This window comes from Orcinus orca, chromosome 1 (assembly GCF_937001465.1).
Source record: "Orcinus orca chromosome 1, mOrcOrc1.1, whole genome shotgun sequence".
Taxonomy (NCBI): Eukaryota; Metazoa; Chordata; class Mammalia; order Artiodactyla; family Delphinidae; genus Orcinus; species Orcinus orca.
The window spans coordinates 199,705,884-199,958,148 of record NC_064559.1 but is presented as its reverse complement, the minus strand read 5'-3'; the positions used below and the strand labels follow the sequence as shown (position 1 = coordinate 199,958,148).

Here is a 252,265-nt window from a genome sequence, read left to right as displayed (position 1 = left end):
GCGGCAGAGCCAGGATAGGAACTTGCAGGGGTGCGGTGGGAGGGTTGGGGGTGGACGGCAGGGGCAAAGCAGGTAAGAGCCGGGAAGGAATGTTGTCTCTTAACTGGCAGAAGACGAATCCCAAGTTCTAATCCCAGCCCCGCCTTTATGGAACCTTGGACAATTCACCCAGCCTGCCATTTGGAGCCCCATTTCCCTCATCTGTGAATGAAGTGATCTCTCTGCCCAGATGTAAGGATGACATGACATGAGACGATGTACAGAAAACACTAGCACAGTCTCTGGCACAGGCGAGCGCTCAAGAAATGAAACTCCCTCTTCTTAAAAAAAAAAAAATCCCACCCAGGCCCGGCTGACACGTGCTCCAAGGCTCCTGTCCCTGGCTCGGGGCCTGCAGTGTTGGGTCACGGCGCCTGGTTGGTGGGATGGGAGCCTCCGGGTGCCCAAGGGTTTAAAATAGCTGAAGTGGTCACAGCTGTTGGTGGATTCAGGGCCGGAGGTCTCAGCTATCACGGCTGCTCCCCTGGGGCCCGGAAGAGCCACGCGGCACCTCATTGTGCCTTTTGGGGAAGGCCAGCAAAGGGCAGGCTTAGCTTGGGTCAGTTCCGGCACCGACCTGCACCTCACACCCCCAACTCAGTCTGGCTCCCGCCAAGCAAGTGGCCGGAGAAGCTGGGCTGGGAGAAGCTCGTCTGAGCTGCCTCTCGCTGTGCCAGGCCTTGAGGGGACCGGGGAGATGACCCAGATAATTCACGGGCCTGCCTTGTGCTCAAGTTCACTGATGGCATCATACATGCAAGAATTTAAAAAGGAAGAAATACACAAGTAATACCTGATCATTTTCTTTTTTTTTGGCCTCTCCGCTTGGCTGGTGAGATCTTAGTTCCCCGACCAGGGATCGAACCTGTGCCCCCTGCAGTGGAAGGGCGAAGTCTTAACCACTGGACTGCCAGGGAACTCCTCTATCTGATCATTTTGGAAAAATAATTTTAAAAAAGGTCTCCCGTGACCCCAGGGCTAGAGATGAGCATTGTGAACGCTTTGGCATGTGATCTCACAGGGCCCACGCAGAAGCAGTCTGATGCTGCTGTGGGTGACTGCGCTGAGTCCTAGGCTGGGCCAAGAGCTGCTCTAAGGGCTTCACATCTCTTAGCTCATTTAATCCTCCCAATAACCCTAAGAGCTGGGAGCTATTATTATCCCCAATTTGCACAGAGACATCGACCAGCCTGGCGGTGAAGAGCATGCATGACCTTTGGACTTGGCAAACCTGAGGTCAAGTCCAGCTCAGCCCCTCAATAGCTTGGGGACCTCTCTGGGCCTCGGTTTCTACCTCTGTATGGGAGATACTAGCAATACCCAGCCCACAGGGTTGTAAGGAATAACCAGCGGATACACAGCAAAAGGCTTAGTGCATTAGGACTACAGACTCAAGTCCTAGGAGATGGAAATTATTTTCTATGCCTGTATATAGTTAACTTTTTGTAAAAATAGGCTTCTGACTGTACATGCTATTTGATATCACACTTTAAAGGCCTCTGCAATGTGTCACAAGCATACATTCATTCCCCTTCATGATGTCCAGAACTTCAGAGTCTGCAAATCAGAGCAAGGTTCTAATTAGCCGAGGAGACTCAGAGAGGGACAGGGATGGTGCAAGGTCCTCCAGCCAGATAGCAAATGAAGGAGCCCAGGGCACAGAGTGGACATTATTCAGTGAACCACTGTGTGCCAGGCTGTACTGGGTACCAGGTGGTCTGAGATGTGAAAACAGGCAGCCATAGTACAGCTGTGGCCTCGAGGGAGTGGGAGGGCAGGAACAGGCAGGTGCCCTGTGATCACCTTTAGGCCCCCCGCGAAGCCACCCAAGCAGATGGCTGTGTCTAAGATCCTCAAATACAGAAGCTCTGGAGGGGCTACTGAGCCAGGGCCCTGGGGGCCCAGAGGAGGGGAGGCAGGGCTACCATGCCAAATAAGGGGATGGAGCTGGGTGTCCAAGGTGAGACCAGGAGGGTGGGCTGGACATAGGGAGGGGAAGATGAAAGAGTGTTCCTGACAGAGGGAAGTCCACATGCAAGGCTTGATGAGTTCCATCTGGCCAGGGCCGGGGATGGGGAGAGTCTGGCCTGGCCATGGCCATGTCACACAATGCCTTATTTTATAGGTCATGAAGAGTACTTTTGGCTTTATCTTAAGGTCACAGGAAAGCCTAGGAAGGACCTTGAAACACGGCAATGACACGATGCGTGCTTTAGGCAAATCACTCTGGCTGCCATGTGGAGCTGAATTCGACAGGAATTTTGACAGGAGGCCAGAGTGGTAAGGTGATGGGTCCTGGGCCATCACCCCCAAGGCAGCTACTCTGTGCCCAGGGACCTCCTCTCCCCACAACTCTGCCCTCAAGAGCAGCTCCCCATACCCTGGGCCTTTCCTTGGTCCCACACATCCCCTTTTCCCCAGCAAAGCCCACTCTCTCAGCCCACTCCTTTGCAAGGGTTCCCTGGCCAGCCAGTGAAGGATGGGCTCTGGTATGGGGCATTAATTTTGCTCCTGTTCCTGCCCTTGGTCCGCCAGATAGTCCACTCAGGAGGAGGGCAGAGCTGGGGTGTTACATTGTTATATTTATGCAGTGACTGGAGCCAGGCGGTTATTCAGCCGCTAATACCATAGGTATTCAGAATGAGGGACGTGTGTCCTGCTCTATACTCACCCTTCAGATCCTTCCGGGGCTCTTGTCACCTACAGAAAGTTATTTTAAGGAACTGCTTCATGCCATTGTTCGGGTTGGCAATGCTGAAGTTTGCAGGGCAGGCCAGCAGGCTGGCCAGAATTTGGGAAGAGTTGATGCTGCAGTCTTGAGTCTGAAATTTGCCGGCCGGAAACTCAGGCAGGGTTTCTATGATGTATACTTGAGGCAGAATTTCTTCTTCTTCTGGAAACCTCAGTCTTTGCTCTTGAGACCCATCCACACTATGGGGGGGGGGGGGCGGTGACTTGCTTTACACAAAGTCCATTGATTTATTTTATTTTATGTTTTTGGCCATGCCAGGCGGCCTGTGGGATCTTAGTTCCCCAACCAGGGATTGAACCCAGGCCCTCAGCAGTGAAAGCTCTGTGTCCTAACCACTGGACCACCAGGGAATTCCCAAAGTCTATTAATTTAAATGTTAATAACATCTAAATAAAAAATACCTTCATAGGGCTTCCCTGGTGGCGCAGTGGTTGAGAGTCTGCCTGCCGATGAAGGGGACCCGGGTTCGTGCCCCGGTCCGGAAGGATCCCACATGCCGCGGAGCGGCTAGGCCCATGAGCCATGGCCCCTGAGCCTGCGCGTCCGGAGCCTGTGCTCCGCAACGGGAGAGGCCACAACAGTGAGAGGCCCGCGTACCACAAAAAAATAAAAACAAAAAACCCAAAACCTTCATAGCAACACCTAGTCTGGTGTCTGACTAAAACAACTGGGGAGCCAGAGCCAAGTCAATCTGACACTTAAAAGTAGCCTTCATGGTGCCAAAAAGTGGGCTAACGTTCTGATGCACGAGGTCATTATTTATGGAGCACTGACTTCTTACCAGGCATTCTTTTTTTTCTTATTCAGGTATATTTGATTTACAATGTTGTGTTAATTTCTGCTGCACAGCAAAGTGATTCAGTTATACATACATATACATTCTTTTAAAAATATCCTTTTCCATTATGGATTATCACAGGATACTGAACATAGTTCCCTGTGCTATACAGTAGGACCTTGCTGTTTACCCATTCCATATATAATTGTTTACATCTGCTAACCCCAACCTCCCACTCCATTCCTCCCACAACCCCTCCCCCTTGGCAACCACCAGTCTGTTCTCTATGTCTGTGAGTTTGTTTCCGTTTCATAGATAGGCTCATTTGTGTCATATTTGAGATTCCACATACAAGTGATATCATATGGTATTTGTCTTTCTCTTTCTGACTTACTTCACTTAGTATGATAATCTCTAGTTGCATCCACGTTGCCACAGATGGCATTATTTCATCCATTTTCATGGCTGAGTAATATTCCATTGTATATATGTACTATATCTTCTTTATCCACTCATCTGTCGGTGGACATTTAGGTTGTTTCCATGTCTTGGCTATTGTGAACAGTGCTGCTATGAACATAGGGGTGCATGTATCTTTTTGAATTATGGTTTTGTCTGAGTATATGCCCAGGAGTGGGATTGCTGGATCATATGGTAATTCTATTTTTAGTTTTCTGAGGACCCTCCATACTGTTTTCCATAGTGGCTACACCAACTTACATTCCCACCAGCAGTGCAAGAGGGTTCCCTTTTCTCCATACCCTCTCCAGCATTTGTTATTTGTAGACTTTTTAATGATGGCCGTTCTAACCGCGGTGAGGTGATACCTCATCGTAGCTTTGATTTGCATCTCTCTAATTATTAGTGATGTCGAGCATCTTTTTCATGTGCCTATGCTTGCCAGGCATTCTTGCTGCAACCCCAGAGGCACCCTCACTTTACATTCCAAAGGGTAAATTGACTTGCCCATCATCCTATCGTAGTCACTGAGATTCAAACCCAGCTCAGTGGGAGGACAGAACTTGGATTCTTAATCCCTCCACGTCCCTAAAGCAGAGCTATGAATGTGGACCTTGAATAAGATGTGATGGGTCAAACCTCTGAAGAGCTGCCATGGGGCCGGATTAAGCTGACCGGTCTGTGTAGACCTGTGCTGTCCAACATGGTAGGTAGTTGTTGCCACCTGGGGCTACTGAGCGCTTGAAATGTGGCTAGTCCAAATTTAGATGCACTGGAAGTGTAAAATACACAGATTTCAAAGACTTAGTGTGCAAAAAAATAAAAAAGGTAATTAAAAATATATTGACTACCTATTGAAATGATAATATTCTGGATGTATTGGGTTACATAAAAATATTATTCAAATTAATTTCACCTATTTCTTTTAATTAAAAAATTGTGGCTACTGGAAAATTGAAAACTACATGTGAAATTGTGCACTTGTGGCTTGTATTGTATTTCTATTGGCGGCGCTGGTCCAGACTCTTCTAAACTGTTAGGCAGGAACTGTGGCCACCTTGTTTGTGATCATCCCTCCTGGGTTGAGCCTTGGTGCCTGGGCATAGTACCTACATATTTGGTGGAGAGAGTGGAATTGCTCTGGAGTTCCCAGAGGGCAGTGAGGTCTGTGACAAGAAGATACAGAAAAGAAAATGTGGTGGAGGATGGAAGAGGTTAGTGGCCACAAGGTGGCGTCAGATCCCCATTTTAGAAACAGGGAGGAGGGAGGTTTTTCTCACCTGAGAAAAGGTACTAGCCAGCGTGAATCTGAAAGATTAAAGATGCCTCCTGTCTCTCTCCAGCCTCACTCAGCTCCTTCCTTTAGCTTTTGGAACCCTCATCCCCACAGGCATTTGGGGTCAGGGTTCAGGGACTCTGTGTGACGTCCAGTCCCTTAAAGTAGGTCCCCTCCCTGGACAGAGGGGCAACTGAGGCCCAGAGAAGGGGGAGTGAGGCCTGAAGAAGGGCAGTGACCTGCCCAAGCCTATTGGTAGCAGAGCCAGGTCCTTTGAGCCTCATCCTTTATGGCTGTCCTGTTGCCTTAATGCCTTGGTCCCTTGAGCCTGGGTTGTTGATTCACTCTAACAAGCTTAATAAATAATCACTGAGTATGTGCCAGGCACTGGGCTGGGCAGGAGAAGGTGTGTGATCTATAAGACATGTGTGTACACATACGCACATATACCCTTTTATAAGAATGCTTCTTAGGCATTTATAACTACCTGGACATAGGTGCTATAATTATTCTTGTTACACCCCACGAGATGGTTAAATTCTCCATCTCTAGAAGAAGTCCTCTTAGATTTAAACCCCAGCTCTGACACTTGCTAGCTTTTGAGACCTTGGACAAGCCATTTTACTTGAGTCTTGATTTTCTCATCTGTGTAATGGGGTAACAATGACCCCTACTTCCCAGGTTGTCATAAGATTAAATGAGATAGTACATATAAAGGGCCAGGCAGGTAGAAAGTGCTTGATTCACCTTGCCTGTGGTTTTAATAGTCATCAGTCAAGGCCTCTGCTGACCAGGGCTACAGCAAAGGCATCAGCTAAGTTCCATGGACAGAATGCACTGACAGCTTAGTGAGCGTTCCCCGGGAAGAAGATCCCGTGGCAGGAATTCAGTGCAAGTTGTTTATTTGAGAGGCAGTGCCAGGAAACACCAGTAAGGGAGCGAGGAATTACGGTGGTAAAGGTTAGGGAATAAAGCGATTTACCTTGGTGGGCAACTGCTGCTTGTAGAGCACTAACTCAGTTATCCCAGCAAGGGGCGAGGGAGCTGGGGTGTTCATCCTCCATCCTCCAACGGTATCATGGGTGGAGGGCTGCGCCTGGGTGGGGGCTGGGGTAATTCCCCAGCACTCCTGGTTTGTTGTCTGCTCAAAGAGAAAGCCTTCAGGCAGAGATACAGGTGCTGCTGGAAGTCTGGCTGGTATGCACAGCCTCTGCTTCAAGAGAGAAGGGAGAAGTTAATTCAAGTTGAGGAAAGAAGGGAAGGCTTCATGGAAGAGGTGGCCTTTGAACTCATCTTTGAAGGTTGGGTAGGAGTTTGACAAGCAGAGATGGGGGAAGGGTATTCCTGGCAGGAGGCAGAGCACAGCCAAGGAAAGGAAATGTGGAGGGGCAGGGTAAATTGTGGGGGGATATTTTGGGGGCAAAGCCAGGAAAACAGTCCAGGGATAAGCCATGGAGGCCTCAATTGCCAGGCCATTCTGGCTGGATTCTTTGGGCAGTAGGGAGGCATGGAAAGTAGAATCTCTCTCTGCTGCAGGTGAGGGTAGGTGGGAGGGACTTCTGAGAGGAGGTGGGAGGCTGTACTCCAAGTGACAAATGATGAGGGCTCAGATGGGACAGTGGAACTGACCTTAGGGGCAAACTGGAGGGCAGAGCACAGGCTCCGGACGTGCAGGCTCAGCAGCCATGGCTCATGGGCCCAGCTGCTCCGCGGCATGTGGGATCTTCGCGGACCGGGGCACGAACCCGTGTCCCCTGCATTGGCAGGCGGACTCTCAACCACTGCGCCACCAGGGAAGCCCTTGGAGCCCTTTCTTTCCCTCTGCCGGGTAGAAACCTCAGGTGAGCTCCTTTCTGAGTGGCTGTCAATGGCTGTGCCATATGCCCAGCTTCCAGCAGGGGGCACCAATGACACAAGGAACCCTCAGCCTCAGCGCTCAAAGAAGGAAGAAAGAAGGGGCTCGTTCCGTTAGTTAATTAGACGGATTCCATTCTTCAGGGGGAAGTTTGCGGTGACACAGCCAGGAGAACCCTGGAGGTGGGCAGCGTGGATTTGAATCCCAGTGCTGCTCTACCTTCCTGTGTCTTCACCTTTCCATGTTGCCACCTGTAAAATGCGGATGATTGAAAGTATCTTCTTCACATGATTGTTAAAACGATGAAAGGAGATAAAGCACATAAAGCCCCTGGTACATAGTAGGTGCTGCTGTTACTGGCGGGCAGGGTCTGGATACAGCATTGCCTATGAGGGTTGAAGCCAAGAGGCTGGCTGTCTGTAGAAGGTGACATGAGCAGTCCAGAGACCCTGGGCCTCGCCAGAGAGTGCCCAGTCCATCTGGACAGTCTGGCGACGCCTGCGAGGACCTCAAATCACTGGGAAAGTGGGAGCAGGTGACCTGATTTTAATTTCCACAGCTATTGTTACATGAGTGTCAACGTGAGTTTTTGGTGTCCTTGAGGGTGGCTTTTCTGAGTAGAAAAAAGTATTCGGACTCTCCTTTGGTTTTCAAAAATTGTTAATGTATGATGTTCAATTTATTATATTTATAAATTCAACAATCTCACTTTAGTCTTTGAGTTAGCTTAAAAATCTTCTTTTACGAATATAGCAACTTTTAAAATAATTTTAAGGGGGCATTGGATGAATGTTTTTTCTATAATCTTGGTTAATTAAACAGGCTTAAACATCTTAAACTACACTTCTAAATTTAATATATTCAGTTTCTTTTTAAAATACTTCACTTGCTTTAATGACAAAACTCTCTCAAGCACTTAAATAGATCTTAGAAATCTAATAATTACGTTTATAAATATGGTGAATTTAAATTCTTATAACTATTTTAATACTGTTGACAAATTTAGTAAGATTTTGACTTAAAAATCACAAGTCTAAATCAATCAATGATTTGTTTATGCATTTTAAATTAGAAACTTAAGGCTGATCTGTTATTCCCATAGAGCACATTCTTTTAAATATTACAAATACTTAAAATTCCAAACATGTGCCTGTTATTTTTTTTAACACAAACATGTAACTACTATATGTTTGATTCTCTTAAATTTTTTTTTTACTCAATTCTTTTCATGCTTAAGAGAGGTGGGCTCCCTGAGTCAAGGATTTTTCCACCTTAAGCAACTTTTGGGGTTGACTTCTCAAGCCATTTTGGGGTGATCACCTCCTCTAAGATTCCCTAACATCCACAGAAACCTCAGGCTTAGACTTAGGTTTTTGCCCATGACCTTGATGGGACTTGCGTCCCCCTTATCATCACTTGAAAAGGATCTCCCATCATCTAAAAAGGGAGTGGTTATGTAGCCTGGCTCTTGTGAGTTCAGGTTACATATTCCCCATTTCTCAAGTCAGATTTGAGGCTCAGTGTCTGGGTTTGGGTTTGGGTTCAACTGATGGATTTACTCCTTGATTTTATTCTGAGCTCAGTTCAAAGACGTCCTTTTGAGGCCACCCTGTTACAGGTGTCTGAATCACATCCACTGAATCTCTCTGCTTTTGCCTGGCTCCTCAGGACAATTCTAAGGTTTTTATAGCGATAATGAGTGTAATCTTAGAAGCCAGGATACAGCTGAAGAAATTGGAAGTGGGTGGGATCTTCCTCCTTATTCAGGTCCATCCCCCCCCCCATCATCCTGGCTAACGTAGACCCCGCCCCCATCACTCTCTATCACAAAAATCGCCCTAGCTTAGTTTCCTCAGATTGTTGCCAGCTGAAAATACCTTATGTAGGCAAAAAAACACAGGACACCCAGTTAAATCTGAATTTCAGATAAACAATGGATAATTATCCCAGGTTCCAAGTATTGCTTGGGACATGGAAAATGATATGTTGTTTACCCGAAATTCAAATTTAACTGGGTGTCCTGTAGTTTATCTGGCAGCCCTACTTATTTGTGTTGATAATTGCCTGTCCTCCACCCTCTCCCTGCGAGCCTGGAGGGGTCATTTCCTCTGTCTTGTTCACTGCTGTGCTCCTGGTCCCAGGACAGGATCCAACTCATGGTAGGTGCTGAATGAATGAATGAGTGAATGAATGCAGGAGCTGACAGAGGTATCATAACTGAGCAGAACCCTGCCATGTCCCCTGCCTCTTTTCTGTAGAAAAGCTTTAGCCTCCTAGGCCTTCCCTGAGGTCCAAAGAGCAAATGTAATCAGAGAAATGAAAAAACGCAGAAGCAAAGGAAAACAGCCAAGCAAGGCAAAATAATAGTTTAACCATAAAACAAAGCAAGGATCTTTAGTCCCTCCTTATGGGCTAAAGATAATATTCTGAGACACGTCCTTTGAGCTGTTTTGCAGATACTGAAACCCCCACCAGGTAGAAGAGGTTAATTGTATGCTGACCACTTAGACCCCAGACTGGCTGGAACTAGAAGGTTGATGACACTGACTCCCGATTATGTGACCACCAACCAATCAGAAGAATGTCCATGAGCTGACTGTGACCCTGCAACTCTCTCCCTCACCCTGTCTTTAAAACCCCTTCTCTGAAATCCACTGGGGAGTTCGGGTCTTTTGAGCATTAGCTACCTGTACTCCTTGCTTGGCACCTGCAATAAACACTGCCCTTTCCTTCACTGCAACCAGTGTCAGTAGATTGGCTTTACTGTGAATGGGCGAGGGAACCCAAGTTTGGTTTGGTAACAGTACCAGTTCAGGCTGGCCAGGTGGGGAGAGCCAGGACCAAGTGGGGGCGAGTGCTGCAGGGGGGCAGGTTTGACTTTTCCCAACAGGAGTTCCACACCTCAGGGTGTGACTGAAGGGCCATGACATTCCATCTGCTCCACCATCGCGAGGCTGGGAGATGGTACCTAGAGCAGGGCTGAGTGCATCCCACACCCTGAGGAGGAGCTCAGTCACCCTCTAGTCCCACTGTGGGTGTGGCCTCTGTGTGCCCAAGAGAGAAGACAGGAGTCACACATGTGGCCTGCAGGAGTGTCCTCTCTCCTGGGGCCAGGTGGGTGACCCTCCTGCCCTCACAAGCCATGGGATGTAAGGTGGAGCCCTGGGGCCCCCATGGGGCTGGGACGCATGGCTCCTGGCTGGGGTGGTCAGGCCTGGATTAAGAGGGGCCTGTGAGGGGTCGAAGCCTCGGCCTCTGCCCCCATTAACCAGACTCCACGTGCACAGATGAGCTGATGCTCACCCAGGCCAGCCCAGACGCACACGTGCGTGCATACACACACACACACACACACACACACTCACACACGATCTCTCTTCACTCCCACACCGAGGTCTCACACACGAGCTGCTGCTTCAGTCCCATGAACCCTGTAAGTAATAGCTCCCAGAAGCCTCCTGTGCCCCTCCCTGGGACCAGCACCCCTCTTGGAGGGCATGTCTCATCCTGAGCATCAAGGAGGGGTGGGGAGCCTGCCCCCTCCCTGGTAGTGAGCTCCTGGCGTTCAGGGACCTCTGATTCCTCTCTGTCCCCAGTGCCTGGCACAGGGCTTGGAAACACTGAGGAACCAGTTAATGAGGGTGAGATCAGAGACCTTGTCCCCATGTAGCAGCCGGATTAATGACTGCGCACCCACTTCATGCCAGGCGCCACGTTAAGCTCTTTACAGCTATGAACTCACCGAGTGTTCTCACTGCGGGGGGTGCTGCTCACCCTCACATCCCTGAGGAGGAAACTGAGGCACAGAGAGCTTAAGTGATGTCCGTGGTGAATTTACCTGAACCCTGTGAGCCTGCCAAACGGTGAAGGTTAAGAAATGCCACCACCCTTGTGTTTCAGGAAATGGTTTACTGTGCAGGGCCCCGCCTTGCCCGTATGACTTAGCTAAGACTCATGGACGCTCCCCCCGCTTCCCCGTGACAAGGCCAGACACAGACCCTCCAAACTCCTATTCTTTGCCCAATAAATGAACCGCTCGTTCTCACTGATCAATCAGAACAAAATGCTTGTTAACCAAACTTAAGCTTCTTTCGTTCATCCAGGCCCCTGAACTGTAGCCCCCTGGAGGCAGCCGACAGCCCCACTGCAGCCACCAGAACTGGGTAGGACGTTCTCTGATCTACCTTCCCAGCACCCACCCTTTCATCCCACTTTCCCACTCCTGATCCTTCTAGCTCTGTTTACTCCTCTCTGTAAAAGAAAACCTCTTTTTGCCCAGTTCTTGAGATGCTTGCAGAATTTACACTCAGAGCATTCTCCCTGGTGCCGTAGCTCCCTGCCACCCCTATCGCAACAGTGCCTTCCCTGCGAGCATCCTCTTGAATAAATTCTCTCCTTGCTCAGTCTGGATTTCTTGGGTTTTATTGGACATAACTTATCCAAGGTCACACAGCTAGCAAGTGGCAGAGTCAGGGCTCAGACGCAGGCCTTCTGTTCCAGAAGCTCTGCTAACATGCCTGTTGCGGCCCTCTACACCCTACACACCTCCACGACTGCACGCAAACGCAGGTGCAACACGCGTAAGAAAGGCGCATCTCCAGAAACGCAGGCTCGCACCTGTGCTCACGCCCCCACCACCAGTGCCCCCATCCTCAAGGCAAGACTCATCCTCACACAGGTATGCACGTCCCACCCCTCCCCCCCACGTGCACATGCGCACGCCCTCACTCGCTCTCCCAGCCTTCCAGGCACAGCAGGCTCACGGTCTTGGTGCCTGGAAAGGAAGCTGAGTCTGAAGAAAACCTTGTGGCCGGCTCTGACCATGACCCCACTCTCCCTTCATCCCTCCTCTACCTGCTGGGATCTCCTGATCCCCCCACTCCCGTGCTCTCCCAGGGTGTCAGACAGGCTGCAGAGGTCACTGGTCCCTCAGTGGGTTTCGATTCAGGCCCCTGGGGGGAGGGAGCCGGAGTGTGTGGTTAATGAGTGTGGGCTCCAGCCCCCAGGATCCAGCCGGCAGTGTGGAAAGAAGGCCGGCTAGAGCCGCATAGACTCAGGCATTGCTCCCTATCCCACCCCATCCAGAGAGCAGTAGGTTTGCGTCCGGGTTTGAATTTTTGCTCTGCTGCCTGCCAGCTGGGTGGCCTTGGACTAGTTATTTAACCTCTCTGAGCCTCAGTGTTTTCATCTGTTGCATGAGGACAATTAAAAAGACAAGCTACTGTTTATTGAGCACTTACTATGTGCCAGACATTGGGCCAACGACGTTAAATGGATTAATTCATTTAATCCTCCCAGCGACCTGCCAGTGTAGATTTTAGTTTGAATCACGTGAAATTGCCCTTTTTATAGGTCAAAAATAGTCAAGTGCTGACAAATTATTTAGTTTAGCCTCTTATCATCATCCCTGTGTTACAGATGAGGAAACAGACTCAGAGAGGCTGTGGCCTGCCCAATGTCACACAGCCATGAAGTAGCAGAGCTGGGATTTGGACCCAGGTCCCCCTGGCTCTCCTGCTACACTTTTAATCTCAATGCTGGGCCTTGGTGAGGACCAATCCAAACCATGTCAAGTGTTCAGCACAGCACCGGGCACACAGTACGTGCTCAATAAATGTACTCTTCCTTCCCTTGCTTGCCAGGGTGAGTTCTCTCAGAGCTAAAACCTTAACCCCCTACCAGGCTAGATGACTGACTCCCCCATTTCTCCCCCAGCCCCTCCCTCTGACCTGTCATCCATTCCAATGCTGGGGTGAAATCACACGCTGGCCTCGCCCCACACTTGACCCTCATCCTCCACCATCATCTAACTGGGTCCTGGCAAAGGCAAGCCACCCTCTTGCAGGGAGTCTTCCTGGATGGGCACCTCCCTGCCAGGTGCCCACCCCGCTTCTTCCTGGGCTCAGGTTCAACACCATGTTCAATTAGTTCTGCAAGTGCCCACGGAGGCCATGTGTCTGGAACACTCAGCAAGGGCCCTGGAGCCAGAGCACCCCCCGAGCTCCTCAGCTAATGTATGTGCCCAGCACTGGGATCAGTGTTTCCCGTGTTCCCTAATTTCACTCCTACAACAACCCTTTGCGTGGAGTGGGGGGGGGGGGTACTTTTATTCTTCCCATCTTGCAGATGGGAGACTGAGGCTCTGATAATTAAAGTGACTTGTAGTCTTGAGGTGAACCTGAGGATAGAGGAGGGCTGTGACCTCCGCCCAGGGAAATGAAGGGACACATCCTGGTGGACGTTTGGAGAGACCCTTGAGTGGCTAGACTGTCAACAGGGAGAGGTAGGGAGGTGAGAAAAGAGGGGAAGGGCAAGCTGGGCCGAGGATACCACGTGATCAAGGCTTGGACGTTTTAATGTTTTTTATTTTTAACAACTTAGCACCCTAAAGTTCCCTAATCCTAACATTTTACTGGTCTCAGGTCATATATTTCTTCCATTCTAAGCTTTTATTAACCCAGAAGTTTAGAAACTTGGAGGTTCTATCATTCAGGGGTCTCCAAACCCTGGGCCGTAGACAGCTACTGGTCCACGGCCTGTGGGAACTGGGCGGCACAGCAGGAGGTGAGCGGCCGCGGAGCCAGTGAAGCTTCCTCTGCTGCTCCCTATGGCTCCCCATCACTTGCATTACTGTCTGAACCATCCTCTCCTCCCCTGCTCCCGTCCGTGGAAAAATTGTCTTCCACAAACCGGTCCCTGGTGCCAAAAAGTTGGGGACCGTTGCTATAATTCACACATGCTGAGGAGCCTTTGTGTCTCAGATCCGGTAATTTGCAGATTCTATGATTAATTTCAGGAAGATGCTGGGCATGTGGGTGGGGAAGGCAGGGACATATCTGGTACATAAGCATCACTCCCCCCACCCCCTTGCACCCGCCTTCCTCAAGTGTCAACTTCCCCAGGGCTGGGTACAGAAAAGGAATCAGGAAATACTTACAGAATGATTGATGTTTGGGCAAGAAAGGACAGGGCTGGCTTGGGGGTGTGGATGGGGGCCGGGGATGGTTCTTGGCCAGGTACAGGGCTCGCGTTGGCACAGTTAGGAGGAAAGGGTCAAGTGCATTTGTTGGAAGCCCACGTAAAGTTGTGGATAAAAGGGTGAGCATCTGAGCCTGTATTTGAAATGGGAACTATGCCAACATTGGCATGCAATGGAGTCAGACTTGCAGTCCAGCCCCAAGGCTGCTGTGAGGCCAGGATAAACCAAAATGGGGGTTGGCCAATCTCTTTTGTATAGATGGCCAGATAGTAAATAATTTAGGCACTGTGGACCAAGACACAGTGTGTTCTTTTAGCACAGATATACTGTCATTGTGGAATAAGCACAATACTTTGCCATCTCATTAGATTAAAAAAATAATACACACTCCACCGCACCTTAAAAGTGCACCATTTGCCCATCAACGGATGAATGGATTAAAACATGTGACATGGGGCTTCCCTGGTGGCGCAGTGGTTGAGAATCTGCCTGCCAATGCAGGGAACACAGGTTCGAGCCCTCGTCTGGGAAGATCCCACATGCCGCGGAGCAACTAGGCCCGTGAGCCACAATTACTGAGCCTGCGCGTCTGGAGCCTGTGCTCCGCGACAAGAGAAGCCGCGATAGTGACAGGCCCGCGCACCGCGAAGAAGAGTGGCCCCTACTTGCCGCAACTAGAGAAAGCCCTTGCACAGAAACGAAGACCCAACACGGCCATAAATAAAATAAAAAAAAAAAAAAGAATGATCCATGCTTTAAAAAATAAAAATTAAAAAAAAAGTGTTTAAAAAATACAAAACAAAACATGTGACACATACATACAATGGAATATTATTCAGCCTTAAAAAGAAGGGGATTCTGACACATGCTACAACATGGATGGATCTTTTTTATTATTTTTTTTTAATAGCTCCTTATTGGAGTATAATTGCTTCACAGTACTGTGTTAGTTTCCATTGCACAACAAAGTGAATCAGCCACATGCATACACATGTCCCCATATCCCCTCCCTCTTGCATCTCCCTCCCACCCTCCCTATCCCACCCCTCTAGGTCATCGCAAAGCACTGAGCTGATCTCCCTGTGCTATGCAGCTGCTTCCCACTAGCTATCTGTTTTACATTCGGTAGTGTATATATGTCCATGTCACTCTCACTTTGCCCCAGCTTCCCCCTCCCCGCTCCGTGTCCTCAAGTCCATTCTCTATGTCTTTATTCCTGCCTTGCAACTAGGTTCATCAGTATCTTTTTTTTTTTTTTTAGATTCCATATATGTGTTAGCATACGGTATTTGTTTTTCTGACTTACTTCACTCTGTATGACAGACTCTAGGTCCATCCACCTCACTACAAATAACTCAATTTCATTTCTTTCTATGGCTGAGTAATATTCCATTGTATACATGTGCCACATCTTCTTTATCCATTCATCTGTCGATGGACACTTAGGTTGTTTCCATGTCCTGGCTATTGTAAATAGTGCTGCAATGAACATTGTGGTACATGAGTCTTTTTTTTTTTAACATCTTTATTGGAGTATAATGCTTTACAATGGTGACATGACTTTTTTTGAATTATGGTTTTCTCAGGGTATACGCCCAGTAGTGGGATTGCTGGGTCGTATGGTAGTTCTATTTTTAGTTTTTTAAGGAACCTCCATACTGTTCTCCATAGTAGCTGTATCAATTTACATTCCCACAAACAGTGCCAGAGGGTTCCCTTTTCACCACCCCCTTTCCAGCATTTATTGTTTCTAGATTTTTTGATAATGGCCATTCTGACCGATGTGAGGTGATACCTCATTGTAGTTTTGATTTGCATTTCTCTAATAATTAGTGATGTTGAGCAGCTTTTCATGTGCTTCTTGGCCATCTGTATGTCTTCTTTGGCGAAATGTCTATTTAGATCTTCGGCCCATTTTTTAATTGAATTGTTTGTTTTTTGATGTTGAGCTCCATGAGCTGTTTGTATATTTTGGAGATTGATCCTTTGTCCATTGTTTTATTTGAAAATATTTTCTCCCATTCTGAGGGTTGTCGTTTTGTCTTGTTTATGGTTTCCTTTGCTGTGCAAAAGCTTTGAAGTTTAATTAGGTCCCATTTGTTTATTTTTGTTTTTATTTCCATTACTCTAGGAGGTGGGTCAAAAAAGATCTTGCTGTGGTTTATGTCAAAGAGAGGTTTTCCTATGTTTTCCTCTAAGAGTTTTATAGTGTCTGGTCTTACATTTAGGTCTTTAATCCATTTGGAGTTTATTTTTGTGTATGGTGTTACATAGTGTTCTAATTTCATTCTTTTATATGCAGCTGTCCAGTTTTCCCAGCACCACTTATTGAAGAGGCTGTCTTTTCTCCATTGTATGTTCTTGCCTCCTTTGTCATAGATTAGTTGACCATATGTATGTGGGTTTATCTCTGGGCTTTCTATCCTGTACCATTGATCTATATTTCTGTTTTTGTGCCAGTACCATATTTTTTTTTTAAAACACTGTCTTCTCAACAGATGCCAGAAAATAATAAAATATTCAGGATAAGCTACTTCTGGAAGACAATGTGTGATTCTTACTTTTCAAAACTTAAACTGTGGATTAAATGCTTTTTTAGTTTTTTTGAATTTTATTTTATTTTTTTTATACAGCAGGTTCTTATTAGTCAGCAATTTTATACACATCAGTGTATACATGTCAATCCCAATTGCCCAATTCATCCCACCCCCACCCCCACCCCCCACCACTTTCCCCCCTTGGTGTCCATACGTTTGTTCTCTACATCTGTGTCTCAGTTTCATACTGTCTTGATTACTGTAGCTTTGTAGTATAATTTGAAGTTGGGGGGCCTGATTCCTCCAGCTCCGTTTTTCTTTCTCAAGATTGCTTTGGCTATTTGGGGTCTTTTGTGTTTCCATACGAACTGTAAAATTTTTTGTTCTAATTCTGTGAAGAATACCATTGGTAATTTGACAAGGATTGCTTTGACTCTGTAGATTGCTTTGTGTAGTATAGTCATTTTCACAATACTGATTCTTCCAATCCAAGAACATGGTATATTTCTCCATCTGTTTATGTCATCTTTGATTTCTTTCATCAGTGTTCTATAGTTTTCTGAGTACAAGTCTTTCGCCTCCTTAGGTAGGTTTATTCCTAGGTATTTTATTCTTTTTGTTGCGATGGTAAATGGGAGTGTTTCCTTAATTTCTATTTCTGACGTTTTGTCATCAGTGTATAGGAATGCCAGAGATTTCTGTGCATTAATTTTGTATCCTGCTACTTTACCAAATTCATTGATTAGCTCTAATAGTTTTCTGGTGGCATCTTTAGGATTCTCTATGTGTAGTATCATGTCATCTGCAAACAGTGACAGTTTTACTTCTTCTTTTCCAATTTGTATTCCTTTTATTTCTTTCTCTTCTCTGATTGCGGTGACTAGGACTTCCAAAACTATGTTGAATAAGAGTAGCGAGAGTGGACATCCTTGTCTTGTTCCTGATCTTAGAGGAAACGCTTGCAGTTTTTCACCATTGAGTATGATGTTTGCTGTGGGTTTGTCATGTATGGCCTTTATTATGTTGAGGTAGTGGACGGGTCTTGAGAACATTAAACTAAGTGAAAGAAACGAGTCACCAAAAGTACTTAGACAAATTCATAGAGACAGAAAGTAGAATGGTGGTCGCTGGGGGGCTGTGGGGAGGGGGCTGGGGAGTTATCGTTTAATGGGTGCAGAGTTTCAGTTCTGCAAGGTGAAGAGTTCTGGAGATGGATGGGGGTGATGGCTGCACAGCAATGTGAACTTACTTAACACCACTGAACTGTACACTGAACGATGGTACGATGGTAAATTTTATGTTTTGTGCATTTTACCACAATAAAAAAAGTGCAACATTCATTGTCCACTTTTCTTGTTTTGACACGATGGATGCGCACTGGTAACAAAAACATAAAAGGCTGCACTATGGTGATATGCATGCTGTCAGCTGGGCCACTAATTTGTTGAGCTCTGAGTAGCCAGGCAAAGTGATGAGAGGATGAGTCTGTGTCGTAACTACTCAACTCTGTATTGCAGGGTGAAAGTGCCGTATGTAACAAACGGGTGTGGTTGTGTCCAGTGAAACTTTACTTATGGACATGGAAACTGAGTTTCACTTAATTTTTTTTTTAAAATTAAGGTTTTATTTATTTATTATTTATTTATTTTTTTGGCCGCGTTGGGTCTTCGTTGCTGCTCACAGGCTTTCTCTAGTTGCGGCGAGCGGGGGCTACTCTTCCTTGTGGTGCGTGGGCTTCTCATTGTGGTAGCTTCTCTCGTTGTGGAGCAGAGGCTCTAGGTGCGTGGGCTTCAGTAGTTGTGGCACTTGGGCTCAATAGTTGTGGCTTGCAGGCTCTAGAGCACAGGCTCAGTAGTTGTGGCGCACGGGCTTAGTTGCTCTGCGGCATGTGGGATCTTCCTGGGCCAGGGCTCGAACCTGTGTCCCCTGCATTGGCCAGTGGATTCTTAACCACTGCGCCACCAGGGAAGTTGAGTTTATTTAATTTTCACGTGTCATGGAATATTCTTCTTTTGATCCCCTGCCCCTGCAACCAGTTAAAACCATTCTTAGCTCATGGGTTGAAGAAAAATAATCAGTGGGCCAGATTTGGCCTGTGAGCGGTAGTTTGCCAAGCCCTGGGAACATCAGACAAACCCAAACTAAGGAGCATCCTATGAACAAAATTGCCTGAATTTTTCAAAAATGCCAGTGTCATGAAGCAGAAAGAAAGTCTGAGAAACTGCTCCAGATTAATGGACACCAAAAACATATGATGACTGCACGTGATACATGACCTTGAGTTTTCTTTAGCTGAAATGGATGTTATTTTGACAGTTGGTGAAATCCCAATGAGATCCATGGGTTAGAGTGTTGTATCAATGCTAATTTCCTGATTTTGATAACTATTGTGGTTATGGAAGAGAATTCCATACTTACAGGAAATACATACTTAAGGATTTATGGTAAAAGGACATCATGCCTGCAACTTACTACTAAGTGGTTTGGGAAAATAAACAAATATTAATATATAAACTATAAACAAATATATAGTGTATAAATATATATAAACTATAAATAAATAGGAGAGAGAGAACACTAATGTAGTAAGATGTTACTATTTGGGGACTCTGGTTGATCTAGATGCAGGGCATTTGCAAATTCTTTGTTTTATTCTTGCAACTTTTCTGTAAATCTGAAATTATGTCAAAAAAAATTTTAGGACAAAGCAGAGGATTGAGCATTCTTTTCTATTTTATGTATCTACAGATAGCTATTGAGAAACTCCTTCCAAAAAAGATACCATTTATCGTTCTCACCAACAGTGAATGAAAGCGCCTTTTCCTCCCGTATCTATACTATTACCTAACCTTTTGAATCTTTTTTTTTTTTTTTTTTTTTGCGGTACGCGGGCCTCTCACTGTTGTGGCCTCTCCCATTGTGGAGCACAGGCTCCGGACGCGCAGGCTCAGCGGCCATGACTCACGGGCCCAGCCGCTCTGCGGCATGTGGGATCTTCCCGGACCGGGGCACGAACCCGGGTCCCCTGCATCGGCAGGCAGACTCTCAACCACTGCGCCACCAGGGAAGCCCCTGAAGCATTGTGATAAATTAAAAATATATCTCATTTGTTTTATTGGTCATTTCTTTTGTTATAGTTGAGACTGGGCACATTTTTCTTTGTGTACTGGCCATCTATATCTTTTTCTTTTGTGTAACTAGGAAGCGAAGGGGGCCTGGGACCCTGGGCCCTTTTAACATTTGGAGGAGGAGCAGAGGAGTGGAGGAGAGCTGAGACAGCGTGGTATTATTGTCGATGCCAAGGAAAGAAGGTGCTTCAAGAGGGAGGGAGGCCAACCTTGTCCAATGCTGCTGAGAGGGCCAGTAAGATGAGGACAGAGGGGTGACCAGTGGGTTTGGTGGCATGGGGGCAGTCTTAGTGGTGTGTTGGATGGGCGCCCAATTATAGTAGGTGGAGGGGAGAATGGGAGATGATGCTTTGAAGAGACAGAATGTACCAACTATTTCAAGAATGTTGCTATGAAGGGGAGCAGAGAAATGGGGTGGGAGCTGGAGGGGGAGGTGAGATCAAGGGAGGGTGACACTTTCTGTGTTTGCTTATGGGGATGATTCAGAAAAGAAAGAGAAACTGGTGATGCAGGAGACAGCAGAGATAACAGGAGGAATGAAGTGTTTCAAAAGAAGAGAGGGGGGACTTCCCTGGTGGCATAGTGGTTAGGATTCCGGGCTTTCACTGCCGTGGCCTGGGTTCAATCCCTGGTCAGGGAACTGATCCTGCAAGCTGTGTGGCATGGCCAAAAAGAAAAATAAGAGAGGGGACATTACCTGCTCAGGTGACCTCCCCCAGCCCCTGGTGTCAATTCCATCTAGACCCCAGTGACTACCAATTGCAGGCTCTCTCTTTTCACCTTAACTGCCCCTCCGAACTCCAGCTGCATCCATATACCTGCCTGCTCAGTATCTTTCCATGGATGGTCAATGGGCACTCCAGCCTACCCTGGCCAAAAAAGAACTTAACTATTCTGGGCCTCAGTTTTCCTCATCTGTAAATTGGGGATGATGACCAAATTCATAGGGTGTTTGCGAGGATTATATGAGAGAATCTATGTAGAGCAGCGTTCCCAATCAGGAGTGATTTTACCCCAGGGGATGATTAGGCAATGTCTGGAGACATTTTTGGTTGTCTAACTGAGTGTGTGCGTGTGCGTGTGCGTGTGCATGGGCGCTACGGGCATTTAGTGGGCACAGGCCAGGGATGTTGCTAAACATCCTACAGTGTTCAAGACAGCCCCATGACAAAGAATTATCTGGCCTCAAGCCCCTGATGTAAAGCGTGCCAGGCACAGAGGAAAAGCTCAACAAATGTTAGCTAATACTATTATTGCCCACCCCCAGGGGCACGTAATTATTTATTTATTTATTGCCTTGCAGCTTGCGGGACCTTTTGGTTCCCAGACCAGGGATGGAATCCAGCCCCAGCAGTGAAAGCGCTGAGTCCTAACCACTGGACCACCAGGGAATTCCCTGATTTATACTTTAAAAAATTAATTTTCACACTGAAACATGCACAATATTTCAGATATCTTCTAAATCTTGAAAGGTTATATTAGCATAGGCACAGCATTAATAATGATAACACTTTCTCCCACTTTGAAATACTAAAAATAGTTAAAATTAGAGTTCTAGGAAGCCCAGTAATTTTACCTTTTTGGTCTTTCCACTGGTGGCTGTCACCAGGTGACATAGGGAAATAGGGAAATCCAGAGCCACTCAATACACTTACTGAGCTTGCAAAATCAGGATGTCATCCATTTGTATTTCTTGTAAAATAAGAATGTATTTCTGTATAGTGACTAACTGGTTAATTTTACTTGTAGGCCAGGAAATAAAATGAATAAACAAAAATAAAATAAAAAAATAAAACTTCTGGTGACTTCCCTGGCCATCCAGTGGTTTAGACCGTGTGCTTCCACTGCAGGAGGCATGGGTTTGATCCCTGGTCGGGGAACTAAGATCCAAACTTCTGTCCAAACCAGCTCCTGCCACCTGCCCCCTGCCCCCACTTCTGCCATTTTTCCCATCCAAGAAAAATACCACCACCTACCCCAGGTAAAATATATAAGTATCCTTGATTCCTCTTTCCCCCTCATCCCCAAATCCAGTCCGTTATCAGCAAATCCTGTCAATTTCTCCCCAAAACATCCTGAATCCTTACCACCCTCACCTCCAGACATTCACCTGATTCCAAGTCCTCATCACTTCTCCCCTGGACTGACATGGGCGCCTCCTAACTGTGCTCCCTGCTTCCCCTCTGGCCCCACTTTTGTCAACTTCCCATACAGCAGCCAAAGTGATTTAAAAAAAAAAAGAATGCAACCAGATCATGTCCTTCTCCTGCTTCTGATGGTTTCCCCCCTCCCTCATATCTGAACTCTCCCTCCAGCTTACTGAGCCCTGCACGTTTGACCCCTCTTGTACTCTACACTCCCCTCATTGCCCACTTCTCTCTGGCCACACGGGCCTTCTTTTGGCGTCCTGAACATTGAGCTCATTCCTACTTAGAGACCTTGTACTACCTCACTGGTCCTCCTCTGGACTGTTTTTATCATTCAGATATCAGCACTTTCTTTTTTTTAAAACCATTAAAAAAAATTGAAGTATAGTTAATTTACAATGTCGTGTTAGTGTCATGTATACAGCAAGGTGATTCAGTTATACATACATACATACATACATACATATATATGTATATATGTATACATATATATTCTTTTTCAGATTATTTTCCATTATAGTTTATTACAAGATATTGAACATGGTTCCCTGTGCTATACAGTAGGTCCTTGTTATTTATCTATTCTATATATTGTAATGTGTATATGTTAATCCCAAACTCCTAATTTATCTCTCCCCCTACCCTGCTGTCCCCTTTGGTAACCATAAGTAGTTTGTTTTCTATGTCTGTGAGTCTATTTCTGTTTGTTTGGGTTTTTTGACCATGCTGCACAGCATGTGGGATCTTAGTCTCCCCACCAGGGATCAAATCCGTGCCCTCTGCAGTGGAAGCACGAAGTCCTAACCACTGGACCGCCAGGGAATTCCCAGTCTATTTCTGTTTTGTAAATAAGTTCATTTATATCATGTTTTTAAGATTCCACATATAAATGATATCATATGATATGTCTTTCTCTGTCTGACTTCACTTAATATGATAATCTCTAGGTCCATCCATATTGCTGCAAATGGCATTATTTCATTCTTTTTTATGGCTGAGTAGTACTCCATTGTGTATATATACCACATCTTCTTTATCCATTCATTTGTTGATGGAAGCAAACTTTTGTTGCTTCCATGTCTTGGCTATTGTAAATAGCTCAGCACCTTCTTGAGAGATCTTTCCTGACCATCCCAACTAGGGTAGCTCCATCATTTTCATCATATCACCGTATTTTTTTTTTTAACCAAAGCTTAAAAAAAAATTTTGTTTTTGGCCGTGCCGCGCAGTATGTAGGATCTTAGTTCCCGACCAGAGATCAAACCCGCGCCTCCTGCAGTGGAAGAGCAGAGTCTTAACCACTGGACCTCCAGGGAAGTCCCCATAACACCGTATTTTACTTTGCTACATAGTACTTATCACTGCCTGCTGTATGAGATATATATGTTTATTTGTACCTTATTGCCTGTCTCCTTCTCACTAGGTTATTCCATGAGAGCAGGGACCTTGTCTTGTTCACTATGCACCTCCAATGTCTTGAACAGTGCTTGGCATGCAGTAGTTGCTCAATGAATAATCGTTGAAATGATCTGAAATCACGAGGCTTGCCTGTTTGTGACTTTTATCTATTTTTTCTACTGAGTTATTATTTTTATCTATTTGTAACAGCTTTTTGCTTATTAAAGATATTAGCACTTTGTTTTTTTGATTTCTTGAAAGGCATTTGCTGGAACAAATGGTGTAAAATTTGACTATGGTAGCATGAGTGTGTAGCTCCTACCACTTGGATTAACTGCTCCAGCCTCAGAATATAAACAGTGAAAAAACACGAGTGGACACTCAGGGTTGGTCAACTCTTATGCAGCATTAAAGGGAGGGAACACTTCCCCTCCTTGGAATGTTGGGGAACTTGGACACCCAGATCCTTGCCCTGACTTAGCTAGTGGCATGAGCAGGTGGCTTTTTGGCATGCCTCTTTACCTGAGCTGAGTCACTTGCAAATTGGGGATAATGATACTTGTCCCCATCTCATCAGCTTGGGGTATTTTAAACTTTTCAGGTGGTAGGGTTTGGGGTTGGATCAACAGACCCACAAATATTTAGTGAGTTTGCGCTCTGTGCCAAGGCCCTGATGGAATAAGACATAGTTCTGCCTTCAAGGAGTTTGCAGTTCAGAGAGAGAGATAGACAAGTGTGCAAATCACTACAAGGGCGAGCAGAAATGATAAGTGTGTGCACAGTGCACAGACATCATACCCAAGAAGAAGTGGGTGACTGCTAAGAGGGAGGGCAAGGAAGGCCTCCCAAAGGAGAGGATAGGTGAATAGAGTTTCAAGGAATGAATGAGAGTTCCTCAGGCAGACAAGGGGGCAGAGCAGTCAGAGTAGAGGGAACTGCATGTGTAAAGGCTTGGAGGTATGCAACAACACGATGGATATGGAAAAGCTACAATTCTGTGGGATTCCTCCCTGGCTCCTACTTCCTACTTCTTTCCTTTCGCAACTTTGGTCTGAGCCAATGTGGTCTTGGGGGGGCAGGTGGACGATGTATGATTGCAGGAGTGCTAAGCCTCCCTGGGGAGGGTTGGGAAGCAGTCCTGCTAGGAGCTGCTGCGTTGGGGATCAGGTCTTTAGGGGGCTTGCTAAGTCTCCTTCCTCTCACCACCAGGAAAGAGGCAGCAGGAGGCTGCCCTGTGGCTCTCTGGCTTGGCCCAGCGGTCTTACCCATCATGATGGAGGATCCTTTCCAGGAGCAGACAAATCACAGGGCTGGGGGCTCTGGGAGAATTGGAAGATATTGGCTGAACTGACAGAGCTGGGCAGAACCTGAGCTGCCTTAGTCGTGGGAAGGCAAAATATTTCATCTTCTCTGGCACTTCTATCCTTGGTGTTCGGTGGCTGTTGGGAGTTACGTAGCTGAGGCTGAGATGTGTTTCAGCAGGAAAGCACACTGGGATCAATTAGCAATGTCTGCCATGAGAGCTGGAAGGGAGATAAGAGGCCTGTGTGCTATGTATGTTGCCATCTCTGACCCAGTCATATGCTCTCATTTTACAGATGGGGAGACTGAGGGGCAGAGAGTCGAAGTGTCTTATTTGTTGTTCTATCTCCAATCCCAGGACAGTACCTGTCACTCAACATTAGGAAAGATCTGTGGAATTGACTTGTATGAGACTAATAGCCCAGTTCTCCTGAGTTCCAGTTTCAGGTTCTCTCTGCTATAACTGGCCAAGTGGCTGTTTGCTGCACAAACTCTTGCATGTTTCCTGGGATATTTTCCATCAAGAACCAGCCTCCAGAGGAGGCTGGGGAATCAGAGTGGTGCTTCCTCTTGGCAGCTGTGGGATGACCAGGGCAGAGAGGCTGGGAACAGACTCAGGTACCAGGCTGCAGAAGAGCTGACTTTGTTCTTTGCAAAAAGATCAATTCAAAAATCTTAAATAACCCAGCAGAACAACAGAACTTCAAGTCTGAAAGCTCTCAACAGACTTTTAGTTCAATTCAGTTGGGAAAAAAACACAGACCTGGGTTTAAATCTCAGTTCCACAGTATGGAGGTTTCTTAAAAAACTAAAAATAGAATTACCATATGACCCAGCAATCCCACTACTGGGCATATACCCAGAGAAAACCATAATTCAAAAAGACACATGCACCCCAATGTTCATTGCAACACTATTTACAATAGCCAGGTCATGGAAGCAACCTAAATGCCCATTGACAGATGAAATGGATAAAGAAGGTGTGGTACATATATACAATGGAATATTACTCAGCCATGAAAAGGAACGAAAGTGGGTCATTTGTAGAGACGTGGATGGACCTAGAGACTGTCATACAGAGTGAAGCAAATCAGAAAGAGAAAAACAAATATCATATATATATATTTTTAAATAATAAATTTTTTTATTTACTTTTATTTTTGGCTGCATTGCTGCGCGCGGGCTTTCTTTAGTTGCAGCAAGCGGGGGCTGCTCTTCATTGTGGTGCACAGGCTTCTCGTTGTGGTTTCTTGTCTTGTTCAGAGCACGGGCTCTAGGCGTGTAGGCTCAGTAGTTTTTTGCACACGGGCTTAGCTGCTCTGCGGCATGTGGAATCTTCCTGGACCAGGGCTTGAACCTGTGTTCCCTGCATTGGCAGGCAGGTTCTTAACTACTGCACCATCAGGGATGTCCCCAAATATCGTATATTAACGCATATATGTGGAATCTAGAAAAATGGTGCAGATGAACCGGTTTGCAAGGCAGAAATAGAGACACAGATATAGATAACAAATGTATGGACACCAGGGGGGGAATGCGGGGTTGGGGGGAGGTGGTGGTGGTGGGATGACCTGGGAGATTGGCATTGACCTATATACACTAATGTGTATAAAACAGATAACCAATAAGAACCTGCTGTATAAAAATACTTTTTTTTTTCAGTTCTCTTTCCAGCTATGTGATCTTGGGCAAGTGACCTAATACCTCTGATTCCAACTAGTTTCCACATCTGTAAAACAAGGATAATATAATCTCCAGCTAAAAGGATTAAATGAAATACGCAAGCAAATTGTCAGCCCAGGGCTAGAGTTTACATTTTACAAAGTGAAGGCAAAAGCAAAGAAAAATGGGCAAATTCTGTTTCCAAAGACAGTAGTGTTGGTGTTTCTAGCAGATATTCGTATAAAATAGGCACATTTTACTGGTCTATTCTGCACTTTCTAGAATATTCCACCCCCTCACTTCTCCCACTAAGTCTTCAGCCACAGTCTTGTCTTTTTCACCTGTTCATTGTGGAATTCTGGGATGACCCCAAAGGCCTAGGTTCACTCAACACCTACTATGTGCCAGGGTCTGACCTAAGCACTAAGCCACTAGTTTAGTCTAGACGGGAACAGGTGACGACAGTCGGGTGACCAGAATTCCACAGAGTCCAGCTCTGCTGACCCTCGGTAAGTTACTTCCTGCTGGGCCTCAGTTTTCCCATCTGTGACACGGGGATGTCGGCCTGGACCAGAAGAACTGCCAGAGCCCTTCCTCTGGCCCTCCGTGGTGATGCTGGGGGGCCCGGGCTGGGGAGGGGTGAACCACGTGGCGTGAGCGGGGCGAGAAAGGCGCGCCCGGCCAAGCCCCGACCCATGACGGCCCGACCCGGCCCTGGAATGAGCCCGGAGCAAGGGTTTAGCGCCTTTCCGCCCAGGATTAGGGCGGGCGGCGAGCTCATTAGTGACTAAGCCCGGGTTCGCAGCTGGAGCCAGCGCCGGGGGCATCCCAGCTCGAGAGGACCAGAGGCGCGCGGAGGGTGGGGGTCGCTCCTCCAATCACAGGACTCGTCTCACCGCCCTCCAGATGCTGAAGAAACACCAGAGACCCCAAAAAGAGTCCCTCTTCGTCGGTAGTTTCAGGCATCCTTCGTCCCAGGCATCCTTCTGTTCCACGTCGACCTGGTGTGTTGGTGTGATCAAGGGCCCTGGGTTCAAATCCCACCTTTGCTGTTTGCTGGCTCTATGGCTTTGACAAATTAAGCTCTCCAAGCCCCCACTTTCCTTAAAGGACTGTAGCAAAACTCATTATTAATAATAACAACAATACTGAACACTTATCCTAATCTCGTCAATATGGACTCTGGAAGCTCCAGGTATGGTCTGTGGAGCTTGTTAGAAATACGGCGGCTGGACCTCCAGTCAGACCTGAGCCAGACCGCGTGTTAACAAGATCCCCACGAAACTCCTGCTCAGGCTGAAGTCTGGGGAGCACTGGAGTGCCAGGACCTGCCCGCAGACCCTGTGTGCCCCCTGCCAGCTGGGAAGGTTACTCTGGGCCGCAGTTTCCTTGTCTATAAAATGGGGATAATAATAGCGTGCTTTCCAGAGCTGTTGTGAGGATTAAACAACCTAAACATTCAAAAACTGAAAAGTGCCTGGGACAGACTAAAGACTCCATAAACGACAGCCAAGCACAAGGGGTTCCCACATCCCACCTTTGCTGCCTCTCCTACTGCAGGCTGCTGTCTGCTCTCCTTTCCCAGAAAGCAGCTCTGGCCCTCGCCCCACCCCTCTGGGCTGGGAATCCTGGTGTCCCTCTTTCCCTAAGGCCAAGCCCCCCAGCAGGGAAAGGACATAAGTCCTCCAGTTTTCTACCAGGGTTTGCTTGGGCCTTACCCACAGTAGGTCATTAATACCTGCTTGTGAGGCTTGTGAGGTCTGACCCTGCTATTATTTCTTTCTCTGTGTGTGTGTGAGAGTGTGTTTGTGTGTGTACAGGGGAGGTACTTAAAGGGAATTTAATGATAACCTTTATTAAACACTGTTTCTAATCCTTCCTAATACGCGCTTATTCATGTAGCGCTCAATAAACAGCTCTGTGAGTGAGCTAGGCACTCTTATTATCCCTTTCTTTTTTTTTTTTTTTTTTGCGGTACGCAGGCCTCTCACTGTTGTGGCCTCTTCTGTTGCGGAGCACAGGCTCCGGACGCGCAGGCTCAGCGGCCATGGCTCACGGGCCCAGCCGCTCCGCAGCATGTGGGATCTTCCCGGACCAGGGCACGAACCCGTGTCCCCTGCATCGGCAGGCGGACTCTCAACCACTGCGCCACCAGGGAAGCCCTTATTATCCCATTTTTATGATGAGGAAAATGAGGAGGCTCAGAGACAAAGTCATTGGTTCGAGTTCTCACAGCCGGTAGGTGGCTGACCTGGGATTCGGTTTTATCTTTCTGGCCCACTGTGTGACCCTGTTTCTTCTTTATTAAGTCTCTGGGGACAATGGTCAGTGAAAGAACTGGGGAGAAGGGAGTCTAACCTGGATCTGGCTTGAGGTGGGGGTTTAGAGGTTCTCCTTTGCTTGCGCCCTGGAGAAAGTGTCAGCCGTGGGCTGGATAGAAGGAGGGAGGGACTGAGACTCTGGGGGCCGTTTCTCTCCAACATCCAGGATGCACCTGGCATCTGGGCCAGGACCTGGGCCCCGCCCCTGTTTCTTCTGGCCCCTCCCAAGATTCTCCCTTAATCTGTACTGCTCTGGCCTTGCCAGGTGAGGCAAATGTAGGGGCGGTGCCTCGCTGAGGTGGGTGACAGATTTCCCAGGGCTGGGCCACTTGGGTGGAGAGGTGAAACCCCCGCGTAGGTCTGGATTTGAACCCTGGACTTTGGGATTTCAGGACTGAGCTCTCAACCTCCAGTTCTCCCAGGATTCCATGGAGGTCGGTGCTGTTACCTATTTCCCAAATGAGCAAACTGAGGCTCAGTGTCTGTATTAGTTTCCTATGGCTGCTGTAACACATTACCACAAGCTCAGTGGCTAAACAATACCAATTTATCTTCGTGGAGTTCTGGAGGTCAGAATTCCGACATGAGCCTCGCTAAATTCAAAATGTCGACAGAGCTGCCTTCCTTTCTGGAGGCCCTAAGGGGAGAGTCTGTTTACTTGCCTTGTCCAGCATCTCGAGGCCACCCACTGGCGTTGGCTCACAGCCTCCTTCCTCCAGCTTCAGAGTCAACGATGCTGTGTCTTTCTGACCCTTCTGTAGTCCCGTCTCCCTCTGATCACAGCCAGCAAAGGTTCTCCACATTTAAGGACTCGTGTGGTTAGATTGGGCCCACCTAGATAATCCAGGATAACCTCCTGATTGTCCTAATCTCAGAATCCTTCACTTTAATCACGTCTGCAAAGTAGCTTTCGCCATCTTCACAGGTTCTGGGGATTAGGATGTGGACATGTTTGAAGGGACGTTATTTTGCCTCTCACCGAGGGGTGACGTGAGCTCCCCAAAGTCACACATCCTGGAAGCAGCAGGGCCAGGACTTGAACCCAAACCCCAAATCCCAAATCCCAGTGACCTCTCTCACCGTGTTCTTCTGCCGCTCTGGTTCTAACTTCTATTGTCTGGGTGAAGTTTGTTTGAAGGTTTCAGGGAACTTCTAAATTAATAAATCATTTGAGAAACTAAGAGGTCTCAGTAGGTAATTGCTCAGTAGATAAGATTAGTTGAGGACAGAAATGGAAAGATGGGATGGAGGAGTGGGACTACCTAAGTGTCACCGCTGCCCATGGAAAGTTGATCTTTCTACCAAGGCTGCCTGAGAGACAGGAACTTGTTTGTGAGAGCTGCGGCTCCTTTCAGATGGAGCTGGGGAGACTGGCCTGGCTCTGGCCAGTGTCCTCTGCTGTGGGCTCTTAAGCTCTGCCTCCATGCTTATCCAGCAGCTTCTGGGGCTTCACCCTAGATTTGCATCTGGGGGTATAACCTTGAGGTCATTATTTAACAAAACTGTGGAGAGAAGTGGCAGTATGGATGGAGCTGGAGGAGCCGTGCCCCCCTTCCTGCTCTCCTACAATCTACCTTAATAACAAGTGGGGTTATGAGAACCTATAAAAGCAGTCACTGTGTTTATTGTGGGGATGTTATTGAAACTGTTTATAGTTGTTAGGATACTTTTCTGCAGCTACAAGTTGTAGAAAACCCAACTCAAACAATTTATTGGCGCATGGTACTGAAAAGCCAAAGGTAGGTTGACCTTCAGGTACAGCTTGATCCAGCAGCTCATACATGCTCAATACTGCCTCAATATTAGCTCCGTGCTCAGTCAGACTCTCCCCTTGTGTTCCTAAGATGGCTGAAGTCGTTTCTGTGACTCTGTGTTTCTAGATTCAAATGCAGTAGAAAAGAGAAAGCTACCTGGTGGCTCAAAAAATTTCTGGAAGGGGGTCTTGTTGGTCTTGATTGATCTGCCTTGGGTCATCTGTCCACCTCCCTATCAATAACTGTGGCCAGAAGAATGGGACATGCTAAGTGGCTTAAGTTAATTGACACTTGCCTCTGAAGCTGAGGCTGGGGTTAATTCCTCCCAAAGCATCAGGTTGGCAAATTCAGGGTCCCATTAGGAAGGGAGAATGGATCCTGGGGAGTCTATGGCATCACCCTCCTCGTCATCGTCATGTCCCCCTGGTAAAGACATACAGCTTTGTAATGTGTGACAATCTGAGCAATGGGCATATTTCTACCTATGGACACCATGATGTGTGTGTGTGTGTGTGTGTGTGTGTGTGTGTGTGTGTGTGTGTGTAGGGGTGTTCAAATGACAAAGAAGTTAGGGGGAAGAGGAATGAACATCAAATAGTATAAAGCTGGGGAGAAGTAGCACACAGAAATTAACGTCACAGCTTGTACTTAGTCTCAATCTCTCTGAGCCTTAGTTTCCCCATCTATAAAATGGGAATACCAACCCCAGCATGAAATCAAATGAGAGGAGGTTTGTAAAAGTTTGTGTGAATAGAAAGAGGTGGCCATCCAATCATTCAACAACCGTTTATTAAGCACCTACCATGTGCCAGGACCAATTCTGGGGCTCTAATGATGAGCAAGACAGACGTGATCCCTGACACAAGGGGCCCAGAGTTTCCCAAGTATAGAAGTTGTTGTTATTATTATTAAAAGATTCTAATGCCAGAGGGGCCTCCCCAGCCAGTCATGGGTGGGGAGTGACATTCCCAATGCCACACGTTGGTGGAGCTGGGACTTGAACCCCGAGCCTCCAGTTCTCTCTGCTGAGACTCATGGCCTCTCCCCTCCCCACGTGGTAGCCACCTCCTGGCTAATGAACCAGACTTCCTTCTGGTGCACTTAGGAGCCGTGTTTGATGTTGCTCTTCCTGGTTCCAGGAGCCAACAGGCCCTTCCCAAACTATTCCTGGTAACTGGGATGGAGAGTCAATCACAGCTTAGTGGTTCCACTTTCCCTGCCGGCAGCCCGGCACGGCTGCCCTGAGCAGGAGGCAGAGCACACGTGCCAGGTTATGATTTTGTGTCCTGGGATGAAGCCACCGGGAGGAGGTCAAGCCAGCCCTGTTCTGTGTGTGTGTATTTCTGGGTGCATACGTGCATTTGGGCATATGTGTTGCGCATGTGTGGCAGAGGAGGGTCTGCAAGTGTTGGGGAACGGCAGGGTCCTCTCCAGAGGAGACCTGGGGCTAGACTTGGTTCCACTCTCCCTCAGCTGGGTCACTAAGGCCAAGTCATGTTTTCTCAGTGGGCCTTAGTTTCCCTAACTGTAAAAGCAGGGGTCATCCCCACCTTAGTCCTTGTCTTCCTTATGAGATGTTTGTGAACAGCAAATGAGACCATGAGGACAAAACTGGACAGGGGAAAGGGAAGGATGCCTCAAGTAGGCAGAATGGCCTCATGGCTAGGGTGAGACTGCCTCTGTTCAAGTCCCAGCTCCCCTGCTTACTAGCCGCATGACCTTGACTTCACCTCTCTGGGCCTCAGTTTGCTCACCTGCAATATGGGGAGAGTATTAGAAGCAACCAAAGTTCATCAAATCTAAGACTCCCACCAATTGTCCAACACCAATATTTTATGGACCATAAATAAAGAAAAGAACCCACCAATTAAACTAGGACAGGATGCTCCCTTATCTCTCAGGTTTTATTTTATTTTTACCAAAAGAGCTCTTTCAGGCAATGTTCTTTATATTTGTCAGTCTTTACACACATTAAGAGGAAAATATAAGTGAAATGTATTAGTTAACATGTTCCTCAAACATCTTCCCATTCAGAATCCCACTTTTCTGAGTCATTTTTCAACTCAGACTTGCTGGGAACTATGTTTTCCCATGATTGTGTCCTCTGTGCTGGCAGGAGTGTGGAGGGAGGGGTGAGCAGCAACTCTTAAAAGGGAGCTTGTCCTGCAATGTATTTCCTTTCAACCCACTGACCGTCCTGCATTCGGGCCTAGACATGAGACCTCCCTGGCCCAAGGCAGGGGAGCTGGCCCTGGGGATCAGGGCAAAAGCAGCGAAACTGCCACACTGTATACAGCAAAGAGATTCAGAAGAAAACAGACAGACTGCACCCCTCCCCCATTCCCTTGAGAGGAGCTCAGAGGGCAGGGGATGAAGCCACAGAAGTTTGGGAATCTGAGAAGAGAGAGGACATAAGCCTGGAGCCCAGGAAACAGAGATGTGGGAGGGTTGCCCAGCAGCAGCCTGAGTTCTCCAACCTCAAGTGGGGTGTAGAGCATATGAAACTCCCAAGCAAGTTGTGCAGTGGCACTGTGGGGTCATGACAAGGTGACGTTGGGCCGAAGCAGCTGAGACTCCACAGCTGGAAACCAGAAAGGGATGTAGATTCCTCAGAACGGTCACTAGCCACATGGCATGATGTCCACCTCTGATTCTACCCAAATGCCAGATGGCCTGGCTCTGGTCAATGATATTGTGATGCTCTATTTCAGTTATTAACTGGAACTTAAATGCTACTGAGGAAAGAGGAAGGGGTGAGGGATGAGGAGGAAGAACCCTAAATTGATGGAACTCACCCTGATTTGCTCAAGGCAGATGAATCCTTAACTGAAATTAATCTGAAATGACTGAGGTTATCCATTGGCCTGTTCGGGTTTCCACCAGCAGGAAACATGGAGCTTGAGACATAAACTATGTTCAATTGCAGGAAAATAAAGTTGCATTTCTTTCGTACGTGAGTTTGTAGGCTGGGAGATCCACACCCTTTGCATATCAAATACATGTGCCCACACACATAGACGAGTATTCATGTATATATTGATATACGAGGAAAAAAGAATCGAATGTTAACATAGGTTCCCTTTTGATGGGGCTACCCTGCTTTGTATCATCTGGCATTTAGGTTTTGTAGTTGTATCAAAGGCCAGAAAAGCAGTGGCTTTCACAAGAGAGGAGAGGAACGGGCAGAACATACACAGTCTAGGAGTGATATGGGAGCCGACTGACATGTTGGGTCCCGGACTCTTTCTATTTTGTTGCTCTTTCTTCCTAAATACTTGGCTTCGACCTCATGATCTAATCTGGCTGCCCCTGGTCCCTGCATTACATTTATATTCCACCTACTGAGAAGGGAGAAAGGGGAAAGGGAGGGCAGGATTCTTTCTTTCTTTTGTTTTTTAAGGGCACAATCCAAAAGTTGCACTTATCACTTCCTATCACATGGCTTGGACCTATCTTTGTCACGTGGTCACACCAGCTGCAAGGGATGCTGGGAAACGGAGTCTTTAGCTGGGTGGCCGTGTGCTCAGCTACAGCTTTTACTGTTAAAGAAGGGGAGGGTGGATCTGGGGAGGGGCATCTAGCAGTCTGCCACATGGATGGTTTTCAGTATCCCTCTTTATATTTCCATACTTAGTGAAATCATCCTGCCCTGTATTATGGATTTCATTTTTCTGTGTTTTTTCCTTCCCTATTTGATGGGAGGCAGTGTGATGTAGAAGGAAGAATGAGGATCTGACCTGGGTTTAAATTCTGGATTTGCCATTTTCTAGCTGGGAAATGTAGGGCAAGTCATTTAAATTCTGTGTGGTTGGTGTTGCCTACATGCTTCCCTCACTGCCCCCACTAAAACAGAAGATCCTTGAAGAACACGTGCCCCAGCCCTGGGGAATATCGGTGGCTGACTGCTCTCGGACGAGTCCCTCTCCAGGAATTGCCCTTAACCAAAGGGAGCTGCCTCGCCCAAGGCCACGGCCCTTTCCATGGGCAGCCCATATCTAGTGATTCATCAATGTGGGGTACAAAGCCCCACCCCTCGGCTCGACGTAGGTCATCTCTCAGGGACATTGCAGCTCCAGAGCCTCCGGTAGGGTCGGTTGAGGCCCTGTTGTGAGTGCATCACAGCCCAGTTTCTCCCTTCACCCAAGCCAGCTTCCCACCCCCCTCCCTACTACAGGTGTTGATCCTGGGAGCACTTCTCAGTTAACCGTCTGCATGCAAATCTCCATCTCAGAGTTTGCTTCCCAGGGAACCCAACCTCAAATGCACTCTAAGCCAGTTGCCTCCATCTGTAAAAATGAAACAATATGGTTATGAGGATTAAATGTGATATTTTAAGTGAAACACCAAGCACGTAGCAGGTGCTCGGTAAATAATGATACTAATGAACGCTTAAGTAGATAGCACTGGGAACTCCCTGGTGGTCCTGTGGTTAGGACTCCACACTTCCACTGCAGGGGGCACTGGTTCGACCCCTGGTCGGGGAACTAAGATCCCACAAGCTGAGAGGCACGGCCAAAAAAAAAAAGTAGATATCACTAACTCTGCAAGACCCTGTTCTGTGCTCTTTGATGATGCATAATGTTGTTTACTCTTCACAACAAGCCTATGAGAGAAGTACTACTCTTGTCCCCATTTTACAGATGTGGAAACCGAGGCTTAGAGAGGTGAAGTAATGTGCTCCAGGCAACCAGCTTGTAAATATTCAGATGCAGTACAGATACCGAGCAACTGCTGGGTCAGGATTACGAGCCCAGAGCCGGGAGGATGGACTCTGTGACTCCAGGAAAGGAGTCTGGACCTTTGGAGCCTCTGCTGAGAACCTCCATCCAAGTCACCACACTGGCTCCTTTGAGGCTCCTGCGCGACCACAGATGGAAGTGCTTTGTAAACAGTCGTGCACCGGGCACCTCTGAGGTGTGGTCATCTCTCGTGGTTCTCTTTATAACGATGATGATAACACCCATTTGTGGTGTGCCGGCCCCGCTTGAAACACTTGGCAAGCACTATGTCATTTATCCTCACCAACCCCACGAGGCAGGTGGCTGCTACTGTCTGTGTTTTACCGATGAGGTGAGGAGGCTGGGGGAGGTTTAGTAAATTGCCTTAGGTCCCAGGGTGAGGAGATGGCTATGCGGGATGCAAACCCAGGGCGTGCTGAGTCTGGAGGTAAACCCTCACTCCAAGGCCATTAGCAGGATGAGGTCCTGAAGCGGCTGCCCAAACAGCCACTTCTTGGATTCTAGTTACTGACCCCAAATAGAAAAGGGATTAGTTTACCGGGGCTGGCCGGTCTCCCAGAGCAGGGCGTCCCGGCAGTTTCCAGGGCATGGGAGAGACACAGGTCCACTCTGGAGAAGCTTCTGTCCAGGCAGAGCCACTAGTCTGAGGAGGGAAGTCCTGGGGGAGCTGCTGGTGTGGCTGGAGAGACACAGGCCCTGCCTTGCAGGAGACCCCAATCTAATGAGGGAGGCTTAGCCCCGGCCCTTGCTCCCCACTTTGGGGAGCTTGGATACCAATAGAGGCCCCAGGAAGGAAGAAACAGCGGTGAGAAGGTCCTGAGGAAGGGGAGAAGCTGGAGCAGGGAGTTGGCCAGCGGCCAAGGCCAAGGCCAAGGCCAAGGCCAGTCTCTCCTGCCTCACCCCTTCCCCTGTCTGTTGGGGCCTCTGTAACAAGCCTGTGAGTAACTGTCCCGGGGCCAGGAAACCAGGCATGAGGACATGATGGGGCCTCATGAGGAAGCCACAGAGCCCCGTGTGGAGGACCTGGTGACTCAGGAGCTACCCTGCAGGGTGGTGCGTGGCCTGCCCGGGCCGTCCGCCCTCTCCCACTTGCTGTGTGGCCCGGACCACTCCTTGTCCTCTCTGGGCCTCAGTTTCTCCATCTGCCAATGGGAGGAATAGCCCTGGACAGCCTTTGTCCCTCCATGGCTCAGTCCCTTCAGGCCACAGACCCACAGGAGCCCTCAGTCTGGGAAATGTGGTCCTGAACCCCCTCCACCCCTGATTCCTGGCCTGGCCTGCTCCATTCCGCAGTCCTTCTCAGCCCCCAGTGCCCCCAGAAGAGCCCCTTCTAAGGAAGTCCTCACTGCCAAAGCCAAATGTCAGTCCTTGACCGCACGGCAGCTTTGATTTCATGACCTGCACGCTCCCTGGGTTGGGTAACGTGGCAGGTTCCTGGTTCCCCTCTGGCTGCCCCGACTGTCACCTCCTTTCCCCCGCCCTTGGCAGGGTGCAGGAGATGGGGACACTCAGCAAGGCTCAGCCGTCCCTCTGTGAGAGCAACTCCCAGGGCGTTCCCTCTGGGTGGGTGCCCAGTGCAACCCGACAGGATGCACGATTTCAGGCTCACTGCAATTCCCCGTGCTCTGTTGTGGACACGCTAAGTTCCCCACCATTAGCAATTAGTGAAACCTTTGCATCTCCTGCCCCCAGGAGGGTTCGTACCTGCAACCCAAAGCAGTATGCTTTACAGAGCCGGGATTGTGTGTTATCTTGCACATTTTTTTTTTTTTTTTTTTTTGTGGTACGAGGGCCTCTTACTGTTGTGGCCCCTCCCGTTGCGGAACACAGGCTCCGTATGCACAGGCTCAGCGGCCATGGCTCACAGGCCCAACCTCTCCGCGGCATGTGGGATCTTCCCAGACCGGGGCACGAACCTGTGTTCCCCTGCGTCGGCAGGCGGACTCCCAACCACTGCGCCACCAGGGAAGCCCACCTTGCACATTTTTGTATCCCAGTTCTGGGCTCCATGCCTGGTGTGTAGTAGGTGTTCAGTAAATATTTGTAGACTTGGCGGGTGACCGGATGGTGGAATAAATGCATGAAGCATCCTCACCTGTGCAATGGGGGTGGTCACAGTACTGACTTCTCAAGGTTGCTGGGAGCAGAAATGAGAAATGCCTGCGAGGGGCTTAGCACGGTGCCTGGCACACAGCAAGTGCCCAACGCACGCCACCTGTGACTATTATCATCTGGCTGCAATTTGGTAGAGCAAAGCGATGAGCGCTTGCACCTGTCACCCAGCTGGATTCCTTGGGGCCTCAATTCAGAGTCCCGCCCGTGGCCTTTTGGAGTGAGTCCAGGCCAGCATCTGATGGAGGAACTCAGAACCTCTGAGTCTCAGCCTCCAGCCACCCAGACCCCACTGTCATCGGCCAGTGCCCGTAGCAGTACCAGGGAGGGCCGCCAGGAGCCCTGCGGGAGAATCGCATCTGAAAGAACAGAGCTGAAGCAGGATATGGCACAGAAGGTGACTCCTGGGGTTGGAGCAGCCTTTGATCAGTCTCTGACTCTCTACGGAGCATCTGTTGTAAGGAGTGTGTGATGTGGGTCAGATGTGAGAGGCAGCTGCTTACATGGAGTGTGGAGTCAGACAGACTTAGGGTGCCTGTGGAGGAACCCCTTCATCCCACTGAGCCTGTTTCCTCAAGATGCAGGATGACTGTGGGGTCAAGTGAGCACGGAGCACAGCCTCATATGGTCCTGCTGCTGGGCGCAGTGTGCAGCGTTCAGAAAACAGAGCCTACCTTTTATACATAATTATAGGATATGGTCTTGACCCTTGGGGACGTCACATTCCAGCTGAGGACACAGCACTGGTAAGAAGCAAGCTGAGAGTCCATAGTTCCAGCCATGATGTGGGTCCCAAGTGATGGGCAAGTAGGGGGGAAGAGTTAAGACGGAAACTCACCTGGGTTACAGTGATCCAGGAGGGCTTTCTGGAGGAGGGGCTTCCTCAGCTGAGCCCAGGGGAGGAACAGGATGTGCACAGATGGCTAGGAGAATGGAGGGCATTCGGGCAGAGGAAGGAGGTACAGGGAAGTGTGGTGGTGGAGTGAAACCCATACACTGAATCTGGGTACGGTATTAGGGGTGGCAGTGAAGTGGCCTGAGGGCTACCAAGAACACTTTTGGGGTGTAACAAGAACAGGGTGGGAAGCAGGGCCCACAGTCTTCCGGTGGCAGGTGGAGGTTGCTGCGTGGGTCTGATTTAAGGAAGGCTTATCTCTTCTGTGCCCAGCAGTGTTGGGAGTTAGTTTTATCAGGTCAGGAGAGAAAGGAGGGGACTGCAGGATCAGTCTAGGCCTCTCAGCCTGACCCCCAGGGCCCTTTGTGACCTGGCTTCTCCCCATCTCTCCAACCCAAGCCTCCCCACCCGACACTCTCGCCAAGCTGAACCGTACCCTGCCCCTAAACATGCTTCTGGCCTTTGCTCCACTGACCTTCTGCCTGGAATGCTCTTTCCCTCACACCCACCTGTCAAACCCCTGCTACTTCCTTAAGACTTAAAAGTCACCTCCTCTGTGAAGCCTTCCTTGATCTGCCCAGGAGGAATGGACTTCTTTCTCCTCTGTGCCCCACAGCACCCCCTACCTTCAGCCGCCATAGCAAATGCATTTTGCTCTGACGATAACTGGCCATGTGACCTTGGGCTAGTTATTAAACATCTGCGTGCCTCAGTTTCCTCACTTGTAAAATAGGGGTAATATTAGTACCACTTCGAATGCGCTGACACCTGTGAAGCGTTTAGAACAGTGCCTGGCACTTTACTAGTAGGTGGTAAACGTTACCCATTATTAAAAGAATTACTGTCACCTCATAAGGCTGTTATGAGGACCAGGTGAGTTAACACACGTTACGTGCTTAGCACCGTGCTGGGCACATAGTGAGCCCTCAACAAATCAGACCCATCATCCCCATTGTCACTTCATTACCACCATCACTGTCATCGTCAGTTTGCCATCTGCCTCCCCCAGACTGTGAGGCGCGGCTGTGCCCTGGCTACTTTTGATCCCAGTGGCCAGCTCAGAAGCAGGAACACAACAGGTGCTCGGTAAGTGTTTCTTGGGAGAATGAAGAAGGCAGGGCCCCGGCCTGGGGCTGATGAGGAGGGGAAAGTTGTGAGTGAGGTTCTGGAGGGAGAGTCGTCAGGACCAGCCCTAATGGCGGGGGTCGCGCAGGGAGTGGGGTAGTATAGGGGAAAGTGCTAGGCGGGTATTGACATGGGAGGCTCATGTTAATACCCGCCAGCGCTGGGAGGCTCTGTCCTCTGCAGATCCATTCCCAAATCTTTGGATCCAGAGCTGCAGCCTCTGTTGGAGCAGAAGGGTATTAAGAAGGATTTGGGGAAAAGAGATTCCCTCCGAAGACAACTCGTCCTAAACTTCCAGTCTCAGGAACTGTCTCCAGTCTTGGACTCCGTCCTGAGCTGAAGCTGTTGATCCCATAGATATGTGGTGGCCCTGGGCATGGAGGTGCGTGCGGCTCCAGGACGGTCTTCTCAACAGCCAGCAATGCGGATAGGGAAGGGGTCCCTGGGATACAAGCTGAGGAGGTGGGAGAATTAGGGAGGGCTTCCTGGAAGAGGTGTTTGCAGTTGGGAAATAAATCCAGAGGAGGGATGGGTGGCACCAGTTGTCAGCAGCGTTGAAGAGGAGCGAGCCCTGGGTCCTCAGGCATTCAACCTGTTGACCTTTCGCTACCTCACTGCCGCTGCTCTGGTGCAGGCCTCCCCATCAGCCCCGCCTGGACCGCTGCAACTTCCTTCTTCCTATCCTGCCTCCGTAGAATCCACTCCCTGCCTGGCATCCTCCACTCAGAACCCTGCAGTGATTCCCACCTTATTCAGTCAAAGCCATGGAGGCCCTGGCATGACCCAACCCCCGCCTGTCACTTCCATCTTCTACCCTAACCCTTCCCTCCCTCACCTTCCAGTCACAGATGTCTCCTTGCAGTTTCCTAAACCCTCCAGGCTGTTTTCCACACCGGGGCCTTTGTTTTCCTGCTGCCTGGAACACTCTATTCCTGACAATGTCTGGGGCCTTCTCATCCCTGAGGTTTCAGCTTAAATGTTTCCTTGTCTCTGAAGCTGTCTCAGACTTCCTTATTTGATTCCTTCATAGAGCTAATCACAATCTGCAATTACCTTTACTGTCCTAAAATTTGTTTATTATCCCTTCTCTCCACTAGAATGTCAGCTCCACAAGGGCAGGGACTTGTCTCTCTCTTTCATTTTCACATCTCCAGAGCCTCAGGCAGTACCTGGCATCAAATAGGCCCTCATTAAATGACACAGAATCCATCCTGTGCTTTGAGAGAAGGAAGGTGGGGAAATCAAGGAAGGCTCCCTGGAGGAGGTGTTTAGAGCTGGGAAAAAAATGTAAGGCAGGGATAGGTGGTTGGCAGTGAGGACAGGGTAGAGATGCAAAGAGCTGGGTGGAGAAGGCCCAGGGGAACCATTTTGCCCTCTTTGGAATATTTTAACGAAAGCCCCACTTGAGGCCGGAAAACTTCTGTCTAGCTGTGACCTGGCTCCAGGAAGGCTGTCTTGTGAGGCTTTAGAGCCACGTACTCCCAATTCTGCAACCTAGTAGCTGTGTGGCCATGGGCAAGTCCCTTAACAGTAGTGGGCCTCAGTTACCTTGTCTTTTTAATGGGGATGGTGATAACAATGGCCAGCATTCACTGAGTCACAGCCCCAATGCTAAGTGCTTTACAAATGCAGCTAACTGGATCCTCACAGCCACCGCATGAGACAGGTGCTATTGAAACAGGGGCACCGAAGAATTCCACGCAGTAATGCTGGCGAAAGGCTAGGCTACATGTCTGGCCCCGGTGAGCACTCAGCTCTAAGAGTTGCCAGTGAAATTGATACTGTGGGCATTTATTTCCCTTGTGGAGGGAGCACAGGCTCTGGAACTCGCTGACTAGGACTGAGTCAGGCCCATCCTCAGCGTTCTGTACCTTGATGCCTGCCTGTGCGAGGGAATGTCTGCACTTCTCCAGATCTCTCTCTGGAGCCTGGTCTGGCCACTTGTCCCTCTGGCCTGCCCTGCTGGTACCCAGAGCAGTGCCGGAAGTCATGCAGCGCCACTTCCCTGTCCGTGAGCCCAGCCAGCTGCCTGCTGTGCGTCACATTTTTCTGCCAGTTAATTATAGCCATTACTGTCATCATGAAAAATGTATGTGATCTCGCAGGTCCAGGAAGCCCTGAGAGGCCCGGGGGGGCTGCTATCCATGGATAAAGCTTGGGAGGAGGCCCTTCCTTGCTAGCCTGCTCTGTCTTCCTCCGTTGCCTTTATCCTCTGAGGATAAAGATGATATCTCCCTCACTGGGCTGGTCCTCTGGACAAAAGATCTAAGAGAATGTTTTAAAACGCGTGACTGAGCTGGCAAGAAATTAGAAGCACTCCAAAGCAAAAAATAGATAAATAAGTTTTAAAAATTAAAAAATAATAAATAGAAAAGAATGTGTGCAGAAGTCAGGAGAGATATGTGAGCCCTGAACTGCAGCTCCCCCCAAAATTCTTGTAAACTAGAGCTTTGCTGGTTTTCAAATGAAGGCCAAGTTTCCATAGAGTAAAATCCGCCTTTTTTTAGTGTACAGTTCTCTGAGTTTTGACAAATGCATATAGTTGTGTACTCACCACCACAATCAAGATACAGAGTCATTTCACCTCCCCTCAAATTTCCCTGTGTCCCTCTAACCATTTTTCTCATCTACAGCCTCTGGCAAACACTGATCTCCTTTCTGTCCCTCTAGTTTTGCCTTTTCCAGGATGTCATATAAATGGAATCAAACACTAGGTCACCTTTTGTGTCTGGCTCTTTCTACTTAGCATAATGTATTCGAGATTCCTCGGTGTTGTGTATATCAGCAGCTTATGCCATTGTATGGCTGTACCACAGTTTGTTTAACCATTAACCTGTTGAAGGACATCTGGGTTGTTTGCAGCTTTTAGTGATTACGAATAAAGCTGTTGGAAACGTTTGTGTACAGGTTATGGTTTAACTGTAGGTTTTTATTTCACTTAAGTAAAGAGTTAGGGGTGAGATTGTTGAGGTGTATGGTAAATACATGCTTGACTTTATAAGGATCTGCCAAACTGTTTTCCAAAGTGGCTGTGCCGTTTTGCATCCCCTCCAGGGCCAGCAAGTGGACCTTTGCTTTTAACAGGTGTGCACGAGGCAGGAGACAAAACCCAAGAGCTGACCAGGTAGTGGGATCTGAGATCCCTCATAAAGTCAGAACCTCTGTAGACAACATCTTTAGTGAAAGGGTAAACTTGAAAAATACCTGTCTTCCAAAAGGAGATGGCAGGAAAAATGACTGGTCTTGGCTTTGACTCAGGATGGAAGGGGAAATAAACTACTTCCTGGATCAACCCTCAGGTGAGATCAGAGCCCAAATTCCTGCTTCTTGCTTAGTCTGGAAACTTCAAGCTGAGAATTTAAAGTAGTTCCTAGGGAGTAATGCTCTCAGGTGTCCAGCAAAAACAAACTGGAGGAAATCCTTTCTGGAGGAAAACGTGTCAATCAAAGCCTTATAAAATTTCCAGATAGAGTTCTAATGATCATGAGCTTACAATGAACAATTTTAAAAACACACAAAACCCAAGATTCCATGAGCAAGTTTTAATAGAAACAAGCAGCAGAATCAGACTGGCAAACACCTGAGCTCTAATATGAATTAGAGCATTCATACTGGGAAATAAGGGTGCTAAATAATTTAAACAAATAAAAGGAAGTATTGGGAGTATCACCATGGTACAAGAGACTATTAAGAATGATCAGGAACAGTTTCTTATATAATTAGACATATATTTACCATAGGAGTCCAATTCCACACTTAGGTATTTGCCAAAGAGAAATGAAAACATATGTCCTGGAAAAGATTTGTATATGAACGTTTATAACAGTTTATAATATTCAAAACATGGAAACAACACAAATGTCCATCAATACGTAGACGGAGAAACAAATTGTGGTCTATAATGGAATACTACTTAGCAATAAGAAGGAATGAACTATGGATACTTTCAACTACCTGAATTAATCTCAAAAACATTATGTGGAGAGAGAGGAGCTAGGTACAAAAGAGTATGCACTGTATGATTTGATTTATATGAACTCTTTGAACTGGCAGAAACTAATCTATAGTGACAGAAGGCAGATTAATGGTTGCTTGGGGCCAAGAGTGGAGAAGGGGATTGATGGCAAAAGGACACAAGGGGACTTTTTGGGATAATGAAAAGGCTCTATGCTTTGATCGTGGTGGTGGTTATACATAAGTGTACACATTTGTCAAAACTCATCAAACTGTATACTTATAAGTGATGCATTTATTGTATGCAAATTTAGACAATATAATTACATCTCAGTAAATTATACCTCAGTAAAGTTAATTTCAAAACTAAAATGCACTTATCAGGCAGTTTGAAAAAGACTTAGACTGAACTTCTTAGAGATGAAATACATAAAACTGAAATAGAAAAGACAATGGATAGGTTGAGTGTAGATTAAACACAGTTGGAAAGAGAATTAGTGAACTGACAGGTTGCTGAATGAAATCTCCAAACTGCAACAGAGAAAGACAAAGAGATGAAAATTGTGAAAGGGAGTTTAAGAGAATGACATGAAGAAGTCTAAAACGGATTCAGAATTCTAGATAGGGACAATAGGGAGAAGAAAGAGATACATTTTTCAAAGCGATAATGGCTGAGAATTTTCCAAAATTAATGAGAGACGAATCCTCAAATTCAGAAACTCAACCAGGAGCACGTCAAAGAAATACACATCTTGACAGTTATATTGAAATGTCAGAACACCAAGGATAAAGAGAAGGCCTTTAAAGCAGTTAGAAAAGTCAGATCACCTACAAAGGAATAACAATTCGGCTGATAACTCACTTTGTATCAGAGGCAGTAGAATGATACCTTCAAAGTGCTGAGAAAAATAGCTATTGGCCAGAACTGGATACTTAGTGAAATTATCTCTGAGAAGTGAGGGGGAGTTTCAGGCAGTTTCAGATCAAGAAAAGCTGAGAGTTTAGCTCCAAATGAGACACATTAGAGGAAATCATAAAGTACATCCTTTATGATGCAAAAGGAAAGAAAATAATTTTAGAAGAAAAGTCTAAACAGATGGAAACGTGAATAATAAACATGCCAAACATGTGAGTAAATCGAATGAAACAGCGAATCTGTGATTAGTGGTGATAATGTCTTTTTTGAGAGCTTAAAAAAATAGAGTAGAGTGAAAATACCAGACAACAGTAGCATGGGAAGCCAAGAGGGGTGATCAGGTTTAAAGCTTTCTAAGGCTGCTCTATGATTTTGGAGGAGAGCAAATATAGAGATTTTTTACATATGCTTTAGGGTGGAGGTCTGCAAAATATGACCCTTGGGCCAAATTAGGACCGGTGCCTGTTTTTACAAATAAAGTTTTATTGGCATACAGCTATGCCCACTCCTTTATGTGTTCTCTATGGCTGTTTTCATGAGTGGTTGCTACAGAAACAGCATGGCTAAAATATTTTATCACAATGCCTAAAATATTTACTATTGGGCACTTTGTAGAAAATGTTTGCCAACAACTGCTTTTAAGTTTTTAACTACTGAAAAAACAGAAATAGAGGATATAATATTTAAACAAACAGAGGGGGAGAAAAGCGTGAGGAGGAAACTAATCCCCCCCCCACCAGAAGTCCAAATGCTTCTAGCCACTGCCTGATTCTCTGCTTCCATTTCAGCAAAGCTCTGCAGAGGTGGCTGCATGAACAGTCTCCATACCTTGCCTCTCACGTCTTCCCCAAATCCTGCAATAAGGTACTTGTTCCCATGGCCCACTGTCCCGGCTCTGGTCAAGGGTACCAGCGACATCCACATTGCTGAGCCCAGTTGTCCAGAGTGTTCCATCTGGAGTCCCATGCGCGGAAGGGTCTCACATGCCCAGATGTGGGTTCTCTTCACTCTTGGGGCATTGGGCAGAACCTTGGGTGGCCAGAGGTCCCAAGTTAGTCACCTTCATCCTCGACAGCCTTGTCGGATTCCCTGGGGGTCACACAAATACTGGTGTTTTCTGTGTGTGTCGTAACTTGGAAAATGTTGGGAGGCTTGGTTAAGGTCCATCTTCAATCCCTTTCTTAGACTCGTCTGCAGCATTCCACAGCTCATCATGCCCCTTCTGGAGACACTTCCTCTTCTGGGACGTGCCCACTCCTCCTCGGTTTTCCTCCTACCTCCCTGGCTACTCCTTCCCAGCTCCTTTCCTCTCCCCAACCTCTAATCGTTGGAGGGTTCCCCGATGTGGTCCTTGGGCCTCGCCTCTCTTTCCTCTACACCCCCTAGGAGCTTTCACCCAGTCTCCTGGCTCAAAACTGCCGACAGCTCGCACATTCATATCTCCAACGTAGCCCTTGCCTCTGAACTCCAGCGGGATTGCCCAGTCCCCTCCTGCGGTTCACTTCTTGAGGGTCTAATTGGGACCTCAGTCTCAACACCTGCAAAACTGTCCTCCTGCTTTGCAGCCCTACAAACCTGTGCCTTCCCCAGATTCTCAGTCCCAGCTCCATGCTTTCGGTTACTTACACTTGGAGTCAAACTTGGAGTCATCTCTGGCTCCTCTCTTTCTTTCACACCCCACGTTTGATTCATCAGTGAACCCTGTCGGATCTGCCTCCAAAAAATAATTTCAATCTGACCACTTTTTCCCGCTCCACTGCCTGTTTCTGGTTGGGATTATTAACACCGTCTCCAGCTGCTCTCTCTGCTTCCACTCCGGCCTCCCTATAATCTGTGGTCAGAAAGGTATCCAGAGGGATTCTGTCTAAATTCTTCCAATAATTCCTCATCTCACTCAGATGAGTGGGACCTCTCCTTTGGCCTCAAGGTCAACACGATTCTACCTTCTACCTTTCTGACCTCATCTCCTAGTACCCTGGCCCATTCCCTCCACCCCCCTGGCCATGCTGGTCTCCCAGAAGGTCCTTGAATGTGCCAACCAAGCACCTGTATCAGGGCTTTGCACATCCTGTTCCCCTTCCTGGCACTCGGATTCCCCAGATACACCCATTGCTTGTTCCCTCACTTCCTTCAAGTTCGCGCTAGAGTGTTACTCTGCTAGAGAGGCTTCCCGGCCCCTGTATAAAGCAGCGAACTTGCCCTGATCTATGGTGTTGATCACCACATCTTTTCACTGTTGATGTTGGCTTTGATCACCCGGCTGACCAACTGGTTAGTTTTCTCCACTTGTTATGGGTAGAATGTGTACCCCACCCCGATTCCCATGTTGAAGTCCTCGGGACCCCAGGATGTGACCTTATCTAGAGATAGGGGCTTTACAGAGGTAATCAGGTTAGAACGTGGTCATTAGGGTAGGCCCTAATCCAATATGACTGGTGACCTAATAATAAATGGGACGGTTTGGAGACAGACACACATACAGGGAGAATACCATGTGAGCATGAAGACGGCCATTTGCAAGCCAGGGAAAGAAGCCTGGAAGAGCTCTCTTCCTCACAGCCCTCAGGAGCAACCAACCCTGCTGCTATCTTAATGGTGGCCTTCTAGCCTCCCAGACTTGAGGTAATAAATCTCCGCTGTTTGTGGTACTTTGTTAGCGTGGCCCTAGGAAATCAACACACTGCTGAAAAGTCGCTCTTTTCCCCATTGCCATCTTCTATGCATTGGAAGGAAGTCATTACGTGCAGCCCACACTTAAGCTCTACCTCCTTGAGGGGAGAGTATCTACATAAACTACTTGGAATTCTCATGCATGACTAAAACAATGCATGTTTTAGTCATTTGTTTATTGCCTGTTTCCCCCAACCAGACTCGGACTCTCCCGAGGCCATGGATGTCAGCTCTCTGGTTCACTGGCAAATCCTAGCACCTAGAACCCAGCACCTAGGCACGTAGTAGGCAGCTGAATATTTGGATGAACAAAATAATGAGACAGCAACGACAATAATTAGAAATGGACTATATTATCTAGTTTAAAGACATATACTGTCAGAATGGGTGAAAAAAGCACACCTTTGTACCAGAGAAAGTCCCAAGATACTAAATCACAGGAAGTTTGAAAAGTAAAGGAATAGAAAAAGACATACGAAAAGAGAAGCCAACCTGAAGGAAGCTGGCGTGGCGTTAGAAATTGTACATAAAATATTAGGGAACAATCATGTAATTGTGTTTATATATTGTATATGTATATATACTATCGACGAAAAAAATCAGTCCATCTAAGAAAGAAATGGAAAACTCTACCTGAGTCAAGTTGAGGAACAGTTCTTGGAAATCTCTTCTAATCTGCCCATTAGAGGTCAAAGCACTGTTATATGTGCCTTTGAGACAGAGGACTGTACATTAAATGATGTAGATAATTTGCACAATCCAGATCTACAGGTACAGAGAGGTAGGTCATGATGAGCCCTTACAAGATTAAGGAAGAATGTTGTCTTTTAAGGAGTTGTCCTGTTGGTGCTGGGAGAATGTTCTTTATGGTTGAGCATAAAGTATTTCTGCCGGTGGGGAGGTTTCATCAATGCATAATGCAGATATGCAATGCACAGCCCAGGGGAGAGAGGAGGCCAAGGGGCAGAGAAACATTTTTATGTTTAAATTTTCCTTGACTTGCCTTAGAATATGAATTTTTATTTCATATATATATAATGTATGTATACATTGTACATGCAATAATGCAATATATTATTAATTTATATAATTATATATATAAATCATATATAATTATATATGATTGATATATAATTATATATGATATATATAATTATATATGATTAATATATATAATTATATATTAATGTATAAATACAATATATAATTAATAAATATAATTGTATATAAATATAGAAAACATACATTATTAATAAATATAATAAAGCAGTTACCAGATAATGTTAAAACGTTCAATACATTGGAAAGCTAGAATACTTCTGAACTTGGATGGTTTAATAACATAAATTCAAAATATACAAAGCTGAGTTTCCTGAGTTTTCTTTATGCCTGTATATCCCAGACCAGGTACCAGAGAAGCCAGCAACCCAGAAACATCAGACAAAAACACAGACAAAAAAACCCCACTAAAGCCTGCTGTCTTTAGCCAAATGACCAGGAAAAGGTCAGCTGAACAAGACTGGAAGCTTCTAGACAATAACCGCCTATTTTGGCCAAACGGTGTAGGAAAGACTGTGACCCCAGGCTTACCTTGCCAGCGAAGGATGAGTAGGGGACATTGACTTCCATCTTTGTCAGGCAATAAGGAGGTGCCCCAACTGCTCCGCTGTGCTGGTGTCAGAGGAAACTGAGGAGCTGGGCTTTTCATTCTTACTGGGTATTAATGAGGTGCCTCCCCGATGCTGTGGTATTAGTGGAGACCACGCGAGGGGGCCTGGTCTCCCACCACCCTGAAGTAATGAGGGGCTCCTTCTCACTGACGTGGTGTCAGAGGAGGTCTAGAAGAGGGTCAGGACTTTCACTACCATCCAGGGTAATGAGGCCAACCCCCCACCCCCGTGGTAGCAGTAGAGACCACATAGGGAGCAGTAACAATTCACCCCTGACTCTCCCAGCCTACTGGGGAGCCTAAGATGCTATTCACACACAACAGTAATCAGGAGACCCTTCCCGGCAGTTGTCAATAGAAGCTAAACAGGGAAACTGCGCTCACACTTCCACCTGGCAGCAGTGAGGTGGCATCCCTGTTTCCTGACTAGAGCAGTGTCAGAGGGGCCCTGCTATAACGTAATGTTTAAATAAGATCCAGAGTTTCATAACATAACACCCAAAATGTCCAGGTTTCAGTAGGAAATTATTTGTTATACCAAGAACTAGGACGATCTCAACTTGAATGAGAAAAGACAATCACCATACACCAATGCTGAGATGAAAGGATGGAAAAAGATATAATATGCCAACAGTAATAAAAGAAGGCATAAGTGGCTGCATTAATAATGAGGTAACATAGATTTCAAAGCAAAGAAATTACCAGGGACAGAGAGAGACATTACATAATGATAAAAGAATCATTTCACTAAGAAGACATAGAAATCCTAAATGTGTATGCACCAATCAACAGAGCTACAAAATATATGAAGCAAAAACTGATAGAACTGAAAAGAGAATAGACAAATCCACAATTATAGTTGGGGACTTTAACTCTCTCAACAAGTGATAGAAAAACTAGACAGAAATCAGCAGTTATAGAAGAACTCAACTACACTATCAACCAACAGTATCTATTTTAACATGCATAGAACACCCCACCCAACAACAGCAGAATATACATTCTTTTCAAGGACCAATGGGCCATATGCCGAGACAGACCATATCCTGGGTCATAAAACAAATCTCAAAAAATGTAAACAAATTGAAAACTTACAGAGTGTGATCTCTGACCACAGGGAGATGTAAACAAAAATCAATAGCAGAAAGATAATAGGAAAATATCCAAAAGCTTGGAAATTAAATAATATACTTCTAAATGATACATGGGTCAAAGAGGAAGTCTCAGGGAAATAAAAAGTACATTAAACTGAAAATAGAAGTACATCATACCAAAATACATGGGACACAATGAAAGCAATGTGGAGAGGGAAATCTATAGCACTAAATGCTGACATTAAAAAAAAAGGGAGGGGCTTCCCTGGTGGCGCAGTGGTTGAGAGTCCGCCTGCCGATGCAGGGGACACGGGTTCGTGCCCCGGTCCGGGAGGATCCCACATGCCGCGGAGAGGCTGGGCCTGTGAGCCATGGCTGCTGAGCCTGCGCGTCTGGAGCCTGTGCTCCGCAACGGGAGAGGCCACAACAGTGAGAGGCCCGCGTACTGCAAAAAAAAAAAAAAAAAGGGAAAACATCTCATATTGATATTCTAAGCACCCTTTTTAAGAAACTAGTAAAAGAAGAGCAAAAAGAGACCCAAAGCAAGCAGAAGGAAGGAAAAAATAAAGATAAGAGCAAAATCAACGCAATTGAAAACAGAAGAACAATAGGGAAAAGCAATGAAACAAAAAGCTGGTTCTTTGAAAAGATCAAATAACAGAGTGGGGAGAGAGGCACAATTATCAACATCAGGAATGAAACCAGGAATATCAATACAGACTTGCAGACATCAAAATAATAATAGGGGAATACTACAAACAACTCCACACACATAAATTGGACAACTTAGATGAAATGGACCACTTTCTCGAAAAACACAAACAACCAAAATTCACCCAATATGAAATAGGTAATTTGAATAGCCCTGTATCTATTAAAGAAATTGAATTCACGATTTAGAAATTCCTGAAAAAGACATCTCCTGGCTCAGATGGTTTCACTGGAAAATCCTACCAAATATTTGAAGAATTAACACCAATTCTACACAATATTTTTCAGAAAACTGAAGAGGAGAGGTCCTTCCTCAATTCATTTTATGAAGCCAGTATTACTCGGATATCAAAATATAGGAAACTAAAGTCAGTTGAACTCTGAGAATTGGAAAAGTCTACTAGACTGGGAGATTTTGACACATCTCACTGACTGATAGAGCAGACAAAAAAATCAGTAGTCAATAGAAGATTTGACAAGCACAAATAACAACTCCATCCAATCAACATACACGTAACCAGGCATCAAGCATGGACAAATACTCATTCTTCTCAAGCACAGGGAACACATGTGAAAACTGACTATATGGGTACCAGCCACAAGGCAAGTCTCAACAGAATCAAAATAAATTGTATCATCCGGACCACATCCTCTGACTCTAATGCAATTAACTGAGAACTCAGTCAGGATAATAAGAAAATCCTATTTGTCTGAAAATTTTAAGAAGTCTTTTAGAGAACTTACTGATCAAAGACATGGATGGAAATTATGAACTGAGCAATAGTAAAAAAGACAACATATGGAAACTCAGGGACTCAGCTAAATTGGTTCTTAGAACAAAAACATAGTCTTAAACGTTTGGGGTAGAAAATAAGAAAGGCAAGAAATCAATGAATTAAGCACCCAGTTTGAGAAGTTAGAAAAATAAGACAGACCCAAAGAAAGGAAAGGTAAATGTAAAAGTGAGAGATGGTAAAAAAAAAAAAAAAAAAAAATGGGAGTTTTAAAATTCCAAAAGTTGGTTCTTTGGAAAGATTAATTAAACTGGTAAACTTCTGACGCGATTCATTGGGGGAAAAGAGAAAGGCATAAACAAAGGGACTTAATGAGGCAGGCACAGGAGAGGATGAAGCTGTACATAGAAAACCCAAAGAAACCCCCTTGGTGCCTGGAATGGGAAGATAGAGACCATCTTAGATCTACTGGCCTTTGAATGACCCCAAGAGGGGAGACACCCATGTCCTATGATCTTTCTGGGAGCCAAGCTTGTGGAGCCAACCTTCACACTCCTACATGCAAACACACAGGAGCCCAGGCCTCCAGAGAGGTGTCTGCTACCTCTCCAAAGAGAGTCTCCAGGGTCACAGTCCCTTCCTCTCATACCTCCTTCCTCACTCGCCTCGTCCTGGGAGGTAAAGGAACTCTCAGACTATCACGGGGCTGCACCAAGCTGCATTTCCAAGCTGCTGCACCATTTTACATCCCCACCAGCTACATACGAGGGCTCCAGTTTCTCCACATCCTCACCAGCGCTTGCCATAATCTGTTTTTTGGTAGTAGCCATCCTAATGGGTATGAGGTGACATCTCACTGTGGTTTTTTTTTGCGGTATGCGGGCCTCTCACTGTTGTGGCCTCTCCCGTTGTGGAGCACAGGCTCCAGACGCTCAGGCTCAGCGGCCATGGCTCACGGGCCCAGCCGCTCCACGGCATGTGAGATCTTCCCGGACTGGGGCACAAACCCGTGTCCCCTGCATCGGCAGGCGGACTCTCAACCACTGCGCCACTAGGGAAGCCCCTCACTGTGGTTTTGATTTGCATTTCTCTACTGACCAATAATGTTGAACATCTTTTCGTGTGCTATTGACCATTTGTGTCTCTTCTTTGGAGAACTCTCTACTCAAATCCTTTGTCCATTTTGTAATAGGGTTTTCTTTTTAATTTTGAGTTGTAAGAGCTCTTCATATAGTCTGAATATTAGACCTTTATCAGATATAAGATCTGCAAATATTTCCTCCCATTCTGTGGATTGTTTTTTCACTCTCTTGTCCTCTGAATCACAAAAGTTTAAAACTTTTTTTAAAAAATTAATTTATTTATCTTTGGCTGCATTGGGTCTTCCTTGCTGCGAGTGGGCTTTCTCTAGTTGTGGCGAGCAGGGGTTACTCTTTGTCGTGGTGTGCGGGCTTCTCATTGCAGTGGCTTCTCGTTGTGGAACACGGACTCTGGGCACGCAGGCTTCAGTAGTTGTGGCACAGGGGCTCAGTAGTTTTGGCTCGTGGGCTCTAGAGTTCAGGCTCAGTAGTTGTGGCACACGGGCTTAGTGGCTCCGCAGCATGTGGGATCTTCCCGGACCAGGGCTAGAACCCGTGTCCCCTGCATTGGTAGGCGGATTCTTAACCACTGCACCACCAGGGAAGTCCCACAAAAGTTTAAAACTTTGATGAAATCAAATTTATTTTTTCTTTAGTTGCTAAAACTAAATTTATTTATTTATTATTTTTAAAAATTTTATCTATTTTATTTATTTATTTTTGGCTGCGTCGGGTCTTCACTGCTGCGCGCGGAGTTTCTCTAGTTGCAGCAAACAGGGGCTACTCTTCATTGCGATGCGTGGGCTTCTCATTGCGGTGGCTTCTCTTGTTGCAGGGCATGGGTCTAGACATGTGGGCTTCAGTAGTTGTGTCTCAGGGGCCCTAGAGCGCAGGCTCAGTAGCTGTGGCACATGGGCTTAGTTGTTCCGCGGCATGTGGGATCTTCCCGGACCAGGGATTGAACCTGTGTCCCCTGCATTGGCAGGCGAGTCTTAACCACTGCATCACCAGGGAAGCCCCAAAACTAAATTTAAATGAAAAGAAAATATAGGTGAACAAATGTGAAAACTTAGATGAAATGGACAAATTTCTAGAGAAATATAACATCCACACAAGCAGCAGTGTGCTGGTAAATGCTTAACAGTTGGCTTCCCAAACCAACCAAACACATACACACACAAACAAAATCTGCTCATTTGTAGCGTTTACCAATTTCTGTGGTGTAAATTTTCCCACCACAGCCAGTTTCAAGCTACCAATATGGCATCACTGAGTGCAGAGGCAGCCACCAGCACACTGCTGAGTTCTCACACAAGAAATGGAAACCTGCCATGTCTTGCTGCAGATGAGCAAGACACCCTCCACCCTCCACTCTGGTAGCTGCTGATGTTGCCGCTAGCGAGGGATGATCTTGGCAGGGTCCCGCCAGAGAGGGGTGGCCCAGGAACTCACACGCACTCCTGGCCTGGCTGTCTTTCTGCGGACTGTGATTGAGCGATGGTCCTGTCTGAATCTTTGAACCTAACCAGGCATGTGTACACTCATGCATCACAGAATGTCCGTGACCAGCTCCTGGCAATTGCAGCTCAGAGAGGGCCAGCAACGTGTCCAAGGTCACACAGCAGCATATGGCAGAGTTCAGCTGGGAGTTAAGCCTCCCATCCCAGTCTTGGAACTGTGCAAATTTGAGTCTGGCCCATGAACCCTCTTCAGCTGGGTCCCTGGGCATCTCGTGCTGCCCTGTGCTGGCCTGGGGATGCCAATGGGATCATGCATACACCAAGGCCAGGTCTGGCTGTCCTCACTGCTTCTCCTCGGGAAGCCTAGGGAGCCCCGTGAGCAGGGCTACAACTGGGGGTGGGGGTCAGCAAGGCCAGCTTTGAGCCATGGGGAGAGCCCATCCCCCACAGGCCCAAGTCAGCAGGGTGAGGTTTCCAGGAGGTTCTGGACACTCCCCAGAGGAGGCGGGCATCCCCTGGGGCCCTTCCAGAGGCTGCGGGTACAATGGAGAAATAAAGCTTGGGCTTCAGAAGCGCTCAGAGCTGGGCGGGCAATCCAGTTCCCCATGTACGTGCTGTATGACCTTGGGCAAAGTGTCTCAACATCTTTGAACCTCTGTTTCCTCTAATAAAGATGTCCAGCTCAATGGCATGAGGTTCGAATGAGGTAATATTCAAGAGCTTTCTCTGGGCTGGCATACAGCAGGTGCTCAATAAACAGCAAGTCCCTCTCCTCCTGCAGCTATCTCAGCCGGGCCTTTCCCCTGCTCAGGGCATTCTGCCAGCTGACCGCGTAGTGGTGGGCAGAGCGGTGAGGTGACCCTCCAAGCCCCACGACCTCCATAGTGGCAAATTCCTACCACGGCCAGGACCTGAGTTGGCCTCCTTAGGGGATGCTCAGGGGCAAGGGTGCAGAGCCAGGAGGGGGGATCCAGTCCCAAGGTGATCCCTGAATACCCCAAATACAGGCAATCTTTCTGACACCTGAGTTGTCCCCCCAAGGACAGCTTGAGGTGTAGAGCTGCTCCACCTGGCCCCAGTGCAGGCTAGAGCCACGGCCAAGGGTCAGGGGACCAGTGGCAGGTCCAACCTCTGCTGCTGTTGTGCTGTGTGACCTTGGGCAAGTCATTGCCCTTCCTCTGGTCCTCACTGTTCCCTCCTATAAAAGGCAGGTATTGGGCCAACTCAGCCCTGGGGTCCCTCTGGCTCTGATTGTTGATTTCCAGCCTCCACCCAGCTGTGACTTTCAGAGAAGTGGCCTGGGCCAGGGCTGCACCCCAGCAGGCATTTTCCTTGGCTCATGCAGGAGCTGCGCCCAGGCTCCCTGGGCCAGACCAATAAACAGGGCTCGTAAATGTCTGGCAAGGCAGCAGGCCTCCCTCAGATAAAAAGTGTTTTCCAAGCAGAGTTGAGAAAGGCTGGCTCTGGGCAGCCCTGAGTCAGACTGTAACTGGGGCAGTGGTGCAGAGGGCATCCAGCTGCCCAGCCCTCCCAGCCCAAGGGTGTGCGGAACCAGCTCCCTTAGTCATCCACCCTGTCTGTGGCCTCTCGCCTTCCCTCCTTCCCTTTGGATATAAACTTGGACTCTAGTCCTGCCTTCCTGTGTGGCCTTGGGCCTGTCACTTCTCCTTCTGGGCCTCAGTTTCCCCATTTGTCAAACAGGGGGGCCAATCTCTGGCTGGCCTTGCTCCTGGATGGTGTTGAGACTTAAGGGAGACAGCGTGTGAAAGCCCTTTGCCAGAACTGAGCAAATGTGCTGCGTAAGAGTGACCCTCACGACAGAGCAGTTCCCTTCCAGGAAGAGACAGGAAGACAGTTTCCTGAGGGCTCCTCCGTCAGACTGGAGATTCCTCCAGGATAGTGTCTGTGCCTCCCTTGTTAGATCAGAAGTTTCAAAAAGAGAGAGAGAGGGGCGTTGCCTAACCCTTAACTCCTGTAAGGTAGGGGCTGTCTTTCCCCCATCAGACTAGGTGATCTGTGTCGTCAGGGGCTATACCTCCCCAGCAGATGGGAAGTTTCCCGAGGGTAGGGGCTGTCCTCTCCTCTCAGAGAGGAATCTCCTGAGGACGGGCAGTGTGTCTCTCCTCTCAGTCTGGGGGTTCTGCAGAGCGTGGGCTGTGCCTCCCCTTTCAGACTGGGGCCCCACTGTCCTCCTCTGTGTTTCTCCTTCCCAGCCAGGGCCCAGGACACCTGTGTTGTGGACTGCTGCTGGGTGCGGGGCTGGCCCTTGGGGACCAGCGCTGGACGTCAGGGAGAAAGGAGGCCACACGTGGACCGAGGGGAAGTGGAGAGGGAAGTGCGTATTAAAGCAAAGCAGCGGCTCGGAACGAGGCTGCCGGGCCACGATGGCACTGAGAGCTCAGGACAGAGGGCCAGGGTCGGGTTGGGTGATTCAGGCCTGCCCAGACTCAGTCCAACCCCACCTGGCCTCACCCGCTTATTTGGAGTGGGAGTGGGTCGCTGAGGCTGGGGGCACTGGGGTGCTGTTGGGGAGGAGATGAGAGAGGGGTAGCAGGTGGTGCAGACCTGGTCTAGTGTCACCGAGTCAGTGCTGGACAGCTCTCCGCGGATCAGAGCTACTCAGTCCTCTCCTTGTGCAGCTGTAAAGACCAAGGTCATACAGAGGGTGCCCATGCCACCCAGCCAGTCTGCAGGGTGTTGAGCCTGGAACCCAAGGCTCTGACTCCTGGCCCAGTGCCCCTTCCACTCTGCCTGCCTACTTCTTGGGGAGACTCAGCTTGTGCTCTTAGGGAGCCTCTCCTCCCATCTGAGGGTGGATAGAACCACCCCCCCCACCCGCCCCTGACAACCTCACTGTTAGCACTGAGTCCGGATAACCCAGAGACAAATCTGGGTGCTGTCTGGAAGACTTCCCAGCCCCTCTTACCCAGGACACTGAGCCTGATACTTTCCAGAATTTACCCCTGAGTAAAGGCACAAGCAGATACACACCTTGGAGGGACTCTGGGGTTGCAGCCGGGGAAGCTAGCTGTGAGCACAGAAACTCCTTGAACGTTCCTGCTTAATAGTTGCAGTGTGTGAGTTTTGAGTTCCGCTCTACTGTGCAGGGCTGGTGGTTTATCTTTTTCATGTTGATTTGTAGACGTTCCTTATGTATTCTGGACGCGAGTCCTTTGTCAGAGACACAGATTACGAGTATCTTCTCTTCTACGTGGAATATTAAGTCATCAGCTCATTCCAGGAGCATCAATAATGAACAGACTGGCAAGACATGGAAACAACCTAAATGTCCATCAACAGATGAATGGATAAAGAAGATGTGGTGCATATATACAATGGAATACTACTCAGCCATAAAAAAGAAAAAAATAATGCCATTTGCAGCAACATGGATGCAACTAGAGATTATCATACTAAGTGAAGTAAGTCAGAAAGAGAAAGACAAATACCATATGATATCACTTATATGTGGAATCTAAAATATGACACAAATGAACCTATCTATGAAACAGAAACAGGCTTACAGACATAGAGAACAGACATGCTCCAAGGGGGAGCATGTTGAGGGGTGGAGTGGGAGGCTGGGGTTAGCTGATGTAAGCTATTATATATAGAATGGATAAACAACAAGGTCCTACTGTATAGCACAGGGAACTCTATTCAATATCCTATGATAATGGAAAAGAATATATATATATGTATACCTAAATCACTTTGCTGTATAGCAGTAATTAACACAACAGTGTAAATCAACTATACTTCAATTAAAAAAAATAAGGAAAAAAAATAATGAATGGGCCAGACCCTGTTTGTGCTGGGTGCTGGGGTTCTGAGGTGCATGTGATGTGGTCCCTGCCCTCAAACGGAGCACATCTCTGGAGGAGAGACATTTAGAATGAGGAAGAAAGAAAGGCCAGTTTCTCTCACCAAGCTAACATGATTTTCTTTACAAAAGTTTTATCAAAACTTTCTTCAGAATCCAGGCAGGGTGAAAAGAAAGGTTTCCCCGTGTTTTCGGGGTCTTTAAATCCTGTGCACTGAGCGCTGCTTCTAGAAGCTTCCTTGACTCCACAAGCCCCATTGGCTGAACGTGTACTGAGCCCCTGACCTCTTGCCTGGTTTCTGCCCTGGTTTTGGGTGGCTTCACCAGGACGTGGTCGAATTCTTAACCCTGGAACCCGGTTCTTTGTGCTCAGGGGACGTGAGTCAAGCGGCCTGGGAGTGTCTGAAGCATGGGTGGGGTCAGGCCCGATGAATATTCTGCAAAGTTGGGTCCAGTTTAGGACTCCTCACCTGTCCTGGGGTCTGTGAGTACCATGTCAGGCCGAGCCAGACTCTACTCCCACCCTTGGGCTGCCAGCCCTGAAGGGGACTCGGGAGGCTGCGAGCAGGACGGAGGCAGAGGCCAACCCTTGGAGCAAAGGGGGCAGGACGAGGCTGGTCGGATGGGCCTGGCACGGAAGTGGAGCCCAGGCCACGGAGACGTCCACGGCCCTCCAGTGCACGGATGGTGGGGCCTTGGCGGGCTGGGGGCAGGGTGTCCGAAGTGTGACGGTAGGCAGAGGAGGGCAGAGAGGCCTGGGTTCCAGCCCGGGCCCTGTTCCTGGCCTGCCACGTGCCAACAGCCAACTCCCCTCTTATCTAAGAGGCCTCAGTTCTCTTATCTGTGAAGTGGCCTCCACGGCTCTGACGTTCTCTGAAGCGTGACTGAGAAGGAGGGACCGTGAACACGCTGGATCATGTTCCCTCCTTGGGGAGCCTGGAGGAAAGACAGAGAAGCAAGAGGCATCTCTGAATCAGCGAGGGAAAACCCAGTCCCGGCACAGGAGGCTCCAGCAATACCTCTGACTGGAAGGCTCCGAACCCCGCGCTGGACCAGGAGCCCGTGGAATTGGGGGCATCTCTTTCTGCTTGTTTGTAAGACCTGTGTTGTCAACTCTGCATCTGCCTGAGACTGTCCCAGGCCCCCAGAGCTCCGTGAGGGCACGGGCTGTGTCCCACCCCAGCACAGACGGCGGGGCAGCACTATGGGGGTGTGTGGTGCCCCTGTGAGCAGTCTCGAGCCCCTGAGCTATTGCCCCCGCACCCTCTGCCTCCCTGGGTCAGGAGGCAGGGGCAGGGGGACCAGGCAGACGACCACACTCGTGTCTATATGCCCCCTGCCCCCAGAAACTGTGGGTGCTGTGTCCTGAAGACTTGGGAATCCTGGGATCAGCTTATGAGGAATCACAGCCACTTTGGAGAGGGGAAGCAAGGACCTCGGGCCCCAGACGGCACGTGGGCAAGGTGAGGTTCATGAAAGGCAAGCCTGCGGACCCTCAGAGACCATCAAACCATCCCCTGCCCCCTGACACACGCAGATAGGAAAACCCAATCAGGGCTCTGACCGGTCTGAGGGTGTTTCCCCCTTCTCAGCCCAGCGTACCCCAGGACAGGGATGGATGCAGAGCACGTAAGAGCCATCAGCCTTGGGGGCCAGGGTGATGGCAGGAGCACGAGCTCAGAGTCACAACTGTCCTGAATGAGTTGTATGACTTTGGGAGGCATCTGCTCCTCTCTGAGCCATGCTCTGTTCACCTGTAACCGCCTTTCTGGGGTGCAAGGGACCACGGTGAGCTGTGGTGAGTGCTCAGAGCAGAGCCTCAGTGTGTGTCCTCCCTCCCCTCCTCCAGGGGGACCGGGCACTTTGGGGGAGCCTCAGGACATACTTTGCTGATGTCAGCAAAAGTGAGGGGTGTAGGGACAGCCACCCTGCCTCTTGTCTGCATGGGAGGCTAGGTTGGAGGGCAGGGGTTGGGGAGCTGGAGTTGCCACAGCCAGGGACCTGGCTCTTGGCGTTACCAATCAGCATTCTTGGCCTTCCCCAATCAATAGAAATTGATAAGAAGACAGACAAGAAATTCAGGCAAGGCTTTACTGGGGCTCCTGCTGCAGCAGGAGGGAGCGAGAACACTTGCTGGCTCACTGAGGAGGGGTGAGCTGGGGAGGGGTGTGTCCAGGGGTCAGGCCGGAGGGCTGGCTTAGGGGGTCTGCCCTCCCCTTTGGTGGTGGTGTGCGCGGTACCCTGCTTTTGCTCCCGGCTCTTCAGAAGTGGCAGTTGGGTGTTTGGTCTTTTTGTATCTTGCTGTCCATCATTTGCCCCAACTGCACATGCACGCAGTTATTTTAGTCCCTTATAGTTACTTTGTATTTTGTTGCTCAAGGAGACATTTGTCTGTGTGCCAGCACTGCAGCAAAGGGTCCCAGGTCCCGAGTTTGGGCAGTTGGTCCCAGAAAAGACAGTGGGAGGTGAGTGGGCAAGATGGATGTGGCGGGAGGTGTTGACAGCTTCTAGGGCGTTGGCCATCTGATAAGCCCTGTAGCTTCCTTGCCAAAGACTTCATGAGATTTATTTGTTTTCTTTGGAGCCAGGTAAGGTGCCAGGTGAGCTGGTTTCCAGCCTCGGCTTTGTGGCTGGCTGCTTTGTGATCCAGAGCCAGTCACCACCCATCTCTGGGCCTCAGTCTCCCTGCCCATGACCTTCCTGCCTGCTCCCTAGTGCTGCTGGATCCAGTTTATTTGGCTGAGTTGCCTGATGGCTCCCAGCCTCAGTTTCTTCATCTGCATAGTGGGGATAAACACAGCTACCACCTGGGAGATGTGAAGGGGGTTGTCCCCTCAGCACCCAGTCCAGGGACGCAGTAGGTGATCAGTACCTGTCCGAGTGCAGGGAGCAGGGGGCTTGGAGGAACAGACCCTGGGGGAGCGGGAAGCCGAGAGAGGATCTTGTGGGCTCTAGGACTCCCTCCTCCTCTCTCCTCAGTGTCTCCGTGCCTTTCATTCTCTCTTGGTTTCGGTCCCTCCCTCTGACTTTCAGCCTGTCTCTCTCCGTCTCGGTCTCTCTCTGCATCTCGCTCTGTCTCTGTCCCTGCTTTTCTCTGTATCTCTCCTCCTCACTCTCTCCCTTGTGTTCTCTGTTTTGGGCCTTCTTTGTCTCTGTCTCTGTTTTTCAGACTGTTTCCTTCTGTTTTTCTCCTTCCCTTTCCCATTCTCTCTCCTCTCTGGAGGCCCTCTGGCTTCATTGAACTGCTGGGCCAGGCTGGGGTGGGGAGAAGGCCGAAGCTCTGCTCTCAGGTGACACTGGGGTCCCTGAGGATGCTCAGTTCAGTGCCAGGGTCAAGGAGATAAAGGCCAGACAGCCCAAGAGCTCTGTTAAGGGATGGCTGGAACCTCTGCCTGGGGAACGTGGGGGCTTCTGACTGGCTATGGGATCTATGGGATGGGTGGCTGAGAACCCTTGTACCACTGTGAGTCTAGATATTTTCATTTAAGCCAGCTTCCTGATCCCCCAGAGCCAAAGGCCTGGCCATTCCCTGTCCCTCTGAAAGGTGACGTCTTGTCAGAGGGACGAGGAGAAGAATGTGGTTGAAGCAGGTGGTTTCCCAGGGCAGAGCCTGTGGGGGTTACTTAGAGAACAGAACACTTCTGGAAACCAGAACCATCTGGGAGGGCTTCCTGGAGGAGGTGGTCTATGAGGGACCAGGAGGGAACCTAATAGGCCCGGGAGCTCAGCCTGTGCTAGGTGCTTTATTTATTTATTTTTCAATATTTATTTATTTATTTGGCTGCACCGAGTCTTCGTTGCAGCACACAGGATCTTCAGTTGCGGCTCGCAGGATCTTTAGTTGCGGCATGTGAACTCTTGGTTGCAGCATGTGGGATCTAGTTCCCTGACCAGGGATCGAACCCGGGCCCCCTGCGTTGGGAGCTTGGAGTTTCACCCACTGGACCACCAGGGATGTCCACTGTGCTAGGTGCTTTAGAAACCTCCCTGGTTTCTTCTTCTGCCGGGTGGGGATAAGCACAGCCACCACCTGGAAGATGTCGAGGAGAGTGTGTTGTAAAACCCAGCACCTGGACCAGGTGTGTACATAACGAGTCCCTTTTTGCAGATGAGGCCAAAGCATCCCCAGAGGGGTCAAGTGGCTGCCCGTGGCCATGCGGCCAGCGAACGGTGGGCCAGGGCTGGACCCATGCTCTGTGCAGTGCTGGTACTGCCTCCCCAGCTGCTGATGCCCCTGTATCCGCAGCGCCCCTTCTTCCCTCCCTGGACGTGGAGTAAAGAGAATGGGTTGTGTGGCCTTGGATCAATTGCTGGCCCTCTCCGGGTGTATCACCTGGGACAAATCAGACCAGTGGCTTTCTGAGAGGGCCTGAGGAGTCCCAGGCCCCCGTACTAGGGCTGCAGGGCCTATTGGAGGGGGAAGGAGGTGAGCATGTGGGCTTTGAGCCCCTACCTTGCTTGGTCCCGAGGGTCTGCTCTTTAATCTGTTTTAACTGTGGCCTCCTGAACTTCCAGGTTCTCTGTAAAGCCTCCTATTTCCCTGAATTTCTAGGATCGTACGTACCCCCCACTCCTCTACCCCAGCCATCAGGGCCCCCCCTGCCCCCAGGCTAGCCCCCGACCCCGGAACTCAGGCCAGGCCAAGGCCAGCAGGGGCTGGATGGCCTGGGTCCCTGTCCTGGGAGGCTCCAGGGCTTGAAGGGCTGCCAGAGTTGGGTGGCCAGTGTCCAAAGGACCTTAATGGTGTGAGGTGTCTGGGAACTGGTATCTCTTGGGTCCTCCTGCCATCAGGCCTCTGTGCGGGGGTCTGGGATCGGGGCTGCTCTGGACCAGCAGACCAGACACAGGACAGTCTCGCCTTCCCAGGGCAGAAGCTGGGGGTGCATGTGACGTAACAGGAGAGGCTGAGGCCAGTGGCCCCTGCAGCCTATAACAACACAAGAGCTGCCCTGGCTTCATCCTCCTTGGAGGCAGCGGAACATGGTGATCAATACACAGTCTCTGAGTCCCATGGATGGGGCTGCAGCTCTGCCTCTGTCCTCATTAGCAGGACACCTTGGACGTGTTGCTTAAACTCCCTGAGACTAGACTTCCTTCTCTGCAAAGCAGAGGCAACAACAGCGCTTGTCTCCTAGGTTTGATGCAAGAAGAAAAGACGATGCCTGCAAAACACTTAGTTGGCACGTCGTAAGTGCTCAGTCAGCGCTGGCTCGCATTCTTACACTCCCTTCCCTCCGTGCATGCATCCCTGGTCCTCAGCACATCCCCTTATTGTGGCTCTTACAAAACGTCCTCGTGACAACGTGTTCATACGTCCACGTTCCCCATAAACCATGCTTTCCTATAAGGCAAATTGGGATCTGGTCTTTCTCATCTATTCTTGGCCCGGCCCATGGTAGATGCCCAAGAAATGTTTGTTGAGTAAATGGGTGATTGATTTTGGCAAGATGCTGAACCCTTCTGTACAGTGGTTTCTCCAGTGGGAGTCTTGGCTGATGGCGTCTCGTCAGTAACATAGCTGGTGAGAACAGCAGTTGGACAGGTCAGATGTAGATGGAGTGTCAGACGACTTGAGAATCCAAGTTTCTAGCTCTGAGGTTGATTCTCTCTTACTCCACATTGCCTCCACCTGGCTGTGTCTTTAGAGGCAAGTCACTCCCCTTCTCTGGACCTCTCAGTCTCTGTGTGTTCTGTGAGGCCCGCAGACCATGTTTTCTGGAAGGGCCTGCCTAGATGTGGAGTTCAGCATTAGGGGACGCCCCCTAACACATGGCTGTCCCCAAGCCCCTTTCCAGGAATGATTCTCCAGCTCTGGGTAAGCCGGTAGAAGGTGTTGAATCCAGGCTTATTCTCACAGTGGGATGTCGGTGGTTGCCAGGTTGGCTGACATTCAAAGGTATTGAATCTCTGCTTTCTCAGCACAAGGAAGAGCCAATATTAAAGAGGATACCCCCAAATTCTCTGCCACTCCCTATTTAATCAAACCTTTGTATTGTCGTGAGGATTAGATAAATAAATCCATGGAAGGGGCTTATCAAAGGTTTGGATAAAATAGGGAGTGGCAGAGAATTTGGGGGTATCCTCTTTGATATTGGCTCTTCCTTGTGCTGAGATGCTCATGAAGGAGAGTTGGAAGGATACAAAGCACATATTTCTATAGACAGTCCCTTCCCCAATCTACCTGTGAATCAAGCCAAACCCAGCCATAGCGATGTTGTGAATCACTTAGTTTAATATTCCACCCTTGCCCCATTTATTAAACTACACCCAGTGGTGGGGGCATTTCTCGCAGTTCCCAGGGCCTGGAAGAGCCAGGCTTCTATTTCTCAACTGGTTTAGTTTTGACTTCTGAGCACCATGATTCACAGAATTGATTGCATTTCCTTTTTTTCCTGGGCCACCAGGAAACTCACAGCTAAGTCTGCCAACCAGATAGGACGTCTCTCCCTGTCTTTTTCTTTCTTTCCCACTCTTTGACTTCATTTTCTCACTTAAAAAGATCAGTCACATCCTGGATGTATTTTGTAAGCTGTCTCAAATCCTTTCTGTTAGGATGTGGGCTATGAATCCATGAAAGAAGTGGAAGCGTTGAGTCTTCCTGTGGAGTGGATGCTGGAGGAAGAGACGTGGAAATGGGGAAGGGAGAGCAGGAAGGCTGCTGATGGGCAGAGGTTCATGGAAAAGCCCAGGTCAGGGAGCAACCCCCAGGAAGGGAAGGAGTGCAGCCCAGAGGAAAATGATCAAGACAGGGGCCAGGTACTGAGTGAAGGAGGCTCGTCAGGGGCCTGGTCTGGGAGCCTTGAATGCCAGGCTACGTTTCTAATTTTTTTTGGCCACACCGCGTGGCTTATGGGCTTTTAGTTCCCCGACCAGGTATCAAACCCAGGACCCTGTCAGTGAGACCACCAAGTCCTAACCACTGGACTGCCAGGGAATTCCTAAATTTCTATTTTTTGAGGATCCATTCTGCCCCAGGCACTTTACATATGTCCTTAATAATTTCTACATTATTCCAGGCTTTATGAATTAGGAGACTGAGCCTCAGAGAAGGTAAATCATTTGCCCAGGGTCCTGAAATCTAAGAAATGGCAGAGCCCAGGCTGGAACCCCAGACAGCAGCCCCCAGCTGTAGGCTTTGCCCACCTTCCTTTATCCTGGGACCATACGGAGCTGTGGAAGGCTTCTCAGGGGATGATGTCATCAGATGTAGGTTTCAAACAGATCACTGCTGCCTGCAGCGTGGAATTCAGTCAGTCTGGGGTCTGGGGGACCAGGAGGCAGCTCAGGTCTCTGCTGAGAGATGATGGTGGCTGGGACCAGGGTAGCAACGGGGATGAGGGTGGGGACAGAGAGGATGGGGTGGGGTCAAGAGAGATTTGGGAGGGAGAGCAGACGAGTCAGGTGGTGTGACTTTCGATGCTGGCGGTGGGGAAGGAGAAGATGTGCTGCGGAGGCAGCTGAGTCGGCCACCTGTGGAGATGGGGCTGATCTTACCTGACCACAGCCCCGCAGGCCTAGACCTTGCCCAGTCCAGTCCCCCCACGCGGCGGAGCCATAGATGTCCCAGAGCCGAGGAAGGAGTTGGTGATTCCTGAAGGTCCCTGGTGACCTGGGCTGGGATTTCGGGGCTCTGAGGGGACAGTGTGGATCCAGTTGGGTGACTCATGGCCCCCACCACTTCCTGCCTTTAGAGCCGCTAGCCCCAGGCGCTCTGGCCCTGCAGGAATTAGTGGGTATCCTGCCTTCTCACTATGGCTAAGTCAGAGTAACAGGGAGAGAGTAAAGGGACAAATTAAACAGTTAATCCCACTAGGGGATTGTAAGTAAAGAAAAAAGTATGGGAGACCCCTGTAAGTTAATGATCACTCAAGCAAACAGGTTTGCTTAGCCACAAAAGCAAGCAAGCTTGCTTAACAGTGAAACAATTCAACAGAAGCACGAGACATGCCCCCAAACAATAAAACAATGGTGGCATGAGTCCCACATCCTGCCCAGTGAGCTCAGTAAGTTAATGACCCCTAGGACGTGCTCTCTGCACACATAAAAATCAATCATTTACAGTCGTGGCTTGACCACATAGGGACAAGAAAACTCCCTGGCCCAACTTGGAGGAGGAGCTGATGATGGAAGCATGACATCTGCTCAAGAATGAGGAAGAAGGTGGTTATTTCCTCCTCCCCACTTTTCCTTTGATTATAAAACTGTAGCCCACTAACTTCTCGGGGCGTGGCACCCTCTTGCCCATTCGCTTGTCAGCTTCACAAGCGTCCTATTCTAATAAATTGCTTCTTATCTATCACTTTGCCTTTCGCTGAATTCTTTCTGCTCTGAGACATAAAGAACCGGGGCTTCTCAAAGCACCCCCAAAATGCCACCTAGTGGTTTCGAGAGCCCTCGGGGCCCTTCCTCCATCCACCTGGGGGTCCAGGATCCTGCTCTGGGTATCAGGGGCACAGAAGGGTGTTGGGGGTGACCTGGCAGGTCCCAGAGGGGTGTGTCCATATAAGAAACTGAGAGGACTCAACAGGTGGTGAGAACTCTGATTTCTAGAACAGCACCTATATACAGAAAGTGCCCAATAGATGTTTTTTCAATGAAGAAATGAAGGAAGGAAGGCGAACCTTGGATCCAGTGACGGCTATGTCATCTCAGGGATGTCATTGCTTTTCTCTGAGCCTTGGCTCACCCAACTGGAAAATGGAGGAGCTGGTCTGATGGTCTCCAGGAACCCTTCCAGCTTGAAGCTGAGGATTCTGGAAAGCAGAGGGAACTGTTCCCGCGGTGCTCAGGGGTGTGGGGCATGGAGATAGGCCACAGGGCAGGGTGTCTAGGAGCTAAGCTCTGCAGGTCCTCCCTCCCTCCCTCCCTCCACTGTTGTCCTAGGAAAGCTCAGGCACAGACTCTGTGTGTGTGTGTGTGTTGGGGGGGGCTCCCCCCGAGTGGAAGAGCCCACAGCTGGTGTCAGCTATCATGGGAACAGCTCAGAGCCCACTCTGACTGGTCACAAGGCCCGAGACAGGCAGGTTCCATGCCCCGATGGTGCCAAGGCTCACCTGGGCCCAGGTAGCTTATCGCCGTGGGTATCATATGACTTCCCCAACCAGAGTTATACCCTCCTTACCCAGCAATTCAGTGCTGGGGTCAGTGCTGGGGTCTCTAACTAAAGGCCCAAGGGTCAGGTCTGACTTACAAATGAGTTAGTTTTGCTTGAGCCATAGTGTTCTGCTTTTTAAGAAACACTGAATTTCAATACATTGGGCAAAGCAGGCTCTATTCCCTTTGCCACAGTCGCCACTTGTCCCTATTGTCTTGTACTTGGTAGCTTCACACATGTTATCTGCCTGACCCCGAAGGCATTTGGAAACTCTGAGCTCGATCAACAGCCCTGCTTTGTGGACAGGGAGACTGGAGCAGGGAGAATGGAATCCTAGATGACCTAGAGGTTGGAAGAGCCCTTGAGATCACAAAGGTCTCATTTTCAGATCTCTGTCCCAGTATCATTTCTTTGGAGACCTTCCCTGATCAAAGCAGCACCCCTATCCTCTCTGTCCCGTACCCTGCTCTGTTTGTCCGCATCACCTCCTGACATCCCCCTCTCTAGCCTCCCAGTTTATTCTCTGTCCCTCTTGCTACTCTGTGTGCCCCATGAGGGCAGGGACTTGGTTTCACTGTTGTATCCCTAGTGCCAGAATAATGCCGGCGCATGGTAGGTGCTCAAAAAAATTGTTGAAGAATGGGGAAAATGAGGCGCTAGGCATGGTAGCACCAGCCCCAGAACCCCTCCCTGCTACAGTTTCCCTGGGTGGTTCCAGGGACGTCCTGGAGTTGTGCTGGAGTCTCATGGTCACCCAGCAACCCCCAGGCCTCTGCCCCTGCACAGCGCTGTGTTTGGAGGCAAACCCAGCTGTGTCCTACCTGCCAGAAGGGAGAGGGGCCATGATGTCATCTGGCTCCCCCACCCCTCCTCCTCCCAGACCTGACGAATCATGCCTGGAATCCCAAGTACACATAGACCACAGCCTGGGTGTGCAGGAGGTACCTTTTGTGGGTTGTGGGCAGGGCAAGGGTCTGGGCAGGTCTTGGTGTCTTAAGTGTTCTCAGAACCAGAAGAAACTAGAGGAAGGGAGCAAATTGCAGAGGGTGGGCAGGGAGACTGGGAGCAGGAAACTCTTCTTATTTTTCTTCCAAGAGAGACTTTATTTTTTTCAAAGGTAAAAATATTTGCTTATAAAAACTGAGCACGAAGAAAAGGTAAAAAGGACATGCTCTTCTTCCTCCCAGGTAGAGGCCTCCACAGTACAAGCCCCTCTAGGGTCAGATGGCCTGGGCTCAAGTCCTGGCATGACCACTTTCCAGCTATGGATCTTGAGAGGGTCTTTACTTGTTGGTGCCTCGATTTCTTCTTGTAAAATGGGGATATTTGTGCTCCTCTCAGCCTCTCTGCCCACTCTCTGCTATTGCCTCCTCCTTTCCTCCAGCTCTGAGTACATTTCTTTTTAAGACACCACGATCTGCCCAGGCCCCTGCCCTGCCCACAACCCATAAAGGACACATCCTGCACACCCAGGCTGTGGTCCGTTTGAACTTGGGATTCCAGGCCTAATCAGTACCTGTCAACCAGTATTGTCGTGAGGATTAGATAAGTAGATCCATGGAAGGGGCTTAGAACTGTGCTTGGCACACAGTGAGGGCTATGGATGCGTTTGCTAGCATCTCATCATCACCTGTCATCGTCATCACCATCATCATCATCACCATTGGCCTCACCGTTATCATCATCGTCTTTGCAGACAGCTCTTTATGCACCAACCTGCCTTCCTCCCTCTTTCCAATATCTCCACCCACCCATCCACCCACCCACCCATCCACCCACCCACCCATCCATCCACCCATCCATCCATCCACCCATCCATCCACCCACCCATCCATCCATCCATCCACCCATCCATCCACCCACCCATCCATCCACCCACCCATCCATCCACCCACCCATCAATCCATCCACCCACCCATCCATCCATCCACCCATCCATCCATCCACCCATCCATCCATCCACCCACCCATCCACCCACCCACCCATCCATCCACCCACCCATCCATCCACCCACCCATCCATCCACCCATCCATCCACCCACCCATCCACCCACCCACCCATCCATCCACCCACCCATCCACCCACCCATCCATCCACCCACCCATCCATCCATCCACCCACCCATCCACGCACCCACCCATCCACTCACCCAACCATCCATCCACCCACCCATCCATCCATCCACCCATCCATCCACCCATCCATCCATCCACCCACCCATCCATCCACCCATCCATCCACCCACCCATCCACCCACCCACCCATCCATCCATCCACCCACCCATCCATCCATCCACCCATCCATCCATCCACCCATCCATCCACCCACCCACCCATCCACCCACCCACCCATCCATCCACCCACCCATCCATCCACCCATCCACCCACCCACCCATCCATCCACCCACCCATCCATCCACCCATCCATCCATCCACCCATCCATCCACCCACCCACCCATCCATCCACCCATCCATCCACCAACCCATCCATCCATCCACCCACCCATCCACGCACCCACCCATCCACTCACCCAACCATCCATCCACCCACCCATCCATCCATCCACCCATCCATCCACCCACCCATCCATCCATCCACCCATCCATCCATCCACCCACCCATCCATCCACCCACCCATCCATTCACCCACCCATCCATCCATCCACCCATCCATCCATCCACCCACCCACCCATCCATCCATCCACCCATCCATCCACCCACCCATCCATCCATCCACCCATCCATCCATCCTTCTCTAATGGGAATATCCCCACATGCTCTTCAGGAACCTGTTTTATACACTCCACATTACATTACAGATAAACAAAATGGCTCAGGTCCTGGTTAATGGGGAGGGGTGAGAGTGATGGAAACAAAATCATTGAGCATCCTTGAAGTGCTGTTTTGCTGGGTTCCGTATCCATGTGGCAAATCTAGACTCTGCCTCAGTGCTTTTGGGTGTAATGAACTTTGCAGATCAAGAACACTTGCAATCAGGTATGTTGGCAGTAAGAAGGATCATTCCAGGAAGATCTTCGAAATCAAAAGTAACCAAGTAAACGTCTATGCCATTTGTGTGTTTCCCATCTCCCTAATCAGTCTGGGCATTTCTGGAGGTGGGGACTCTGTCCCCTCATACAGACTCTTCCTGTAAAATGAGGAGACTAGTAATAGTTGCCAGGCTTTCTTCTAGTGAATACTAGGTGCCAGGCACTGTGCTAACCCTCCTACACATAGCTCATGTAATCTCCACATCAACCCAGTGGAACAGGTACTACGGCTACAACTGCCATCTTCTCCGTGGAGAAACGGAGCCATGGAGAGGTTGAAGAACTTGCCAAGATCATAGGTTCTAAGTGGCAGAGCCGGAACAGTCTGATTGCACCGTGCTTTTATGTGCGAACTGATCCCTTAATGTATGACATAAGATCTACAAGCCACTTAGCCAGCACAGAGCCCTCAGAAAATGCTGACATCGTTACCCTGTGGATTCAGGCACTGAGAGTCTGAGGATAGAGGGGAAGCTAGAGAAGGGGGACGGGGGCTGCTGGGGAGCTTGTCTTCTGTTGACAGCTGAGCCCTGCTCCACCAGGGGTCCCCGCTTCCCCATCCCCCAGAGACGCCTTGGGTGCCACCTCCCTCAGCCTCTTGGATTGACAGGCCCAAGTGAGGAGGGATGGGCATGGAGGTGGGGACCGGGCTCAGGCAGGCTAATCAGGTCATAGTGTGAAATAAAAGGGAGGAGGAAAGCACCGAAACTTCAGAACTCACGCTCCTTCCTGGAGACGAGGTGCCTAGGAGAGGAGCTAGGAAGGCAGGGCGCACGGAGACTTGGAGCCTGGGGGACAGGATGGCCCCACAGAGAGCTGTGCAGCTGTCCCTGAAGAAGCCTACCTACGCTGTGTGTGTGGTGGGAATCGAAACATACGTGGATGTTTACAGGTGAGAGCCGAAAGCACCCACCTGGCTGCTGGGCTGGAGGACCCGCGGCAAAGGGGTGGGCGCCTGGTGGACGAATGGGGCATATTGGAGGATGCTGACAAGAGGTTGTTTGGACAGCAGAGCAGAGGGACTAGGATACCAGGTCCATCTTGGGGCTCTGGCTCCTGGCACCAGGGTCAAGCCTTTGGCCTCAAGCCCCTGGATGAGTGTTCCAGCTCTGAGCCCTGGGGCCAGACTTTAGGGTCTGGGCTCTGCGTTCTGACATCCCAGTGGAACTTGTGTGGAGCATCAGAATGAGTTGTTGCTCAAGACGGGGGACAGGACTGGTCTCCCCTGATTTTGCCCTCAATTTCTTGCCAACCCATCTCTCTGAGGTGGGGAGGGGCAGTGTGTGTGGTGCAGCTCGTTCCTAGAAGGCCAGCCGGGGCGACTGGGATCAAGACGGAGTGGTTAGGGAATGATTCAATGTGTTAATGAAAGAAAAGAACTGGGATAAGCCTGGGGCTTATGTTTTGATGTGTTTTTTAATAAAGGAAAAGAACTTGGAACAAGCCTGGGGCTTGTGTTTGCCAGGAGGATGATGGCGGTTATGGCACTGATGGTACCTCTCAGGGCAGTGGAAGCATTAGCTTCCCCTGTTGGTCCCAATACTTCCTGGCCTGGCTTTACCCAGATGGAGGTCCAGGGACCTGGCCCAGTGTGAGTTTCCCCACCTGGCCATTGAGGAAGTTGGTCTTGGGGGTCTTTGGGGGTCTTTCCAACTCAACACACTCTCTATGAGCTCCATCTCTACTGGATCGGATGGGACCAGAGACCCTGCAGATGGGCAGGGGGCAGTCAAGGTGGGAGTCTCCCTCCTAGAGTAGGTGGGGGCTGAGGTCTGTTATAAGGTGGGATCTGAGCTGGGCCCAGCTTCACCTGGCCTCAGGGGAGCCTCTGCCCCAGAAGACCTCCCTGCCTCCCTCTCTGGGGCAGTGGCCTGGGGCTGGGGAGGGAGAGCCAGGAGCCCTGGGAGGCCAGACCTCGGCTCTAAGTCATGCTGGGGGCCCTGGCGTGGGGCTGGTTCTCTTGCATCTGGGTGGCTAACAGAGATCCCATTTTCCGCTGCCCTTTTATCATATGGTTGCCAGACTTGGCAAATGAAAATACAGGGCACCCAGTTAAGTTTACATTTCAGATTTTAAAAAATGCTTTTTTTTTTAGTATATTGCATGGAACATACTTTTTTTTTTTTTTTTAAGGCTGTTTAGCTGAAATTCACATTTAGCTAGGCATCCTGTACTTTATCTGGTAACTCCGCTTCAACATCAAAAGTAGGGAAGAGGTCTCTGGTGAGCCCCTATCTTCCCAATTCCAGACCCCTGTTCTCATCCCAGGGGATGGCTATTTCTGGAAGGTAATTTCAGAACCTCAGGCCCTACATGATAGGTTGTGCTGCTGACTGAGGACAGAAGCGTTTGACTGGGAGCCAGGAGACTTAGGTTCTGGTTCTGGCTCTGCCACTGACTTGCTGTCTGGCATGGGCCAAGCCACTGGCCCTCTCTGGGCCCTGGCAGGATGAACTGAGCCCCCGATTCAGTTTAGCGTGGCGGTAAAGCACCCACTCTGGACTTGGACAGACTCGGGGCCTCATCGTAGCTCCACTGGTGGCTGTGGGACCCCGGGCGAGCTGCTGCATTTCTCTGAGCCTGTTACCTCATCTGACAAATGGGGAAGCAACAGCACTGATGTTAATGGCTTAGGGGGAGGATGAGTGTGGGCACGCACGTGTAGGGCCCTGGCTCTGTGAGAGTGGGAAGTGCTTACCGCTCTGGCAGCTCTGTGGGTTCCCTTTCCTCCACTATTTGTTCTTCCCATCCTGTGTCAGAGGGTGGAAGGAGCAGAGGACAGATCAGCGGGTGTGTGGTGGGAACATGGGGCGATGCCATCTGTAAACTCCTTTGGGGTCACCAAGTGCTTTAGCATGCTCAAGTGGGGGCCATGGCCCAGCCGAGGGGAAGCTGCCTGGTTGTCTGTAGCTGCTGTGCTCTGGCCGACTCTGGGAGAGGGGGCTGCTCTGGGGTCCTGAGGGAGCACCGTGAGGGACCTGTACCCAAGAGCCCTTCAAGAAACGTCACCCCTGGATGGACCTAGAGTCTGTCATACAGAGTGAAGTAAGTCAGAAAGAGAAAAACAAATACCGTATGCTAACACATATATATGGAATCTAAGAAAAAAAAAAAAAAAGGTCATGAAGAACCTAGGGGTAAGACAGGAATAAAGACACAGACCTACTAGAGAATGGACTTGAGGATATGGGGGGGGGGGGAAGGGTGAGCTGGGACGAAGTGAGAGTGGCATGGACATATATACACTACCAAATGTAAAATAGATAGCTAGTGGGAAGCAGCCGCACAGGGAGATCAGCTCGGTGCTTTGTGACCACTTAGAGGGGTGGGATAGGGAGGGTGGGAGGGAGGGAAATGCAAGAAGGAGGGGATATGGGAACATATGTATATGTATAACTGATTCACTTTGTTATAAAGCAGAAACTAACACACCATTGTAAAGCAATTATACTCCAATAAAGATGTTAAAAAAAAAGAAACTTCACCCTGGACGTTGGTAGTGACTAGCGTCATAGCCACGGAGAATCTCTAAACTAGAAAACAGAAGTTTATTCTGCAGCAAGTTGGTTTAAAAGTAGACCTAAAGAAGAACTTCCAGCCACTGAGGTCTCTGATAGGTGGAGAAAGGTGATGTAGAATTGTCAAGACAGGTGGAGGAAGGGGGCCGTGTGTTGACAACCTGGGAATGTTTAAGAGGGGCCTGAAGCTCACTCCAGGGCCTTGGCTGTCTAGGATGAAGGGGCTGTACTTGATGATGAACTTGGGGCTCTCCCACCCCCAGTGCCAGGTGCCTGGCTCCAGCTGAGGCTGAGCAAGGGGCCTCTGTTTGGCCTTGCTTGTAGAAGGCAGAAGCCCCCCAGAAGAGGGTCACCTGTGCTGGTCACCTGAGCTGCCCAGACTCCCAACCTTCCAGAGCCAGTGGAGATGGGCGTGTGGGAGTCATGGGATGTGATTAATTCCCCCATGTGCTCTCTAGGCTGGTTATTTGGGGGTAATTGTGTGCCCCAGGGGGTCCCAGCCCAAGGAACCTTAGAAATCCCCTGACTCAGCATGCTCTGCAGATTCTACACCCTCACCCCAGCGGGCTAGCTCTCCACCGCGAACCCCTGGGTTTGGCCAGATGGCCCTGGCTGTCTCTGTCCTTTTCTTGGAGGTGGTCCCCAGAGGACTTATGCCAAAAAAGAGGGGGTGTGGCATGGGGAATCCATTAGCCGTCCAGCCTGGCGCTCCCTGGCTGCCCAGAGGCCAGAATCAGAGCCCCAGGCTGGAGATCACATGAACATTTACCCTTAGGGATGGAGGAGAAGGCTGGCTGGGTGGGGCCAGGGACGATCTCCTGGATTTTTTTCTAAGCCTCCCCCAGCCCTACACAAGCCTCAAAGCCAAATAGACTCTTAGATCCAAGATGACTGGAATTCCAGGAGCACAGGGAAGGGGGTCTCTGTAGGGCCTCTCAGATGAGCCAGAGAAAAGACCCAGACCACTTCTCTTTTCTGGGGTTCCCTGTATTTCAAAAACCCAAAATGCCAAAACAGAGTTGTAAAACTTGTGGTCTATATATTCTTTTTTTAAAAAAATTAATTTATTTAAAAATAAATAAATAAATTTATTTTATTTATTTATTTTTGGCTGTGTTGTGTCTTCGTTGCTGTGCGTGGGCTTTCTCTAGCTGAGGTGAGCAGGGGCTACTCTTCATTGCAGTGCGCGGGCTTCTCACTGCAGTGGCTTCCCTTGTTGTGGAGCACGGGCTCTAGGCTCATGGGCTTCAGTAGTTGTGGCACACAGGCTCAACAGTTGTGGCTCGCAGGCTCTAGAGCACAGGTTCAGTAGCTGTGGGGCATGGGCTTAGTTGCTCCGCGGCATGTGGGATCATCCCGGACCAGGGCTCGAACCTGTGTCCCCTGCATTGGCAGGCGGATTCTCAACCACTGCACCACCAGGGTAGTCCTGATCTATATATACTTGATGTTTACATTAAGTAAATTAATGCTTTTAACTTGCGAAGAAGTACAATGAAACATAATTGTGCTCCTCAGGGATAATTACAGGATTGAGGCCAACACTAATTCATGATGAGTGACAGGCTCTGAGAGCCGGGCTGGGACCTGGATTTAAAACCAGGTGAGGATCTCCTCTCCTACTCGTTCCGTCCTGTTGCTGTATCGCATTCCTTCATTGGAAGTGATGTTAATGTTTAGATTCGAGGGTTCTTGGAGATTATGAGGCCGGGGTCCCCTGTAAGGTCCACAGAGCCAGGAGAGCCAGGGAGTTACAGGATCTGGATGTGAAACGGGGCAGTGTGAGCTCTTGAAACGTAAAATACTGGCATCAGAGAGGGTACCAGAGGTCAGACGCCCCCTAAGTCTACAGTTGTGCCTGCCTCCCTGGTCCTCGTTGCTAACTCACTCCCATTTTGAGACCTGGGAATCCATTCAGACACTCTTCCCTCCCCTCTTCTGGCCCTATAGCCCCTTCCCTGTCCCCGCTTCTCCTTCCCATCATTTTGGTCTTGGAACCTCTCCTCATCCTTGACTGTCTCCTCTTCCCCCTACTGCTCCCATCACTTCCAACTCCACTTCTCTCTCCTCCCCCCAATCCCCGCCTTCCTCTCTTGGTGGTGGGCTTGGGGCCAGGCAGCGGACCCCAAGAGAAGACTTGAGATGCAGGGAATGGAGGGGTGATCGTTCACCCATGATGTAGATGCCTCCTTGACCCCCAAAATGCTTTCCCTGTGATGTGTTGTCCTCTCCTTTGCTATGTCCAGAGAAGCTTCCATTCCCTTTGCTGTGGCTTCTAAGCAGCCGTTCAGCTCTGCCAAGTGGTCCTGATGCTCAAAGACGTGTGGGAGGTGGGGCTGAGGCTGGAAGGAACTGGCAACTCCACACCCAGCCAAAGACATCAGCCACCTGGGGAGCCCAGGAGGGGGACCTCAGCTGTGGGCTGGGAGCAGTGGGGGCGATTCCGAATGCTGCCACCCAGGGGCGGGTGCCGAGGGAGCTGGGACCTGCCGGAACTTTTCAGGAGCCTGGCCTCGCAGCAGGTACAGACGTGAGTTGGGTCTCCAAATGCACCCTGGGCCCCAGAACAGAGAACCCAGTCACTCTGCATTTGAGACCAAGGCCACCCGAAGTCCTGCCAAGCACTTCTCCTGCACACCTTCCCTGCCACGTTTACGACCCTGCCTATACCCCCACATTTACGACCCTGCCTGTACCCCCACGTTTACGACCCTGCCTATACCCCCACCTGGGTCTCCATCGCTGTGCTGGGAGAGTGGGCGAAGGGAAGGCCAGAAATCCCTCAGGAGGATCCTGCAGAGGGTGTGGTCTGAGCCAGGCTGCCAGATGTAGTTAAAGGGTGGGCTGGGGCTTCCGGACCTGGACAAGAAGGAAGGCTGGGCTCTGTGCAGCCTGGGCCCCAGAGGAGGAAGCTCCATTGGGATGGGACCTCTGAGAGTCAGTTCGATGACTGCAGAGAACAAGATGGCTGGTAGCCAGTCGTAACCACCAGTTAGGGTCAGGCTGGTCCTTGCAGGCTGTGTGACTTTGGGCCAGTTACTTAGCCTCTCTGAGCCTGTTTCCTCCCATGCTAGATGAGGATAATATCACCAGTTAATTGTACCTGTGAATTTGGCCCCCATTTTACAGATGAGAATTGCATAATCCATGGAGCACAGCCATACAATTTCCCATCTTGCAGATGGGGAAACTGAGGCTGAGAGGGGAGAAGTGACTCATGATTCTGACTTTCCATTCAGGGCTCTTCTCTTAAGGATGTTCTGGCCCCCAGCTCCTGTTTGCCTCTGCTGGGAAGGCCCGGGGTGGAAAGCTGCCACCCCCCATCTCTAGCCCCCATCCTTGGGCAGGCAGGGGTCCACTGAAAGAAGGCCTGGCCAGCCCTGCCCTTCTTGCAGGCTCTCTGGGTGTGGCCTTAGCTGAGCAATGACAGGGCATAAGGCACCCATGATTCTTATCTCTGGGAAGGAAGGAAAGAGGGAGAGGACATAGCTACACCCTGTGCCATTCTACACTTAGGGGAAAATCCCTGCCTGTGATGTGGGGTCTGCCTGTGATGTGATGTCAGCCATTGCCCTCCCCAACCTCTGTCGGCCACAGCCAGCACCCAGGGAGGACCAAGGAGGAAGCCACACGGGGGCCTGAACTTTCTGTGACCTTTGCCCCGCTGTGGTCACTTGACAAATGTTACTGGTCACCTGCTCCTTATTCAGCTCTGTGCTGGGCTGAGGCACCTGGAGATGATATGACCCACCCCCGCCCCCGAGGGGCTCCCATCTTAGTCTGGGAGCTAAAAAACCTTCAGAATGTGGACGCTAACAATTGCATCGCTAACCGGGTTTGGGGTCAGTTCTGAGAGTGAAGGGAGATGGAAGAATCCTATTCCCCAGGGTCTGCCTGCTCCCCATGCCCCTTGTGACAGTAATGACAATGGTGACAGCACCATCTTCAGCTCACAGTGCTTGCTGTACTATCTCAATTAAATCTCACAACAAGCCTATGAAGTAGCGACTACTACGATCCCCATTTTGCAGACAAGGAAACTGAGACACAGAGATGTCAAGAGACTTGCCCAAAGTCACACAGCCAACAAATGGCAGAGCTGGGATTTGAACCCAGGTTTGCCTGATCGCAAATTCTATGAGCTCAACCCCAAGAGAGCCCATTATTGGGGAATTTTCTACGTTGTTCGGTTGGTGCAAGGGGTGGGTGAAGGCAAGGCAGAGGATGAGCTTTGGAGTCAGACCCTGAGTGGGGTCACATCTCAGCTCTCCATTGTCGCCCCGCATGTGACCTCCCTCTGGATTTCACATCATCTGTAAAATGGGGAGAAGAATAATAACTGCTCTGCTCAGCAAACAGGGGCCGTGGGGATGGAATCAGAATGGAGTAAAAGTACTTTGGGGCCCATGATGTCCCTGCCCTGGGTGGATGCCATGAGGGCAGGGCCAGGGGTGACTCATCTCTTCTTTCCTGGTGCCCAGCGTGGCACAGTAGGTGCTCAGGAAATGCATGTTGAGCAGAGCGGCCGACAGCACTAACAGGACTCCGTGTGCTCCCCGGAGCTGATGTTCTTTAGGGCTGGAGCCTGTGGGGGTCTGGCCAGCTCCGTGGGACTGTTGGCCACAGTGGTTCTCGGCTCCTGGCAGAAGCGACCACAGACCTGGTCGTACCCGAGAGGACTTGCCAGGTCCTGCTGGCTGGTCCCAGGGCATTTCTTGTGGCTTCGGTCCAGGGAACGTCAAGTCCGGGACACCTGGAGAGTGGCCCCTCTGGGGCTCTGGGCAGACAGGTGGCTGATCAAGTGTGAAGGGGGAGTCACAGGCTTGGCTGGCCTGGTCTGCTCAAGGGCTGCCCGCCAGCTTGCTCCTCAGCCTTTCCATCCAGTTCTGCATTATTCTCCCTTCTGCCCTCGCCTCTCCCCCGGCACAATGCCCTGGACAAGCCTCCAGGGCAACCTGGTCCTCTGCCGCCACCCCCATACCCACTCCCCTAGCTGGAGGCGGGGTCAGCCCCATCCTGCCCTCCCTGCCCAGACCCTAGGCTGGGCAGAGGGGTCCCCTGACCCATGAGATCATCCCTAGGGGCTGGTGGTATCCAAGCAGCAGGTAGGATGGACGGCAGGGGAGGGACTCCATGATTGCTGTGTTTCTCTTCTCCCTAGAGACCAGGTGGTCAACTTCCGAGTAGCTGAGGTAAGGTGTGGCCTGTGGAGCCCCAGTGGGAGGAAGCTTCTGGATACAGGTTGCAGCCAAGTAAAAGGAAAAGCTTTCTAATTACCTGAGCTGTCAAAGCACAGAGGGCTGTAAGGTAGTGAGCTGCCTGTTCAAGCACAGGGTTCTGCGACAGGCAAGGAGCTGGCCAGGATGGCCTCTGAGACCCCTCTCTGACCCGAGGCCTGTGAAGATACTCCACAGTCTCATTGTCTTAGGGCAGAAAGGGGCCAGAGGTCATGGCTGCCATCTTCCTGGTCTGCACTGACTTCACCCTGCAAAGTTCAGGTGCGTGGAGGGGGAAGAGGGCTCTCCTGCCTCAGTGCCCCACATCCTGCCGGCTCCCAAGGGATCACATTGAAGTGCTTGTGTTGCAAAGTTTCAACATTTTCCTTTTTCCTTCCTACGTCTTCCGTGACTATTTCCTTCCTCCGGTCCCCGCCGGGGACACGCTCAGGGCACACACACTCATTTTCAAGTCAGCGGGACAGCATAATATAGAAGACAAACCTGCCGCTCCTTCCATCCTTTACCAGGAAGGTTACTTAACCTCTCTGAGAAGATTTTTTCATCTGCTAAATGAGGACAGCAAGGGTTCCTGCGAGGGTTGTTGTGAAGGGTAGACGAGGCACCAAAAGCTGAGCATGGGGCTTCCCTGGTGGCGCAGTGGTTGAGAGTCTGCCTGCCGATGCAGGGGACGCGGGTTCGTGCCCCGGTCTGGGAAGATCCCACATGCTGCGGAGCGGCTGGGCCCGTGAGCCATGGCCGCTGAGCCTGCGCGTCCGGAGCCTGTGCTCCGCAGCGGGAGAGGACGCGACAGTGAGAGACCCGTGTACCACACACACACACAAAAAGACAGGGTGAGGGAGAGCATTTCGGGGTGTGTGATCAGCTCGTGCACATTCTTCTGATTGGTTGGTGGTGAGGTAATTGGGAGTCAACATCATCAACCTTCCAACCAGTCTGGGGTCTATGTGCTTGTGGGCAGCATACAGTTAACTTCTTCCACCTGGTGGGGGCTTCAGTATCTGCAAAAGAGCTCAAAGGACGTGGCTCACAATATTATCCATAGCCCTTGAGGAGGAACTAGAGATCCTTGACTTTGTTTAATGGCTAAACTATTATTATTTTGTCTTGCTTGGCTGTTTTCCATTGTTTCTGCATTTTCTCATTTTTCTGATTAAATTATTCTTTGGAACTTGGGGGAAGGCCTAGGAGGCTAAACTTACAAACAAGAGGCAGGCAGAAGACATGGTGGAGGGGGGTCTGTCCCGGGAAGGTCCATAGGTTCTTTTTTTTTTTTTTTTTTAGCGGGCTTCTCACTATTGTGGCCTCTCCCGTTGCGGAGCACAGGCTCCAGACGCTCAGGCTCAGCGGCCATGGCTCACGGGCCCAGCCGCTCCGCAGCATGTGGGATCTTCCCAGACCGGGGCACGAACCCGTGTCCCCTGCATCAGCAGGCGGACTCTCAACCACTGCGCCACCAGGGAAGCCCGGTCCATAGATTCTTGCTCGGGTACAGTTCCACGTTCCTGGGTTGCCTTGCCCTCAACCATAAAACAGGGGTTTCTTGTACCCCTTGCCCACACCAGACACCACGCTGGGTGCTGAGAAGACAGTAGTTTTAGTGAAAGTAAAATGGGAAAATTCCCCACGTTCTAGAGGGAGAAACAGGAGAGACAGGCAATAGAAAAACATGTCAAATAAACACGACATGTCAGGTGACAAGCGCCATGGGTTGAAATGAAGCTGGGTCATGGGGTTAGGGAGTGTGGGGTTCATGGTGTCACCCATGTCACACGGACTTAAATAGGGCAGTCAGGGAAGACCTCTGAGAAGGAAATGAGGCACGGAGGGCCCAGCGGAGGCTCGGGAGCTGAACATTGTGAACGAAGAGAACCCAAGTGCAAAGGGTCGAAGGCAGGAGGGAGCTTGGCAACTGGAGGGAGAACAGGAGCTGGGTTTGCAGGAGTGAGGAGGGCGTAGCCAACTCCGCGCAGACAGCAGAGCCCCCGGGGAAAGGCTGTGAACAGAAGGGATGCTGAATGACTTCTGTGTTAAGAGGATCCCTCTGCTGCTGTGCTGAGACCAGATCGTGGGCAGCAGGAGAAGAAGCAGGGGGACCAGCCTATTGTGAAAATCCACATGGAAAAAACTGGTGCCTGGACCAGGGCGTTAGGCGTGGAAGAGACGTGAATGTCAGCAGGTGATGCTGTAAAGGGGGAGCTGACAGGGTTCACTGGTGACTGGATGTGAGCTCGAGGGAAGGAGAGAAGGCCAGGATGAATCTGATGATGGGGCAACTGTGGCCTGACCCGGGCAGGTTTGGACGGGGCAGAAGTGGGGAGCTAAGAGTTTCGTTTTGGACACATTAAATGTAAAAAACCCGTTAGACACCCTAGAGAGATGTTCAAAAGACAGCTTTGAGTCTGGAGATGGAAAGTGGGGATTCTAAGTCTGGGAGGCTTAGGTTCCTATGGTAACTGACTAAACAATGGCAAAGGGCAGGTAAGGTGGGAAGATGCCTGCAAGTGCCTCTTGAGGACGGTGAGGCCAGGAGTGGGATGAGGACCTGTGGGTCCTGCCAGCAGCCTGCAGGGCTCAGGGGCCCCTCTCCACCCCAGCCTCATCTTTAAAACGAGAATAATAATTGCCTTATGGGGCCATGATGTGCGTCAGAGAGCCAGGTCCTGAGTGGGCCTTGGGCCTGTTGTAACTATGACCATCACCACCATTGTCAATGGGGGCCGTTGTTTGTGGGGACTGAGTGACCATGGCAGGGATCTGGAAGGGGTGTCTGGTTTCTCCAGGGGCTTTAATACTTGGGTGGTTTCTCAGGGATACAGGAAACGATGGAGGCAGGAGGATGTATCAAAGGACCCTTCTGGGCCTGGCATCTTTGCAGTCGGGTGGACGTTTGCAAATTGACTTGACCTTGGGTGGTGGCCTTGAGGCTGACGGCTCTGTCCTGGGGGACGGCAGTGGGTAGCTCTGACATGTAGTTCCCTCGTCCGACTTCCCCTCCAGGGTGTGTGTTCCACATGGCCAAACGCCTCATGGAACCCTGGGGCCCATCACAGGGCTGGGGCAGGGAGGCACACAGCTCAGGTTTATTCAGGGGTTGAAGAAGGACAAGCGCCCCCAGAGGCCCTGCTGACTTTGCTCCTGGTGCCCTGTGGCCCGAGTTTGCAGAGCATCCCCTCTGAGTCTACGGCCCAGGAAGGCTGGCCCCTACCTGCTGTGGCTGGAAGCAGCTGGTGACTTGAGAAGTAGCGTGGAGGCCCAGCAGATGGGTGCCCCCGGCTGGGGCCTGGCAGACTGAGGGCTTCCTGATCCCCCTTTCTGGAGCCCAGAGCTCTGGAGTATTGGGTGGATGTGGTATATCAGGTAGATGGGGAGAAATTTGCAGGGTATGGCCTCAGTCAAGTTCTGTACCACTGGGTGCAGATGGGCCTGAATCCCCCTGCAGACTAGGGGCAACTGAATCCATTCATTCATTTAACAAGTGTTTATGAGACTGACCACACACCAGACACTGTTATAGGTGCTGGGAGATAGCAATGAGCAAAGCAGACAAAACTCCCTGACCTTCTAGCAGGAGAGACGGACAATACCTAACAGTATGATTAAGAATCAGAGCAGACAGTGCCTTGTGACCACCTAGAGGGGTGGGAGGGAACGCAAGAGGGAGGGGTTGGGGGATATATGTATACATATAGCTGATTCACTTTGTTATACAGCAGAAACTAACACAACATTGTAAAGCAATTAACTCCAGTAAAGATGTTAAAAACAAACAAGCAAACAAACAAAAAAGAATCAGAGCAGAGTGGCAGGGATAAGGAGAGTGTGGGAGAAGGTGGGACAAGGTGTAGCATTAAATAGAGCGATGGGCGGGGCGTGCTCACTGAGAAGGTGACATTTAAGCAGAGCCCTGAAGAAGGTAAAGGAGTGAGCCTTGTGGATATCTGGGGGAAGAGCATTTTATGCAGAGGAAACGGCCAGTGCAAAGGCCCTGAGGCAGGACAGCCTGGCAGCTTCATGGAACATCAGGAAGGTCAGTGTGGCTTGAGCAGAGTGAGTGAGGACTGAGCCTAGTGGGGTGGAGGAAGTTCCCGGGGGGTGGCAGAGGGCAAATCGGGAGGGGCTTTTTATGCCATTGTGAGGACTTCGCTGTGTGTGATGAGAACCGTTGCTTTTGAGCATAAGAACAACGTGATCTGTTCTGAGTGGGGAACAGGCTGGAGCGGGCACAGGCGGGCTTACGAAGCTGCCCAGCACTCTAGGTGGGTGCAGGGGTGGCAGTGGAGGAGGTGAGAGGTGGTCTCAAACGGATTTCTTGTTGGGTTAGAGAATTTGGAAGCATAAAAGCAGGAAGCTTTGGGGGAGGTGGGGGACTGAGGATGTCCAGAGGTTTTCAGTCTCTGCTCTCTGGAGCCTCAGGGGCCACGGTGGGGGTGCAAGGGTTAAACACCGTGGCTCAGCACCACCCCCGGCTCCCTTTTGTCCTTCTTCTGTCTGGGGTTCCACGCGAGGTCCACTGAAAGGGCTCTGCCACTAAAACAGAGCTCAACAGCCACTGCTCTGCTCCAAGCCCTTCATGTTGCAGAGGGGGAGACTGAGGCCCGGGGACGACGTGCCCAGGGTGGGTCATGTGGAAATCAGTGGAGAGCTGGGATGGAGCCCTGGGGCCCAACCAGGTTGGTCTCCCGGCCAGTGGGCCCCTCACCCCCCGCCGCTCCCCACTCCAGCTGTTAGGGGGTGCCGTTGCATAGCCGGGTAGCCCCAGCCCACTACCCCACTGGTCTCTCTCCTGAGCCCCCGGATGCTCTCCTCTCTCCTTTCTATCAGCGATGTGCCCAAGGGCGCTGAGACCTTCAGTGTCTCTGGGAGCTCCGGGGTGGAGGTCTTCACGGTCTACAACACAGCACGGGTGACAGAGCCCACAGGTAAGGCCTACTGGCCCCTGAATGCCGGCGTGGACGTGATCATATCTGTGGACACAGCCAGTAAGGCTTTAAACGATCTCGAGGTAAGAGGCTACTTCCCCACAGAAGGTAAGAGCCCCCCACAAAGCATACCCCGTTCACACATCACCCCCACTCAACCAAACCCCACAAAGCTTTGCCACCCACATCCACGCGGCACATCCTGATACAACCCAACAGACACCCAAAGATGCAAACCCACCCCAATGCCCCAACGTCACACGCACACATACACGAGTACTCCCGTAACAGCACAGCCTTCCTGCTCACCCCCTCAAATTCACAAACACCCGCTTTAACACAGCTCCGCACAGACCCCAAGCAAGCCCCCCACTCCTGTGCAGACAGGAGTTCTCGGCAGCACCCACACACACACGCATGCACGTGGACACAGGTACGTACCAGGGTGTGTGTCTCCCACCTAAGGAAGCAGGAAGCCTTCTCTTTCACAGAGGATACCCTTCTTACTCACCCTCAGGCACCCACCACATACACAGTGACCCCTGATTCATTGATTCAGCCTTTTCTCCAATGACACCAAAAAGGTGGGGACTGTGCAGCTGTTGAGAGTAGGGGCCCTGGAGCTCAAATCCTACCTCTGAGCCCCATCTACTGGGGTCATCCTGGGGGCTCACTGAGATGGCCTGGGTGGCGCCCTGGCCATGGGTTGAGGGCATGGGGAAAGCTCTGTGAGCTTGGGCTGCTACTATGGGGTGGGGGTGGGGGGTGGTCATTGTTCCCATTTTACAGATGAAGAAACAGAGGCTTAGAGAAGTTGAATAACTTGCCTGTCCCTAGTGACAGCTGTCCCTTCCCTCATTCTTTCTCTCTGACATCCCCATGGGTTCCTGAGGGTCCAGCTGCTCCCTCTGGGATCCTCCTGCACCCCATCTGGCCCTCCTTGCCCCTCAGCCCAGCCCTGGGAGCTGAGGAGGCATCCACAGCCTCTCCAGCTGGAGAACGGGGCTCTGGATCCAGGCCGGGAGCCCGTGGGCCTTGGGCCTTCAGCAGCAGGGAGTAGCTGGGACCCCCATGCCTCCCCTACCTCTAAGCAGGGCCGCCGGAGTGTCCCCTAACTCCCCCTGTCACAGCCATTTCTGAAGGGGTGGCCGTGCTGGCTTAGGGCTGACCATGTCCCCACAGGTGCAAGTGTCCTACTTCGGGCTGCAGAAGGCTGCCCTGGGCCACAGTGTACTCTACCTCACTGGCGCCGGTAAGTCCCACCTCCCTGGCTCTCGGTACATCCACCCCTCCATGCTGACTGCTTGAGGGTCTTAGGGGAGCCCCCAAGTGCAAGGCCCATGGACATCTTCCTGCCCCATCGAGGAGCTTGGCTTCTTCAGAGGTGGTTCATCCACTCTAGAGCCTCAGGGGTGGAGTCCCGGCCATACTTAGGGCCATAAGAATCTGGAAACTGCACTGCCCATGGGTCACCAGCTAGACCAACAATAGGCCTCCTTCATCCAGAGTCTGCCTATCACACTCACTGGAACTTCAAGACATCACTAAACCATGGAGAGCCACACGCTACCTTGGGCCAGACTCCGGCAGCTGGCCCTGAGAACTGCAGAACCAGCACCTAGAACCTCAGGCCTGATCCCGACCTCCAGAGTCAGGGCCCCCAAGAGCTAGCAATTCAGCCCACATAGAAGAGTCAAAAATTCAAGAGCCAGAGCCTTGGGTCCCTCCAACACCCAGAACCACACGGGGCTGCCACAAGGGCCTCTCAGGTGTTGGGTGTGGTCCCCAGAACAGGGCTTCCTGGTTCCCAAGGGCTTGTGGAGGGGCTGAAGCTTGCCCCCACCTGGATGTTATGGTGCGAGGGTGGGCCTGGGGAGCCCTGTTGTCCCTCTGCATCTCTTTGCAGACATCTCCCTCGACGTCGACATGGGCCGCACGGGCAAGGTGAAGAGGAGCCACGGTGACAAGGTGGGACTCTCCTGGTTACCCCAAGATGGCAGAGTTGACAGGCAAACCTGGGGGTGGTCCTGGGGTGGAGTGGGCTCTTCCTCCAGAAGGGTGATGGATTCCTAGGGTCTGTGGTATCCAACAGTATAGGGAAGCCATCTGAGGACTCCCAAATCAGCATGAACGGGCCTTAACTTACACTGTGTGATCAACATGCTGTGTGACTCCTGGAAAACAGCTTACCCTCTCTGGGTCTCTCTTGTGCCACCTTAGAACTGGGATTAGTTCTTTTTCTTGAGGCCTTTTCTATTTCCTGGGCTGTATTTGGGCCCCCAAGCATGGTAGGTGACTTGTCAAGTGACTGACAGATCCTGAAGAGTGAGGACGAAGATGGGGTGGGCTCAAGGCATTATCCCACCGGATGTATCTGAAAGCCATCCTGGGAGGGTAGAAGATATGATTTGCAGGGAAAGACCCCACAGAGGAAGCCTGAATCATATAGAAGACTTTGTGGACAAGATGGGGTAGGGCTGCCACGGATGGCTGTGCAGAGTGTTCACTGCACAAGGTTGCTTGGGCAAGGTGGCAGGTGGGGCCTATGATATAAATCATGTCTTGGGCCCCAGTACAGAGAAGCATCTACCCAGAGGGGTGAACAAGAGTGCCATATAAGTTAGCAGTGGTCCTGTGAGGTCCCCCAGACCCAAGTTTGAATCCCATCTATGTGACTTGGGGTTCACACCCCAGAGCCTCTTTTCCCTCTTCTGTGAAATGGGGAAGATAAGCCCTGCCTTGCAGAGTCTGGTGGGGATGAAGTAGAAGCACGTCAGGAAGGGGACTTCCCCGGTGGTCCAGTGGGTAAGACTCTGCACTCCCGATGCAGGGGGCCTGGGGTTCCAACCCTGGTCGGGGGACTAGATCCCACATGCATGCCACAACTAAGAGTCCGCATGCCGCAAATAAGAAGCATGTATGCTGCAACTAAAGATCCCACATGCCGCAACAAAGATCCTGTGTGCCGCAACTAAGACCCAGCACAGCCAAAATAAATAAGCAAATAAATTAAAAGAAAAAAAGAGAAGCACATCAGGAAGAGCTTTGATCACAGAGGCAGGGTTCCAGCCATCTTCCCCACCTCTCTGCTCAGACTATCTTGCAGGGCCTGCAGGATCTCAAGTGAAAGTCAGAGAAAACTGTGGGACAGGCCCCAGGAGAGGACTGGCATGGGGAGAGTCTCCCAGGAATTCTCCAGCCCCATCAAGGTCAGGGCGAGGCAGTCTTAGTCTGCTGGCAGGACCAAAGCTCAGCAGACTGGCAAAGGCCATTTCTGGGTTTGGCGCCATCTCCCTTCCTCTTCCAGTCTGATGGCTGGGAGGAGCTGTTGTTCAAGTTGTTCACTGCACAAGCGTGGAGTGGCTCTGGGTGTAGGGACCTGGAACTCCATTCCCCAAATCTATGATCCCTCTATAAATCTTTAAGCAAACCCAGAATACAAAAGTCTCCAAGTTAACAAAGCAGACAGCTCTAGCCATGTCCAGAACCCCTTCTCAGAGACCCCTGGGTCCCACTGATCCTAAGGCCTCTTGCTTTGCCACAGAAAACCTGGCGCTGGGGCCCTGAGGGCTATGGGGCTGTCCTGCTGGTGAACTGTGACCGGGATAGTTTCAGGTCCGGGGAGATCGACCTCACCAGCACCCAGCTGACATCACTGGATGGTGAGCAACAGAAGGGGTGTATGGCGTTGTCCAGGGTGATGGTGTGGGATGGAGCAAGATCGTCTCATGGGCACCCCTCTCTCCAGACCTGCAGGACATGGCCCCAATGGTGCTGAGCTGCGATGGCCCTGATGAGCTCTTTGACAGCCACAAGCTGGTCTTGAACATGCCGTTTTCTGATTCCAGGAGAATGGCGGTCTTCTGCGCTAGGGGTGAGTGGCCTGGAGGGATCTCTTCCCTTCCTGCTCCATCTTCTGCTTCCCAAACCATTCTTCCCTTATCCACCTCTCTCCCTCCTTCCATCATCATTTTGTGACTCTCACTACCACTTACAAACAGCCACTCCATCAGGACACGACATATCGCCCAAGAAAGAGGTTCCCAAACTAGACCCATTTTACAGAGGGGAAAACTGAGGCTCAGACATGTGAATTCACTGCCCTAAGGTCACACAACCAGTTGGGGATGGAGCAAGCATTCAAAGCCAGTCTCTTGGGCACCAAAGCCCCTCTTTCCACTACCCTTGCCCTTTCTCCTGAGCCCATCCTTCCTCTGGTCGGTTAGCATGGAATGAGTTCTTGATGTAAAACAGCAGTGTCCAGGCTGGGTGGGGTGGAGGCAGGGACTAGCACAGCTGAGGCCCAGGCTTGCCTTCAGAATCCAGTTGTTCTGACAGTTTATTAATCAAAGTCTGTGGATTAAAAAAACAAACAAACAAACAAAAAACCTGGCAGAAACACTAATCCTTAACCCTGAGGTGCCCTTACTCATTTTCATAAATCACAAGAGACCTCTCCTGCCCCTTCCTTCTTCCTCTTCATCCTCCTCTGTTCAAACTGACTCAGAACTTGTCCCAGCTAAATGAGCCTGGCAGGGACCAGAATGTTCCAATGGTAGAAGGTTACCCAGGAGTCCAGCTTGGAAACACTTACTGTGATACCAGAACATAAGCAAAGTCTCCGTAAGTGAGCTGACAACGTTTCATGCTGTAAGAGCGTGCCAGGGTGGCGCTTCCCAGACAACCCTCAGGGGAAGGGAAAAGGCTATGGGCCAGAACTACTATGTGCCAGGCGATTTTTTTTTAAAATTTGAGATGAAATTCACATAACATAAAATTAACCATTTTATTTTGTTTACTTTATTTTTTATAAATTTATTTATTTTTGGCTGCATTGGGTCTTTGTTGAGGGGCGTGGGCTTTCTCTAGTTGCGGCGAGCGGGGGCTACTCTTTGTTGTGGTGAGCGGGCTTCTCACTGCAGTGGTTTCTCTTGTTGCAGAGCACGGGCTCTAGGCGCGTGGGCTTCAGTATTTGTGGCACGTGGGCTCAGTAGTTGTGGCGCACAGGCTCTAGAGCACGGGCTCAGTAGCTGTGGTGCACAGGCTTAGTTGCTCCACGGCATGTGGGATCTTCCCAGACCAGGGCCCAAACCTGTGTCCCCTGCATTGGCAGGCGGATTCTTAACCTCTGCACCACCAGGGGAGTCCCCAAATTAACCATTTTTAAAGTGAACAATTCAGGGACATTGAGTACATTCTCAATGTTGGGTAACTACCACAGAATTTCTAGCTCTAAGACATTTTCATCACCCCCAAATAAAGGCCTGTACTTATTAGCAGTCACTCCCCATCCCCCAACCCCCAGCCCTAGGCGACAGCTAATCTGTTTTCTGTCCCTGTGGATGTACCGATTCTGCGCATCTCGTACAAATGGAATGATACGATATGAGGCCTTTTGTGTCGGGCTTCTTTCACTTAGTATAATGTCAAGGTTCATCTGTGCTGTCGCATGTATCAATACTTCATTCCTTTTTATGGATGAATAACATGCCAGCATAGGGACATACTACATTTTGTTTATCCATTCATCCGTTGATTTAGGACATTTAGGTTGTTTTCATCTTTTGTGCCAGCTGCTTTTACCTCCTTATCTAGTTTAAAGCTTACGCTGACCTCATGAGAAATGTAATATTAGCCCATTTTACAGATGAGGAACTGAGGCTCAGAGAGGTTGAGTCATTGAGCTGAGGTCACACAGCTTGCACATGGCAGAGCTGGAGGAGTCCAAGTAGATCTAACACAAAGGTGGTTCTGCCTCTACATTCCTGGCCTTGGGTTTCCTGTCCTCGCATCCTCGCAGCCCCACACCCCTGTCCCAGCACTGGGCCCCCAGTGCTGACTCTGGTTCCCCCTAGGTGGGAATTCTCTCTCAGACTACAAGCAGGTGCTGGGGCCCCAGCAGCTGTACTACGATGTGGAGCGGCATCCGGGGGAACGGAAGATCAGCTTCTACGTGGAGGGGCTCACCTTTCCCGACGCTGATTTCTTGGGGCTGGTCTCTCTCAGCGTCAGCCTGGTGGACACCAAGGTGTGTATGGCGCTGGGGGCCGTGATAGGGGATGAGGGGCTTCAGGGACCAGCGTAGAGGCTCCGGGACTGGGAGGCTGGGGGCTGCGGCGTCTTGAAGCCTGATGGGGCTCCCTGCAGGGCCCACTGAGTCCTCATTTTCCCCCCAGACCCTGCCTGAGGTGCCCTACTTCACAGACACCGTGACCTTCCGCATGGCCCCCTGGATCATGACCCCCAACACCCAGTGCCCCCTGGAGGTGTATGTGTGCAGGTGAGGCCTCGTCCCTCCTGCAGCTCTCCCACCGTCTCTGGACTCATAGAGATAGGAACAGAATACCGTACCAGGCTTGGCCCTGCACTCATACTGGGCAGATTCATTGCAGGCACCCACGGACACAAGCTGGGAACAGGATAGCAGCAGGCTGGCTTGGGCCTGTCAGCCCCACCTGCTCTGAGCAGCTAAGGCCCTGGCTGAGGTCAATGACTCAAGTCCAGCACACCTGCCCTACCGTGTCCTGCAGGTAGCAGCCCCAGAACATCTAGGATTTATTCCAGGCAGTGGGGCCAGGCCCCGTTCAGACTGCTGGCAGCTGCAGGAGACCGAGCCTTGCTCAGATGTGGGTGTACTCCTGGGCCTGCAGAGAACTCGGGACCCAAACTCCAAGCTCCTCTGTGAGCCCTGGCCCAACCCGGGTCCCTGGTCCTTCTGCCATCTCTCAGAATCCTTGTCAGGCCCCTTGATGGGCAGGTGAGCCTGGATTGGCAAGGCTACTCCGGGCCTCTGCATCAGAGGTCGGACCACTGGAAAGGGCCATAGATGACTTGGAACATAAGTCAAAAGGCCAGGAAGGGTGTGGCCAAACAGGTTTGCTCTGCTGAGCTGGGCCCAGGTGTTCAGAAGGGCACTCTTTCTTTCTGTTTGCTCACTAACACCACCCTGACTCCTTTGTTTAGGCCAGTTGTGAGAAACAGGAGGAGATGGGGCTACCTGCCCCCTCACTACCACCTTAACCAGTGAGATTCAGTCCCCAGTCACCTTCTCCAGGACTTATGGTGCCCTGCCTTCGGGCTCCACAGCCCCGGGCCTGTCCCTCCCCTTGCACCTGTCACCTGATGTGATCTGGGGACATTATTTGTCTCTGTCATTAGCCCATGAATCTCTCTAGTGCAGAGACTGGGTTCGAACCCCTGTGCCCAGGGTCCACACGGGGCCTAGCACAGACCGCACCAAGGCCACCCCATCTATCCCCTGCCCCCCGGCCCTGAGGCCAAGGCCACAGTCAGCAGTCATTATTTCGCTCCCTTCTCCCTGTGTTTTGCAGTGTCTTAGACTCCCATGGCTCAAATGAGAAGTTTCTGAAAGACATATCTGACCTGGCGTTGAAAGCCAACTGCAAGCTGATCGTCTGCCCTTGGACTGAGAATCGGAATGACCGCTGGATCCAGGTGGGTGCGGGAGCGATCCCGGGAGAGGAGGGCAGCCCGGGAGGCCTGAACCCCGTCCTTTACACTGGCTTTGGGAAAGCTGGCCTGCGCAGGCTCCTACTGGCCTCTGTTTCCCTAGAGAAGCCAGGCCGGCCTGGGTGCCAGGACTTAGGGTGGGGGGCATGCAGTCTGGGGGAACGCCCCCCCCTCCCCGCCACTGCCTGCGTCGCCCCAGTGTCTCCCGCTTCCCTCCAAGTGCTCTGGTCCCAGGCAGAGTCCTCCTCTGGCTGCGGTCCTGAGAGCCCTCACTCCACCTCTGTTCCCTGGCCCCTGCACCCTCCAGGTCTTGGGGAAGATCCACTGTCCTGCCCTGCCCCGCCCCGGGCCTGCAGGGATTAACCCATTCTTAATACTATACTGAGGCAGTCCCTGTGGTCTTTTTCTCTCCCCTCCCAGGACGAGATGGAGTTTGGCTACATCGAGGCGCCTCACAAATCCTTCCCAGTGGTCTTTGACTCCCCCCGAGACAGAGGCCTGAAGTATTTCCCTTATAAGAGGATCCTGGTATGCGGCAAAGGGCAGAGTGGGGAAACCGTGGGTGGCTCCTCCTATAGGATTCTCCAGTCATTCTTGCCTGGTCCTAGTCCTTTAGGGGCTACAAAAGGACACAGGTGGTGGGTTCTGGCAAATGGGGAGTTAGTGGGAGGTTTGGGAGGAATATGTAAATGAAATGCAAATCTCATGCAAATCACCCCTGTTCTGGGAGGAACAGGCCAGCAAAGTCCTCCTTGGGGTCCTTCCTTTCCCCCAAGGGGGAGTGAACAAAGGAGTCAGCTCTGGGGAAACCAAACTGCCTTTTGAGGGCAACACACCCTTAGTGAGCCCTCATGGCTCTTGCTTTTGTGAGCCAGGTCCTCTCTTCAGGTAACGAATGTTTTCTGAACGCCTACTGTGTGCCAGGCACAATGCTGCTTCTACATGTCGCCCTTCGCTGGAGGGCGACAGGAGCCACTCCAGCAGCCATGTCCTGAGTTCCAGGCCCTCCCTCCTAGCTTTACACAGTTGCTCATTTAATCCACGTGGATTCCTATGGATAAGTATGGATATCGATACTCCTGTGGATATTATTATTCCCTCTTTACTGAGGCTCAGAGAGGTTAAGCAACTTACCCAAGGCCACACAGCTAGTTAGCAGTGGCACCAAAACCAGAGGGGCTGCCTCCACGGCCCCTGAACTTTACCGCTAGGCTAACCTGCCTTTTGAGGTGGGTCCGGGTCCCAGAACTCATGTCTCTGCCTGTTTACTGGCCCCTGTCCCCCACCTCCAGGACAATGCCAGGGTCTGGTGGGGGGTATGATGGGGAAGGTCCAGGAACTCATGGGCACACAGAGCAGGGACATTTACCCCAGACTGGAGGGATCAGGGAAGAGTCCCTGGGGAGGTGACAGTGAGCTCTGTGGGGTGAGTCTGCATCAACAAAGGGCCTGACCCCAAGCCCTGGGCTTGACCTGGCCAGCGCCTTTTCCACTGTTCTCTGCTCTGTCTTTATCATTTCCTTCCTTCTACTTTCTTTAGGTTTAATTTGCTGTTCTTTTCCTAGCTGGAAACGGAAGCTAAGATTTTTCAACCCTTTCTCTTCTTAATATATGTGTTTAGAGCTGCGGCAATTCCCTAGAAGTGCAGCCTTACCGGCATCCCCTCAAGTTTTAACGTGCTGTGTGGTTTCTACCTTTCACTTCAAAATACTGTGTAACCTCCCCTTTGATTTCTTCTTTGACCCGTGGGTTCTTTAGAAGCATGTTGCCTCCTTTCCAAACAGTCAGGGATTTTCTAGTTATTGTTCTGTTATTGGCTTCGGCTTTAACAGCACAAGGCTCAGGGCACCGGGAGGATGTGTGAAAAGTGAATAGTGGTTGTTTTTCAGGGAGTGGGATTCCCCCAGGAGCACCCCTCGCTCCCCTGCCCCAAGAGCTGTCTCTTCCTTTTCTAACTGATGGTTAGAGCTCTCGATGGTTTTCCCCTAGGGTCCCGACTTTGGATATGTCATCCGGGAAACGCAGTTCGCTGGTGTTTCTGGCCTCGACTCCTTCGGCAACCTGGACATCAGCCCTCCAGTCACAGTGGGGGGCAAGGAGTACCCGCTGGGCCGAATCCTCATTGGTAGCAGCTTCCCCAAGTGAGAAACCAGGGCAGGAGGGTGGTGGAGGTCACGGGAGGGCCCGGGGGACCCAAGGCAGCAGCCACTCTCCAACACCCCCTGCCTCCACCGCGAACACAATTCTCCAGTCTGCAAAGTGGTCTTAAGTTCCTGCATGGAATCCTGGAATAGAGTCCTAGGATCACAGGTCACAGGAAAGATCACAGAATCTTAGGAAAAAACAAACTATTGGCCCACGGTCTTTTGCCCTGCCTAGTATTTTATGAGCATAATTCGTCACGAACATTAAATATACATGTATCAGGAGGCTTCATATAAAAAGCCAGATTTCTGACTTCTTTTGAAACATCAGAAGAGCGGGGAGGTCACGTGTCATCCAGGGCAGAAGCAGGAGTTGGATCCGTTGACCTCTCCAGTGAGGAAATCGAAATAGCTGTTGTCCTGGCAACAGCTAGAAAGGGTGCAGCCGTCACCACAAGGCTGCAGGTCAGGATACCAGGGTGACAGAGGTAACTTGACAGGTCCTACCCTGGACAGCTGTCATCTAGGAGGAAACAAGGTATTTAGGGTTTAGGGCTCAGACAGATGACAGCATCTGCTAAATCTCCCTGGTGGGTCCCCACCCAGCCTGTGGGCAGTCGAAGAATGGGGTGTGTAGCACAGGGATCCTAGTGCGATCCCCTGCTTCCTGCCTAAAGATTAAGCCCACCCCAGGCCCTGGAGGTTGCCTTCCGGTTTGTGTGGGGTTGACATGGAGCCCAGGCGTGCCCCAGCTTGCGTCCCCAAGCCCTGGCTATCTGGTCTTGGGCCCAGAGCAGCCAGGCAGTCCTGGGAAGTTTACCCAGGCTCATGTGGTGACCTTGGTGGCCTCATGGCTCTGGATCAGGTGAGATGAGGCTTCCTGGCACCAACCCCAGGCATGAAGCCGGGTGCCCAGGCTGGGTACCCGGGGCTGAGGTTGGCCAGGACAAGAGGAGTGCACTCACCTTGCTGCTGACTCATGTGCAGAACTACTCTGGGGCTGGATCCTGCCCACAGCTCTGGGGGCAGAAGGGCCTTGGGACCGCTGGGCAGTCATTCTGTGCTTCCAGGAGGGATCTGGGAGGAACGAGCACAGACTTTGATGTCTAACGGATTTGGGTTCGAGTCCTGCCTCTGCCACTTATTGGCCACATGATTTGGGGTACATCATCTAACTAGTGCCGACCACAGGGCCTGGAACATAGTAGGTGCTTGATTAATTCATTTAGAAATATTTATTGCATGCCTACCATGTGCCAGGCACTGATGAAGGTACTAGGGATACATCAGGTGACAAAGATACATTATTAAATGGGCAAATTATTTTATACGTCATCCCTCAGTGTCCTCCTCAGTGAAATGGGCTTATAAAAAAATCCCTGTCCTAGCTATATAATAGCCGTTACTGGGGATAAAGGATTCACATTAACCAACTTCCGAATGCTTGGGTATTATTTAGCTGGACCCCTGGCAGTGGATGTGCCTTGAAGTAGGTTGGAACTCAATGGATAAAAGTTATTGATCACCTACATGCCATGAACATGGTGCTTTACCCAGGTTACCTCCATTAATTCTTACAACAGCCCTATGAGGTTGAGATGACTATTATCCCCATTTTACAGATGAGGAAGTTGAGGCTTAGATAAATGAAGTGAATGCACTAATTCATGCATTCATTTATCAATTCAATAACTATTTATTGAGACTTCCTGTATGCCAGGTTTGGGGCCCCGTGCTGGGGATAAAAGAAATGTTCTGGAAAATCCCAGGCTCAGAGCAAGGACCCCGGATGGGAACGTGTGGGGGGTCTCTAGCAGAGCTGGGCCTCACTCCATCGGCTATTGTGTTGAAAACCAGGAACAAAGCTCTTGGTAGACAGATGGAACCCTGAGGCTCAGGGAGGGGCAGCTACTGCCTAGGACCACACAGCAAGTTAGGGGAATAGACAGAATTCAGATCTCCTCCTTGGACCCCAAATTAAAATTTAACATCCAGGCTGCTGTCCTGTGTTCCTGTCTTGGCTTCTGACCTTAGCAGTGAACAAAACAACCTACATACATCCTAGCAGAGAGAAACAGACAATAAGCAAACATAATAAATAAGTAAATCATCTAGTATGTTAGGTAAAAGAAGTGTTGGTGAGAGGCTGACATTTCCCTGAAGGAGATGAGACAGTTAAAGATGTGGCTAATTGGGAGGAAGATGTGCAAGGGAGTAGAAACAACTAGTGCAAAGGCTCTGACGCAGGAGTGTGCTGGAGACATTAGAGGAACAGCAAGGAGGCCAGTGGGTCAGGAGCAGAGGGAACGAGGGGGTGTGGGGGGATGAGGTCAGAGAGCTTGGTCCGGCAGAGTTCAGATCATGACATGGACCTGTCATTTTTACGTACATAATAGGGTTATCATGGGGATTAAATAAGACACCCAGTGTGAGGAGCCTCAGGCAGGCACACAGCAGGTGCTCAGCAAATGCCCCCTCTGTTCTCTACTATCTTGGGTTCTCCAAGCTCTGCTCCCCGCATTTAAAACGATCTTGGAACAATTCTGCCTCCTGGTGGCAGCTTTGATGTGACTCAGAGACCAGGTCTGATGCTTCTCAAGGCTGGAGTCATCTGGTCCATTCCCCTGCCTCCAGGCAGAGGGCTGCAGAGTCCCAAGGAGGGACTTAAAATAACAGAAACTAAAATATTAAATATTAAAATATTATATTAAAATAAACAGAAATACAAGAAAAATATTTTCCACATTCCCACCCCCTGAATCAAATCAGTGTTGCCTTGTGTCACTGCTTGTTGGGTCTCCCTTCTAGTTTTGTTGTTATATAGACTGTGGACTCTTACACAGCTGTTCAAAAGCCTTAATATCATTCACAAATATTTTTGAGCAGCTCTTCTATAAGAGGTGCTGGGGATACAGCAGTGAACCTAGAGAAAAATCCCAGCCCTCCTGGAGCTTACATTCTAGTGGGCTGCCAGGCAATAAACAAGATATCAAGTATGCCAGATAGTACCAAATGCTGTAGAGAAGAATAAAGCTGGGAAAGGAGTTGAGGGGTGGTTGTTATTTCCAAAGTCCACATAGAGAAAGAGGTGACATTTGAGTTAAACCTGAAGAAAGTGAGGGACATGGGGAGTGGGCAACAATTCCCACACTTTGGGTAACACTGGGCTAAGCAGGATGTGGGGTGGCTTGCCAGCTCCCAGTCATGTTTTGAACAAAAAGTTTGGTGCCTTGGGTAAAGAGTCAACCTCTCTGAGTCCCAGGAATTGAGATGAGGGTCTTCAGTTCCCTTTGGCGGATGGAGGGCTCTCATTTGACTCTCTTCTGCAAGAAGGGGTGGCAGGACCTTTCTGACCTTGGGGAGGATGCTTTAAGGTGAGGGAGGGACAGACTCTCTTGGGCGATACTCAGGATGGACAGCGAGTTCCTGGGAGCACCTGGGCGCTGGGGCCAGGAAGCAGGGACCAAAGAAGATCCATTCAGAGGGTTGACAGGGCAGGGAGGGGCTCAGGAAGTGCCTGCAGGGAACCAGCACACAACACGCACGAGGTGACCCTGCTCTTTCCCTCCCTGGCCAGGTCTGGTGGGCGGCGAATGGCCAAGGTGGTGCGCGACTTCCTGAAGGCCCAGCAGGTGCAGGCGCCCGTGGAGCTCTACTCTGACTGGCTCTGGGTGGGCCACGTGGACGAGTTCCTGAGCTTCGTGCCCACCTCCGACCAAAAGGTACATCCCCTCTCCTCCTGCCTGAGCTACCTCTGCCCCTCCCTATCCTGATGGGTCAGGATAGGGCAAAGGCACCTGAAACTAGCTCACCACCTCGGTCCATAGAGAGCTTGGAGTCAGGGTACCCTCTGGGCCAGGTGGTGTTAATCGGGGGGGCTTCCTGGAGGAGGTCAGAGCCCAGAAGGGAACTCGTTCGCTCACTTCTCATACACTCATTCTCACACTTACTGGGTGTTTGTTCTGATCCAGACCTCTCAGTCAAGACCCAGGACTGACACTGGTAATAATTGGAAACATTTACTGAGCACCTGTGAGATGTATGTGTTTTAATGCATTTAATCCTCTAGCAACCCCATGAGGTGGGTACTATTATCATTTCCCCCATTTTATAAATAAGGAAAACGAGGCTCAGAAGGGCAATTAACTAGTAGGGTAAAATTCAGACCAAGACGGTGGGCTCTGGACCAGCAACGTTAACCACTCAGCACCTTGCAGAGGCGATCAGGGAGGGTACAGCACGCAGGGAGCACGCAGCCTGGGAGGGGAGGCCTCCTAGTGACCAGTGGTTGAGTTCCCTGGTGTACAAAGTGGGGAAGGGCTTCCAGGAAAAGAGAAGGTTATGGACAAAGGCCTGCAGGTGTGAACCCGCTTGGAGGATTCGGGCAGGTGCAGACAGTCCTTTGTGGCTGGTGGGAGGGATTGAGGGGGGTTGCCATGTGCAGTCTGGCCTCTGAACTCAGGCCCCTCCTGAGTTTGGGGTTTCCTGCATGGGGGGAGAACCTGTCCACTGAGCTGCTCTCCCATCCTCTGTGCCAGGGCTTCCGGCTGCTCCTGGCCAGCCCCAGCGCTTGCCTCAACCTGTTCCAAGAGAAGAAGGAGGAGGGCTACGGGGAGGCGGCCCAGTTTGACGGTGAGTGCCAGTGAGCCCATCACCCTGCCAGACCGTGCCCTCTCGTTGCCAGCCCTGGGCACCATTGATGCCTGACATGGCTGTGCTCTGCTTACAGCCATTTGTCTGCCAGCTCTCAGCTCAGAGTCCATCACTGATTTTCCCAACACCTTCATATGGGAGCAAAGGATGAGGACTCTCCCTTTCTTGGGCCAGGGATGGAAGCCTGGGTGGCCTCCTCCATACACTGGGTTGTTCCTGGCCACACCCCAGGGGAAGAAAGGAACAGGAAGCCATGAGCCTTCCCACGTGCCTGTCCGTACATACACTTTCATGCTCTTGCCCAATCAGATCGTTCACCCCCTTCTCCTTATCCCTTTTCATGGAGGAGAAAACTGAGGCTCAGAGAGGGGAAGCGGCTTGCCCAGGGCTAAGAAGCAGGAAGCAGCAGGGCCAGGGGCTCAAGAGAGGGAGGGGTGAGAAGCCAGGAGGGTGGTCGGGGCCCCTCTGTGGACCTTCCTTGGGGAATCGACAGACCCTCCAAGGGCCTGGTTGGCCCCCTTGAGCACCTCCCCCTTCCCCACCGGGGATCGCGGTGTTCTCACCTGCGGAATGGCGCATTGGAAGGGATGTGGCATAGCCTTCAGCAAAGATAGACCTGGATTCAGATCCTGGTCTTGCCACTTGCTGGCTATGAGATCAAAGATGTGTTCTGAACCTCTCAGTGCCTCCATTTCCTCTTCTCTGAATGCAGGGTGGTAACTAACCTGACCTAGCATTGTTTTAGAGATCAATAATAAACATAATAGGAGGCCCAGAGCATAGTGGGTGTTCAATAACGGTAGCTCTTCTGTTATTATTAGGCTCTGAGCTCAGGCGTCCCTTCCCAAGGAGTTTATAATCCATCACCAGGACTTACTTGCAGCCAGAGCTTGGTCCCATCAGGGTTTCCAGTCTCTGGCTTTCTCAGTCCTTGCTTCAGACCCTGGCGCTGAGGTGGGAGAAAAATCCTGGCCCGGATTTTCAAGCCCAGGCTTGAGGTGGCCCCAGGCAGTATTCCCTGAGCCGGCTGTGGTCTTCTTTCTCTTGCAGGGTTAAATTACCAGGTGAAGAGAAGCATTAATGAGATACTGGAAGACAGAATTCTCAGGAGTGACAACCTGTATGCACAGGTGAGGGGGGTGGAGGGTGAAGCAGCCCCAGGAACTGCCGGGGTGGGGGCGAGGGGTTCAGCCCTGGGCCTCTGACTCTCCTGGGGGCTGCTGAGACCTGTGGGCTGGGTAGGGCCCCTGCTCTTGGGAAACCCACAGTCTGATGGAAGAGACACAGCCGTGCCAGTCCAGTGGGAGACATCTTGCCCCCATTCTGGGGAAATGATGGGTTTCAGCGGAAGTAGAATTGAGTTCCCCAAGAAGTCTGGGGAGATGGGAGAGATGTGGTGGGGAAATGGGGCCCTGTAGGGGCGAGGGCTGGGGTGTGTGAGAATCAGGGTGACCTGGTGAGGAGATGGGGTGGAAGGAGGTCCCAGGAAGGGGCAGAGCTAATGCCTGCCACGTGCCTGGTGTAGGCCTGGCATGGAGTCCTACTCAGTAGACGGGAGGAGGCCCCATGCTTCTCCCCAGTGGTGCCCGACGCTTTTCTCCTAAACAGCTGAGCTGGGCAGAAGCATAAGCCCGGCTCTGGTTGGGACAGTGTGTGGTGACGGCAAGCACTTTTGCAACCAGAAGCTGCCTGGATCCAAACCCCAGGTCCACTACTTCCTAGCTCTGTGCCCTTGGGCAGGTCACTTGAGCCTCAGTTTCCCCATCTGCGGTAGCAATGGCACAAAGCTGTTATGAGGATCAAACAAGCTAAAGGGTGCACAGGGCCCGACACGTAGCAGGTGCTCAGAAACGTTGGATACTTCCTGGCTCCCTGGGTACCTGTGCCCCTCCTCCCACCCTCAGAGATGCATTGACTGGAACCGGGAGGTGCTGAAGCAGGAACTGGGCCTGACTGAGCGGGACATCATGGACATCCCCCAGCTCTTTTACCTGAAGGACTCCCAAGCAGAAGCCTTCTTCCCCAACATGGTGAGAGCGTGGAGGGAGGACGGGTCATTTCCATCCTTGGTGCCTGGCGGGGTCCTGCTGGGCGGTCAGTTGGGGGTCCAGAGGAGAAACCGTCCCTATCCAGGGGCAGACTGGCAAGGAGGCTGGGACGGGCCCTGCGGACCTCGCCAGTGTTTGCTTTTTGGGGCAGATATAGAAAATCTCCATCGGTAGTTCCCAACCAGGGTGATTTCTCCTCCCCCCACCCCCGCCCCGGGTACTTTGATTGCCACACGAGGAGGGTGCTACTGGCATCTAGTGGGTGGAGGCCACGGATGCTGTTAAACATCCTACAGTGCACAGGGCAGCCCCACAACTAAGGCCTTTCCCCCCCTCAAAATGGAAAACGGAAGCGTGGTTTGGTTCCAATGTTTCAAGCTTTCGCTTCTGGGTCTCAGCTGCCTGTTCTGCTCCCCGGGCTGGCACCCCACTGTCTGCTCCCCAGAGGGTCCTGAGTTGGGCAGGGGTGGCAGGTGGCAGCTGCCACCCTGGCTGTCGTTAACTCAGGCACCTGACAAGCAGATGAGCAGGTGTGATCTCACCAATGCGGCCCCTGGGAGGGGTCTGAGCGAGGCTATTGGCACAGCCCTGCCCATAGCGCCCAGTAACCCCTTGGGAAAGGATGTCGGGGCATTGGCAGCAGTGAGGGGTGGTTCCCTAGGATGGGAGACCCTCCCTCTTCAGCCTGGGGCCTTTACTCGAATCCCTGTCATTGGACCAGCCAGTGAATCCTGGGGTCCTGACTGGAGGCCAGTGTGTAGGGTCTGGCTTCCCCACCAGGGTCGCATTCACTCCTGACCCCTCGCTGTGAGGCCCCTGCAGAGACCTCGCAGGCAGGGCTTCACAACCTTGGTTCTACCGATATTTGGGGCTAAAGAGTCTTTTGCTCTGGGGGTTGTCCTGTGTATCGTAGGATGGTTGCAAAATGCCCTGGAGGCAAGATCGCCCTGGTTGAGAACCACTGCTCTAGGGTAGTGCGGTCAGAACTTTCTCAGGTGATGGAAATGTTCTACATCTGTGCAATATGACGTGGCTGCCGCCACATGTGGCTTCAAATGTGGCCAGTGTGACTGAGGAACGGAAGTTTTACTTTCATTTTAACGTCAGCAGCCACATGTGGTGGATGGCTACCGTATCAGACAGTGAAGCTCTAAGGGGTGACCTGCCTCTGGTTCTGACTGAGCGTGGGGGAAGGCCCATGACCGTGGTCAGCCCTGGGCTGTGGCCTTGCCCTCCCCTACTGGGAGCCCCTCCCCAGCACACAGCCCTCCATGGGAATCTCCTAGCTTCAGACCAGGCCCAGCTAGAGGATCCCAGCATGTTCTCACTGGAGAGCCCTTAGGGAACACTCAGTTAACCCTCATTTGTCAGAAGGGGAAAGAGGCCCTCGGAGGAGAGTGGTTGACTTGCCTGAGGTCTCCAGCGAGCAAATGGACCGACCTCCAGTCTCCTGAGTCCTCGTCTAGGAGGAGGCAAAGCCAGGCCGGCAATGGTCCTGAATACCGCTCTCTGTTCCTCTCCCTGCCCTTTGTCCCTCTGTGTGCCCCCACTCCCACCATGTTCTGGCCCATTAGTGGGAAACCAAGCAGGTCAGGGCCAAGGCCACGTGACTGACCCCCACAGGACCCTCCAGCTCCATGTTGGTCCCAGCCGTGGACGGCCCTGCGGGGCAGACTTGAGGGTGAGGGGCTGGGGTGTGGAGAGTGTAAGGGCAGCCCACCCAACACTGAGATGACCCAGTGAGTCAGAGTGTCCCCTCTGAACACCAAGGACAGCTCCTCTGGCCATCCACTGGGCCAGAAGTTACCTCTAAGAAGCCTCCATACCCTGCACTGGGCAGACTTCCCTTCCGTGGTGTTAGGGCCCCCTGCCAGGTCCCCCAGCCAGGGAAGCAGAAGTGTCATTGGAGATAAACCCAGGTGCCCCCAAGGACTCCCAGCCCCTTGCCCCAACTCCTTAGCACCCCAGGCAGCCACAGTGCTACACCCTGGCAGAGTAGAAAGAGCACGAGTTTTGGCATGAGTCAGACCTGAGTCAAATTTCAGTCTCCCTGTTCTCTGGCTGTGTGGCCTTAATTATATTACTTAACAGGTCCAAGCTATGGCCTCGGAGGGAGGCTGTGAGGTTTACGGATGCGATATCTGGCACGTAGAATATGCTCAATAAACGGTAACAATTATCAGGGCTTCCAGGAACGGTTGAGCTTGGTGTGTACTGCACAAATAAATGCACCACACCTGTGACATTCACACCGTGGACCTTGTAGATGGATACATTTGCTGTACAAGTTTTTGGCAGATAACGGTAAAATCTTGTTCTAACAAAGTCATTATAATTTACTTTTCTGATAGGTGGAGGAAAGTGTTGGAGGAAGGGGTGACTTTTATTTATATGAAGTTACCATGTATGTTACTGGCAGCCCTGCCTGTTATTAATCCTCTCTTCCAACTACGGATCTATGTCTTTTCTGCTTCCATAGACCTTAGTTCTTGAGCGAGTGCCAGCCTTAGTGGCCCGGAGATGCTGGCAAAGATGGCACAGGCCCTGGGGATGGGTCCGCCAGAGCCAGCACCCAGAAGGGGCCGCAGGTGTAGAGCATCCCCAGCTAACCAGGTCTCTTTCTTGCCTTGTCTCTTCTACAGGTGAACATGGTGGTCTTAGGCAAGTACCTGGGCATCCCCAAACCCTACGGGCCCATAATCAACGGCTGCTGCTGCCTGGAGGAGAAGGTGCGGTTCCTTTTGGAGCCTCTGGGCCTCTGCTGTACCTTCATCGATGACTACTTGTCCTACCACGAGCTGTGTGGCGAGATCCACTGTGGCACCAACGTGCGCCGGAAGCCGTTTCCCTTCAAGTGGTGGCACGTGGTGCCCTGAGCCTGCTCCCCACACGCCATCCTCTCTCCCCACCTGCCAGGGAATTCCGCCAGGATAAGGAACCTCCACCTGGCCTCCATCCTCTTGGGGGAGCCTTGGACGCTTCCCCCTGTGTGCCCGCAAGTGTGCTGGTCACCGTGGGTACCAGGATACAGGGATGGACACCGCACATCCTCACCTCTGGCGTGGCCTACAGGGCCTGGGGCCTGGGGTGAGAGCCCTGGGTCTAGGCCACCGGTGGCTCTTGTAAGACCAGGAAGGGGGATTTGGGCCCCCTTTTTCCTTTTCTGGCTATCTTCTCCTTCAGGGGGCCCCCAGGCTGTGATCTCCTAGCACTCCTCAGCCATATTTATGTAGGCGAATAAGGGCAGGAAAACTCAGCATCTGATGGCCTGTTCCTTTTTTTTTTTAAACATCTTTATTAGAGTATAATTGCTTTACTGTTTTAAGAAGAAAAAGCAACAACTCCCCTTTAATACCTGACTCCCTCCTCAGAAGGGTGCCTGTTACCTGTTTGGAAAGCCTTTAATTACGCATGCTGGCTGCTTCCGGCTCACAAACGCTGAGAGGCCAAGGTGAGGCCCGAGGAGGGTGCACGGAGGAAGGCTGGGCAGGAGGCGAGGAGGCCAGGACAGCAGAGGAGCTGAGGCACGGGGATAAAACCTGGGACCTGGCCTCTGTGCCCTAGGCCTCCCAGGCTTTAAGTTTTGGACTCTGGATGTGATGGGGTCTGGCTGTTCCAGATGCAGCAAGGAGAGGGGGCTTAGAGGTTAGAAGCGGGTGGGGGGTCATTAGGTTATCTTTGAGGGTGGGGTTTAATTTCCTTTAATAGTCTTTCATTATTCCCCTTCGTTCTGCCGGCAGTGGGAGGGAAGGCTCGCCCAGTCTCTCTCAGCAACTCAGAGACCCTGCATGTAGCTTGGGTTTCACCTGTGAGTAAAGCCCTGTGGCAGGCCTGTGTCCCCTCCCACAGAAGGCAAGGCAGAGCTGCCACGGGAATTTAATAGCCTGGGCCCAGGTGAGGTCACCGGGACGTGCACAGGCAAGCTGGCTTGGCCGGTGCAGGGCGAGAGGTGGCCCCTGCCCCAGACAAGCGTGGGCAGGAGGGAACCGGCCGGCCTTCCTCTCCCACAGCCTCTGGGCCTCTACCTTCTGGGTTTTCTCCCTGGCTCTCGGTGAGATTTAGATTGAACCATCTGCCCTTAAACTCTTTTAGCTGTGGAACACTTAGCCATCAGAGGCTACCACGGAGACCCAGCATGTGAAACAGATGAAAACGGAACTGCTCTGGTTTAAGGTGGCGGGGGTGGTGTACGAGGATCCTCCCCTTCCCGAAGGTTCTGGGGAACCCCGTGTGCAAGCCCCTGGTCTAGCCTGTGCACTTTCTGCTCATAACCATGATGCCCCTTAGACTGAGCCAAGAGGAGAAGGGATCTCTTCGGCCGCCAAGGGTGTGCAGCTGGGGTTCCCCAGGGAAGGCGCTGCGGGTGGGAGGGGAGTGGCATTGAGTGCGGGGAGCTCTGGAATTGCCGCTGGGCTGTTTGGGGGGCGGTTTGCTGATGTTCCCTCCGAGAATGTTCCAGGTGACTGGTCACCTCCTTTCTGATTAATAAAAATGTCAACATGCATTTCTTCAAATGGCTGCCTCCTTAGCTTCTGTTCGTTGGGCCGTGGGGAGGAGGGGAGGGAAGCGGGGGGAGAGGTGCTCTCAGTGCCACCCACAATGCTACCAGCTCCCTGGCTCAACTTTCACTGGCCATGGGCAGCTCCTACCCAGCTGGGAGAGCCCCCAGGGCCAGTGCCAGGCAGGCAGGCGGACGCAGCAGGATGGCTGGCACACGCCCATTGCCGTGAGGCTGCCTGCCCTGCTGAGATGGCTATGGGGGAGGGTTGGTCCTATCTCTTCATCCCTCTCCCTTCCCTGGTCTATCTCCTCCATCTCTCAGAGGGCAGGCAGGCTGGGCCCTATTGGCAGAGTGGGAGAGTCCCCAGCAGGACTGGTGCCCAGGGCCAATATAATGCCCTTGAATTCCTGCCTCTAAAGCTACTAAGCTACCCAGCCTCAGTGGTCTGATTTCAGGGACCCGAAATTATCACCCCTCTCATCCTACACACTTGGTGCTGCCTCAGATGGCTCCCCTGACACTCACTCACTCACTCATTCATTTTATTTTAGATTTGTTGTGGACTAAGAGGCAAAAAGTTGCTGCCCATCAGTCATGGACACTTTAGTCTGAATGAACCACCAATCTCTTTCTAAAAGCTGGCATGTAGTAACTGGAGAGAAGTGAAAGCATGAGTCTACTTCCAAAGGGAGATCCAGGGCTCTGAGCTGGAGGCTATCCTGTCGCCATCACAGTGGGCCAGTGCCCAGAGAAATGCCCCTGCTTCTGTATCTGTTCCCCAGCTGTGCCCACAAACAGGCTATGGAGCCTGCCTGAGGCTTCCTCCTGAACTCTGACTCTTACCTACAGCTGAGTCAGCCCCCGAGCCGTTTTACAGCCAAAAAAGTGAAGCGGTCCCTGGACCCAGCAGCCCAGCAGCTCTCCTTGAGAAGAACATCGTTACCAGAACCTGGGATATAGGGGTACCAGTCTTAGAGTCTTGCTGAGATCCTTGAATTGGTGTGAATGCGCTAGCCGGGGACTCTGGGGGAGCAGATATTGGTCCTCACCCTGCCTCAGATTGTCAGCGTCACCGGGGAGGAGGGAGGAAACCTCTATTCAGCACCTTCTGAGCCTTGCTGGACAGGGTGTGTCCCACCATTATCTCTGCCAGGGCTGGTGAGTAGCCACATTTTCTACGGATGCGGACACCAAGGCTGCAAGAGAGGGGACGTAACCCCCAAGGCCACACAGCCAGTGCCTGGTGGCGCCTGGGTCCAGACCTGAGACTCCTCTCCCCAGAGCCCTCGCGCTTTCTGTTTCAGGGGGCCGAATGCCCCTCTGGGCTCAGTTTCCCCACCTAACAAGTGAGCCTTCCTACTCTGACATTCTAAGCTCCTGGCCAGAGAGGGCTTTCACCCTTATCACTAACTCCTTCCAGAGGCTTTAGGCATCTAACAATAATAACAATAACAACAACAACCATAATAAAAGAATACTGAGCTCCACACTAGAGCTCTACCCACGTTTTCCCCTTTAACCCTCATAACAACCATTTTTCAGATGCCAAAAGTGAGGCACAGAGCAATTAAGTGACTTGCCCCTGGTCACCCAGTCAGGATGTAATTGAGGCAGGGCTGAAATTCAGTCCTGCCTGCAAAATCCATGCTCTTAAGAAAAAAGTTGGTGTTCCTCAAAGTGCCTCAAAATGCTATAGGGGTGCTTGTAAAAAAAAAAAAAAAAAAAAAGACTCCAGACACCAGGCTGCTTATCAAATTGGAGGCCAGGCCTGGGAATCTGCATTTTCATCAGTTCCTCCATCAGGATAGAGAAACTCCCCACTAAAGCAATGATCTCTGAAAATGCAGAAAAAGGGGTGAAGAGGCTGAGTGTGGAAAGCAAGGAAGGTCCCCTGATCCATACCCTGCACCTCTGCACACCCCCCAGGGTCCTGGTGCCTCGGCGAGGTACTTACTTGCTCCCCTTAAAGTCAGAAATTAACTCTCTCTGCGCCTGGGCAGGAGCAACAGGTTCATATGCAAATATTGGGTTTCTTCCAGCCAATCCTGAGCTCTTGGCTCCGGGAAGGGGCTGGGCTTCCAGGACTGGAGCCAATGAATTAGCATCTTGGGCTGGAAGGGAAAGGCCAAGGGCTTTTATTTATTTATTTATTAACATTTTTATTGGAGTATAATTGCTTTACAATGGTGTGTTAGTTTCCGCTTTATAACAAAGGCTTTTAAACCACATGCCAGGGGTTTTGTGGCCCAAGCCCAGCCCAAGGCTAGCCTGTCTCTGCAGAGGATCGTGCGAGTGTCTCTGGAGCATCCCACCAGTGCCGTGTGTGTGGCTGGCGTGGAGACCCTCGTGGACATTTATGGGTAAGAGCCAGAAGCCTGGGGGTTTGCAGGCCCCCGGTGCTGACCTCTTGGGCTCTCCCTGCGAGCTGTGTGGGGCTTCCTCAAGGCTCAGGCCTGACTTGGCTGCCCTCTCCTGAGCCTTGGCCTTGGCACAGCTGTCAATCATGGAAGCTTGGGTCCTCGTCTTTCTCAGCCAGGCTTCTTAAAGAACCCCCGCTAGCGGGTGTTAAGTGTGGGAGACTGAATGGGGGTAGAGAGGCTTCTACTCACTAGATGCTGGTAGCACACACCGACTTATGACAACCAAAAACATCTCCGGACGTTGCCAAGTGTGCCCTGGAGGGAACATCACAGCCTGCTGAGAACCAGTGTCTCAGACTAAGACTTTAAAAATTGGAGTGAACTTAGAAGCAGAGATGGGGTTGGTCCCAGGGCATTAGATGACAGGGGGTGAGGAGCTGGTCATGGGAGGGAACCAAGTCTGGAGCAAGCCCTCCAAGCTAGTAGGAGGAGCTAAAGCCCAGTTGAGGGTGGGTGGGCAGTGAGGAGTGGGAAGGGGATTCAGCTGATCCTGAAACAGGTGGCAGCCACAGAGGGGTGATGAGGGAGGAGGTGTGCCTGTGCCGGCTGGCACCGCCACCTCCTCCAGGGCTGTGTGCCCACGGCTGCCTCATGCTCTGGCTTCCTCATGCCCATGGGGCAGACGTGTCTCTAGTTTGACCTGCCCCAGGAAGCCCGGGGGGCTGGTTCCTTCCCTGCAGACCTTCCTAGAGGATGGAGGAAGGATTTGGGCCATGAGAGGCAAAGGCAGCAGTATCTCGGGGTGTTGTGGATAGATGGGCCACTTTGGGGTTTGCAAAGGAGCTGTGGGTGGGACAGTCACAGGGTGGGGGGTGGAGCATCTGGCACCCTCACACGGGGGACCCTCGGGCCTCCAATGACCAGACCACATTGGGGATGGGGGAGAGCTCCTAGTTTGTTCTTTCACACATTCATCAAGTATTTCAAGTATTTGGGGGGGGTCTATTGCGTGCCAGGCATGGGGACACAATGGTGAGCAAGCAGGCGTGGTCCCTGCCCTCTGAGAACCCTGTCCTGCAGTTCTAGCAGAGGCTGGACCGCCTTGCAGGGGTGCTGTGGAAAGGATTCCTGTCTTGCAAGGGGAACGGGACTGGACTAATTCTAAAGTCCCTTCCGGCTCGGAGATACAGTGATTTAGGAATCCTTGGTGCTCAGACTGTGGGCCAACAAGAGAGAGGGCACTGGGCGTGGTGGCTCAGTCCTGGCTCTGCGATCTAGCAGCTGTCTGACCTTGGGAAAGTCACTTAGTCTCTCAAGTCGCTCTTTCTTTGTCTATAGAATGAAGGTCATCATAATATCAGCAATGATACTTAGAGGCTGCTCCATGCCAGTCACTGCCCTAAAGGCCTAACATATGTTAACTGAGGCCCACAGCCATTCTGTGAGATGGGTACTGTCTTCATCCCCATTGCAGAGATGAGGAAAGTGAGGCACAGAGAGGCTAAGTCACTTGCCCCATGTCACACAACCAGTGAGGAGAGGCAGAGCCAGGATGCAGCCCGAGCACTTTGGCCTTCACTTCAAAGGGCTGTTGGGACGATTGAATGAGATTGTGCGTGTAGTGCACGTAGGCGATGGCTGGCACGTGAACATTCGATTATGGTAACTGCTACCATTATAACCACCATCATCATCATTTTAAGTATCCTTCCTGGGTCTCTAGACAGCCTCAAGCATCCCCAAACCTGCCATCCGCAAGATGGCTGGGGAACAAACTCTGAGCCGTACTGGGAGAAGGCGGAAATGGGAAAAGAGAAATTAACACAGGCTGAGCAGTCAGGGCAGGCTTCCTGGAGAAAGGGCACCAACCAGAGCCTTGCAGGATGAGCAAGACCATTGGGGCTCTCTGATCACTAGTGGATTAAACCCTGTCTTCCTTCCTTCCACTGAGCTGGAGATGGCCCAGACTTGGTGAGGGTGTTTTGCTCTCCTGAATACAGATTCTTTTTTTATTGCGGTACACGGGCCTCTCACTGTTGTGGCCTCTCCCGTTGCGGAGCACAGGCTCCGGACGTGCAGGCTCAGCGGCCATGGCTCACGGGCCCAGCCGCTCCGCGGCATGTGGGATCTTCCCGGACCGGGGCACGAACCCGTGTCCCCTGCATCGGCAGGCGGACTCTCAACCACTGCGCCACCAGGGAAGCCCCTGAATAGGGATTCTTAGGGAGGAGGGTAAGGAAGGGTAATACACAGGTGTGCTGAGCCACGCATCGGATGTGCAGCCAGGGTTGAGAACCGCTGCCCTAGCTGGAAGGGCAGACAGCTCACCCCTTGCTCAGCAGAGGTGGTCTAATAGAAGGAAAAGGCTTGGGGCACTGGGGGCCAGGAACCCAGAGTTTTGGCCCTAGCTCTTTCACCCTTTGCTATGTCATCTTGAGTAATTTTCTGCTCCTTCCTGGGCCTCAGTTTCCCCATAGGTACTCTGAGGAGGTTGGCGTAGAAGAGCGGATTTCAAGCTCTGCTCATGGAGGCCTCTGAGCCTCCTCCCTGGTTTGACAAGGCATCTCCCCTTCTGTCTCTACCAGATTTTGTTTGCTGTAAAGCTCCAACCTGCCTGTGCAGAGAGCTGGGCTCTGGGAGGTGGACGCATCTTTAACTCTCTTAACTACTTGAACTTTGTAAAAAGTGTTTGTGTGACTGCCATTTTCCGGGGGCAGGAAGACGTGGAATTAAGGAGGGGCAGTGACTTCCTGAACTGTGTTCTGTTGGTGAGGCCAGTGCAGCCGGGGATCTGGGAGCCTCACTGAAGAGGGAGGGGCAGCTGGTACCCAGAGCCTGAGCTGTTGGGGCCTTGGTCTCCTCGGCTCCTATGGGCCAATTTGCTGGGGACCTTGGTGGTCAGCTTGTCAACTTTCCTGTTTTCAGCCACAAAGACCTTTGCTGTCAATTTCGTGGCTCTGAAATGTCTGATTTTGTTTTCCCAGAGGTGGAGGCCCTGAGCCCTTGAAGGGAGAGAGTGGGTTTCAGTTTGCAAGGGAGTGGGGACAGAACTGGCTGTGAGTCCTGGCTCTGTCACTCACCAGCTGTGTGACTTTGAGCAAGTCACCTGTCATCTCTGGGCCTCAGTTTTCTTATCTGTAAAGTGGGGGAAATAGTACTGACGTCCTATGACTAGGAGAGCCGTCTTCATCACCCTTGTCGCCACCATCATCCTCACCATTGAAGGGGTGGCACGACTCTAAAGGAAGACCTGACCTGTCTTGATTCCCAGGAGGGCGTGAGCTAGCATTGAGTCACTCCCACACTCCCGGGGGACCAGGGTGCACTGTTTCTGAGACAGTCCATCTTTAGCCATGGTCCTCAGACTTCACTGGGCATCAGTGTGGTTTAAAATGCAGGTTCCTGAGCTCTGACTGCAGAACTTATGGTTCTGGAATCTGCATTTTCAACAGCTAGATCTGAAGTTGACCGCTGTGAGGGTGACCAGCTGTCCCAGTTTGCCCAAGACTTTCTAGGTTTTGGCATGGAATGTCCTGCACCCCAGGAAATGCCTCAGTCCCTGGCAAACCAGAACTGTTGGTCATCCCATCATGTTTTCCCCACTGTGCACCAGCTCCTAGGCTGGCTGTACTACTGGATCAGTTGGGCCCTTGGGCTGGCTAGAAGGGCTCAGGGCTGGGGAGGGTCTTGGACTGTCCTACTCATTGGGAGAGGACGAGGTCCCCAGCCACAAGTGCCTCTAGGACTGGGCTGGGGACGCTGTCTAGAGCAGCATGCCGCACTTGGGGTGACCTGGCTGGAGGAAGAACTTCATGCTCGTGAGCCTCTGGCCGCTTTCCCTGTCCTCCAGGAAATGGGGAATCCAGATCCTCCTGTACCTGATGCAGCCTCTCCGCCTAGAAACCTCCCCTTTGATCTTCCTAGCACACGGCTGCAGGATTGAACATGAGTACGAGACTGGGAGTCTAGGGCCCTGTCTTCTAGTCTCTCCTCTTCTGGGCCTCAGTTTCCCCAGCAGTGAAGTGAGGGCATGGGTTCAGGTGCCTCCAAATTTTACTCATCCCCAGTGTTTACTCACACTCCTTTTGTCTTCTCATCACCCCACTTTATAGATGTAGACACTGAGGCACAGGGAGGCCAAGTCACTTCTTCAAGGTCACACAGCTAGTGAGTGGTGGGGCTGGGATTTGAACCCAGGCTTCCTGCCCCCAGAGTCCACAGGCTTAGCCACCTCGTCATGGTTCCACGGTGTTGCCTCTCCTAATCAGGAACCATCGCTGGCTTCCCATGACATAGGGGTGAAATGAAAATGAGCTCGTTGCAGCCTGAGTTTGCACTTGACCTCCTAAGGCTCTGCAGTGGAAACCCCTTCCCCTTAGATGTGTCTCCTCCTTGTCCTCGGCTTACCTGCCTTCCTCCGGGAAGCCTTCCCCAGACACCCCAGTACACCCTTTCAAGCTGCTCCCATCCACCCATTTCCTGTGCCCTAATTTACCCTAGTAACCCCTTCCCCAGTCCTGGGCCGGTGGTTTTCCAAAAGACTTGCCCATCTATTATCGTGCCTGAGCCTCCCAATGGCCTGTGAGGAGGGCCCAGTAGGTGTCATTACCCCACTTTACAGGTGAGGTAACAGGGCCCGGGGAGGCTAGGTGATCTGTTCAAGGTCGCCTGGCTCATGGGCCACCCAGCCCAGGCTAGAACCTGACTCTTGACCTTGGTCCTGGCTCTACAAAGCTCTCAGCTTCTTTGGGTCCCTCCTGGGCAGGGGCACTTCTATCTCCATCAGGGATCCCCTGGTGCCTCATACAAGCCCCAGGCCAGGGAGGTGCAGGGGAGCTGGGCTGAGATACCCCAAACCAGAGGCTGGGGCCTGGGAACTGGGTGGGCTTCTTACCAGGAGGACCACCCAAGGCACTCCGCTCTAGCTTGTGTTTGGGGGGAGGATGCTGGGGGCCCTTCGTACCCAGGTCTATCTCCATGAGGCTCTGTCTCTCTGTCTCTCCATATCTTTTCATGTCCCTTTGTCGCTGTCTCTGTGTCCCCATGTCTCTCTATCTAGATTCTCACACACCCAGGGCACAATAGGACAGAGCCCTGGAAATGACAGCTTCGGGAGTAGGGTTGCCAGATAAAATCCAGGATGCCTCGTTAAATTTGAAATCCAGATGAACAATGAATACTTTTTTAGTGCAAGTATGTCCCAGATATTTCATGGGACATACTTATACTAAAACAATTGTTTGTTGTTTATCTGAAATTCAAGTCCGACTGGGTGTTCCGTATTTTATTAAATCTGGCAGCCCTGCTTGGAAGGAGACACAGGTGTGTCAGCCCCTCCCACGTGGTGAGGATACCTGGCAGGGCCAAGCCCTGGAGTGGGACCCGCCTGGTGGAGTACAGTTAGGCTTCATGTATTTCTCTTTTTTTAAAGGAAAGGCGTGTCGAGAAGTGTCAGACTCACGCTGGCAGAGGAGTGAAGAGGGTGCTTTGGAGGAGGTCTGCTTTCTTCCCCGTGGAGGCAGGGAAGGGAAAGGGCCTGGGTAGTGGTTGTGGCCAGCTGTGCAAGCTTGGGGAAGCCTCTTGCCCCTCCTGAGTCTCAGTTTCCCCATGTTAAGTGGGAGTAATGATCCCCTCCTCCTGGGACTGTGCTGAGGATTGGATGAGCTGATATTCAGAACGTCTCAGGCAAGCCTGCCACGGTCAGTGTTCAGGGGATGGGAGCCCTGGGGGTTATGATTACTGTTGTTATTACTCTTGGGTAAGAATGTGGACTCAGGAGCCAGAGGCCTGGGTTTGGACCCCAGTCCTGCCACTAACTAGCTCCATGACCTTGGACAGTTTACTTTAACCTCAGTTTCCCACCTGTAAAATGGGAGACAATAATATTCGCTACCTCCTGGGGTTTTTGAGTGGATTACATGACATAAGGCACATAAAGAAAGTCAAATAGGGCTGGCACCTAGCAAGGGCTCAACCAAAGTCAGCTACTGTTATCTCCCAGCTGGATGTGTGTGCTGCTTCCTCCAGGAAGCCTTCCGGTTCCTCTGGCCCACAGTGGTCTCTCCCTACATGGGATCCCACTGACCCCTGACCCCATCACCCTGAATCCCATCTGGCTGCCCTGGGCAGTGCTGTCCGCAGCTCCCTAGCCAGACTGAAGGCTCGGGGGCAGTGGGTGTATCTTCTTCAGCCCAGCAGTGCCAGCACGCACAGTAGGCACCCCACAGACAATCAGAGGATGAAGAGACTGATTTCAAACAGGACTCCCAGACTAGCTGGAGTGGGGAAATGAGGTCCCAGGCCCACAGAACAGCATGGAATTTTTAACCCTACAATTAATGCCTGGAGAACTCACAAGGGAAATGTTAACGAGCACAGAACCTTAGAATGTGAGAATGTTTATCTGTGTGTGAGGTCCAGGCTTGACTTCCAGGAGCTTGCTGTGAGAAGCTGAGAGGCCTGGGGTAGTCAGGGAAGGCTTCCTGGAAGCAAGGGTTTGAGCCAGGGCTCAAGCATCTGAACAAGAGCTGCCCTCTAGCACTTCCCGTGGCTCCCTGTTCTTCCCAGGTCAGTACCTGAGGGAACAGAGATGTTTGAGGTCTACGGAACCCCCGGTGTGGACATCTCCATCTCTCCCGGAGTGGAGGGGGACCGGGAACATGCAGACACCGGGCGGTGGTGCTTTGATGCGGCGTTGCAGATCATCGTGGTCATGAACTCTCCCAGCAACGACCTCAACGACAGTCACGTAAGCAGGTCCCTTGGTCTGAGGGAGGGATGGGGAGGCAGTGATCTCACTCCACAAGGGCCCAGGGCCCTCTCTTTATCCAGAGTGCAGGGTAGCACAGTGGGTAAGTGCCTGGCCCTGGAGCCAGCCAGCTCTGCAACTTACAAACACAAACTGTGAGTCTGCTGGTGAGTCACGTCACCGCTCTGGGCCTCAGTTCCCCCAACTGTAAAATGGGGATAATCAGAGCACCTTCCTCCTAGTGTTGAACAGGAGCCAGGCTTTGCTCCTTCTCTTGCTTCCCAGGACCCCTTGTGAAGGGAGGAGTTGTCCTAGTTCTTCTGTGTCGGGCCTCAGTTTCCCCATCTGTAGGCTGAGGGTTGACTTGTGGTCTCTGATACTCTGAATGAGGGAGAGAAAGCAGAGATGGGGGAGGGAAGCCATTGCCTGGGGAGACCCCTTTCCCCAGGGGCCTCAGCTTCCCCTAACCCACTCCCTTCCTGACCCCCATTCACTTGTCAGAGGCCGCATGCCTCCCCTTCCTCTCCTCTCTCTGCCCATTAAGTTTGAGTTTAACAAGACCCAGCTGGAGGCAGTGTTCTGGCCCCAGGGCAGGGGGGGATTTAAAAAGTGGGAGAAGTCGGGTGTCCCTCGACACAGGGCACAGGGGACGCCCCCTAAAGGGGTGATGGGAACCAGGCCTTGTCGTGTGGGTGGCAGTTCCCCACTCCATGTCGGGAGCGATACTTTGGGAAACTGGCCCTTTAAGGAGCACTGACCATGCGCCCAGCCTGGGGCAGCCGTGACCTCCCCTGGCCCCGACAGCAGCCCTGAGAGGCAGGGTCTGATCCCCATTTCACAGGTGGGGCCACCAAGGTTCAGAGTAACTGTCCTGGAGCCACATAGCCGATCAGTGGGAAGGCTAGAATTCAGGTGTCAGAGCTGCTCGACACCCAGGGACAGGCTCCCTCCATCACCCCCACATCTTTACCATCCATGTGTCTAAATTATCCTATCCAGGGAGTTCCGTGAGGCAGGTGGGGCAGAATGAACCCATTTTACAGACAAGGAAACAGACCAAGAAGGGGCATGGCTTACCTGAAGTCACATGATTAGTAAGTAGCAGAGTTGGTGAGAGTCAGGACAGAGGACCCCGGGGCAGGGCAAGAGGACCAGCCGTCCTGTGAGGGGCCGCTCCTGGTTGCCCTGCACTGAGCCAGAGGCTGTGTGGATACCTCCCCAGTCTGAGCTCCCTGGCACCGAGGGCCGCAGGGACTGAGGAGGGCCATCAGAGTGTCCCCTACTTCCCCTCCCCCCCCTTTGCCCGGGATCCAGGTAATTTTATGCCTGAGGTGAGCATCATGGCTGGGGCTTGACACATAGGGGTCAGTAACTGCAGGATTTAGGGGCTCCCAGGACAGAGGGGTGAGGGGTCTCTATAAAATCCTGAACCTTCTGGCCGAGTTGAGAACATCAGAGCCAAAAAGGGAAGGTCCACGTGGAGGGCGGTGGGTCAAAGGGGTTTGATACATCAGCCTGGAATTGCTTTATCATCATCACCATCTTCGGCCTCCCCTTTGACAGTTGTTGGGTGTGTGCTGTGAGCACCGTGTCAAGAATGTCACGTGCTTTCCTTTTTTAATCCTCATAGCCTATAATCTATGGAACTAGTATTATCCCCATTCTACAGCTGAGCAAATTGAGGCCCAGACAGGACAGTAACTTTTCCCAGGATATTCTCACATGGTGGATGCAGAATCTGAGCCCAGGACACCTGACTCCAGAGCTCTGCACTGACTCTTACATCACAGCCCCTGCCCTCTAATAACAGTAGCTGGTATTTCTTGGGTGTTTCCTATAAGGTTAGTCTTTTACATGGATCATTTCAAATCTGCACTACAATCCTCTGAGGTAGGGACCTATATAAAGCCCATTTTGCAGATGAGGAGACTGAGGTAGCTCAGAAAGGTGAAGGGCCTTGGCCAAGGTCACAGAACCCAGAGGTGCTGGGCTCAAGTCTAGGCCTGTCTGAATCCCAGAGTGAAGAGAGTGTCCCTAAAGCCTGCCCAGTCCAAACTCCTCATTTTAGGAATGGCAAAACTGAGATCAGAAACAGGAGCCCCAGCTCCTGTTCTTTGGAGCAGGGGCTTGCCAAAAGCACACAGTAGTCATTGGCAGCACCGGGACACACGTCTCCATGGAATCCCTCACAAATTGTTCCCATTTTACAGATAGGCCAACTGAGGCATGGAAAAATAAATGGCACAGAGAAGGCTAAAGGAAGAGCTGGGTTGGTAAACTCAACTTTAGTGCACAGAGTTTCCTGGGAACTCCTCCCCTCCTTGCCAGATCCCCCAAGACCTGTGTTTTGGGGCAGGGCTCTTGGCTTCAGCCAACTTGACCTTGGGGCCCATCTCTCTACAGGTTCAGATTTCCTACCATTCCGGCCAAGAGCCTCTGGCCTATGCGGTGCTCTACCTCACCTGTGTGGGTAAGTCCAGGGCCTCAGCCAATGGCAGTGTGAAATTGGTGCAGGGTTAAATATAGACCAACGGAAAAAATGGAGAACCAGAACCCAGACCCATGCTCATGTGGTTATCATGTGACACTCAATGAACCTGGAGCCCTACTCCACACCATACTCAAAAATAAATTCCAGATGGGTTAAAAATCTCAAGGTGAAAGTCAGAATTTTAAAGCTTTTAGAAGAGAATATCTTTTCAACTTCAAAGCAGTCAGAAGTTTTCTTTAACAAGGCAAAACAAAAGCACAGGACTTTCGGGGCAAGATTGATAACTTAGACTGTATTAAAATTGAAAACTTCTGTACAGTGGAGGACAAGTACAAAGCCAGACTATGGAGAAGAGCTTTGCAGTGCATATAGCTGACGCAGTGCTTCTAGGTAACGGAGAATGCCGAATGCCGATCGATAAGAAAGAAAACCAAACAATAGAAACAGCAACAACAATAACAACAGAAAAGAAAACCCCAGCAAATCACAGATGAGAAAAGCCCCAATGATCAGAGCTCAGATGAAAGGATACTTACCTTAGAAGATACTTATCTGCGAAGGATGTGCAACTGGAAACTCCTTCTACCGGGGGTGGGGTTTGCGTTGGTACAAGCACTTGGAGAACAAGAAAGTTAGCAAGAAAGTTGAAAGTGCTTTGTCTGCAGGAGGCGTTTTTAGAAGCAGAACTGCTGAGTTGCAGGGAAGGTACATTTAAATTGTGATAGATATTGCCAAATGGCTCTTCGAAAAGACCGTACCACGTTATACACCTGCCCACAGCCGGGAGTGTGGGAGTGCCTTGCCAACACTGTACGTTATCAACCTTTTCCGTTTTTGGCCACTCTGAGAGGTCGCTGTCTCATTGTTGCTTTAATTTGCCTCCCTTTAGTTAGGACTGAGGTTGGGGACCACCCCACCTCCTCTCCCTGAACACACACCCACCCTTGTTCTTTGGAAAATACGCATACAGCAAAGTACATATGTATGTATGTGTGCGTGAGAGTATGGGTGTGAATACACACACATTAAGGAATAGTTACAAAGCAAACACCTGAGCAACCATTACCCAGGTTAAGAAATAGAACAGGGAACGTGGTCAATACCCCAAAGTGCCCCCCGCCACCGAGCCCCTCTCTGATCAAAGCTCCCTCCTTCCCTTAGAGGTCACCACTATCTTGTGGTAAGTATTTCCTTGCTTTTCTTTATGATTTTATCATCTGAATAGGCACACCCAAATAATACAGTCTAGTTTTGCCTATCTTTGAATTCTCCCTGGGTGGAATCTTATTGTACGCGTCCTTTGGAGTTGGGCTTGTTTTGCCCCATGTTAGCTTTGTGAGTTTCATGCACTTATTGCATGGTGGGTGGGTGCCTTTTCACATGTTTAAAAATCATTTCAAATCTCTCTCTCTCTCTCCCTTGAAGGTTTCATTTGTATTGTAAAATCTCCTCCGCTTTCTAGGGAGAAAGGTTAAGACAGTGGGATGGAGGCTGGGATTTAGGGAAAAGCTGAGGCTCACAGAAGCCACATAGCCTATAGGTGCCAGAGCCTAGATTCACATCCATGACTACCTAACACCAAAGTCCAGGCTCACTGCCCCATCCCAAGGAGACGAGGCAGCTTCATACAGACCAAGAATGTCCAGGGCAACCCAGGCGCAGTGCAGGGTGTGCCCCAGACAGCGAGGGCTGTAGAGATGCAGGAGAGGGAGAGTTCAGGGAAGGCTTCCTGGAGGGGGCAGCATTTGACCTGGGTCTTTGCTCTGGCCCTGCGTCCTCCCCAAGGCCTCTTTCCCCAGCCCAGGGAGGGAGGCTCCAGATGCTCCCACCTCTGGGCAGTGTCTCCTTGGAAATGACTTCCATTTGCCAGATGGGCCAAGACCGAGGTTAAAATGTGGAGGCCATAGGCCTGTGCTGGGCCCCTGAAAGCACTGTCGTGACTTACCTTCTGCCCTCTCCTTGCAGATATCACCCTGGATTGTGACCTGAACTGTGAAGGCAGACGGGATAGGGGCTTTGTGGACAAGGTAGGCTATCTCTGGGCCCAGAAAGGGGCATGGAGTTTGGAGCTGCTCTAGGCTGGGTTAAGAGGAGGGAGACCATTATAGGTATCCCCCTGCCTCCCAGCTGATGTCAAGGCCAGTGGAGCCAGATAGGAACCAGGCATGGCTGGGGATCTTCTGGGAGAAAAATCATCACCAAGAGTTTTCAAGCACACATGTGCCCAGCCCTGGGCTAGGCCTTCCTTTCTGGGGAAAAGTCCTTCTGGATTTTCAATCTAGGTTGGGGGTTGGCAAACTTTTTCTGAAAGAGCAAGATAGTAAATATTTTAGGCTTTGCGAGTCATCCTGTCTCTCTTGCAATTACTTGATTCTGCCATTGTAGGATGAAAGAGATAGTACAGAAACAAATGGATGTGACAGTGTTCCAATAAAACTTTATTTAAAAAAACAAGTAGTGGGCCAGATTTGGCCCACGGGCAGTAGTGTGCTGACCCCCTAATCTAGGTGAAAAGAGAAATCTACCAAGGCTGAAACTGTAAAAGAACTTTGGGCTGAATTGTGGTGGCACTTAATGCATTGGGAGTTCAGCGGAGAAGGGCAAGGTGGGCTTTGGGAGCAAGAAAGACTTCCCTTGAAGTCCCCGTGCGCTGGGCTCCAAAGCGATGCAAGGCGGAGGGCATTTCAGGTGGAGGGAACAGCAGAAGCTAAGGCCTGGAGAAAGGAATGGATCTTATCAGGAAGTTGCCTATTGGAAAGAGGATGTTGGCTGGAGACATAACACAGGCAGCCATGAGAGACAGCTGTGTCGTTTGAACTTGATGGTGTGTGCAGTAGGGAGCTATTGCCGTTTCTTGAGCAGGAGTGGACCTATCATCACAGGGCAGGGTGAAGAGGAAGGGATGGGTTAGGAGGCTGGTCAGGAGGTTGCTGAGGAGGGAGGCACAGGTGTGGTCTGAGCCCCCGTCATCAGCTGTGCTTTGCCATTGGCAGCGGCAGTGGGTCTGGGGATCTAGCGGGTATGGAGCCATCCTGCTGGTGAACTGTGACAGGGACAATCTGAGCTGTGATGACCAGGACAACTGTGACCGGCACGTGCGCTGCCTGGAAGGCGAGGGGGGCACCGGGGCAGCCTGTGTCCCTGGGTTCCCAGGGTCAACGCTCAGCTACCCTGCAGGGATTCTGACCCCCACAGGCAGCTCTGAAGGCAGAGCTCAGGGCCAGAGTTTCAGCTCCCGTACACACCTTGATACTCCTTAAAACCTGCCTCAGGCTGGCAGCTGCCTCTCCCCATCCTCAGTGCCAGCGGGCACTCGCATGCTGGGGCAGAGCTCTGGAAAGGAGCTGACTCACCTTTCTCTCCCTCCAGGGGAGTAGAGGATGCTAACATTATTTGAGCACCCGTCATGTGCCAGACTCTTTACCCAAATTCTTGTTTAACCATCGAAGCAGAAGGGCAACATCGCCCCAATTTAGAGACAAGGACGTTGAGGCTCAGAGGTCAGGAGATCCCCAAAGTCACTCAGCCAGCCTGTGGCAGGTCCAAGCCTTCCGATTCCAACCCGAAATCCGGCCTCTTCCTCCTCCCTGGCATCGCGGGTCTGGGTTTCAGAGATGCCCCATGTTTTTTTTTTTTTTTTGCGGTACGCGGGCCTCTCACTGTTGTGGCCTCTCCCGCCGCGGAGCACAGGCTCCAGACGCACAGGCTCAGCGGCCATGGCTCACGGGCCCAGCCGCTCCGCGGCATGTGGGATCGTCCCGGACTGGGGCATGAACCCGCGTCCCCCGCATCAGCAGGCGGACTCTCAACCACTGCGCCACCAGGGAAGCCCCGCCCCACGTTTAAGTCCATCCTGAACCACATGCACAGCCCCGTGAAGGGTGCTGCAGCAGCATCCTTGGTGTGGGCCAGGGGCTTCACACATGAGATGCCCATGCTAGTCTAAAAGTTGGCATGATTGTTTTGGAGACAGGAAGGCTGAGGCTTTGGGGCAGGGAGGGGCTGGCCCAGGGCAGCAGCGAGCGATTCTGAGACTGAGACAGGGGACTTCACCTTCGTGCCGCCCAGGTGGGCTTCTTACCACACATGCTTCTCCTGCACACCTGTCGTGTGCCAGGCACCGGGCTGGCCGCTCTATACTTCCTGGTTCTCTGGGCAGATGAGGAAGCCGAGGCTCAGAGAGGGTAGGAAGTAGCTCACCATGTCACATGCTTGCAACCATCTTCATGGTTTGCTCCTGATGGCTCCCAGTGCTTCCACAGGCTGGGCAGAGCTGGGGCTCAGAGACCCAGGTCTCGGCACCCTCTGCCCTGGGGAGGGCACGGGCAGGAGTCGGAGGGGCTGGGGTGTCGGAGGCGCCCTGAATTGCCGCCCTGTGTCTGGCTCCCCAGACCTGGAAGACATGTCTGTCATGGTCCTGTGGACCCAAGGTCCCATTGCCCTTTTCGACGACCACACACTTGTCCTCCACACCTCCAGCTGTGACGCCAAGTGGGCACGGGTCTTCCATGCTTGTGGTGAGTTCATGCCCATCCTGCCCTGCCAGGGGGGGGGCCTCAGTTTCCCCACCTGGGGTGAGAGAGCAGGCTCTGCTTTGGCTCCTGGGCTGCCTTGGGGGTCAGAGGAAGAAGAATCAGCTGAGCGAGCTCCAGAGCCGGCCGGCTGGCATCCCTGGCACAGCCGTGCCTCAGGTGGCTTTACCGGATGACTGAATTTTTAAAATATGTTCTAAGCACGTTTAGAAGTTTTTATTATCACAACTTTCAAACATCCACAAAAGTAGAGAGAACGGTGTAATGAACCCCCATGTGCCACCCACTCAGATTCAGCAGTGATCACTATTTTGCCTCTCTTACTCCATCTATCCTTTTCGGTTTGCTGAAGTATTTTAAAGCCAGTCCCAGACACCCTGGCTGTTTGCCTCTACAATAATTCAGTCTGTATCTCCCCGCCCCACCCAAAGAAAAAACACCCAAACTATTGCTTTACATAGCCACAATTCCATTATCACAAATAAAAGTATATAACGTAAAAATTTTTTACATTTTAAAAATACAAATGTATACAAGTAATAATATGGTCATTTAAAAAATATAGAAGTATGTAAAATAAAAAATGAGAGTTTGCTATCCTTACCTCAAAACCTGACCCTTAACATGTGTTCACTGTGGACAATCTGGTGTGTGTTCTTCCCGACTCTTCTCTGTGTGCACTGGATGAGCATGGTGTGTGTGTGTGCGTGCTGTGTGGGCGCGTGCGTGTGTGTGTGTGCGTGCCGTGTGGGCGCGTGCGTGCGTGTGTGTGCGTGCCGCGTGGGTGCGTGCGTGTGTGTGCCGCGTGGGTGCGTGCGTGTGTGTGTGCGTGCTGCGTGGGCGCGTGCGTGTGTGTGTGCGTGCCGCGTGGGCGCGTGCGTGTGTGTGTGTGTACATACTCTGCTTTCCAGATGGTTCCTCTCATTGAGTTATACATCCTACACAGCTCCCTGTGTATTTATTTAGCTCTGCTTCCCTCTCCTCCACAGCTGCATCGTGTTCCAAATCACGGAGGTGCTGTAAATTATCTGGTCCCCTGAAGGCACCGTTTTTGCAGTGTTCTGATTTTACAACAATCTAGGTTCCTGGCGGGCAGGGACCTTGCTCACAGCCACATCCTGAGTCCAGAACTATGCCTCCTAGGTGCATAGTAGGCGCTCAGTAAATATTTATTCAATGAATGAATAATTAACCAGTGAACACCCTTGTACATGTATTTTTTAGGAAAGATACCTAGCCATGGAATTGCTGGTTAGGGGTAAACATTACCTTCTTCTTTTTTTTTTAAATAAATTTATTTACTTACTTTTGACTGTGTTGGGTCTTCGTTGCTGTGCACGGGCTTTCTCTAGTTGTGGTGAGCAGGGGATACTCTTCGTTGCGGTGCATGGGCTTCTCATTGTGGTGGCTTCTCTTGTTGCGGAGCAGAGGCTCTAGGCACGCGGGCTTCAGTAGTTGTGGCACGTGGGCTCAGTAGTTGTGGCTCATGGGCTCTAGAGCGCAGGCTCAGTAGTTGTGGTGCACGGGCTTCGTTGCTCCGCGGCATGTGGGATCTTCCCGGACCAGGGCTTGAACCCGTGTACCCTGCATTGGCAGGCGGATTCTTAACCACTGCACCACCAGGGAAGTCCCAACATTACCTTCTTAGATGCCACCAAATTGCCCTCCGAAAGATCTGAGCACTGATCTTAGAAAGGAATGCCCTCCCTTGCCCCCACCCAGGCCTGCCCATGCCAGGTATTAAGCATCTTTCTCTCCTTTGCCAGTGGGAGGTGAGAGGCATGAGCTGTTGTCTGGCTTACATTTTGTTGGTGAGGCTGCACAGCCCTTCCTGCTCCCCAGGCCCGCTCGGGAGCCATGGCCACCCCTCCTGTCCCCTCCCAGGTCCCGAGGACTCATGAGAGGCTTACAGGCACGTGCTGGGCCAGAACAAGGTGTCGTACCAGGTGCCCCGCTTCCCCGGGGATGAGGAGTGCTTCTTCGTAGAGGGCCTCTCCTTCCCTGACGCTGGCGTGAAAGATCCCGACCACCCCGCTGGTGCCTCTCTAGAAACTAAGGAGCAAGCGGCTTGCTCAGGTCCACGGTGGTCCTCGAGCCATCCAGGCTCTGGACCCTGAGGCCAGTTTCTTTTCCCTCTGGTCTTCCCCTGCAGGATTTCTCCGAATCCCCCATCTTCACTGACACCGTGGTGTTCTGTGTGGCGCCCTGGATTATGACGCCCAGCGCCCTGCCGCCCCTGGAGGTGTACGTGTGCCGGTGAGTCCGGGGGGTGCTGGGTGTTCTTCTGACCCTGGTGGCCCCTCTCTCCACCCCCAGGACCGGCTCTGTCCTGAGCCACTCTCCCTGGGCTTGTCTGCAGTGTGAGGAACGACACGTGTTCTGTGGATGCAGTGGTGGAGCTGGCCAGGAGAGCCGGCTGCGAGCTGACCATCTGCCCACAGGCCGAGACCCCCAACGACCGCTGGATCCAGGTACCACGGCCGCCGGGCAGCACCTCACCCGACACTGGCCTGGAGGGAGAGGCTGGCCTATCCCAACGCGGGTGCTGCTGGGAATATCCAGGAGGAACGGGGCTGTGCTCGTCCTCCCCAGGGCACTGCTCTTTCTAATTCTAGGCCTAGAGCTCTCCCCTTCTCTCCAGAACCTTCTGGAGGCTCAAGCACACTGACATTGAACTTGACATCCATTCACCCATAGGATCCGGCATAGGCACTGGGCTGAGCCTGAAGGGGATGGCAGAGGTGCAGGGCGCACGCTCCTTGTCCTCAACAACCTGGACCAGTGGTTCTCCATGGAAGGTGGTTTTGTCCCCCCAGGGGACATTTGGCGGCATCTGGAGACATTTGGTTGTTACACTGAGAGAGGTGGTGCCATTGGCTTCCAGTGCGTAGAGACCAAGGGTGCCGCTAAACAGCCTGCAATGCACAGGACGGCCTCCACGAGAAAAAATTATCTGGTCCCAAGTGTCAAGAGTGCCGAGGCTAGAAGCCCTGATGTAGAGAATGACTGCGACAGAAATCCCCACCCAGCAGTCTGAGATGGAGCAGGGGTGCTGGCAAAGTGCCAGCAGGGTTTGGAGGCGCGTGGCATCACCTCTGTCTGGGGGATCAGTGAAGATTGCCTGGAGGGGGCATCTGAGCTGGACCAGACTTGGCGAGTGGATAAGGATTTGTGTCGTTTATCGAGCACTCACTGCTGGCCGTGTGTAGCATCATTTCATCTTCCTGACAATGCCCTGTCAATAAAGAAGGAGCTCTCAGGGGAGTAAATGCCTAGGGCCACAGATCTGGTGAGGGCTGTGCTGAGACTCAATGGACGGCGTTCCTGGCAGAAGACTGGTATGTGCAAAGGACCAGAGGTGGGAGGCATGAGAAAAGATGTCACCTATTCTCTTTGGCCAGGGCCCAGTTTCTTTGAAGGGCAAGAGTTGAGGTAGGAGGCCTTGAATGCCAAGCTAAGAAGCTTTCATTTCAACTGGAGGTTCATCCAATGAGGTGGTTCAGAGCAGGACTCTGGAGCCGGGCAGGCTGGGTTTGAATCCTGGCTATGCTGCTGGCTAGCTGTGTGCCCTTGGACAAATAACTAGATCTCTCTGTTCCTCACTTTCCTCATGGGTGATATGGGGTAATCATGGCCCCTCCACATAGGCATGTCATGAGGACTGATGGAGTTAATATTTGTAAAGAGCTTAGGGCAGGGCTGGGCCCATAATCGTGAACTTCTTGTGTTGGATACATAGTTCATCAGTGATGGGTTATCTTCGCCTCCGGAACCAGAGGGCTCAGGATTGACCTGGATGTGTTTACGTGTTTGAAAAGGAAGCCTGGGGCTTCCCTTGAGGTCCAGTGGTTAGGACTCCGAGCTTCCACTGCAGAGGGCATGGGTTTGATCCCTTGTCGGGGAACTAAGATCCCGCATGCCACATGCAGCGTGGCAAAAAAAAAGAAAAGGAGGCAGATCTGTACCTCCTCAGGGCCCCTCAGCCCTGTCCAGCCGTCAATCCCTCAGGACCACGTGCAGAGGCCAGATGTGCTGGCTGGTGCCCAGCAGCCTGTTTGTCCATCGCAGGCCACCCAAACCCGTCTCTGTATCCACTCTGCCCTGACCCAGCACAGGGACAACCCCAAGGCCGTGTTCTCGTTCATTCCTGACCTGTCTTGCTGTGTGACCCTAGGCAAGAGGACCCCCTCTCTGAGCCTCCAGCCCCTCCTCCAGCTAGCAGACATCATGACCCCTACGCCCCAAGGGCAAAGCAGGCCTGCGGCACAGAACTCCCGTGAACAGTCTTCCCCAAGGTGCTGAGTGCCAGGCAAGCAGGGGAAGCTGCTGACCGTCCACAGCTGGCAACCTCATGTTTGCAGGATGGGATGGAGCTGGGCTACATTCAGGCACCGCACAAGACCTTCCCAGTAGTCTTTGACTCCCCCGGGAATGGAGAATTGCAGGACTTCCCTTACAAAAGAATCCTGGTGAGTGGTCAAGGCCACAGCCTAGGCCTGAGGGCTGACAGACATTACCCCAAGGGCCAGACTGGGAACTATGTTCTTTAGGGACAGGAGTAGAGTTGCCAGATAAAATAGGAGATGCCCAGTTAAAGCTGAATTTCTGCTACACAGTGAGTAACTTTTAGTATAAGTATATCCCATACATTGCATGGGATATACTTATACTAAAAATATATTTGTTGTTTATCTAATATTCAAATTGAACTGGGCATCCTGTATCTTTTTTTTTTTTTTTTTTTTTTTTTGCAGTACGCGGGCCTCTCACTGTTGTGGCCACTCCTATTGCAGAGCACAGGCTCCGGACACACAGGCTCAGCGGCCATGGCTCACGGGCCCAACCGCTCCGCGGCATGTGGGATCTTCCCGGACTGGGGCACGAACCCGTGTTCCCTGCATCGGCAGGCGGACTCTCAACCACTGCGCCACCAGGGAAGCCCAGCATCCTGTATCTTTTTACTAAATCTGGCAGCCCGAGAAGGGGAGGGGAGGCAGGACAGTGCAGCTGTTAAGAGCATAGGCTTTGGAGTCAGTCAGCCTGGCTCTGTCACTCACATGCTGTGTGACCTTGCATAAATAATTTCCCCTCTCTGAGCCTCAGTTTCCTCATCAGTAAAAATATGTTAGCCCTGGCCTCAAAGGTGTTTGTGAGGCTTCTCCATGCCTACATGAAGAAAACATACAACATAGTTTGCTCGTATGATTATTGGTAATAAAGAGGATGTCTTCAAATGAACTTATCTATGAAACAGAAACAGATGCACAGACATAGAGAACAGACTTGTGGTTGCCAAAGAGGAGGGGGAGTGGGGGAGGGAAGGACTGGGAGTTTGGGCTTAACCAATGCAAACTGTTACATACAGGATGGATAAACAACAAGGTGCTACTGTCTAGCACAGGAAACTATATTTAATATCCTGTGATAAACCATAATGGAAAAGAATATGAAAAAGAAGAGATATATGTCTAATTGAGTCATTCTGTTGTACAGCAGAAATTAACACAACATTGTAAATCAACTAAACTTCAATAAAATTAAAAAAAAAAAGTGTCTTAATCTACCTCTCCTGAGAAAAGAGGGGAGATTCCCTCGTGCCAAAGAGAACGGAAGACTTCTCCAGCACCTTATTGGATCACAAAGGTGGGAGGAGCTCTCCCCTGGCCCTCGATATTGTCTAAATTCCTTCTAAGAGATGGCCCTGGGAAGTTCTCCCCTTTTCCAGAGTTGAAAAACTGAGTCTCAGTTGAAAAACTGAGACCAGCCTCTTTGTCCCCAAAGTAGGCCACTCTAGAGCAGCCAGATACCTGCCTTGGATTGGACTTGGCAGGAAGGCCGTGCAGAGGGTAAAGGGGGAAGCCGTGGCCTCAGGCTCAGTGTCTAATGGGGAGTGTTGGAGCAGCCAGGGCCCTCTCTGCTGTTTTCCCATCACCATGGGGAATAACGTTCTCTAATATGGCAGCAGGGCCAGTCAGTGGGCTGTGTGTGTCCCAACCTTGGCAGGCGTGAATAAAATACCGCTAGGTCAGATCTCCATCTTTGACTCAGTACTTCCATCTGAAGAATGGGTGGTCACTCCCACTCTAAGGAGCTCAAAGCCCAACAGGTAGGTTCAAGCTCTTCCTGGTGAGCCTCCCCACTCCCAGCCTGACTCAACTTCCCCTACCAGGGTCCAGATTTTGGCTACGTGACTCGGGAACCACGAGACATCTCTGTGAGTGGCCTGGATTCCTTTGGGAACCTGGAGGTCAGCCCCCCAGTGGTGGCCAATGGGAAAGAATACCCCCTGGGGAGGATCCTCTTTGGTGGCAACCTGCCTGGGTGAGAGAGGTGTTCTTGGGGTGGAGACTGAGGGTGGGTTGGTGATGGTGGCTGGGGGAGGGGCCATTCTACTCCTGGAAGAGAACCAGAAAAAATCAGTGATGAAATTGTAGACCTGGATGTGGTGGGGTGGGAGCAGAAGACGGTTCTCCAGACACTGTCCACACTTACCTCGGGGAGTCTGAGAAGACTGGAGCAAGCAGAGACGTAAGAGATCATTCAGTCCAACCCTTTCATTTCGTAAGTGGGCCCAGAGAAGGTGAGTGACCTAGGAAAAGTCACACAGGCTGCAAAGTTATGACTAGACTTAGGTCTTCTGATTCAGAAAATAAATAGATGTTGACATCAATTAATAGTTATAGATGAAAAAGTTTTAAGTCTCAGCAGTCCCAGGAGAAATTACATTTAAATCAATGCTTGTTCACACTATGATGTAAATGACTAATATCAGACCTTGTCCTGAGAGCAAAAGGGAGGTATAGGACATGAAAATTGAGACAGCAGTGACACAAAGAGAGAGTGTAACTGATTATGTCTTGTTCAATATGTGACACAGGGATACTGATGAAAAAGAAAAGGAATTATATGATAATGGTTATTTGCTATGGAATAGACCCAAACTGAGCCAACCAAATTCAGCAAAGCAGTTAGAACAGACTTGTGATCAAACAACAGGTGAAACAAGAAGCTTTGAAGGGGACTACCTGCCCTCAAACACATGATCTCACAGAAAGAGGAAGTTGGGGCCATGCCATTAGATACTTTTTCAGAAGGCAAGAGAAGAATGGGGTTTAAATTCATGAACATAATATGCCGGGGCTATGAGAAAAGATCACCCTCTCCCCTCACTATATGCAGGAAGGCGAGGCTGCAGCAAGAGAGATGTAAGTTAAACTCTACAAAGCACTGCCCAGCCGGTGATTGAATATGGGGGTGAAATCAGTCTCTTAGAGAATGTGAGGATGGGGTCTGAGGGTGGTTCTGAGGATTTGCCTGGATGGGTCACTGACCTGGTGTGATTGACCTGTCCTGTGTCTGCCTCATCAAGAACTCACCTGGAGTGTAATTTATTATATAAATATATATATTTTTAATATATATATATTTATTTATTTTAACATCTTTATTGGAGTATAACTGCTTTACAATGGTGTGTTAGTTTCTGCTATACAACAAACTGAATCAGCTATATGTATACATATATCCCCATATCTCCTCCCTCTTGCGTCTCCCTCCCACTCTCACTATCCCACCCCTCTAGGTGGTCACAAAGCACCGAGCTGATCTCCCTGTGCTATGCGGCTGCTTCCCACTAGCTATCTGTTTTACATTTTATAGTATATATAAGTCCATGCCTATTTATTTTTTATTTTTGGCTGCATTGGGTCTTCGTTGCGGCACGCGGGATCTTCGTTGCTGGGCACGGGCTTCTCTCTAGCTGTGGCTCGCGTGCTCAGGAGTCTCAGCGTGCAGGCTTAGTTGCCCCACGGCATGTGGGATCTTAGTTACCCCACCAGGGATCGGACCCGTGTCCCCTGCATTGGAAGGTGGATTCTAAACCACTGGACCACCAGGGAAGCCCCGAGTGCAATTTAAATATATATTTATTGTCTTCCCTGATTACAAAAGCAATGCATTTTTTGGGCAGATGTTGCAGAAATCTTGAACTCTTGTCATTCCATTTCTGCATACGTGTATATTTTTAGTTAACTTTTGTTTTTTAACCCCTTGGGCCCCAGGTCAAGAGGCCGCAGGGTCACCCAGGTGGTTTGGGGCTTCCTTCACGCGCAGAAGGTGCAGACCACTGTGGAGCTCTTTGTGGACTGGTTGGCCGCGGGCCATGTGGGTGAGTTTCTGAGCTTTGTCCCTGCCCCCGATGGGAAGGTAAGGACTCGGGAGACAGCTCTGGGTTAGGGGATGAGCTCCAAGGAGCCATGCTGAGGCCGGGGAGCTCAATGGAATCTGCTCTCTCCACACACGGCTTCCGGACGCTCCTGGCCAGCCCTAGCGCCTGCTTCAAGCTCTTCCAGGAAAAGCAGAAACAGGGTCATGCCACGGCCCTCCTGTTCCAAGGGGTTATTGGTGGGTACCAGTGCTGTGTCCCTCATCACAGCTTTCCCACCCTCGTCACCTAAATTAAGACACGTCGTGGCTTGAAGGAGGAAGGGCACATGTTAAAACAGGGCTGTCCCCCCAGTGTGAGATCCCTTGCTCCACCAGATATCACTGTCCATGGCTGGGGCAGAGCTGGCAGGGAGCTCTGTGATGGATGATGGGCTTGGGGTGGGTGTGGACAGAGTGGAGACGTGGCCAGCTTTGTGGGCACGTGACCAGGGCAGTCATACAGGGCCCTCTGCTCAGAAGGGTCCAGCACTTGGGATTTGATGCTCTGCCCTTCAGTGTCTTGAAAATCTTAGTAACTTGTGTTTGTGAGCAAAATCTGATTGGTCAATGGAGCATCTTTTGGGGGCTTGGAGCCTGGGCTCATGAACAGTCCCACCCTGGACCACACCTCTCTCTGAGAGAAAAGCTTCCATAGAACTTAGAAGCTCCCAAGTATAACTTCCCACGTCCCCTTACCACCCCTCACTACCATCACCCCAAAGCCCCAGCTATAAAGTGAAAGAAATACAATTTCCCCGAAACCCATCCCTCCCACAAGGACCATGCATAGACTCCTTTGAGCTCAGATGAAACCTGGAAAAATCCTCAAATCCAAATCTCATGTACCAGGCAGGGAGAAAGCGATCTGCATCTTTCTTAGAAGTACCGCTTTACAGGGAGCACTGTCCTGAGCAGGGCAGTGAGGGAATTCACAGCTGTCAGACCACACATAGCCACCGTGTGGCACTGGAGAGCTGATACCCAGGGTGGTGGCCGTGGAGGCCCAGCACATCTCAGGGGTCACCTACTGTGTACCAGCCCCCAGGCTGTGTGGTCCACGCAGGTTACCCCATTTGACCTCAGGAGAGCCTGTGAGGCTTACTGTCACTCTGCTTCACACGTCAGAATATGAGGCTCAGAGAGGGGAAGGCGCTGGCCCAGAGGCCTCAGCAAGAATGCAGTGGAGCTGGGTCTGGATTCCAACTAGGGTGCGGGGGATGTCAAGCCTGGGGCGGGGGGGGGGGTGGCCAGCAAGCCCTCTCCTTTCCCTTGGTCAAGGCTTCACCCCTTCATGAGCACTGGGCTTGGGTTTGAATCACAAGCACCCCCATTTCCTAGCTGCAAGACCTGAGGCAAGTGTTTTTACCTCTCTGAGCCTCAGTTTCCTCATCTGTAAAGTGGGGATGATGATGCGTACCTTGTAGCGTTGCCATGAGGCCTGAATGAAGTGCTGAGCGTAGAGCGCTGGACTCAGGGCCTGCACAGGGTAAGAGCTTCATAACTGGCAGCCGTGAGGATTGTGAGCCATTGGCTCTGACCTCCCCTGTCATGCCCGTCTCCACGGGCACCCCATCAAGGCTACAGGAAAGCTGGGCCTGGGGGAGCCCCTTTGCCATGCAGTCACCTCTAGGAGGTCAGGGACAGGGTCCAATGGTGTCCGTCAGGGCTGGCACTGGTGGCAGGTGGGCGACCCAGCTCCCTGCCCCACCACTAGCCAAAAAAGAGCGATCATCACCCAGTGCCCCGGTGGGAGTGGGGGAGGCTGTACATTTCCAATAAAAGGTGTCGCCACTTCCGAAGTGCTCAGATGAGGGTCTAAAGTTCATGGCACTGCAGCCACCTACCCCTGCCGTCCTCACACGCCCAGACTCGCACAGTGGCCAAGCGGAAAGGCCGGGGAGCTGCTGACTCAGCAAGACCGGTACCTGCGAACTTGGCCTCTGCCTGGCTGCTTCCCAGAGCAGGTGGCCCTCCCTGCTGGCATTGTTCTCGCCCTGCCCTTCGTGTCTCTCTCTCCTTCACAGGCAATCAGCAGATCAACGCCATCTCCATCGACCAGGTCCTCTCCAATGAAAACCTCATCAGCTACAATAAGTTTGTCCAGGTACAGGGCCGTGGGCTGTGAGTGGGAGCTGGGCGTGGCTGGGGACCGGGATGGGGACGGGGGTCTGAAGCTCGCAGTTCATGAAAGCTCAGGCTGGAGCAGGCCCAGATGAGGGCCCCTAAACCCTGACTTTGACCTGAGAGAAAGGAGGGGGTAAGCAGGCGCATGTGAGGAGGACAAACATTCCAGGCAGAGGGCACAGCACAGACGAGACCCTGAGGTAGAACAGAGGGGCCTGGGGTGTTTAAGGACAAGCCAGGAGGCCCATGTGGAGTGCGGGGAGACAGGTCCCACAAGGCCTTGTAGGGCATCACTAGGGCTTTGGCTGTGACTCCGAGTGAGATGGGAGGCCACTGGGGAATTTGAGCAGAGGACTTATGCCTTGAAATGATCTCTCTGCTGCTGTGTTGAGAATATATCTTCTATTACGGCGAGGGGTGGGGAGTGGTGACAGTAGGTCCCAGCAGGAAACATATGGCACTCGGAAGCGGATAACTGTAGAAAAGTTTAACAAAGAGAATATTTACAAAGACATAGGGAGGATTTGAGGAAATCAACAAAGGCCTGTCGCATATCCCCAGGGTAGAAAGAGGGGAGCCATCACCACCCCTGGGCCTGGAGGAATTAGGCAAGGAAGATGTTACTGGAACCTGGAGGGGTCACTACAAGAAGAGGCTACCAGACGGCAGCTGGGACTTCACAGCCAACCCACAGTGACCTGACAGGGAGGGAGCTGGGGGAACAAAGACCCCAACTGCACTCTCCTACCAGCCCCCGCACCTTCTGCCAGTGCCCCCATTGGCTGAACCCAGCCGGAAGCCTGTGGGTAGGGGAGCCCCTGATTCCCAAGGGGCAGCCTCCCAGGGCACAGAGCAGATAAGATGGGTGACAGTGGGTCCAGTAGAGCAAACAGAATATCCAGCCCAGGGCCTTCCAAGAAGCAAGTGCCAAGATGGGGGTTAAAAATGCAAGGATTTTATTAGGGGCAATGCTGCAGGAGGGAAGGGGGGGCTGGAGGAGGCTGGGCGAGCTGGCCCTGCGGGAAGGAGAGGGAAGGAAGGGTGGATGCATCCTTTACTGCCACACAGTCAAGTTAGGCTCGGCCAACCTGCGGGATTCTGCAAGCCCATCAGCCGTCAGAGGGTCCCGGCTCCCAGAAACTGTCTGCCTTAGTATCCTTGCGGAGCTCAGCCATTGGCTGTTAGCAGCTGGTGGGAGGTGTGGCCTCGGGCGGGCGCCAGCACAGGAAGGATTTCAGAGCTGGATCTGGGCAGCTGGGCCCTCGGTCAATTCCACTCCCGTGGCTGGAGGTCTTCGAGGAGCGTTGTCATGGCCGCCACATGAAGCAAGACCAGAAGAAGCCAGGAGGCCAGTGAGGAGGCCGCTGCCGGCAGCCAGGCGGGCGGGGAGGCCTCTCCCCCGGGTGGAAGGGGTAGAGGTAGTGGGGAGGGGTCCGATCGGGGGTATATTTTGGAAGTAGAGCCCACGGGACTGGCTGATGATGGATGCTGAGTGAGAGGAAAGGAGGCATCGAGGATGACCTCAGGGATTTTGACCTGAGCAATGGGTCCATTCACAGAGTGGAAGAACGGGGTGGGGGCATGGGTGGAAATGAAGAGGTTGTCTTTGGACCCGTCACATCTGACGTGCCCGTTAGACACCCAAGTAAAGATGCAAAGTGCTGGTTATGTTTGCACGTCTGAGCTCAGCAAAGAGGCTGGGCTCTATAAAGCGGTTGGGAGATAGAAATTTAGGAGTTGTCAGTGTCTGGTGTTTTAAACCATAAGACTGAAGGAGAGGGACTTCCCTGGAGGTGCAGTGGTTAAGAATCCGCCTTCCAGTGCAGGGGACTCAGGTTCGATCCCTGGTCGGGGAATTAAGATCCCACATGCTGAGGGGCAGCTAAGCCCATGCGCCACACCTAGAGAGAAGCCCGCACACCACAACGAAAGATCCCGCATGCCGAAATTAAGACCCAACGCAGCCAAAAAAAAAAAGACTGAAGGAGATCCCCTAATGAGTGAAGGATCTAGAGAAGGGAGAGGGTCAAGGATGGAACACTCTCACTTGAGCCTGGCTAATGGGATAGAACTATGAGGGGTGGGACACGGGGCAGGTATATGTTGATGAAGGGGCACAAAGAGAATGTTTGTGTGGAGAGTTGATCTCTGGGCATCCTGCCCGTCCTTAACCAGACATGACCCCTGGGGTTCCCTCCAATACGGGCAAGGTCTCCTACCTCTTCCTTCCTCCTCTCCTAGAGCTGCGTCGACTGGAACTGGGAGGTGCTGAAGCGGGAGCTGGGCCTGACCGATGGTGACATCATTGACATCCCCCAGCTCTTCAGGATGGAGAGGAGAAAGGCGGTGGCCTTCTTCCCTGACTTGGTGAGACCACCACCCGTGACCTAAGGTTTCATCAAATTAAGCTCTGAGCCTCTGCTCCCCAGTGGACAAGACGATTGGTCGCCGCCATGTTTGGGACTGTGGTGGCTGGTAGCGGCGGCAGGGAGAATCAGAGGTCCCATGGTGCCCCGCAGAAGGACTTCTTCCGGGCTGATTGTCATGGTCACTATGAAATGCTCCTTGGCCAAGCCCTTGGTCAGGGGCCATCAGGGAAGGGCTCTTCTCTCCTCCCAGGGACCCAGTTGATATTTGTGGAGTGAATGAAAGATTGCATGAGGCTGTGCATGTGAAGCATGTCGTATCCACTGGGACCTCAGGTGCCCATTCTGCCCCCTTTCTCCCAGTAAACAGCTATTCACCATCCTCCACATATTTAGGGTACCCTGTGTGAGACACACAGATGATTAAGGCTGCTCCCTGCTCCCAAGGAGCTGCCGGTCGAATCTGTTCAGGGGAAAACTCTCTTCACCTCTCTGAGGATGTGTCCCAACAATCTACTTTGTATAATAAAGTGATGTGGCAGTTCAGAGATGGGACAAAGCACTTCCGGCCCAAGAGGTAGGACTGGAGATCCAAGAGGGCTTCATGGAAGAAGTGGCCTTTGACTGAGCCCTGAGGGCTTTGCCTCTGAAACTTGAACTTGCATCTGGAACACCTGGACCACTGGGCCCTCACCCCAGGGGTTCTGATCCAGCAGGGGCCTGAGACACTGCTGCCTTTCTAACAAGCAAGCACCCAGGTGACGCTTACTGCTCTCTGAGGACCACACTTTGAGATCGCTGCTGTCAATCACTCGGCTTCCTCCTTCTTCTTTCCCCTACCCTTTCAAACCCTCTACACCTGCGTCCCCCAGAGGAACTAGACTCGCCCATCATCAGAGGCTTGCAGGGAGCCTGTCCACACCACCATTGCTTTATCCCTCCTTCTTTCCTTCCCCTTTCTGGCTTTTTGCCCACTTTGATTCCCCCACTTGTAAAGCCTCTCATCACTCCTTTTCCTTCCTGCATCTCTAAGGAGGCCTTGCAATTATGTCTGTGCCCCCAAGAAGCTTGTGCACTGGTCCAGATTCTTGTGTTTGCAGGAGGACCACCCAAGCCAGCTTCAGCCAGAGCAGAAGATTCAGTATAAGGACACCAGGAAAGCCAGGGGCAGCTGTGGGGGACATCAGGAGCGCGTGGAACCATTTCTTGTCTCTGCGTCTACATCATTCATCCCTCTCCTTCCCTGCTTCTCCTCCTCCATTTCTTGGCTTCCTTTGCTTCTCTATCCCTGGGGATGAATATTAATATGGCCACATATAAGTATAGACACAGGCAGAGATTGACTCAACTCTCCCACCATATCAACTTCAAACACCCGAGGAGGGAATCTGATTGATCCAGCTGGGGTCATACGTCTACCCTGGTCCAATTGGCTACAGCGTAGGAGTTTGGGATTCTGTAGCACAGACATGGCAGCCACCATGACCCACCAATATGGAGGGCAGTCACCAGAGAAATAAGTTGTCATTGTGAACCCTGCAGACGTGCCCGTGGCAATGCACAGCTGGCCAGATTTCTTAGCAGCCCAAGTTCTTCTCCCACTGCCTGGAGAGGCGAGTAGCTATTTGCAAGCCTGCCTCAAAGACAAACCCAGGTCCTGCCGGGTATAGTGAGGGTGCTGGGGTGGGAGCTGATGATGAAGTGCCGCCCCTGACTTGGGCTCCCCCTTTGTTGTAGGTGAACATGCTAGTGCTGGGGAAGCACCTGGGCATCCCCAAGCCCTTCGGACCCATCATCAACGGCTGCTGCTGCCTGGGGGAGAAGGTGCGGTCCCTGCTGGAACCGCTGGGCCTCCAGTGCACCTTCATTGACGACTTCACCCTATACCACAAGCTGCACGGGGAGGTGCACTGCGGCACCATCGTGCGCCGGCAGACCTTCTCCTTCAGGTGGTGGAACATGGTGCCCTGAGCCCATCCCCCCACCATCCTTTACCCCTGGGGTGGGATGTCGGCCTGGGTGATGGAGACTGAGACAGGCCCCTGAACAATAAGTGTCAAGAGACTCCAGGTTTCCAGATGGAACAGCCTCTTGGAAGCCTTTTCCTTAGACGTGTTCACGCCTCGCCTGCAACCCATTTGGTTTTCAGCCTTGATTCCCCTTGGCCTCCCAACAAGAAGGACCTCATTTCTTGTGGCATCTCATGCGGACTCCTCCAAACATCCCCCTCCCCCCTCCCCCAGACCCTCTGTATGGGGCCTAACTCACTTTGGGGTCTAGAAACATCCATGCATCTCCTCTGCCCTCTTGGCCTGTGTGTCCTAACAGAGGAGGGACCCACAATCCTGCTTTGGTCTGATTGCCTCTGGAGCTACAGGGGAACTAACGTCCTAAGGTCACAGGACAGAGATTCAGCCCATAGCCTCACCCACAGGAAAGGAGCAGATGCGGGACCAGCATTCCAACTCCCAGGCTCCTGACCAGGTGTTGAACGCCGCCCCCGCCCAGCGCCCAGCAGGAGCTTTAACAGAGTAGGTGCCTCTAGACGCATGTTGAAGCAATGGGAGTCACCCCTTACTTAGCCTTAGAAACATCTCATCGTCTGATGTTCAGAAACCTGACTTGGTTCTAAGACCTCCTGGAATTTCTTGGAGATGAAAATATCTGGGGAATTCCCGGAGATTGGCAAGACTGGGTGCAAGGGTGAAAAATGTCCTTCATAATACATGGGGTGCGTCAGTGGCCCTGGGTCCTCTCTGCAGGAGGGGAGAGCCCTGGTAAAATCAGTCCTAGGCTTTCTGTTGACTCCTGGTCAATATTTCCATATCTTGCTCCACCTCGGGAGAGGGGGCCCTGGTGGGCCGGACCAACCGAGACGGCTCACAAGGGGGCAACTCTGGGAATGAAGCGCTCTGAGCGCAGGGGATTGGGGGGAGGGGTTGGGTGGTTTTCTCCAGATGTGTGTCAGTTACATGTGTGTTGTGCGGGTCCAGCTGTGTTTCCATCCCTGGCTAATAAAGCTACAGAAACACAAATGGTTTGAGTCTAATTTGGGCCCTTCTTTGGGCTTAGAACACAACAGCAAGAACAGAGAAGTTCTTTTGCGGCTGAAGTATTTACTTGCCTGGCCCCCAGGAAGGTGAGGCTGAGAAGCCCAAATTTTGGTAAGACTGTGAGGTCGCTGCATCTTGGCCACAGGATGAGTTAGGGCCACCGTGGACAGGTGCAATGATACGGATGCATAAATGCAAGCCCAGGGGTCAAAGGTCAGGCTGCCAGGACCAAGTGCGCATGGCGGGGTGAGGGTCTGGGCTGTGGCCGGAAGGTTGCATCATGAGTGTGACAGTGAGGGAAGCCAGCGTATGTGGAGCGTGGAGAGGCCTGCCGTGTGCCCTCAGCGACATCCTCCTTCCTGCCCATGGGGAGGCCATGAGCACCCCATGAAGGCCCCGGCGGGCTTGCTCTAGAGCCCCAGGAAATCGCTCTCTTTGCTTGTCCCTTCCAAGCCCTGCATTCTCTCCGGAGACGCAAAACCCATAAAAACTCAAGCTGGCCCTAGGGCTGGGTTTTGCCAGGCAAAAATCTCTAACCTCAGGAGTTTACATCTAGGGAGGTAGCAAGAAAAGAAACACAAATAGCTGAGTGCCATTAAGTGGAGGAAGTGAGGGCCAGGGAATAAAGGGGATAGGGACTTGCTTCAGCAGGATAACTGTCACCTCTCAACGGAGGTGACATTTGAGCTGAGACTGGAGGATGACACCGAGCTGCGGGTAAGCAGGGGAGCAAGCTTCTGGGCACTGGGAACTGCTGTGCAAAGGCCTGGAAGTAGGGGAGCACAGGCAGCACAGGCAGGACCAAAAGCCCTGGATGGGGGTGTGTGGAGGGAGTAGACGAGGAGGGGGCCTGTTTTCCTGTAGCCCTACTATGCCCATCTTGAAGCATGTTGTCCCTCTCCACTCCCCCTCTCCAGGGGCTCACTCAGGGGTGGGCAGAAGAGGGTAGAGCATGCCCGGGCACTCTGCCCGCCCAACAGAGTTCCTGGACAAAGCAATATGGCACAGTGAAAAGGCCACGTGCCTCGGAGTCAGATGACCCGACACTGAACCGATGCTTCTCAGCTGTGCACCTAACCTCTCTGAGTCTCAGTTTCCTCCTCTGTAAAATGGGCATGATAATTGTGCCTGCCTCACAGAGCTTGAGTGGGGTTTAAGTGAGGTGCCTAGTAGCACAGTGCCTGGCACGTAGTAAGTGCTTGATAAAAGATCACTGTTGTTATATAACACCCCCTGGACCATCCCCAAATGATGGCTCTGCATATATACTCCTGATTTCTGCATTCAAACAGGGGACAAAGACCCTTTGAGACCCAGAGGTCAGATTTGGGAGGAAGGGAAGGGAAGGGAAGGCTGTCCTGGCAACTCTCAGGTCATATCCTGCTGGGCTCAGTTGCATGAGGTTGACCCAGGAGAAGGCTCCTGCCCAGAGAGGAGTGAGAGCCTGTCTTTCTTGTAGAGATTTACAACTTGGGCGGCACTGGTCCCGCCTGACTCATGCTTTATTCAGAATTAGGAATAAGTAACTGCAGGAGGTTGCCCAACCCTGTGGACTCTTGCCCCTTCCCCGGCAGCCCCGGAGGGCGGGAGTGTCAGGTGGGACTGCTGGGGCTCCAGGGTAGGGTGGCCGGAAAGGAATTCTGGACGACTGGACCGAGTCAATGGAACTGTCATTTCCTGTAGGGTCAATGTCATCCACATCTCCTACAACGGAATGATGGTGAGTGTGAGCTGTGTGCTGGGCGTGTACCAGAGACACTTCACACACATCATCTCATTTGCTCTTCATGACAGGCTAATAGGTAGTTGCAATTATTAGCCTCACTATATAGACAAGGAAACCGAGGCACAGAGAAATGAAGGAAACTGCCCGGGTCACAGAGCTATGAAGTGGGGGAGGCAGGTCTGAGCCTGGACAGGTGACCTCCATAGCCTGGGTTCTCAACCAGCCACTCCAGTGGTTCTCAAATTAGAATCACCTGGAAGGCTCTTAAAAACTAGCAGGAAAAAAAAAGAAAGAAAAGGGAATTCCCTGGCGATCCAGTGGTTAGGGCTCCGCGCTTTCACTGCCGAGATCCTGGAGTTCAATCCCTACCCGGGGAACTAAGATCCCACAGGCGTGGCCAAAAAACAAAACAAAACAAAACAAAAACCCCACCTCAAAAAAAATGAAAACCTAGCAGAGTCCTCCTCCCCCTTGGAGATCCTGTCTGGACGTTGGGATGTTGTAAAAAGCTGCCCGGTGATTGTGCCTTGTGGCCAGCGTGGAGTAACAGCGACCCCTGCCATATTGTCCTCCTAAGCATCTCTGCCCTGCCCCTGCCCCGGTACCCCTCCCCCAGTCTGGAATCAGCAGTTTTAGGGGGTCGTGGTTCCCCTTTTGTGGCAGCCACTCAGGCTGTGGTGGCACCTTCAACAACCAGACAGTTCCTGCTACAGTCAAATTTTCTTGCTGGGCCAGAGGTTCTTAAACAGAGTGCACACAAGATTTCCTGGAAGAGTCATTAAAAATACAGATTCCTGGGCCCCCAACCCCTCCAGCCAGGCCTCCCAAGGCCAAATCCCTGGGCCTGGGCAACTGTATATTGTAAAGCTTCCCAGACAGTTCTGATGCACACCTGGGTTGAAACCCCAACTCTTTCCTATTCATCGTGGCAAAAACTCCTGGATACAAAGTGAACATTTATCAAGAGGGTGTCTTTGAACACATTCTGGTATATTTCACACCTTGGACTGTTACACTGTCATTTAACAAGAACCAGTAGGAAGTATCCCAACTGACTTGGAGAAATTTCCACAAAGTATCGAGTAAGAAAGGCAAGACACAGAATAGTTTGTGCATTATGACGTCAGCGTGGTCACTGTGACCTCAGAGCCATGCCCCACCCCACCCCCATGTGTGTATGTGTGTGTGTGTATCGATTGATGATTATACGATCATGGAAAAAAACATGGACCGGTCCACCCCAGATGTTAGCATGGGTGTGGCACGGAGCAGGAAGAAGCCAAACAGACAGGCAATGGCTTAAAAAAAAAAAAAAAACCTTAAAAGTAGGGTGCGTTTTGGCCACACATGTGATTTACTTATTTTAATTACATTGGTGTGTATATGTATAAAAGCTTTTTATAAAAAAATAAAAATGAGCTGTGTTTTGGGCCAAAGACCGTGGCAACCCTCGGAAATCAAAGTCCAGGTCGAAGTCCTGGAGAGAGTATAAAGGACAAGATAGCCCTTGTCACAGTACAGACCACAGGGAGCCTTTTCCTCCATGGAGGCCGCAGTGACCCAGCACCAAGTGATACTCGGATAAAGGAAGGAAATAAATGGGACATGGGGCTGGGAGCCACAGGGGATCTACCTTCAACAAGAGGTCAGGGAGGCCTTCTGAGAAGGTGGCATCTCAGACTGGGCTGGAAGGCTGGGAAGGAGCCAGGTGGAGAGAGGAGACCGTGCCAAAGCCCTGAGTGGGGCCTGGCCTGACAAGTTCTAAAACCTGGCCAAAGGCCTTTAGCGGGGGAGCGTAGGGAATGAGGAGAGTGGCATGGATGATGGTAGAAGAGAAGGCAGGTCCCCGTCTCTGGGGTCTGGTAGGCCACAGTGATGAGCTTGGCTGTCACTCTGATGCAGTGGGGACCCCTCTAAACAGGGTCTACGTTGTTTTAAAGATTGCTCTAGACATGGAACAGTTTAGTGTGAGATTTGGGGGTAAGGAATGGGATGGGAGCAAAGACACAGGTCAGAGGGCTGCACGTTAGTTCAGCCAGAGAAGTGACCCTGTTCAACTCTCCATTTGTGTGAAAACAGGAAGCAGCAGTCTTGCTGATGGACAGGAGGTGGGAATGGGGAGAGGCAGGGTCAGCTGCCAGGTTTCCAGACTTATTATTGATTTTTTATGAAGTAGATCAAGGGTACAAAAAAGTTTTTATGATGTTTCTGAATGATTTAAAGGGTAATTAGGAAGTGAAAAGGCTGTGTACTCAGCACTGATTTCCTTAAGAAAGAGAACATTCCAAACCCCTCCGCCGTCCTGTGGGTGAGCCTTCGCATGCCTCTCCCACACCCAGGGGTCTCGCTAATCTGAATTTTGTGTTTATCATGGCTTTGCTTCTCTCTATAATTTTACCACCCATCTCAGTATCTCTGATCGACCTTCTCTTGCATGTTGCCTGCTTTTAGAACTTACGTGCATAGAGCGATATTTGTTGTGTTATCCTGTGACTTGCTTTTTTTCACTCACCTCTGTGTTGGTGAGATTCACTCATGTTGCTGCCCACCATCATCCGTTCCTTTTCACTGCTGTGTAGTATTCCGTTTTGTGAATGAGATTCATTTATACCTCTTTCTGTCACAGTGTCTCGGGTTCTTCCTACACTTGCTGTAACAATGTGGCTCTCACCGTTCTTGGAGACGTTTCCTGGTGTACACATTCATGAGTCTCTCTAGAACACATTCCTAGAAGGTGTTTAGCTTTATTAACTGGGAGAATGGTGATGCTGTGGAGGAAAAAGGGATAGGAGCCGTTTGGGAGGAAGTAAGCATTCAGGGAGGCCAGCTGCTCTAACAAATAGACTATAAAATGTGTAATGGCTCAGACACTGCCTGTGTTTATCTCCTGCTCAGGCCAACAGTCTAAGGTGGTTCAGGTCTGAATGGTAAGTACGCGTGTTGGGGTGGAGTGGGGGAGCTCTGCTCCACACCGTCCCTCAGGGACCCAGGCTGATGGAGGTTCTGTTGGCTTCACTCTGGGCATTGACCTTGAGCCCCCAGAAAAGAGAAGAGAGAGGGTGGAGAAAGCACACCAGTATCTGAACCACCTCAGGCTGGAAGGGCCCCACATCACTTCCGTTTACAGTCCAACCGGGAGAACTCAGTGGCCACGTGTGGATGCAGGGGACTCTGGGAAATGTAGTCGTTGGCTGGGCAGCCACCTCCAGAGTCGGGTCCACGTTATAGACGATGGGGAAGGAATTCCTCGTTGACCCCTAGCCACCCTGAACCCAGAGGGGAAGGAATTCCTCGTTGACCGCTAGCCACCCCGAACCCAGAGGGGAAGGAATTCCTCGTTGACCCCTAGCCACCCTGAGCCCAGAGGAGAAGGACACTGGGCCAGGAGAAAAACCCCGTTCATGGCAAGAAGCTTGCCCGGGCTCATCCTTCAGTTTTCGGCCCAAGTCTCATTTCTATTCACTTCGTGTCCTACCCTTAGGGATGCAGAGCCAGGCTTCTTCTCACAGTGGTGGCCAGATGGCACAGGCCCACCCCTGTAGGTTCCTCTCTGATCCCTCACCCCATCCCAGGCCCATTCATGTTGTGGTTCTGGGTCTCGCTCGCTGAGCAAGAGACACTGTAAGCAGGGTTTCCTGGAGAGAGATTAATGAGTCAAGGGTTTCTGCAAGGGAAGCTGACAAAGGGCCTCAGGAAGGGCCTGGGGACTGATGAAAGCGTGTTGGGAAGTGTTTCTTTCTGCCTTTTCTGCTTCCCTATTTGTGGCCATGGAGCAATTGGTGTGCCAACACAGAAGTAGGTTGAGATTTATCTGCGAAACTGTCCCTGCCATTGCTCATGAGGAAGAGCTCTGCAGATAGGAAGGAAACAGGAGTGGACTCTCAAACATATTTTCATTTAATCCAGTGAATATTTGTTGAGCACATACTATGTACCCAGGCAATAAGTGACAGTGACTGTAGCACAGTTCAGAGCCTGGGCTCCGGGGCCGGGCTGCCAGGGTGTGCATCCTAGCTTTGCCACCACCAGCTGTGTGACCTCGGGCTGATTGCTTAACCTCTCTGAACTTTACTTTGCTCATTGGTAGAATGGGGATAGTGACAGTACCCATCTCAGGGCGGTGTTGTGAGCAGTGTGACAGATCCGGGTAGGTGATTGGCATAGGGCCTGGCACTCAGCGAACTGCAGCTAAGTGACAGGGAGAAAGTAACTTGAAGTAACTTACCCAAGTAAGCTAAAAAGACAGGTATGTTTGGCTCCAAAGCCTCGTTTTTTCTGCACTGCCACCTAAGGAGTCTCTTGCCTGCTTTTTTCCTTTTTTTAAAATTTTCTTTTTTTATTGGAGTATAGTTGTTTTACAATGTTCTGTTAGTTTCTGCTGTACAACGAAGTGAATCAGCTATGTGTGTACATATATCCCCTCCCTCTTGGACCTCCCTCCCACTCCCCCGCCCATGCCACCCATCTAGGTCACCACAGAGCACTGAGCTGAGTTCCTTGTGCTATACAACAAATTCCCACTAGCTATCTATTTTACACATGGTAGTGCATATATGTCAATCCTAATCTCCCAATCCGTCCTACCCTCTTCTTACCCCCGCCGTGTCCACATGTCCATTCCCTACGTCTGCGTCTCTCTTCCTGCCCTGAAAATAGGTTCATTTCTACCATTTTTCTAGATTCCACATATATGCATTAAGATACGATATTTGTTTTTCTCTTTCTGACTTACTTCACTCTGTACGACAGTCTCTAGGTCCATCCACGTCTCTACAAATGATCCTATTTCGTTCCTTTTTATGGCTGAGTAATATTCCACTGTATATATGTACCACATCTTCTTTATCCATTCATATGTCGATTGATGACATTTGGATTGTTTCCACATCTTGGCTATTGTAAATAGTGCTGCAATGAAGATTCGGGTACATGTGTCTTTTTGAATTATGGTTTTCTCAGGGTATATGCCCAGTAGTGGGATTGCTGGGTCATATGGTAGTTTTATTTTTAGTTTTTTAATAAACGTCCATACTGCTCTCCATAGTGGCTGTATAAATTTACATTCCCACCAACAATCTTGCCTGCTTTTTTCTGATGATAAATAGTTTTTTAAGATAAGCCGGACAAGGACTTTCCCGGTGGTCCAGTGGTAAAGAATCCGCCTTCCAATGCAGGGGACACGGGTTCGATCCCTGGTCAGGGAACTAAGATCCCACATGCCGCAGGGCAACAAAGTCCGCACGTTGCAGCTACTGAGATCGCGCTCCTCAGCGAGAGAGCACGCGTGCCGCGTACTACAGAGCCCATGCGCTCTGGAGCCTGTGCACCACAACCAGAGAGAGAAAACCCACGTGCCACAACTAGAGAGAAGCCCGCGCACTGCAGTGAAAGATCCTGCGTGCCCCAGTGAAGATCCCGAGTGCGGCAGCTAAGACCCCATGCAGCCAAAAAAAAAAAAAAGAGAAGCCGGACACATAAGAAGTCAGGTGACAGCAAAGCCTTCATTAAGACCACAAGTGTAAGCACTTGCTGCCCACTGGGGGTGGGCAGTGGTGTCTCCCGTTTGCCCACTGCGATGTGTCAGTGGCCACTCCCTTACGATCTGAAGCTGAAACAAACATTGGGCACGTTTTCATGAGGCTCAGGGTGGGAGAGGCGCTGGACTCTATTCCCCCAAGTCCGTCCCATCAGTTCTGGGCACCTGTCCTGGGTCTCCTGGTTGGGTAGCAAGGATTTGGGATGGTTGCTGACAGGATGTCAGGGCGCAGGAGTCCCCCTTGGAGTTCCTAGAAAGGAACGCATGCTTGGAAAGCCGAGGGTGAGCGCTGTCGGTGTGGGTGCTCATCTGACGTGTGTGTCATGAACCAGTGGATGCAAACGAAGCGCGATTGATAACTCCCTGAAGCAGAGCTTCTTTGAAGGGTTTAAGGCCAGCAGTAAAGTTAGTTCCATAGTTTCTTTTTTGAACCTGTCTTGGGTCTTTAAATGAGTCTCAGCATCTTGAGAAACAGCATCTCAGTGTTAATTATAACAATTGGAACATCTTAATTACCTTAATCGCAGAAATTATAGCTGTCCTGGGCAGTTTCCAGGGCTCGGGCGAGCAGGGACCTGAGCAGGGCTAGGCAGGGAATCATTCAGAAAGGAGTTTTCATGTGAGTAACATTACCGAAGAGGCTCCTGGACAGCTCAGTCATTATACTTACTTATTCTCTCTTTTTTTTTTTTTTTTTTTTGCAGTATGTGGGCCTCTCACTGTTGTGGCCTCTCCCGTTGCGGAGCACAGGCTCCGGACGCGCAGGCTCAGCGGCCATGGCTCACAGGCTTAGCTGCTCTGCGGCACGTGGGATCTTCCCGGACTGGGGCACGAACCCATGTCCCCTGCATCAGCAGGCGGATTCTCAACCACTGCGCCACCAAGGAAGCCCCTTCTTCTCTATTTTAAATTTTTTATTTCCTTGACACATTTCTCAAGGGACTCCAGGCCACTTATAATAAGGAAATATTCAACAAGCAGGTGACTAAAAAGTAGAGAAACATAAAGACATCAAAGCAGGAAAAATCTCGGACCTAAAGGCCACGGGAAAGGACAAACATATCTATGACCATGAGGATCGAACTAGCACCTGCGGTTAAGCTCAGAGTTAGGATCTGAGCTTCCCAGCAGCCCATGCAAGAAGGGAACCAGAGTTAGGCATCTGATTCTCAGTACTGGAAGGAAGGCAACATGCCAAATGATTCCTGCCACACACAGACCTTTGTAAAAGGGTGTGGAGGAGTCAGGGTCCTCGACGACCTTGTAGCAGCAAAAACCTGATGAGAGACCGCCTGGGGCAGGGCCTCTGCTTACTCATCTGTAGAATGTGAGGACTGCTTGCTTTTTGGGTTCTCTGAGGACTAGGCCAGCCCCTGGCAGGCCGTAAGCACCCAACCAAAATTCATTTCTTTACTTTCTATTCCCACTCACTCCCCACAGGATTAGTGCCTTACTATAGTTATTGGTTCCTTATTATCTAGCTATTTAATCCTCATGCCTACTTTATATGGGCACAAGTATCCCTATTATGTGTCCAGCTCAGTGGTAGATTCTGGAGATATAGCAGTGAATGAGCAGATGTGGACCCTGCCTTTAGGGAGCTCACAGATCAGCAAAGAAGCCAGGCAAACAGACAATGGCAACCTGGCAGGGTAAGTACGATTATAAGGACATAATAATACTTATTATTATAAGTATTATTTTTATTTATTAATTAATACTTATTATTATAAGGGCATAATAATACTTACGCTGGCAGGGTAAGTACGATTATAAGGGCATAATAATAATAATCGGCATATAATAATAATAACTATAATGGCTTCCATTTTTTAGCACTTAATCTGAGCTGAGTACTATACATGACAAGAACAGCATGAGAAAGGAAACCTATAGACACAGCAATGAACCCAGAAACAAAAATATTCTAAGTAAAACGCTTAGCAAACTGCATTCGAAAGGATACAATATCAGATTATACAACACGAGGTTAAATTAAATGGATCCCAGGAATGCAAGCTTCATCTTAGAAAATCAGTTCAATAGATTAACAGGTCAAAGAAAAAAAATTACAGAATTTTCTCCATAAATCAGAAAATAACAGTTGATAAAACTTCCATTTATGATTTTAAAATAAAAAACTAAGAATAGGGCTTCCCTGGTGGCGCAGTGGTTGGGAGTCCGCCTGCCGATGCAGGGGACACGGGATCGTGCCCCGGTCCGGGAAGATCCCACGTGCCACGGAGCGGCTGGGCCCGTGAGCCATGGCCGCTGAGGCTGTGCGTCCGGAGCCTGTGCTCCGCAACGGGAGAGGCCACAGCAGTGAGAGGCCCGCGTACCGCAAAAACAAAACAACAACAACAACCAAAAACTAAGAATAGAAAGGAACCTCTTTAACCTGATAAAGAATATCTATCATGGTGGATCTCAAAGGGCATCAGCATTGCCAAGGAACTTGTCCAAAATGAAAACCCTCAGGGTTCACCAAGACCTACTGAATCTGAAACTCTGGGGTTTGGGGTAGGGGAGTAGTCTATTTCAATAAGCTCTCCAGGTAACGCTAGTGCTGGTAGAGTTTGACAACCAAGAAACCCCATCAAAAACTATACTTAATGATGGAATATTGAAAGCATTCCTTCTAGGATCAGAATAAGACAAGAGTGTCCACTATCATCACTTTTATTCAGCACTGAACAAAGAAAGTTCATGTAGTAGGTAAGGCAAGAAAAAGAAATAAAAGTTTTAAGGATCAGAAAAGAATGATTATATATGTAGAAATCCAAAAGAATCTACAAGCTACAAGAATCAATAAGAGGGTTTTGCAAGGCTATCATTATAAAACCAATACAAAAGTCAATTGTATTTCTATATACCAACAGCAAATAGAAAAAAATTTTAAATTTAAATATATCACTTATAATAGCAATAAAAAAGAAAAACAAAATAAAACACCAAAGAGCAAATCTAACAAAAGATGTGTAAAACCTTTATGGAGTATACTATACAACTGTACTGAAAAACATTAGAGAAGATCTAAATTCATGGAGAGAGTTACCATATTTATAAATTCAAAGCTTAATATTGAAAAAAATGCCAATTCTCCCCAAGATCTGTAAATTAATGCAAACCCAATTAGAATAGCTACAGTGTATGTGTGTATAGAACTTATAAGCTGATTATAAAATGTATATAGAAGTATTAAGAACCAAGAATAGCTAAGTCACTCCTGAAGATGACAAGGTGTGAAAACTTGCTCTACCAGGTGTTGACTTATTATAAAGCCATAGTAAATCAAACAATGTAGAATTTATGCAGAGATAGACAGACCATTTACACAGAACAGAGGGCCAGACATTTTATTATTGCATGGGAGAAGTTTTTTATAAACCCTATATACTGATCTGTCACCACTTACATGTATTACAGGTATATTTTCTCCCAGGCTGTGGCTTTTCTTTTTACTCTCTTAATCTGTCTTTTAGTCAATAGCAGTTCTTCACTTTAGTGTAACTAAGTTTATCCTTCCTTTCCTTTATCATTTTGTTCTTTGTGGACCAGTATCTAGGATGTATAAACCACTCCTACCATTCAATAAAAAACAGAAAAAGAAAAAGGGAAACAAACTGCTAGAAAAATACGATAAAACTATGAAGAGGCCTTTCACAAAACAAAAAACACATATTTCCAATAAACAGATGAAAAAGATATTCAACCTCATTAATAATCAGGAAACCATGAAGGAAAGCCATAGTGGTATAAGAGTACATGCTCACCAGATGGGCAAAAATAAATAAATACATAAAGTAAAACTGTTAGTGAGGATACAGAACAACAGAACCCTCGTATATAAATTGCTGATGGGGATAAAACTGGTACAACCACTTTGAAAAATAGTTACTACCCCGCACGTTAAAAATGCCCTCACCCTACGCCAGAAACTTGACTCCCTAGGTATATACCTAGAGAAACTCTTGCACTGGTACCTGAAGAGACATGAATATTCATAGCAGCATTTGTCAAATTATCCCCGAACTGGAAACAATGCCCATCTCCAGTAGGATGGATAACTCAATTGTTGTATAGTCATATGGTGGAATATTAGAGAGCAATGAAGATGAACCATTTACGGCTCACGCATCAACATGGATGCATCTCACAAACAACACGTTAAGGGAAGGAAGCAAGTCACAGAGGAATAAAGTGTGCTTCCATTTATGTAAAGACCAAAAGCAGGCAAAACTAAACAATAAAGTAAAAACCATAAAGAAAAGCAACAGACTGATGATGGCAAAAGTTCGCATCATTGTTTGCTCTGCAACTGGGGGGAAGGAGTGAGGGAGGTGTCCTCAAACAGTTTCAAAGGTGCTGAAGGCTTTCTATTCCTCAACCCGGGTGGTGTTTCCACGGTGTTCACTTTGTTGTTATTCCTTAAAATGATTGCATGTTACAGGCTCCTCCAAATGCACGATACATTGTGCAGTTTGAAGAAGTGCACACGGATATAAAGGCAACCACGGAAAGCGTGCATGAGTGGCTCAAGTTCATCAACACGGCTCACACTGGCCGGAACAAGAGCAGACCCCGCCTCCAGTGGCAGATGACGGATTTGCCAACCCTCGGGAAGGGCTTCTGGGGGTGGGAGGCAAGCAGGCCAGCTGCTCCAAAGCTCAGGGAATAGGAGGGCGTCCACAGACGGGTGACCAGACTACCATGTCATCACTGAGCCCCCTTTCCCCGGAAGAGTCCCTGAGCGTGTGTGTGTAGAGGGCAGCTGTGTCATTAAAGCCCTGACCATCTCCGGGTCGGGGCGGGTGTGGGGAGTGGGGGTGGGGAGAGAGGAAGAAAGGGTCCCTGGAGATGGAGATCGTCAAGCAGAATCCCCAGGGGTCTGTGAACCCATCAAACTGTGGGCAAAATATTCCATATGCATTTTTCAGGGGAAATGTGTCCCCAGCTGTGCCCTGCTCCTTGAAGGGCTGAGGACACGGCTCCTGTAACAGATGCTGTCGGTGGCCCCCTACCCCGTCCCTCTTCAGTTCATGGAGGTCCAGCCCTCGAGTGCCAGCACCTGCACTCTGCTTGAGGTTTTCTCTGGCCACCAGAGCCCACCCATCAAAGTGCAGGGAACTAACGCCCCCCAGGAGCAGCCCTTAACCAACGACTGATGGGACTGGGTGTATTAATACCCTGGCCCCGCTGCTCCTGGGAGGGCTCGCTCTGGAGCCTGAGCTCCGCACCACTTCCCAGGGCTCCCCGGTGGGTTAAGCGCCAGTCGCCCGCAGGTGGTGACCATCTCACTAATATGCCTTCACTGATTCTTCCCTCCCTGTCTCACTTTCCCACTCCCTCCCAGTGTATCCGGCGCCTCCCAAATAAACGACTTACACTCAGATCCTTGTCTTAGAGTCTCCCCTGGGGTAACCCAAACTAAGAAGCCCCAAGAAGATGAAGAACGCTCACAGGGAGTCAGGAAGAGAGACTCCCATCTTGGTTCTGCACCCACTTGACCATGACCCTAGGCCAGTTACAGCTCTTCCCCAAGCCTCACTTTCCCCATCCGCAAGGGAAGGAAAGCTAAGGGCATCTCTATTGCTTCCTTTAAATGCTCAAAAGGGTAAGTGACCATATGCGTTAAGAACACCCATCCTATTTTCAAAATGACAAAATTGTGATGATGGAGAACAGATAGCTGTTGCCAGGGGTTTGGAAAGGTTGAGGGGTAGGTGGGTGGGTGTGACTATAAAGAGATAGCACCAAGGGATATCTTTGCAGTGAAGGAATAGTCTGTATCTTGACTGTGGTGATAGCTAGAGTAATCTACACGTGTCATAAAATGACGTTAAATACACACACGTGCTCATGTCAATTTCCTGGTTTTGACGTTGTGACTATCAAGATGTGACTATTGGGGCAAACTTGTTTAAGGGTAAATGAATGGGGCTTCTCTGTACTATCTTTGCAACTTCCTGTGAATCTTCTATTTCAAAATAAAAAGTTTAAAAAAGTAGAAAAAAAAAAAAATGGAGAACACCTGTCTTAAATACTGGATGGTATCACATACATGTGGAATCCAAACAACAGAAAAAAGTCCATTGCATAGAAATGGAAAATAGAATGGTGGTTGCCAGAGATTGGGGGAGTGGAAAATAGGATGATTTAGGTCAAAAGGTACAAATTTTCAGTTATAAGAAGAATAAGTTCTGAGGATCTAATATACAGCATGGTGACTATAGTCAATAATACAGTATTGCATAGTTAAAAGTTTCTGAGAGTCGATTGTAGGCGTTCTTACCACATACACACACACAAGAGTTAACAAACGTTAACTGTGTTGGGTGACGGATGTGTTAATTATCTTGATCTTGGTAATCATTCTACAATGTATATGCATATCACATCCTCATGTTGTGCACTTTAAATGTATACAATTATATTTGTCAATTACTGCTCAACAAAGCTGTTTTAAAAGATACGGAGAAAAAAGGAACAGCTGTCCTAAACTATGTGTTCTGTGATGGTTAATTTTACGTGTCAACTTGACTAGGCCATGACACCCAGATATCTGGCCAAACTTCAGTCCAGATGTTGCTGTGCAGGTATTTTTAGATGAGATTAACATTTAAATCAGTGGACTTTCAAGTAAAGCAGATCGCCCTCCATAATGTGGGTGGGCCCCATCTAATCAGTTGAAGGCCTTAGGAGAAAAAAGACTGACATCCTCCAAGGAAGGGGGAATTCTTCTAGCGGACTGCCTTCAAACTCAACCCACAACATCAGCTCTTCCCTGGGGTTCTCTCCTGCCTGCCCTGCAGATTTGGGGCTCACCAGCCTCCACAATCATGCGAGCTGATTCCTTAAAATCTCTCTCTCTCTCTCATGTGCACACAGTGTATATATATATATATATTTTTTTTTTTTTTTGAGAGAGAGAATCTCCTATTGGTTCTGTCTCTTTGACTTTTGTTTCATGTCCCTTGAAGGCAAGGACCCTTCTATCTTCTGTGTCCCTAATAACTAACACAACACCAGGCACAGAGGTGTGCTCAGCAGATGTCTGTGAATGAATCTAAGTCAGCAGACCAGTGTGTCTGGGGTCTTTTAATTTCCCTCCTAATTGGCCAGTAAAGCCTTGTGGTTAAGGCTTTGCCATTGCTCGATCTGGGTCTAGGTCCTGATTTCTTTTACCACTAGTGTGTGATCTTTCAAGTCCTTCAACCTCTCTGAGCCTCAGTTTACTTGCCTACACAACGAGGGTGATAACCCCTTCCTCCTGGGGTTGATATGAGGATCACGTGAGTTGGTGTGTGTCAAGGACTTCACCTGACGCCTGCCTGGAGCCCGGGACCTGCTAGTTGATGCTATTGGTTGGAAGCACAGGACTGGAACATTCTCTGCACAAAGGCAGTTAAGAAGACGTATATTGGGATACCATACTTGAAAGCAGGATATCCCAGAAAAATCGAGGCTTTTTCCCTGGATTCCTTAAGACTTGGGAAGGGGACTTGGCACATAGTGAATGCCTAGTAATTGCATGAAAGGATGGTGCACAGGTAGTATAATGCAGCCACTGGAGGCCCTGCTCAGTGAAAAACAGGACGAGAGCCCTAAACGTGAGGACAGTGGCAGCCCCAGGTCTCATCATCCTGCATCATGGCTTCTGAGCCCTGGACTTTATAGGACAAAGAGGCATGTTAATGTTATACTCACAGGGCCCTTGAGTGGCAGCTGAAGATGTCCCGGCAGCCCTCCTTAGTAAGAGGGATGCACAGTGAGGTCTGGAGCACCCAGGATGAAGAGAGCTAGAGAAGGCAGCCACCAGACAGGCATGCGCTACCTAGACCTCGGCAACACCATTCTCCAGCCCTGCCTGTCAGCCTCCCAGCTGGGTGTAAATCCACTGAGCAAACAAATCCCGGAAAAGATCGTCACCCAAGCCTGGCTGAGAGGAATGTGAGGCATCAGTGTTATTTTAAACCAGCGCCTGGTTCAAGTCTGTATGGCAGGGCTTCCCTGGTGGCGCAGTGGTTAGGAGTCTGCCTGCCAATGCAGGGGACACGGGTTCAGATCCCTGGTCAGGGAAGATCTCACATGCCGCGGAGCAACTAAGCCTGTGCTCCACAATTACTGAGCCTGCACTCTAGGGCCCCCGAGCCACAACTACTGAGCCCCCGTGCTGAAACTGCTGAAACCCGCGTGCCTAGAGCCCGTGCTCCACAACAAGAGAAGCCACCGCAACGAGAAGCCCGTGCACCGTAAAGAAGAGTAGCCCCCGCTCGCCGCAACTAGAGAAAACCCACGTGCAGCAACGAAGACCCTTGACCCAGTCAAGAATACATAAATAAAAATAAATAAATTTATATTAAAAAAAGTTTGTATGGCAGTGTTATTTTAACGTAGCTCCAGGTTCAAACTTCTAGTTGCTGCTGGAGAGATGCAATCATAGTCTAATCAGAAAAAACAAAGCGATGAATTTGTGAGGTGATGAATTGCCTGCAGGGCTCCGGCTCCTGGCTCTGGTCCTTTCCCTTCCTAATATCCTTCCTGAACAAAATTGCTCTAAAACAACGAGAACATGGGTGGCAGATTGGATGGCAAACATCTGGAACATTTTTCAGTCTCATTAAGAACTAAACACAAAATACCACAATTAAAATAGCAGAAATGAAAACAAAAACAAAAGTTGCTGGGAAGGCCAGGATGAAGTGAACAGTTGCATGAATTGCTTATATAGATGTGATTTTATATAATCCTTTGGAGAGCAGTTTCGCATATTAGGAATTCTACATCCAGGAAAATAAACAAGGAAGTAACCCTGTTCAGAGACAAATGTTTATTTGGAATTCATAATAACAGAAAATGAGAATAACGCTTGGTCAAAATGTGAAAGCATTTGGGAATGGGCAGGAAAATTGTGGTACCTCCATTTGATGCGTTATATGAAACTTGCAAGGTCTTTACGGTAATATGATAAATACCTTTTTGTTAGGTGAAAAAGCCTGGCTACGAAAGGAAGTGACCTGTGAAATGGCAAAATGCCAAATGGGTAAGTGGGAGTGGTTGTAGCAATCACTGCCTATGGGAATGGTTTAAATTGGGCACGATTTGCTTTGAATACATCTCTTAAATGTATGAAAAAAGAGGGAAAAATCAGATTTATATGTACAAGATAGAAAGTTGCCTGAGACCTACAAAGTGAAAAAGGTTGAGCAACAGTAGGTTTGGCATAATCTCATCATCTGTAATGCTCTAGAAGAAATTCTAGAAGGATCCACACTTAATTGGTAACAGAAGTTACCAGTGGGGAGTGAAATGAGGGGGTGTGGAGGAGTTTCTCTTTCTATTTAAAAAATATTACCTTTGGTATAAGAACTGGAAATGTTAAAAAACAAATAAATTAAGCTATATAAGAACAGAAAAGGATCCATAAGATATGAAATTAAAAATTCTATATATGAAAAAAATGGAAGGAAATAAAATTATTTGCTAGAAGTGACTGATGGAATCAGGGAATATTTTTATATGTTTCCTCCAACTAGCCTTCCCCCCACCCCCAAACTTGTTATTATCAGCCACTTGTAGTAAGAAAGGGGAAAATTCCCATGAACTTTTTAAACGGAGACTATGGAACTCGGTAATCCTGCCATGTGAAATACGGTAGGGCATCTTGGGGGTATCCGTCAGCAGGATACAGAGCTCCAACCCTGGAGGCATTCTGAGTTTCTTCCAGCAGTTACAGAGAGAACGTTGACTATGGGGGTAGGGGAAGTGTCCATTTTAAACTCTCAAATAATGACCTGGTTGCTTTCCCCAAAGATGAGAAGAACTGATCCTTTGAATGAGTCCCTGCCAAGGTGGGGAAGCCTCCTCCCCACAAAGAGGGAAGCAGATCGGGCGCTTCTTCTCCACCATCCAGACCAGATACTTGATGGCTGCCAGCACCCAGCAAGCCCCTCTTACACATCTGCTGCATGCCCCTTACATCAAACCGTCCAGTGCTGAAGGAAAAATGGCTCAAGCACTGAGCCTGCCTGGGTCCAAATCCCTGTTCAAATCCCTGGCAGTGCCAGACAAGTGCTTCAGCTCTGCATTATCCAGCTGGATGTAATGTAAATAACTATAAACCAGAAAGGAAGAGAATGAAAGAACATGGAATTCAACGAGGCAGCAAAGCAATTAGTTGAAAAAAATTAGCCTCAGTCCCACAGAGGGTTCCAGACTCAAAGCAAAGGAAAGAATTACCTTGAAGGTATAACTTGAAACTGGATAAAGTGTCACCCCCCTAAATGACATGGACTTGGAGTCCCCTGTTGTCATAGTGACTAAAAACCATGGGCTCTGTGGTTCTTCTATGGCAAGGAGAGAATCATTTTATGTCTCATGGCCCTGCCCCCAAAACACATCTGGTTGATATTTTCTTGAGATAGTAAAGCTGTTCCTATATTTTACAGGAGGCCAGCGGGGGAGTCAGGACTTTCATGACTACCCAGTGGCAATGAGGTTACCCATTTACACACACAGTGCTAGTGGAGACCGTATGGAGAGTAATAACAAGGTATCCTTATGCCTTCCAGCCAGGATGGTATCAGCTGAGGTCAGAATTCCCACCATCATCCTCCACTACAAGAGATATACTTAAGTGTACTGTAGATAAATCAAAATGAAATCCGCAAAAATATTCAGGTAACCCTCAAGAAGGCAGGAAAAAGAAAACAGAAACAAACAAATAATAAAATGACAAATTTAAGCTCTAATATATCAATAATTACATTAAATATAAATTGTCTAAATGCACCAATAAAAAGACAGAGATTAGCAGAATGAATTTTAAAACTATATGCTGTCTACAAAAAACTTACTTCAAACGTAAAGAAATAAGTAGGTTTAAAGTGAAAGAATGGAAAAAGATATACTATGCAAATACTAACCAAAAGAAAGCAGGAATAGCTTTATTAATATCAGATAATGTAGACTTCAGAGCAAAATATTTACAGGAGACTGAGAGGGACATAAGATAATGCTAAAAGTTTCAGTCCACCACAAGGCATAGCAATCCTAAACGTGTATGCACCAAACGAAAGAGCTGCAAAAGGTGTGAAGAGCTGATAGAACTGAAAGGAAAAACAGACAAATTCACAATAATAATTGGAGACTTCAACCCTCCTCTCTCAACAATGGAGAGAACAACTAGATGACAAGGATATAGAAGACCTAAAAGAACTCCATAACTAACAGAATTGAGCTGACATTCATAGAACACTCTACCCAAGAACTTCAGGATAAACATTCTTTCCAAGTACCTACAGAACTTACACCAAATAGATCATATCCTGGGTCATAAAGCAACCTCAACACATTTAAAAGAATTGAAATCATACAGAGTGTGTTCTCTGACACAGTGGAATCAAACTAGAAATCAATGACAGAGAAATAACAGGAAACTCCACTTGGAAACTAAACAATGAACTTCCAAACAATCAATAGGTCAAGGAGAAAATCTCAAGGGAAATTTAAAAATACACTGAGCTGAGTGAAAATGAAAAGACAACATATCAAAATAGGTGATGCTCAGCAGAGTTGAGAGTGAAATTTATAGTACTAAACGCTTACACTAGAAAAGAGGGAAAATCACAAGTCAATACTCTAAGCTCCCTTCTCGAGTAACTAGATGCAGAATAGCAAAAGACACTCAAACAAGCAGAAGGAAGGAAATAAGATAAAAACAGAAATTAATGAAATTGAAAACAAAAGTAATAGAGAAAATCAATGAAAAAATCTGGTTATTTGAAAAGATCAATAAAATTGTCGAACATCTAGCAAGAATTGACAAATTAAAAAAGAGAAAAGATACAAATTACCAATATCAGGAATGTAATAGAGATATCGATACAGGCCCCGAAGACAACCAAAGTATGATAAGAGGATACTACAAACCATTCTACACACATACATTTGACAACTTAGACGAAATGGACAAATTTCTTGAAAAGCACAAATGAATACAGCTTACCCAATATGAAACAGAAAATTTGAATATCCCTACACCTATTAAGGAAGTTGAATTCATAATTTTAAAACTCCCCAAAAAGAAACATCTTGGCCCAAATGGTTCGCTGGAGAATTCTACTAAACCTATAAAGATGAAATAGCACCAATTCTACATAGTCTCTTCCAGAAAAATAGAAGAGGTGGGAATATTTCCCAACTCATTTAAAGAGGCAAGTATTACCCTGATACCAAAACCAGACAAAAAACAATACAAAAGAATCCCAAACTACAGACCAATATCACTTGTAAATATAGACATAAATTCTTAACAAAATATTAGCAAATAGAATTCAGCAATATATAAAAAGAATTACATATTATGACCAAGTGAGGTTTATTTCAAGGATGCAAGGCTGTTATAACATTCGAGACTGTTGGTACAGGCAGCCTCATGTGCACAGTCTTTAGGCTCCCCCTAGACCACGTAAGAAGAGGCCCTGGGCCTGGAATACGTCCTTACTAAGAGATAATGAGCGCACAGAGCCTGTGCCAGGCTTGTCACCTTGCTCAGGGATATTTTCCCTATTTTAGGCTCAATGAGCGTTCTGTTAAAACATGTGCCCAACGGCTCTGAGGCGCACCCTCAGCTTTCAGTATTTCAGACTCCTTGAGGGAGGGGGAGGTGTTCTTCTCCTGAGGCACAAGAGGGGTGCACTCAGGCCAGTTGCCCTGCCATGGCTGCCGGGGGCACCTGCTAACCATGAGGGACCGATGAACACTATCGCAGCTGATCCCGCTCTCCCTTCTCTATGTGAGCAAAAGCATTTCCATCCAGTGCTTGACTGGGTTGTGTTTCCATGGCAACTTTGATACCAAGGTGCAGTGGGCAGAAGTGTTTGGACTTCTCTTCCTGGTACCTGGCATTGTGATGCTCTTGCTATCCTCCAAGTGGTTGGAGTCTTCCCCCAGCATTGGTTGTTGGTGTCTGGTGTCCTGTTCGACAAAAAATAGTGTAACCCACCATTTTAATAGGCTAAAGAAGAAAAATCATATCAATGGATGAAGAAAGAGCATTTGAAAAATCCAATAGTCATTCATGATTAAAACTCTTTGCAAATTAGGAATAGAGAGGAACTTCCTCACCTGATGAAGGGCATATACGAAAAATCTACAGTTAACAACATACCTAATGGTGAAAGCCTGAACACTTGCCTCACAAGACTGAGAATGAAACAAGATGACCGTTCTTGCCACTGTTATTCAACTTAGTACTGAAAGTTCTAGCAAGAGTGATAAACCAAGAAAAGAAATAAAAGACATACAAATGAGGAAGGAAGAAATAAAACTGCCTCTATTTGCAGAAGACATGATTATTTACATAGAAAATCCCAAGGAATCTACTGAAAAACTCTTAGAACTAATAAATGAGTTTAGCAAAGTCATGGGATACAAGATTAATACCTAAAAATCAATTGAATTTTGATATACTAGCAATGAACAGGTGGACAAAATTAAGACTACAATACCATTTACAATCGTTCCCCGAAAATGAAATACTTAGGTGTAAATGTACAAGACTTGTATGCTAAAAGCTACAAAAGGCTGATGAAAGAAGATCTAAATAAATGGAGAGCCATACCATGTTCATGGATTGGAAAACTCAACATAGTAAAATGTCAATCCTCCCCAAACTGATATAGAAATTTAATGCAATTACTATCCGAATCCCAGAAAGATTTTTTTTGTAGATATTGGTAAGATTACTCTAAAACTATATGAAATTATGAAGGAACTATAATAGCTAAAACATTTTTGAAAAAGAAGAATAAATTGAGAGCAATTAGTCTACCCAATTTCAAGATACAGCTTTAGCAGTCAAAACTGTGTTTGGTTGGTGGATAGACACATAGACCAAATAAATGAAATAGAGGACACAGAAACAACCCACACAAGTATGGCCAACTGATTCTCTGACAAAGTTGCAAAAGCAATTCAATGGAGGAAGGATAGTCTTTTCAACAAATTGTGATGGAGCAAGGCTGTATCTTAAAATAAATGGTGTTTTCTATTTAATAAAATACAATATTTCTTGTACACCTACTCTGAGCCAGACACTATTCTAAGCACTAAGGGTATAGCAATGAACAAAGGAAAGTTCCTGCTTTTGTGGTGCTGACATTCTCATGGTCATTTTCCCCAGGAGAAATCCTGGATGCTAGAAAAGGAAAGTGGGCACCTGGGGTCAAAGATAGGGTAGGAGCCAGCTCCAGAAAAGGAATGCAGGGGCATTGACCTTCCTCTTGCTAGGTCCCCTTCCCCTTCTCAAAGATGGCATAGTGGAAGGTCACAGGCTTTCAATGCAGACAGAACTGTAGTCCACCTCCCGTCTCTGCCCCTGAAGTAATGCTCACTGTCAATGACTAACAGGTCTTCCCTTTATCACGTTGTTGTGGGGTTCACATGAGTGGGTGCAAAAAAACAGTGCAGGGCAGGGCCTGGCACATCTTAGAGTCAGATGTTGCTCTTGTGTGCCCAAATCCTTCCAGAGCCTGGATGGGTTATATGAAGGAGAGCAGGGAGAGGTGCTGGGGGCGGGGCAGGGCTGTGGGAACAGAAAGAGAACAAAGTGCAGACACAGGGCTCTTAGATGAACACCTTAGTAAGAAGAGGAGACTTGCCAATTTTGGCCAGTCTGGATGATCTAGATACACTCCCAATTTTCTACTTGAAGTTATGGAGAGACTGGGGTTCTTTGTGCTCAAAGGGACTTCAGAGCTCATTGGCCAAGGGACCTGACCAGGAGGCAGCTGCACATTGCATGGAGTGGGACAAGGGGTAAAGTTCAATCCAAAGGTCACTGTGCAACCGTGGGCAAGTTACCTAACCCCTGCAAGACTCAGTTTCCTCATCTGGAAAATGGGGAGAGTATAATTCAGACAAATTTTGCTGTGAGGATTAGAGATGATGCATGTCAGCAGCCTGGCACAGGTAAGGGCCACACCAGAAAGCAGAGCAAGTTAGACAAACCTGGGTTTGAAACCCACTTAGAAGCCATGTGGCCTTGAGCACGGTGCTTCACACCTCTGCAGAAATGAGACTATAAGCCCGCCCACTGGTTTATGGTGAGAGTTAGAAGTAATACAGCCCAGGGACTTCCTGATGGTGCAGTGGTTAAGACTCCATGCTCCCAATGCAGGGGCACTGGGTTTGATCCCTGATCAGGGAACTAGATCCCACATGCACGCCACAACTAAAAGTTCACATGCCACAACTAAGGAGCCCACATGCCACAACTAAGGAGCCCACATGCCACAACTAAGGCCTGGTGCAGGCACTTCCCTGGTGGCACAGTGGTTAAGAATCTTCCTGCCAGGGGGAAGGGTGAGCTGTGACAGGGCGAGAGAGAGGCATGGACATATATACACTAACAAACGTAAGGTAGATAGCCAGTGGGAAGCAGCCGCATAGCACAGGGGGATCAGCTCGGTGCTTTGTGACCGCCTGGAGGGGTGGGATAGGGAGGGAGACGCAAGAGGGAAGAGATATGGGAACATATGTATATGTATAACTGATTCACTTTGTTATAAAGCAGAAACTAACACACCATTGTAAAGCAATTATACCTCAATAAAGATGTTAAAAAAAAAACAATGAAAAAAAAAAAAGAATCTTCCTGCCAATGCAGGGGACACAGGTTCAATCCCTGGTCCAGGAAGATCCCACATGCCGCGAAGCAACTAAGCCCGTGCACCACAACTACTGAGCCCGCATGCCACAACTACTGAAGCCTGCGTGCCTAGAGCCCATGCTCCACAAGAGAAGCCGACACAATGAGAAGCCTGCGCACTGCAATGAAGAGTAGCCCCCTCTCACCGCAACTAGAGAAAGCCCGCATGCAGCAATGAAGACCCAATGCAGCCATAAATAAATAAATTTATTTAAAAAAAATAGTATACAAATGTATGCAATAAAAACGGTTTAAAAAAAAAAGACCTGGTGCAACCACATAAATAAGTAAATAAATATTAAAAAAGAAAGAAAGAAAGAAAAAATACAGCCCAAGGACCTGCTGGCAAGTGTGGCGCATGGTGGGTGTCTAATAGATGGGAGTCTCTGTTATCACCTTAGTCCTTGTAAATCTGTTTTAGACAAAGCCTAATTAGCCTCTAAGAGAGCTCCAGGGACTTGAGAGGCATTGGATGAATATTTGTTGGGTGAAGAGCTAAATAAATGAATCTGAGCTGTATCTATGAATGAAGAACACTCAAGGAATGGCCCGGCCATCTCCTCCAAGCACAACTTTGCAGCATACTCAGTCCTGCAGCCTCTGGGAACGATCCCTGATGCCAGTTCCTTTGCCCAGAATGATGTCATCACATTCACCTGGAGGAGGACAGCCAGGCTGGTCACTGGGGCATCAGTTCAGGTGCCCAGTGACCTGGCCCCAAACGCCCAGAGAGCATCAGGCAACCCTCAGCACAACCTGGTTTCCTCCTGGCGAGCAGCTGGGCTGGTGTTTTTGCCTTTCAGCAGAAAGAGAGGGCCCCTTCCTCTGGGGTTTCTGGCCTGGATTCTGAGCCAGATACCCTCATGTGCAAAAGGATTTGCTTCCCAAACCCCAAAGCCCCCTTCAGGCTCTGAAAGGGTAATGTCTTCTGTGAGGGTAACGGCCAGGCCAGGGCCAGGCCAGGTTCTCAGGGATCCTCACAGGAAACTGCCCTCAGGGGTCCCACCGTGGGTCAAGTGCTGGGCTGGGTGCTGGGTGCTGGAGAACACCATGGTCTTCAGCCACAAGGGTTTAGTGAGCACCTACTACAAGTCAGGAGCTGTTCTAGGCACTGAGGGTGCAGCTGAAACTGGCAAAGGCCCTGCTCTCATGCCTAGTTGGGGCACAGACATTTAAACACACACACACACACACACACACACACACATACACACACACACACACACAATGACAAGTTGTGGCAAATTTCAGGAAAAGAACCAAATGCTCTGCAAGAGAATAAAGAGAGACAAAGGTAAAGCCACAAAGTCCCTGCCAATAACCACAGACACGGGCACAACGAATGCATCACAGAGTGGTTTATGATACAGAAGATCTGTAAACAGCCTTCACGTCCAGCAGTGCTATGGACTGAATTGTGTCTCCTCAACCTCAGTTCATGTTTTGAAGCCTTGGTGGTCTCACTATAATGTGGGCATTGTGATAGGACCCACTTCATGGGGACGTTGGTATGAAGCAGGATTGGAACTCAGGCCTGTCTAATCCCACAGCCCGCCTCTTAATTAATGAGGCAAATGCCTTGTTTCAAAGCCGGAGAAAACAAAAAACACACACGCAATCTCCAACCCCCAAGACACATGCTGTTCACTCCAGATCCCTGTGCACGCCTCCTCTGGGTGTTCCCTCTGGGACTTGTCCCTCCAACCCCTCACCCATCACCCGACAAGCAGGCAGAGCCTAGCACCAGTGGCCCACACCCACGGCTCTGTGGCTGAGTGAGCGTTCCCATGTGTGCAGGGAACTCTGGCTTCAAGCTCTGCCACATACTAGCTATGGTGCCTTGGGCCCATCACCTTTCTTCTCTGTGCCTCTGTTTTCCCTTCTGTAAAATGGGTAGTAATAACAAGCCCATATAGACCTTGTACTGCCGTAAGAAGTAGATGTGTTAAAGTCTGAAAAGCCCGTGTCACGTGGACGGGCAGCTGATACATCTCATACCCCCAAGAGCAGGATGCCTCTGGTTCAAATCCTGGCTCTACCACTTTCTAGCTGTGTAACCTCTCTGTGCCTCAGTTTCTTCTTCTGGAAATTGGGGATAATAATTGTACTGACCTCAGAGAGATGCTGAGAGAATGAACTGAGGGAATTATAATAGTACCTACCTCACAGGCTTGCCTTAGTGAGTTATTCCACAAGACGGTCAGAGAAAGGTGCCCGGCACACAGAAAATACAGAAGGGTGGGATGTCACATGGGTGACCCAGCCTGGGGAGACCTGGCCCAAGCCAGATCAGTCTTTGAATGTGTAGCCCGGTCTGTGACCTTGTGCCTAAAATCTTCCAGCCTCCCCACTTTTCTTGCCTTCTCCTCTCTGATACCCTGTTTGGCACAGTGAAGCAAGGTTGGATGAATCCAGGAGTTCACGGTCCCAGGCAGGGATGGGGCAGTGGGCATGAGGCCTCAGAATTGCACCCCTACCCCCTGATCCCTCGGCTCTTCCCAGGAAACTAACGATCCAGGCTGCCACTGATTCTGGCATCAACACCAAACAGGGTCCCGGTCTCAGGGGGGAAGCTCCAGGGCAGAGGAGGGGCTGAGAAGACATGCCGGGGACCTGAGTGGGGAGGGGCTGGGCCACAAACCACAGGTGCTGACTCATGGCCTCCGCTGGGCACTGGGCACTGTGAACGAACCAGCCCTGGGGCTTTCTACAGCCGGAGGGACGAGCTGGCCAGATGATGGCCCAGGGGACAGTGATCCAGTGGCCCCAGAGCAGCCCACCTATGCCTTGTGTGTGCTGGGCACTGAGACTCAGCTGGATGTCTACGGGTGAGCAGGGGACATTCTGAGGTTGGGGGGCAGGTCTGGTGATGCTGGAAGAGCAGGTTCTGCTGACACAAAACATGTGTTTGCCTCAAGCTTCAGGCTCCAGCCTCTGCAGCCACCGGCAGGGGAGAAGCTAGAGAGCTAAGACCTGAGTGGCCCTGGGATGTGTGTGGACTCAAGGCAGTGAGTTCATTGCCATGAACAAGTGGGTTTTCCCCAGGGTCTCACCACAAATGCATTATTATAGGGCAAACAGGACCATATCCTTTCACCATTGAGGCAATGGGAGCTCAGAGAGGGTCTGTGACTTACCTAAGGTCACACAGCAAGTGTGCCCTGGAAGCAAGGCTGGACCCTGGACTTCACAGCCGAGACCTGGATCCCCCTGCAGTTTGTTGCCCTACACCTCTCGGCCAAGCCTCCCTCCGTGGGTGGGTAATAGCGTGGGTGTGATGAGACAGGCTGTGGCATGGAGAGGCCAAGGAGGAGACCAGGCCCTGCTATTGGCTAGCTGGGCTGCCTTGGGCAACTGAGCCTCAGTTTCCTCATCTGTGAAATGGGGATTATACCCACTTCGTAGGGTGCTTGTAGGGATTAAATGTGAAAATCATAAAAATGTTTGTTAAGTACTTAGCACAGTGCTGGGCCCACCCCTGGTAGTTGTTCATTCATTCATCCATTAATTCATTCATTCAACAAATATCGATTGAATACCTATTATGTCCAAGCCCTGTGCCAGGCTCTGGCTAAACAAGATGGTCTAGAAACGCTCTTGGTGGGCGTGGTTGGGGTCATTGCTGTTGTCAGTAATAGTAGTGGCAGCCCCTGGCTTCCTCCATCTGAACAGATGCTCCAGGCTGAGCATCTGTGGTCCTAGAATGGTGCCCACAGGAGTGTCTGGCACATTTCCTTGGAAGTGTCGCTCGCTCCTAGCCCCCAGCCAGCAGTAGGAGAACAGCAGAGACTGAGAGGGTGAGGAGTAGAGGAAGAAGAGGCTGACGGTCATTGGAGGCCACCCGACTCCCAGGAGACAGCCCTTCCATTAGTGAGGCATTGAACCCTGTATTCAAGCGCCCTTGTGATGTGTGGTTTCTCACACAATAATGGCTGATACTCACATCACACTTGGTACACACAGCTCATTCAGCCCCCTTAGGAGGTAGGCAGTGCTGTAATTCCCATTTTGCAGAAGGGAAAGCTGAGGCTCTGAGAAGTTGAGTAACCCACTGAAGCCACACAGCTAGTTAGTAAGGGAGCCAGGATCGAAACCCAGGCAGCCTGGCTCTGGGACCCTCCTCTCTGCCGCTCCATCCCTGGACCAGCCCTTCCTGTCACTTCTTGCCTGCCCTTCACAGCAGCTCCCTGCCAGCACCACGTCCTAAGCAGCCACCACCCTCGCTCGGCCTGAATTTCCTTCCAAAAGCACAGATGGGCTTGGCAACGCCCCCCCCCCCACCGCAGCACTGTCTCCTTGACCCCCTCCCAGCACAAGCTTCCGTACCTTTGCTCAAGCTGTGTCCCTGCAGCTGGGCTCAGAGGTCCCAGGGCTTAGAAAGACAAGGTTGTAGAGGAACAGACCACAGGCTATGGGTGCCTTTCCAGAGCTGCTCTGACAAGCTCTGCTTACGATTTTCATTCTGAGTTTGGAAGGTACTTTGTCTGCAATGGGAAATACACTGATTATATTCAAACAAAATTCCGCTGACCTGAGATGAATACTGAAACCTGTCGAGGGCTTTCTGTGATGCTTGCAGCTGGAGTCAGGGAGGGATCATGACTCCAGCTACCACGTGCCAGGCCCTTCTGTTCCTGGTTTCTAATCCTCACAGAAGTTCTGCAAGGTAAACAATATCGGCATGCCCATTTTAGAGAGGAGTAAACTGAGGCCTCAAGAGGTGAAAACACCTGCCCAAGGTCACCCAAATTAAAGGTGTCCAAGCCAGGAGATTTGAACCCAGGACATTCTGACCCCCAAACTCCCCCTGCTTCCCCAGCACACGCTGCCTCCCAGTGCTGTGGGTCTGGCCTTGCTAGGCACTGCTGCCTGGCTGGTAGAGCTTCCAGAGCTTCCAGAGGGCTTGAGAGATCCAGAAAGGGTGGGGGGTGGGTTTCAGGAGGTGGCAACCACGGAGGACCGTGGGCATTCTGGAGCTGCAATCGCTGGGGTACTCCTTTTCCTCTGGCGCCTCCTTCTCAACAGGAAACCACTCAGTGTGACAGTGGGGAGAAGGGCAAGATTGTTAGTGTCTCTGAGCCTCAGTTTACTCATCTGTAAAATGGGGAAATTAACACCCACCCTGCTGAGTTGCAGTGAGGATTAAATTATACAATGCCTGCCGAGAGTCTGGCAGAGTGGTCCCCCTTTTCCGTAAGGATTGCATGTGTTGTTGTACGTGACAGTGTTGCAGACGCTGCTGCCCATCTGGGGGTCGTTGTAAGGAAATGTTAGATGCAGGAGCTGAAGGAATGATGTCGTTTGTCTGGGGCTCAAGTTCTTGGTGCTCCCTCTATGGAGGCTATTGGAAGTGACTAGAAGATTCAGCTCTGGGTTATCTTATAATAGCACACACGGGTCCCCCAGCCCCCAACACAGTAAAAACCCTTGTGTGTTTATGAAAGTCCCTTGTTTAGGACCTGAGAGGGTCTGGAAAACATCCTAAATCAAATCCCAGTGGTGCCACTTCCCAGCAGGGCCTCACCTCTCTGAGCCTTGGCTTCCCATCTGGCAGAGAGGATGAGATGGCTGTAGAGCCCCAGCAGCTGGCAGACCCATCTGTCCACGCCCTCCTCTCGGTTCTGGAGAGGAAGCCATGCCAGGCGGAGCGAGCCGAGGGGAACCGCCCCGCAGGCAGGTCCTGCGTCCCGCTTTGTCCCCCACTGTCTCTGTCTCCAAGTCTCTGTCTCCCCCTTGTTCTTTGAGCCGCTTGCTCGTTCTCCTGTTGTAACAGACACATGGCGTGTCCCTCTCCCATCCCCATCCTCCTGCCACGGCACCTGGGCGGCTGGGGACGCCTGGCTTCCCACCCCGGCTTTGTGAGCCTAAAGGCAAACAGCTGCTCATGGAGCAGAGACGGAGCCTCCGGGCTTTGGCAGAGAAACCAGGGCGAGGAAGGTGTAGGGTCAACTGAGGCACTTGAGCAGAGGGGCACTGGTTCTGCTGTACCATCCCTTGGACGTGAACTGTTCTCCAGCAAGGGCCACGCATTCCTTATTATTACTGTTACCATCATGTCCCTTCATTTCTGATATCATTACCTAGCTACTGAAGAGGGGCGAGCACCACACATGGGCCCTTCAATCTGTACAACATCGTAGAAAGCATCATCGGAGTAAACATTATTCCCATTTTACAGAGAAAGAAACTGAGACCAGAGAGGGTCAGTGTCTAGGCCAAGGTCACACAGCCTGTCAGAAGTGGCCCTAGCCCATCGCCACTCTCCAGCCCTTTGAGGCTGCCTGCTGTTCCCCGGCTGGCCTGGGAGAGGTTTCCCATGGGCAGCTGAGCCCCTGCATCCCTGCTAGTCTGCAGGCAAGTGTCTGATCACAAAGAGCCCCAGCCGGCTGCAGACACCACATCCACAGGCACGTGCCGTAGCCAGCTGGTGTAGACAGACTGGCCCCTGGGCTATTCGATGTGGTGGCAGGCATAGTTTGTATACTTCGTCCACATTGACCCTGGCTGTCTCCCCGACCCAGACAGTCAGTGCCTCCCAGGGACGACGACCCAGCCATCCTGCTACCCGGCCACTATTGTGCTGGGAGCAGTTGGGGGCAGGTAGGAAAGCCAGTGCCTGCACCAGGGAGCTCACAGGGACACCTGCTGTTAGAGTTTAGCAGAAGTGGAATGGTGTCTTTGTCAAGGACTGATCCTGTATTGGTTATCTATCACCATGTAACAAGTTGCCCCAAAACGTGCTGGCTCAAAACAATAGCGTTTATGATCTCACAGTTTCTGTGGGTCAGGATCCAGCGTGGCTTAGTTGGGCCCTCTGCCCTGGGGCTCAAAGGCTGCAATGAAGGTGTCAGCGGGACTAAAGTCACATTGAGGCTTGACCAGGGCAGCCCTGCGTCCAAGCTCAGTCATGTGGCTCTTGCAGAATTGTGCTCCTCGTGGGCTTGTGGACTGAGGGCCTCAGTTCCCTTCACGTGGCTGGCAGGAAGCCTCCCCCAGTTCCCTGCCATGTGGGCCTCTCCATAGCTCACAGCATGGCAGCTGGCTTCATCAAGGTGAGCGAAGGTGATAGAGAGAGAGAGAGAGAGAGAGGAGAGAGAGAGGGGAGAGAGAGAGAGAGAGAGGAGAGAGAGAGGAGAGAGAGAGAGAGAGAGAGAGGAGAGAGAGAGAGAGAGGAGAGAGAGAGAGAGAGAGAGAGAGAGAGAGAAAGAAAGGAAAAGAGGTGGGGGAAGAGGTCTTTTGTAACAGCCCATCACTTTTGCCATTTTCCGTTGGTTGAAAGGAAGTCTCTGGGGAGACTTCCTACACTCAAGGGGAGGGAGTTACACAAGGGCATGAACACCAGAGGTGGGGATTATTGGAGACATCTCAGAAGCCTGCCTGCCACGTACTTTTCCCGTATTTCCCTAATTCTGTATAAGGGATACCTACAGCTTTTGATATGGCGACAAAGAACTTTATTACAAAAAAATGAAAAGTGTAATCATAAAATCCACGTCTTGTGACATTGTGGAGTGAGGGCGGCCTCTCTCAGTTGTTTCCACTATGGTTTGAATCTGCTCCAATTTACCAGCCCTTCTGTCTGTGAGGATTTCACTGTCTGTGGGTCATTCGCTGTCACAGAAAGGGCTGCTCTGAACATCCTTGAACGTGTCTCCTGGTGTACGTGTGCAAAAGATTCTCCAAGAGTGGAATTGCTGGGTTTGGGGTGGGCTAATGTTTGACTTTACAAGATAACAGCAAGTTCTTTTACAAAGTGCTTAACTTGACACTCCCACGAGCGGTGTGTTAAAGTTGCCGTTGAACCATATAGTCTACGATGTTGTTTTTTTTTTTTTTTTTTTTTTTTTTTTTTGCGCGGGCCTCTCACTGTTGTGGCCTCTCCCATTGCGGAGCACAGGCTCCAGACGCGCAGGCCCAGCGGCCATGGCTCACGGGCCCAGCCGCTCCGCGGCATGTGGGATCTTCCCGGACCGGGGCACGAACCCGTGTCCCCTGCATCGGCAGGCGGACTCTCAACCACTGCGCCACCAGGGGAGCCCTACGATGTTGTTTTTTACCAATCAAATGGGTGGAAAACCCTGTCTCAAGGCTTTAATATTTCATTTCCTTACTTATTAGTGAGGTGGAGCTCCTCTTTAAATGTTTATCATCCACTTGGGTTTCAATTTCTGTGAAGGTCTGTTTGCATCTTTTGCCCTGGGCTTTTTTTCCTACTGAGTTGTTTGTCTTTTTCATGTGGAGTAGCCTGAGCTCTTTAAATATCACGGTGCTAAGGCTTTGTAGGTTTTATGCTGTGAATATCTTCTTCTCAGATTATGATTGCTTTTTCACTGTATAGGGTCTTTGGATGAACAGAAGTTATTTATTTTCATCTAGTTGAATTTATCAATCTTTTCTTTCTTGTTTATGGATTTTGTGTCTTATTTAATTACGGGCATTAAGATGTCTCCAACAACTGTTGAACGATACAAATGTTCATTCATGATAAAAAGTCTCAGTAAACTAAGCATAGAGGAGATCTTCTTCAACTTGATAAAGAACATCTACAAGGGCTTCCCTGGTGGCGCAGTGGTTGAGAGTCCGCCTGCCGATGCAGGGGACACGGGTTCGTGCCCCGGTCCGGGAGGATCCCACATGCCGCGGAGCGGCTGGGCCCGTGAGCCATGGCCGCTGAGCCTGCGCGTCCGGAGCCTGTGCTCCGCAACGGGAGAGGCCACAGCAGTGAGAGGCCCGTGTACCACAAAAAAAAAAAAAAAAAAAAAAAAGAATATCTACAAAAGACTTACAGCTCACATCACACTTAATGGTGAGAAGCTTGAAATTTTCCACTAAAGTCAAGAACAGGGCAAATGTGTTCCCTCTCCCCACTGTTTTTCAACACAATATGGAAAGTCCTAGCTAATGGTTAAGACTAGAAAAGGAAATAAAAGGGATACCTACTGAGAAGAAATAAACTTTTTTTGTTCACCTATGACATGATGATCTATGTAGAAAAACTCAAAGAACTGACAAAAAAACTTCTGGAACTAATAAGCAACTATAGCAATGTTGCAGGACACAGTCAATTGCTTTCCTGTATACCAACAATGAACAAATGGAATTTGAAATTAAAAACACAATGCCATTTACATTTGACCCCTCCCAAATTAAATACTTAAGTATAAATCTAACAAAATATGTATAAAGTCTGTACAAGAAAAACTTCAAAACTCTGATGAAAGATATTAAAGAAGAAGTAAAAAAATGGAGAGCTATTTCATGTTCATGGGTAGGAAAACTCAATATTGTCAGTTCTTCCCAACTTGACCTGTAGATTCAGGGCAATCCCAATCAAAATCCCATCAAGTTATTTTGTGGATATCAACAAACTGATTCTAAAGTTTATATGGAGACACAAAACAAAGAAAACAAAACAAAACAAAACAAAAACCCCAGAATAGCCAACAGAATATTGAAGAAGAACAAAGTTGGAGGACCGACACTACCTGACTTCAAGACTTACTGTAAAGTAAATCAACTATACCCGAATAAAAATTATTTTTAGAAAAAGACTTAACTGTAAAGCTACAGTAATCAAGACAATGTGGTATTAGCAAAGGAATAGACAAATGAAACATGGAATAGAATAGAGACCAGAAACCGTGCATAGATATAGCCAACTCATCTTTAGATGCGGCACAGAGGATTTTTATGGCAGTGAAACTACTTGATATGGTACTATAATGGTGGATATATGTCATTACACGTTTGTCCAAATCCACAGAATGTAAAACACCAAGAGGGAACCCTAGTGTAGACTGTGGACTTTGGGTGATAATTATGTGTCAATGTAGGGTCATCAATTCTAATGAATGTACCACTCTGGGGGAAGAGGTTGATAATAGGGGAGGCTATACAGCAGTTGGGGCAGGAGATATATGGAAATCTCTGTAACTTCCTCTCAATTTTGCTGTGAACCTAAAACTTCTCTAGAAAATGAGCTATTTTTTTAAAAAAAAGATGCAAAATTCTGTCTTTCTTAAGTCTTTAGTATATGATGTGAGGATGGGATCAATTTAATTATTTATTCAATGTATTCATTTTCCATATGGATAAGCAATTGTCCCAGCACCATTTATTACACAATCTTCACTTTCTCCAGTTATCTGCAAGACCACCTCTGTCATAGATCAAGGAGAATCTCTCTTAAGTTGCATCTGTCATTTTCTTTACCTAAGCCATTACAATGCAATCCATGACTTCACAGTAAGTCATACATGGTAGAGCAAGTCCCTCACCTTTTGCTTCTTTTTCTTACAAGGTACTTTGACTATCTTAGCCCCTTGGTTTTCCAAGTAAACCTTGGAATCAACTTGTCAAGTTCAAGTAAAACCCTGGAATTTCTCTGACCATATGAATCTATTTGGAGAGAATTCATACCATGATGATATTAAGCCTTCCTAACCATGTTCATGGTATTTCTTTCTTCTAATTTGGGTCTTCTCTAATGGATTTCAATAAGGTTTGATCATTTTTCTCCATAAAAGCCTTACACATCTTTTGTTAGGTTTATCCTAGGTACTTTACAGTATTTCTTCCTAATGTAAATTATATGCTAATAGTGTGGTTTTTGCCTAAAAATTAATTTTGTCTGATATTAATATATCCATCCCAGCTCTCTCCTGACTAATATTGGCTTAATGTATCTTTTTTCCTTTTTTTTTTAAAACTTCATCTTTCCTGGATCCTTGTATTTTAGGTTCACCTCTTATAAATAGCATGGAGCTGGATTTTATTTCTTTATCTAGTCCCAAACTCTCTTTTAACTAGTAACATTATTTATATTTATTTTGATCATTTGTATATTTGAGTTTGCTTTTACCATTTGCTTTTTAGTTTTTGGTTGTCTATTTTTTTCTATGTTGCCTTTTTCTCTGTAATCACCGTTTTGAATGGAATTATCCATTCTTTTAAAAAATTATTGCATTTTCTCCATGTATAGAAATTTATAAACTCCATTTCTTTTCTTTTGGTGAATACTTTTACATTTCTAGAATTCAACACTATCTTAATTCTCTCTTCGGTTGAAGACCTCATACCACTTTAACTCTCATTACCTCTCCCAGTTTACATTCTGCTCTTTTTTTTAATCTCACAATTTTGATATTTTTATAAACTTTTTTTATACAGACAATATTTTTTAGATTTACCAAAATATTTACCATGTTATTTGTTCACCATTTTTATTGAATCCAGATGATTCTGACATTAGGTATCTTCTTAAAGAATGTCTTTAGGAGTTGCTTTAGTGAAAGTGTGTTGGTTTTAAAACATCAGTTTTTCTTCATCTGAAAATGTTTTTATTAAAATATAATTTTTTATGTACACAAGTCTACGTTAATAGTTATGTTTTCAAGATACTTTGAAGATATTATTCAACTCTCTTCTGGATTTCATTACTGCTGTTGTGAAGTCTACTTTCAATCTATTGATAATTATTATTCTTTTATAGGTGACCTGACTTTTCTTCTTTCTGGATACCTTTAAGATCTGTTTGTCTTTGGTATTCTTTTTTTTTTTTTTTTATGCGGTACACGGGCCTCTCACTGCTGTGGCCTCTCCCATTGCGGAGCACAGTCTCCGGACGCGCAGGCTCAGCGGGCATGGCTCATGGGCCTAGCCGCTCCGCGGCATGTGGGATCCTCCCGGACCGGGGCACGAACCCGTGACCGCTGCATCAACAGGCAGACTCTCAACCACTGCGCCACCAGGGAAGCCCCATGTCTTTGGTATTCTTAACCACAGTGAGATGTGTGTGTGTCTGTGTGTGTGTCTGTGTGTGTGTATGTGTGTGTATCTGTGTGTGTGTCTGTGCGTCTGTGTGTGTATGTGTGTGTGTCTGTGTCTGTGTGTCTGTGTGTGTATGTGTGTGTATGTGTGTGTCTGTGTGTGTGTATGTGTGTGTCTGTGTGTGTGTCTGTGTGTGTATGTGTGTGTGTGTGTGTGTGTATGTGTGTGTGTATGTGTGAGTGTATGCAGAGAAGGGAATTCTTGGCAAGTTCCCTTACTTTTCACATCTCAGCAATGCTTTGAAAAGTATATTCTAGGGCTTCCCTGGTGGCACAGTGGTTGAGAATCTGCCTGCCAATGCAGGGGACACAGGTTCGAGCCCTGGTCTGGGAGGATCCCACATGCCGCGGAGCAACTAGGCCCGTGAGCCACACCTACTGAGTCTGCGCGTCTGGAGCCTGTGCTCCCCAACGAGAGGCCACGATAGTGAGAGGCCCGCGCACCGCAATGAAGAGTGGCCCCCGCTTGTCGCAACTAGAGAAAGCCCTCGCACAGAAACGAAGACCCAACACAGCCAAAAATAAATAAATAAATAAATACAAAAGTATATTCTAACCATGATCCAGTTGTTTTGTAGGGAAGGTCCTTCAGAGTCCTGTTTGTACTGTTCGTGCGATTCTTCGTATATGCACAACACTGTGTGTGCGTGTCTGTGTAATATAAACCTCGGGTACACACGTCACTCTATGCATACATCTGTGTGTGTGTGTCTTTTCCTAGTTCAAGCGTAACCTCTCCAGGTCAGGGGATTTTCTTTCTGTTTCTCACTACCTCCTGACAACCTACCAGTACTTACTCCCAGGGTCAGGGTCAGTCTGGCTGCCTTCTGGTGTCCACACTGGTGGGGAAAGGAAGAACAGTGGGGAGAGCAGTAGTGGGCCAGGCACTGCCTCACCGTGTCCCCCTGTCCTCCCCATCTGTCTCTTCCACAGCTCTGCCCCCAAGGACTGCACATCCCTTAGCATCAATGCTTCCCCAGGAGTGGTCGTAGATGTTGCCCACCACCCTCCAGCCAAGAAGAATCTCACAGGTTCCTCCAAGTGGCCCCTGGACCCTGGGCTGGAGGTGAGCCTGAAGATGAGAGCTGCCAGCGATAGCACAGGTGACCGGAAGGTGAGTGTGGCAGCCGTGGGCTGGGATGTGTAGGAGGAGGTCAGCAGGTCATAACAGGTCAGCCACTCAGTCGACCCAGAGCCCCAGCCCTCTGCAGGCTCTGGGGAGAATCAGTTCTTTGTCTCTCCCAGCTTCTGGTGGCAGCTGGTATTCCTAGACTTGTGGCCACATCGCTCCAATCTCTGCCTCCGTGGTCCATTACCTCCTCCTCAACCTGTCAAATCTCCCTCTGCCTCACTCTTATAAGGACACTTGTCATTGGATTTAAGACCTGTCTGGATAATACAGGATGATCTCATTTCAAGATCCTTGATTACATCTGCAAAGATCTTTTTTTCCAAATAGGGTCACATTCACAGGATCCAGGGATTAGGTCGTGGACGTATCTTTTGGGGAATCACCATTCAACCCGCTGTAGCCGCATTGACTATAGATGGACTCAACAGGACCCTCCAGGATTCCCACAGGGATCTGGGACAACAGCCACTTGTTCCCAGCAGGACAGGCCAAGCAGGATACTTCCTGGGGCAGAGTTGTTGCCTGCTGTAAGAATACAGACCTTGGGCATCAAAGCCGGTCAGCAAGGGTGCAATCAGAGAAAGCTTCCTGGGAGAAGTGGCAAGCTGATGGATGGTATCAATGACCTGCTTAAGAGAGGAAAAGAGAAGCGAGAGCTCTACACAGGGGATGTGGCCTGTGTGCACATTCTGGATAAGAGAGGGTGAGATGTGTGTTGGAGAAGCTGAGGAAGAGCTGTATGGAAAGAAAGGAAGGTAGGAGGGAAGGTGAGGGAGAGAGGGAGCCAGTATTAGAGAGTTTGGCATCAGAGACCTCATTCTCTTAGGACAACAGGAAGCCAATGAAAACCTTTCATCCAGGAGTAACAAGACCACATATGTATGTTAGAAAGACCCACTGGCTGCAGTGTAGTGAGTCAGTTACATCTAGGCAGCAGACTGGGGGCAGGGCAACCAGTCAGGAGGCTGATGCCGTGGTACAGATGCAAGGTGACAGTGGTTGTGACACTTGCCTGGATTCCCACTATCTGCAGGAGAGGTCGAGACACCTCAGTGCGACCCTCAGGAGCTCCCCTTCTTCTGGTGGCAGCTCTTTGGTTTTGCTTTGGGGAACTCCCCTCCGTCATCTTGCTTAGAAGTGTGGTTCCTGACACTCTGCCCTCCTCTGGCCAGGCGGGGCCAATCAGATGGGTTCTTCCTGGATTTTTAACCTTGGGCAGTGGGAGTTGGTGTTGCCACTCTCCCTCCAATGCCTCTTCCACCACATCCCCATCTGCTGAACTCCTGACACCATACAGGCAGAGGAAGCCGCTGCCTCCCTGGTCTCCCAAAGGACCCTCTTCTGTACATCATAGTCACCTGAGTGTTTTGCTCCCCTTCCGCTCCCACCAGCTGGGGTGTTCCTAACAGGCTGGGAGCCTGATCCTTGTCTCCTCAGCACCCTGCTCTGAGCTGGCACATAGCAGGCCAGTTAGTGTTTGTTGAATGACTAAGGGAAATCATTAGTGGTTGGCTTCTGTCCTATAGGTTCAGATTTCATACTATGGACCCGAGACCACTCCAGTTGAAGTCCTGCTCTACATCACCGGGGTCGGTAAGTGATGCCAGGGACCTTGGAGCACCACCCCTCTCCCTCCACACACACACCCATGCAAGGCATCTCTCCAGGAGAAACTACACCCTGAAGCTTACTTTAGACTGAGCAGAGAAAAGGATAATTTCTAGCCAGTCATGCATCTGGTAGTTCATAAGTATTCCTTCCCCAGTCAGTGAACCCAGAATAGAGCTGGGGAGAGAGGGCGTTTGCAGGAAGTTTCAATTACATCTCAATATTTGATTTCTCAGCTTAGGAAGTGGTACGTGGATTTTCAACATACGAGTCTCTATACCTTTTTGAAACCTCAAATATTTATGAGAAAAAGTAGATGATGAGACTTTTTTGTTGTTGTTGTTGTTGTTTTTTGCGGTACGCGGGCCTCTCACTGTTGTGGCCTCTCCCGTTGCGGAGCACAGGCTCCGGACGTGCAGGCTCAGCGGCCATGGCTCACGGGCCCAGCCGCTCCGCGGCCTGTGGGATCTTCCCAGACCGGGGCATGAACCCGTGTCCCCTGCATCGGCAGGCGGACTCTCAACCACTGTGCCACCAGGGAAGCCCGTTGAGACTGTTTTATGCAATAATATAGACCAGTGTTCCCCAAATTCCATTATTTACATCCCATCTTCACCATTTTTGCCACATCAGTGATCTGCTTGTACTCGTATTTATTTAATATTCTTCTTTAAATAAAGTACATTTTTAACTTGACCTCGTCTGGGACAATAGTATCATAATATTATTATTACTATTTAAACATACATTAAATATATGAACAGCATGTGAAAGCTCCAGGTTTCTTTTCATTAATGAATTTCATTCATTTATTTCATTAATACACATTTTCATAGTAATTATTATTATTGTTGTTGTTATTATTATATAGCACTTACTCTATGCCAGGCAGGGTGCCAAGACTTTACATTTAAACCTTACAACAATCCAATGAAATTGGCACTATTATTACCACATTTTACAGATGAAGAAACTGAGGTACAAGAGGTAAAGGGACTTGCCCAAGATTACACAGCTGTTTAGCAAAGGAGCCAGGAAGTTCTGGCCACCAAGCGCTATGCTCTATGGCCCAACATCGATACATGGCTAGGGATATGTTTAAAATGTCATCTAGGTCAATCTCATTGTGTGAGCTCACGGGGTCGCTACACAATGTCATTGGAATGACCGTAGAGTCATGCGCTCTGATGAGAGGGGAAGGATTCAGAAGCGAACATATGCTTTCCCAGCCATGCCGTTTGGACAGAGCAGGGTATGTTGGGGCTGTGGCTTGTCCCCAGTGCAGTCACGGTACACAGAACGAAGAGCCAGGTGGGGTTGGAATAACCACTGTGTCCCCTACCCCAAAGTCACTGGGGCTGGAGTTGGGGCCAGAGGCCTTTGAGAGCCTGGCAAGGTGTCCGTGCAGGGGCTTCGTACCATACATCCATTGGGGTGGCCGGGAGCTCTTTCTGAGACCCCTGGGGATGGCCAGACATGCAGGGTCTGGTTGGCATCACAGCTGTGGCAGGTCCTCCATGAGAGGAGAATGTGTGTGGTTAGAAGCCCCGGCTCTGCTGTCAGAATTGCAGCCAGACTTCTTCTTGGGAGACATGGGGGTGTCTTAGAACCTGTGTCTCCTCTGAACCAGTGAGAAAGAAGCCTTTGTGCAGATAGGTCTCCTGGGGAAAGGAGTGTCCATCTGGGACCAGACTGAGTGCTCCCACCTTGCACCCTCACTATCCCTCTCCTCTTTCTCCCCGGGATTTCAGAAATCTCCTTGAGCGCGGACTTCACTCGCACTGGCAAAATGAAGTCCACCGGAGGCAGGAAGGACCAGGTATGGCTCGACCTTGTCCGGCGCCCCAAATGCTCCCGTAACTCCACTGGCTTCTCCTAGCGCGCCCCCTGGTGGTGATGAGGTGAACAGCTGCCTGTCTCATGTATCCTTGTTAATAGTAAACGAAACAAATTTAAGAAGAACAGGAAAAAAAAGAAAATTAAAATCACGAATACCATTACCGTTTTGGTTTACATAGGTCCCATCTATTCTACAAAACTAGATTTTCATGATTGTGGGTTCAGAGAATGTGTTGTCCCACAAACTGGAAACTAGACTCACCCAGTTCATGCACAGCAGAGAGAAAATTTGCAGGCAGGTCTCAACTCTGGCTCAAAAATTCCCTATACTATGGGGAATTCCATGGCGGTCCAATGGTTAGGACTCCACACTTTCACTGCAGGGGGCACGGGTTCGATTCCTGGTCGGGGAAATACGATCCCGCAAGCGCAAAGCGCAGCCAAAAAAAAAAAAATCCCCTATACTAGACTTTAGCTACTGGTGGGAGAGGTTCACATGAGGTGAATAATAAAGAAAAGATGCAGGGGATAGAGGAGGGAAGGAGCCAGGTGGGGAGAGGGAATGTATGTTGCAGAAATATAGGGTGATGTCGTACGCAGGTGATGAATCGTCTTAACTGGGGTCCATGGATAAACCTCAGGGTGTCCCTGAAACCCCAAAGCTGCCTGCACATTTTTGTGCTGGTGTGCACTGTATTTTATTTATTTATTATTTTGGCCACACTGTGTGCCTTGCCGGATAGTATTTCCCCAACCAGGGATCGAACCCGTGCCCCCTGCAGTGAAAGCACCGAGTCCTAACTGGACCGCCAGGGAATTCTCCATATGCTGGTGTGCACTTTAAGATGATATGACCTGTCAAAAATTAATATCCCTTTGTGGGGTCAGTCAAAAATGGGGGGAAGAATTACAGCTCTGGGAGTGGAATTCATCCTTGGGTCCCTCCCAAAACACAGTCATTCCCCAGGGGAGAATGCTCTCCTACAAACAGAAGACGTCATCACTATTAGATTCCTGCTGGGAGGGGCTGCTCAATTTGCTTTCATCTTTGGGCAGACAGTAACCAACTGCTAGGAATAGTGCCCACACTTTGGTGAAGGAGTAATTAAGAGTTCTCAGAAGAGGAGCTATTTAGATTTGAGTCTAGACACAAATATTTAGCTCAGTTTGGTTTGCTAATCCAACACTTTTTAAAAGCTGTTGAAATCAATTTTACTGTCTTGGACTCCTTTTTTTAAGTGGATGAGTGGAATTTGTTTATGACTTTCGGGGCAGGCAAAAATCCACTCTTGGGACCAAAACATTACCTGATGTGGGAACAAAATGTGTAAATCACAAAAGGCTATCGAGGTGCTAGGGCAAGGTGGCTGGGCTTTCCCAGGAGTTGGAGGGACATACACAGGTTCCTAAGTGTGCCCCATCTCTGCTGGGTGTCCACAGAGGACCTGGACCTGGGGCCCTCATGGGCAGGGCGCCATCCTGCCAGTGAACTGTGACAGAGACAATCCCAAATCTTCCACTGTGGACTGCAAGGATGACCAGCTTGACAGCCAAGGTAAAGACCCCCCAAGAACCAATGGGAATAGAGCATTGCCTTTTTGTGAAGCCTTTTGTCCTGAGCCTTGTAACAGCCCTCGGAAACCAGGGTTATTGGAAGCATGTTCTTTTTAGCATGCCTGTTATGCAGGTGAAGGAATGGACAGGGGTCCTGAGAGGGCAAGTAACCTGCCCAAGGTCACACAGCAGCCAGGAAAGAGCTGGGAGCAACGCTCAGTCTCCCAATGCCTCCTCCAGGGCCCAATTTCCATCCCCAGCCCGTTAACCAACCCAAACTTCTGCTCTTGGGTCAAACCTGGGGCCCAAAATAATTCAAAATGAAAGCCTGACTAGAGCCCCAAATTCATGCCAGAGCAGCCCTGAGCCCCTGCCATAGGCTGGGCGCTGCTCGGACCAGTTCAGAATTCTTAACTCATTTGATCCTTCAGCTCAAGTTTCAGAAGTATGTATGGTCCTCACCCCCACTTTACAGATGGAAAAACTGAGGTATGGGGAAGTGAAGCAATTTGCTCTGGGTCACACAGCTAGTAAGTCACAGGCTCAGGATTTGAACCCAGGCATCCCAACACCAGGGCAGGTTTAGGGGCACAAGTTGGGCGCAGGGTCCCTGCTGGCATACCTCTGAGGCATGGCCAGGGTGGAAGACCTGCACTGGAGGAGGGCGCCGAGGGGGGCAGGATTATTTGGCCAGGGCAGCAGCTGCCGCCTTCCTGGGGAGTTGCTAGAATGGCCTAGAAATGGATGCATTTTGAAGTTGCATGGAGTTGGCCTGGCCTGATGCCAGGGAGCAGCCTCTACACGCTGCCTGGCACACAGTAATAACCAACCAGCCCGGGCGCTATAATATGCACTTTACACATATGACTGCACCCTTCCCTCCATGTGGGCTCTGCGCTCAGCCCTGTGTATTTACAAGGAAGCAGAGGGACGGAGAGCTGAAATACCTCCCCAAGCCCACAGAGATCCAGGGTTCAAACCCCACCCACTCCAGTGCCCTTGACCACGTGACTCTTGTCCAGCCTCTGACTCTCGTCCATCTTCAATCTCCCCAAGCCTTTGCCGGCCACTATTCAGGTTGGCTCACTTCCCACGCAGGCCCCGGGGAGAAACCTTTCCACTCATTCACCCCACAAATAAGTATTGAGCACCTGCCTTGTGCTAGGCATTGTTCTAGATGCTTCTCGGAGCTGGGAACAGAGCAACAAACAAGATAAATGTGATTTCTGCTTTGGCCAGCTTACATCCTAAGTTCATCCTAGTGGGAGAGGACCAAAACCTTGAATTCCTTTAATTCTAAAATGAAAAATATTGTTTAAATACTGGAAAGAGCATAAGGAAAATAAAGCAGGTGACGTGATGAGGGTGGTCTTGGGTGGGGGGGCGTAGTCTCAGGGGCCTGCGTCTCAGGCCATGCCCTTCTCATTCCAGACCTGAAGGACATGTCCTTGGTGACCCTGAGCACGAAGACCCCCAGGGACTTCAGCAAGCACCAGCTGGTGCTCCATGTGGCCAAGTCTGAGATGGATAAAGTCAGGTGTTTCGAGCCAATGGTGAGTCGCCCTTGGCCGTCACCTTGGTGTTCCCTTCCCATCCCAGCCAATGGGACTCAGCCCCTTCACACACACTTCAGTGAATAATTCCCGAGCACCTACCCTGTGCCAGGTTCTAAGAACTGAGGATGCAGCAGTAAGCACGATGGACATCTCTGCCCACTGCCTTGTAGAAAGGGCACAGACAAAATGCAGCAAACAAGATGATGTCTGGTGCTGGGTGAGCACGAGAAGGAAATGACCTCCCTCCCAAGGACTGTTGTAGCTGTTCTTTGTGTGTCTGTCTCTGTCACACACACACACACACACAGAGGACTGTTGTTTACAGAGGTTTTTGAATCCAAGCTGACTGCACATCATAACTGTAATATGTAATAATTTGTTCTCCAACAACCTGGTGATCAGAGACATCAGTAACTTCTCAGCGGCTTGTGAGCACCTGCCACTGAGTGTCGGGCTCGGTTCTAGGCAAAGAACAAAACAAAGTCTCTGCCCTCATGTCACTTTCATCTCAGCGGGTTGAGAGCAATGATATGTAAAATCATTAAGTAAAGTGTCTAGTGCCTCAGACGGCATTAAATGCTACACAGAAGGATGCAACAGTGAAGAGGAAGAGAACGAGGGGTGTGGGGAAGGGGGGCCGGGGAAGGCTTCCCCCAGAAGGTATCATTGAGCAGACAGAGGTGTGGGAACACCCAGGGGAACGGCACTCCTGGCAGAGGGAACCACAGGTGCAAGGGCCCTGAGGTGAGATGTGCCCATGGGTTTGAGGAATGTAGGGAGGCTGGCTCCGCTGGAGTGCATAACGCAAGGGTTAAGTGGGGGCGATGAGGGTGGAGAAGAAAGGCCAGAGGGGAAGGGGCTGGGTCAGGGAGGCAGGAAATGACTGTGGCTTCTAGTCTGCGGGAGGTGGGGGGCCATCTGAGGGCTGTGCAGAGGCGCAACTTGATCTGACTTCCATTCAAACCTCAGCGATTAGACTGACATTGGTTTGGCCACAAACCAACTCCTTGCCTCTATGGAGGTATCACCTCCTCCAGGAAGACCTCCTGACCTCCCAGAACTTACTACTATCTGTAATTTTGACTGTCTTTGCTCCTCCCTACTTACCCAGGAGATTGTGCACTCCCTGGGGACCAGGACAGTGACTGTCACCCTGGTCTTTCCAGGTGTCAGCTGAGAGCAGGTGATAGGGAGTGAATGGATGGATGAATGAATGAATGAACTATAATGTATATTGGACTTTCTGCAAAGTTGTGAATGACTCAGGCACCCTCATCGCTCCATTCCTGGACCTCCATCGGGAGGGCGAGGGTGGGACCTTTAGTTCCTTCCTCCTAAGGGGAGGCTCCTGCCAGATCCCGCTGTGAGGGATCCTTAGGGGTGAGATGCCACGGCCTTGGGAAGGCATCACACACCAAGAAGACAAGGTCTCAGGAGTAGGGACGCAGACCTGAGCCTCCCCTGCTCTCTCCCAGCAGACAAACAGCCCTCCAGGTACGGCATGATCCTGGGGCCACGGCACCCCTCTCACCCTCTGGAGCTCCAGGGTGGCCATCACAGCACAGACTTCTATGTGGAGGGCCTGGCTTCCCCAGACGCCAGCTTCCCAGGGCTCGTTTCCCTCAATGTCTCCCTGCTGCACATAATAACTGTAATATGTAATAATTTTTCCCCTCAGAGGGCAGCCTGTGAGCCTTCTGCACCAGAAACCCCTGGGCACTCATTTAAAATGCACGTTCTGGGCCAGCCTCTGAACTGCTGGGTGTCGACTCTGGGGACGGGACGGGGCCCAGCTGTGTTTTCACAAGTTGCCGGGGGAGGCTCCTGCAGTCTGAGAGCCCCTGCTAACCATGCGGGGTCACAGGGGGGCCTTCCCCTCTCCTCTTCCTATTGCTTTGGGGCAGAAGGGGTGAGAATGTAACCCCATGGTCAGGACGCAGGCTGGAAGCCAGCAAGGCCTGGGTTCGAATCCAGATGGCGTGACCTTGAGCTCTGACCTCCTCATTCTGTCTCCTCCTCGGTGGAAGGCTGCCCACTAGCTCCCCTCCTGGGTTGTTACCAGAGTTTAGCGAGCTATGCTTGCTAGGAGCAGAGACACAGGGTGAGCTGCGGTCTCTGTCCAGGCTCCAGGTGCCTTGGAGCACCCACTGTGCCCCTCCCCTCCTCCATCCAGCCCTGAGGTCCTGCTCCATCCCTAGAGACACCCCAGGGGGTCCAGCTTGCCCCCTCAAGGCCAGCCAAGGCCACTGGCTGCTGAATCAAGGGCACTAAGGAGGTTGTTTTTTCTGTTCTTTTTAGGTTATTTGCAAATGAGGATTTCCTGAAGTCAGTGGCTGCTCTGGCCAAGAAAGCCAGGTGCAGGCTGAGGGTCTGTGCCAAGGAGGAGAGCACGAATGACCGGTGGATGCAGGTGCGTGGCCCGGGCACACAGGAGGCGCATCCCTGAGGGTCAAGGGACACAGGAACCTGGGCTCCTAGGGCTCGGCCGAGCACCTGGCTGGTCACCCTTCCTCGGACAGGCGGGGAGTTAGGAGCCTCTGAGGGTCCTCACAGACGGAGGGCTCAGGCAAGTGACTCCACTGACATCTACTGTGGACACGTCATGCCTGCCGTGGTCACCAAGATGACCACCTTCCTGCTTGAAAACTCTCAGACAACTTCAGGAAATTGAGGAAATGCTGCAAAGCTCAGGGGGCTGGAGCTCAACCATTCCCCCTAGCAGCCTCCCTCCAAGCCAGCCTTCCCGGGCTCGGCCACCAGGCCAGGCCACACCCCTGCTCCAGCACTTTCCATGGCTCCCATCTCCTCCTTCTCAGCTTGCCTCTCAATCTGGCTGTCCCACACCGGCCACACTGGATCACCATTCCGTCTCTGTGCCAGGCTCCCCCTCCACCCCGTCGTGCCATGAGCCCCCTGAGGGCAGAGAGGGAATCTCATTCAGCTCAGCACCGAGAACCTGGCATTGGGTGGTGCTAGTGGGCAGTTGGCGGGCTGACCGAGCCTCCGTGCCTCTCCTTCCATGCTGCCCGCCCTGCTCCCACCCCATCCCATAGCCCTGTTCCTTCTCTCCAGCCGCCCTCCCCATTCCCACCCCCACGTCCAAATCAGTCCCGTCCAATCCCAGCTCGAATCCCCTCCGTAAATGTCCTCAATCCTTCCAGCGGGAATTCATTTCTCTTTCTTCTAAACCTCCAAATAATACCCTCTCTTCCTTTCTCATCCTTCCATCTGTGTTAAACCAGGTTGAACCAGAAGAAATGGCTGATATGCCACCATTTTTTACCTCCAAGAATGGCAATTTCGGATGGTTCAGCTAATAGTGATGTGTCCAAGATCACGCCTGCCTGCTAAAATACAGGCAGGATGTGTACCCCATTCATTTCTGCACCCTCCCCGTCTCTGCCCCATGGGCTCAGCTGGGGCCTCACCTGCCCTCCTTTGGGGCGGAGCTACTGCTGCCCTCCAGCCTCAGCTCAGCAATGCTCTTTCTCTCTTTTTTTTTTTTTGCGGTACGGGGGCCTCTCACTGTTGTGGCCTCTCCTGTTGCAGAGCACAGGCTCCGGACGCGCAGGCTCAGCGGCCATGGCTCACGGGCCCAGCTGCTCCGCGGCACATGGGATCTTCCCGGACCGGGGCACGAACCCGTGTCCCCTGCATCGGCAGGTGGACTCTCAACCACTGCGCCACCAGGAAAGCCCTCTTTCTCTTTTTTAAAAATTAATTTTGACTGGAGTATAGTTGCTTTACAATGTTGTGTTAGTTTCTGCTGTACAGCAAAGTGAATCAGTTACACATATACATATGTCTTCTCTTTCTTAGATTCCCTTCCCTTTTAGGTCAACCACAGAGCATTGAGTAGAGTTCCCTGTGCTATAAAGTAGGTTCTTTTTAAGAACTCTCCTCTGACCCGTCCCAACTGAATCAGGAGTCCCTCCTCCGTGTTCCCGAAGACCCCTCACCTCCCTCCCATCACCTCCTAGCACCGGGTGGTGAGTGCCCAGCTCCTGGATCCCCCCCTTGAGGACAGGCTCGTACACCATGGGTCCCTGGCATCTGGCCGGACACTTACCAGGAGCGAGAGTGAAGGGCACGCCATTGATTCCACTACACGTTGGTTCAAATACAGGACAGTAAGCTTCGCTTTCCCGGAGCCCCTCCTTTGGAGTTGAATGTCCCACGTGCGTTTGCCCTTGACGGCAAGGGGGAGCGTGTGGATGGTTCCACACCCCCATCCCTGCGCTGGGGGTTGAGACCCAGGCAGCGCACGTAACAGCCTCCCCTGCACTCTCTCTTCACAGGATGAGATGGAGATCGGCTACATCCAAGCCACACACAAAACGCTGCCCGTGGTCTTTGCCTCCCCAAGGAACAGAGGCCTGAAGGATTTCCCCATCAAATGCATGCTGGTACGTACTAGGCGGGGATGGGCACCAGCGCTGAAACCCTTGCCTTGAGGCCTCCTTCCTCATTTTCTGTCTCCCACCCCCGCCTGCTGGTGAGCATCCTGCAGGTGTGCGTCCTGCCCAAGCAGCCACCACACAGGTGGCCGGGGCGTCCTGCCCAAGCAGCCACCACACAGGTGGCCGGGGCGTCCTGCCCAAGCAGCCACCACACAGGTGGCCGGGGCGTCCTGCCCAAGCAGCCACCACACAGGTGGCTGCGGGGCATTTTTGTGATGTGATGAGATCTGGCTCTTCCCTTCCCAGAGCCCTTTCTGGCCATGAGCTCACTTTTCCTCAGGAAAACCCTGCCGAGGACATAAGTCCTCTCCACAGATGCTCTTGGGACTTCCCTGGCGGTCCAGTGGATTAGACTTCACGCTTCCACTGCAGGGGGCACGGATTCGATCCCTGGTCGGAGAGCTAAGATCCCACATAGGGCCAGGACCAGAACCTTCCCCAGTGTCCAGCTGGAGGCTCTGTCTTTTGGGTGGGAGGCTGGTCTTTGGGGGGCTCCCTCTGGGACATGGGGGTGTTCAGGATCAGAGTGGTCACTTCCTCGGTGTGACTTCATCAGCCAAGGTCTCTACGTGTGTTTGGGGGGTGGGGCGAGGGTGACATATTAGTGAGTCATGCTTGACTAACCTGGCAGTTTCGGGCAAACTCAGCAAAGAACAATAATAATAATAGTAATAATAATGGTTACATTTATTGAGCACGTGTTCTGTGGCATTCAAAGGGCTAAATTCTTACATGAGCTGACTCATTTAATCTAACAACCTCTAAGGTAGATGCTATCACTAGACCCTTTTTTTTTTTTTTTTTTTTTGCGGTACGCGGGCCTCTCACTGTTGTGGCTTCTCCCGTTGCGGAGAACAGGCTCCGGACGCGCAGGCTCAGCGGCCATGGCTCACGGGCCCAGCCGCTCCGCGGCACGTGGGATCTTCCCGGACCGGGGCACGAACCCGTGTCCCCTGCATCGGCAGGCGGACTCTCAACCACTGCGCCACCAGGGAAGTCCTAGACCCATTTTATAGATGAAGAAACTGAGGCTCAGAGAGGTGAAGCAGTTTTCCTGAAGTCTCACAAAAAGAGAGTGAAGCTAGAATTCAAACTGGGCCATGAGCACCCTGCTCCCTGCTTTCCCAGTAAGACCCCAGGTCTGCGATCTGAGCCTGGACAGCCCCCTAACCTCAGGCACCAGGGAAAACAAAGGAAAGAGTGCGGGATGCAAGGTTTGCTGTGGTGAATGGCTTTCCAAGGAGCACCCTGTGCCCCAAGGGGAAAGGAAGCAGCCCTGCCCACGCAGGAGGCTTTGAAAAGAAACTTGAGTTTAACTCGCTTGTTCTCCTGTGCTGAGTGGTGACAATGAGGGGATTTAGTTGGGGTCACTGGTGTCTCTCTGCCACAGAATCAGGTTAATCCTGTTTCAGGAGCAGCAGGATGAATTTGCCAGCTGTGCTGAGACTTTGGCCCTTCTCCCTGATTTCAGTCCTATTGTGTTCCGTGGCCATGTCTCCAAGAGTGAGGAAGGCTAGGCTCTCTGACGTCACAAGCCAGCTGCCAGGCAGACAGACAGACACCGCAGCACAGGTGTCCTCACCCAACCCACAGACAGCCTCGGAAGAGGGGGGCTGCGACGGTCTCTTAGCCACTCTCGTCTGGGGTATTCAAATGACTCAGGAAAAGAATTGGGATCAAAGTCAAACTCCTCGAAAAGGGAACCCTCTTGCACTGCTGGTGGGAATGTAAATTGATACAGCCACTATGGAGAACAGTATGGAGGTTCCTTAAAAAACTACAACTAGAACTACCATACGACCCAGCAATCCCACTACTGGGCATATACCCTGAGAAAACCATAATTCAAAAAGAGTCATGTACCACAATGTTCATTGCAGCTCTATTTACAATAGCCAGGACATGGAAGCAACCTAAGTGTCCATCGACAGATGAATGGATAAAGAAGATGTGGCACATATATACAATGGAATATTACTCAGCCATAAAAAGGAACGAAATTGAGTTATTTGTAGTGAGGTGGATGGACCTAGAGTCTGTCATACAGAGTGAAGTAAGTCAGAAAGGGAAAAACAAATACCGCATGCTAACGCATATATATGGAATCTAAAAAACAAAAAAAAAGGTTCTGAAGAACCTAGGGGCAGGACAGGAATAAAGACGCAGACATAGAGAATGGACTTGAGGATATGGGGAGGGGGAAGGGTAAGCTGGGACGAAGTGAGAGAGTGGCATGGACATATATACACTACCAAATGTAAAATAGATAGCTAGTGGGACGCAGCCGCATAGCACAGGGAGATCAGCTCGGTGCTTTGTGACCACTTAGATGGGTGGGATAGGGAGGGTGGGAGGGAGGGAGACGCAAGAGGGAGGAGATTTGGGGATATATGTATATGTATAGCTGGTTCACTTTGTTATAAAGCAGAAACTAACACACCATTGTAAAGCAATTACACTCCAATAAAGATGTTAAAAAAAAAATTCAAACTCCTCACCAGGCAACGGCCCCATCTGCTTCTCCAACCCCATCATGGGCCACTTTCCCTGTCCCTCACCTGGCTCCAGCCCCACTGGCCTCCTTCCTGTTCTTCAAATGTACCCAACTTGTGCTTGCCCCAGGGCCTTTTCATATGCTGTTCCCGCTTCCTGGTTAGCTTCCCGGTTCACATGTCTGGCTGCTTCTCCACCTTCAGGTCTCAGCTTCAATGCCCTCCTTAGTGAGGCCATCCTGGTACTGAAGGACACATCCACGCCCCTGGCATTCTCCACTGTAGCACTGCTGGTTCCTTCTGTTATAAATCACCAGACTGTTTACTTTCCATCCTCTGTCTCCCCGCTAGACTGGAAGCACCACAAGGGCACGCCTGGGCCGTAGTGCCCATCACTGTACACCAGGCACTTGGCATGCAGCTTACACGTGGTGGGTGTTCTCCCACAAGACAACATCAGTACATTTTAAACCGGTCAGTGGAACACCAGTAGCACTTGCCATAAGTAGAAGCATTGAACCTTGAAGTTAAACAGAATGAAAACAAAAGAGTGCTGTTAAATCCAGCTCCACACAAATGACTGCAAAAACTCCGAACCAGGTTTCACCCTCCGCTTGTTAAGACGGGAGGTTAGCGGGTGTTAAGGATGGATTTGCATCACCCGCTCTGGGACTTTCATCTTTGATGAACCAGAAAGACTGGAGGAGAACTTGGCCACATTCTAAGCCTGTGCTGGAATCTGTAGCGAGTAGCACATGTGAGCATCTCCTGAACATCTTGTTCTGGGTTGGGGGGCCCTTCTCCAGACCATGGATACCGCTTCATTCGCCTGCAGAAATCCAAGCCTGCAGCCTAGGTAGCTTTCTTCTCATGGCGACAGCCAGGGCAGTGACTTGGATGAATTTGCTATTCATTCATCAAATGTTCTTTGAGCACATACTCTGTGCCCAGCCCTGTTCTAGGCACTTGGAATCTATTGGTGAGCAATGCCAAGGCCCCTGCCCTCATGGAGCTGACATTCTAGCCCAGAGAGATTGACAAGGAACAATATGTTTAATGAAGAAATACATTATATGTTGGGAGGTGAAATCAAGTACTACAGAAAAAGAAAGAGCAGAATCAAGGGGCTCACAGGTGCCAGAGTGGTGGGGGGACTGGATTGCAATTTTAAATAAAATGGTCAGGGGAGGCCTCTTTGAGAAGCTGACACTGGAGCAAAAACAGGAAAGAGGTGAAGAAGTTGACTCTGTAGATATCTTGGTGAAGAGTGTTCTGGGCGGTGGAACAGCCAGTGCAAAGGCCCTGAGGCAGGGCATGCCTGGCATGTTCACAGAATAGCGAGGAGGCCTGAAGGGGTGGAGCTGAGTGAGCAAGAGGCAAAGTGGTAGGAGAGGCAGAGAGGTGACGGGGATGAGGTGTAGTGGGGAGACGGATCCTGTGAGCTTCTTGGCCATCGTAAAGCCATTTGTTTAGAATCTGAGAAACTGGGGAATCATTGCAGAGTCTTAAACAGAGGATGATTATGACCTGATTGATGTTATTAAAGAGAACCTCTGGCTGCCCACTGAGAATGGACGGCAGTGGGGCAAGGGTGGGAGCAGGGAGAGTGGGGATGAAGCTGGTGCTGTAACTGGAAAGATGATGGGGCTGCAGACCAGGGGAGCAGGGGAGGGGGTGAGAAACAGCCAGATTTGGGACATGTTTTGAGGACAGAGCCAATGGGATTTCCTGATGCTGTGAGGGAGAGACAAGCCTAGATGACTTCAGGTTTTGACCCTTGTGAGTGGCAGGTGTCATCCCTTGAGATGGGAGGACTGAGGGAGGAACAGGGAACAAGGAGCTGGGAAGTGGGGATCAGCAGTTCTGCTTGGGGCAAATGTGAGATATTTAGTCAACACCCAAGTCAGACATTGTACCACATGTACGGCGTTTGGGAGGGAAATACAGACTGAGATATAAACGTGGGCGTGGTCAGCACATGGATGGTATTTCATGAGACTGGGTGAGATCGTCAAAGGAGGGAGTGAATCAAGGACCAGGTCTGGGGCCCCCAGTGCACAGGAGGCTGAGAGGGAGCAATGGCCGAAGGGAAGGGCAGAAAGTGTGGGAGGGACATGGGGGAGACCAGCTGACTCGGATGCTGCTAATGGACAAGGAAGCCTGGGCACTGCCCTTGGGTTTAGCTGTGTGACCACGAAGACCTCGAGGGAGCAGTGTTGACGGCCCAGCCGGGGAGGAAGTCAGGTTGGCATGGGTTTTAGAGAGAAAGGGACGATTTGGAAATGATGGTTTTTAGACTTAAGCTATCACAGACCTCCTTGAGACTAGTCATCTTCCCAGAAAAATGCACCCAAGCTCACTATTTGGAATCTCTTTTCAGGGAGTCTGTGGCCCCCATGAAGCCCCAGGGTACAGACGGTCGATTTGTAGGAAGCCGAGTTATAGGTGCAGTAAGTAGACCGAATGATGGCTCCTCAAATGTGGCCTAATCCCCAGAAGCAGATGCTGTCTTACATGGCAACAGGGGCTTTGCAGATGTGATTAAGTTAGGGATCTTGAGATGGGGATTCTCAGGACCTGGGTGGGCTCTATGTAATCACAGCGCTCCTTGTGAGAGGGAGGAAGGTGGGTTGCGGTGGGAAAATGCATGTGATGACAGCAACAGAGGTTGGAGTGATGCGCATTGAAGAGATGGAAGAAGAGGCGACCAGCCAACGTGGCCACTAGGAGCTGAAAAAGGAAAGAAGATGGATTCTCTGCCGGAGCCTCGAAGGGAAGCAACGCGCCACCCGTTGATTTTAGCCCAGCGACACTGATTCCACACTTCGGACCTCAGAACCGTGAGACATACACGTGTGTTGTTGGAAGCCACGAATCGGGTTACAGCAGCAGCTGGAAACTAATACGGGGATGAGAGGTGTGTCACCTGCCCGGTCTTCTCATGAAGATGGAGATGTAATAAAAAAACAAAGAAGGTATCCCAGGGTCCTGAATCCCTTCCCTGAAGGAGAACCTTGACCCCTTCGCCAAGTCCCAGTCCCGAAGAGACTTCCTTGTTAATCCCCACCTTTGTTGGCTCCCCCACCCCCATCTCCCCATAACACTCCTTTAACCCCGCGTTGGCAGCAAGGAAAGCCAGGAGACGCACCAGGACCTGCAGGATTTCCTCAGTGCCCAGCAGGTGCAGGCCCCTGTGAAACTCTACTCCGACTGGCTGGCTGTGGGCCACGTGGATGAGTTCCTGAGCTTCGTTCCAGTGCACAAGAAGGTGCAGTCCAGGGGGCCCCCTGGAGGAAGCCACATGCCTTCTTCTTGGGTTTCCAAACACAGCTCTGCCTCTGCCTGGGGGTGACTGACCTTACCTTCCTGACTCTGTTTTTCCCTCACCCCCAGGAGGGGGCATGTAAGAGGCGGCCTGCCCAGGTCCAAACCCACACTCCCCATACCCTCAGCAGAGCCTTCCTCCTTAGGAGACCCAGGGGCAAAGCTGACCTCTGACCCCAGGGTTTCTGCCTCCAGGGCTTCTGGCTGCTCCTGGCCAGCCCCAGGTCCTGCTACAAACTGTTCCAGGAGCGAATGAAGGAAGGCCATGGGGAGGCTCTGCTGTTCCGAGGGGTCAAGAGTAAGATGGCTGTGCCTGTTCTTTTACCTGGGAAACTTCCTCTGCCTTCACATGGTCTCCTATCGCCAGACGGAATCATTCAGGCAACAGACGTCTGAGTAGCCACTGAGCACCAGGCTTTGTGCTAAGTGCTGGGGATGCTGTATGAACAGGGCAGAATAGCTCCCTGCCCTCAGGACCCAGAGTCCAGGGCAAAGTGAGTCAAGGAAACAACTAAACACAGGGGCATTGAGGGGTGTCTGAGAGGAGCTCAAGGAAGGCTTCCTGGAGGAGGCGAAGATCAAGCATGAGCGTGAGAGATGAGCAGGAGTTGGCCAGGCAAACGGGGCAGTGGGATGGAAGGAAGAGAGATATTCCAGACAGAAGGAACAGCAAAGGCACAGAGGCAGGAGGACGCAAGATGTGTTTGAGGACCTGAAAAAAGTTCAGTCTGGGTGGAGCACAGAATGAAATATTTTTTTCAGTGAAATCCACAGACACTGGTCAGAGTCAGAGGTTGAAGTCACCACGGCTGAGAGTTTTCACCTAATATCTGTATATGTCCTGTAGCATCAGGCAATGGTCAGACCTCTGTTTGCCCCTCCAGAAACGGGATCCCTTTGGAGATAAGAGAATTTAAGGGAGCGAAGTTAAAACTCTTAATGAGAACTTACCCTGATAGATTATTTTATTAAAGTCATCTGCCTCCCAGATGCTCATAATAAACCTATGTTTTAGGAATCATTGCTGCCCCCATTTTATAGATGGGAAAACTGAGCCCTGACGGGACCTGCTGGGAAGAGGAAAATGGACCTCTGAATTCATCTGCTTTTTTTCTTTTCTTTTTCTCCATGATAGACAAAACCCAGCAGAAAATAAAGGACATTCTGTCAAACGAGAAACTGAGAGAACATAATTCATACGTGGAGGTACTAGCCTGGCTGCCCAGGAGATGCCATATCCCGGGCAGACCCGACACTCCCACCCCCACCTCCAGCCCCCTTCCCTGTGGTTAGAGGCCCAAGGCAGAGCCTTCCACGGGCTCAGTGATGAACAGCCCTGGGATTTGGGTCAATGTGTGTGTGAGAGAGAGAAAGAGAGAGAGGAGACCTCGGTCACCACTACAGGAATACACACAAGGTGATGCACGGAGGAGAGAGAATTGGCAAAGCTGGAGCTGGAGAAAGATGGGGGAAACTCTCAGAAACAGAGGGACAGAGGCAGGAGAGAGGCCAAGCGTTGGAGTGACTGGAAAGGCAGGGACACAGAAGCAGAAAAGAGAGGCAGAGGGACTGAGCAGAGGGAGGGAAGGTGGGAGGAAAAGGAGGTGCCCATCACCGCCTTCCTGACCCTGTCCGTGGTCCTTCCCCGGGCCGGGCCTCAGCCCCACCTGCCCCTCCCCCACGGCAGTCCGCGCCCCGTCCCGTGGAGCCCCGCCCCGCCCACCGCCGTCCCCTCCTCCCTCCCCCCAGAAATGCATCGACTGGAACAGGAGCTGGGCGTGACGGAAGGGGACATCGTGGACATCCCCCAGCTCTTCAAGCTCCAGAAAGGCTTCAAAGGGACCCTCAAGGTGGAAGCCTTTTTCCCAAACATGGTGAGGAAGTGACCTTCTGAGTAGCCTTAAGTCAGAGAGGCCAGCTGGGCACTGGGTCCAGGAGGCTTGGTTGGCTCCTCACCCGTTGGGGTTTGCACAGCCCTATCCGCCTTTCAGAGGCTTTAGGCAACCACCTGGGGGTCAAAGACTATCATCGCCCCCACTTTACAGATGATGCCCAGGGAGACCAGGTCCCTGGCAAGAGGTGGGATTCAGAGCTGGGATTCAGAGCCTGGGGTCTGGCTGAACTGCGCCCTGTGGACTTTCGGTGGTGGGTGAGGTAGGAATGGGGCAGGTTCTGGGGGGCGGAGACAAGCAACAAGGAAGATGCTCTCAGGTCGAATTAAGTACCATGAAGGGAATAAAGGTGGGGCACCTTTTCAGACTGGTCCAGGAAGGCCTCTCTGAGGAGGTTAGGCTGGCACTGCCTGGGCTAAGTGGGATTCACCTGTCTGAAGGGTGAACTTGAGGGAGATCCACTTTTGTCGAGAACTTTTAACTGACCCCAGCACCATCTTGAAGTCACCTGGTATATATTTCCCGTCCCTCTGCCCTCTTGCTGTGTCTCTTCCAAGAATACCCAAAGGCCAGGCAGAAACCTCACCCAATTCTACTGGGGTCCTTCAGCCCCCTCTCCTGCTGCAGCTGCGGATTACAGTTCAGGGAAGAGCCTGTAGTCCCTGGCACAGTGGTCTTCAAACTGGGTTCTCCAGGGCCCTGGGGTTCCAAGGTAGGACCTCAAATGCAGTGGTTTAGATTTTGTCTGTTTCATGCACTGAAGTGCTGCAGAAGATTTTGTTTAGAATAAACGTTCCTTGGCTAAAATGAGACAGGAGGGGGCACCCTCCTCTTAACCCCTGGAATAAAATTGGCCCCAAGCATTTCATGTTTTCTCCAGTTTAGCCCAGCCAGGCAAGAAAGCTGATGCTGACAGATGGGGGATGAGGCATCTCAGATGAAGTAATCAGCTATGCGGAGGGCCGACTTCGTACCTCCACTGTGCGCGGCTCCAGAGGGAGCTGGAGCCTGAGCCATGACTCTCCCAGGAGCCCCGTGATGGGCGGTGGGGGCGTGGGCCTGGGCATGGAACAGGCGGAGAAATGAGGAGTGCCAGGCACTTGGCATGGGCTACATCTGAGCGGTGAGATGCCCCTTCAGTGACTCGTAAGCCCTGGAGACTGACTCCGTGCTTACTACGAGCTGGCACAGACTCTGCATACAGGTTCTTATCCAATTGTCATAGCAATGGAAGTGTGTTTGGGTTCTTTTTGCTGATGGGGCTCAGAGAGGCGAAGTGACTTGCCTAAGGCCACACAGCTATATAATAGTAGTGCTGGGATTCAAATCCATGTTGGCCTGGAGCCCAAATCCTCATCCTTTCACCTCACCAGGCCACCTCCCAATATAACGGAGGAAACACAGTCACTTACATAAGGTATAACATATGGAAGGTGCCCCAAAATAGGTAGTCACTTATTCACCAGATCATATCAACAGATATTTATTAAGTGCCTACTCTGTGCCAGGCACTGTGCTGGGAGCTATGGAAACACAGAGGAGGATGACTGACTCACTGGCAGCTTCACGGAGGCGGTGGTACTTGAGCTTGGAGATAAGAGAATTTAAGGGAGCGAAGTTAAAACTCTTAATGAGAACTTACCCTGATAGATTATTTTATTAAAGTCATCTGCCTCCCAGATGCTCATAATAAACCTATGTTTTAGGAATCATTGCTGCCCCCATTTTATAGATGGGAAAACTGAGCCCTGACGGGACCTGCTGGGAAGAGGAAAATGGACCTCTGAATTCATCTGCTTTTTTTCTTCTCTTTTTCTCCATGATAGACAAAACCCAGCAGAAAATAAAGGACATTCTGTCAAACGAGAAACTGGGCCTTGAGTAATCGAGTTTGCCACAGGGTGGCAGTGGGGAAGGAGAGAGCAGTGTTAAGAATGTGGACCGCGGAGCCCGACAGATTTGAGTATAAGTCCTAGACTCGCTGGGTGGCCTTAAGTAGCTCACGTTACCGGCCTGGGCCTCAGTTTGCTCATCTGTGAAGTGGGGCTGTTATTCCCAAAGGTCAGAAGAGGAAGGGGGCGCTCAGATGGTGCCGCAGGCTGCACGCTGCTGCCCCTGACCTGGGCTCCCGCTTCTTTGCAGGTGAACATGCTGGTGCTGGGGAAGCACCTGGGTACCCCAAGCCCTTCGGGCCCATCATCAACGGCTGCTGTTGCCTGGAGGAGAAGGTGCGGTCCCTGCTGGAGCCTCTGGGCCTCCATTGCACCTTCATCGATGACTTCTACACCTACCACGTTCAGCAGGGGAATGTGCACTGCGGCACCAATGTGCGCCGGCAGCCCTTCTCCTTCAAGTGGTGGTGCATGGTGCCCTGAGCCCATTCTGACCCCCCGCCCCGTCCCCGGAAGATCCTGGCCAGATCTGGTCAGGCTCTGGTCCCCTGCAGTGAGGCACAGCAAGAGCTCTTGGGGACATTTTGGCTCCCGGGGAGGGATGGAGGATCACCCTCTGGGCAGTGGCTTGATTCCTTCCCCTGTGCCCCAGCCCCTGAAATCCTCACCGAGGACCCCAACATGGTCATGGCATTGAAAACTCACTTCTGCTGTGAGAAGCTGCAATGACGTTTTTTTTGTTTTTTTGTTTTTTTTTTTTGCAGTACGCGGGCCTCTCACTGCTGTGGCCTCTCCCGTTGCGGAGCACAGGCTCCGGACACGCACGCCCAGCGGCCATGGCTCACAGGCCCAGCCACTCCGCGGCATGTGGGATCCTCCCAGACCGGGGCACGAACCCGCGTCCCCTGCATCGGCAGGCGGACTCTCAACCACTGTGCCACCAGGGAAGCCCCTGCAATGACGTTTTACAGTCACTTTGTATGTGAGGTCAAGCTAATGCTCCTGGCACTCGTTCATTTATTCATTCACTCACTGTCATGGTCGAATTGAATATTACAAACTTGAAGGTTCGACCGGGATACATTGAAGGCCAACATTCCTGCGTATGTCTTTCTTTCCCGGGCATACATTGGGTCTATAAAATTTTCTATGATCTGAGCCTAGTTGATTCTAATCTTCCCAAGGAGCCTCTGAGGGAGACTGAGGGGGGAGGAGGAGGAGGGCTGAGCCCCCCCAGGGGTGCAGCACATCCCCAGAGCTGCACTGAAGTCAGTTTCCAAACAGCCAGCCAGGTGAACTGCCTGAGGTGTACAGATGCTCATTTGATTATTTGCTTTAATGTGTGTGTATGTTAACTGCACTCCTCTGTATTTCATGATTAAAAAAATAAAGTTATAAAAAGTTGACTGGATCACAGGGACACTCGGCAGGAAAGAGCAGCAGAGATGAAGTCGTGGCAGCCTCAGGCTTCGGATACCACAGAGCGATATTTATCAGGTTCGAGGGCAAAGGTGCAGCCTGATTCCTGGTCACATTGTCCTTTGGAAAAAAGGCAACAGACATGGAATGCAAGAACCCAAGGGGGACAGGAGAACTGACTGTCGTTTCAAACACGCAAACGTTTCAGACATCAGCAAATTCTCATTGTCTCTCCCATTTGTCATTTCCGTTCCACCAGCTAGAAAGCCCTGCAAAGCAGAGTCTTGTCCCTCTTGTTTTCTGCTGTGCCACACTCCGTCTAGCTGGACGTGGTGCAGAATAGGAGCCATGGGTTTCGTGGAGTGAGGTTGTTAGTCCCCCCTGTGTCCTTTTCATACGTTTTCTTTTATGGCCCTGACATTAGGACTTAAGATTCCCCTGAAGAAAATAAAACTTGGTGACTTGAGGTCTTGATGATTGAGGCCAGATTTTGGCTCCACAGAGCCTGAGATGCTCAGAAAACACCCAGAGATGCTGTTTTCAGGTGGGTCGTGGAGAACATGATGGTGGAAAAAGATGGTCATCCGGAGTGTCTGCCCTCACACAGACTAAGGAGAAAGGGATCCATAAACCCGGTCACCATGTGCTTCTTTCTCTGAAGAGAATCAGCTCCCCCCACCCCCACCCCGCTTGGAATTTGCGGAGGCAGAAGATGCACAAGTGTTTCTTGTGGACAGAAGGGGGCCGTGCACAAGGGGAAGCTGGTGTGAGGTTGTCCCCAGACCTGACCAACAGGGCAGCCTGGAGCAGTGAATGAGCTCAGTAGACAAAAGCGGAAGCCCTTGCCAGATTCCTGGAGCTGCAGAAGGCTGGAGAGATGAGCTGACGGCTAAAGCGGCCCTTGCATCCGCTAAGTGCAAGCGAGCCTCCTCCAACCGCTCATGGGGGATGTGGGGCATCAGTTAAGGAGCCAGGGGAGCCTGAGTGAGAGAAAGCACCAGTTTAAGTCCTGCCAGCCCTGTAGAGCATCTTGTGATGGCGCTCAGGAGCAAGAACTTTCCTGCTCCTCCCTCCCTCCCTCACACCCATCTCCCCTCCCTTCTCCTGCAATCACGTTAGTTTTCTGCAGCTGCTCTAACAAATTACCACAAACTCGGTGGCTTAAAACAACAGAAATTTATCCTCTCACAGTTCTAGAGGCCAGAAGTCCAGAACCAGTTTCACCGGGCTGAAATCAAGATGTCCGCAAGGCCGGATCCCTTCCGGAGCCCTAGGGGAGAATCCATCCTTTGCCTCTTCCAGCTTCCGGTGGCTGTCGGCATGCCTTGGCGGGTGGCTGCATCGCTCCAGTCTCTGCCTGTGTGGTCGTTGCCTTCTCCTTCTGTGTATGTCACTCCCTCTGCTTCTCTTATAAAGACACTGGTGATGGCATTTACGGCCCACCCAGATAATCCAGGATAATCTTAGCTCAAAAATTCTTAGTCACATCTGCAATCTTAGTCACAACTGCAAGGACTCTTTCTATAAGAGATAACACAGGTTCCAGGGATTAGGGCCTTGATATCTTTCGGGGGCTATTATTCAACCTACTACCGGTTAGGAACCACCACTTGCCAGCTGGACAGATAGAAGGGGAAGAAAGAAGCCAAGCCTCCCCTTTCCAGAGTTCTAAGTTTTGCAGCTGCATTAAATCCTAACGGGAAATACTTAACTTTTTAAAAATTGAGATATAATTGACATATACGTTGTGTAAGTTTAAGGTGTACAAACGTGTTGATTTGATACATTTATATATTGCAATACGATGACCACTGTAGTGTTAGCTGATACCTCTATCCCATCACATAATTATCACCTTTTGGGGGGGGATAGATTTAATTTCATAAAAGCAAATTAAGGGGTTTTCTTTTGTGTGGGATTCAACTTTCAAACCTCTGAATTGAGATTGTTTGGTGACTGTTTTATGTCTGGTTCCCAGAAACAGATTCTGCCCACAGGAGGTTTCTGGGCCAGGGGTGGGGTGGGGGGAATGGTGGGAGGGTGCTCTTAGGAACCATAGGTGGGAGGGAGTCTGGGGGGCAGTGGGAGACGATGAACTGGGATGTAGTGACCACAAAGGTTTGGGGAAGTCCCCTGGCATGCTCTGGGGCTGGGCCCTCGGAGTTGTCCTGAATTAAGACAAGCAGCCTGCCCTTCGTCTCCCCACATTGGATGGAGCTGCCCCCAAGGAGGGACTGTAACCTTGGGAATCGGCAGTAGACAATTCCAGGAAAGGGACTTGCTGTGAGCAGCCAGAAGCCAACACTCATAGCAGCTGGGGAATTAATGCCTCCGCCCTGAAGAGGGGGTCAGGTGGCATACCATAATGTCCACCAGTGACCCAAAGTGACCATGGGAGTTGATTATCTCAGGAAATGTCACTGAGGAGCTGAGGGAGGACTTCCTACACTGAATCAGCATGTGAGGAAACATGGGAATCCATGTAAAAGTTGCCTTATGGTTACAAACCCCTCGCTTCATTGGAGAGACCTGGGGAAGCCCACTGGGTTATCTTTTGCGGGGACTGGGGGTCATTTAGTCATTTGGGCCACAAAAACTTATTGAGTACCTACTACGTCCAGGACTCTTGTGGATGCTGGAGAATCAGTGGTGAACAGGAATCCCCCTAGAGGGGGTGCAGGACCTGCTCTAGATCCCTCCAAGCCCCTCTTATGCCCTGAGGGTTCTCCATGCACCAGGCCGAGGGTGTCCCTCCCCACTATACTCAGAGCCCCGCACAAAGCAGGGCTGCCCAAAGGCGGGAGAGACAGAACTCCCATACTCTTCTGCTCCAGAACCCTGAGCCCAGCCCTCTCGACCCCTCCCAAGTCAGGCCATCCCTTTCCTCCAGCGGGGCTCTGGCTGGCTTGTGTGGCAGCAGATGGGTGGATGGGTGCGGGTGAGCCATTTGGGGTGAGAGCATACACACGATGGGCTCCCCCTACCAGAGGGGCAGGTAGGGTCTTCCTGGCCACCCCCTGCCTCCAAGAGCCCCCCAAAAAGCCACTCCTGCAGTTATGCTGCCTGCTTAAAGCCTCCAAGGAGGGCTAGTTTTCTTTTTAATCTCGAATTCACCAAGCCTGACTCACCGGCAGCCTTCACACGGTACCCGACTTATGTCCCCCAGGCAGTTACACACAGGTTACTCATCACAGCATCGTATGCCAGGGCAAAAGACTGAACACAAACGCTTATATATGATTGTACAGCCTTCCTCAGAATACTACACAGCCGTAAAAAAGGCTCAGGATGCTTTTTACCTACTGATACGAAGAACTTCTCTCTGAGTTATAAATACAATGAAGTGAACTAAGCGAGGTACGGAGTACTGTGCAGCATGTATATTACCGTTTATGTAAATGTCAGAAAGGGGGAGGAGATAGGTTCGTGTTGGCCTGGCGACGCATAACATTTATTTGGAAAGACTTAGAAGAACCTGACGCCTCTGGCTGCCTGCACGTAAGGGAACTGAGTGGGTGAGAGACAGGAGGAGGGAAACTGTTGCTAAGCCCCTTTTGAACTTGGACCCATGAATGTCATAGCTATTCACGAATAACTATAAGCCACACTTAAAACATAAAATGAACAGTTTTAAAGTTAGCTGGTAAGCCTCGTGGGCTGGAACAGGTGTTCTCATTTCTTTGCTCAGTGAACTCAGCAGAGATGGGGAGCAGCTGGTGACGCGCTCAGCGGGGCTCTTTCATCCATTCATTCCACCAATACCTGCCCGGCCCCTGCTGGGAGCTGGTGACACAGCTATGGTCAAGGATCCCCCTAATCACCTGGGGGGGGGGCAGCTTCCTGGACCACACCCCAGGAATTTGCAACTTTAAGAAGTCCCCAGGGCTTCCCTGGTGGCGCAGTGGTTGAGAGTCCACCTGCCGATGCAGGGGACACGGGTTCGTGCCCCGGTCTGGGAAGATCCCACATGCCACGGAGCGGCTGGGCCCGTGAGCCATGACCGCTGAGCCTGCGCGTCCGGAGTCTGTGCTCACAGCAGAAGAGGCCACAACAGTGAGAGGCCCGCGTACCGCAAAAAAAAAAAAAAAAAAAAGAAGCCCCCATCCCCGGATCATTTTTGCAACCACCAGAGTGCTGAGAACCACTGGTCCAGCACTTTGTGCCTTACCTCATCAATTTCCAAGAAACACACACCTTAGAATCCAGGCCCCAGAGCCTAGAGGTGCTGCCACGTGCCCCCCTCCTGACCACTGCCCCATGCACCCCCCTACAGATATTTGCTCCTAACAGCTTCCAGCTGAGTTAAGCCTCCAGCGCCATGGCCAGGTTGACCAGTCCCAGGCACTAGCTTCCCAGAGCCCCTCTTGCTCCCAGCTGGAGGCTGGAGACGTAGGCAGCCAGCCTCAGCCTCCGAGGGTCTGCAGGCAGTAGGTGCTTCATAAATTCGTGATGCGCGGACTCTGACCCCAGCTGCCCCTCGGCACCTCCCTTCTTCCCAGCAAACCTGCATGGAGAAAATCAGTTACACTTGGGTAGCTGCTTAACAAGGGGGCGGGCTGGAGAGGCCCTGAGCCCATAAGAGGGCAGGGCGATGGGGGAGCCCTGGGGTCATCTGAGGCGACTGTGTGAGGGCTGCTGAGCAGGTCTGGGGGTGGTCAGCTTGGAGGGCCGTGCCATGTCCTTCCAGAGCACTGTCCATCTGTCCTTGGACAGCCCTGCCCATGCCATTTGTGTGCAGGGCATGGAAATCTACTTGGATGTCAATGGGTGAGGAGCTGGGGGCGGGGCCGGGCTGGTGCCTCGTTGCCCTCCTGAGGCTGCCCTTGGGTTATGCGGGAGTTGGGGGTTACCGCCATTCTCCGTATATTACCCTGTTGTCCTGCCTCATCTCAGGGAGCCTAGTTTGGGTCTTTAAGGGCCCCCCAGTCCTGCTTCTGCCCCTCATGGGTTGTGGGGCCGTTGAAGCAAGAGCCTTGCCCCTTCTTGGTCCCCTTACGTGTGAAATGGGGGTGAGGTTGGCTCCCAGCGCAGCCGTGAGGATTGAGTGAGGGAGGCTCGCGTGAGCTGGAGCTTCGGTGGGGAGGTGACTCACGAGTCCATGTCTTCCCCAGGTCACGGCACAGACCTCCGAATGTTTTTCCCCTGTAGGGATCCCTTGTGGCTGAGACAAGTGGCTCTCCCCACCTTGGAAGTCAGGAGTTTATAAATAAGATGTATTGATAGCTTGGTAACTTCTAGAGTGTCAGTGGGAGGATGGGGTCTGGGCTGGAGCTTGTCGGAGGGGGGACATGGGGGTCCTTGGAGCAGGGCATGGTACGAGTAAGGCTGAAGTTGTGTTAGGACCCCAAAACTGCCCTGACCATAAGTTAGGGTGTCTCAGCACCTGAGAGGCTGGGGGGGGCACTCCCCTCCACACCAGCTGCACTCTAGGCCGAGAAGGTGAGGCTCTTGTGCCCCAACTTCTATCTCCTTGCCGGGCTACCTAGGTGTGCCCCGCAGCAGTGCGAGTCCTTCACCGTCGATAGCTCTCCGGGAGTCGTGGTCCAAATCTACGACACAGACCCAGTAAAGATCGGGGAGGAGGCTGCCATGAACTGGTGGCCCCTGTCACATCCCACGAACGTGCTGGTGGGGATGACATCCCCCAGCTCTGCCAACGACAAGGGCAAGGTAGGTCCTGGGGGGAAGATGAGGGGGACTCCCCCAGGAGATGGAGCTAACACGACCCCTGGGGTCTCCCTTCTAACAGCTGACGTTTCCTGAGCTCTGAGTCTATGAGAAATTCAGTGCCAAATGTTTTGCACATCTGACCTTAGTGCTTGCAGCAAACCTGTGAGGTGGGCACTCCGTGACCCCATTTTACAGACGAAGAAACTGAGGCACTGAGTGAGGGAAGTGCTCTGCCCAAGCCAGTAATCAGCTGAACAGGGTTTCAAGCTCAAGCATGTCTGTCTCCTCCGTATGTGCTTCTGACCAGGACACCAGCTTCCAAATTAGCTGCTTTTGAAGTCTGGCTTAAAAGATTTCAGCAGCAGAACTCAAATGGGCTTTTTGGCTAAGACTGATCTCCCAGCCTCTTGATGAACCTCAAGAGCTGCGCTGAGTTCAACGCTGAGCACTAGGTGTCATGAGTTGAATTTCCAGAGGCTGGCATTACCTCCTTTTACATAACAAGGAAACAGAGCTAGAGAGACCCCTGTAAACCTAAATAGCATAACTACCGTGGGACAGGTCCGGGATCTAAGCCCAAGTCCGTGCCCTTTCCCCTGGGCAGGCTGTCACCCTAACAGAGCCCCTGTGAGGGAGAGGTGCCCTTCCACCTCATAAAACAGGCTCATCAGAGTCTGAATGGTTAGTGGTGGTTCTGAGTGATTAGAACCACTTGATGCCCAGGCCACACCCTCTGCCAATCAAATCAACCTCTGGGGCTTCACAGCTCCCAGGTGACTCCAATGTGAAGCTGAGGGTGAGAACAGCTGAGGAAGCACTTTCAGGACCAGGGGACTCGTGTTGGCAGAACTTTCTGGAGGGTAGTTAGCAGAGGACTAAGCAGGGCTGACTGAGGGCAGCACACCCCTCTCTACACTGTGCGCAGGGCAGGCAACTCCCTAACAGGCAGGTGGTACACTTAGGTAAGACTGAGCATCTCACAGATAAGGGTGGAGGCTGTGATGTGGCCCAGCTGAGCCTAGAGGAGCTGAGACGTGTTCTCTGCCCAGGGCTCAGCCTCCAGCACCATTGACAGTGAGATGCTTACTCCTGGCCCCAGCTAATGGCTAGTTCCGTGGTTCGTGGTGAAGGCCTGTGGTCAAGGCCAGTGGCTGAAAGGCAGGTCTTTGTCTGAAGACTCCTCTGGAAGCAGAGCTTGGTGTGGGGCACAGGAAAGACTGTCCCGCCCCCAGTGTCCTGCTTCCTTCTGGGCAGCTTAACCCATTGGAGGCCCCACATCCTCATGACCCATCTCATGGGGCAACAGGTGGGGTCCCAGGAGGGGCAGGTAGAGTGGGGAGGATGTATCGTGTGACTTAAAGCTTGACCTCTAGAGCTGGACAGCCAAGACTGTAAATTCTATGCCACCCCTTTTTCTGGCTGAATGATTTAGTCCCTCGATCTCTCTGCCCTTGCGGGTAGAGCCCACCTGGATGGGTTGTTGTGAGGCCTCGGTGTGGAAGGGCCTGGAGGGTCACATCTTGTTATACACGGGGGTTATTACAGTACGGTGACTGTACTGGCTCACAGCAAGGCACCGGAAGCTCAGAAACTAACTCAAGACCAAGGTCAAACGGCCAGACACAGGTACATGGCTCAGGGTCCTGCTCTGGCCCCCCCGCCCTCTAATGCTCCCATGGGTGCTGGGTGCTGTCTCCACAGGTTTCGGTCTCCTATTACCAGCACAATGAGGATGTCCCCATGGCCACAGCTGTGCTCTACCTCACGAGCATTGGTGAGTGTCCTCCCAGCCCTGGAGAGGAGGGGTGGGCTTTGCAGAGGCCAGAGGAGCTGAAGGGGGCTCTCCTTGTAACGAGATGCCTCCCGTGGGTCACAGATAGGTTCACATAGTACCCGTTCCCATGGTCCCTCAAAGCTCACTGCTGACCTCATTCTCTGACCAGAACAGAGGCCATTGGCACCCCATGTGTTCACGTCATCCACCTACCTGTGTCGGGTCCTACATTCCGCTTCCTCTGTTGCAATGGATGATGTGTCTGGTCCCAAGTTAATCTTAACCATACCAGACTCTTTCCCCTCTCATTCAATAACATTCCTTCAGCAGTTCTTACTGATGTAGGAAGCCACTACCCCTCCTGCCCTCCTCTTTAGATTGTTCCAGAACAAACTATATCTATTCCCTTAATAGGAACAAGTTATCATGCCTATTCTCTCTTTTTTTTTTTTTTGCGGTATGCGGGCCTCTCACTGTTGCGGCCTCTCCTGCTGCGGAGCACAGGCTCCGGACACGCAGGCCCAGCGGCCATGGCTCACGGGTCCAGCCGCTCCGCGGCATGTGGGGTCTTCCCGGACCGGGGCACCAACCCGTGTTCCCTGCATCGGCAGGCAGACTCTCAACCACTGCACCACCAGGGAAGCCCTATGCCTATTATCTTAAGGAACCAGCTATAATGTCTGTTCTTAGACCTGATTCTATGTTGTCTTCAAACTCCACTCCCCCACCTCTCTGCAACCTTAGTTTTTCCTCACTTTCCCTTGTACCTGCTCAGACCAGACCCCTACCACCAATGCTGTCCTCATCGAACCCCTGAACACCTTCTACTGCACTCAGTTCAGTGGTCTATGCTCTTCCTCTTCCTGGACCTGTCCTCAGTGTTCACGACACTGGTGGTCCTTTCTTGAGCCATTTAGGGACCCTGCACTCGGCTTTGCGCCTCTGCAGCTGGCCTTTCCTTCTCAGATCCCTGTGCTGGATCCTTTGGCCACACCCCCCGACCCCGCCTGTCAGTGCAGTGCTGCCGGGCTCAGGCAGCCGGTCACGTGGCTCTGCACACAGCCCACAGGTGACTCGCAAAACTCTCTAGCCCAGCATCACCCATAAACTTGGGGGGTCTACTCACCAACATAGCTTCCTGAGTGTCTGACCAATGTCTCAAACCTTGTTTTGTAATAACAGGTAACATTTGTTGAATACTTTGAGTGATAGGCAGTTTTCCTATATGTCAAACCAGATCAAATTACCCTAGGAGAGTGTTTCAGAGAAAGCGATATGCAATTTTCAGATCAACATTTCTCCTTTTAATTTTATTTATCTATTTTTTTGGCCCTACCCTGCTGGCATGTGGGATCTTAGTTCCCTGACCAGGGATCAAACCGGCGCCCCTGCATGGGAAGTGTGGAGTCTGAACCAAACTTAATACACCCCAAATTGAACTGATTCCCTCTACCCCCAAGTGCCTCTTTCCTAGTAGTCTCCCACATCGTGCTACAAGCTCCATCCTTCCAGCTGGTCAGGCCCAAGCCCTTGGTGTCGCCCTTACTTTTCTCTTAGCCCGTGTTGATCATGAATCTTGTCGGTGTTGCCTTAAGTCTAGCTCGAATCCAGCCACCAGCCACTCCCAAAGCTCTCAGCCTGCTCCGAGGCATGGTCATCTCTGCCTGGGTCACTGACAGGTCCCTAGTGCGGTTCCCTCCTCCATCCTTGATCCTCTACAGGTCCAGTCTCAATTCGGCCCCCAGAGAGGCACCTCTCTAAAAGGCTATCAGATAACGTCTCTCCCAATCAAAGCCTCCTACCGCTTGCCCACCCTCAGATTAAAGCTGGCATCACCGTTACCTACACAACCTACCTCAGCTGGCCCCTACGCTACCTCTAACCCACGGCCTCTTTCTCTTCTTTTGTTCATCTTGTTCTAGGCACACTGGCCTCTCTGACCCTTGAAGTTCCCACCATGCACTTCCTATTCTAATTGCTTTTACCCCAGATACTAATACGGGTCACTCTCTTGCCTCCTGCAGGTCTCTGTTCACACTTAGAAGACTTTTCTGATCCAAAACTGAGACACCCCCTCCACCCCCTTGTTCCCTGCGGCATTTTACCATTGGACATAATATGTATTTTACTTATTTCTTCACCCCTTGCCACTGGCGCGTGTGTGCATGGGTATGCACACATACATCCTAAGATCAAAGGAGACAGGGCCTGTCCTGTGCGCTGCTGTATCCCCAGGACCTAGAACAGTACCTGCTTGGTGACGGGCTTCCTTGAGCATCCGTGCCAGGTGCTGAGTGGGCAGCAGTAAACGAGGTCTGTGCCCTTGGCCCTGACATTCCAGTTGAGAAGTAGCACGCTGAATGTCAAGAGTTATGAACAAAAATACGACCGGGGTGAAGCCACGTGGTGGTCAGCAGGGTGGGGAGTGGTGGAAGGTGGGATGTAAAGACCCAGAAGGAGCCTCTGTGGTGATGCTTGGGCAGAAGCCTAGATCCTCCAGCTCTAAAGGGGCTGGAATCGCCGTGTATTGAGCCCTGGCTGTGTCCTAGGGGGCCAAGAGCTCTCGCAGAGGCTGGGGAGGAGGGCCTTCCACGTAGGAATCACCTGGAAGAAGCCAAGAGGCACAAGTGGCCTCATGACCACAGTGGACTTGTTTTGTGGCCTCCCAGGAGGTTGGGGGAGATACAGGAGTACCTGGGCCTCTCCAGGCTTGCTCACGAGACACTGTCTGCCTCTGAGGAAATTTCTTCCAAGCCGGCAGCATGTCCCAAAGGCTGGAGGACCCTGATACCAGCCTTAGGCAGCCCTCAGGAATTACCTACAGCTCCAAGGCTGCATCCAGCTGGTCTAGACGGTTGAGGCCTCTCCCTCCTGTTGCAGAGCTCTCCCTGGACGTGGATGTCTACCGCAGTGGGCACTTCGAGACCAATGACAAGCAGGCTAAGGTGAGGCTGCCGGGGATGGGAAGCAGGCCAGGCGCCCAGGAGCCAGATCTGGCCTACAGACTCCATTTGGCCTTCATAGTGTCAAGTGGCTACAATACAAATCAGCCCTGATGACATCAATTTCTAGCTCTTTCAAAATATTAGAACGTCTGGTGGCACTAGTCTCCCATCTTAGCCTGGTCGTGTAACCAACAAGGCCGGAGGGTCAGCTGCCCGCTTCAGATGGGACATGTCTCCTCCAGTTTGCCCCAGACCCCTCCTCCCCGACACTGAGCAAAGGTAGGAAACTGGTAACCCACATCTAGATCTCCGCCTTCCTCTCAGCCCGCTTACCTGATGTTACTGTCCTGTCCCTGTAGGTACTTGAGTGGGCAAACTCTGATCTAGAGGTCCCTGTCGCCCTGGAGAAAGGCTTGACTCTGCCCCTATGTGGAGTAGCATCTGCAAAGCCAAGGACTTAACCTGGCTTCTGCCTGAACCAACATTCCTGTCTTCTTTACAGAAAAACTGGGTCTGGGGCCCCAAGGGCTGGGGTGCTATCCTTCTTGTGAACTGCAGCCCTGCTGACGCTCACCAGCTCGTGGACAGGAAGAGCAAGGTGTTCTCTACAGAGGGTGAGAACTGGCCGCTGACCAAGGACCATCACCCACTTTCCTCCCTGGGCTCTGCCTCCCCTGGGGCTTCACTGCTCCACCCCTCAGCAAACCCAGATTCCAGGCTGATGTCCCTGCTCTGGGACCATCAAGTCTCTTTTCAATGGCTTGAAAGCGTGTAACTGGGCAGAAAGGGGCCCCTTGGCAAGAACATGGGCTCTGATGTCAGGTAACAAACAGTTACTTCCTGGCCATGAACTTGAGTATGTTAACTTCCCTGGTCTTGTTTTGCCATCTGTAAAATGGGGATGATAAAACGGACATCACAGGTGGTTGAGAAGACTAAATGAAGACACACAAGGGGTAGGTGAGACCCTTCCTAAAAACCCCCTTGTAGCCTGGGGCAGGACCCTGAGTGTCCTAGCCAAAGCCCTCTTGGATCTGGTCCTGACTTGTGGTCTGGACGTAGATTCCAGGTCCCAGCAGTAGAATGGGATTTCCTGGTTCACACCAAGGCTGGGGGGGAACGCACGCTGAACTGACCATGCCAGGCCCTGTTCCAGGTGTTTGTGGGGAGCATCTACCCCTTACAACTGATGGGGTAGATGCCACCCTCACTCAGAGTGGGCCCCAGCCGTGGCAAGTTGCCTGTAGCCATATGTGCAGCAAGTAGCAGAGACAATGATGCAGGCCTAGGCCAGAGCGGGAGGCACAGGGTCCTCAGTGCTCCAGGATACAAGCCCCTCCACCACGACCCTACTGCTCCCTCCATCCCTGGAGTGCTGGCCCCCAGAAGCCCCTGAATCTTTGCCTTGTCTTTTGCTCAGAAACAAAGAATCTGTCCCAGATGATACTGAGAGTTCAGGGACCCAGCTGCATTTTAAAGAAATGCCGGGTGGTTCTCCACACCTCCAAGGAAGAGTCGGAGAAGGCAAGAGTCTACCGGCCACAAAGTGAGTGTTTCTCCACATGCCAGGGCCAGTTGTGGCCACACCTGCTCCCAGCAGGGTCCCCGTCAGAAGCCAGCTGGGGACCGAGAGCAACAGGTCAGGGTCTATTACAGCCGGACTTGTGTCCCTGGGATCTCTGGCTGCCACCTTCACCATGGAGTAAGTCTATACACGTGGGTGAGTCATTGTACCTCCAAGCCACTTTCCCCAGTGGGGGTGATGATCGTGCCTCTCCTACAGGACTTTCATAGCTGGATGAAGAGAGGTGGGCATTAGATGAAATGGTGGCTATAGCCTTGTATAGATTAATGTCTTCTCCCGAGTATTCCTGCCAGGCGAATCCATCTGTTTCTTAACCGAGACTTGGCTGTATTAGGTTTTGAGAATTCAGAGGCTGGGAGGCCAGAGTGGCAGCTATGCTAGCACATCCAGCCCAGGTACCACACAGCCCAGGTACCGTGTGGCAGGCAGGTGGCATGTCCCTGTTCTACAGATGAAAGCGGGGAGGGCTGCTGGCTTAAACAGTGGATGTGCCCAACTCCAGCAAAATACCCTTCAACAGACAAGTGTTTGGATTTCCCTAAACGGGTTCAGTATTCAGTGCCTCTCAATTAAGATTTAACTCTTTGCTACTTTCTTTAAAAGCCAAGTCTAGCTTCAGCTGGGCGACTGGGGAGCATGTGGTTTGCGGTGGGCCACCTCTGTGTCCAGCGTGGGGGAGCGTGCCGCAGCTCCCTCCTTGCCCACGTTCGGGGGCCTCAGCTCCGAGGCAGCTGTTCCCTCTCTTCTGCAGACCTAAGTCACAGCTGGATTGGAAGTGACCTGGGACTAGCAGAAAAGGCAGCCCAGGTTGTATGTGGTCCTTTGACATGTGGGCTAGAAATGAGCCTTAGAAACTGTGGCTCTAGGCCTGGTTCAGGCCATGAGGGCTGTTCTGGTCCTATGAAGCCCACTATGTCCAGGCAGCTCTGAGGTGGGCTGGGCTGGCTGGGCCTTGGACCCTGCTCAGGAGGCCAGGGATGTGTGTACCCGCCCAAGATGCCATACTTCAGGCTACCTACCTGCCTTTTGAAGTATTCAAAAATTTAGGGCAGGGCAACACAGCACACTGTGTTAACATATCCTCCAGGTGAAGCTGAGTTGAGCTGAAGTTGGAGAGCCATAGTCTAAAAGATGGAGCAAAGGAATTTAAGAAATTTCTGGAGAAATTGAAAGCCAGAGCATAAGGTTCGAGGAAAAAAAGGAAAACACTTGCATGAAAGCAGTGATCAACTATGACCAGTGCTGTTGAGTGACTAAGATGCCCAGATAAGTGGGAAAGTTGGTTTTCAAAGCTGGTCATTAGTGACCTTGATAAGAATAGTGGGGATAAAAAGAACAGTGGGGATAAACAAGAGTAGGGAGTTCCCTGGAGGTCCAGTGGCTAGGACTCAGCACTTTCACTGCGGTGGCCCAGCTTCAATCCCTGAGGGAACTAAGATCCCACAAGTTGCGCAGTGCAGCCAAAAAAAAAGAGTAAAATGGGCAGGCACAGCGAACATAGACCATGGAAGGAGTCTGCCATAAAGGGAAGTATGTGGCGGTAATAACTGGGTGGGGCATGGGGTGGGGGTGGGGAACAGTGTCTGAAGATGGTAGAACACAGCATATCCATGTGCAGATGGGATCCATCCAACGGGGTGGTGAAATAGATTCAGGAGAAAATTATAGGAATGGATACACAGTACTCAGAATATGGGCAGAGGGAGAGTTAATGGCCACAAAATAGTGTTTCCAAGTACAGCGGAGGCCCCCTCTGAGGTTTGATCATATCCTAAAAGATCTTTCTTTTAGGAAAGATCTAAAAAGATCTAGAAAGTGTGGCTTTCTCCAGCTGCTTGAATGCCAGGGTTGAGGTCTTGGTGTGGGAGCTGACGGCGTGTGCAGGGTAGTGGGTCAGGTAATGGGTCTTGGAACGTGAGGAGGGTGCAAAGGGGAGTGAGGGTGGAGGGTGGGAATCGGCCGTGTAGAAAGGTTTGGGGCTGGGATGAGACTGTAGATGAGCTGGAAAGACTGAAAGAAGAGACGCCGCATCTGTCTTGGAGGTGGTATCCGAGCCATGAGCCTTGACATTGGCGTCTAAGATGATGCAGAACTCAAGTTCATTGAAATAAGGTCGCAGAAGTGGACTGGATGGTCTGGTCTATGGTGTAAATGGTACCCAGCAGCCTAGTGGTGGAGACAAGCCAGTTCTAGAACAATCCACAGAGGATGGAAAGGGTGGTAGTCAGGTACAGCGAGGAAGGGGGCAGGTGGTATTATCTGATAGCGTGTCCCTCAAAGGGACAGGATTCTTGAGGAATGAAGAGATGGTCTAGAAGTACCATTGAAGATCAAAGGGCACCTGCCCTACCTCTAAGCCCAGGGGCACATAGAAGGTAGAAGAAAGGAGCACAGTTCAAGGGAGAGTTTCCTCTGTGCCCCGGGGCTCCTGCTCTAGAAGGAGCAAAGCCCTCAAAGCCTAGGGCAGATGGACAGACAGCCGAGTTCCAAGCAGGGGCTTGGGGAGTGGAGGTGGTGGGAGCTCAGGTAAGCTGAGCGAAGGCAGAAAGGGCCTTCTGGGTAAAGGTGACTGTGTTGTGGCTGGGCCTCCTGGCCCCCTTTGCTGTAGAGTGGGGGTGATCGTTACAGCACCTGCCCCAAAGGATGGTGAGGCCGCAAGTGAGTCCGAGCCCCGACCCCAGGTGCCGGCGTGTAGTAAGTCCACAAGAAACGTTAACTGTGCCTAAGCACAAGCGACTAGATGCGAGAGAAGGCCCCCAGCAGCTGGAGGGAGGCCAGGTGGTGGGCAGTCACTGTCCAGCCCCACAGCACAGCACGCCTCTTGCGAACCCTGGGCGGGGGCCCTGCAGGGACACAAGGGGTGTCATCTGGTGTCGCCCCCTCAAGGTCCGGCTCAGGGCAAGCGAGGACGCCTCCAGGCAGACTGGAAGCAGGAGGCTGCCTGGGTACATCCCCAGCGCTCGGGCTGTCCAGCTGGCCCTGCCACGCTCAGGCCAAGCCTGCAGCCAGCACCCCTAGCCCTTGCGACGAGGTTCTTCTGCAGAACCGCCTGCAGCCAGCCTGCGAGGCGAGCCACAGCCCCACTCGGGTGATCACTGTGTTGCAACCCAGAGCAAGAGGCCGGTGAAGCAGGCCAGGGCCCCAGTTGTGTCGGACTTTTCGGGTGAGGCTTCCAAGCCTATCTCTGTACAGCTTCTCATCTTGAAGGCTTACGATATTCTCCCCAAGGCTGGCCAAAGCGTAGGCCCACCATGAGCCTTCACCTCTCGAAGGCAGGTGTTTCTATCTGAGTCCCGGCGCCCGACAGGTCTTTGAAGAGTGAGCAACTGGCCCCCGTTTGTGAACAAACACCTGCTGTCCACTAAGCCCTAAACACCAGGAACCTAGGGGCCGAAAAGCCATCTTGGCCCCCTGCTCTCCTGGGACTCCCGGCCCGACTTCTGACCTGAGGAGCGTGCCATTGGGTGTGGTGATGGGCACCAGGCTCCTTCAGCAGCCGGTCTGTCCTTCTCTCCTTCCTAGAAGACGGCTCTAGCACCTTCGAGCTGGTGCTGGGGCCTGACCAGCACACCTACAACTTGGGCCCTGTCGAGGATGACTTGGAGGAAACCTTCTACGTTGAAGCCTTAGAGTTCCCATCCGCCAGCTTCTCGGGCTTGGTTTCCTACTCGGCCTCCCTGGTGGAAGAGTCTCAAGACCTGGTACATCCCCGGGTAGAAGAGCGGCCCTCAGAGCAGGGACTGTGGGGGAAGGGAGACCTGTCACAGCCGGGCAGAAAATGGGAGCACGGTGGGTGGAGCTAGGGTGTCACCTTCGGGTAAGAGCCTGTAGAGGGCAGGTAAGGGCCCGGAGGTGGGCTGGGCTGAGCAGCTCGAGGCCCGGTGGGGGGAGGAGGAGAAGGTGGACGGGGAACCAGGTCACCAGCAGCACCTCGTCTCACATCGCAGTCGATTCCAGAGACCGTGGTGTACAAAGACACCGTGGTGTTCCGGGTAGCTCCTTGCGTCTTTGTCTCCAGCACCCAGATGCCTCTAGAGGTATACCTGTGCAGGTAAGAAACCCTCCGGCTGCCTGGGCCGGGTCGTTTCTATAACTGGCTGGCTCTCCTGTCTGTCGGCGGGGTGGGTAAAGATGATTAGACTTCTCACCAGGAATGTGAAATCCTTCCACCTGAGGCAGCTACCCAATGCTTGTTTGGATACTTACAAGGCTAGGGCTGGAGCCGTGACCACGGCAGTCCCCCTCTGGTCTTAAGGGGAGACAGACAAACAGCATGGCTTCAGGTAGGATCCAGGGCTATAAAGCCAGGTAAAAGGGTGGAGGGGTAAGAATGAGATTGTTATAGGGACAGCAGGGAAGCCTGCAGAACCAGGAGAGAGCAGGCAGGAGGAGGGGGAGGGGCGACAGGGCAAGGTGAGCAGGGCCTCAGCGTATTAGGGCGTAGCCTCCGGGACTGTAATGGACCCCCAGACAGTGGTTTAAAGTCAACTTTCTCCCACCTAGACGCCCACAGTGGCAGTCAGGGGCCCTGGTTCCTTTCAGGCTGTGATAATGCTTTCCCCTGGGGCGGCAGCTTCATCTTTATGATGGAGGCTGAGCACAGGCACTTCTGAGGCCCGGCCCCTAGGAAACGGGAAGAGCCAAAGTCCGGGCAAAGCCACCCATTTGTCGCTGCTGGAGTCTGGAAGGCTCCTGAATTGCTCTGCTCACGTGCCAATGGCCTGAAGAGGCGCAGGCCACACCTAATGGCAGGGAGGCCAGGAACGATCTCTAGCTATGCGGCTGGAGGAGGGGAGAAAAGACTCTGGCAGGTAAAACCCGTGGGAAACCATCCAGGGTTCTGCACAACCACTCCGGCCACGTGGAAAACCAGAGGTACAAATAAAAGGAACCAGTTCAGCCATTGCGATCACATGGGCCAGACGCAGCCATGGCTCGGGCCGGGGCGGTGGGAGCGCAGTGGTTAGATTCAGGATTGCTTGGAAGGTAGGCTCCCCCGCCCCCAAGTTAGCTGAGGGATGGGATGCAAAGAAACAGGAGTGTGTCCCCTGGGTTTGGGGTATGCAACGAGATGAATGGTGGTGTCCCTGCCTGGGAGGGGGGGGTCAATTCGTGCTTTGGCTCTAGATACATAAAGCTAGAGACACCCGTTAAGTTTCTAAGTGTCTGGAGCTCAAGGGAAGGTCTGGCAGCTGGAGATGGGGGGGCCCTGGCACGTTGTGGGTATTCAGAGCCACAGGCCTAGCTGAGCTCAGAGGAGGAGGGAATATATTGGGAAGATGCCTGAGAAGTGAGCTCTAGAGCCGTCGAACCCTCGGCTCCAGACAAGAACCTAGCAAAGGAGCCTGAGAAGGAAGAAGTTCAGATGAAAACCAGGAGAGTGGAGACCCAGAGGTGAAGGGAGGGTGATACCTGGTAAGAGGCCAACCATGGGAAATTCCGAGGAGAATAAAGTGCCCACTGGGTTTGGCAAGATGGAGGCCACTGTGCAGAGCGTGATCCCAAGTGGTGGGTTTGAAAGTGCGGTGGGTTCACAATTGCGTCGAAGGAATGAATGGGAGGGGAGTACTCTGCAAAACGCCAGAGAAGTGGTCTGAAGGGGATTTGGGAAAGGGAAGGCTGTTTCTTAAGGGAGGCAAAGAATAATGCTAATGGATGTGATCCAGCAGAGAAGGGGGAAACTTGGTGGGGAAAAAGCAAACAGGTCACACTGGCCTTAATAGATAGGACAGCTCACCCACTTTGTAGGAGCAAATTGACTAGAGGAACTGTTAGTGGTAGGATGCTGTCTGGTGCTAAGGACCTGTTGAGGTTGCCAACTTAGAGAACCGTCACTGTGGTTTTTCTCCAACTATTTTTGGTAACAAGCTCTAGGGAAGAAGAAATGTAGAACTGAATCTAAGCAGGGTTGTAGTTTTGCCAGGCAGATAAGGCCAAGGGGAAGGATAAGGCTATAATTATTATGATGCATCACAGACTCAAAGTTAGATAAGGAGAAAAGAAAAGACATGGGGTAATGGGAATAAAAGCAGTTGAGGGCCAGGCATCACAGTGATATCAAGCTGCTGGCCCAGGGACCAAAGTGAGCAGGGAAGATGGAGGTGATGGAACTGGACAGTTGATCTTGGAGGTGGTGAGACCATTAGGATGGGAGGGTAGAAATAAGACCTTGTCAAGTCAAGGATCTGAAGAGGTCACGGTGGCCTGGCTGTAGCACCTCATGGCAAGGAGTACGTCCATCCCTCCTCCAGACTCAGTGGAGGGAAGGAAGAAAAATAGCTCTTCCACGGGAGGGCTGCTAGGAAGTTGGGTCCACAGAGGAATGCCAGGCTTCAGAATGAGAAGGTAAAAGGGAAGAGCTTGAGGGATTTTGCTGACAACTGATATCCAGGTATAAGATCTTTCTTGTCTTTTGTATCTGAAGACAGAAGTTCACTCACAGGAGGCATCTATTGAGACTCTGATCTTCTAAGACTCTCCCATAAGGGTGGTATTCAGGCACGGCTTGATCCAGCTTTGCCACAGATGGTGTACAAGACTGGGGCTACACTTCCTCCCCCAGCACACATCTCAGACTGTTTCAGACCTTATCAGGCTGGCCAGTTCCCTGCAGTCTTGTCTGCGTGGAATCGAAAAATAGGTTCTTTGGAACAGTAGCATGGAATAGCAATTCAAGTTTTGGACCTGGATTAGAATCCAAATTTTTTACACTTCCCAATGGTGACCTTGCTAGCATTCAACTCATAAGGACCTGTTGGTAAAATGATCTCAACGTCAGCCCCAAACATCACTGTTTCTCTCCAACAAGGAATGGATGTGCACTGTGGACCTGTAAGCCTGGTGCTATACATGATGGCACTAAGACCTCAGGGCTCAAGACCCACCCCTGCCAACCATATGAATATGACAGCCTTGCTGGCCATCTCAAGGGGGCACTAGGCTTCTTGGCTTCTCGGGAGAAAAGTACAGCCCCCTTGCGGCGAGAGGAGTCAGCCCTCTGGGTAGATCAAGGCAGGAGAGCCTGGGGGCATTTCCTAGATCACTGGGGCAGGGAGTGGAATGTGACCGCAGAGTAGGGACAAGTAGGGTCTTAGGACACGAGAGCGGAGACTGACACTAGTAATTTTTAAAAATTTTTTATTGGAGTATAGTTGATCTACAATTTTGTGTTAGTTTTAGGTGTACAGCAAAGTGATTCAGTTATACATATATCCATTCTTTTCTAGATTCTTTTCCCGTATAGGTTATTACAGAATGTTGAGTAGAGTTCTCTGTGCTATACAGTAGGTCTTCATTATTTATTTTATTTATAGTAACATGTATATGTCAATCCCAATTTATCCCTCCTCCCCTTTCCCCCCTGGTAACCGTAAGTTTGTTTTCTACAACCGTTGACTCTACTTCTGTTTTGTAAATAAGCTCATCTGTACCCTTTTTTTTTGAGTCCACATATAAGCGATATCACATGATATTTGTCTTTCTGTGCCTGACTTACTTCACTCAGTATGACAATCTCTAGGTCCATCCATGTTGCTGCAAATGGCATTATTTCATTCTTTTTATGGCTGAGTAATATTCCATTGTATATATGTACCACATCTCCTTTAACCATTCGTCTGCTGATGGACATTTAGGCTGCTTCCATGACCTGGCTATTGTAAATAGTGCTGCAATGAACATTGGGGTGCATGTATCTTTTTGGATTATGATCATAATTATGACCCATAATCATGGGTCATATGGTAGTTCCGTTTTTAGCTTTTTAAGGAGACACTAGCAATTCTTGACCTGACTTTGCCATGAGCTAAACCAAGTGATTCCGGGCAAGGCACACCCTGAGCTTACCAATTGGTGCTCCATGAAGTGGGGGGACAGCAGCTCTGCTTACCTCACGGGCAGGGGCATCATCTCTCCTGACCAGGAGGAGGTTCCCCCTTCCCCTGTGACAGAGAGGTCATGACCAGCTGGGGAGCCTTGGAGGCCTTCCTAGAGCCGGCTTATTTCCCGTGGCAGAGAGCTGCAGGTCCAGGGCTTCGTGAACACAGTGATGGAGCTAAGCGAGAGGAGTAACATCCAGGTGGCATCTGTCTACGAGGACCCCAACCGCCTGGGCAGGTGGCTCCAGGTAACCCCCCACCTGTGGGGGAGGGGTGGGGGAGACACCATGTGCGGCACATACAACAAACTTCACCAGCTTCTGTTCAGCCTTCCAGCAGAGCTAAGACTAACCAGGGGCGGCTTTGTTCTTAGGAGGTCAGTGGTGGCTGAGATGAAATGACTTGCCCAAGTCCTAGCCACTAAGGGGTAACGCTTAGAGTCCCACCTCCTCCCATTCCAAAACGTACGCATTCGAGACCACAGAACACCTAACCCTAAGGCCCAGGTGTCTGAGGGGCTGATGCCTCCAGCTACAGGCTGGCAGGCCCGGGGCACTGCCCCAGGGTCCAGCTTGACCCTGGCTGAGCAGGAAGTGTCAAGCCCAGTCTTTTGAGGTCTGGTCTGTAGTCACAAATGACGAGGACCTAAGTAGTAGCGATGAATGAGAAAGGGGCCGACTTCTGCCCTTGATCTTGCCGTGATAGAACTCTAAGTACCATGAAAGCAAGAAAATGATATGATCTAGTGAGTTACTAGATTTACCTCGGCGCTTTGCGTGGTCAGGAACGTCTTTAAACGTGGGAGGCAAGGAGCTGGCCGTGCAAAGATTGGGGTTGGGGGTGGACTAGAAGTAGGAGCCCTTCAGGCACAGAAACAGCCGACTGAAGATCTACCACGTGAGGAACAGAAAAGCCGGTGTGGCCAGATCAGAGTGAACTACCGCCAGAGGTAGGTAAGAGCTAAATTATCTATCGGGGACCTTTTATACAAAGGTAAGGAAGAGAAGAAACCAATCCCAAGCAAGACGAGGGGAGTTCCCTGGCAGTCCAGTGGTTAAGACTCTGTGCTCTCACCACCAAGGGCCCGGGTTCGATCCCTGATTGGGGAACTAAAAGCCTGCGAGCTGCACTGGTGCAGCAAAAACAAAACCAAACAAGATGACGTTGAATGGTATGAATCAGGGGAGTTGAACGTTCTGAATTAGGTTTTCTGTTTTTTTTTTTTTTTTTCGGTACGCGGGCCTCTCACTGTTGTGGCCTCTCCCGTTGCGGAGCACAGGCTCCGGACGCACAGGCTCAGCGGCCATGGCTCACGGGCCCAGCCGCTCCGCGACATGTGGAATCTTCCCGGATCGGGGCAGGAACCCGCATCCCCTGCATCGGCAGGCGGACTCTCAACCACTGCGCCACCCGGGAAGCCCCTGACTTAGGTTTTAAAAAGACCCTCTGGCTGAGAAATAGAGCGCCAGCCTTAGGAAGGGGCAGGAATAGAAGAGATGCTGATTGGAGGGCCTGACAGTCACATGGGGAAGAGGTGGTCTTCCCCAGGTGGCTTCCCCTGAATAGTACCAGAGAGGAGTCCACTCGGAACATATTTTGGAAATAAAGCCAACAAGGCTTGTTCATGGATTCGGTGCAGGGGACGAGTGGAGGAAGAATCTTAGGTGACTCATCAGGTTTTAAACCTGATGAACAGAAGGACGGGCCAGGGAAAATCCCCAAGAAGCAGGGGATGCCTGCGCAGGGTTTTGAGGGCTGAACAGGAGGTGGCAGGAAGAAGGGGGTTCTCCCTGTACCTGCTCTCTGGAGGCGGCCCGTGTACAGGGAGCACTTGTGGCTGGAAAACTGGATGCGGGAAAGCAGCTGATGGAGAGAAACTCACAACTCGTTTCCCTGTGTCCTCCAGGATGAGATGGCCTTCTGCTATACCCAGGCTCCCCACAAGACTATTTCGTTGGTCCTCGACACCCCTCGGCTCCCCAAGCTCGACGATTTCCCCATGAAATACTCACTGGTGGGGGCTCGGTTTGACTGATCTGAACTTGGTCCAACCTCTCAGGCCTGGTGCCTGCTGGAAGTGATGGGTGCCAGGGGAGAGGGCCCAGGTGGCCTCTGGGGGAAGGGGGTGTGGGAATCTACTGAGTCTGGAATGGGGTAAGACTGAGGCTTAACGCCTGTCCCTCCTAACACCCTGCCCCTGCTGGGTCTCCTTCCAGAGCCCTGGGGTTGGCTACATGACCCAACGCACCCAGGACCATACGGTGGCCAGCATAGATTCCATTGGGAACTTGATGGTGTCCCCACCTGTCAAGGCCCAAGGGAAAGAATACCCTCTAGGCAGGATCCTCATTGGCAGCAGCTTTTACCCCAGGTGAGGCAAGAGGCCAGGTAGTGGCCAGATGCCTTAAAACCAAAGGGAGGGACTCCTGTAGTTCACCTGGACCCACCTGATTCCCAGAGGACTCAGCAGGTCATCTGTTCTGTACCTTAAACCGTCAAGTCAGGACCTCTGAGTCTTTGATTCATGTAGGAGACTAGAGGTAGAAAAAGCAGGCAAACCACTCATTGAGTGGTGATTCCAGGGTTTAAATTGAAGCATGCTAAATTTGGTTGGCCTATTGACCCAACATGATGTTGCTGCCACAAGACGTGTGGCTAGATTTCTCGGTGGCCGCTCATCTAAATCCAGGAAATACTTGTGTCCCAGGGTTCAGTCTTTATCCAGAATCCACTGGCTCAGTCCTGAGTTGAGCCAGAGTAAAGGATTCTTTTTAAAATTTCTATGGAGGTATAGTTGACTTCCAATGTGGTGTTAATTTCTGCTGTACAAAGTGACTCAGTTATACTTGTCTACATATTCTTTTTCACAGTCTTTTCCATTATGATTTCTCACAAGGTATTGAATATAGTTCCCTGTGCTCTACAGTGGTAAGGGATCCTTCATAACCACCCCACGCCCCTATGGACCAGCCAATGGGTAGAGCAGCCAGGTACCCGAAGGTAGCCTGGCACTCACCGAGTTGTTGGCAGCCCACCTGGGCCATGCCAGCTCACGGGCTGTTCTTTCCATCTTCCCTTTAGCAAGGACTGCCGGAACCTGAGCAAGACCCTCCGGGACTTCCTCTACGCCCAGCAGGTCCAGGCCCCAGTGGAACTCTTCTCCGACTGGCTGATGACTGGCCATGGCTATGAGTTCATGTGCTTCATCCCCACACAGTACAAGGTGGAGGACAAAAAGGTCTGTGTTGGGGGCTGGAGAGGATGTCTCCCACCCTCTTTCAGAGACTTGGGGAAGGGAAGCTAGAATCTGACCCTAGTTCTTTGATTCCCAGGACTTCTGGCTGCTCCTGGCCAGCCCCAGCTCCTGCTACAAACTGTTCAAGGAGAAACAGAAGGAGGGCTATGGAGACGCACGTCTGTTTGAAGGGATTAGAAAAGATCAGCTCCTTTCTAATGGTAAGGGGACCCCCCCGCCTCCGCAGTAGAGGGCAGCTCCTTGGTCCCAGATGTCCTTTCTAGAGAACCATTTCTACTTGGTTCCTCCTGATAGAAAAGGATCCTAGGGAAGCATAAAAGCATGAAATGTACCATATTAGAACATCTTGTTCTCTTTCAGGGTAATTCTGGTGGTACTAGGACAGGACAGGCAGATCAGCCAGGAATTCGGGGGTGGCTGAGAGGCTGCCAGGATATATGCAAAGGGGAACTTAACACATGGACGGCTCCACGCGGTGGGGGACAGACCAGATGCTACCAACACTGGTGTCTGGATGTCTTCGGGGAAGGTTGGGTTAAGTACCTGGGTGTTGGGACTTCAGGGTCTCCTGGTCACCCTGCAGGAAGACGTAAGTGGACAAGCAGAGATTGTGGGGCCTGGTGCCACAGCAGTTCTGTTCTAAACCTTCTGGAAACCTAGAAAGGGAGTGTGGGGGAGGGGGTGAAGTTCTCAACGTGTGGCCTGAGGACCACCAGCTTCAGCATCACCTGGGAGCTTGTGAGAAATGCAGAATTTCAGATCAAATTTTGAGGTGGGGCCCAGGATCTCATGGTTCTAGGAGGGCGTATGGAAGGCGACCTTGAGTATGAGCCACCTGTCACACACCAAAGACCTTGTGTTATCTCAGCTGATGGCCAAGTGGAGCAACTGAAGAACAAAGTTAAATAACCTGGGCAAGATCATACGTGGCAGGTAGCCAGGCTGTACACAGAAGGCGTGGAGGCGCCCAGGTGAGTGGGGGCCGATAGCACTTGCTCACCTGGTCCAGGCTGCCCGCCTCAGACCCGATCCCAGGCTCCTCCCCTCCGACCTGGGACCGAGTGGCCGGTTGTGGCAGTGGAAGTCGTCCTGCGCTTTCATGGACCCTGCTGAGTCCCCACATGTGACGTTTGACCTAGAATGGGTCCCTGGAGGCCAGTCAGGCCACCCACCGTCGTCACTGGCCAGAGAATATACCCAGTCATCTGTGACCAGGACTGGAGTCTGCCCAGCCCTGGACCACATGGCCCGCCCCCCTGGCCCACAGGCCTGCCCGCCCTCTCCTCCTTCCTACAGGGAGGGAGGCCAATACCATCAATCAACTTCTGGCTGATGAAAACATGAGGAAGCAGAACGCCTATGTGGAGGTAGGGGCCCAGGATTGGGGACCTTCTCCAAAAGGCAGGGGGAGGCAGGGACCGCCTTGGCAATGGGTCTCTAACTGAGCAATAACTATGACCAAGCATCACACATGATACCTTACTCTAATCCTCAAAATAACCCTATGAAGTAAACCCACCTTGTCTATGAGGATAGCAAGGCTCAGAAGAAAGCCACCAGCCTGAGCCGATGAACTGGGGAACCAGGTTTGAACCCCAAGTCACCTAGTGTTGGACCCGAAGACAGTGCTGTAGCTCAACCTCCCGACAGAAGACCTCCCCGACCCTGGCTTCTCTAGGAAGCTCTGGGCACCAGGGAACACACCAGGGCCTTCTCAACACTTCTGGATGAAGCGGCCCTTCAGCTCAGAGTCAGAATCACCCAGCACCTCAGGTCCCTTAAAATGTGAATCACAGGCTGTGAGAAGCAGATTTTCCAGAAATTAAATACCTTCTAGCGGGGAAGCCACGGCCTGGAGAAAGGACGAAAGCCTTAAGCAAGGTCCAAGGTCACCCGTCAGCACAAAATCGCTTGGTCCGCTGAGTCCTTATGGCTCCGGGCCAAGGCAAGCTCTGTGCCCTGACATTTGCTGAAACAGGGGAGGCCTCCGGGCACAGCAGGGTGGGCAGCAGCCAGGTGGGGGTCCAAACAGCATCTCTGAGCCCTGGTGACATGCACCGTGGGTGTGAGGTCATGAGCCCTATGTCAAGACCTAGGAGATGATCAGGCATTGGGTATTAGCTGGTCTGGGCAGGGAAGTGCCCCGGGAGTCCACTGCTGGTGTCCCTTCCTAAGGATGGGAGCAAGTGCCTGGCTTTGAGGACCTATTCTTGCCCTTGCCCAGGTCCCCCACTCTGGCCAGGACTGAGGGCTAAGGGGCCCCATGCTACTGCAGAATTAGGACTAGGGGCTGCCCTGGCGCTGATGAGCTGAGGGATCCCGGCCTCTCGAGACCAGGCCTTTGCTCTGAGCCCCGACTTCAGAGCGCCGGCCCCCCGCCCTGCATGGCTCCCCGCCTGCAGTCAGTGCCGAGGAGATGCAGCTGCTTCGGGCTGGCAGCCGGTACCCGACAAACTCGCTGCCCTTTCCCGCCCCGCAGAAGTGCATCGACCTGAACCGCAGTATCCTGAAAAGGGAGCTGGGCCTGGAGGAGCAGGACATCATCGACATCCCACAGCTCTTCTGCCTGGAGCATATCGCCAACATCCCCTCCAGCGAGCAGACCGAGAAACTCTACGCGAGGCCCTACTTCCCTGACCTGGTGAGGGGCGCAGGGTGCTGGCTGGGTATCCCCGGGCTGGGGCTGGGGGCAGTCTGGCCGACTCTGGCCAGTCTCTTGACAGACACGGTGCTAGACTACGGAGGCGGGGCCCAGCAGACAGTGGCGCCTGAGAGGAAGAGAGGTGAAAGCCCTTCTCTCCCCCAGTTAGAGAAGACCCCTCCAGGGAGCAGGTGGGCGGGGGCCCAGGCTGGACGACTTGCCAAACAGGGACCAACTTCAAGGGCCCACCTCACAGACGGGGACGCTGGGCTCCACCAGAGTGGAGGGGGTAAAGCTGTCTGCTGGCCATGAGACCATGGGCAAGCTCCCTGAGCCCATGAGACCATGGGCTCAGCTTCCTGTCCATGTATCTGGGCAGCACCCTATTTAGAACAGGAATTGGGAATTTGGGGGTGTGGGTATATGCGAGACCCCTGCTAAGGCCAAGCCTTCCAACCGTGGCCTACATCTGACCTTTCTCTCACCACTGTGCCCCATCACGTAGGTGCTTAGAATGAATTGAGACACTTGGGCTCATCAATTCCTTAAACACTTGCAGGCCTCTTCTCTGAACCCCAGGGACACAGGCCCTGCATTCAATCGCATAGGGTTCTTTTTTACAAGACCAGTGAGGCCCTCTGGGCATGCAGTAGGAGGCTACATAGGCCCTGGGAGTAGGGAGGTATGGGTAATGGTGGGAGAAGCTGCTTCTGAGGAAGAGATGCCAGAATTAAGACGTGAAAAATGGACAGAAGTCCAATGGCAAAGCCGGGCGTAGAGAGCATTCCAGTAGAGGTAGGCAAGATTATGGCACAAACAAGACCAGAAGGCCAGGACAAGAGAAATGCAGTAGAGGACGCAACAGGGAAGTTGGCAGACCTCAGCTGGGCAAGATTTTGGTTTTGCTATTGAGAAATATATCAGGAGTCATTGGAGGGTTAAGCAGAGTGGGGTGGAGTTTGCTCGGATGGATTGGCGATGTCTGTCTGAGCACAGGCTTGGAGAAGGGGTACCCTGTGCTTGTCTTTCCTGGTCTAGCCCAGCCACAGAGGCAGCTGGGTTTTCCCTTGCAATAAGCCCAGTGGCCTTCCTTCCTTAGAAGAGGGACAGGGGCCTTTCTTCCACGGCTCTGACCCCTGTTCATCCTAACTGCCTCTCTGACAGCTGCAGATGATCGTGATGGGCCAGAACCTGGGCATCCCCAAGCCTTTTGGGCCCCAGATCAATGGTACCTGCTGCCTGGAGGAAAAGATCCGCCAGTTGCTAGAGCCCCTGGGATTCCAGTGCACCTTCATTAATGACTTTGACTGCTACCTGACTGAAATCGGAGACTTCTGCTCCTGTGCCAACATCCGCCGGGTGCCCTTTGCCTTCAAATGGTGGAGGATGGTGCCCTAGACCCACCTTAGCGCTGCCAGCCCTGCCCCAGCATGAATGGCCCACTATCACCACTCAACAGTGTCTGACCCTTGCCCTGCTCAGGGGCCTGGAGTCAGGGTACTACACCCCTTACTCACCCTGTCCACCCCCGTCCCTCAGCATTCAGTGGGGTGGCAATACTGGCAGCTTGAGCCCCTTGGAAAAAGATGGAAAATGGTCACTGAGAAGTTCCTGAATGTCCATTAAAGCTCTAGTTGTTCTCACTGCATTTTGGCCACGGCCTCCTCATTTCAGGGCAGGGGGTAATGGCTAAGGATGGAAAGCGGAGCAGCTGGGACACCTGTGGTCAGGCTGTCCCACTGGGAAGGGCAGGGGACCAGGCTACCATGGAGTTGCTGTCCCTCGTCTTCAAGGTCTTTGCGTGTAGTGGGAAGTGGTTGGGCTCCGATCACGCAAATTCTTCTCCAGTTCAAGCATCTGATGAGCTGGACGTGGGTGCTTGAGCTGAACGTGACAGACTCTAGGCTTGGGGAAGGGAGAGGACTCCCCCTCGGCCTGGTAGGAGCTGCAGGAGGCCAGGCCCGAAGAAGAGTGACCCCCGTGCCTTGTGGACAGCGGGCATCAGCAGGGAGAGGCTCTAGTCTCCTTGGTCAGCAGGTATAAGACTCTGAAGGCCAAGCTGCGACAGGCAGGCCTGCATGGACCCTTGTTAAGCCCGAAGTGTCCAGGGGAGAGGAAACGAACACCCACTCTAGGACCCAAAGCTGCCTATGGCCTATCAATCATCTCTGCCCACCCCTACGTTTATGGCACAAAAATGCTACGAAGTCAAATGATCCTGAGGTTTAACCACAGCTGCTCCCACCCTGCCCCTCCTCCTGCCGACGGGAAGCTCCAAGCAGTCCAGGTACGTGGAACGGGGCAGTGCCTATGGGAGGGGCTGATCTGATGACATAAAGCAGCCGGCATCCCAGAGGCTCCACAAACTGGACCGGTGTCGGCATGCTGGTGGCTGGTGACCTGGAGCAAAGGCTGTCAACTTGGGTAGAATAGAGAAGGCCTGGGGCCTCTGAACCCACGACTGGCTGCTTGGTGCCCCCCGGTGGACAGCTCGCCACACTGCCAGTAAGGGGCCAGCACAGCCTGGAAGGGGCACATTTGTGACCAGCGCTGAAGTGACAACAGGGCTCCCTTACGAGGAGTGGGTGGAGGAGGGTGGGGAAGGTACACGTTGTACAGCCCTCTTCAGGTGCTTTCCGCGTCTCCTCCTCTCAAAGCCCCAGGAATATGACACGCAATGAATATGAAAAACTCCACGTTTTGAGTTGGGCCAATGGGGTGCTGAAGCCTCCCTGAGGGTCACACATTTCCAGGAACAGAGCTGGGAGCTCCACTCACCTCCCAACCCCAGCAGGGCTCAAGCCTAGAAGCTAAAACGACCCGCGCTTCCCTGGGGCCCAGAGTGGGAGCCCGGGCCGGGGCAGGAAGGGCTCACGCAAGAAGCCGTTCCGTGTTCTTACGTTCACTCCGCTGAAAAAGAAGTGCAGAAGCCAAAACAGAGTAAACAATGATGTCGTTTATTTAAAATGTTTACTCCAAGAAATATATATATAAAAAAAGACAATTACAGCACTAAACCAGGCACCTTCGACCAAATCACAACCTCTCCTTGGACTCTCCCCTTCGCGCTAAGCCGTCCAGTCTACCTTCCTGAGCTGGAAGACACGTCTGGAGCCCGAAGGATCAGCGCACCCCAGCCCCGCTGCTGTGTCCCTTCCTCTAGGAGCGCAGGACCGTCTCCCCCCACTCATTGTTCTAAAGGATTTTCCCCCTTAGGAAGTTCATTTTAAAATTCTAAGCCCAAAGGAGTGATCGTGGGAGAACAGGGCAGTCTCCACGTGGAAGGGACATCCCTTTCCTGCTCCAGTTCCTGGCAGGGGGCCCGAGAGCGGGCTGGCGGTGGGTTTCGGATGAGTCCACTTGAAGATTGAAGCCCCACTTGGCCAAGGGCAGCTCCTGCAAAGGCCAGGACCCAGGCTGCTGCTCCCTTGGCCCTCTAGTTGACTGCACAACCCAAGGGAGGCTGCACGGGTACAAGGAGCACGTGCGCCGAAGCCCATTCCAGGAAAGAGGTCTGTCAGGAAACTGAGGGGTTCTATGCAGGGAAGCTTGAGTCAGCAGTGGTAGTTGGGGGGTGATTTGGACAAATCAGGTTAGTTTAGCAGAAGCTCTGAAGTTGCAGAAGCTTCTCCCCTGGACTATAAACACAGGACAGTTGAGACGAGCACAAAGTCAGACTAAATCTTAGAAAGAGGCAGGCCGGCCTCCTCCCGCAAGGCCTTGGGACTGGCCAGGACAGATACCGTTACACGCCCTGCGAAGGCATAAGCCACCGCCCCGAGCGACAGGGCAGGGGGGACGAGTAGGGAAAGAAGCAACAACGACTAGATCATTTTTGGCATTTTAACATGGAGACAGAAGTGGTAACAATAGCAAAGCAAAAAATAATAATAAAAAAGACCAATATTTAACTTTCCCATCACCCAAGTCTCACACTGAAGTTCTATCCCCGTTTCCCCCATAAGCACCACTGAACTAAAAAATCTATTTTAAAGCACCCAAACCAGTCCAGACCCTCTCGAAACCAAGAGCCCCAGCCAGAGCTGTCGCCTCTCTTGGGTCCAAGCGAGAGGAGGGTTCCGGGAAAGGCACCTCATAACTCACGCAGCGCGACGCCGGGGACGGGTTCGGGCACAGGGCACTTGGCGGGGAGCCGGGGTGGCAGTCACAGCCTCTGTGCTGACACGCAGGGAAGGGGACTTCTTCCGTGATCCCAACTATTTGGTTACACAGCCAAGCAAACGTGACTAGAGGGCTGGGTTAGCGGAACAGGAACCCGGGCCTCAGAAACAGACCGGGCCCCTTCCAGCAGGATCCAGCGGGGGGAAGGGGTTCGGAATAAAGACAGAAGCACAAAGGCGATAAAGGCTGGTACACAAAGGGCTGATCCTTCTTTGCAAGGACTCCAGAATGCACTTTTTACTGCTGGCTGGTCAATCTCTAATAGCGAGTGCCGGCGAGGCGGCCCCGGCTCAGAGGAGCCTTCAAGCCGGACCTGGAACCACATACACTGTCCCCACACCTGCCCACCCCCGCAAGTCCCCACTGGTTCCACCATCACCTGCTTTTCATTTGGACTTCTTTTACAGCTAAAGCAGATATAAATGGCTACACACAGATCCCCCACCAGGGGGGAAAACGGCAGATTCTAATAATGTCGCGGCCAAAAGGCGGCGGGGGGCTTAGAAGCAGCCAAGGGGAGAAGCAGAACACACACGGCCTGAGCCGGGCTAGAAGGAGAAGCAGGAGAGAAGCGACCCAGATGCTTCCGAACACACGGGCGCCATTTTGGATGGAGACTGACCACCAGGGACGGTCTTTGCCGAGATGTTGCCGGCTCCCGCAAGGGACAGTTTTCTGAGCGTGTGGCGACTCCTCTCCCAGGTAGCACCCGCTGGGCTCACCATGCTAATCACAACCGGGAAGGGGTGTTTTTGACAAGTGTATGTAAGAGAGGGGGGTAAAAAAGGAAAACTTAAAAAAAAAAAACAAAAAACAAACCTAGATTGCTCAAAGTTTCTGCCTCTTTTGTAGGAATGGTAAGTCAACTATGAGCAAATATTTTAATTAATCATTAAGAGGGGAAAAAAAAAACACTTTGGAAAGCATACAGGAAAGGTAGTTGACGTTGAATCACTTATAAAAACGGAACCTCAGGGAGTCTTAACAAAAATGCACCTTCGGTCAACTTTTGCTTTTGAAAATTCCTCGTGTGACTTCCCGTCCCAGTGCACGTGGAAATGACAGCTGCCGCGAGAGGTGTGGAGCTGGAGAGGCTCCGGGAGCATCAGAGGGTCCGGGGGTTGTACTCTGGTAGTTTCTTGATCTTCTCCTTCTCCGTCTCACTTTCGTCTCTCGCTATCACCAAGGAGTGTGAGTAACCCATGGCAACCTGGGGGACAAACCAGCGCTGGGTGGGCAAGGGTGCTTCGGCTAGGCAGAGTTTGGAGCCGACAAGCCCAATGCAGACAACGGGACACAGGGAAGCTGGGCTCGCCAACGGGGGTCAGTACAGAGGTCAAAACACAGGCATCCTGAAAAGCTCAGAAAAGCCCTCTGCTGAGGACCACCAGTGTCAACGTGACCTGCCACCAATGCCCTGCTAGCCTGCCTTCTGGGCGGCCCCGGGAGACAAGGTGGAAGGAGGCCCCCCAGGCAGCGTTTGGATGCCGACTGCCTGCAGAGGCTGCGGGGACTCAGGACCGTGCTCCCTGTTCCCTGCGCCTCTCTGGACCACAGCCCTGCCTTGTGCAAGGGCACAAGCCCCACGTGCGTATCGGTGACAAGGGCTGGCAGCCTGGTGAGAGGCCTCGCCCCACCAGCTGCCCACAGCCTAACGGTGCATAGAGTCTTGGGTGAAGGTACCAAGCTGACGTGAGTGATACACTCGGCCTGGAGCAAACCTGCTGTGGCTGGACTCTGGCCGGTGTCCCTCAGGCTGACAGCAGCCGCAGGGCCTAGCCGGCCCACCTCTGTGCCTTCCCCGTCACCCAGCAGAAAACGCTAGCACGGGGCACAGGAAAGCTACACAAGGAGATGTCAGATGCGGCTCAAGCGGGCTGCAAAGAGCAGAAGCAGGAAGAGGCACGATGCAACTCTGCTCTTTTCTCTCTGCTCCCGCGGCCGCCCCCCGCCCCCCGGGCCCAGGGCTCCTCACTCACCTGCTCCGTGAAGATGCCGTCGAGCGTCTTCACCTCCTGAGCTGCAGTGGAAGACTTGGGCTTGTGATCCCCATAGCCCTGGTGAGGCAAACAGAGGGATGCTCACAGAACCCGGGTCACTAACGCCAGTCAGAAAGAGGGAACCTCACCATGTGGCTGGACCTCCCACGGGCCCGGAAGCCTCTGTGGCCGAGCCCCGCCGTCTCAGACCCAAAGCCAGGCCCGGGCAGCAACAAGAATCCACAGGTGCCAGCAGGTGACCGGTTCCTAACCCCAGGCCCGAGACGCTAAGACATGAGCTATAGGGGTTTATGTGATGAGGACACCTTTTAGGGAGAGTCACAGGTCAGATGACACCATGGCGAGGGCAGGAAGAAATGGCAACTGTGGCCCTTCAGGGCCACCAGGTCACAAGGAGTGCTGGCTGTCCCCATCCCCACCTGTGTCCATGATCAGCAATGACTCCAGGACACCGGAGATGGAAGGGACGGTCAAGGACTGCTTGGGGTGGGGGTGGGGGTTCTGTCACGTGCTGTGGTGTGAAGATGGGCGATTTCAAGGTGGACAGGTCCCTCAGCTCAGCTCAAAGAGGGGCCCACATGGCAGATGAGCTTCAGCTGCCCCCCGCCAAGTGCCACGCCAACTCCTCACCCGAGAGGCTGCCCCCCAAGTCCCCCTCGTTCCCCTCTAGTCTCCAAATCGATACTCAGAGTCTATTTCTGATGGGCCCTAGGAACATCTGTCCTTCTCTAAGAACAACCCGTAAAAACTGGGCAAGGGGGCTTCCCTCATGGCGCAGTGGTTAAGAATCCACCTGCCAAGGCAGGAGACACGGGTTCGAGCCCTGGTGCGGGAAGATCCCACACGCCGCAGAGCAACTAAGCCCGTGCGCCACAACTACTGAGTCTGCGCTCTACAGCCTGCGAGCCACAACTACTGAGCTCGCGCGCCACAACTACTGAAGACCTCACACCTAGAGCCTGTGCTCCGCAACAAGAGAAGCCACCGCAATGAGAAGGCCCTGTACCACAACAGAGAGTAGCCCCTGCTCGCTGCAACTAGAGAAAGCCCGCGTGCAGCAACAAAGACTCAACGCAGCCAAAAATAAAATAAACAAATAAATTAAAAAAAAAAAAACTGGGCCAGGTTCTCAGTCTCTTTCAAGCTTCCACATATGGGGCCACCTCTGAAGGGCCCCCCAGCGTGTGCGGCATGTGGGGCCCCCTCTGAAGCCACCAGACTGAAAGCGGGCACACAGCTCCGAGGAAAAGGCATGTTCAGGCCACCAGCCCTGGAGATGGCGCAGGGGGTCAAGAAGCACCCGCCTCCTTCCATCACCCCATCAGCTCCTACCCATGAGAGCAGAAGGAAGGGAAAATAGGCCGAGTTCCCAGCAGGAAATAAAAGAGCCAGGCTGACGATCAAATTGCAGGTAGAACAGGTAGACCGTCAGGATGAGCTCCATAGCCCGGCTGTTCTTGATGAAGACGTTAAAAGTTAAGGACTCGCCACGCCCCAGAAAGCTAAGAATCAGACGTTTGGTTGAGGAGGCCAAAGGTGTGGGGGAATCCGAGGGCCATGGGTTCTAGTCACTCAAGTGACTGAGATTAAAAGCAGGAACACAGACAAACTTATTTGGGAAAAATAAGAGAAGAATGTCCCCAAAAGGCCTAAGAGGCTGGAAACCAGAAAGATTCAATGCATGGTCACAACTGACCCCACCCGTTTAAAAGGACAAGCTGCTCCTGTCGATTGAAACTCTCCTGGGGAGAGGGAAGAGAAACCATCCTCTTTCCTACTGACGTCATCCCACAATAACGGTTTACAAAACATGAGGGGAAATGGGATCTGAAACTTCCCCATTTCAACTTAACAATGTGGACAGAAAGAACTTTCACAATTATTTGATGAGCAAACTCATTAAACCTCAAGTGATCTAAACATTAGGGAATATCGCAGACCTTCAAGCAACAAGGAAAAACACACACACACACACACACACGCACGCGAGCACCCACACGCACGCACGCACACACTCTCCTCCTGCGAGTTTTCAGGGGTGGTTCAGGGAACCCAGAGAGGGCTCTGCCTCCGCCAGGCGGACCAGCTTACCAGCTCCCCAAAGGTCGGCGACGGGCCCCAGCTGATCGTGCTCTCGTCCGCGGCCACGATGATGCTGCTCTTCCTGCAAATGGGCAGAGGCTGTCACCGCCGGGGGCGGCAGCCCAGCGCTGCACCTCACCCACCCAGCAGCCCAGGGCACTTCCCGTGGGCTCCCTGCAGGGTGTGACCTACTAGCATTAAAATCAAGCTGGGCCCACTAAAAACTCCATTCCAAACAACACAGCACAGGGCCAATGGGCTGCTTCTGAAGCCCAAATGCTGTCCCGCGCAGGCCCAAACTGCAGAAGCCCTTAGAGCCAGGAGCCTCGGGGCCCCAGATCTCCCCGCCCCACCCGACTAGGGCTCTAGGGCTCTTGGGGTGGGGGGGGTCACTTTTAGATGAATAAACACACTGGGAAAAGGAGAAGAGAACATATCAGGATGAAGTGAGAGTCTATTCCAAAGGGGGCGGAACTTGCCAGACGACTTGGGCGGGGCTAGAGGTTTCAGATTAAAACCACACCGAACCCCCAACAACTACACTGTCATCTCCCCCAAACCAGGCAGGTGATGAACATTATCAAACTCCTCATCAAGAAGTGCTACAGAGTTCAACAGGTGTCCTCAAAATAAACGGAAAATCACTGACTTGAGGATACTTTCTTGGTCCCACTGTGTCACAGTAACTCAAATTTCCTAACTAAATACGATTTGAACCTGCAATACGAACAGAGCACACCAAGCCTTCGAAGAACGAAACCCTCAGAAGCAGCAAAGCCAGCCACCTGTTCTAAGACCTCCCAACCCCTCTTGCCCAAGCACAGTCCCTCCCCTTCCTGACTCTAGAATTTGGTGCGCCCTATGCCCCATGGGAAGGGTGGAGCCCTCAAGGGACAAGGCGCCTCCTGGGTGTGTCCAACCGGGAGACACAGCCACGTACCCACAAGCCAGGCTCCGGATTCTCCAGCCGCAGAGGTCCTGCACGGCCTTCGGGTACATGGTGGACTCCCGGGACGTGTTTGTGGCCCCCCAGAAAAACAGACCACCTGGGAAAGACAAACGCGTCTCCATTGTCATCATCATCTCAAGAGCTGGATCCTCATCTCAGCAACATCAAAGGAGAAAGGGAAGAGGACTGGGACCCGCCAGGCACGGCGCTTGGCGCCGGTGACCACAAGCGGCTCTGTCCAAAGAATCCAGGAGGTCGATGAAGTCAAGGTCCCTGGTCTTGAACAGGGCAAAGGTCACGGGACTCCCCACCAGAGCACACAGCCAGGGAGGGAAACCCGCGACTCGGCCCTGGATGCCTTCCTCCCGAGGCCCGGACCGGGAAGCACTGACCCACTTCGCTGACGGCAAAGGAGCAGGTGTAGCCAGCGTAGATCTGGGACGCCCCGCGTCCAGGGAAGTCGAACAGCTTCACCAGGCGGGGAACCATCTCGTCCTTCTGCTCGGCGTGGCCCAGCCGGCCGTAGCCACCGAAGCCCCAGGAGAAGACGCGCTTCTGGGAGTCCAGGACCAGCTGCAGGAGAGAGAAAATGCAGCGCTGGGACAGGGGACAAGCGGGGTGGCTGCTGTTCTGAGAGCCTGTGGCCAGGGCTAAGGGCAAAGGGCAGAAACACCCAAGACGACCCACACCGGCCTCTGACAGGGGAGGCACCAGCAGCGGGTCCACATGGCGAGGATGTTTTCCCGGGCAGGGACACCATTTTCCATCCCTAACAAATTATTATTATTAAAGCCACAAGTCTTCCCCTTTCCCTCATCAGAAACACAAGGGTGATGTCTCCAGAGCAGGCCACTGCACTCCACTTCCTATTTCAATCCTGACTAGACTGCAGACAGAGCCCAGAGGAAAAGCCCCGCCCACCTTGGATTCTCCTTCAGGCAGGTTCACACAGGTGACCTCCACCTGGTCACAGGTGCAGTGTGCACAGTGACATGTCAACAATTTAAAGTCCATCTTCTTACATGCACCCTTATGTTCACTGCAGCACTATTTACAATAGGCAAGACATGGAAACAACCTAATGTCCATGGAAAGATGAATGGATAAAGAAAATGTGGCACATATACACAATGGAATACTACTCAGCCATGAAGAAAACCAAAATAATGCCATTTGCAGCAACATGGATGGACCCAGAGTGTATCATACTAAGTGAAGTAAGTCAGAAAGAGAAAGACCATATGATATCGCTTATATGTGGAATGTAAAATGTGACACAAATGAACTTATTTACGAAACAGACTCACAGACACAGAGAACAAACTTATGGTTACCAAAGGGGAAGCAGGGAGGGGATAAATTAGGAGTCTGAGATTAGCAGATACACATTACTATATAGAAAATAGATAACCATCAAGGACCTAGCATATAGCACAGGGAACTACATTCAATATCCTGTAACAAATCATAACGGAAAAGAATATGAAAGAGAATATGTATCTGAATCACTTTTGCTGTACACCAGAAACTAACACAACATTGTAAATCAACTATACTTCAATTAAAAAAATAAAAAATTAAAAAAAAAATAAAAAATTTTTTAAATCCATCTTCTTTTCTTCACAGCATCCCTGATGTCTCATGTTTGAATCATGTGAATGTACAACTTATTAACATGATTTGACACCAGGGGCCTAAGTAAGATCTATTTCTCCTGACTACGCTGTACAAGGGAGAATCAGTCGTTGGACCTGAAGGGACTGAAAGCTCCCAGTCCTGAGGTCACCCAGCCAGTCGCCTGCACACAGGAGACCGACCTGCCTCTGAACTCTCAGCCCCGGCCCTGCTCCTTCAAGCGAGACGAGAACCAAGTCTGACTCTCAGGCATTTTCAGGCAAAATAACCACAGGAACGCAACTGAGATAAAAAGACGAACATATAGGGACTCCGCTGGCAGTCCAGTGGTTAAGACTTCCACTGCGGCGGGCACGGGTTCAATCCCTGGTCGGGGAACTAAGATCCCACACGCCGAGCGGCCAAGAAAAAAAAAAAAAAGATGCACATACAAAATTTTATTGCCGTTTATCTAGATTGACCTTTAAGGAAAGGAAACACCCTTAATGACTGAGCCTGTTCAACACCCCGTCTGAGATATTGTCTATCGACCTGGAAGAACATCCATGATGTTCTATTAGACAAAAGACAAAAGCAGAAACACTCTTACTGTATGATCCCAACCCAAAGCGTCTGCACGTTCAGCTACATCTGTGGACGCCAGGGAGAAGCTGTCAGGGGGAGAATGACGCCCCGGGACAATAGAGGGTGTGAAGCCCTTGAGGAGGGCGGGATGTCGAGGGGGCCAGGGTCTGTTCCTGGCTTTGCAAAGCCAAGGGTCTCCACTGACGTGACACCCTGGAAGCCAGAAGAAAGGCCAGAAACGCTCAAGCCTTACCGTGTGGTTAGCGCCGCAGGCCACATCCCGTACCACCACGTTTGGGACCGGCAGGATCTGGCCGTCTTTCGTCTTCTCGATGAAGATCGCCACTCGCCGGGGCACCAGCTCGCAGTCGTACTCTATCCGCTGCGCCCGGGCAATGAACTTGCCATCCGAGTTGTGTCCTGCAGCGACCACAGGGCCGGCCGTCAGCAGCGGCCATAGCACAGAGCACCTGCCCAGCCAGGCTGGGCAGGTCCTCGTGGGGACTCCTGTCAACCAAGGTAGTGTCCTCCAACCTGAGGTGCGACCCAACTTGTGGGGCACAGAATCGGTGCTGTGGGTTGAAACCAGTTTTTTCCTTTTTTGAAAAATGAATAGAACAGAGTAAGAAACACCCGAGGACACCATCTGTCACGAGGACTTTTGTGAAAATTCTTTGCGAGTCTACGTTTGGGCTGGGCTGTGGACGAAAAAGTGGGAAGCTGCAGATCCAAAGGAATGGTCCTCTCTGTGCCCCACCTGGGGGCCTCAAGGAGCCCCGCACGGGCCGAGAACGGACAAACAAGTTCAAGCCACTTTCCCAGGCTTGCTTTTTATTTTATTTTATTTTTTGCAGTACGCGGGCCTCTCACTGCTGTGGCCTCTCCCGTTGCGGAGCACAGGCTCCGGACGCGCAGGCTCAGCGGCCATGGCTCACGGGCCTAGCGCCGCTCCGCGGCATGTGGGATCTTCCCGGACCGGGGCACGAACCCGCGTCCCCTGCATCGGCAGGCGGACTCTCAACCATTGCGCCACCAGGGAAGCCCCCCAGGCTTGCTTTTTTATGAATTACCAGTAACCTAATACATCATCGTGGTTGTTAAAGCAGAGTTAAACGTCCGTTCTCGCCTCTGCCTTGCCTGACACGTCGTGGGAGTGAGCACGGGGGTGAGTGCACGCTGGGGATGCACCTTCTGAGGTCAAGTTCTAGTTCTGAAAAGGGATCTCTCTGGGTTTGGACAATCACACTGAAAACCGGTTTTAAAATAAACTGGGAAGATTAACTGACTCTGTAGATATAAATCAAGCCAACTTCTCAAAATACCTTTAAACAAGTGTAAACCAAGCAAATGAGATTCGGTATAAAGTGCTGCAATGGGGACTGGTTCGTGGCAACTGCTCACTAAACGTTAGCTGTCATCCTCATTGCCAGGGGCATTTCATTTTCCTGAAGGAAAACCTACCTGCTGCGACCAGCTGCCTGTCTGCAGATCTGGGGCAGCCACGGACAGCAGGGGGGCTGCGCACGTTTCCGGAAGTAGACCAGAAACTTGCACGGAGACGGTCTCTCCAACAGTCTCTGGCAACTCCCTGGCAACCAAAGCTCAATGTGCATGGGGCTGTTCTCTCTTATTCACTTCTGACTTAGGTATATTTAGTTTCACAAAGTCACTGTTCCCTAAAGTCTAAAGGCCAGCGAGATGCTCCTCGTTCTATTTATACTATCTTCCATCTGCCTGCTTTTAATGACGTGGAGACCCAGGCAACCCAGATCCAGGGGCTGCAGAGGATCCGGAGCAGCGTGAAACTCAGGAGCCAGCAGAGGGCGCCCACTCCTCACCTCCCACTTGGAAGGAGCTGGAAGGTGGGAAGACGCCAGAAAGGGAAAAAAAAAACACTTCGGTGTCAGATGGGAAAAGAAAATGGAGACCTTGTAAAGTCAGGATGGAGAGTCATTTTCCACTCGCTGAGAACTGATGAGAACTACCTGCTGAGTTTTACTCTTCTACTCAATGAATAATAAGTAAATTTCATCCCTTCTGTTTAGGGATGAAAATCCGGAAGACAATCCCACTTTTTCATGATATTGGGCTCTTCATGTGTATACCTGAAATAATGGCTCAGGCCGAGGTTTTCAAAACAACCTTATTCTTGTATAATTTCACTTTCAATGAAGGCAAATCTTTAAATATGAAAATGAATGAAGGTGGTTTGATTAAAAAAAAGCTTTGATATCCTTTTATACAAAAATGAATTCCCAAATCAGAAAAAAAAACCTTTGTCAGACTCAAGCCCTGACTTTCATTAAGGCAAGTCACTGTCAGACTCCACAACCCCATGAATTACGACATGCTGGTCCACTAAACAGGACATCCACTTAATGGATCAAGGCTATTATCTGCGATCAATTACCCACATTTCTACCATGTGTGTGCAAGCCCCACACTGACTTCTGGTTCTAAACATACAGTTAGATTACAGAGCTTTTAAAAAATGTACTTTGCATACCCAGCTGACCATATTCAGGGCACCCAAAGGAATAGAGGTTTCCTTTGCAGTCCATTATCATACTGAATTCAGCCCCACAGGCCATTTTGGTAATTGGCTGCCCGTTGTACATTATCTGAAAAGAAAAGACAGCAGACTTTTAGACTTTTATTTTTTTAAAGATTGATAAAGTCTCTACCTCCCCACAGGTTGGTGTGAAACGATTACTAGGCTACAAAGGACTTCTAATGGACCCAACAACGTTGGCAACAAAGCTTAGAATGTAGGTAAAGAAACACGTCCCAGTACAGAGTCAGTTCAGACAAGCAAATCATGTCCCCGGGTCTTTGTAACCCTCAAAATGCACAGCGCTGTGCCTCACACATCCTGGTGCCCAGTGAATGCTGCATTCAACTGACTGGCGTGGGCACAAAGGTGTCAGAAAACAAAACTAATCACATGTAGTTCCCAAATCCCACTTTAGTCACTAGTTTTGATGTCACGCAACTTTAAAACGAAAAGCTTTTATAAGCGTTATTGCCAACCAGTAAAATGAGCTGTTTCACACTCTCTTTTACTACTGTTAAGAGCCGCTTGCTAATTAGCCTTAATTGAAGGTGTGAAGAAGAAATATAATGGTTCGAAATTAGGAACTTGGAAGACAGCAAAGGCCTTGAGTAATTTGGCATGGGATTTGGAAACAAATCTGAGAAAGTGCTTAGAAGACTCGCTATTGCAAACTAATCGGTCTGGGAAAGCCAGACTGGAGGAACTGGAGGGCGTGAAGTACCGACATCCCGGGAAATCGCGGGGAAAGGCGATGAGACTGGGGAGGGGATGTTGAGTCCCGGGCTCTGTCCCGGCCCCGGCTCACTCTGGGAACCGTCACATTCCACTGCAGAGCAAATGGCTAACAAAACAGCAACACCTCGAAAATCCTCCAAACTATAGGTACGTTTGGCCAAGGTCAAGGTCTCTTTTTAAGACCAAGAAACCCAAGTCCCTTCCCTCGTCAGACACTCACTGTAGCATCCTGCTGCCTTATGTCAGTAGTTCACTTTTTAGGTATAAATCCCACGCCTCCAAATGACTCCAAAGTTTCTCAGGAATAAGAGACGACCGACCTCCTATTTGTGTTCTACGTACGTGGCCGGTGACTTGTTACAAAGTCAAAACCCAGAGTATTCTCAGATAAAGACCAGTCACATCCATGTAACAATTCTCACTTTGGAATAGAACAGGCTGCAAACAGGCCTCTGGAACAAATTATTTCAGTCGGAATGAAAAACTGTTTCTAGAGATGTTCTTCACCTGTGAACATCTACTAAACCTGACCCACTCAAAGCATCGAGATCCTCCTTTTACAAGGGACCCAGTAACTCAAACAATGGAGAGGAATGTCTGATCTCACCCCAGAAAATCCAACCCCAAAGCAACGAGAAACAAAGGCCCTGAAGGCGGAGGAGGGCGGGCACCTGTGCGGGGCTGGGCACGGCGTCCGTCTGGTTGCCGAGGCCCAGCTGCCCCATCTTGTTCTCCCCAAACGCAAACACGGAGCCCGTTTCTGGAAGGAAAGAACAACATTCATCACCAAAGGGAAAATAATGCTGAGTATTCAGAACTAGGCTTGGAATCAAAGGCTCTAAAATAATAAAAACAGCTCCTTAGCCAGGAAGAATGCAAGAGAGACAATTCTCCAAAACGGGGTGGGGCAGATACCTCAGAGCAGACCCACTCCCCAGCAGAGACCCTCCCGCTGCCCCAGCCACTGGTGCCCGTGGGCGAGGCTCCCGATGCCTCAAGCAGCTGTCCAGCGGGCTCCCTGGGCATCTTTCTGATCGTGACCATGGGTCACGGGGGCAGCCCCACCCCCCGCCCCAGGTGGACCATTTGGCCTCTGACCCCATTTTGAGGGAAGCGGCCCTTCCTTACCCGTCAAGGCCAAGGTGTGGTTCCGCCCACACGCCGCGGACACGATCACCTCGTGGCTGAGCCCCTCGATGAGTCTGGGGGCTTCAACTCTCTTGGTGTCACCATGGCCCAGCTGGCCCTTCTCATTTCGCCCTGCGGGTCAGGAGCAGGATAGATAAAGCGGGGAGGAGGAGAGAGGGCGTCTGGAGCAGCTGCCGGGCGAGGCTGGGTCTCCCAGAAGGCGCCCTCCAAACCCACAAGCCCGGCTCCGCAGGCAATGCCAGCCTTTCAAGGTTGCCGGTGGGGTCGGGTGACTAGATGAGATACGCAGGGCTGTCCCCAGAGTCGCCTCGGCGTGCAGCTACCAGCCACCACCTCACCTGCTCTGACCCTCTTTTCTGGAGCAGTGGCTGGGACAGATCGGAGCACTTTCGCCAGCTCTCTGCCCCCGAGGGAAATGGAAGAAAACCAGGTTCAACCTGGATGGTACACACGAGCGGACGAGCTCAGGGAAGCTCACAGCTCTCACTTCTCACCACACCTGCCGGACGCCAATTCCTTCATTCGCTTCACTCCGAGGTATTTTAAGACGGTAACACCTGCCTCACAGGAGTCTGATTCCCTCAGCGCCCCAGGCGTCTACCGTGGACCCTGTATTTCTCTCCTCTCTAAGCCCACCTCCCACGGACCAGCCTTCGCAGGACGCTTAGCCACGTGAACCCCAGCGACGGCCAAAGGCCAAGCCTGCTCTGAACACAGGCCCTCCCTGGCCACGGGCTGACCTCCACCTCCGGGGCTGTGCTGGCATGGAATCGGGGGGTGCCGGAGGTCGAGACCTGCCAGGCCCTCTGCACCACAGTCCTGCCCCGACACAGCCCTGCAGCTCAAAGCAGGTGTGGAGAGCTGGGGGGCCGGAAGGCTGGCCCCCCTAAACCGTACTTAGTTTTCAACACAGGCTACAAGGGTTCCAAACTCAGCACCTCGGTGGGCCTCTCCCAGGTACCTCTAAGAGAAGAACCACACTTGTTACCGAACATTTCGGGAGATTTTATGGGGCCAGAAAGCCAGGCAATTCGGAAAGCGGGGGAGGTTTCCACATCCTTCCCCAACAATGAACTTTGACCTTGCAGTCATGAAAGAGGGGGAGCAGAGCCACAAAGATGAGCCTCAACTGTCCTGGACAGGGCTCGAGAAGGGGTGACCAGCCGCCGTTACTACAGGAAAACCGTCCTCAGGCTTTGATTACGGTGCTCCAGCAGGACAGGCGGACACCAGCTTCTAGTGGAAAGTGCCCAAGTACACTGTGAAAGGCACGAACGAGCACCGGACGCGGTTTTTCGGCTCGAGAGGCCCAGGTGGTCAACGGGTGCAGACCCCGTGAATTCTGGGCCGCAGCACCGAGGCTCTCGGGCGCTGGACTGGGCCCTGAGCCTTCCAGGGACTCACTGTGGACTCATGACACTCCCACTGGCTCATCCCCCCTACAGCGGCGAGTCTGCTCATGGGACACGTCTTTGTTCTGGGGCAGGTCAGACGCACAGCTTTTAGAATCATTCCCTGCCCAGGGGGTCGGCAGAGGGGACGTTTTTAGAAGCAACACGAAAGTGACATTCAGCAGAGAGATCAGAAAGAGGACACCTGAAGTTGGGAACCCCGACGTAGGAGGCTGCGTTCAGGGTTGGCGCAATGGGCAGAAGGGGGTTTGGGGGGAGGGACACAACCCTGCGCCAACTGGCAGCAAACGAAAATCGTGGCAATGTCAGCGTGTCACCAAGAAACTATGAAGTTTAAATTTGGGCAAGACACACTTGTTAGCTTTTTTTCAACAGAATTACAAAATTAGCAGAGTGCAGGGAAGACGACAGATGTTAATGTATTTGGACTTTGGTACAGCCACTCATGAAATTGCAAAAAAAAAAAAGGGTTCAAACATCCCAAAATAAAAATGCAGTCTTATGGACCCAAAGCTAGCCAAAGGGCCAGAAACAAAGGGTGAGGACAAACGCCAACACCGCCTGCGGGAAGAAGAGCCCAGGAGGCAGCAGAGGGCGTGGGGGAAACTGAGCCCCAGCCGGGACCTGTGTGAAGGCTCTGGACGAGGAAACAGGGCAGGCGGCGTGGAAGCACTCTGCAGGGGACCCTGAAAGGGAAGGGAGGCTAGAAGACGAGGACAGCGCCCCCCAGCACCCAGGCGAGGGAGTCCAGCGGCAGGGCAAGCAGATCACCTTGGAAAGAGCAAACTCAACTCTCTGGGGCGATGGAACAGGAAACAGAGGAACAGAGACTCGGGCTGGTGTCACCACGTGGCAGATGTCAAAGCTGGTGGCATTTAAAGTGGCAAGAACAGAGGTCTACGTCACACCGTGCTGTGTGCTGGGGGGACAGCACACCTAAAATAGGAATTCGATACTAGGCACACCTCGATATCAGATCCAGAGTCAGTCAGAACGTTCGGGAAAAGGCTGCCTAAAGAAGAGGATTCAGAGAAATCGGGGGTTACGTACAGACCAAAACCTGGCAGAAGAGGGGAGGAAGCGATGTTTTCACGGGGCACAGACTAGCCGGGCATCAGGAAGAGAGGAAACGCACAGCAAGCAGCACAGCCCCGGAAGGCGGACGAGGGTCTCCCCTCCAGGGGATGGGGGACGGGAGCCCACCCGCGGGCCGGGCCACGGGTCTCGCCGCGTCCCCGTGGTACTTACCCCAGCTCCACAGCTTCCCTTCCGTGGTGATGAGGAGGCTGTGGGCGGCGCATGACCCCGACACCACCGTCCGTACCCGGACCCCCGAAAGGCACCCGTACCTGTGGGGCCCCCATAAGTTCTGACCGAGGTTGCGGTAGGCGGCTGCGAAGGCAAAGGGAACACACGTCAAACGGCCGCAGAGCCCCGGTGGGTGCCGAGAGCTGCCCCAGTGTCACCAGCCAGAGGGCCACCCCCCACTCCCCACGTAAAGCCCACCCTCGGGGGCTCCCGGGGCAGCGCACCAGCGGTGGGGACCCGTCAGTGGCCATCTGCACTGACACCGCTCCACCTCCGTCTCTGGCCCAAACCCACCTGCCCAACAGCCAGTGGCCGAGAAGCAGGTGCCACCGCCTCCACCCTGCAGCCCCGCTGGGCTGGGGGCCGACCCCGAAGAGCAGGTAGAAGACCCCCAGTCTCCCTCACCCTCCCGGCCCTCTACCTGGGGGTGGGGAGGGGCTGGGGGCCTGCAGCCACGAGGCTCCCTTGGGGGCCAAGCCCGAGCCTGCACCCCATCTTTCTCAGGAGTCCCATCATGCTGGCCGAGTCATGACCCCTAGCTCCGCCCGTGTATCTGCTCCCCCGGAAGGCCCTTTCCTGCCCCCTGACTCTGTTCTTCACCCCTCAGGTCAAACACCCCCTGCTCTGGGAAGCCTTCCTTGCCCGCATCCCCCTTTCAACTCATTGCTTTCTGGACCCCAGCGCCCTGTGAATCCTGTCACAGCACTTATCCTACTGAGTTCCCGTGCCTCCCACCCCGAGGGCCAGGGCCTCCCCATGCCTGGGGCAGGGCACTGGGAAGCGTTTGCGGGCATGGGGGGCGGGGGGAGAGAGCCGCCTCCATCACACTCCCCCTTCACCTTGTTAGTGGACAGGGCGTGGCCGATCTGGGGCTTAATTTCCTCAACTTGGGGCTCTCAAGGACAGAAAAACGAGCCCATTTTTAGGTCCGTGGTGACTATTATGAAATGCTAGCTGCTGCCGAAATCAACTGTGTCAGACTGACCTGGATGCTGGAACGGATTGAGAGGTCAACTTCTCCATCAAGTACCTGGCTCCACGCGAGAAACTCTGTAGAACTGTTCCCATCCGTCCCCACCCTGCCCACACCCCACCAGCAGAGGGTGCCGGGTGCGGCCTCTCATTGAACTACCTGGGGCGGGTCAGGCAAGAGAGGGAAGTTCCCTACCATGATTCAGGGCACCCCTGAGCTTCTCCACCCGAAGACGCTCCTCTACCACTGAAAGGTGAAAGAAGACCCAGCAATTTCCTGGGAAAGAGCAAACCAGAAACGACAGCCTTCACACCTATGCTAACATCTGCTCATCATGGTGGCACGACTGCCGTGTGCCATGCCTGTGGACAACACACAGTGCCAGGAGACGCCACGGGACACCAAGGCTGACCCAGAGTGGCTAAGCGGACCCCCTCACAGCTGAGTGGATGGTCTGATCTGCCAAAGCATCTTCCCTGCATGAGCTCCACGAATGTCAGTGCCCAAGATGTCATCAGCTCATGAGAGGCAGGGATTCTCGGGGCCTCCCAAGGAACCTTCTTCAGAGGGATCCTAGTCATACGAAATGCAGAGCAGCGGTCCCGGGCCACTCGGCCTGGCTGGAGGTCGTTAATGCCCAGGGCCTGGTCCTGGTCAGAGGTGGAGCACAAAATCACTGTGTTATCTTGAAAACGAAGGAGGCTGCTGACTTTCTGAGATCCAGTGACGCGTACCCAAGAGCCGAGGGGCTCTCGGAAGGAAGGCAGCTTCGAGAACGGGACGGACTGGGAAAAGCGAGGGCGGGAGGGGAAATCCTTCTTCCCTTCATGTTTGGCACCCGTGGGAAAACAAATTCTCCCTCCCTTCCCATTACGTCTACTGGCTAGTTCACAGAGAGCCGAAAGACACTGCAAGACTTTAAAATTTTTGTTTAATTACATAAAACTTCATTCAGAGGGAGAAACATCTGGGAAGCAAAGGTGGGCCTCGGAGAAGACAAAAAGGCACTCTTAAAATGAGCCCAAGTGGGGCAAAATTCCTGCAACTAGAGGCGGCCCCGCTCTGCCATGGGTTCCCCTCTGGAATCTACTTCCCGCTTGGGGCCTGCGTGTCTCTAATTGCAAGTGGGCCACTCATTTAAAGAACAGCTTGGAGAAACAATGCGACACCTGCGCCAGGGCTGGCAGGGAGACTGATGTTATCACGTCCCAGGAGAGGTTCCAGGTGACACCAGCCATCAGGCAGCTCAGGCTGAGTGAGAGCTTGGTCCTGAAGGCTGGGCACTTTTCCCAACAGGAAGAAAATGGCTCAAACCCATTTCTAACTCATCTGGACCCTGAGTGCCGCTGAAACCCCGCCCGCTGTTTTCATGGATTAAGGTCATCTCCACTGCCCATCCTGAGGCCCCAGGGAGTGTCAGTGTGCAAATATTTGTTCACCGGGCAATGCCGGTAAGTACTTTGGGAATCTTTCCAAATGAAATCAAGAAGCCATAAAATATGGCAAAGTACCAGCCTTACTTCTCTTGGATGGGCCAGTATTCTCCTGAGAAAAGATACCAATTTTCTAAAAACACTTGGGGGCTAAGATACTTCTTAGGGCTTCCCTGCTTCCTCCACTCCAGACTGCTACTTGCTCTGTCAAAACAGTTCCCGCAACAACCTGGCAGTTTGCAAGGAAACGTGGACTCTTTTGAAATGTCTAACAAGTTCGCCATCTGACACGTGACAAATATCGAGGACATTCTGACATTCCACAGCACCAGCCTCTTCATCTTAATGAAAATAAGTGACATGAGAAGATGGGGAAAAAAGTGTCGAGGTTTATTTGAGGCTACTACTTATATTTTTCTGTTTAATCTCAATGGAATTTTCAAAAGCAGAGTTGTACCCGAGTGAGAGACTTGCCCAAGACCTGGGTTCAAATCCAGCCCCATCACTAGAGTGGCTGTGTGGCCCTGGGCAAATCGCTTGGCCTCTCTGAGCACTTCTGTAAAGAGAATACCTACCTGCGGACAGTCACCAGAATCATACTGGACACCTCACACACAGGAAGCACTCAATCAATAGTAGCGTCTTCTATTCTTTAGAAATTGTTTCTCATACCTTGTTGCTTAGGCACTTCTTTTCGACCAATCAAGTCCCAGTTGGTTGCCCCAAAAATCAAAAGCTGCCCTTTGCACTTAGACCCTTCAAGTTTCTACAGAGACAAAGAGAGAGGGAGAAAGAATTAGCTTGTAATGCTGCTTCTAGCTTCCCAAATCTGTCCAACGACAGCAGGAAACAGAATAATTCATTGTTAACGCTGTCCCTCAGCGGTTCACACAGCAGACAGAGGGACACCTCGCCAGCCCCTTCCATACGTGGAATCCCGAACCTGCCCCGGCAGCTCATCGGTTAAGCCCAGGGTCTTTTTTATCCTTTGATTTCTCTTTAAAACATCTTTGGCAAAAGTCTACAAAAGAAGCCAAATGCAATTCCTCCCCTCCGCTCTGCAGACTGCCTTGTACAGGTATTTGCAATAGGCCTGCTGTATCACACAGGGAGTGAGCGTTAAAACCGCTGTCCTCAGGGCCAAGGCTGCATCTTCCCGCTGCAAGCACAGCATACCTCACATGGACCTGAAGGCTTTGGGGGCCCGGGGCATCTCTGCACAGCGATCCCATCGGTTGACTTTCCTATCCTCCCTGTGCACTGCCCTCGCTGCCAGGAGCCTTCCGCGGGGGAAAACAGCAGAGCCCCGTGTTCATTCCTCCACTGGAGGAAGACCCACGTGGGGCTGGCGGATCAGATGGGGCAGCCTCCGATGGGCTCGTCCTCACTGCTGGCCGAGAGCCAGGGGACCGATGGCCAGCGGCCCCGCCAGTATACCTCAGTCCCCATCCTCCATCACTAGGGCCACACGCTCTCACTGTCACAGGGGGAGCATGTGCCACTTAAAAAGGCCACTGTCTGAGTCCGGGTGGCACTCGTTCTGTGCTCAGCCCTTCCCTTCGATTCTGAGATGCCCAGTACACTCTTTAACTGACTGTTAGTCAAAGATCCACTTCTGAAGGCTCCACTTAGTTCCACACAGGCAAGGGAAGCAGTAACTTCCCGTTCTGCTTTCATCCTTTACATCATCAGCATCCCAGGACGTTAAAAGCAAAGGAGGAGTTTTCCTTCGGTTTACAGAAGCATTCTTGGAAGGCTTTGAGGAAAAAAAGGCCACACAGCTGCAAATCCAGTCATTCTAAGCCCTACACAGTGACTGCCCGGGCGGTACGTGCTGGCAGCCCAGTACATGCATGTGTAAGAGGAACACATCCTTATGGGGGGCATTCCGTTTCTTAGGGAACTCTGGGCAACCCAAACCCGATGTCACGGGCACACCCTGCCCACCACCCGCCGGTCCTGTCATGCTCGCCCGCTCAGCCACGAGTACAGGGCTGGAGGCAGACGGTCCATCTACAGGGCGCACCCACGGTCAGCAATGCAAAGGGGCGACAAAGCAGCCAGGACTGGAGGATGACTTCACCACACTTCAATTATTCAGAGAATGACCTTAATCGGGGTAGTCCAACCCCACAGCACCCAGACTCCAATTACTTGAATGGGAGCCGAGTTTCCCCTGGTTATCTCCCCTTCTTTGTTTAACTGGCGGGCCTGGCTGGAACATTCTACAGGTCTACTGCAGGAGACAAATAGCATCAGGGGATTGTCAAGTTCCCAGTGGAAGGAGCAGCCCTGGGTCTCTGCCCACAATACTGACTTGCTCTCCACTATTCCTCGGGTCTGCGTGGAGGGGCAGCAGAGACTCAGAATGGACCAAAGCACCGTGGGATGAGCTACCAGGCCAGATGGTGGGGAGAGGATTCCGGAAGAGCCGTGACCTCAGGCCAGGCTGCCCCCACCGGCCCCTAGGTGGGCAGATACGGCTAAACCACTCCACACCAAGGAGCGCTCAGCACTGCAACAGGTCGGCAGTGCTGCTGGCTGCCGCGGGACCTGCAGCTCTGCCAGAACTAGCTGCCATCACCCTGGGCACAAGCAGGGTCTCCTCTGTGACCTGGAGATGCCAGCACCTGCACAAGGGGACAAGGGCTTATGTGTACTGGCCCATCGAGCCAGCTGAGCATTTATACAAAACCCCAAGCCTTCCGACACAAGGTGTTTGTGGGAAACGTTGATCAACACTGGTCAACTGTTTCCTCCAGTGACAGTGGTCCAAGGAGGGTGGTAAGCCGTACCTTAACTGTGTTTTTGTCATGGGCCTCATTTCCTCACACGTTAGATGTTATCATCTATATAACTCTTTGCTGTAGGCTGCTTATAATTCAATTCTTCCCTCCACCTTATATGAAATAAAAAATTCAAGTAAGGACCAGAACTCCTAACACCCACTTAAAAATCACAGCCATGGGCTTCCCTGGTGGCGCAGTGGTTAAGAATCCACCTGCCAGTGCAGGGGATACGGGTTCGAGCCCTGGTCCGGGAAGATCCCACGTGCCGCGGAGCAACTAAGCCCGTGCACCACAACTACTGAGTCTGTGTTCTAGAGCTCGCGTGCCACAACCAGTGAGCCCGCGAGCCACAACTACTGAAGCCCGTGCGCCTAGAGCCCGTGCTCTGCAACAAGAGAAGCTGCCGCAATGAGAAGCCCGCGCACCACAACAAAGAGTAGCCCCAGCTCGACACAACCAGAGAAAGCCCACATGCAGCAACGAAGACCCAACGTGGCCAAAAATGAATAAATAAATAAAAATTAAAAAAAAAAATCACAGCCCATGTCCCTCTTTGTCACAGAGCTGAACCCGCCCACAGGTGGGAAAGACCCCGGATGCGGGGGGCTCCATCCAGAGGAACCCCAGGGACAGCTGCCAGGGCTGCAAGCACCAGAGGTTACAGGACCCTCCCTGGGCTTCACCGATAGGTCAAGAGATTGTTTTCTGGATGAAATCGGCAGACATACTGCCCATGTCTAAATATCATGTGGCAGAAAAGCTGGGAGAACAGTCTGCCAACAGGATGGGTGAATTTCGCTGGCCGGGACACACGCTCCGAGCTTCTTCAATCAACAAAATGGGGTTTCTGGCCCAAAGTGGTTTTTGAATCACTGCCCAAGCGCCAGGAGCACATGTACGAGGCTGAGAGTCGATCTCTAACACGCATCCATTTAGAAGGCTGTCGCTCCCGGCGGAGGGAAGACCACTCAGAGAGAGGGCCGCAACGCCTACTCCCTAGTGGGCTATCAATAGCGACTAAGACAGGCTTCAAGCTCAGCTGTCAATTGTATTTATTTGGTCCTTTCAGACGGAACAGAGTTGTCTCAGGGCCCACAAAACCTGAGCAACCCAAAACTAGAAGAACTACAAAGACCTGGACAGCTTGTGACACTCACCTGTCTTCTAGGAGTCAGCCAAGGCTGCTCGCTTTACCGACAGGGTTACGAAGTTCACAGGGAATTCGGGCTGCATCAAACCTAGAGGGTCGTAAAATGCTCATCTGATACAACTACACGGAAACCTGAGGTCCTTGGAGAGAGCATTTTCCGAGACTGAAATCCTAAGAATGTTTTATAAAAATACACAGCTTTTCCTCAAGGCAACTCTGTCCCTCAACCATACAAGTACTTGGGGTTCATCTTTCACAAGCCCAACATCTGCCGCTTTGAGGTAACTGAAGGCAACACGGCTTCAGACAACTCCTGGCAGCTGCTCTCATACAAACCTCCTTCCAACAGCCCTGAATGGCAGCGAGGCTTGCGAAACTCTCAGTAAAAAGTCTCTTTCTGAAAAGAGCTGGGGACGGCCGCTGGCCTGTGGCAGCAGACAGGATTCTCAGGACTGCTTCCCAGGCGCTTCCCCTGGAGTCTAGGAACCCGGCACCAGGGATTCACCCAGGACTCGGGGCAATGCCCACCTAGGGCAAGGCATTGGGAACGCAATGGGACAGCCTGGGCCTGGCCTTGACCCTGGACCAACGGATGCTAAAAGTGAAAGTGACTTAAAGCTTGAGGTGTGCACTTTCCATGAAGCACAGAAGAGCATCATTCGTTGGACCCTCAGTCTCCTGATGGTGTGCTGGCCAGTCCACTGCACATGCTCTCTCTCCGTGACTACCTCCTTGGGTGAATCTCAGCATCACGGTAAGAATCTTTTACTTCCTGATAACAAAACTCATTACTCTAAAAGGTTGACTGGAAACACTCGAGAGACAATGCAGCAGAGGCAGAGCCCAGCTGACCTTTCTTTTCAGTTCCCTCTTAACACCAGGATTGGAGGGAAAATGTCTGGAGTCCCGCACAGAAGATCACATTTGTTAAAGGAAAACAGTCCCTGCGCTCCCTTTTCTCAATACTGTGGCCATGGCCATGACCCTGGCCCTGGCCTGGTCCCCAACCCCAGGTGACACGTTTCAGTGATACAGGCTCTCCTTAACATCACCCTCCTCCACCATCTAACACGTTGACCCTTTCCACTGCGATGGCAGTTACAAAGCCATCTCCACATGAACAATTTGCAGAGGCGTTAAGGATGACATCAGAAAAAAACCCTGAGCCCAATGGAAATTTAGCTCCATGTCATCTTGGGCTAGTCCCTTAGACTCTGTGCCCCAGTTTTCTCACCTATAAAGTGGACCTAGAAGTGCAATTATTTTTAACCATTTAAATACTGTCTGAACTCCCCCGGGGGAAATCACGCTGGTACGGACTGAGAAAAGGATCCCTCCAGACCGTGAGACTCTAGACCCTAAGTGCAAGTTCTTAACTCTTTTGGAGTTATCTGAGCATCTGGTGAAAGCTTTGACCCTAAACACATGTCCCACACTAAACCCGTGGGGTTTGAGCATCACTGAACCCACGTAACATCTCTTGCTCCGCAGGGTTTTGCAGGCATATGAATTGGTCACGATCTTAATTAAGATTTGAAGGCCCAACTCTAATGAACAAATTGAAGCCCACTCAGACCACGGGGGTGTGGGGGCGGGGGGGGCTGCACCGAGCCCACACCAAGCGCCCGTTCCCTCAGACCACAAGTGACGAACAAAGCCCAAACACCTCTGGGGGTGTGGGGGCCCTTCCCGACCTCCAGGGGAAGGGCTCTCCGGAGCATGCGCCCTCGCACCCTGCCCCGGCGCCCGCCACCCCCGCCTCCCCGGCGGCGCGAGACGGCGCAGGACCGCACGGGGCATGCGCGGCTGCCGCCAAGCCCCGCCCCCCCGGAGCGCCGGAGCCGAGGCGGCGGGAACCTCAAAGCCCCGGCATGAACCGCCGCTCCCGCAGCGCGCTGGCGGCCCCCTCCCCCGCGGTGCCGGGGCCGACCGGCGGCCAGAGGGGGCCAGGGGCGACCGAGGACACGCTGCGCCGCGCCCCGGGCCCGGTGCGCGCCTCCCGTCCTCCGGCCGGAGACAACTTGGAAAAGTCTCCCTTCCCGGGGCGGGAGGGGGAGGGGAGACGGAGGGAGTCGGCTCGAGCGGCGCCGGGGGCGGGGCCATGACCCCCTCGCGCGGGCGGGCGCGGGCTCCGGGTGCCCCTCCCCCGGCGGGGGGCCCGGGGCGCGCGCCCCAACGGCCAACGGCCGCGCGGGTGGGCGGCGGCGGGGTCGGGTAGGCCCCGGCCCGCGCCCGCCCCGCGCCCTTTTGTTATGCGGTGGCGGCGGCGATGATTCAGCCCGCGGCCTGCGCCGGCCCCGCCGCCCCCGGTCAGGACGCGCGCGGTGACGTGCCGCGGCCCTTGCCCCCCGGCCCCCTGCCCCGGCCCCGCACTCACGACGCGCTCCTTGGTGTGCTCAGGCTCGGTGATGACCACGGCCGCGCCGCCCGCCTTGCCTGCCGCCGGCCGCGCCGCGCGCTTGCCCCCGCCGGGGGCCCCGTCGAGCTCCAGGCCGTCCTCGTCGCCGCTGCTACCGCCGCCGCTGCTGCTGCTGCAGCGCTCGGGCCGCTCGCGCTTCCTGCCGGCCGGGCCACCGCGCTTCCTGGGCCCGGCACGGGCCGTGCCGTTGCCCGAGCTCGGCTCCTCCCAGGCCGCCGCCGCCTTCTTCCTGGGCATGGTCGCGCTGGAGGAGACACGGGGCAGCGGCGCACAATGGACGGGTTATAAACTGCGCGGGGGGAGGGGAGCCAGCCGAGCCACCGGCCTCCACTTCCTCCCCTGCCCTCCCCAAAGTGGCGGCCGCGGGGTGGGCGGAGAGGGGGCGAGCCGGGAGGAAATCGCGCCTCTCCTGGGCCCCGGCGCGCCTCCTCCGGGGAATCCCGCACGGGAGCCCAGGTCCCCGACTGCAATCCGCTCAGGGAAAGAAAAAAATGGAGACCCCCCCCCCCGGGCCCATCCTCAAGTTAGGTTTGCCTACATCGCATCATAATTGCAGCCAGGTCCCCAAAAAGTAAAGGGAAAGAAAAAGGAAGTCTCTGATCCCCGAGGTTTTAATTAGAGAAGGCTTTGGGACACTTCAAAGACCCCCTTTTGGCACCTTGGTGAAGGAGCTACCCCCTCCGCGGCGGCCCCACCTGCTGCTTTTGTCTCCGCACCCCCGTCCCCAAGCCCACTCAAATGCAGTTCTCTCCACCCCCCGGCCTGAGTCCCCAATTCCGCTCCAGCTTGGGGGTTCCGACCTCGGGGTCTAGCCGAATCCCTTAGGGTTGGCTGCCCCCCACAGAAGGGTGGGAGGGTGGTGGCGCAAATAGAGCCGGCCCCCGGCCCCAAACACCTGCTCGCACAGACACGAAAAATAAAAACTTTAATGGTGCCCGACACTCTTCCCGGCCCCTCCCCGAGCGTGCGGCTCAGCCGATCCTTCCGATCCCGGCTGCAAAGTGCCCGGCTCCGCCGCTACTTTCCCCCAGCGTCCCTGCCCCTTCGCCCTGTCTGCTTTTTTTTTTTTTTAAATTGATTTTGAACAATGGGATCTCTGTCTGTCTCCGATTAAACCACGTGGGTCCGCCTTCCTTCCCCTTTTTATTCATTCAATTCCCCCAACCTCCCCCAGGTTTTTTTTCTCTTTTTTTTTTACCTTTTCTCCTCTTTAAAAAAAAACTTTCCCAGACCCCGCAAACTGATCATTGTCGATTTCATTTTCAGCCCCTACCTGCGTGGAGTGATGAGGAACCGGAGAAAAAAGGAAGAGGAGAGACTAAAAGAACCGAAGGGCTTTTTTTCCCCCAGCCCAGACGAGGTCTCCAGCCCACTCACCAGATACACTTAAAATGTAAATACAAGCTTCCAGAACAAATGCTACAACACAAAACAGAAACACATGTGCTGCCGGGCGGCAAGCGAACGCGCGGCGGGGCAGGCGGCGCGGGTCCCGGGGCGCCCGCGCCCCCTGCCGGCCGGCGGACCCGGCGGCGGCCCGGCCCCCGCCCTCGCCCGCGGGGCAGCCCGGCCCACCGAAGCCTGCGCTGGGCGCCACGCCGCCAGCCTTCACTCCCGGTCCTGCGCGTTTCGCAGGCGGCGCAGCACGTCCAGCGCGTCAGAGATTACTTTGGGGGTTAGGAGAGTGTTAGATTGTTTTTCCTGGGCATGTCTAGACAGGTCACCTGAGGACACTCGCTGGAAAATAGTTACTTCGCTCACGAATCCGCCAACAAGGGACGTGTCCTAATTGAGTGGAATGAAAGATGAATACAATTTGAATAATTTTCTCCTGTGCAGAGAGAAGCTGTTATTTTATTTGCCTATGGATGTGCCCCAGTATGTAGCAAGGTGCTGTTACACGGTAGAGTTACATACATAAAGGTTTGCTGTATTAGCGAATTAATTTGGAAGCCAAGGAGGCACTGGAGGCTAGTTCTAATGGAAATTTTTCATTTTTTTACAAATATTTACTGAGGCCTCAGTACATGCAAGACACACAGTGCTAGACGCTGAGGAAACAAAGCTAGAGAGCAAGATTTGTGCCCTAGTGGAATGCACAGTCTAACGGTAAGACAGATAATTCAACAAGTAATTGCAAGTGTAAGTGATGGGGTTCAAGACATGCTACCCCAAATTATGCCACCTTGGCATATTGAATAAACTGAAGAAGTTTTGAGAAAACAGCAGAAGCAGGAAGGTCATTCTGACCTTCTTCCCCCAAAACAGTCATAAAACCCTCAGGTGAGAGGTGCCCTCCCTGTTCCAGGAGGACAGGGACAACCTTATCTCTGAAAACAAAGGGAAACCAAGAAGAATCCTGATAAACAAGGCTTGTTAAATTGCCCCCAGTCTACTACATGTAGCCTCAAGCTCCTTAACCTCTCCAAGTTCTCCAGACTGTCCAGGCTTCAGCAAAACTAGCAGAAAGATACACACATCTGTTTCTTTGGGTCTTCATTTCCTTATGAAGTCTCCTGTGTCATGTAAAACTTAGGTTAAAATAAATTTATAGGCTTTTCTCCTGTTAATCTGTCTCCGTCAGCATAATTTTCAAACCCAGCCAGGGACCGGGTCAAGGAAAGCTTTTTTTCTCCCCTATATAAGCATTACAAAGTGATGCTTATGTAGGGCCATTATGGCAAGGGAATTCATCCTATTCTGGGGTCGGGGAAGGCATCCCTGTAGAAGAATCATCTGAGCTGAGTGACTGACAGGGTGGGTAAGACTCAACAGATGAACAGGGGTGAGAAGACTTCCGGGGCGGGTGGAGGGAGCTGTACACACAAAAGTCCAGGGGTCTTGACATGCCTCCTGGGAGAAGTGTCCCGTGGGGTTGAGAGAGAACAATATGGCTCGAGCTGGAGACGCAGGCCTGGTCTCCCCTTCTACATTATGACCTCAATATCACTTGGTCTCCTACCAAAGATTTTTACCGGCTTCCTTTTTCCTTAAGCATTCTGCACAAGGAAGTTCCTACTTTAGGCAACTTCCTGAAGATGACTAGAGTACTAGGATTTTTGCAGTCAATTAATTCCTTAACCACTATAGGAAGAAGCAGGATTCATGGGACTTCCCTGGCTGTCCAGCAGTTAAAACTCCGAGCTTCCATGGCAAGGGGTGCCGGTTCAATCCCTGGTTGGGGATCTAAGATCCCACAGATCCCACGTGCCACGTGGTGCCACAAAAGAAAAACCACACAAAAAAAGCAGGATTCAGGAGGCAACAAATGTTTAAAGGAAGACAGAGAAACCAAGAGGCCTAAATCTAAGGTATTTGATCAGAGTCAAAAGTGTATGTGTGTCCAGGGAGCCAAGAGCACTTACGTAAAAGAACTTTGGAAATGAGAAATCATCTGGTACATTTCAGAGATTTTTTCAGAAAGGCCAAGCACCCTTTGAAAACCTCTTCTTAATAGTCATGTATTTAAAAAGATCTAGGAGATTAAACCTTGATATTTTGGTATAAAACATAAGTGGAGCCAACCAGACAAGAATTTCACCTAAACATGCCATCAAGTCCCCTCCAGGAAATGGTATGCCGATGCCTGTCGAGCGGCAGTGGTTAGGTGGGTGTTTATCCTCCAAACACCCTGTGTGGCCAATTAGGAGCGGCACTGACAGTACCTTTAGATGTCAGCCAGCGAGTCTTTTTCTTTTTTCTCTTTCCCAATTATAAAGCCTTTTGCCTGCGCAAAAGACACATGCGTCAAAAACACTGATGCAATGAGACGCTAATATCAGATTGCATCATATGATCCTAGGTGTGGTGCCCCGAAACTGGTTTTTCTTGAGGTCACACTGCCATAGAAAAGCGCTTTGGGTAGAACATCCAAGAACTGACCCTACTCGTCAGATGGCAAAAGTAATTTTTGCAACTACATGCCTCAGTTCCACACCACTATTTTCCCGGAGGAAGCCGGTGTGGCTTTCCTGGCTGAAATGGGTGTGCGGTCGACATTCATCAGTTAGGTATGTCATGCTGCAGCTTTGTAACGAATGTCACCTAGGGAGATGCACCTACACAGGCAGGCTGGAAACGACACTTCTGCCTCCAAGATGTGCTCTGAATTCTATCTCACTTGAATGGAGCAACTTCTCTGGGACAGACCAGTTTGGTGCAAAACTGGAAGAGGAGAAAGGAGAGAAGTTTGCGGACGTTTCTCGGACACTTAACTGGGTGTCTGGCACTGTGTTCTAAGCACTTCACGCACGGAACTACGGAATTGTGGGTTCCAACTGCCAGCCTGCCATCACTGGGACCCACGGCAGGCTATTTTGCTGCCCCGGGTGTTCATAAAATCATACATCAAGTTAAATTAGGCTACTTTTAAGGTCCCTCCCAGAAAAGGAATGCTATTCAACTTGGCCACAGAAGGGTGCACCTCCTGTTGGACAGTTGACTTTCTGGTCCAGTGTCTATAAAAAATAATCACTGATCATGGGAGTGATGCTACTGCCCACTGGAAAACTGGTCTGTGTTTGTACAGTTGGGTTAGGCTAGGGCGACACAACTTGGATCTTCACCATCCAACGCGAGAGCCATGCCGGAAACGTGGCCAGTGCAAATTGAGATGTGCTGTCAGTGTACTTACACTGCATTTCTAAGACCTAGGACAACATAAAAGAGTATGAAATATCTCATTAATAATTTGATTATATTGATCACATGTTGAAATGATAATATTTTTGACCTTTAGGTAAATGTAGTATTAAAATGAATATCTCCTGTTTCTTTTTAATCTTTTCAATGTGGCCAGCACAAATTTTTAAATTAGCTATTTAAAATGTTGTGGTTCACATTTCATTTCTAGTGGAGAGCACTACCTCCAAAAAGCGTAGCTGGAAACCAGTAATTCGCTCAGGACTCAACACTTTCTGCCTCTGTTCTCTAGTTCCCCCATCAGCTAAATGGCAAGATATAGTTTGGGCTAAATTTTCGGGGGTTACTTCTGGATTAAATGTCCCCTGATTCTAAGAACAGTAGTTGGTGGAGGCTTCCTGTCATAGTGTTTGGAAAGATGTTTTCTAGTAGAGGAAGATCTTTTAAGCCTCTGCTACGAGTGAGCCATGAAAGTTTGGAATCCAAGTGGTCTTTAAATATTATCTTTGGAACTTTAGGCTCCCTAGTCTGTAAGCCCCTCCTGGGCTGGGCTTGTGACTCATTCATCTTTGTTTTTCCAGCAACCACCCAGGGCAGTCTGACTTGTAGTCAGCTGTCCATAAATGTTTGTTGACCTATATAATATCCAGACGAAGAACCAAAGCCCAGAGAGGTACTGAGA

At 51.1% G+C, this 252,265-nt stretch overlaps 6 protein-coding genes across 10 annotated transcripts; 5 read left to right on the top strand and 1 right to left on the bottom strand.

Moving 5' to 3' along the window:
- Window positions 1-70,219: 70,219 nt before the first annotated feature.
- On the top strand, window positions 70,220-104,024 carry PADI1 (peptidyl arginine deiminase 1). The gene is made up of 16 exons (XM_004272455.3): window positions 70,220-70,410; window positions 83,098-83,278; window positions 84,378-84,447; window positions 85,102-85,163; window positions 86,740-86,857; window positions 86,944-87,069; window positions 89,051-89,223; window positions 89,372-89,475; window positions 90,527-90,650; window positions 91,086-91,193; window positions 92,655-92,806; window positions 96,387-96,531; window positions 97,348-97,441; window positions 98,513-98,592; window positions 99,367-99,492; window positions 102,153-104,024. Exons 1-16 carry the CDS (start codon window positions 70,319-70,321, stop codon window positions 102,384-102,386), a joined length of 1,989 nt encoding a protein of 662 aa, XP_004272503.1. The 5' UTR covers window positions 70,220-70,318; the 3' UTR covers window positions 102,387-104,024.
- Window positions 104,025-105,839: 1,815 nt separating this feature from the next.
- Window positions 105,840-134,808, top strand: PADI3 (peptidyl arginine deiminase 3). Its single transcript, XM_004272577.1, is given in 17 exon segments — window positions 105,840-105,957; window positions 106,263-106,371; window positions 112,939-113,119; window positions 115,523-115,589; window positions 117,576-117,637; window positions 118,604-118,721; window positions 120,002-120,127; window positions 122,027-122,205; window positions 122,295-122,398; window positions 122,502-122,613; window positions 124,504-124,611; window positions 126,312-126,463; window positions 128,203-128,347; window positions 128,443-128,545; window positions 130,372-130,451; window positions 132,713-132,838; window positions 134,575-134,808. Coding segments are annotated over 17 exon segments (2,124 nt in total).
- A 26,793-nt stretch (window positions 134,809-161,601) lies between these two features.
- Window positions 161,602-192,924, top strand: PADI4 (peptidyl arginine deiminase 4). Its single transcript, XM_004272578.2, is given in 20 exon segments — window positions 161,602-161,620; window positions 161,623-161,692; window positions 171,626-171,806; window positions 173,351-173,417; window positions 175,184-175,251; window positions 176,712-176,826; window positions 178,257-178,382; window positions 179,860-180,032; window positions 180,286-180,290; window positions 180,680-180,791; window positions 182,680-182,787; window positions 184,254-184,344; window positions 185,538-185,715; window positions 188,460-188,601; window positions 188,853-188,955; window positions 189,793-189,863; window positions 190,407-190,422; window positions 190,425-190,531; window positions 192,692-192,722; window positions 192,725-192,924. Coding segments are annotated over 20 exon segments (1,983 nt in total).
- Window positions 192,925-198,535: 5,611 nt separating this feature from the next.
- PADI6 (peptidyl arginine deiminase 6) lies at window positions 198,536-221,409 on the top strand. Its single transcript, XM_033433075.2, has 16 exons — window positions 198,536-198,627; window positions 199,347-199,530; window positions 201,232-201,304; window positions 204,185-204,249; window positions 204,752-204,863; window positions 205,670-205,795; window positions 209,357-209,535; window positions 209,782-209,885; window positions 213,848-213,959; window positions 215,618-215,725; window positions 215,928-216,082; window positions 216,793-216,949; window positions 217,044-217,167; window positions 218,264-218,334; window positions 219,447-219,608; window positions 220,773-221,409. Exons 1-16 carry the CDS (start codon window positions 198,536-198,538, stop codon window positions 221,004-221,006), a joined length of 2,058 nt encoding a protein of 685 aa, XP_033288966.1. The 3' UTR covers window positions 221,007-221,409.
- Window positions 221,410-222,544: 1,135 nt separating this feature from the next.
- On the bottom strand, window positions 222,545-248,453 carry RCC2 (regulator of chromosome condensation 2). Of its 5 annotated transcripts, none has more exons than XM_004272457.4 (13): window positions 248,320-248,453; window positions 246,901-247,186; window positions 241,257-241,350; window positions 238,119-238,262; window positions 235,438-235,569; window positions 234,981-235,069; window positions 233,527-233,641; window positions 231,274-231,440; window positions 229,214-229,394; window positions 228,813-228,918; window positions 227,882-227,954; window positions 225,770-225,847; window positions 222,545-225,000 (listed from the first exon to the last, which is right to left on the bottom strand). In XM_004272457.4, the coding sequence occupies exons 2-13, from the start codon at window positions 247,177-247,179 to the stop codon at window positions 224,896-224,898; spliced, it is 1,563 nt and encodes a 520-aa protein (XP_004272505.1). In that variant the 5' UTR covers window positions 247,180-247,186; window positions 248,320-248,453; the 3' UTR covers window positions 222,545-224,895. The 5 variants fall into 5 exon arrangements, with proteins under 5 accessions (XP_004272505.1, XP_033288968.1, XP_033288967.1 ...); XM_033433077.2 differs by having other exon boundaries at window positions 248,216-248,358; XM_033433076.2 differs by lacking the exon at window positions 248,320-248,453 and adding an exon at window positions 248,141-248,280.
- On the top strand, window positions 246,365-249,512 carry LOC117202372 (translation initiation factor IF-2-like). Its single transcript, XM_033433079.2, has 2 exons — window positions 246,365-246,511; window positions 248,209-249,512. Exons 1-2 carry the CDS (start codon window positions 246,395-246,397, stop codon window positions 248,620-248,622), a joined length of 531 nt encoding a protein of 176 aa, XP_033288970.2. The 5' UTR covers window positions 246,365-246,394; the 3' UTR covers window positions 248,623-249,512.
- Window positions 249,513-252,265: the final 2,753 nt, after the last annotated feature.

Excerpts from the sequence above, each read along its gene's own strand:
- PADI6 (XM_033433075.2), top strand. The coding sequence starts at position 198,536 with ATGTCCTTCCAGAGCACTGTCCATCTGTCCTTGGACAGCCCTGCCCAT. Across the intron at positions 199,531-201,231 it reads CTGCCAACGACAAGGGCAAG|GTTTCGGTCTCCTATTACCA; the intron begins GTAGGTCCTGGG and ends CTGTCTCCACAG. Across the intron at positions 216,950-217,043 it reads ACAAGGTGGAGGACAAAAAG|GACTTCTGGCTGCTCCTGGC; the intron begins GTCTGTGTTGGG and ends TTTGATTCCCAG.
- RCC2 (XM_033433076.2), bottom strand. The coding sequence starts at position 248,202 with ATGAAATCGACAATGATCAGTTTGCGGGGTCTGGGAAAGTTTTTTTTT. Across the intron at positions 235,070-235,437 it reads CCACACCTTGGCCTTGACGG|AAACGGGCTCCGTGTTTGCG; the intron begins GTAAGGAAGGGC and ends CTTTCCTTCCAG. Across the intron at positions 227,955-228,812 it reads ATCCGGAGCCTGGCTTGTGG|GAAGAGCAGCATCATCGTGG; the intron begins GTACGTGGCTGT and ends GCCCATTTGCAG.
- LOC117202372 (XM_033433079.2), top strand. The coding sequence starts at position 246,395 with ATGAACCGCCGCTCCCGCAGCGCGCTGGCGGCCCCCTCCCCCGCGGTG. Across the intron at positions 246,512-248,208 it reads TGCGCCGCGCCCCGGGCCCG|CCCCTACCTGCGTGGAGTGA; the intron begins GTGCGCGCCTCC and ends TTTCATTTTCAG.
- PADI1 (XM_004272455.3), top strand. The coding sequence starts at position 70,319 with ATGGCCCCACAGAGAGCTGTGCAGCTGTCCCTGAAGAAGCCTACCTAC. Across the intron at positions 86,858-86,943 it reads CCAGCTGACATCACTGGATG|ACCTGCAGGACATGGCCCCA; the intron begins GTGAGCAACAGA and ends CCCTCTCTCCAG. Across the intron at positions 90,651-91,085 it reads GGAATGACCGCTGGATCCAG|GACGAGATGGAGTTTGGCTA; the intron begins GTGGGTGCGGGA and ends CTCCCCTCCCAG.